Source organism: Pieris brassicae, chromosome 7 (assembly GCF_905147105.1).
Source record: "Pieris brassicae chromosome 7, ilPieBrab1.1, whole genome shotgun sequence".
NCBI classification, from domain to species: domain Eukaryota; kingdom Metazoa; phylum Arthropoda; class Insecta; order Lepidoptera; family Pieridae; genus Pieris; species Pieris brassicae.
Window position 1 is genome coordinate 16535669 of NC_059671.1, and position 243793 is coordinate 16779461.

Consider the following 243793-nt stretch of genomic DNA (forward strand, 5'->3'; position numbering starts at 1 on the left):
AAAGGGAACTAAATCAAAGTTGGAGATAAAACTCTTCTATAATCATTTTTTTTATAAATCAAACAGGTCAATATTAAAAAGGTTTTATTATTACTATGATGTACGGCATCTATGCGTTTTCTTTTAGCTAAACTACTAAGTTATTCTTATAAAGTTATTGCGCCATTTCACTTGGTCTTCACAAAGTAATAACTTCTGTATAATTTAGCCTCTAAATCTAAATCTCTTCTCTGTTTGAGATATCTATGGCAGACGTTATGTTTCAATTGTCAGTGCACGTCACAGAAAAATTCAAAAGTACTGTACTCGACTCGGCTTTACTCGATACCAGATCTACCTACGTACCTAATCGTATCAAGTATTGATATCTTAAAGTATGGCATACTTTTTAATTAATCTATAATAAACTTGAATAGATAATAATAATATACCTCACACATCTTTACACATTTCACAATCGACAGTCTGATCCCAAACTACGCAGAGCCAGAGGTCATCTGTACTACAGATAAACATACTTATTATATTCATGTTTGAATATAGTATATAGAAGGTGTTTTACTATGTAAACACATTAAAATGATAACGCAGAAGAGCTCAACTATATTAAACGATTATCATAATTTGAATTAAACCTTTTCATCCTAGCGAACTAGCACGCCAATGTGCGGCGTTGCCGTTCTTCACCGATGTCTAGTATGAATAAATTTATTGCCTCATTTTACCTCAAGTTTTTTGTATGGAAAAATGGATTTCTTAATTGTTAATGTTTTCCTTGTACTTTTACTTTAATCTGCATATTGACACTGAAATCCATCAGATAGAATAATAAAATATGTGATTAGGGTCACCAAAGCTGTCACATTGGCGGCGAAAGCAAAGGCTTTTGGTAAAACGTGGATTGTCAGAGGCCCAATAACGACTATTTTGTTTATTTACGTGCCCATTGTTGAAGCTCCGAAAACGCTCTTAATTGTTTCAACGAACTCACATCGTAAATTTGTGATAATTCGGCTTCAAATCTTGCACTAGTTGAAATTTATAATCATTCTTCAAAATTCGGCGGAAAGTCGTTCTTGATACAGAGAACTCAGCTCATCGCTTGCCCAGGATTGCGTAGCTCTAACTTCGTTTATAGTTTCGTCTGACCGTTTTGTCGTTTGGGTTTTTGATTTCTGATTGAGGGTCGAACCGGTAGCCTCGAACTTTCTGAACCACGCCCTAATCAAACTTTCACTCGGACACTGATTCATGTCATGCAACCCATAGTGTGAGCGAAATAAACGTCAAACAATAACGCATGAATCGGCATTTTTGTAATATTTTTTTACATTCTGTGTAATGCAAAAAATCGCATGCTTTTCACCCGTGAAGTGCTTCATCGCGACAACGTTTCCGAGAACCGAGCTACAGATCACCCGCGCTTCGCTCCCATTCGCCGTTTCGACGCTATAGCGTTTTTAAATTAGTACGCGTCCGTGTACAATAGTATCACGCATAAGTGTTAGGCGATGAGTAAGAATTCCCCGAATTATATTATCTTAGGTTTAGTAGTGTTGTATTAAATATTTTGTTGAAATTGTAGATAAACAATTTTCTTTTTTTAAATAGAAATATTAAGACGAAAAGTATCAATACTTTTAGAAAGTATCGGAACAAAAGTATCGATTCCAAAAGTACTTTAGTCACAAAACAAGAGTATCAATACTTTTTGCTTATCACTATATAATAATATATACCACCAGCTGATTCGAAAACTATAACACATATTTTTAATTTAATTCTTAAATAAGACTAATTAAATATTTATATTTAGAATAAAAGAAAGAAAGTAATCGCTTATAAAAATATACATATACTATTAGTAAGCATACGCATAACAGTGTGCCATATAAATGTTTAGTCATTTTCATAAAAGTATGTTTATCTTGAGAAACCTAAGAATCTTACGTATTTCCTCAATATAAGAAATACAAGCTGTAACTGATATATAAACCGACATTATTCATTTTTCAGATATGTACAAGCGACCTGCAATAAAAAACATATTAAGATGTTGAAATTGCAATTCATTCAAAATAAGCAATTAAAAAGACTTTTGGAACATGGTACATATCTTACCATAATATTTGTGTTAGTGCCAGCTTTTCTGTATTTTGAATTGGTTGTAGTTCTCCCTGCAACAGTAGAAGAATGGAGTTTCCCATTCTTTGTACATTTAGCATGTGCAACATTTCTTCTAATGAATATATTAGGAAATATGATTTATGGAATGTTTACTGATACAAGTGTAAAAGGGAGAGTTCTGGATTTTGAAAACAAAGAGAATTGGACACTGTGTGCTGTCTGTGAGTGTTTTAGGCCTCCTCGAGCCTGGCATTGCAATAATTGTGATTTATGTATACTGAAAAGAGACCACCATTGCACCTTCTTTGCCTGCTGTGTAGGTTACTATAATCATAGATATTTTATGTGTTTTACATTTTATATATTTGTTGCCATGGTGTATGCATTTTATTACAATGTTAAATTTTTAGCCATATTCTTAAAATGGAATAATGGCTTGGTTATTGGAAAATTCCTTTTTCCTTTGGCCTGTTTTGTAATAGATTTTGGTGACGAGACTGTTTATGTGTTTCTTGTTGAAATCAATTTTATAGTTGCTATGTTTACTGGATTTCTCTTCTTTTATCATTTTAATAATCTTTTAAAGGGAAAAGTTACACCTGAAATTAAACACAATTCTAAAGAAGTAACATACAATAGAGGCCTTAAACAGAATGTAATAGAAGTATTTGGGTCAAGGTGGTATTTGGTATGGTTATCACCATATTTCAAAAGCCCATTGCCTGGTAACGGTATTGAATGGAATGGTGAAGATAAGTGTAAATAGTTTGTTTTTATTGTTAATCAGGTGCAGCTAAAATAATATGATGTAAAATTTTACAGTTTTTTTGGTTTTACATGAAAGTGTTGTACTTAAATAATTATATTTTACCATTAAGTCTAAAAGTAATGTCACACATTACATTAAGCTATACATACAAAGATGATATGGTTTCGTTTTAAAACCAATATATTTTATTAAAATTATAAATAAGTCACTGCCAAACTAATAAAGTATAAATGTCATGATGTGAATTTTAATTAATTTAACCTTAGTTAAATATTTTCCTAACAGTAATGTGAAGACTAGACAAAAAATAAGTAACTTTGTGGTTGACTGTTTCAGTAACTACATGAAAATGACTAACAAATTAAAATTGGTTACAAAAAATGATTATTCTATTGTCTTGACAATGTTTTAGTTTACCAGAACTAGTTCTTAAGTTAACTAAGTTAAATGAATCCAAAAGCGATTATAGTTTTCAAAACAAGTCTTCGCGTTTCCATCTCGGCTATTAAAATGAAACGTGTCAGGGGGAGGAAGAAGTGCATTTCGCTAATGAAGTCAATATAGCGGTTAGAGCGCGTATTGTGAAGCGAGTTGGGATTGCGCAGTGCGCTGGGCGGGCGGGCGGCAGGGCGAGGGCGGCGGGCGTCGCTGGCAGTTCTCGCGCAGAAGCGGTGTGGTGTTCACTCGGCCGCGCGCCACGGCGCGACATGCCCAGCTGATGTTTATTTATACCGCGAGCTCGGCGGAGGGCGCGCGCGGGAGGCGTCCCCCTCCGCGGCAGCACGGGTCCGCGTGATGCAGCCGAGCGAGCCAGCCGACGCCGCGCTCGCCGCTAGCGGAAGCCCCCCCCAGCGTGGCCTCAACGGTGGCCGCTTCGACTTCGACGACGGCGGCACCTACTGCGGAGGCTGGGAGGACGGCAAAGCCCACGGTCATGGTGTGTGCACGGGGCCCAAAGGCCAAGGAGCGTACGCCGGTTCCTGGCACTATGGATTTGAAGTATCCGGCGTCTACACCTGGCCCAGGTGAGATAGTGTCTCAGCCCGGGCCTCGCACGTGCCCGAAATCCGCGTCCGAAGCGACTCCAAAAATAGTCCGCTATTAATAATTGAGTTCGGTGTTTCGCTAGAAAACGCGTGTACCAGCGGTGAAAGTGCCTAATGTTTCAGTCGTCGAGGAACTATATCTACATATCGATTTGTAGTGTATGATGATAAGATATTGATAACGTATGCCGTGTAGCTATAACTGAAACGTTCTTATTGCCCCGTCAATTGACCCATTGTTAGATGTAAACACGTCTATTAGACTCCATACTAATATATTTGCAGAAGAACTACGCTTTTATAAAATGTAATTGAGGCTAATGTGTTGCAGATGTTCAATCTTTCAGTCACGGGGACTGACATGTGACTGAATATTGTCTAATAACATTCTACATTACATTACAATAAGAACTCATTTTTCATAATCTCTTATGTTGCATACTTAAACTAAGTCTACAGACTTAAGTAAGTCTTGTTTAAGTATGCAACAAGTCTTGTCAAAAAGTAACGTCTAGTTAGACTCAGTTCAATCATTAGAAATGAAATATATTGTATTAACTATCCTACAATACCATAGAACTATATCGAATAAAACTTATCTTAAAACCTCACATTAAAAATTTATATTATTATATGAGATATAGACATCAAACAGTATGTGGCTCGGGCAGAATGCGTTGCTGTGCCAGGCTTTCCTATTAATCTCGGCGGACGCCTCCCGTGTAACCCACATTCGCCAGGTCGTTGCTCCATCAAAATAGTGTGAACCCGCGACATTGTAATTGAGTTATAAATTCTTTTATATTATACATTCTCTATGAAAAGCTAACTTTTACCCCGACCTTTTAGTGGGTTCTCATGTGTTGAGTCTAAAAAGTAGATAAAAAACCCCTTGATAAATTTTCTTAGCATAATAAAGTAGTGCTTATAATACGATAAGATAAGAGAAACCTAAAAATATATACTATTTTTATATAAATATAAAATATATATAAAAATGTAAAAATATATACTATATTCAGAGAGAATGTATAATATAAAACCTCAAAACCGCAATTCTTGAAACTTCACAAAATAAGCTGTTCTGTTAATTTTACGATTCGTGGTTACCTATAGTAAGGTTTTAGGACATAACAGGGAACTTAGGCGTGTAAATAATTATTTTTCGAACACGCACACGCAGTAATTCTATACGGAATACGTAGAAATAATAAAATCAAACCTACCAAAAACACCGACCTTTAGTTTGTTTTTAATTAAAGATAAATTGTAATACATTATGATATTTGGGCTAATATCCCACTGAAGTTAATTATGTTGATTACTACTTATATAAATATATTATATGTGCTAAATGCACACGTCCCATGGAAATTGGGAAATAATATTGCTTTATGATATAATTATTTGTTTTTCAAATCAAGCTTTGTTACCCAATGGGGTGGGTGGACATATACAAAATCCGCTCACCATCTACAATATAAATAATTCTTGTTAAATTAGAAGAAGACACTATTCTCCTAGTGTCTAGAGAAATAATACCACTTTCGAACGCCCTTGGCCTGTCAAATATCACTCACATGCCATAGTAATATATAAAACCTAGCACTAACCACAAGGTTGGCTCTAGTTGACATCTTGACCTAGAATGTAGATGGTTCCAAAAGTACTCAATGTAGGCTTTGACTTAACAACGTCTCAAGATTTTACTTCTTAATTGACTTTGGTGAAGAAGTGACATTTGTCATATTAACTTAAAAATTTAAATACAGTTAAATAAAAAATAATAGCTAATTATAAACTAATTTTGCAATGTATGAAATAGTATAAAGACATTTTAAGATCTAACAATACTTGCTCAACTTGTTCGTGTCGGAAAAACACTTCATTGTTTCTGCAAACACCAGCAACAAAGACCAACAGTAGAGAAAAGTGGAACGTTAAATTCATTTTGAATTGTAATTGTTACAATAAATCGTTTCGGTTTGATTACAACAAATGCTCTATTTGAAGTCTTGTGTTGGGCAGGAACATTTCGGTGTATTTTTCATTGATCATTGAAGACAACGAACAATAAATAACAAAAGATAAATCTTTCTATGCTTGAAGTGTCTACTAGAGCCTGAAAAAAATTATATTTCACCTGATCACCTCTGGATTTTACCAGTTAAAAATTACTTTTAGTTACTAACACAGAATTTCGGCGGAGTTATAAAGCCTTATTATTACATTCATGTTGATATAATATCGAAATTAGATCGACTTATAATATGTCGGTAATAAGTTCACGTGTATTTTTATACTTCGTAAATGAAATGAGTGACTGGTTCGATGGTTTAGACATATAAAAATTTATTATTTAAAAAAAATTATTAATATTAAACTATATTAAGACGAAGTTATAATAAAACCGATGCTTATTATAAATATAATATCGTCGTGGATTAATTGGAAACACAGTGCGTATCCGAGATTCTGGGTTCGATAGCTGGCGAAACATAAAATCTTTACAAGTTCAAATAATACATAAATTACTCACTGAATTTATTCACGCCATCCAAGAGTAACGAAACTTTACGTGCACTTATTAAACAATTAACATGTAGTTAAATTATACATATAAATGAGTACCTAATATATAATAAAAATATAGTTAAGTCATTAATTCAGCTCAAAGCGAAAGTGCTGAAAAGTAATTTAACAATTCGAAATATTTTATTCTGGACTAAAAGTACTAAGGCTTATTATGGTTTGAACAATTTTTACAACAGTAATATCAAAAAAGTTAAGCTCGGCAAATGGTTACAGTAAATTTGTTAATATTGCTTTAGTATTTTAGAGATTTTGGTAGAATTGAAAATTTGGAAATATCGGCATTTAAATGGGATAAGTGCACTGGTAAAAATAAGATGTCGATGTCACCTCGTCATAGTTGAGCGTAATTTCATGGGAATGATGCGTCATGATACGTGGGCGGACAATACCGCCCTGTAACGTACAACGATGGAAAACAATGTACCTGTTTTTCAAGACTTCGTTTGAGAATGTAATTAAACGATACTGAGAACGAATATTAATAAAATATTTCGCAACACTTGTATTGCAATAGTCTTATTTATTGTTTATATAACATCGCTTTACCTATTTAATATTAAATCCCTGTGCCCAGTGTATTTGTATTCCTATGTCTTTTGTATTGATAATTGAAATTTTTTGTTGATTCGTGTTTTTATAGTCATGACTGTAGATGATCAGCATTCTGTGCATGACACACATGATCGGTCAAAATTAAAGATTTATTAGAACAGTTACATTCAAACCAACGGCTTTAGGTCAATGTCATAAGGCTTAACCACGGGGCTAACACTGCTCTCTCACCTCACTGGACGCGGTTTAATATAGTTCAACTATAAACAAACTTTAGGTGTAATGAATCCTTATTGATATTGTTAAATTATTTTTTAAAGAAATCCGGTTACAATCAAGATTTTGTTTGCTTTTCCCTGGGTTCCATTATTTTAATCAAGTGTACATAAAATTGGCAACATCTTTGAAGTGAATCTGATCAAATAAACGTCCACTTCTTAATTTCTCCTATGCTCAGTTGTTAATTTAACTGCAAACATGTCTCTATGTTTCGTGGTTAGTCCATTGTCCAACAACTTTTCCTTGTTTACAATACATATAGTTAGTACTGTAATTTTTACTTATAATATTCATTGTTAACGAATTTGTCTAAAACGTGCTAGTTGTTGGGATGGAAGAGACAAAAAAATTACATTTCGACGTAAAAATAGTCAGCGAAGAATCCAGAAACGTGTTGAGGTTAATGTACGTAGTATTTGCAAACTAAATTCTATATAAGGCCAGCTAAAACACTGGTACTAAGTAGTAATGAGAAGGCATACATTTACATAAGAAACAGGGGTGAATACTGTAGGGAGTAGCGACACCGCCCTAGTTCTCGTTCAAGGTTATTTAGTTTCAGTGTTGTCGGTAATACTATACGTAGACGAATACTCTCTATAATATGCGCTAACAACAGATCACACAAAGAAATATAAATTTTGTTTCTTTTTAATTATCTAGATTTCTATAAAACTTATATTCGATGGTGGTAAGGTAAGGTAAGGTAGGGTGGACTCAATTTCCGCACTTAGACGCGTAGTCGGTCCGTTGTGCGTGCCTGTTTGTATTCGATGGTGATGGGGATTTAAAGTTTAGAGTAATATAATCTCAGTGTGACAATAAATAGATTTATCACCACTTTTCTCCTATAACCGATAGCGCAACTCATAAAAGATAGTGATTTACTTTTAATCGTAAAGCAAACTTTAAAGTATTTAAAGATAACATATGTTATGAAGTACGAAGTAAGTGGGTAATTTTTCCGTAGAGTATTGTTTTTTCACGGTGGTGTCCGAAGTAAATAAAAAGTTATAATATAAAATATTTTTGTTCATAGTCATAAAAAACTACATAATCTACATAAAGTATGGGCGTAGTTAAAGCTACAAGTCGCCTTCGAATATATAATGACGTCGTTATGTAGTTCACATTATATTTTATTAATAAATGTACCTCGTAGCGTACGTCAATTCCGTAGAACATCGTTCATTTTCTAGCCTCTGCTTTACATGTAAAACTATTTCAAGTAGGTTCAAATATTGCAAATAATACGTAATAATAAGTACGATTCCAAAATTTTACGACACTTTTTTTCAATTAAGATTCTAGCTTAGCTTTATTTCCGTTTTAGATACCAATAGCCGGAATCAAAGACACTATGTTATTATAGAATTTTCTTTATTTATTTATATCATCCTCAAGGGATAGGTAGATACTACGGATCTCCAGTTGCTACAAACCTGGCCTACCTCTCTAGATTCATACACATTCATGACATTCACCATGCATGCTCGACGGCTATGCGTACTTTTAACTTGTCCCTCTAGCACTTTCTAGATTTGGTCCAGCTATGTACGACAGGGCCTACCTAACCCGATTTCACGAGTCGTTTTTAACACCAATAATAATAAAAATCTCATATATTAATGGAACAGTTTTATAGCAATTGGAAGGTTCTTATAACTACAGGTATTTAACACAACAACCATATTAATTCTTTTTCGAACGAAAAAACACTTTTACGGATTGTAACGTGATTTATTTTATCATTATTTACATCGCTGTATGAAACGAAGACAATAAAATATATATTCAAAAATTTCACGTTTAATATATATATTTTAATTATATACCACGTGAAACTATAATATTTTTTTTATATTTGGGATAATTAGCATTCATTTGCAATACGACTGATTCATTTAATTAATTTAAACAAAAGGTATCTTATCAATTCGATTCTTACATAACTAAACTACAGAAGTTAAAAGATTAGTAGTATTTGTGAATAAGAGGGTGAGAATGTAAAAAAAAGTTTCGAAAACGTATTAAACAATTGTTTTTCTAAATTCCAGTGGGAGCTCGTTCGAGGGACAATGGCAAAACGGAAAGCGCCACGGCCTGGGCGTGGAGACTCGAGACCGATGGCTGTACCGTGGTGAATGGACACAAGGCTACAAAGGTCGCTATGGAGTTAGACAGAGCACTACCAGCAACGCCAAGTATGAAGGCACCTGGGCAAACGGAATGCAAGATGGATACGGCTCCGAAACATACGCCGACGGCGGTCAGTACATACTCATTGCCAAATGATTTGAATGCCGACTAAAATACTTCAGTTTACATGACCGTGACGTTCTAGTGTTGTGTAATCTTAGGATTTTAAAATCAAAACAATTAAAACCACATTGGCAACGGCTAAACGATATAAATTAAACATACATTCACTTGTCTTGGAATTCTAATATATCTGTATGACGTCATCGCAGGGCGTATATCGTAAGGATAATGAGAAACTCTAACATTTTGATAGTTGGAATTTAGCAACTGGAATTATATAATATAAAAAGCATTTATTCCCAAAATTGCAACATGACATTAAATATTAATGTGTATATTTCACTGGTCATGTTTTATATACAAGTCATTGTTTATTACTGAAGTATTTCCGAACCAATTCGACTTAGGGTCCTTCAAGAAAAGAGCGTACAAATTCTTAAAAGGCAGGCAACGCACTCGCGAGCCCTCTGGCATTGAGAGTGTCCATGGGCGGCGGTATCACTTAACATCAGGTGAGCCTCCTGCCCGTTTGCCCCCTATTTTATTTAAAAAAAAAAGTCAGTCTTCAACTACTTCCACACTTAACTTAACTCTGGGATGTTTACGAACAATGCGTTACCAGCTAAACGTAATTGGTGTTATATGAGGGATAGATAAAGCTTAGATTTCACAATAAGTACAGCTACAATATAAAAATAATGTTGACAATCAAGTTAACAACGCTGATGAATATCCAAGAAAGTGTAACTATGGGAATATCCCACAGAACAAATATAAAATTGACTCATGTTTTGCTTTTGTGAGCAGTTATTGATATTATAGCCTACATTTTATACCGAACATGTTTTCATAAATTAGTCATCGTTCGAAACGGTTCATAAAAGCTTGGTCTACCGGTCGTTATCTGTTTTATAACTACGAACTAATTTTCCTATACAAGACTCAATCCCTCCTGGTACAATTCTTTCCACAGCTTAATAATAGCGCAGATGGAAAGCACCCAATGACCTATATAATGAATGTGGACTGAAAAGAAAACCACAGTTGTGCAATGCCTACAAAAACATTAGTCGGTGCGTGATGCTATGCACAATAATTTAATCTCAGTTCAAATGAATCATGCTGCAAGCAGTAATACGATTCCAATGAATTCTAGCGTATATCAATAAATACATTGTATTATCGGATAGATTTATCTTAATGTTGAAAGTTATTAAAACAGATTTTAAATATTTTTTGTATTTAAAGCTTTTATTCCATTCCACAATCTATACTGAAGATAGATATGCTTTGATAAAGGGCAAGACACTGTAAAAAGTACTAACAATTTAAACTTCAACAAATTGCATTAAAACTCACGTCAAGTGCTAACCAAATGAGGATTACTTTCAAAGCTACAGCAATCTCTTAATTCTTTGTTTTTCTTAAAGTCGATAGAGAAACATATTCCACTGTTGCGTAGCTATAGTTTGTAAGTACAGAGTGCTATGGCAACGCGTCACGTAATAATATTCGGCTTCTTGAGTCACGGCCGCATTAAGATTTGTCATTCATAAAATCGTGGATGTGACATTCTTCCTAATTTAATATTGAAAATTCGAAAAGAAAAATTACTGTTGCTCTTAAATGTTCGCCTTCCTTCAATTCCATTTGCTATTTAGATACAGTAAATTTAGACTGATTTATGTGTTTCAATCGCTAACAGCTTTAGACCGGCTACTGATAGGAAATATCAGTAGGCATTTTCATTTGTTTTATATGAATGGCTCTTGTGAGTTGGCCCTGCACGCTCCGCCATCTGCGGCCCTCAACGGTTAAAATTAGCATGGACACGCCTGCTTTGCCCGCCGCATCGACATTTATCGACGGCTTATTTCATGCTAAAACAAAAGAATAAGTTTTGCCAGGCTATAATCGCCTCCTTAGTATACTTGGTCCGGTATTTCTTATTTCTTAGAGAGTTTAATTCTCCGAAAAACATGTTTACTAAGCAATAAAAAAGCTATATAAATAAAATTAAATGTCACGAACAACGCATTGATATAGGTAGCAGTTTTAAGATTACTAAACAATCTATATATCCGATTACACAATATGATAGTTTGAATCCCAGGGAATAAACTGCCACATGAATAATAACTTGACAATAGAACAAATAGTGTACCTGTTATACTTATTGCATTTGTGGACAGGGCTTTAAGCTCCAATAATTTTATTGAATCGTACAAATGATTTTTTTCTCCTAACACCAATTTTAACATTTTTCCCGTATTTTTAGAGCATGTGAGGTTTATGCGAATTAATTTTCAGCAATTCCGCTTGAATTTATAAATGCAATGAATGCGTGTTGCATTGCAGATGTTTTAAAAGTAAAAAATAGGACGTATTTAGTACTTTAATGAGCAATAAGCATTACAGTTTTTAAATATAATTTAAGTAATTTAGTAAAATTATTCATTGCTTCTAGAACGGAACTAAAATAATACCTATTCGTCATCGGTATTTGTCTATTGAAAGTAATGGGTTCGGAAGGCCAACGCAGACCGCCTCAGTCTACGCAAATCTCATAGACTGATCATAAATTTATTACTTCTCGATGAACACAAACTCGTTTAAAATTCCACGTTGATTTTTTCACAATATTTCAAAGAGGCTTCCTTTTGTTATATATTAAGACTGACCTCAAATGATGGAAGCCTGTTTCGGTCCCGCCTTTGTCTTTTAACCTTTCTGCCTATTTTACCGTATACCAATTTTTTATTACTATAAAATTACACCACAAATTATGGTATTTCATTACCATAGTTTAATCATATCCTTTTATGACCAATTTTTACTTGGTAAGTAAACTTATAAACTCGTATACATCACATGACTAAATTTACGATCGGGCCACGACGTGGCCGACTTGAACTCAAAGGTGGCACATTTATATTATAATTAGGCTAAATATAGCCTACGTAACGTAAAATAACACAGATATAACAGAAATTAATTTAATTGGTGCGGAACTACATATGTATGTTATTATTTTTATACACCAGGCTCGGTTAGCCTACCGTTTTGTTTTTTTCAAATAATCTACAGGGTAAAAATATAAATGCCATAACAAAAATGATCGATTTAAATAGATAACAAAGCAACAAAATAATTTTACTGAATACTTTACAGGAACGTATCAAGGACAATGGATGCGAGGCCTCCGTCATGGTTATGGAGTGCGGACGTCAGCTCCATTCGGTCTCGCATCCCACTATCGTGGTGGTACGCGAGAGCACCGGGGCTCCATGTCGTCCCTGGCAGACACGGGTATTCCAGACCCCTCCGATAGACGCAACCATCGCATGGATGAAGCGAGAGGCGGCTTCGTGCTTAGAACCAGCTCTGATGAGCCTCCGAGAAGACGGGGCTCGTTAGGAGAAAAGGCGAAAAAGGGATTGTTCAATGTAAGTTTATCCTGCTTTAGATTTCCTATATTGATAAGGTATTCTGCGAATGCCTAGTAGATTCATTCTATTGCAGGAGTGAGAAAATTTACATTTAATGATAGAAATAACGATCTCAGTTTTTATTGAATACTGCATAGTTTTTGAATTTATATATGCAATGAGAACACAGAAGATTACGGAGCTTTATATAAAAAATACCAATGTCGTGTCAAGTATACACGTTATCAGTCGTGTTGAGTACGATTGCTCGATATATTTTAAACCTTAACTGACTGCTAATAAATAAAACCATAGGTACTGAGTGTAATTATTTTGTTGTAACAAGTGAGAAAATACTCTTCTAATAAATATTTTTAAAACAGCACGCGCAAATATAATAAAAATACATATTTTTATTATATTTGCGCGTTTAGTAGTAGTGTGTAGGATGGATACTGAAACTTTCATTGTTTTTCGAAATTGCATATGATTATTATCTAAATTAAATATTTAATTTCAGAGGTTTCGTCGTGAGCGCAGTGCTGGCGACTTGGATCCGCGAGGAACTGCTTCAGTCAGGTCTGGAGGTTCCGGCGGGTCCGCAGCCTCATGGGTCTCGTCCGTCGAGAGCACTCATTCCGCTACGACGAGGGTCTCGTTGCATACCAACTCCAACACTAGCTTTATTGTTGAGGTATTATAGGAAATAAAATACCTTCTAATTCAGTGGTTTGCACTTGTTTATTTCATATGCTGGATCCAGCTATGCCCATAAATTTATTACAACTCGATTAAATCCAAATTGGATAGGATAACTAAAATTGGTGATAGCTAATAATAAAATATGTTTTGGATCAAAGCCCTAAATTGCAAGAACCCGCTTCCTCAGGAAATAATTATTGTAGTAGATAAAAGATGTTTTATTATTTATTTCTATTAATTAAATTATTTATTTAAGAATCGAATCAACGAATTTAAGAATGATTATTCTAATTTGCTTTATAATGCAACAACACTATGTCAGAAATCATTAAATTTATGACTAATAATATTACAGGACGAACACTTAGATGCTTCTGTTACTGAAACGTATATGGGAGAATGGAAAAATGACAAACGAACTGGCTTCGGTATTAGTGAGCGCAGTGACGGCCTTCGATATGAAGGAGAATGGTTTTCAAATAGAAAGTATGGCTACGGTGTAACAACGTTTAGAGATGGCACTAGAGAGGAGGGAAAATACAAAAACAATGTTTTAATAACAAGCCAGAAACGCAAACATATGTTTCTCATGCGTTCGGCTAAATTTCGCGAACGGATCGACTCAGCGGTTAATGCTGCGCAGCGGGCTTCTAAGATTGCATTACAAAAAGCTGATATTGCTATTTCCAGGTACTTGGTGGTACTATTTTATTTATTCCTGCTTTATATTTAAAAACATATTTCAAAAAATGTTAGACATTAACCAAGAAATACGTATCTTTAAACTTCTTCAGAATTGTAAATTATAAAATTCGATACGATTGCATTTCACGAAATAAATGAACATTCCATTACAGGACAGCAACGGCGCGGGGGAAAGCTGAGCAAGCCGATGAAGCGGCGGACCAAGCTAAAGAAGACTGTGATATAGCACAAGCTACTGCTAAGCAGTTCGCTCCTGATTTCAGGCATCCCGGATTTGATAGAATAGGTTTAAGAGAACGATATAGACAAAAGCCTTTTGAATCACAGGTAACAGCACCCCCAGTGCAAGAATCTGAAAAGATCTTGGACGGAAAGAGCATTCCAAATCACATCCCTCCGACCCATACGCAACTTCCTCAAATGAATAAAATTCCAAATGCAATATCTTCTAGAAGACCTTCAGCGCAATATGGAAAACCACCAGCACAGTCTGTTGACCCTAGATATGCTAATAATACTAATTATAACAGTGACGATAGAAATACAGGAACAACCTATGACTCTTACTATAATGCCTCGCACGAAACATGGCCTAATAGTGGAAATTTACAAAATCCTGCTTTCGATAGTCAAAAACAATATCAAGGAGATTCCGGAGCCAGTTTTGGCTTAAATCCACAAGCTACAGCATACCGCTTACAACAACAACAAAGTGTCGATCAGAGTAATCAACAATACACAAATCAAGATCGTCGAGTATCATCAGCAACGAGGCAGTCACTGAATCAAAGACTACCGCAAGAGTGGAATGCTGGACCAGGAATTTCGAGACGACAAAGTATACTTGCTCAACCACGTCAGGACCCTCAAAGCACCACATATGTGGATAGTGGCACAGCAGTATATGGACGGAATGGACTACGCACGGGTACGATTCATTCGGAAGGAGCACTGGATAAGCAGATGCCTAATGTAGACCAACAAGGCTATCGACAAGATACACAAACATATAGACAACAAGAACCGGCATATAGACCAGATCAGCAGTTTAGCCAACAGCCTGATCTCCAAAATTATAGACAAGCACCGGACCAGCAACTTTACAGACAACCGACTATGGACCAACAACAGTATCGGCAGCCTACGGATCAGGATGTCATTAATGGAGAGAGAGATTTAAGGCAGACCACAAGTAGGCCATCGATTGATTACTTCGATCACTATAAAAGACCCCCAAGCCGAGATTCGAGTGTCGATAGATACGGAAGGCGATCAAGACAACCGTCGGTTGAAGCTGCAGTACCAAGTAGCGGGTCAAGGTCAGGGTCTATAGCACCACAACCAGCTTCATCATCGCGTCCACCATCCCGAGCGGCCACCCCTGCTAGTAATGGACACCTAGCGTCTGGGCGAGGTTCTATTTCCCGCGCGTCGTCTCGGGAACAACAGCCCTTTGAAGATACGTTATTGCGGAAGCGTACTTTGGGCCAAGAAATATCACCATCACCTTACCAGCCAAAGCGTACGGAGAGTTTGTATGTTACGCAAAACCCGACTCCACCACCGGCTGCGCCTATGGGAGGCGGAGGTGGTGGCGGAGGCGGAGGCGGCGGTGGACGCAAGGTAAGATTATTTTCTTATTGAACAGATATATTGAAGAACGAACTTTTAATATTTTATGAACATTAATTAAGCTTCGAATACATGAAAAGGCATTGTGAATAACCTAGAGACATTCCGTAAATATTTTAAAATTGAACATGTTAATGTTGTAGGTACTAATAATATTTTATTTATTAAAATAAAATGCTAATGAGAATGAGCCTAAATCTGGCTTGCAAAGTATCGTGACACATTACTTTCGGTTAGTGTAATTACCGGACTAACTAAAATCATTTGGCACTCGTACAACACAATTAAAGAATACAAATAGCAGGAGCGTAATCGTGCCGTGACATACTCTTGAACTCTCCGGAAGTGATTCATTAAAACTTAATTTGAATTTCGATATGTTGAATGTAGCAAATCTGGCTATTATCTTGCTCAATTATAAAATCATATTATATCTAAAATCACGGATAAAACAGATAGTTATAGTTGTACACGTTTGGCTCGGGAGTTGGGATGTGGAGGTGGGCGGCGGGAGCTTGCCAGCCCGTTCTATTTCTAATTTGAGACAGTCATTCGTTGCCGCTTTCCGCGCATCACCTCTTTACTAGATATAAATAGGAAATTCCGAATATTTTATAAAATAAACAAAACTATTTATTTTCGGCATTCACACCATAAAAACTTGTGTAACATTCTACGACATGAAGTAACAAAGATATCGTTATCGTTTTTGATATCGTGTGAGGTGTAGATATTTTGAGTAACAATTTAAATAATGTGGTACCAAGTGGATGAAGAGGAAGATGAAGATCTTATGTGCTCGCCGGCGATTCTCGCCCGGCGGGCCTCTGAAAGTTGGATCAATGTTCCTCCCGTTGAGGTATATTAATTACGGCATTAGTAAATTTATATAACTTCGACGATTCTACTGTTAAACCAGTTTCGTTGAAAACCTTCTATTAGTATGACAAAAATTTATAAAACAAGCTACTTCTTCGGCTTAACTACAAATCAACAATATGCCAAATCTAAAACAATCGCTCTTGGTGGTTTTATCAGGACATTTTCAAAATATTATTATTTCAAGATAAAAAAAAAGTTTTATAAATTTTCCAGATGTTGAGTACGCCACAGGCACTCCAACGTAAAAAGTCGTTGCCAGACGTCGCTGGAATGCCAAGAATGCCAGATGGCGGCGGTATGTCCCGCGAAGAGGTGTCAGCGCTCGGCTCTGCGCGGAGAGAGGAAGTGCGACGAATGTACGAAGAGTCAGAGAAATTAAGAGCCAATCCTCTACTCTACTTAGTCAGTCCGCAAGTCAAGGTAATTTATACACTGATACAAAAAACAAATACATTTATAAAATCATAAATGGAGGGACAATACAACAACGGATAACCTTTTTATTGTCTTCTATCTAATATTAAACTCTCGTTGACAAGTCTTAGCGCCAACATAAACAAATAAATCTGTGTCGTAAATTCTTGAAGACATGAAATTCACGTAGAATGATTATCTATATTAAAATTGAAACAAATTAATGTTAATTATATTTTCAGGACTGGTTTTCACGGCAACAGCTAATAATCTTGGTGCTGTTCATCAACATCTCATTAGGAATTATGTTCTTCAAGCTACTCACGTAGCGGCGGCCGGAGGCGCGCACGCGCCGGCAACTATGAGAAAGCCGCAAATACATGTATAACTCGATTAACAATTTATTACGATTCAAAATCCTTTTGTGTAAAACGAACTGTTAATGTAAGGAGTCCAAGGATAGTATTCCTTTTGTAATTAAGGAACTTCGGTTTGCTAGTGTAATTAATGGTGTACGTGTGCGATGTAAGACAAAATTGAATATCGAAGTGCAAATGCCCCACCCTTAGCGCAGAGACCAACTTGTGTGTATGATCGCTGTGTCCCGGCGATAAAAGTGTGAGCGGCACTCATCGCTTAAAGCCTGCATATTGTAGGTGTTCGCAATTTACATGGGGAAACATTTTATATATAAACCTCGATATACGGAATTAACGCACAGTAAAATTACTGAAAGTAATACTTATATATTTGTAAATAATTATATCACATTAGCCTTCGTATTGTAATAGAACTCACGTTGTTTTTTGTTTCTATTATTTATTGAAGTGTTGTTGTTACTACTCTTCAAGTCAGAATAATTTAAAAATAATTTAAAACTTTTGTTATTTCAACTTTTAGTAATTTATTTAAACCGACGGGCCGTTTTATGCAAACTTTAGATTGTGATCTACGTCAATTTGTCGTTATAAAATGTTATATATCTATATTTATATAATTATTTAGTGTGCGTATGATTGTTAAAATGACATGGTTCATAACAATGCGCGCAGTTGTTAAATTGTTAATTTTAAATGCATTACAATTTTATCACAGTTTCATTATGTAAAAACGTAAGTTATCGTTAAGAACTTTAATTACTTGTATCGATTTTATCTACGTTTCAAAAATAAAATATTTTAACAAAAGTATATAGCTTATTATTTTGAATCATATTAGTCGTTATAACTTGTAGAATGAGTGCAGCGGGTATCCATGCGAGTTTACTACATTTGCATAACTCAATTTTTCGAAGGAATTGCAGCCAAAGTGAGAGAGACGAGAGACTGCCACATCAAGTTGACAAATAACTATGTATTTATATTTCATATTATGATTGATTAAGAACAATATTAAGAGCGAGAGAGGCATATCTCGAACTATACTAAGCTAATGTGAAGTTTACCGTCGAATTTAGAGACGAGAATTGTTAAGTTACTGGAGTCAGTCTCGTTCTTAATCTCATATTGCCATATAAACCATTAGTGTAATAAGTTTAGGCCGTTAAAACGTTTCATTTCAAAGTCTAGTACCATGACAAGACAAGATAGACAAGTTTAACATTAAAACTGCAGTTTATTTTATTTGTTTATTACAGTGGTTGATATACAGCCCTGGGGCTGTCTAAGTTTATTAGTCTAATAGACGAGTGCGTAAATAACTGTGCCATAACGTCGAACTACACGATACAAAAAATCATCTATAAAAAAATTAAATAACTATTTAATTGACACACTGACATATTTGAGAACACGGAAAACGTTTTACTAAGCTATATACTATGTGTCCATCTTTCTTTAATCAATTAGATTAATACTCTAAGGCTTCGGCCAATACCAAGGTAGCTTAGCTAGTCATGAATATACCTCAGTCGCTTTTATCCAAATCAGACTTTACGCGGGCAAAACGTACAGAAAAATGAACGAACGTATTTTAGACCAAGAAAGCTACGCTCAAAGTACACCGGTACAGAACTTTCACTCTCAATTGTTTTTTTTTTAAGTTAAATTTGTGTAAATTTTATTGCTTCATGTGACTATTTTAAGGCAAAGCCGGCACACGACGATGGAATAGATTTAGATGATTTGCTCCCGAAGATTGGTGAATTTGGATTGTACCAGAAGTGCCTGTTATGGCTAGTATGTTTGCCTGCCTGTCTACCTTGTGGGTTTTGTGCATTCAATCAACTGTTTATGACAGACACTCCAGATCACTGGTGTCTAGTGCCACAGTTAAGTAATTTTTCGTTGGCGGAACGTAAAATGATGTCGATCCCAAAAAAGGTAAAAAAATCCTTATATAAACACAAATTGCGGATTATGTTATTATATACATCTTAACAGAACAGCAAATTAACAAATTTCAGGCAGAAGACAATTCTACTTATGAAAGTTGTATGCGGTATTCTGTAAATTGGACTGAAATTTTCGAATTAAATAAGTCGATACATTTTAATGAGAGTTGGCCATTAGAGCCCTGCCTGGATGGCTATGAATATGATAGGTCCGAAGTAATATCCTCTGTTGTAATAGATGTAAGTATTTGATTTTATTAACGCTTTTTCACTTTTTAGTTTTGATATCCACTTACTATAGTCTGTATAAATTTAGCTTAATATTGTATATCTTGATTTCAGTTCGATTTAGTTTGTGACTATGATGTTTACCCAACTCTTGGATTAGTAGCATTAAATGTAGGAGGACCTGTAGGAGTATATTCGTTTGGCATTTTAAACGACCGTATCGGAAGAAAGAAATCATTCTTTGCATGCCTATCAACACTATTACTTGGCAGTATTATGACTGCATATGCACACGAATATTGGTTTTGGGTTGTAGCAAGGATTATTGTCGGATTAACAATTCCCGCTGTTTATCAAATACCTTTTATAATTTGTGAGTACATATTAATATACTCCTAAATAATAACGTTTGTATTTAATTCTCATATATCACTATCGTTTCAGCTCTAGAACTAGCAGGACCTAACTATAGATCATTTGTTACTGTAATGACCTGCATATTTTATACGCTTGGATTAATATTATTATCCGGCGTGACGTACGTACTTCGTGATTGGCGATCTCTGGCTTTAGCCACATCCGTTCCATTCTTTTTTTACTATCTATATTGGTTTGTTCTACCGGAATCTCCTAGATGGCTACTAATGAAAGATAGACTGGAGGAGGCTAACAACATTTTAAAAACAATAGCGAGAGTAAACGGCAAACATTTACCAGAAGAATTCACAACTAAGCTCCAAAAACAGGTTCTAGAACAAAAGGAACACGGCGTGAAAGAAACTAAAAATGCGAACGCATTTTCATTATGCAAGACTCCTAATATGCGACTTAAGACGATTTTGATAACGTTAAACTGGTGCGCTTCTGAAATGGTGTACGTCGGCCTTAGCTATTATGGACCAGCTATTGGTAGCAATCAATATATGAGTTTTTTCTTGTCGTCAGCAGTGGAAATTCCTAGTTACATAGTTTGCTGGATACTCATGGATAAGGTAGGCCGACGCTGGCCTCTGTGCTTATCAATGGTTATCAGCGGAATTTTTTGCATGGTCACTGTACTTTTACCAAATGGTAATAAAACAAACAAGCCCTTAAACTATACAAATGCTAGAAAAAACAAATACAATCTCTGTTCTGTTTTTAGATGCTGAAAATGAAACGCTGATACTCTATTTGATATCGAAATGTTTTATATCCGCATCATTCTTAATCATTTACCCGTATGCGGGAGAATTATACCCGACAGAGTTGAGAGGTGTTGGCATCGGTACTTCGGCGTACATCGGAGGTCTTGGTTTAATAATAATACCTTTCATAAATTACTTGGTAAGAACGCTGATATTTCATTATTCACAAGAAAGGTGTTTTTGATATATACTTATACATAAAGTCTTATTGGAAGTAGGTAGAGTTTTGTTGAGTAGGTCTGTACCTATTACAATACAATAAAGTGTAAATAGGTAGTGTAAAAATCCTGTCCATATTATTATTTTTCCTTTCACAATACAACTTTTGATAATCATCTATTCAATAAATATATATTTACTTTTCTAAACAGGGTACAAACAACTTAGTACTGCCATTAGTTTTGATGGGGGCATTATCAGTTGTTGGAGGTTTAACAGCACTCCGGTTACCAGAAACTCTACACACGTCACTACCACAAACCGCTGAGGAGGGCGAGGAAATTGGCAAAGATTGGACGTATAAAGATTGCTGGAGTTGCGGAGGACCCAGGTAATGTGAGGCAACGAATTACATCAAAATCTATTTTCAGTTTAATCGAAAAATGCAAAAATTTTATTTGATTTAATTTTGAGATATACGAGTAATAATATGTACAAACAAACATACGTAATGCTTACACAACGTAGATATATTACGAGTGGGTGGTTATTGACAGGTCTATATTTATAAGAGATTCCTTTATTATCGTACAATTTACCACATTGTAAGCAACTGGAATCTATAAACTTTAAGAATGTACGTCAGTGCCATAATGATTTTTTAAATACTTTTACTTATTAATTTTCTTTTAAGAAATGAGGCAAAAATACTATATTTCTCCCTAATAAAAAAACAGAAACAGGCAAACGATAAAAACTGGTGCATTTAGTACTATATATTTTGCAGACAAGTGGAATCAGAAGGCGATTCTTATGAGAACTTGGATCAATTGGAGCTGACCCAAGCTCCAATAATGGAAGATGAAGTATCAGATCTTCGACCGGTTAGACGGAGTTCCATGAGAAAGTTGGTACGCCAGGCGAGCATACTTGAAACCCAGCGAGACCACGACGGCAGCCTCAAGATGACTTATTGGTTTTAGTGTTCGGCGCCTCGTAATGATTCTAATTACTTTTTTATTTTTTGGATGGTACCTCATTGTTTAGATTGCTACAAAAGATATAAATTATTTAAGTTATTAAAGAAATTCTATATATATGTTCTTGATAACATAGAGATATTAAGTATTAAGTGGAGATAGATTTTCTAAGAGATATAAAAAGAGTTCGCATCTGGGGTGTCAAGTTTTTAAGGTTAAAATATTATGTGACATACCCGGGACGAACCTTCAACAATTATAGCTTCAAAACATTTTAGCCAAGAAAAGCTAAAATAGAATAATAAGCCAGGCTCATAAAATGTTATTGTTGTATTGTGTTGGTCTTTTGGTTTTTATAGATTGTAACAGATTTTATTTCTAACAATACTGATTTTTTTTTTGTAACTAGAAATACTGTTTTTGAAGAAATTTTCGACGTTACTTGAAATACTCTATATTTTTATAATAACCATACAAAGCAGATAATTTAGCGTCATTTACTTGGAGTAGCAAGGTTTTAAACGTTGTTATTTTGTTCCTATTTCACAATTTTAGTAAAGTTCTATAACGTATATAAACGCAAAATATTACAATATTTACATAAATCTATTAAATAATGTTTATTTAAATGTGTTGTGGTCAGATAGTATTTTGCTTTTAAATCATAGATATAGTTATATATAATGGTAGAAAACTAAGATAGACTCTAACTAGGTTTATATCTTTAAGCATTTTTAGTCAATATTGCCGTGTAAATTTGTGATTTTCCACTCACTATTACTACACTAGTTTTATGTGTTGTGGTAACTAAAGTTTAAACGAACAGTGTCTCGTTAATGTAGAATAATTTCTGACATATCGAGCGGCAATATCGCTAATGAACTTAACCTTAAAGCTTATTAATACGCCCTTGAACTAATTGTCTGTAACTAGGTTTTTTTCACTTGATAGATAAAAACAAGATACTCGCTTAGGCCTTTCATGTATACAAAAATTTGTAATCGAGATATAAAAATATATAAATCAATTACTGGAGAATTGCGATTTAAAAATATGTACGAAATCTGTTAACTTTTAATAAAATGCCTAACTGACAATCTGACTTTTGCTATGTTATTCACAGCTAAAAGTCTATTATGACAAGCTACCAATAGCAATTTTGTCTTCTAGTTATATGATTATTATTAATATGCACTTTTCCAAGTTCATGCGGCGTCACTGCTACGATAATGCATAACACTATAACGAAACTAACATATGCCATTAGATGGTATTAGTAAAGAGATTGGATTCGATATTGTATAATTATTAAGTAAAAAGGTAATTAAAAAAAAATTAATACGGTAAGACAGCAACAATTTAGTTAGTTATTTATTTAGGTAACCAACAGCTTATATAAAACATACAAGCCTCAATGTTAAATCAGAATATATTTATAACATAAATGTGTTTCATTATTAGCAGGATAAGAATTATTATTGAATATATTCGAAAACGATAAATAACAAACGTTAAAAAATAACTTATATTGAAATCGCTCATGTTATTAATTTCTTTGTTACTAAAAATATGAAGACGTTTACAAATAAAGTTTTATTTGTTTTTGTGTATGATTTAAATTATTTAATATTAGCGTGGTATTAAAAAAAAGCTCTTTAATACTTGTATACTACCTGTATTAACATATGGATTTCAAACTTACTACTACGCCTACTAAAGCGCAGCATACAAGATACAGGTGTGTCAAAGACCGATGGAACGATGTATGATAAGGAAGAAAAGAGACAAAATAAATAATACAGCCTTAAGAAAAATAACTAAGGTAACAGATGTTACAATAGCAATAAATAACCTAAAGTGGAAATAAAAGAACAGAAAAGTGGAGCAAATCTACCTACTAAACTGGTGCCCACGGTACAGCAAACGAAAAAGAGGCAACAAGAAACAACAGGCAGAGAGTGGCACAGTGCACAGAGGAATACTAAGATTTGGAGGAACCCTTTACCAAAAAGGGAACACAGATATACTAGAAGAGGATTGAAATGGAAAGTGTTTAATGGTTAATAAATCTAAATTAAAGGGTTTTATTATATTTATTATTTAAATTATTACCACATTCGTTAATTTTAATACTGGAGTCTGCCAAGTCAATTTTGACGACAAATAAAACCATATTTATTTCATACGCATTTATTAAAAATTATATATTTTGTTTAACATTAATTCTACATAGGATACTTCGTAACTAATATACACATTAATATATTTACAATATTATCTAATTCATAACATATATTTTAGATTTGTAATAATAGTCAGAAAAATAAAATTTTAGTTAGTATAAATTCGTTAATATATGTAGAATATCTAGTCTATAAAAAAATAAAAATACCTTTAACAAGTCAAAATTATTCCAGTCACTTGCCCTTATTAAATTAAAAAAAAACGTTTAATACAAAATAATCAGAAATGTACCAGAATGCTGGTTAAAAATTATCACAAAAATAGTATAGTAGAAACATTTTGGTGAATACTAGTAGTTTGACACAAAAAATCTTCCTTCCTATATTTTCGGCTTTATTATAAAACGAATAAACGTAAACAACCATATTCCCACGGATATGAGAACCAAGAATTCAAAAGACAAAGTTTAGTCTATGTTTTATAACCAAGCCGTTGATGTCTGTCAATCGGTCAATTCATAACATGTTTTGTTCTGTCAAAATATCTATTAACTGTCAAAGTCAATAAAACATTAGAATTCTTTTTTCAAAGACATAGAAACTTGTCTCTTAATTCCAGCTAAGTTTAATTACAATTTGTGTCTATATAAGTTTAAGTGCGCGTCAAAGTCCCGCGCCCTTTCTCAATTAGACAAGTCAGATTCTTTAAATATATTTTTGATTGAAGGCGCCGATGACCTTCGTGAGGTTTCGTACCCTTAATAATAAGAAATCTTAATAATATTAGGACTGCCTTACTTAAGATAACATATTGTTTAGGTCTTTGAAATAGCTTCCTAGGATTAAGGAGTCACATACAAATTTTACGCATATACAAGAATATTACGGGTATTTAATTCAATGGACTGATGCCATTATATCGGGATCTAAAACATTTCATTCACACAGGTCATTTAACGTCGTTGAAAGTCGCCTCCTTATGGTCTATCTGGAATATTAGTATTGGGTAATATATGCGAAATGTATCGACTTCGAATCCTGTCTGATTGTGTCAACACACTGTCCCTCTCATCTTCTGAAGGTCTGGCTTCTTCATCAGGGTCTGAACTCTCGTGATCTAAGAGATTCGCTCGCTCGTCTGTTTGTATTGTAGCCCTAAAATAAAATTTATTTATGTAGTTAACCAACAAATTACTTATAAATGTATTATATTTTTTCATAATTTTTACGGGGTTATATAGATATCATATGGATCAAACATACAACCTCTTTTGAAAGTCGTTTAAAAAGTACTCACGTTTTCAACACCTCCCGTTCCTGAGGCGATAAATTAAGTACACCAGAATTGGCCGAGTCCACGATATAAATAAGTACGGCAGCGATCAATGCGACTGTAAAAGTATATAACATATATGTACTGTTCTTGGTTAAAGACCTACGTTTGGCTCGTCGAATTGGTTCGGAAATACCTCAGGGGGCAGCAGGTTCCACGTAGACCAATACGTGGGGAGTGGGTTATGTTATAGATATACTAATGTCACACAATTTTACGTTAAAACTTCCTAAACCGTCAAAACGAAGAGTACTCGATTTTGGTTAATTTGACTTATCAATAATATAATATTCAAAATTTTAATGTTTCACGTCAGAAATAATTGGCGATATTGAATTTAGCCAATTATTCAAATATTAGTAGTTAAAATATCTTGTGCTGGCGTCTATTTTTAAGCAATGGGCGGAAGCGATTAGCGTGGAAAATCGAGAAGCGAAGAAGTTTATATTGATGCTGTTTGGCTTGCAAACTTACTGAAAAGACATCCCAGGAAAAACATCTCCAACATAAGGTATCCATATTTATCAACAACAACACCAGCCAAAATAATTACAGTGGCGAGTCCCAAGTTTTGTACTGCTTGACATCTGGAAAATACATTTTTAACTAATAAACAAAATAAAGTACATATATGTACTGTGTAAGTGACCTAATTCTTATAACTTAGCATCTATAGTTGTTCCATTATAAAAAAATAAGAAGTTAATCAATAATAGAGAGCGTTAAGTATGTGTGGTGTAACCCACACAAAGGAGATCTTACAAGGGAAATCTTACGTGGTTTGGCCATGTAGAATGTATGAATGAGAAGAGGTTAACAAGTAAGATATATAAGGCAAAGCAGGATTTCTATATAATTATAATTTTTGTTCTATTTTTTATGTGCTTAAACGTGTATTTCCTTTTAATCGACATGCAATGTGTTATTGTATAGCTAATGATAGAACTAGAAAATTAAATAAAAAATGACAACTAAAGAATACGTGTAAAGACTTTTCAGTTCCCACAGTATCTTTAGAAGGGTTACGTGGGAAACCTCTTACGTGAGGTCATATGTAAATCTTTTGAGGTACTACTAAAGAAAAGTTATCAGTAAACCTGCCCCATACCCCAAAAAAATAGCACACTCACATCCCATACGCAGTTCCCAACTGAGATTCAGGAACAATCATGGCAACCAATGGCCAAAGTCCACTCGCTAAAAGTGAGTACGACACCCCTAGTGACATCTGAAAATTATAATAATTGACGTTTATAGAGTATGTAATAGTCCTTACTCTATGCGTAGTAAAACTCGTGCGGTGACGAAAGCATCGTGTCAAAGTTAAAAAAAATGTAATAACGGAAGGTTTTCTTTGAATTTATTCAAAATTTAGTATTTCCGTACAAGTTATGTTAAAAATTCCCCTGGAAACGTCACATACTAGTTACTTATAATAGGAATTCATGCGGGTTTTTGGAAAAAAAATCTTGAATATCTCCAAAAATTTATTCATAAGGAAATATGACTAGTGAACAGACGCAAAAATCATATTACAGAATGTATTTTTATAATTTTATTTGTATAGATTGGGTGAATCTATACAAGTGATCAAAGTTCAATGAACCATACACATGTACACTATTCTACGAGAAAATATTATTTTTTTATTCATTAATAAATAGAATGCGCGGAATTGTTTAAACAAATGTCAAAATATTAAACAACCTATGTCAATATCGGATATAAATAATTTTGTTTAAGTTAACTCACTACATTAGTGACAAATATTTGAAATACTTATTAGTTTGTATTAAAATTATGTTTTTACTCGAGCATTTATAATCGGTAAAGGGTGAGTTTATTTCAATTTTAAAAAACGTCAAATGTAACATAGTATCCATGTTAACAAATGCGGTCAAATGTTGATGCCCAAAGTAACAACGGTCTCATAGAACAAAATTCGATTAAAGAGCAAAACTATAATTTATAATTGAAAACAACGAGTAACTTTATACAACGTTAAATACAATGTTTTATTGTCACTGGGTGGCGCTAGTTGTATGGTTAGAACTGTTAATTTTCAATAACATTTGTCTTATTTAGTATATAACACAACTTACATTACTTTTGTTTAATTCAGTCGAAATAATCTCTGTGATGAACTGAACTTACTTAATACAATACGAGACTATATGAAGCCAAACTATGTTTTATTTTTATAAAAGATCATTGAATATACTCACCACTCCAACATAGGGGTTCACAAATGTGAAAGCTAGCAGGAAATGAGAACCAATGGTGGTTATTATACTCAAAATAACCCACATAACGTTACGTCCAGTTTTGTCTATTAGAATACCAAAGAAGGGACTTAATGCGGCGGACAGAAAATATACCATAGAGTTCACTGTGTTCGCTTCTTGTGGGTTGAAATCGAATTTTCTTTCAAAGAACAACCTGTATTCAAAAAGAAATGGAATAATTTATTTGTAATGTTATATGTCAGGGAATGCTCCGATTATCAGGAAATGTTCTGTTCGAGTCAATTGGCCGTTGATTTCTATTGTTGCTTTGGTTAATAATTGATTTCGATTTGTTACTATTTAATGGTTTCATAAGTCATTACTTAACGAATAATAACGTACGAATATTGTTACAACCAATCAGAGCCGAGGAAATGCAAATGCCTCGAGTGCGGTCGAGGCGCTATCTTGACATTGGACAGTGCGTTCAGGGAACGCAGCTTAGTTCTGATTGAGTATTCAGTCGAGCATTGTGGTTATGACACGTTGGACCTAGTTGGGTCTAAAAATTAAATATCTATATCATTTTTGTGAGGAAATGTAATGACACTTAAAAAATAATAAAATTAGTTGGTATGGCTGCCACACCAGTCTTCTTGCATAATGAAGGTGACAGCAAGACTGTAGTTGTCGCACGACTAGATCGCCACATTATACATGACACTCATGACAGACACCAAGTACTGTTGCTAAACTCTAAAGCATTTCCACAGACAAGTAAGTATTGAAATGTATATTTGCATCAATAATAAATTAATGTGGAGATTAAGAAATGTGATACTGAAGTCATTGAAAGACCAGCAGTGAATATATATAAAATGTAGTACTTACTTTCCTAAAGCAATAAATGGAAATATTGCTACATAATATGCAACACAGATTATGGAAAGTAGCCAATACACAGTCTTAAAATTAAGAATATCACGCATTCGGAATGGTGGCTCATTGGAATGCTGCTCACTTCTCTCCAATATCTTTTCTGCTCTGTAATCCATAAATCCGAGTATCAGACCGCATAAAAGTGACCCCAAACATGTCATTGAAGCTAAAAAAAGATGGTTTTTTTTATAAATAATGATCTACAATAATATCTTCTTGTTATCTTCAACAGTTAACGGGTGTCCAATATCGATAACCAATGGTAATAATTTTTTTGTACAGTTTTCATATAAAAATTAAAACATACCAATGAATAATGTAACACCCAAGCGCTCATAACCTCCATAGTAATTTGCAACCCAATGGTAGATTGGTTCCATAACCCAAAAGTTAACTGTACTGCCAAATCTAGAGAATGACAGTTGTAGTCCAAACACCATATTCAATTCTTTTCCTTTGAACCAAAGTACCACATAGTTATTCACAGCTACTTGAAGGGATTCTCCTCCTATACTGAAATAAAATTAATACATATAATTGCAAACATTTGCATTTGGTTAATAACCGAGCTCCAAATTGAGGTCTAACAATATCTTTGCTACAGTATACAGAGTATTCCATGTTTATACCCAAGCAGTTAATACACATGGTGAACAACTCGTACATGCTACTGAATTATTGCTTTAGGTTGGTTGACCCACAGGGATACTACAATTTGCTTTACTTTAAATATTATCAAACATCAAATTATAAACACATGCAAATATAGGCTGCGTATGCTTATGATTCTGTATTTTTAATATCAGGTCTTACTTTAATTCAACACTGAAGCTTTTACAGATCTCACTTACCCAAAAACAAATCTGCCAAGAATCATAAGCCAAAACTTGTTAATATAGACACCTAGTGCAAACAAAATAGCTCCAGTAAACAATATTGACATATATATTACTGTTCCGAGTCTTACTCCAAAATACCTGTAAAGTAATGATGCATTTATAATATCATAAAACAACATAGCTATTTCCATAGATTATTTGGAAAAACAGATGCAATATATACTAGACCTAGCTTCTGGAGACAATGCCCAACAAAAGAATAATTGTTTCCATGATTTGAGAAATACTTTACTCTTGGTAAGCATCTACATGCATACAAAATTATCAATTAACCAAACACCCCATACCATGGGACAATCATAGACAAAATAAGTTTAGTATAAATAACATTGACCATTAAGTAACTATTGCATCTGTATGCAAATTATTGTAACCTTAAAACTAAAATTTATTTCTGTGGCATGAAATTATACAGAGTAGAAAATGGCACATTATTACAATTTTACTTGAATATAAATTAATGTTATCATAACTTTGTTTAAGGAATGAAACAAAGTGCTGTTAGCAACAACAAGTTTGATAAAGTTATGAATCATAAACAGATGGAATATTATAACATATGTACCTATCAATAAGATAGCCACCAATGAAACATAACACCACATTAGGCCATGAATAGATAGAATAGAGCAATGCAAATTGAGATGTATTTAAATGTGAATCTCCCTTGAAATTGTCAGCTAATGCTCCTGGAGTATCATAGCAAAAGTAAGATCCTGAAAAAATATTGATATATAATTGAAGATTAGTTTCATTAAGAACATTTTTTAAATTATTTTTTTTATAAAATTCATTAAATTAATCTTGGCCTCTAGACTGGAGTGGAAGTTTAATCAAGGTCCCGGAGGCCTGGATTTAAATTAGAGTTAAAAAGGCTATGAATGCTGATCATCTACTTGCTCATATAAAAAAAATCTTTTACCACAAAACACACATGAGAATGATTACTTGCAGTCCTAGTGTATATTATTTTACATAAATTACAATTATGGAAAATATTACTTTGCTATTACTTGTATATTTGGGATAGAGAATATGTAAAGCTTAACAAAATCATACACAGAAAATTTATAATTTTTGTTCATAATTGGATGTTAGATATTGTAACAGATCTAGAATAATAGCTATAGTAAATCTTACCAAAACAAAGGAAACACATAAGTAACAATGCAAAAAATCTATGAACTCGATGTGCAGGATGACACCATGAAGTTGGTGTCCCTGCAGAGCTGCTTTCAGTATTATCCATTTTTACTGTAACAAATTTTTAAATAAACTTCTCTCCTACAACTGCTGATATTTAAGAGGATATCATAGCACTAGTCCAAACACTAGTCTGTATCATTTGAGTCGGTCACTATCACTTCAATTTATTGTGTGCCATTTACAGTAATGACTAATGACAATGAGACACTTCAAGTTACAACCGCCTGCCTCTATAATAGAGGATTTGTAACCATAGTCTATGTAATTTGTGTTTGCAACCACAGATAACTCATAAATATTACATCTTACTATTAGTATTGATTATTAAAGAAGATAATTATCGACTCTATCGAAATTAGAATCAATAAAACGTATTAATTAAACCACACACATTACATTTTTGAAATGTAAACATATTACTCATCTGTGCATTTAACATAGAGTAGATTCTGATTTCTGTCCGATAGTGATAAAAATAAAAAAACGACGGCAAGTTCCTTCTACCGAAGCTTACATTAACATTGGTTTACATTTTACGACCTACGTGTCCGTTAACCTGATCCATTACCATTCGCTAGTCACCAGTGAAAATTATATGATTAAATTGATGAAAAAAAATAATAATGTTTAATATGCTAAAACAACTAAGACTTGGACTTGTTATATTCGTTTTAATAACTTATTCTATAGTTACAGTATTCGGACATTCTCATTCTAATGAACCCCCAGCATTGAAGTATAGTAAAGGTGCAAACCAAAAAACTGCAAACCAAAAGACTGATAATTATGATTTATATGTGAAGGCACTTGGTTCAACAGTTTTCATCAGTATAGTACCATTTTTAATATTGTTCTTCATTCCGATTGATGGAACAGCAGAGAAGCAGCCATTACTCAAGGTACTGTTATCCTTTGCATCTGGAGGACTCCTTGGTGATGCATTCCTCCATCTCATACCTCATGCTCTTATTTCAAGCACAAGTGATGGAGGACATAGCCACAGCCATTCACATGGTGGAAGTCATTCTCATGATGAAGAACACGGACCTCATGATATTACTGTTGGACTTGGTGTTCTAGGTGGTATAATTACTTTCCTTGTTGTGGAAAAAACTATGAGATTGTTTAGTGGAGGTCATGGCCATTCTCATGGAACAGATAAGAAGAAAGATGATAAAAGTAAGAAAGCTTCTAAACCTAAAAAAGAGGAGATTAAAATTGCCGGCTATCTCAACCTTGCTGCAGATTTCATACATAACTTTACAGATGGATTAGCTATTGGTGCTTCATTTATAGCTGGAGAGAGCATAGGCTTCATTACTACTGTGACTATTTTATTACATGAAATACCTCATGAAATTGGTGACTTTGCTATCCTTGTGCAATCTGGATGCTCTCGTAGAAAGGCAATGTTTTTGCAATTACTTACTGCATTTGGTGCATTATCAGGAACTTTTCTTTCAATATATCTTCAAGGATCTAGTGAAGGGCTTGTGTCATCTCTAATACTTCCCTTTACAGCTGGAGGATTTATCTACATAGCAACAGTTTCAGTTATACCCGAATTATTAGAAGGATCAAATAAACTATCACAATCAATAAAGGAAATCTTAGCATTACTGGCTGGTGTGTACATGATGGTCATTATTGCACAATATGAATAAATTTGATAATCCTAAAATGGTACTTACTATTTTTTCATATGGGTTTCTCTTTACATGAAAAATACTTATTAAATATTTTTTTAAGACATGATCAACTCAATAAATTAATGGAAATATTACGAGTCTATTATTCTACAACAACCTTTAGTTGCATTTATATATTAGTCAAGTTATAGCAAGATAATTTAACTAAATCTATTGTACTTTCAATTTGGTAATCAAACATTTAATTTGAGTGTGTAAATAGTATATGAGATAAGTGATGAATACATTTAAAATTTAGTTGAATTAGGTATCTAACAATAATAAACTACAGATAGTTTTTAGAAATGTTTATTTAGTTTACTTCTTCTTAGATACACCCACAGTTCTACCACGTCTGCCAGTGGTCTTTGTGTGTTGACCACGGACACGCAGGCCCCAATAGTGACGCATACCCCTGTGAGCACGGATCTTCTTTAATCTCTCCAAATCATCACGAAGCTTGGAGTCCAAATTCGAGGAAGTAAGTTGACTGTATTTACCATCAACAATATCCTTTTGCCTATTCAAGAACCAGTCTGGAATTTTATATTGCCTGGGGTTCGACATAATAGTAATAATTTTTTCAACCTGCAATAGAAAAATTACAATATATAAACAAGACATAACCTCTAAACAGCAAACACTTCACGATTATTGTTGTATTATTAATTTTTAGTTATATATGTATGTAAGGTGAAATTATCAACATTCATTAAACGTTATAAATATAAGCACTTATAAGCTGCTAAGTATTTGTTTACCTCTTCTTCGGTACATTCACCAGCACGCTTGTCGAGGTCGATATCTGCCTTTTTCAATACAATGTTGGAGTATCTGCGCCCAACTCCTTTGATCGCAGTCATTGCAAACATAACTTTCCGTTTTCCATCTATGTTCGTATTCATGATACGAAGAATATGTTGAAACTTATCGGGGATGACGAGTGACTAAAATATAATAAATTATATTTGGTTAAAAACAAAAATATCCACATAGATCCATTCCATATAGCACAATTTATAAAATCTGGGCACATTAAAAAATATTTCAACTTTGATTTTAAAGAAATATCTAGATTTAATACCATTTTGAAAAATTTTATCGGCTCGAGTACCGATTTCAAACACCTGTCAACATAAAAAGAGAGAAATAATCACAGATTAGAAACGACTCAAGTTAAAATGTGAGTTTGACAATTGGCAGTATAGTAGTAGCCTATGTAAATCCGATGATTTGTCAGCCATAGAGGATATTAAATAAATTGTTATCAATAATTTGACCTAACTCGAGAACTCAAGCTCCCGTATTCGTTGTAATTAAAAAATTGTAACTCGTTGGCTTTTGATGCCATTTCAATATTATTCCAGATTAGTTCAGTTCAGTACTTCAACTGATTTAAAAATGAGGCTATTCCGTTTCCCAATTCTGAAACTTTAAACCTTCAAAAGCGCAAGTCCAATTGAATCGGTTACCTATTTCTAAAACCAAATAATACTGTGTCATAGCCGTTCATTACATTAACGACATTAGTCAAAGACTTGCAAGGTTTATGACCACATATTGGGCCACATATTAAGTATTTATATCTTTTTCTGACGGCTGCTCCGGTTTAAATAAAAATTATATATTGTTAAGATTCATGTTGGCTTTGACTCTAAAAGATTTGACAAAAATTATCAGTACCGTCCCATACTTGGTTATTCGTTTCCGCCGTTTAATACACCAGCCACACGTTCAATATTTATTACGTCAGTATATTGTCCGGTATATGGAAAACCCATGACTTTGGTATATACAAGACTTGCTGCTGGCTCTTGAACGTTTTGAGGTTAGTATTTTTTTGAGTTCCTTCCTATAAATTTAACGTAAAATGTTAGTTTTTTTTAATTTGCGGCAGTTTTTTCAGTGCTTCTCCTTTTTTTAGTAAATTTTTGTACTCTTTCGACGAACTGTCCCAAACCACTGCCAGTATTTCTGAATAAACACCTTTAGAACGTCTTGATCCCTAGAGAAGGTGTGGGGGGAGAACGGTGCCTCAATCTCATCCGTCAATACGGAGTCAAGTAATCCATTATTAAATATTGACATTCATCAGTACGATAGTTACACATTTAATTAATACAATGATACATGAGAATTTGTTGGCGAAACACAGTTAATAGTTTACATGTAACAGGCGCTTAAATAATAGCATTCTTGATAAATATATATATATATACCATTTTATCACAACATGTTTAGCTGGCCAACATCAGATGTTGGAGTAAATCCAGATATAAATGATGGAGACTATGACTATGGTACATAGCTATATAAAAACTATTAGAAAATGACAATTAATACATGTAAAAAGTTAATAGGGTTATTTTTAAGTGCAGTGTTGGCCTAGTGGCTTCAGCATGCGACTCTTATCCCTGAGGTCGTAGGTTCGATGCCCGGCACCAATGTATTTTCTTTCTATGTACGCATAACATTAGCACTTGAAGGAAAACATCGTGAGGAAACCGGCTTGTCTTAGACCCAAAAAGTCGACAGTGTGTGTCAAGCACAGAGGGCTGATCACCTACTTGCCTATTCAATTAACAAATGATCATGAAACAGATAAAGAATCTGAGGCCCAGACCTAAAAAGGTTGTAGCGCCATTGACTTAAGTGGCTTATTTTTAAGTGTAATTTTTATAATAGGCAATAAAAATATATAAATTACTACGATAGTTTTGGTTTAATTATATATACCACTCGCACATCACAGTCCATTTATTGCGAAAATAACACAAGTCCAGAAGAGTTTTGATTGATTCCTAAACAATTCTAAGTGAGTGACTTGATAACCGATTCAATTTGAACGCACATATTACCATAAACTATTTAAAACCTATATCATACTAGCTGACTCGGCAAATGTCGTTTTGCCATGATTTCCAGTACTTTTTTTTAGTTTAATAAAAATAACCTATCTACTATTATAAAAAATAGGGGTTGATCATTTTTGTATGTTGTATAATAAAAAAATGGTCTAAAAAAATAAAGATTTGGGGTGGACAACCCTTATCGCTTAGGGGTTTGAAAAATAGATATTAGCTATTATTACTAACTGAATATGAATAAAAAAAATCATAAGAATCGGTCGAGCAGTTCGGAAGAGTATGGGAATAAACATTGTGACACGAGAATTTTATATATATAGAGAAGAGATATACGGCATACTCACAAACTTGAGTGGATATATTTTAACAAATTTATCTTGATTTAACGGTATTTTAAAAAGATCTTGCTCTGTATACATTATTAATATTTATTCTGTGAAAAATGTTGAAAGCTGGCAATTTTGTTAAAATTTCAATTTTGTGAAGTGTACTTTCGTGCCGGTTACAAATTACATTTTTTTATTTTCGAACGTTTGTTATATTCGCAATATAGTTATAGGCTGATTTAGAAACCATTAAAGCAAAATGCATACGGCAACGAATATATCACTTATACAAATATTAGAAAAGACAATTTCTCCAGGTAATTCAGTTAAAGCCCACGAGCATGGCGCTTCCTTATTGTCAAACCACCTAGTGTAATGTAGAACAATAGCATGTAAGGCGCTTAATCTTCTTAATATTTACTTTGTAAACGCTATTACTTCGAGTAAGTCCTTTCATGCCCAATTAAATTTAAGAGTATATTTAAAGTTACTGTTAGATTATAATATGGGACATGTATGACATGTCCTAACAATTAACTGTCATTTAGCGAAGTTTCTAGTCTGAAACAAAGTCAGCAGTTCAGAGAAGCTGAAATAAATGTTATGGATATATAGGATCAAAACAGACCAATTTAAAATGCTCGTTTTTATTAGATTTAAAGAAATTCATTGTAGTAAATAACCTCTCTGGTTAGTCATATTATACATCATACTACATGTTTGAAGCCTTATTCTGAAAATGTGGTTTAAATTTTACAGATCGAACTGAATTAGAATCTGCTGAAAAGTACCTCCATCATGCTGCCAATACCAATTTCACGACATTTATTAAAATGCTATCAGATGTTCTGGTACAAGGAGGAAATAGTCAAGTGGCGCGAATGGCTGCAGGGTTACAGCTGAAAAATCATCTTACATCAAAAGATTTTACCCTTAAGCAGGAGTACCAACAAAGATGGATAGCTTTACCTGAAGATGTTAGATTCTACATAAAGAAAAATGTAATTGTTTAACATTATCATTGTATATGTATCAAACTTCCATAACGGAATAATTTATTATTGTTTGTATTTTAGATCTTAGCTTCTATAGGTACAGAAAACAGCAGGCCAAGTTCTGCAGCCCAATGCGTGGCTTATGTAGCAGTTGCTGAACTTCCAATTGGACAATGGAATGACCTTATACCCATTCTTGTAGAAAATGTGACTAATGCTGCATCAACTGAACTGAAAAAAGAAGCTACTCTTGAAGCAATTGGTTTGTTTTCTATGTATTCCTTAATGTGAGAATTTAATGAAAAAAAGCTATATGTTATTCTAGCTCCAAGCAGTTTACTATGTATACACAGATACATCAGCTGGCAGTATCATCAGCCAAATTGATTGACTTCCACTTTGTTAAGTCACATATATCAAGTAGATCTTGTTAACTATGCAATTAATTGCTATAATTCTAAATCACAATATGGCACTGGATTTACTTTGAAGTTTGCTATACAAATATCTATTACAGGAAAACATGTTGATTAGCACTAGGTGCTTAATAATCTGATTAATTTATTGGAATATGAAAGTAGTGACAACCAAGATTCTTAGCTACTTTGTTTTTTATTTCAAATATATTGTAGGTTTTAAATAAGACAATGCTTTTCAATCTCAAATAATAAAAAACTTATACCTTTCTTATTGTTTTAAAAGAATAAGATTTGATATAGGTGTCTTTCATAATATGCCACTATTTATTTGTCCTTATATTATTTTAAACAATATTAATTAAAATAAATTTTGTGTTTAGGATATATTTGCCAGGAAATTGAGGCTGAAGTTTTAACAGAACAGAGCAACCATATATTAACTGCAATTATCCATGGTATGAGATCAGCTGAGCCTAGTAATCATGTCCGCCTTGCCGCTACACAGGCTCTTCTTAATTCTTTAGAATTTACAAAAGCCAATTTTGAAAAGGATGTTGAAAGAAATTTTATAATGGAAGTTGTATGTGAGGCAACACAATCCAATGATATGAGAATAAGTGTTGCAGCCCTACAGTGTTTAGTAAGTATTACTAAAGAATGTATTCTAGTTTTATTTATGATTAATAAAAACAACTTACTCTAAATAAAAGTAATTGCTCAGAACAATAGAATTATACTTAATTTAATAAATAACAATTTATATTTATCTATATTAGAATGAATTGAAACATGATGTATTCAATATGCATGTATTTGTGTTAATTGTTCACAGATTGTTTATCTGTTGAAGATTTAGCAAACTACATACTACCCAAATGTAACTAAGTGAAAAACATCCAGTTGTTCATTTATATACTTAAGGCTTCAAAAATAGAGAATTTTTTTGCTTGTGATAGGTTGGATCATTCTATGAATAACACCAAATTCTTGATCTGCAGATATTTAAAAAATCTTATTTTATTTTTAAGTCGTCATAATTTGTTTAGTTGGTTCTACATAAAGAAGTTCCAAATCCCCTTATATATAATCCTACAAACTTAAAGATTATTTTATTAATATTGTCTGTTATAGGTAAAAATATTATCTTTATATTACCAATATATGGAGCCCTACATGGGTCAAGCACTTTTCCCAATAACATTAGAAGCCATGAAATCTGACATTGATGAAATATCTCTGCAAGGTATTGAATTTTGGTCAAATGTAAGTGATGAAGAAATTGATCTTGCCATTGAAGAAGCGGAAGCAACAGAAATTGGTTAGTAGAAATATGCAGGTTTGGCTGTATTTTTGCTTTTTCACTACTTTAAATTGTTTTGGTGTACAGGTCGACCACCAGCAAGAACATCAAGATTTTACGCTAGAGGAGCTCTACAATATATTGCTCCTGTCCTCATGCAGAAACTTACAAAACAAGATGATGCTGATGATGAACATGAATGGAACCCATCAAAGGCTGCCTCAGTTTGCTTGATACTGCTCTCTAACTGCTGTGAAGATGAAATTGTACCTCATGTCTTACCATTCATTAACAATAACATCAAAAATGAAAATTGGCGATACAGAGAAGCAGCTCTTATGGCATTTGGTTCCATATTAGGAGGACTTGAAGCAAATACTTTAAAACCTCTAGTGGAAAAGGCAATGCCCACCTTAATCGAAGCTATGTATGACACAAGTGTAGCAGTCAGAGATACAGCTGCATGGACATTTGGTAGAATTTGTGAGATTGTACCAGAAGCAGCTATTAATGATCAATACTTAAAACTGCTGCTGGAGAGTTTCGTAAATGGCCTAAAGGCGGAGCCTAGAGTAGCTGCAAATGTCTGCTGGGCTTTTACCAATTTAGCTGAAGCTGCTTACGAGGCAGCTGACTGTGGTGAATCAAACCAGCCTAAGACATATTGCATGTCAACTTACTTTGATTTTATTATCCAATGTCTGTTGGAAACCACAGATCGTCAAGATGCAGCTCAACATAACTTGCGTTCTGCTGCTTATGAGGCTCTCATGGAGATGGTGAAGAATTCGCCATCGGACTGCTATATGACTGTTCAAAAAACAACAATGGTTATACTAGAGAGACTTCAACAAGTTCTGCAAATGGAGAATCATATATCTAGTCAAGCTGACCGCTCGCAGTTTAATGATTTGCAGAGTCTGCTCTGTGCTACTTTACAGTCTGTTTTACGTAAAGTGACACCTGAGGATGCACCACAGATATCAGATGCTATTATGACAGCCCTCTTGACTATGTTTGCTGCTAATGCAGGAAAAGCTGGCGGAGTACAAGAAGATGCACTAATGGCAGTCTCTACTCTTGTTGAAGTATTGGGTGAAGGTTTTCTCAAGTATATGGATGCATTTAAACAATATTTGTATGTAGGTCTTAAGAATCACCAAGAATATCAAGTGTGCGTTGCAGCAGTAGGTCTTACTGGTGATATCTGTCGAGCACTTAAGATAAAGGTGAATATTTACTTATTAATCGAGTGACTCAGAGACATTTGTTAATGGTACTTTTTATTTAAAAATTATTTGTTTAATTTCTCAGGTGCTGCCATATTGTGATGAAATTATTTACCTTCTTATGGCAAATCTTAGTGATCCAACCATCCACCGAGCTGTGAAGCCTCAAATTTTATCCGTCTTTGGAGATATTGCTCTTAGTATTGGTCCGGACTTTAAGAAATATTTTGATTTAGTTATGCAAATGTTGCTGCAGGTAATGTAGACAATAAATATAATAAAAGATATTTATTTTTATATTTTACAAGTAACATGTTCTGGCTTTTTTAATTATTTACAAAAGTACACATCTTTCCTCTTTATTAGTATTGATTTTTTTGGATTATTTCAGGCCAGCAACATCCAAGTGAATCCTAATGATTATGACATGGTGGAATACATTGGAGAACTAAGAGAGAGTATTCTTGAAGCATATACTGGTATTATTCAAGGGCTCAAGGGTGTTGGCGGAGAGGTATATAATATTATGTCGATTTTAATATCTGTTATAATGCTTAACTTTACTTATTGTATACATGATCGGAAATAACAGTTATTCCAGTTCAAAAATTTTCACAACAGTGTTGGAACGACCGAGTCGTTGAACACATTTAAATAATTTACAAAGACTAGGTGACAGGTGATGGCATACATAACATAATCCGTAAAACGTCACACACGCGCTCCATAGGTAGCCGATGCAAGAAACCTGTTTTCGATAACTACAAAGTTAAAGTTTAGGTTACATTTATGGAAGCTTATTTTGTTGAATGTCGTTATTTAACGATAACTAATATTATGGGAGTAGTCTTAAACCACATTTTTTTTAGGTTATAGAAATAAGCAAATCGTGAGATTGGGGATGATTGTTTATTACTGTAACATTATTGTAGTCTGACAGTTACCGTCTTGATCATCATTTAATATTTTTAAAAGAATATTATTTATATAAGAGTTATATTAGCGTATAGGCGCAGCGGGAGTTTTCTTTGTATGAAAATATTACAAGTGTTGATTCATTCGGGTTGCAATTAAAAACCATTCGTCCATAAAAAAAAAAACGTATCACTACTGATTTAATCTACATGTATATGATGTAGATTAAACTACATAAAAGTTGTATTTATAAGCAATTGTCTGCATAATTTTTCAAGTTAATACAGTTTCGGAACTCTATTAGCTGTAATAGTTTGCATATACATATATAAGTTAGGTTAATTTACAAAAATTTAAAAGTATTCGTAACCTCATTGGTTTTGATCGTATTAATGGTATAGATTAGAATTTATTGAATTTTTTTATTGCCATAGATTTTATTAAAGATATGATAAAAGAACTCTGTATAATTCATAGCGCCGATACTCTGTAACTCCCTATAGCGTGAGTGACTTTGCTTTTAAGTTTTTCGTCCCCGCGATTCCAAGGTTGCGATCTCAGGATATTGAGGGAACTACATCGATATGAACAATATTATTTGATTACAAATCACTATCCACCAATTCCCTTAAGTTACAAGAGTACTGACGCTGATTGAGAACATCCTTGGCCCAGAATAACTATAAAAAATACATCTTTATACGTCAAAGGAATCTCGCTGACCGCGATTGCTGAAATTCATTTGAAAGTTATTTAAAATATAGTTATTTTATATATTTTTTCATACAGGTGCAACCAGACGTAGCCCTAATGGAACCGCATGTCCAAGCGATAATTAACTTTATGGTACAAGTCGCCTCGGATCCCGAGCGTACAGACGGACACATGTCTGTTATCGCCGGTCTTACCGGGGACCTCTGCACAGTTTTTGGTCAAAGGGTGCTCCCGTTGCTTGAGACCAAACCCCTAGTGGAGCTACTTCAATCGGCGCGCAAGTCCCGCACCCCCCGCACCAAGACCCTGGCCAATTGGGCCACCAAGGAGATCCGCAAGTTGAAGCAGCCTCTTGCTAGCTGGTAAGACCCGGTTTTCTTTTCGAAATATATTATTCTAAATATAGTAGTTACAATATATTTTTTATGTCGGTTAAAAGAGTCCTACTGAATCATTACGCAATAAATTTTAAAGTTTTTTGATTGTAATGTATAGATACAGAGAGTGCCCCCTACAATCACTGTATAAGTTAAGCTATATAATTATTACCATTTGTACAAATTGATTTAAAAATAATGTCAACTAAGAAAAACACTTTTTGAACGGATTGAAGCTATGTATTATTATTAAAAACTTTGTTTATTTTTGCGAAGAACAAAAGTTTCTGTCGTTTTAATGGAACTGATTTGAACAGGAAATTATTATTTCTTTGTATTAAATTTGAAGATAATAATTTTATAAATTGTTATTATGATATCACGTGATATTTCACGTTCTATACAATAACTTTCAGACATTTTCCTTCCTTATATATAGCCAATGTTAATAATAATAAAAAAAACGTTACCTACATCTGTTCCTGTTCTGCTTTCATCTATAAATCTTAATGTATGTAAAGTGTTGTTTAATTTTTACTGTAAATAATATAAAATTACAAATACATGTGTAAACAGATAGTATCCTATATAATATATTTTATTAATTACTGTTCCTTTCCATAATGTAGTATTTTGTATTAGAGATAGTTTTATATCCTGCCGATCTTTTATCCGATGTAAAATTATTTTTCTTTACTATTCCGTTTCCTTACCTTTGTCTGTGGCCATGCGGTCTGCGTGAAGCTATTTAAAAAAAAACTGAGAGTCCATGAAAATAGAAATGTTTTGTTAATGCTCAAAAATTATACTAAATTTTGTGTTCGAACCTAGGGTTTGCCTCAGGTCACCCCAGTTTTGTTAGAAACCTGTCTAGACAGGACTTTAACCCCTATGAAGGGTTTCAATAGACGAGTTTCATAAAACTGGCTGTATTTATGTACTTAATATTTTCTAATGATTTATCTATAACAAAATTTTATATCCTTGAATTACTTTATAAGCTAATCTCCGACGTATTTATTTGAACGCAAAACTAAGATTGTTTTTCCTTATCACCATGTGATAAAATGACATTGCTGATAAACGGGACTGACAGGGCATCGCCTAACCTCGTTGTTTTGTTTCAGATTTGAAACATCGTGGAGCAATAGTGGTGTAACCAAGTTACAAACAAGCTACCCCAGGTTTAAAATATATTAATTGGGAGGTCATATCAAGTCATTTCATTAGCCGGTGGGTGCATTAGCCTGTTTACGTTAAATCGTGCTATTTTTTTTATAGTGACAATTTTTTTTTCAGTGACACGAATAATTTTATTAATGAAAAATTATTTTTAAATAATGTAAGGCTAATGAACTCAACGCAACTCTTAATGTAATTACGCCTCACCATCTTTCCATGTTAATCTACATAATAGAAGCATTTCCTATTCGGTATTATAGATACGGACAGTGGCTGTGGTATCTTTACTTACGACACGAAAGTGAGATTGAATGAAAGGAGACGAATGTTATTATAGGCATGCACATGTGCAAGGGATTTTGAATTTTGTAAATTATTATTTGTAAGGTTTACGGAAGGATATCTGAACGGCTGGGTGAATGATGATGTATGTAAATGAATAAAGATATTTTGTAAACATATACGCGTAATGGTCTTTGTTATTTCGTCGGCTGAGGTCCAAGGACGCCATATTGGTGCTAACTATTATTTATTCGTCACAAAAATTATGGGCAATTATAGAATTATTTACGACAAGCCTTATGAAGTCATTGAAGCGTAAATCAAAACTGCTGTTGTTTTAATAGATATTGTCGTTACTGTGGTTTTAAGGCTATTTCAAATGTTAGACTTTTCTAGTTTTGATTTTTTTACTTTTATAATAAATGGCGGTTATTTATTTATTTATATATAATAGGTGTTTTTTAACTTACTTATAATTTAAAAATGATGCAACTACGATGGTATATTACTACTTAGGTGGTAATAATAGATAACGTTATCAATTTGTGTCTGGTAAAGTCAATTGTAAATAGTATCACCTCCTTTTTTTGTGAACATAAATGTGTTTTATCGAAATGTTATATTTATAAAAATGACATAATAATAAAATGTTTGTTTATATACTTTATTCAATATACTATAGTTTTCATTACATTTTTGTGACGAATAAAAAGTGTTATTGCCTTTGGATCTCATACTTTTGTGTACATAATGTTGTGACTTTATGCTCATTTTGATTTCTCCAGATTATACTCTCAAAGAGGTGCGTTTTCGTCTGTTGACTACTTTTACCAAGTGATCTGAACTGTTGGCAACGGCTGGCAATGATAGGATTGTACAATAGAAAAATGAAACACTTTTAATATTATCATGGCGTTTTGTACCTACGTTTTTATTCACCACCCGCAAATATTTACTGCCAGCAAACGAATGTACTTTTATAGTTTCATCGCTGTGCCTTGAGTGTTTTTTCAAGATTTACCATAAAATTAATGGCGTCAATGTAAAACATTACGCGCATAATATTTCCTTTTAAATCAATTAAGGTATGAGTCTGTTTATAAGTGTGCCTGCTAGTCTGTGAGCATCACTGATAGGAATAATGACTGCGCGATTTATGCAAGAATATCAAAAAGTAGTGATGTGTGTCACTGATGTAATAAATACCGGTCCTCCACGGTTTCGATTTATCTTCAAAATCTGAAATTTTCGTCTTGTACCGGTGTTCTACGTGTGAGTTACAATTGTAAGAGATGTACATATTTTGATCGGAATTTGTTTAAAGGTTCAGTGTCATTGTGTACTTATTGTGGATGATAGGAGTATGTGTGAGGACTAGTGCCATGCCTTGAAAGGTTCTTAATTAGAATCATAGGCATCGAGTCTTTTAATACCACCCACTTTTCTTACGCGAATTAAATATTGAAATTATTTTGTTACTTACATCTTTTGTTCTATTTTTGTTTGCAACTATTGTCCTATATGTTCTACTCTAATTAAAACGATTTAAAAGTTCTTAGTTGTATTATTGTCGCATATTAGTACCCATTTATATCATGTAGTAGTTATTCTGTAAAATAAATTTTCGATAGTGAATTATTATTATATTACTATATTGTTATTTTATCTTGGTGCAAAAATGCGTAAATATAATGAACTCAAGCGAAAAAAATCGGTTTCAAGATTGATATCGATTGTTATTGTTAACGAGAAGTTAAAGTTCAAATGATTTACGGATAAAACTATTCGATTGTTGTCGGTGAATCTGAGTGAACGTGTGGAAAATAAATTGCTTGTAAGTATAAACTTTCGATATTATATTCAATTCAATTCTTGTTTGTGGCTTTTATTTGTGCCAACTGGGCACAAGGTATTTCGCCAGTGTCGATATTATATTACAAGCCATTGAATAATTTTGACATTCAAAAGTTTGACTGAATTTGAACAATGAGGTTTTTTATTTTAATAACATATATGATATTTTTGCTGACGAAATAGAAGGTATACCTATACATAGGAAGTAATTAAATAAACATATCTTCAATTTAAGGGTTATGTAGGTATCGGTTATTGTATACTGTAAATAGGTTTGTAGAAAAAAATCAATTTAATAATAGTATTTATTTCATTTCGTTGTAAATTGAAAATAAATTTAATTGTAATAATAATATAGCAATAGCAGCCTGACCAATTATTTAATCATTCAAATTTAAATTAGTGAACACTCAGTCTGCTAATAGTGAGAATAACCTTTTTGTGTTTATTTAAAAGGTCTTCTAAATATAAACTTATAGGGGGACGCAACGAAATAGGTTAGAAGTTATATGACAAAATAACAAAAATTTATATTCGCTTTCCGAAATATAAATACACATGTAGCAACTTAACTTCTAATCCTAATTAATATTTGTTCATATAGATTCGTAAAGAAAGCTAGATAATAGTAATGCCTTTATACCAAGAGTAAAAATAGTGTTTATGTGTTCATGAAGTATATGATTGCTCCTTCTTAATCAGAAATACCAGCTTAAAAGATTGTCAACAAGATATTAAAGTTGTATCGGATAGTCGTTTAACGTAAAAGCCGCACATATCATTTTATGTCCAAACCATCTTCGATATTTGGAGTACTACGAGGCCGTGTGTTTGCTTCCCAAAGTCACTCCGACTAACTACATGTAATATTATGGTAAAGCCAGATATAGACTACTTCATCGAACTATGGGGAACTGCAGCGCCTACCATTCGTCATAAAATACATATAATGCTAATAAAATTATTGGAGACGCTTTTCTAATACGATTATTTGACCCCAACTGAAAAACTAAACAGTGATACCAAAATTATGGCCATACACCAGACATATGTTTACGATACCTCAAATGTAATAAACGAAGTTATTAATAAATGTATTCAAATAAATATAGCATTACGGGAAAATCAATATAGACGTATCAAGACGTACAAATATTTAATAAATTGCCATCCAATATAAAACTATTTTTTAAAGAAAATATGATAAACAATATATAAGTCCTAAAAAATCTTAAAAGTTTAATATACATTAATAAAATAGATACATATTTTACAAAAATTAAAAAGTCACTTCTAGCATGAATGTCTTTATATTGGTGAACGAGCGTCTAAGGAATTATTACTGTTCATTAGTCAAACAATGCCTGTTGTAACATCTATGCGATCTACCTCCACATTATTTGTAAAAATATCGTACACTATTTTTTTACTGTAGCTAATCAATTTTACACGAATTTACGTAGTTAATATTTCCAGAGCAACAAATATTTTTATTTTATATAGCTTACATTCTAATAATTTGATAAGACGAAGTACACAACGAACCTATAGAATAATTAAATTATCTCACTAAGTAAACGTAATTCCTAATAATGAGAAATAAAGAATCTTTGATTTTTTTATGTTTGGTATGTTTACCCTTCGTGTAGTAAATATCGTAATTTGGCTTGCCTATACACATAATATATTGTACCTCTAGGTTACAGGTAAGCTAGGTTTAACATTCTTAAAACACAATTTAAATTTTTCTATAAATACTTAACCCTTTGGTATTTATCGATTCTTCTTTTCTTAAAAGTAATTAATAACGAAAATTATGTTTTAATTTGACACTTCTGATGAAGAAGTATTGCGCAATTTGGTGCCCATCTGTGGCATTGTGCTTTTATGAAGGAAAATCCATTATTTAATGAGTTTTGGCAAATATTTAAGTACTTCCAGTTCTTATGACGTAACAAAAACAATAATAAACATTGATGTCCGTGAATTACTTCAACACTCAACAGTATTTAATTAATTGTGCTTATTACTAGACCATAGCTTTAAAATACTATACTACAAATAAGTAATCTGTGTTTTCATTTTATAAAATTTCATCTAAACAATTTTTCATCTGCGTATATAATTATTAACTAGCTTTGTACTGTCTAGAGTCTAGACCATATGCTTAGCAGTTAATTAATTATTAAGTGTGTACATAATTGTAAAATACTTCAATAATAATTAGTTTACTTAAAAACGTAAGTGAAACGTCATGCATATACATTAATTATTAATAGCAGCAATAATTACATGTTTAAAATACTCCGCACGGTGTGCACGCCTAGCCGGTCAGTGCTTATTGTACACAAGAATTACTTAATTTAGGTAATTTTTTAAGCAGGCATTTACAAAATACGTTCATTTTTACTTTATATCCATCTTGAGTAGCAGTTTATTTTGTTAAGATTACTACATAACACTTTATTTTGCTTAAAAATTAAGGTTAATATAATATCCTTTTCTTTTCTAGGAAAAATGAAACCACAATTCAAAATCGGTAAGTAGTCTTATGGGAAATACAATAATTGTCATCCTAATTCAAGCCTTTACCATGATCATGGCATTAGTTAACCTAAAATTATTATCAATATAAAGAATTTTTATTTAGCTTATCTATTTAAATTTAACAAAATATATCTAACTAGCGCTCCCTTTTAAGTAATGAGACAAATGTGTATGATTTTATTATATTTTAGCTGATGAAAAGCTGGCAGAGTTGGGCCGCAATGAAATCATGATGGCTGAAAAAGAAATGCCAGGACTTATGGCCTGCCGTCGTAAATATGCACCTGGAAAAATTTTAAAAGGTGCCAGAATAGCTGGTAGTCTTCACATGACAGTACAAACGGCAGTGTTGATAGAAACTCTTGTAGAATTGGGTGCAGAAGTAAGTACTATATCACTATTGGTACAAAATATTTTAAATACATAACATGACATTATTCAATATTCATTATTTTTTTTACGGATTTTAATTACTATAAAGTATATATTGACAACTACTGTTTTATTAATCATTAGTAAATGCACATAATGAGCATGAGTATAAAATGATACATGAGTTAAACAAATTTTAAACCTGAAACATTATTACAAAAACTTACTTCAATCTTAAAAAATATATCCATTTATTACTGGTTCACTCCTAAGTAAAAAAATCATAATTAGTTTTTTCAATGTAACATGTTAGTCTATCAATTTCATGTTTCTTGGCCACTTGTTTTAATAAAATGGGATTTCTAATATATATACTTTTTTTAGATTACACTGCAACTTTATCTTATAAATACTAAATTTTATTTCAAAACTCTTAAAGTAATTAAGTGTTACATTGTTAATGTTCAAGGATTTTTTAGTTGGTAAAACAATTAGCTTAAACAATAAGTCATTAAATTCAAAATTAAAATCAGAAAATTGTGATTGTTTTATGACAAAATTCTACAGACACTTAATGGGCATACTCCAATGATTATATATATAATGTAATTTTTAAAAGTCTAATAATGTTAAATATTCATTAGTTTTTTTATACCTACTCACTGACAGCTTCTGTAGGTATTGAATATTTAATCTATAATGTAGTGACAATAAATACTATATGATTATTAGCATCCGTTGCTGAACAGATAGACTTATTTAATTTTTAAATTTATATATTTTACACAAGTTACATTAGAAAACTAATGTGGTTCCTATAAATATAACCATAGCAGTCTTGTTTATTCATCAATCTACATACAGACTAATCCCTTTTTCAGATACAATGGTCAAGCAGTAATGTCTTCAGTACACAAGATGAAGCTGCGGCGGCCCTGGTTGCACGAGGCTTATCAATTTACGCCTGGAAGGGAGAAACTGCAGAGGAATACATGTGGTGCATTGAACAGACTCTCATTTTCCCTGATGGAAAGGTAGAAATCTAGCTATATTAAGTTTTACTTATAAGCCTCAATGTTTTCTATTTATATATGTGGCAGTAAAGTAGTTAAACCAGAGAGTTGATTAAATCTCTACACAGTAAATGAAAGATCGATATTTAATCAAGTCGCTAAAGTTCCGTCAGACAAGTAAGTGAACGAAACTTTTACCGAGTTTTCTAAACAACAAAACTAATCTAACCATTTACAATAAAGCATAACACGGAATTTCCAAGCTCTCAGTTCTTCACGATCACGCCGAAATAACAAATGAAATAATCATGGCGGATTCTTGTTTTACATTGTAAATCAACACGCTGGCGGTCAGACAAATAGTTAAACGTTTTCGACATTTAAATCAATATCCTAGCGACTTGATTGAATATAGACATTTAACTGTCTAGATATTCAATTAACTCTCCGATTTAACAACTTTACTGCGACATATACAGCTTAAAATTCTTTTAGTTAGGGTTATAAGTATGATTTTGTTAAAAGTATAATACTAGATGTGATAAATGTAGTTACAATTGTATGCTAAATTTATTTAAATTCTTATGTCATTAAGTTCAAAAACTATTGTGACATATAGTAGAAGTAATAAAGGCTTTTATTTTTAGAAACAAGAGTAAATTTATATAATAACTTTTACATTTGCAGCCTCTCAACATGATTTTGGATGATGGTGGTGATCTGACAAAACTAGTTCACACAAAATACCCTCATCTCCTAGAAGGCATCAAGGGAGTTAGTGAAGAAACAACTACTGGTGTCCATAACCTGAATAAAATGTTCCGTGAGGGAATACTCAAACTTCCAGCTATTAATGTTAATGACTCTGTCACAAAGAGTAAGTTTGATAACTTGTATGGATGCAGGGAATCCTTGCTTGATGGTATAAAGAGGGCCACAGACATGATGATTGCGGGGAAAGTATGTGTAGTAGGTGGATATGGAGATGTTGGCAAGGGATGTGCCCAGGCTTTCCGTGGATTTGGAGGGAGGGTCATTGTTACTGAAATAGACCCTATTAATGCCCTTCAAGCTGCTATGGAAGGCTTTCAAGTAATAACTATGGATGAAGCAGCTGAAGTTGGACAAATATTTGTCACTACCACTGGAAACATTGATATCATTACTAAGGACCATTTCTTAAAAATGAAGGATGATGCAATTCTATGCAACATTGGTCACTTTGACTGTGAAATTGATGTTGCTTGGTTAGAAAAAAATGCTAAAAAAATCAATCTTAAACCACATGTTGATCGCTACGAGTTAGATAACGGAAACCACTTGATAATATTAGCATCAGGAAGGCTTGTGAACTTGGGTTGTGCAACTGGTCATTCCTCTTTTGTCATGTCTAATTCATTTACGAACCAAGTCATGGGTCAAATTGAATTATGGACCAAACATAACATATATCCAGTTGGAGTTCACACACTTCCTAAAAAGTTAGATGAGGAAGTAGCAGCTCTGCACTTGGACCATCTGGGTGTAAAGTTGACTAAATTGACACCAAAGCAGGCCAAATATATTGGAGTTCCAATAGAGGGGCCTTATAAACCTGCTAACTACAGATATTAACTATTGATATAGTTTATATCCGTCTAAATTTTGCATATTATATGAAGCTAACGGGATGAAACTAATGTTATTAATTTGTAACTAACTGGTACTGGAAAATAAAGTTTTGTTTTGAATCTTGTGTTACTTTTATCATTTCATAATTCTTACTTCGCTAAGTTAACTTTGTTCACCTGTTTAGAATTGGTATAGGTGGATACCCAGTGGTATTAGGAAGCCTGACCTATATTCTAATTTATCACTTATACACCATGATTTTTAAGTTGTTCTCAAAACTTTGCTTTTGAGGCTTTTATGACTTAAAATTGCATTGTACTTTCAACTAATTATGGTCTACTGATATTAATTAACTATGCCGTAACAACCCTATCCAGATTTCATAGTTTGATGGTTACAGTTGCTTCATAATCTTCACGATTAATTACTATGTAATGAAACACATGGAGCAAACAGAATACCAATGATGTGCAGATCAGCTTGATTGTATTTTTTGATAGAGCTTCCCTTTGCAACCATTATACTACTGACATAATTTTGCTCCAGGTTATAATATGAATTTAAGCATATTGCTTGTAGTATACAACAAGAACTAGTATGTTTAGATAGTTTCTGAATCAAAAATTAAAGGAAAATGTTTTTAAAATCATATTTTTAATGAATTTTATCCGAGTATAATGTGTCTCTCATTAAGTAAAACTATTTTCTTTAAATAATATTTAAACACAAGGACCAACTTCTTCTAAGATTAACTTATACAATATACCATGTGATAATTATGACGCAAAAAATCTGACCAATTCTTCATCTTTAGGTTTAAGGATGCATTGGTCTTTCAGGTTGATTACCCAGCCTGGATCTAAGCCATAGAATATTTGTCTTGGGTCTTTCCTTTCACACAACATTTCATAACTAGGATCATTTTCCAATTTTGGTAATTCATATCCATATTTTTGGGCTAACCTCAGCCTGTCTTGTGATATTTCTTCAGGGTCAGCCAAATATCCTCTGTTTTTTGCACTTGTATAATACTCTATTGCATCTGGTGGGGGAATCATTCTCCTAGGTATTGACTGTCCATTTTCAAAAAATTGCTTTGGATCCTTTAGTAGAAAGAGGCTATGTGGATCATAGTAAGCAGTTGTTATAACACCACCATTTCTTTCAATAGCAGCAATCACTTGCTCACTCGCCCATTGGACTTCAATATTAATTTTTGCAGCAAAATTGTCAACACCTTCATCAGTTAAATTTACACCAAAATGCTTTTGATCAGGAAAAAAGTTATATAAACCTGATTTAACTATTGATGCAATATCAACGGGTTTTGAAATATCCAATCGATTTTTATCTATTAAAAGTTGAACTTGCTGTAATGACAATGGTGGATACTGTCGGCGAAAACTGAAAGAAACAATAGATTGAAGGTGGTGATTACTGCTAATTATTTAATAATTGTAAGGTGTGGTAATAAACAAATAAAATTAAAACAAAACAATTATAAATATCTTACTGGTGTCCTCTATAATAGTGTTCCTGTGGCATTCGCAAATAAAATGGATTATTCCCGGTTTCATAACCCAATCTCATGTAATTCATTCTTTGGCCAGAACCTTTATTCCCAGCACCATGTTTATCTCCTCCATGTTGACCACGACCTCGTTTAGACTAAAATAATTAGAATTATTAATATACCAAACAGAGTAAAGTAACCTTAAAAACTATATACAATATAATTACATTCTTTTTGTGTCCTGGATTATCCCGAAGATTTCCTATAGATATCCTAGGAAGTGACCTTAGCATTGCTAAGGATTTTTCTGTTATTTGTCGAGAACCCATTCTGGTTATTAATGTGTTAAAATCATGAAAAATTAAATTTAACTGTTGAGTTTAACGCCAAACACTTAAGACTTTAATTATTTTTCCTAAAGTAAATGTCATAGATAATTTAATAAATCTCCAATCACAGAGTACAAATACTTAAAAAAACAACTTGCATCATTTCTGTTATCTGTAGTCCAAATGTCAAGCCTTCTAAAGTACAATGGACGTACTACGTAGTCGACGAATATTAAACAAAATTTGTATGAAAATTATTCCCAAGGATATATTATAAGTGAGCCGAAATGCGACCAATAAATTCAGTTTTATAAGAATAATAATATTTTACAAAAATAAATTATTAAGATATAATTAAGAATGACTTAAAATAGACAAAATTCTTAAAATGGCCAAAATGGTCATCTGCCCTAAACCACGGAAATCCGGGGGTTCGTCCATATCATAGCAGAAAATAGATTTTATAAACTGGACGAGTCCAGTGTAGATACAGATGTGGATCAACGGAGTGACCGAAAAAGAATGCAACTAGGAAAAATTTGCAAACACTGCAACAAAAAGTAAAGAAGATTCGATCCGAAGCGTCGGAACACAAAAGGACTCTGATTGTTCGTGCCAAATACCGAAAATTTAAATTCCCACAATAACAACGTTCATGCTCCCATCCCTACTAAATGCACCAAAACTTGTAATAGAGGGTCACTTTTCGGTAGAGTATTTGGTTTCACAGTGAGGTCCGAAAGAAACGAAAAGTTATGATTTGAGAAAATGTTATATCGTATAACTTCATATTATCTTCAATAAACCCAATAAACAACCATAAACGGTATGTCTAACGCAAGGACTCATTGGTACCAATCTAGTGGATATTATGAAAAAGTTACAGAATATTATAGAATTTTCATAAGAATTACTAAAAAAGTAAATTTTCTTATAAAAACTAAAAATTGCTGAAATCCAACTCCTATTTGCGTTTAAATACTACTTTTGGCCATCTGTATACCTATATAACGTAAACTAACTGAAATACGTGAAGCTAATTTATGCTGATCCCAGATACTACAATATAATATAGGGTAGACGACCTGAACATACGCAAGCTGAGTGTCAGTGATGCGAACACTTGCATAATGTTTTCCTTAAGACTTAATAACTTTAAATATCCCTAAATATTGATTCCTTAGAGATTTTGTTTTGGTTTGAGAGATAATTTCAAATATGTATCAAAAACATTTAAGTAACAGCGGTTTTTATGGCTTTTTAATATTTTGATTTAGTTTGTTGGTAGAGTTCGAGGCTAAATTTAAAATGTATGGTGCGTTTTTTAAAGATGTTTTTCTTGAATAAAATACCCCCTAAATGCTCGTCTTAATTTTAGATAATTTCACTCTCACGCAGCAGTTTGGAGTGGCGAGAGGTTGAGAAATAGCATGATTTGTAGCAATCCCGTTAGTCCGCAGTCTGTACATATGCAGACTATTTTTGTTATTCGTGGTGGAAATAAAAAAACCAACGACTATTAACATTTATTAATCCTTAAATTTGACAATTAAAATTTAAATAGTTAATAAATCAGAAATGAGTTGTATTTTTTTAATATTATGTTAATAAGTTTTTAACTTCACTTGGTGTACGGCGAATAATTGTCAGTGCATCTCCATATCCATTATTTTGATCATGTATAGCAGTATATAATTGTTCATAAATAGCCAACACCACTTCAAAGGCTCTTTTTTTAATCAAGGTTTTGTGTGTATGACTAATCAATAAGTTTAATTGGGGCAATATATATGAATCTGGTGCAACTAAAAACATATCAAACTTATTCAGAAATGCCCGGAGTGATGCAGAATCCATACCAGGAATAGCTGAAAGTGGCCCATTTATTTTTTCTTGTAGAATGGTGTAAATAGGTCCCATGTTTAAATTGGCAACTAAGAAACTAGCTTGTTCAGAAGTTAATGTATCTACTTGAGCCTCTGACTGAGCCTGCAGTCTCTCATTATATTCATCAAGAATTGTATACAGTGAAAGTGTGCATTGAATATGATAGATACAGTTTAACATATACACTGCCATATCTGTAGAGCTTAAATGACAGGCTGTTTCATTAATCGCATGAAGAAGTGGTTCTAAAATATGTGCAATAATCATCTTCTTGTCAGAATGATTAATATTACTAGTGACATTCATTAAACTTCTTAGGAAACCAACCAAATCTGTCACTACTATAGATGGATTCAAATCTTGTGGAGGTGCTTTAACGCCATGACTTAGTTCCTTTTGCATTTTATTGTCCAAGGTAACCAAGAAAGCATCTGAGCTCTTTTTCAAAAGTTCATCAAAAATGTCAACTAAATGCCCTTTCTGAATATTGGCCTCAATTGTATCCTTGTAATATGTTATTAAATTAGTTATAGACCAAAGTGTTAATGGATCTTTATCTGGCTTCAGTATTAGTTCAGCTCTTACTTTTAACAAAGGACATAAAGCCTCCATAATGTTGGTCAGTGCTTCAACTATTTTAATTTGCTTATCAGGGATAGAACAGTGTTTAAATAATGTATTTAAATATTCTTTCTCAACTGGAATAATTTGATATACCCAAGCCATAATGTCACCTATGTACCTTTTCGGTTCATTAGCATAAAACTCAATTGGTTTAGATCCATCAGCTCCTTTTGTTAAGGCATCAATGAAGAGCTGAACAACAACACCTTTTCTAGCATTGCAGTATTCATCCACAATATTGGTAAATAAAACTTGTCGATTTTCAAACTTCACTAATGCCTTAGGAATTAAAGGATTATTAGGAGAATCAACAACTAGGCATGCACCAATAGTCCAATGGTATAATTTTTCTATTGCAGCTTCTTGTTGGAGCCCTATTAGTTCCATGATATCAAAAGCCGGTGTTTGGTACCAACATTTGATAAGAGATTTGCAGTTGTCATGCAATTTCTCAATGTGGGATAAAGAGTTAAAAAAGTTTGTTGACATTGTTGAGGTGTTATAAAGGTATTGATGGAGTTCTGGAGATACTTGAAAATTGTCAACAAAAGCAGTAGCCCACATAAGCTTCTTTCTTGTTTTTTTTCGTTCATCATTTAATTTTGTAGTTTGGACAATAATATGATGGGTTTTTGTTTTAGATTCATTTAATCTATTGGACATATCTTTAACTGTAACATCTAAAGTTCTCAAAGAGTTGAGAAACAAATTTAATTTGTCTTTTACTTTGCCATATTCTGTCAGAATAGCTTTGTTCACTTGTAAATCCTTTTTTTCAATTTCATTTACTAATGTTCTTCTCATATAGGCAGAATCAGAGGAGCATAGTCCAGAAATTGTATACAATGCGTCAGTATTATCTGCTATTACGTGGCTGTCGAATATTTTGTTAATCTTCTGCCTGATAGGATTGCTATATATGTTTTCCATATTCGTAATTTATTAACTATAGCGATAAACAGTTCGTTTATAGCCTCAATTAATATATAGGTTTAATATTTTTCAATTTCTTTAAGTACAGTTTCTTAAATTCAATTATTTTTTTATGTTGGCACCTAAAAACTACTCGATAAGAATGTTTATTAGTGCTTGTTTTAATATTTAAATCGCAAATATATGAAAAATATTAATATTAATCGCAACTATGATAAATCACGGAACATAGAGCGGTGTTGCCAGATAGTCTCGGTGACGTACCCCTAGATTAATTTGATTTCCCCCCAGAAATCCCCTAAGATGCCTTCACCAACAGGACGGTGGCATGGGCCATGGCGCGATTCTTTAAAGCTGTGGTCATGTTGGGATTGTTGGGAAATGAAAGGCATTACGCAAAGTATCTATAATTGAAATTGGATTGACAGGTTCAAGTTTATTTCAATTTTTGGTTAAACGAATATACAATTAGTAAGGTTAACCACACAGATCCTTTTCTTACGATGTGTTAGTACTTACTTACTTATTTCGAAAATCAGGAAAAGTGTATTTGGCATGGTTTTGAAATGTCCCCAAAATTATTTCCCTGTATTCTGCCCCTAACTCAGTTGAGAAACCCCTAAATCTAGGGGAAATCCTCTGATCTGGCAACACTGACATAGAATTATCTCTAAATTAATCGATAAATAAGTTAATCGATGACAATCCAAGCGATTTTCCAAACATCGAACCATCGTGACGAAAATGTCATTATATATGTCTATAAGTCAGCCGGCCCCAGACTAGCAAGACTTCTCGTCGAGGCATCGCCACGAATATTAGTAGCTATAGTACGTGCAGTTTAATTACTTACTTGTTACATATACTATAGTCGACGCATTATGAAGTGACTACTGAGGTCTGAGGCTTTGGGACTTAAATCATAATTATCTATATGTCTTGCTCGCACTTAAAGGTTTTATGAATAGGTGTAATATAATTTTATGATGTGCGTAACAAATTTTAGAGGTGTATATCGATAACAGGAAAGGTACGATCGATATGATAAATTATGTTAAGAATTAATAGGAATATTTTTTTGCTATCCGAAAATAAAGGTTTTTAAATTGTAAGATAAAATGTTTATTTCGACGTAATCATAGAGAAATTGTTTAGATCGTAATGTGGCCCGGAAAAGGGCCGTTTTTTTCTTTTCTAGGGATATTTTTTTGTTCTTCACAAATTCGCATCCGTATCTTCCCCATCTATGTTATCTTCCTGTAGGTTAATTATCAGAGGTGGTTCTTGATATCTTAAATAGATTTCCGCATGACTTTATCCTGGAGCTCCTCGGCATGCCTCACACATTTGGCCCAGTCTTATTGAGTAACAATATCAATAGCGTTTTGGAGAAGAATTTCAACATCACCTATGTTAAATGTATGATTTTTTCAGCAACTTTTCCTTTGACTTGAGCCCAGATGAGTTCCATGGGGTTATATTCACAGTGAGAGGAGGCAATCTTATCACTTCGTGACCCCTTTCATATGCCAGCTGGTCTAAGGCATATATTTTTTGAAGTGAAACTTCTAATGCAACTTCCAACAAGTTTACGTTAAACGTTTAACGCTACCATGAAGGGGTATGAAAGAAACAGAGCGAGAGTGAAGGCGTGGTACTCGAACGCATGTGCGAAGTATACCTGTTAAAGGTCAGCGCGAGCGTTAGCAATGAGTAGCGTCCAATATTCCAAGTAGAGCCCAAGCACATTTGCTATGCAGTGAAGTAAACAGTGCGAGGGTCGAGAAATTAGCTGAAATACGTACTTGTTATTCTATTTTAATTTATAACATCGGACGGAAGTCAGAGTCAAGTTCGGAGTATCAATCCGGTGGTGAGGGGCCAAGGAGTAATCTCAACTTGGCCCTTGTGTCGTAATTCGTGGTAGTGGGCAGATAGCGCGTAGCGCCGGGTGGGAGTAGGGCCCAGGGGTCGAAGCCGCGATTGCTGCCCTGGTGTCTGGTCCAGTGTTGTAGGTACCTGCGGAGAATAACTCACGCGAATACCTGTAAAATATATAATAATCAGAAAACCATGCCGTAAATCAGCACGGATTTTTATTTTACGGGTTGCATTGCGTGCACATTCCTACTGGCAGTGAGATTATATAGAGAATGCGTCGATTATACGAGAAGGACCTGATTGGAGTGACTGTATGTTCCTATATTATAAATTATGCATAACAAAAATTATGCTATATACGTCATTAAAATATATTGTGAATGAGAATTCTCGACAAGAACAGGTTTCTTGCATCGGCTATCTATGGTGCGTCAGTGTTTAGATTTGTATATGACGTTTTACGTGCAATTTTAAATCGTTTGAATGGTTTGATTGTTATAAATTTACAGTTTATATGTCACTGGCCTTAGTATATATATATATGTGTGTTAATGATTTAATTATTTTCGACGTCCTGGTGGATAGAAAAACTGTGTACAGTTTGTGTTTCCACCATATGAACTTCCTTTATATTAAGAACACTTAAATAAATATAATAAAAATATACCAATATTTTAATATCTGGCGTTTATATATTTTTAAAATTTTATTTATTGAGAAAAATTTACAGCTTAACTTACTAACTAAATATAATGTTCTTTTTACGCCATTAAATAAATCCTTACATTTAGTTAAGTACTAATAATATTAACTGGATTGATAACAATAACATGATTAAATTAAACTATATAAATATATATCAAAGAAAGTAATAAACTAAGTAAAAATTAGTTATGTAACACTTAACAGTTTACGATAACATATACACTTATGAAAACTTATGATTCACCATTTATTCCATTGAGGAGCGGAAATGTCATAGCTCTCCTTGCCGACACTACACTTGAGGTGGATAGGTCAATATCATAAGTTAAACTGTTAAACTGACTCGCCGCCCTAACCATACAACTGTTCCCTCTGTAATTGGTGTTAACTTTACGTGCATATTTTTTAGTGTCCTATTATACACACGGAGACAGACATTATTTAGTAGCACAGGACAGTCAACTTTACCTGTAGCTAAATTTATTAAATATGTAACATCTGCTATCTCACGCCTAACTGAGAGAGAAAGAATGTGGAAATGGTTACATCTTGCTAAGTAGTCAGTCAGGAAAACCTTAACTTTATATTGCAGATGTCTAGTAAATTTCTTTTGTACGAGTTCTATACCATTGCTATAAACGGCATATTGTACGTTCCATACTTGCGAGGCGTATTCTACGTTAGGTCTAACATAGGCAAAGTACAGAGTTTTAAGTATCTTGACTTGAGTGAAGTTTGTTGACGTCCTTAAGATTAACCCTAACATTATATAAGCTTTGCGAACAATGCTATCAATATGTTGTCATTCTTTAATACAGATTTTTTAAGTTCATAGGCTTGTATACCTTTCTTATTTCTTTTTGAGTAAGTCATGGAAAACATTTGGATGCGTTAAGATCAAGTTTATTAATTTGACAATAAGTCAATTTAAGTCACCGTGTAGGTCAGATGAGTCTTCTTCAGTACAGATATATTTTAAGATTTTCATATCGTCCGCGTATAATGTTTTTAACGTTGGAAGCAAGTTTGAATATCGTTCTCAAATACAATAAATAGTAGCGGTCCGAGTATGGATCCTTGCGGTACTCCTGACGTTATATTAGGTCCTTACATATGAAATTGGCGTATTTCGTACTGGCCACTTTAATAACGATGTTCTCCTCTTTGGTAAGGAATTAAAATTCAAAATTGTACAGCTATTTGCTTGGATTTGTGCTTCGATGACCGTCATTCATTTGTTTTTTCTGTTTGCGTCACTCATTTTACAAAATGGAAAACATAAAGTATCGCATTATTTACGAGTACGAGTTCCGCCGTGGCACTAGTGCTGCGGAAACGACTCGGAGGGTGAATGATGTGTATGGCGGTCATGTTGCAAAAGAAAACATAGTTCGTTTTTGGTTCCAACGTTTTCGTTCTGGAAATTTCGACCTGCAGAACAAGCCCCGTGGACGGCCTGAGACCTAAGTTGATAATGAAGTATTGAAGGCTATTGTGGAAGCGGATCCATCGCAAACGTCCAAGTTAGCTGCAGGCTGCGTTAGTAATAAAACTGTTTTAATTCACTTGAAGAAAATTGGGAAGATTAAAAAGCTTGAAAGGTGGGTACCTCACGAATTGACTGAAGCAAACCGGCAAACGCGCGTCGACTGCTGCGTCATTACCAGTGATGAAAAATGGATTCTTTACGATAATCGGAAGCGCTCGGCGCAATGGTCTGATGGATCCTGGCCAGCAAGCCAAATCCTGCCCCAAGCGAAAATTAGCCCCAAAAAGTTACTTGTAAGCGTTTGGTGGACTAGTGCCGGTATTGTTCATTGCAGTTTTCTCAAATCTGGCCAGACTATTACGGCTGATGTCTATTGTCAGCAATTGCAAACCATGATGGAAAAGCTAGCGGCTAAACAACCTAGGCTGGTCAATCGCTCCACGCCACTGCTACTTCACGACAACGCTAGACCACACACTGCACAACAGACGGCTACCAAATTAGAAGAGCTTCAATTGGAATGTTTAAGACATCCTCCGTACTCCCCGGACCTTGCTCCAACAGATTACCATTTTTTCGAAATTTGGACAACTTCATGCAAGGGAAAAAATTTAACACTGATGGGGCAGTCCAAATCGCCTTCACAGATTTTATTGATTCCCGTCCGACTGGTTTTTTTAGTAAAGGGATCAGTGAACTACCTATGAGATGGCAAAAGTGCATAGAAAACAATGGTTCATACTTTGATTAATTAAAATATATATTATATTTAAAAATATTCGACTTTTTGTTCCTCCCATACAAAACGGCAATTTCATATGTAAGGACCTAATATTAATCGACCTCGATATTGCATAACCTTGTAAAACAATAGCCTGCGATCGATTTTCGGTTTAAATAGGTCGCCGTGTATACCCACCGCCCACAACTTCCCAAGGAGAATGCTGTGGTCTATGCAGTCAAAGCATTTACTGTAATCAGTATAGATGACATCAATCTGTTTTCCATGGTCCATACCTTCTGTAATATACTCATTGGCAGCAATTAAATTTGAAACATTATAGTTTAAACACAATGTTAAAACTTTACATTTAATGTTATAGAGTATTTGTTATACCAGATATTATACAACAGAATTAAAATTTCGTAATAAAAAAAAATTATACTAAATTTTAGACTAGTCACTAACTCGGGTCAGTTCGTATTGTTTGTATAGTATTGTAATTTGTGATTGAAATCTATGTTAATTTAATTTCAATGAGAGTACTTCTCTAATCTTTATATTTTAGATATCTGTGGTCAGATTTTTCTATATTTCGGCTTTGATTAACTTTATAGTTTATAATTTATTGCTCGTCGCCACGGCCCACGCCACCCAATTACCAGGCCATAAAATTAAAAAAAAAAAAAAACGGCCCACGCCACGCACGGACTAGTTGTTATTCACTTCTACAGTCTACTTAATTTGTGTTTTTACTGGAGCAAACTGCTACTATTTATATTTAACGTTTCTGTTAATTTGCTCTCGTTAAGATAACTTAACAATAATGTTACTTGGTGAAAACCTTAATTATTTTTGCAAAATCAATATTTAAAAGTTGTGTGCTTAATAAAGTTTGTTTAAAATAACAATTAATGTTTAGAAGAAGCTTAAAATCATTAACGTTTAAAAAGACAAATGTACATATTTCTAAAATGGCTAAGAGTTCTTTTGAGTATGTAAAAAGTTATGAACTTGACGATACGCTGTTACCAAACACTTGGATTGTTGTAAGAATAGATGGTAAATGTTTCCACAAATTTGCCGAACATCACAATTTTACCAAACCTAATGATTTAAGAGCATTGAACTTAATGAATTATGCTGCTTATCAGGTTATGAAAGATACTCATGATATTTGTGTTGCTTTTGGACAAAGTGATGAATATTCATTTATATTTAACAAGAATACTGCATTTTATAAAAGAAGGGGGGCAAAGCTGCTAACAACAATCAACAGTAAATTCTCTTCTTCTTATGTTTTTTACTGGAGAAAATTTTTTGGAGATGAAATCCTACAATATCCTCCTTGTTTTGATGGTAGAATTGTATTGTACCCATCAGCAGAAAATGTGATTGACTACCTTAAATGGAGACAGGCTGACGTCCATATAAATAATCTGTATAATACTGCATTTTGGGCACTTGTACTACAAGGTAATCTTAGTCCAGGCCAAGCTGAAAAGCGATTATGTGGAACTGTGTCAGCTGATAAAAATGAACTTCTATTCAAAGAGTTTAATATAAACTACAATAAAGAAAAGGAAATATTTAAAAGAGGTACAATATTATTAAAGCTTCATGTGCAGCTAGATGTAAAAAAAAAAACAGTAGCATCTATTATAGACATTCATGAAGATATGTTGAAAGAAAAATTTTGGCTTAAATATGAAAACTTACTGGAACCAACATCTAAAAAAGTTGTACATTATAATGGCCCTATTACAGATATTCTGAACGACCAAATATTAAATAGAGAAAAAACAAAATGTAGTCCAATAAATATTTCATAAAGTATAATATTTTTATTGATTCAAAACTAATTAAATTTACAACATTCTATATTTTGCAATAGATAGAAGTTACATGATTGACCTTAACATGGTAGAAACAGTTGTTAATAGTTTAAATATTAATAATCAATGCTCCAAGTAAAATTCAGCTTCATTATAATTTCTGTAATACTGATTTATTTGTGTTTTACTTCTATTTTAAACGCAAACAAATAAAATCTTTGTCTAGCAACAAAACTTAAAAAAATAAGGGAGACAAAATTATAATGGAATGGTTATAAATAAGTGAATTTAAGAATATTCTTTTAAGGACGCACAAAGCTAGAAGCATTGTAGTTATATTTATAAAAAATAACATTTCTAACAGTTACACTCAATTACAATAATTTGTTAAATATTTTATAGATTGAACATTTTCTTGGTATTTACATAACAATAAATATGGAACCATTATGATTTTTTAGAATATGGGAATGTAGTTGTCAATTTTGGCCCTGTGTTTTTGTGCAACACATTCACTGATCCAAACAATGTTTCGGCATTCCTGTTCCTTCAGTTTCAAGTATGAGTAAAATACTCCAAAATGGAATTGTTGCAGAAAGGCCATAACATTTAAGCTCACCTGTGAGAAAAAAACAACATTGTAATAAATCAGTACATACTATACAATATATGCAATTATAGACGAGACTGATAGGAGGGGGGGAAGGAGGTACAAGTACAAAGTTAAACCTTTAAATGTAGTGTTAAAGTTTGTTCATAATTAAGTAACGTTAATAATACATAGAATCAATTGGTACATAACAAAGGGTCATAAATAGTCATTGATCTATTCAGTCTTATCTTACTTCATGTTCAAAGAATTTGTCTTCCAAAGTCTTGTCCCCAACATTACTTCCTGCTCCTTCAAATAGGGCTGAATACTCGGCATAATATTCTGCAACAGCTTTCACTTGCTCATAGTCATCAGCACGTGCTAACGCTGCCAATCCGTCAGGGTTTAATTTACCACAGCGAGGATACAACTTAGCACGATCATCTTTAGAAAGTTCGGTTCCAAAAGAGTTGATAGTGATAATAATAGCGCGGCGATCAGCTTCAAACTAAAAAAAAGCAAAATATGAAAAATAAAAAAAAAATTATGTTGTAATATAAATTGTGATGATAAGTTCAATTACTAGTAAAGTTTATAAGGACTACAGCAAAACACTTACAGCTAATATTTCACACATGACATCAGCTGTAGTTCCTCCAATTTGTTCACAAAAATCATAAAAGGCTTCTAAATATGCCTTGTAAAGAGTATTACGAATGATCTCAATATTCATCTCATCCAAATCTTGCTCGCTGATACAGTCAACAAAAAATGGAGCAAGTGGTGTATCCACCAAAACAGCATTGTACAGCTCAGCAGGTGTAGCTGCCACATGAATAGCTTCCATTTGTTCGAATGAACCAAGTGGATGACACTTAGGGATCAGTTCAGAGATAGGTCTCTGGTGAAGGGTACCCGTGATCAATAAGATTATGTTATCAATCATGTAACTGTAGGTGATAAAATCCAAAAATGTTGACATTGGCTCCACAGAATGATTACGGATATGTTGGAACTCAATGACTAACTTTTCACGAAGCTTGTCATCTATAGTAGATACGGCGAGAGGGCTCGGTTCGTTAGCTAAGAAAGTTCCATAATCGGTACCTTGGAGATGCAGCTTTAAGTCTGGAAAAGGAATGAGTTATTTGTACCAGTATTATACATGAGAACAGCAAATATGTAGTAATTAATAGAACTTACCTTCCAGGGTCTCGCACTGAACCAAATTAAGATAATCAGCTTGTTTCAAAATACCACATTTAAAACCTCGGCATAAACCTTCTAAATAGCCTGCATCAATATTGAATATGCACCCCTTCATTTTCTTCTAAGAGGCCTCACCTGACAACTTTAATTCGACAAACACCAAAGCTAAGGGAGGATATTACTGAGAAAATGTACGCAAAACCATCGATTGATCATATGACAAACCCATAGACAATGATACTTGCCAATGCCTACAAATAATAATAAACAAATGATTGTCTATTATTCAGGAGCTTTTGAAACTTCTCTAAGGGTGTAAACTGCGATTCAGAGTTTATTCAGATAGCGCGACTTATGACTCCCAATATCAAAATCTTTTACATTTTTGACGCAAGAAAGAGTCAGGCTTAGTGCGACTTATGACTCCCATTTGTCAACTCCCCAAAAAATATAATTGTTTGGCATATGGAATTCAGAATAAACTCTCAAGTCTCGTTTCTAAATCTTACCGTCTTCTATCTTAACTTAATCTTATAATTACAGATGTTGTTGTGACGTTCTCGATTATAATTATTTTTTTAAACTTCTATGATCTCGCTCTCTACGACAAATATTTACCTACAAATGTATAAATAGTCTGTGCCTACCATTATATTGAAGTGTCAAATGTTTTTCTAGTTAGTCGCAAATAACAGAATAGTTCTGAAATTGAAAAGGCTTCAAATTTCAAAACTAAATAATTTTTAATTTTACTGTTTAGCAGCATGCAGTCTTTGAAAGGATTTTATTCTAAGACAACCTTCCAAAGTATAGTATCCAAATGTAATTTTTGTATATATATTTTATTTAAAAAAATAAAAATTGTGTTCTTGTAGGAGCTTGGTGTTTATGTTCACGTAATGAATACTCTCAGAAACCACCTCAGACAGAATTTGAGGAAAACGAGTCCAAAGGTGAATCTAAAAGGTTAGCAGAATTTCGAAAGAAATTAAGAGAAACTACACCAATAAAAGATTTGGGAGAACAAGCAGATTTTTCTCCTCCTAAAGAGGATCCCCTACCGCCATGGCCCAATGACGTTAACCCAAATACGGGAGAAGTTGGTGGACCTAGAGGCCCAGAACCTACCAGATATGGAGATTGGGAACGCAAAGGAAGAGTGTCTGATTTTTAAATGTTTTGTTGAAATTATTACAATTATACTGTGATATGATTTAAATGCTATTAGCTGAAGACTCCCAAAGTAGTAATAATAATGTTCTATAGAGTATTTTAACGCTTAGAAATAAAAACAATAGTTTGTGACAGTCATTTAAATATGGCTGTTACCGAATAGGATATAATTAAAAAAGAAATGAAAATGGCTTCTTTTATTAAGTTTTTGAAGCTTTACCAATTGTCTTTGGCATTTTCTTGTTTGTTGAATCCTCAAGTTCCTTAGGTTTATAGTAATGTGGAGCAACATCAAGTAACCATTTGCTCTCTATTTCTGTTACTTGTCTCATAAATTCTTTGGATGTAAATACAAGTTCATGATATATAACCCACCTTGGTAACTCTTCAAATAGTGCACTATTAGGATGTATCATAACTGTCTGTAATAAAGAAAATTAGCATTTCAATATGTACTGTAAGTAAAATTGCACATTAAAGGGATTACAATACACATTAGCCTAGAAAAACTGAAGAGAAGAGTGCTGACTATAAACAGAAGTAGGAAAGGATTTCTTTATAAATGACAAGATTTTTGGGACAATCGCACTTCTGCGCGTATGTCCCAAAATTGCCAGGAGCGCGATGGGAATGAAAATTATTGTGCGCCCCCATTGCGTAATAAAGTTTTAAGTGCTCACAATGTCGCACACCAACATTTTTTCTGATACGAAGGATCTAACGGACTGCGAAAATGACGATGTCACTCAATTCACAACCCTACAACGCGACGTGGAATACAACAAACGAACTAAGCACGTACTTTTCTAACTACCAGGACCAAACATACCCTACGCACTGACGCAAAACCTATTGACTTTTTCAATTTGTTTTTTACAGCTTCTCTTATCTTACAATGGTTGTTGCAACAAACCGTTACGCCACATAGTATTACCAAGATCATCCAATTCGGAAACCTCAATCGCGCGCAAAATTTTGGAAGCCAGTTACCATCCCAGAAATGATAGGATTCATTGCCGTTGTACTTGAAATGAGCATCACAAGGAGGCCAAGTATTTATCTTATTGGATAAAAAGGATCAAGATGCATTGCATGCACTGTTTAGAAGAATTTATTCACGAAAAGGATTTAAATTGCTGTTAAAATTATTTATTTGGTTGATAATAAAACATTAGCTTCACATGGAGATCCAGAATCCATGTGCCAGATTTTAAAGGTTGGTTGATCACCTCAATTTGGTTTTTCGGTAGCATTGTATATATATATTGTATACCTAAGCAACAGTTAAGTATAGACGAATCTCTTGTATATTCCTAAAAGAGTTTTGTCTTTATGCTTAGACTATGATCAAACAATATTTGCCCATCAAGAAGCATTATGAAGCATGGATGAATGAAAATTAATGCATATATATTGTATAACAAGACAAAAAAATGTCAAGACTGATTTCAGTAGTTTTTTATATATTTATACATGAAGCGTAATTCATGATTAAGAGGAACAATGGACGCTCTACAAAAATAAACCAGAACCTGGCACTCAAACTACAGCTTCACCTCAGATGATTGGGTTGGAAAAGTTACCAGGGCGTCATTTACGGCGCTGGGTGGTGTGAAGCTGCAAGGATAGATGTGATGTGAAGAGAAGCAACCTTACTTGTGCCCGATGTAAGAAGGGACTTGATTGAGTATGTACGGAAAAGGAAGGGATTTTTGAAGGGATACAAATATTTTTTCAGGATTTGATATCAAAATCTATGATTTTTAAGGCATACATGAGTAAAAATCCATGGCACTCAAACGGTTAATAAAATTATAAAAACATCAGCGTAAATACTTACTTGATTATGTTTTACTGTTTTATAATGCCCTCCTTTAGAAAACTTTGCAATATGATAAAAGTATCCTGCAGTTATTGCTTTACGAATATTCATATCTTCTGTAATACTAGATACCATTTCAATTTCTACCCTGTCCATCAATCCAGCAAGCTGTTCACGGACATCCCGAGCTCTCTTCATGGATCTGTACTGTATAAAGTTTTCATAGCACCACTGTACAGAAAAATCAGACTCAACCCATTGATTATATACATTCATTAGTGTTAAGTGGTCACCACTTGGATGAAAGAAGTTTTTTCTAGCTGTGTCAGCATGAATTATTTTGTCTTTGGGTCTGTAGAATACTGAACTATTAACAGACAGCATAGCTGCTATTGTAACGATTTCTTCGGAGCATTTGTACCTGCAAATAAAGTAATCAACATAAACAATCTCTCGTAAATTGAAAGTTACTTTCGTCAAGGTCGGTACCACTATTGCTATTAGATGTTTTAATTTATTTGTTTTTAAACAAAGTTAATTTGTTTAACATCCAGAAATTTATCTGTCTCGTTATACAAACAAAATTACTTACTTTTCACTGGCTAAAAGCATTTTCGCAAGCATAGGATCTGTTGGAAACTCTGCCATTCTTCTTCCTGCCTTGGTTAATTCACCATGGTGATTAAGAGCGCCAAGGGCATATAGTTGTTCTAGAGCTAATACTAATGTTTCGTGAGGTGGGGGATCCAGGAAATCAAAATGTATTAAGTCATTAATTCCTAATGCTTTCAATGTCAGAACAGCATTCCCTAAATTAATTCTCTGAATTTCAGGAACAGTGTTATCTTCTAGCTCATATTTATAAGCCCAAGCAGTGTACAATCTGAAACACTTTCCAGGTGCTACTCTACCAGCCCTACCTGCTCTCTGATTTGCAGATGCCTTAGAAATAGGTACAACCATAAGACTCTCCATTCCAGTTTTTGAATTAAAATTATTTTGCTTTGCAAAGCCTGGGTCAATAACATAAATAATATTATCTATAGTAAGAGATGTTTCGGCTATATTTGTAGCCAAAACTACTTTTCTTGCACCTTCAGGTGTGGGTTCAAATATTTTTGCTTGCATATCACTTGGAAGATTTGCATATACAGGTAATATTACAAGTTCTTTTAATTTCTTTCCAAGACGCTTAGTCCTTTCTTGTAACATTTCAACACAAGTCTCAATCTCCTCCTGACCAGTGAGAAATACAAGAATATCACCTAGTGGCTGCGTAGCATGTATCTGTAACACTGATACAACACTAGCATCTATGTAATCTGCTTCTGGCGCCTTAGTATAATAAATATCAACAGGAAACCTTCTACCAGGTATTCTAAATATGGGTGCCTCGTCAAAAAAGCTTGAAAATTTCTCTGCATCAAGTGTGGCACTGGATATAAGTAGTTTCAAATCAGGTCTAAATCTAGTTATATCTTTTACTAATCCAAATAAAATATCTGTATGTAAAGTACGTTCATGTGCTTCATCAATTATCATAACACTGTATGAAGCAAGGTCTGGTTCCGAAAGAAATTCTCTATGCAGTGTTCCATCTGTCATGTATTTTATTACTGTTCTATCTGAAGTGCAATCCTCAAATCTAATGCTGTAACCAACTTCATTTCCAAGTTTAACATTCATTTCTTGAGCTACCCTAGCAGCTACAGACATTGCCGCAACCCTTCTTGGTTGTGTACAGCCAATTTTTTTACCTTCGTTAGTGAAACCAGCCTCATGGAGATATTGAGGTATTTGTGTTGTTTTACCAGAACCAGTTTCACCCTCGACTATCAAAATCTGATAATTTTTTATTGCCTCTATGAGAGAATTACGAAAAGGGAAAACAGGTAAGGATTTTTTTGTTTCTTCTATAGTCATCCTCAATTTTTTGTATTCTGATACTTCCTCAGCTTCCTTTTTCTCTTTATTGCCTTCAAGTTGTAGAGCTTGTATAAAATCAATTTGTTCATCAAGAAGCAACTCATATTCATCTTGTGCTTTAGAATCTTTTGCACCAAATTTAAAGAATGCAGACTTAATTTGTTCTTGTTCCCATTTTCTTTGTTCTGCATGTGGTAGCTTTTCATTTTCATCAACTTCAATGTATTCACCTAAAAGTTATAATTATTATTTATAAATGTTACCTTAACAAAACATAAATAATAGACAAATATTGAATATTTACCTTTTTCTCCTTTACCCAGGTCTTGAGGCATATGATACCTTTGAATGTTCTCCAACTCTCTTGCTTTCTCATGTTCTTTTGCCAATTTTAAAATAGTTTTTTTATGTTCTCTCTCTTTTTTTTCTCTTTCAGTTAAACTGTAATCAAATTAGAGATGATTAATTAAATATTTTTAAAATTTTAATTAACCTTAAATTCAAAGCTGATAACAAAATCCACCCGATAAATTACATATAATTTGTTATTACTTTATGAAAAAAGATTAAATTTATGCTTACATGGTTTCTTCGAAAAGATATTCATCATCAGCAATATCATCTTCAAGTTCAACAACTTTATCATCTTTCCTTTTTTGCAAATATTTTCTACGGGACTGAATACGAAGCTTTGGCAATAGCTTATCTCTATCTTCAGCTTCTAATTTAAGACGTTTGGCTGCTTCTTCATATGACCTCTTACTTGAACTCTCAGTAACTTTTTTTACTTTATCTTCATCTCGTTTTCTTAATCTTGTAGCAAATTCATCTCTTTCTTTTAAATCTTTTAAGCGACTTTCTTCCACACTATCAGAATCTGATGAAGAATAATGCCTTTTGCTACGCTGGTCCATTTTAACGTAAATTATATTTTAAGCTAAGAGTTAAGAGCTGAGGTTGTTCTATTCGATAGAAAATAGACAAAAACTATTTCGTATCGGTCATACAAACTTTTGCTAAATGCTACAATGTTGATAATATTTTTTATATACAAATAAATTAACTTAAAAACACGTATTTATTTAAATAAGTTATTGCCAATCAATTTATTCAGCGAACTTTCCAAATTATATTGACACAACTACACGTTTATAAATTGTGTATTGATTAAGATAAAATATAAATTATTATTATAACTAGTTATAACAACAATTAATATCAATTCAATCCAAGGACTAAAACCTTAGTTATTAGTAATATAAAAAAGTAAATACTTAAAAATTCTGTCAGAAGCAACTCTAAACTTGACTCAAATGTCTCATATTACTCGAGTCTTGACAAATGCATATACGTCCACGGAGACGTCCGTTGACTTTTTTATCATTTATCTGTGGATATTGTATTTGAATGTCTCTATTAGCGGATTGTGATCCAAACATTGTGTTTTGTATAAGAGAATAGATATAATAAAATGAAGTCTCAGACAACGTCTGACTGTATGAACTTTATAAACTCAAAAACAACCAAATGGATTTTTGTATGCTTTATCTAATTTCTAAGAAATTAAACCTAAATCATAACTTGATTGATTGAAATAATATAACGATATTTCGTGAAGAGTTCGCAAGGTTGAGGTAAATGGCAAAAATACACGAAACCCTGCGTTTGTTCCACGTGGTTAATCCGCGGTTAGTAGTGTACAAATGTTATAATTAGAAAAAATATGATCACTCAAAGTATGATCGAATTACGAAGTTACAACACAATCAATGTTTAATGAATCTGCAAGAACTTGGGTTCAAGATAAAATAATTTTTCGACAGAAGGGACCTGCTAATGCCCATACAATTTGAAAATAAACATGAGTTATTTAACATACCTTATGTTCATATAATACAGATAATCATGAAAAAAATATCTCACTCGCTGTGAATATACATTATTTACATGGGCGTGTATACGGTCCACTTTACGTATATCCAAAGAATAGCCTCTTTTAAGTGGACCTTTTTTTAAGACACTAATAAAAAATGTGTGACAAGTTCTACTCATTATGAAAAACAAATTTGAGCTGATGTAAAGATCGTCTACATCTCGGAATTTATTATTTATAACTATTTTTATAAAAATAGAATACGTTTTACTTAAGTTTCCACGCAAAATATAAGATGATTTATAGGACCTTATTTGTGTAAGTCAAAAGAAATATAATTTTTAAGATAATAATTTCCTGTGATTTTTTAATTGAATGTTTTTGTCCTGAAATTTACACTACCAATATACGTCTAATGATCAAATGTTGTTTATACGTAATGTCCCGTTTCTGTATTTGAAATTTATATGTGCAATTCAACCTACCGCATCGTATTCGCATATTATTAAGAAATATGCTAAGAAAGTTAAGTATATGTTTATTTAATTTCCTACCGTTTGTTTTCAGACGACATAGTACATTTTATGGAACCGATAGAGTTCTCAATAAATTGAAATACAATAAGTTGCAAGAGTGGGTTGGAAACAGATTTAAGAACTTTGAGTTTGTAAGAATACTCGGACCTACCGCTGAAGAAGTATGTTTAAAATGTAATAGAAAATCAGTTTTAACTAATTCGGAATATAAATCGCTATCCCCACACGATTTTATATATCTTTCTTTAAAAATTTGTATGATTATTCTATGAATGCTTGTTTGAGGTTTATTTTCATTGGGCCTCCGAATGTGATAGTATTAACAAACATTACTGGATTTTCTCTACTTTGATATGAGGTTGATTGCGACGTTATGTATTTTTGTATTATAGGTGATAAAAGATGTGGATTTGTCAAATAAGACATGTTTAATTACTGGCGCCAATAGCGGCATTGGTTTAGAAATAACGAGGTGCCTGAATGCTCACGATTGTAAACTGTTGATGGCATGTCGAAACTCTTATGAAGCGAGCGTCGTAGCGAAAAATGTGTGCGAAAAGAAAGAAAATATCAAGCTGTACGAACTGAATCTTGCCTCTTTAGCATCGGTTAAAAAATGCTCCGATATGATTCTTAAAAATGAAAAGTAAGTAATATTTAGAAGGTAAGATTCGTGACATGGACCAAATGAAAATATGTGCCTGAAATAAATCATACGTATTTGAAATAGGTATCTTAAGGCCCATACCATCTATTACACTCAACGCTCCTATGGATTGGCGTTGGGTCAGCGTAGCAACCAAAAAACCTCTTGTATTAAAATAGTATTTGAAGGGTTGCTGGCTGGTTAAAAGTTTGAGTGTTAAAGATAGCGCATATAATCTTGTCTTTTATTAACATAGCTTTTACATATTTAAAGAAAATACTTTTTTACCGGATTGAAACTGTGACCACGGACGCTGTAAAGCACGCGAAACGTCACGAAAAACGAAAAACGTAAAATTATGTAAAATAATTGTAAGTTTACAATAATACATAGCTTCAATGCAGTAAAAAAGTGTTGTCTTTAAAAGCATATAATCTAATATTTAATCAATAAAGTTTTATATTATTTTTTATATATTTTTCACAGGGTTAAGACAAGGCATTTTGAATACGGCGTTTATTTTGTTATATTTCTTCCACATCTATTCTAATGTTGAATAAAGCTAATATTATAACATAATTTTATTAGAAGTTTTTTTTATTAGGAAACTGGATATAGTCATTTTAAACGCGGCCACATTTGGTTTACCATGGACACTGACCGAAGATGGTTTGGAAACGACATTTCAAGTGAACTATTTGGCACAGTTTTTCCTTATCATGACTTTGGAGGGCATCCTGGCACCGGACGCAAGAGTCGTTTTTACTGGTTCGGAATCTCATAGGTTGGATGCAAATGACAAACTTTATAGTTAACACATACGTAGAACAAAGGCCATTAGTTCGAATTAAATAAGTTTCGAGTTACGCTTATTAACGTAATCAAATAACTCAGAAATGTGTCTGCCATCCCCCATTAGAGGGTTTCAGTTGTTAATGTATCGTAGTCAATTCGATTCTTGCATTTTTGTTCCTCATAGGTTCAAAGGTATTATTTTACGATACAAAACTTTATTTATAAAGTTCAGTCCCTCATATTTTTACATAATTTTAAAATAGAAGATCAAAAACTTACAGTAGGACACTGGCTGGACAGCGGCGTTAGATGGTGTATCACGTTACCTAGCTAAATGCTATTTAAAGCTCCGAGCTAGTGCCAACGAAGCTTTTATTAAAAACTTTTTTTTAATTCAGAAATATAAAATGGCCAATAGAGAAAATAATATCACCAACTCTGGAAGATATTTCCCTGCCCAGGGAACAGTATACGTCGATAAAAGCTTACAATATATCCAAGTTGTGTTGTTTACTCGCAATGCACTATTTGGGATATCGTTGGTTAAATACTAATATCTCTGTGTTAACTGCACACCCTGGTACGTTTGTTAAAACAAGATTATCCCGAAACTGGTGGGTTTATGAGATGCTGTATACTGCTATGCTACCCTTTTCCAAGAATGTGGTAAGTTACATTTACTTTTGTTGATTGGAGTTAATAAGTGTCAACCTATATTACGTGGAGTTGGCCTGAGAAGTCCCCGACAAATGATTAAAACTTGCACTTTTAACGCAGTTTTTTCCGGACACCACCACTATGTGGAATCGGCTACTTAAGTACCTACTTCGAATTAGGGTGCTTGAAGATCGTTAAATCATAATTCGTGCAGGCTAAGAAAGGAAAAAAAAATAATAAGGATATAAACACGAAATTATTACATTACAACCTATGATAGGTTGGTGTAATGTGTAGTCAGTGAGACAACCAAGATTCTACTCGAGCTAGATATTTAACGAGGATTGATGATTGTAAAAATTTTAAAAGCGCCATCTAGTATCCTATGTAATTTTTCTCCTTTTAAACGCTTAAACTTTGTCGATCTAATAGAATTTGCGCAATGTCATGTCATTGTACTGTTGATTTTTTTCAGGAACAAGCTGCTAGTACCGTAATCTACAGCGCCATCTCACCAGAGTTAGCGGGCCTCTCCACCATATATTTGAAAGATTGCCAACGTTGCAACGAGAGCTCTATGGCTAGAGATACGCAACTGTCATTTAAACTTCAAGATCTAACACGTGACGTTATTCGTGATCGGATCTTGGATTACGATTATAGTATTGTGAAACCAGAGGAAATACAGAAAGATGTTGGAAAGGAACCTGTTGAGGAAACTTTTGCGTCTAATTACACGGGCTAATCGTGAATTGTTTTTTGTTGAAAAATAAAGACATTTAAGTTATGCAATGGTTATATTAAGTACAATATAAAAATGAAATATATTAGTATAACAGTAAATATTGTCATATAACCTAAAGATATTTGAACCTACACTAACAATTAACTAATAGAATCAAGTAAGAAATTTCATAACATTATTTTTCGGGCATTTTGTTATGTCACATTTCAATTCTATCACAGATAAACTATAGTCAAAACCAATTTACTTTATTTTTTGATTTTCATCTTAAATATAAGGATTATAGTATGTCAAATTACATTGTTATATTATTTAAAAACGATTTTGGTAAGTTCCGCAACGTATCATAATTCACATTTACGAACGCTTAACTGTCATTTGCCGTAGAGTTACACAATATAATTGCCGATGAATAATATTTATTTAACAGAACATATTCTGTTAATTTTGTTGCCATGTACAGTTATTTGTTTTGAATAATAAAAAAGGTAATAAATGCTGTAAATGCAATATGTCGGCAATATTTGCATATGTAAAAGCATTAAAAGCGAATTAAAATTATTATTATTAAAATTTATTATTAAAATTAACATACCAACATACAACATAACATAGGAAACATTTAACACTTAAAAAAATAAACAAACCTTATTCGTAAAACTAAATCAATCTAACTACACCTTTTTAATTAAAGTTATCTTTTCATCACAATTAGACTGATTTCATTTTATATGAAAGGGTAAAAGTGTAATTGCACTTATAGCAATTTATTTTTATTAAATATTTAAAGTGTTTATTTGGAATTGAATATCTTAACACGGTTTGAGGGCACGTACATGAATAATTGTGCAAACGACTATGAGCTTTATATGTTAAGAAATAACGTCTACTTTTAATGTGAGCGATCTTAATAGAGTAATATACGCTTTTCAACCTGTTTTCTGCAAATTGGACAAACGGTGATGCAATCTCCGCACATTTGGCACATTCCATGACCGCATAGGAATATCATGTTTTTGAGGCGGTCCAGACATATTGGGCACATGGTCTGAAAGAGTAATGTCAATTATTAAAATATACATACCACATATGACTATGTGTAAAAAATTTAGTCTTTGAAATTTTCTTTAGAATAATTCTATTATACTTTGTAATTTTATATATATATATATAAATGAATTTTTAGTCCCCTTGGTCATCCGCAAGAAAGGATGAAATAGTTTTTTAATGACATAATATAGAAGCCAAACCACATATATCGGGACAGCAAGTCTTTAATATTTTCTTTTCGTAACGTTTTTGTGTTGTGTTGTACGTAAATGAATACGTATATATGTACGTACAGTTTAGTTGCCTATGGATAAATCCGTAAAATGTAATATATCAACCACTCCTTACCACAACATAATATCTCTTACGGTAAAGATTAACCCCACAAAGTTTGTATCATCTTATACATTTATTATTATTATTGCTAGAAGACGCGTATTTTTATTGAACAGGGGGCAAACGGGCAGGAGGCTCACAATGCCAGAAAGCTCGCGAGTGCCTTGCCTTTTTAATGTCAACTACAAGTGGATTAGGTTCGGAAATACTTGGGCAGTTAACTCCACATTACGGGAGTTGCGCGGCAAAACTGCCCTAAAAACGCTCAGTTGTGGAACGGAACGGAATATCTATATTCCAAATCTCTATTTTATTTATGTGTAAACACGATATATGCTGAAATGTGTTAAAATTCAACCCAGGATAATCAAAGTGAGAGCCTTTTTATAAGGATTATTTTCATAGAAATGGACTATGTCTTATTATTTCATATATTTCAGTATAATGAGTTTATTATTATTTTCTTATGTACCCAAGTTCACAATTCAAGGATCGTAATGCTTGCTTAAATGTCATTGCTTGTGGGGGCGTCCAAAATATGGTAAGGGGGCCGAAGACTGGCCAACTAAGCCAATTACGATGTCACGTGGAATATGGTGTAATGGTTGCAGCTCCATACAAACATCGTGTAAAACAAAAAACTTGGCGACTAAGAAGAGTGGCGGAGAGTTTATTGCCAGTTCTTCTCTTCCGTTCTACGCCCTTGATTTGAGAGCTGGCAGTAAATGTAAAAATAGAAGCATTTTCATATACATTTCTTTCTTTGAGGTTCATAAGTGTACATTGTGTTAACTGAATAAATGATTTTTGCCGTTGACTTTGACTATCTAGGGTTAAGGGTAAGTTTGTTTTTTTTGTAAATAAATAAATAGCGTATTTACCTGTTCCTTAATATCCTCCAACTGCTGTTGTAATTTCTGTACTTCTGCGGTAGACGGTGCGCCGGTTTGACGTGTGTTATTCATCACGTGAGGTCCAGCTGGAGACAACGCTGGCTGACCCTTATTTGGCACCGCAATTACGAGATTGCTGGTACACTCTTTTGTTACTGAAAAAAATATGATAAAGAATCAGCATATACTTAAGTAGTATCGGCAATTTCTGTAGTTTCATTTTAAAATAAGTTTACATAATATGTACCTTCAATAGAAAGCTAAATATAAAGTAGGAAGTAGTAAGTAGAGATAACTAAAAAAAGCAATTTTTTATATTAATGATATAAGTTTATTAATTGATTTTTCTTTTCTTTATTTTACAAATTAATAGAATTTATTGACAATATGTTACATTAGAAAACCGCTGTGGTTGGTATTATTGTAACCACAGCAGTCTTGTTTAATAACGCGACAAATGTATATAAAAGTAGTTTAAAAAGTGAAAAATCTTTATCGGCGTTGGAAAAAAATTACCGTCACATTTTTCCGTTACGCGTCATCTTTTTCTCTTCCGTACCACGGTTGATTCGAAGAGATACGAATTTATCGAATTCGATTGATAGTAATAATTTGATTACAATTAATGAAATTCTGTATTAATCTTAGAAGGAATAACGTAAAATGAAATAATTGTAATTTCTATGAAATAATTGTTATGTCTATGATAATAAAAGCCTTTTGTTGAACTTTATTTAACCAATTTCTGTAAAGTTGCATATTTTAGATCATAGATCAATTTTTTTGAAAAATAAGGTCATAAAGAAGTTTCACTTTTTACGTGTGTTTCACACTAGTACACGTACACATTTTTTAATTTACTGTTTATGTTGGATATCGTTAAATATATAAGTCTTCCTTATTTTTAATCTGGCATTACCTTATTAAAGTAACTAACCACTGTGATGTACCTGTGGTGATCTATAGCTAGAGTAATCACTGTGCTTGTAGCGATCGAAAGAGATGGACGCAAATTAAAAAAAAATGTGTAAAATCGTTAAATCTATATACATATTATGCAATTGTTAGACTTAATATTAATAATAATTGATTGCAATAATATGGTACAAAAATGTGTAAGGTGGTACAATCGTAAGTTGGCATAAGTTTAAACCAACTATATAGGAAGTTGAAGCCAGCTTACAAAACGCTGTTTCTACTATAACCTGTACGGCGATCGAAAATGCAAGATAAAGGTGGTATGGAAGCAGAAGTCAGGGTGGTGATATTTCAATTTGGCCGGAGACGTGACCCGAGAGGCCGCACGGCTCGCTGAACCGTAAGACCGTTGCGGGCTACGCCAAAGAGCAAACAGCGCCTCTGCACTCTTGTGCCACGCAGACCATGCCGAACACTCGACCGATGCAATCTACTTCTACAATTACCCTCACACTATCAAGTTCCCAACTCTTAAATCCTATATACCGATTTGAATCGGAGCCAATCGTCGACGTGTGAAATGAAAAGTGGTTTCCATATTTTGTTATAATATTTTAGAATTTCCCGGCTTTTGCACGACCATCTAAATCTTGACAGTTTAAAAATTCTCCTTGACAGTTTAAAAAGTCTTAAATAAGTCAATAATTAAACAGTTGATTAAGTTCTTTAATAATAATAATTTATTGCAAGAGTATGCTACAAAAAGGTGGTACAATAGTAAATTCGCATATTCTGCCGCATACAATGGCGGCAAATTTGTCTTTAAAGGAGTTTTACATTTTACATTATAAGTCATATTAAAATTGGTCAATTCTTATATTATTTGTATCGTACATATCATATCAAATTATTTTATATAGTTATTAAGTTTATATCAACTATAGTGTTTAACGCAAATGATCATTTATTGAGTAAATAATAAATACATTTTTTCCATAAGTAATACACCAAGTTGACTTTTTAAGACTCTAGTCGGAAGATCTTTTAACTCTTTTGGTAAATTATTGTAAACCCTAATTACCATATAAAAGGTGTTTTTCCTTAACAGTTTCAGATTGATAATTACATACATACAATTGTTTAATACATACATTCATTTTTGTGCGCATTGTGAGGCTGTAGCGGTGTACGGCATTTGACGCATTTGCGCATCAGTGGTGCGCACGATGCACAAGCGCACACGTCACCGCAAGGCCGGAACACCACAGTAGCTGGTGCTTCAGAACACACCATACATTCGCCAACACGAGCGCGAGACGTAACGGGAGCCCGACATTCAATGCATTTCTTCACCTGAAAATTATTATACAGTGTAAACCATGTAACGTCCGATTTAACAACGAATTCCCTAAAGCGTTGAAATCAATTTAGTTGGTTCAGATTGTCTTCCATACAAAGATAGACACTACATAGCATTACACCCACTCTCAATAACGACTAAAGTAATAAAATACTTTTTAAGTTGCTAAAATTAGTAAAAACTGCGCAGTTGTGTACGTTCTTTTGCCTTATTATCCTAGGCCGCAATAAACTCGACTGTCGGCATCATGCATATGAACTTTTTAAGAAATTCATTCTTTTGTTAACAATTTGGGATTGCTTGCAAGTGTAGACTGTTGGTGACCATGATTAATAAGTTATAGCCATGGATTAATGACGTTTTTTTAACTACTTTCCCTTCAATGTCGTTATATAACGTTTACACTGTATATATAAATCAAGGTTGATGTGGATGATATATAAATCTATGATATTTTTTTGTAGGAACCAGGATAATTAGTCCTAAAACCTAAAACATTCCTTAGGCTTCAGAAAAAGTACACTACTATAACTCGAGAATAACTTGTTATGAATATATCATTGGAGAATATTAATCGTATTTTTTTCAACCAGTAATCTAACAAAGTCATGAATCCGATATATTCATAGCCATTACGCTATTTCTATTTATGTATACCGTGAGTAAATCAATGTCACTTATAAGTTATTCTTTTGTAACTTTTGTATGATAATTTACGTTTATGTCGTTTTTTGAGCACACTTTGTCGAAAATTATATTCGCAGGCGAGTTTGCGTGCCTTAAATGGGTCGCTTGGCTCTTTGCCACCCCTTTCTTGTGCAAAATCAATCAAACGATAGTAAAGTCACTGGCATTATCTTACCGAAAGTATCGTGGATTTACGTAAAAATTGCAATATATATTTTTTAACTCCAATGTAAGAAGTTGTTAGATTAAATAAACTATGGGCGATTTAGCGTTTTACTTCTGGGCTTGAAATTTCCGTATCTATTTCGTGATTGCTTGCTTGCAAAGATGATCAGTCTTCTGTGCCTAATACACGTCGTGTTTTTTAGGTCTATGAAATTGCTGGTTTGAGTACGATATTTTCGTTCATCGTATGAGTGACTGTTATGTGCACGTAGACAGAAAATAATCTACGATCTCAGAGATGATAGTCGTACAGTGAAGCCACAAGGCCGACACTAAGGCCCGTTAAATGTAGCATATATTAATTTTTATGGTGTCATTAAAAATATTAAATAAAAACTACATACGAGGGGAATAATATTTTCGTAAAGCCAGGACATTTTTTTAGATTTATAAACACATTTTCAACTTTGTCACGTAATCGTTTCAAAATGAGTAAGAAATAAATATTTAAAGGATACAAAGAAAACTATAAAAGATTTTTCAGATATAAATTTCAAAACTCACCCGCGCAGCGCAAACATTGCAACAGCATATATGGCCGCAAGGTCTGAAAAGCGTGTCCCGCTTTGTATCCGAACATACTAGACATTCTTCCTCCGTTTCACTTTTGACAGGGGCTTCCGGAGCTGGCGCTGGGGCCTCTGTAGATGTGCTGGGTACGGGAGGACTGAAGGAGCGAGTCTCGATCTCGGGTGTATCGTCGGTTGGGCCTCCCTTTCGGTACGAAGTCAGCGTTTTTCGTAGATGCGGGTCTGGGCAAAGGTCTAATGGCGTTTGACCTGGAAGCGCATTTTAAAAGATTAAGTTACTTAAAACAGTTCGTTTAAAGTATCGCATTGCGTCTATTTCATTGATAATTTTTATAGCAAGCCTTCTATGCCTACCATTTCAAAACAATTAGTTCACTATTCAAGAGTTCCGGTTTACGCCACGTACATTAAACCTCTACGCCACAAAGATACTTAGATTTATACAAAATAACACATATATTTTATTCCTAAGTATACGGTTCAGCGATTAAGGAATATAAAGGGCATGATATGCATTAATCATTAGGGACTGTAATAAGTGACAGAACTCACTGATCTGTGAAATGGTTATCAGATTCAAACGTAAAAATATATTAACTCTGGAGATATTATAACTTAATATTGTGTGTTATAGAAAGAGGTTTATAGTAATTAAAACTTTTTCGTTTGATATTGTAATTATTTCTGAAACTAAACAGAATTTTAGTTTTGGTAATTGTGTGATGATCCATAGGCCGGGCATTATTTTTAATTTTACTTTAAAACACGTTCGGAAAGAGTTTCCTCAGGATTTTTCCTTCACTGTAAGAGCAAGATTGTGCATATAGAATGAAACATACATTGTCGTACAGCCACACACAGGCACGGCAATGTAGTGACGACAGTTGTACGCTTAGTCTAACACTGCTTAAAGGAATTAATAATAAGATCTAATGACTACGTAGGCGGTTATCGGCAAGATAATAACATCGCTATAAAATTGTTCTCGATTGGAATATGAGTTGAGTGCCATACATGTCTAAGTATTTTGGCGCCGATGCAAGTTGAGCAATCTAAATAGCGTTTACTGAATGCGGCTGTAAACAAGCCAGATCTCCGCCCACGAATACGCAAATTATATTATATTTTTAAACTACAATAGAAAAAGTTATTAGATTTGAAAATTCACTGGGCCTATTTGATCTAGGACTGAGGTTTCTGTATCTATGTCGTTTAAAGCAATCAGCTTTAAAGAAAAGGATGATCAGCCCTCTGCGTCTTCACCGTACGAGCGTGTTAAATTCGCACATCGGTATAGAAAGTCCATGGGAGCAAAGCCGGAATTCTACCCATTGACCTCAGGGATGAGAGCCACACACTGAAGCCACTAAGCCAACAGTGCTCGTTAGATATAGCATATATTGATTTTTATATGATATTTAATTATGTCTTTCAAAAGATTAAATAAAAATTAGATACGTAAACAAAATTTGAACTTCGTAATCTTTTCACAATAAGTAACAGAATATATGAAAAAAAAAGCATATCTAACATATCCAGCAGGCTGACTTATGTTATTTATTTCAAAATGATAAACGAAGTAGCCAAAGAAATGTCTGGCCCATGACCTATTGGGGGTTACAAACCTTCTCCATACATGTATATCGTAAAAAACCGTCTATTCTAATCTGAACTGTAGATTATGTAAGTAAGGTTCAAAATAGAATAACATCTAATGAGATTCTGTATTAAAATATATACGGTGTTTATGTTTTATTAAAGTTGTTTTTCCCGACTGCATTTCATTTTCATAATAATTTTCAAGGCGTTTGACGTAGGCACCATATGCCGCATAAGTATGGCCGCTTTTATATGACTAAATTAAATAGGTTTCAATGTTGCTTTATGGGTAGAAAAATTTCTTTAATTATTCATTTTTAATAATTACTTAAAATACGAGTAATTGTTATTGTTACGATTCGTAGATATTTAAAGCAAAAGCAGTAAAAGAAAGTTGTTGGATGTTTTTTATTCTAAGCCATTTTTTGATGCATGATAGATAAATGTATATAAAAAATAATAAGACAGCTTCTAGAACTACTGTGTTTAAATCATGAGTTCTTTATAAAGATTCAATACCTCTAACTCCCTAGACAAAAAATATACTATATACTAGACTTCGCTTCATAATCAGCAAAACAAAATATTATTATTAATATTGTAATATAACTAAAAAAGTAAATATGTAAAAACAATTCTTCAGTTCACTTTATATATCTTGGCGATTAAAAATATTGACGCATAGTTATTTGCGAGTTATTCTCGTCTGTTATATTCCCGCGATTTGAGAACTGGCTGTAAATGTCAAATTGACGTTTCATGAATCAAAGAATTAACGTTTTTACTAAAGTTCATGAGTGTACATTTATGTTCGATCCGTTAAACAACAACATTCTTCTAAAACATTGAAAATCTTACCTTTTTTATTTTTTATACTCAAATCAGCTCCATTGGCAGCCAAGAAACAGGCGATGGATGCTGATGATTTCTTATCAAGCGCGTTCGCAATACCACCTAGTGTGGGGAACACTGTATCTTCTTGCAGACGTCGTAGTTGCTGCAAAGTGTGATGACGCAGAGCCTCGTGTAAGGGAGTGTCGCCGTCCTGGAAAGTTTAATTTTATGGTTACTAACCATTTAAATACAATTAATTAAATTTAAAATATAATTCTGGTAAATTTATTTTTAAAATTGTTTGATGTCTCAATAGGCATTATAATAAAATACATTTTGAATTATATTCATCGTTTTGACTATGTATTTGCGTGTTGTTCCCAAGAGAATGTAAGTGCTATTTCACCATGCCTCCTGCTGATGTCATGTGGAACATGGTGTAATGGTTGCAGCTCCTTACAAACGTTGTGTAATAGAAAACAAAATACAAAACATGGCGATTAGAAAGAGTGGCGGAGAGTTTATTGCCAGTTCTTGTCTTCCGTTCTACGCATTTGATTTTGGCAGTAAATGTAAAATTAGATGCATGTAATGTATATTTCTCTTTTTTTTGACGTTTACATTGTACAGTGTACATTTGTGTTAACAATATGAATAAATGATTTTTGACTTTTGACTTTTTGGTAATAAAATGAATAAATTCAGGTCTCCCTGGAGTATTCTCTATGTAGCACCTTATCAATGACATAAATATAACATATAGTTAAGTATAAGTATAAAATATAGTTTTACTAAAAGTAATTAGGCTACATTTGTTATAATATCATCAAAGTTATGTTATACAGGAAATCATAATTCATCAGTTTAAATCTATTTGAAGAGCAATAAATATACAAACGCACAAAACATAGTTTACTTCATAAATAGAAGTACTATTCAAATTCTGAAGCTAAAAGTCACCTTTATATGACTTGTTTAGCATATATTTGAGACCCCCGCGATGTTAGCATTTAAAGGTTAACATATGCGACCCTAGTAAGGATAACTAATATACAATCAAAAATCGTCAATATTCAGAAGGGCTTCTGGGGCTCACCACTAATGACTACAAATTGATTCATACCTATATATTGTACAGAGTATTTAGGGGAATCTTGGGAATTTATATCCATTTTCACGAATATCTACAGAAGCATGCTTGACATATGGAATTTTCTCTTACCTTATCACAAATATTGAGGTTCGCTCCATTTGCAATAAGGAGACGTATAATTTGTGTATGCTGTCTTTCGACGGCTAAATGAAGTGCTGTTTGCATGTTCGCATTCTGTAGGTCTGGCTGGGCTCCTCCTTGGACAAGTAGTTCGGCGATTTCTGCGTAATTATTCAACGCAGCTAAGTGAAGTGCAGTGTAGCCATCGTCTTTGGCAGCGTCAACTATCCAGGGACGAGGCAGCTTGGACAGCATTATCTTCATAGCGCTGCAAGAGAATTGCAATGATAGATAGAACATTGGAGATTTGAAAGTATGCTAAGAAGAATAAGAATAAGAACAATCGGAATGATTTAATAGTTGTTATTTATGCGTGCGTTTTAATCTATGTTTTGATTAAGAATAGTGTGAAGGCCCGTAAAGTAGAAAATATACAGCGGTCATATATCTGTATTTTTGCTCTTATTTCATTTTCAAGAAACAACTAATCGAATCGAATATATATTTGTAATTGAACAGAAAAACGTGAATAGGCGTGTCGTACTCCAAAAAAAAAAATTTTTTTTTTCATTAAAACTTGAACCTTCGGAATAATCAAACTTTATATGACTTCTTAAAACGTGAAATTAATCCCATAAATAATCAAAACGAGCGAGTCTCCGAATAAACAAGTATAATCTAATATAATAATTTGTGTTCATTTCATTTCAGAGATAATCTTTTGACGTAAGTAAAGATTGGTTTCCATGGCAAAAATTCCGTGAGCTCGTGCCGAGGTGGTTGAACTCACAACAGAAATAGAGCACAGGATCACGCCTGCCGGCTGTAGATCTAACACGTAAAAGTCAAAATCAACAGACACGCGAAACGAACAATACGATTCAATGTAACGAGCTGCAAAAAGTGAAAATAGGCGTTTTGGTAAGAGTTTTTAAACATTTATGGAGTTGTAAATTAATGTTAATATGGTAGATGGCAACAATAAAACGGTACACATTTTAATATGCTGTTACGTATCAAAGAGTAAAAACGAACGAACTAATTAAATAAGGTCAAACGTCGTGGCCGCGGCTCGCCCGCAGTCCTGCGTACACCAACAGTTTGAATCCGTGCGTTGCGCTCGAGTCGCGCCTTAACGCGAGCACTTACGTGAGACATGAAGATGACGTATTCAAAGTATACAATTTTACATACGAATACATACAGATTTGTGATGACAGTGCCCATTAAAATATCACTTGAGTTAACAAAGGAAAGTCGTCAGCGCTTATTATTATTAGAAAAACATTTATATTATACAGCACGTGAAGTTTTCGTACTTGTACTTTTAAATAATTAATTATTTCATACGCTGTTTAACACAACGTAGGATGACGCCATTGTAATGCGTTTTTTAATTAGACGGTCAAGGCACGCTTAATCATTGGCTATCACGTCATTGAGACACCGAATACTTATGAAAGTTTATAATGAACTACTAAACTACTATATTTTACCTTGAGTGTAATTTTTAATTAATTTATAACCAGCTAATTTAAGTTTGGCGTCCTAACACAAGATACTTGTCCGTCGATAATGTTGCAATGAGAAAAAGTATTTTAAATAACTATTACTGTTAAAATATGTACTTAAAGGTTTTTTATCTGGCTGAAGAGTAATTGATTCCAGTTATTCTACAAGTTTGTTCGAATTATATAATTTTATGCGAAATATTACACGAATAAAAAATTATGTTCTTCTTTTTGGTTAACACGTGTTTACGAACTCATTTATAGACATTTTAAAAGTAACATGGCGCGACATGTATCTAAGTGTAATTATTACGACAAAATAGTTTTGTAAAGCTTTTTATTTGATTTATTTTATAATCTGCACAGTAAGCGTTATGACAATTAATTTTCGAGTTCTAAATCTCGTTTACGGTAAGACTAGATTACATAGTGAATAAAACAATTGCAATACGATGATAATATATGATTGCAATAAACAAACGCAACGTCTTGGGACAGTTTTATAATTACAATAGCGATGCCCTCACACAATATTCAAAAGTAACTCATACTAACACCGCTACAATGGCGTAAGCTCCCCAATTCTATCAGGTTTAAACAAAAGTTTATTTAATGAAAGGTGCGAACTAGTTGAACTAAATTTTATTAGCAGTTAGAACCTAGATTACAGTAGCTATTAGCAGTACTCAGGGCGTACTGCGGATGAACTGAAACTTGTAAAGTTCCTAACTGAGTTGCAGCTTGTTTAAAACCACACCATTTTACAAGCGAGAGCGCTAATTTGTAGTGCGGCTTAACATAAAGTACTCGTTATAGACAAGGATTGCAATGGGAATTTACTTTGTTCAATTTTTAGCAATTGCTTCGGTTTATGTTCAAACTAGCTCCCGAGAGCACAGTTGCTATATTTTAAGTCAGTAACACATTGATACTATGATCTACAGAAACAAAAGTAAAATAATTGGACTTTTGTAATGATCTTTGACTATATTCAGATGCTATGCAAGGAATTTCTGATTATATAGATATACAATCTTACAATCTAAATCAGTCTAATTGTACTGTTTTTAAGTTAAAATCTGCAATCTCCTTTTTCGTTACAGCGTAAAAATAATTTGTCAGAAAGAGACGAAAGAGCACAAGAGTACAATAAAATTGATTTAGCTGGTATCAACACATCTTTTACACTAAAATGTATGGAAGTGGAAAAGTAATTTGAAAACAGTATAAAAATATCAAATCTCATATTAATATAGTTAGTAACTTTCTAAAAATAACGATATAAATTAACAAAATAATATAGGTAAGATATCCCATATTAAGAATTAAAGACATTTTTTTTTATATAATATAAATAAAATAAGTACCGTTACCTATTAAGATAATACAATAATACTATAATATCTTCAATTAGGTATTTCTGAAAAGAAAAATTTCAAATTTAATCTATGAACTTTATTCTATAGGGTGGAATAATTAATTTTATAACAATAAAAAAACATGAATCTCGCTACTTCGTGGTCTATGAGATCACCCCATAATAAAACATGTGGTCCATTATTTGTCTTAAACTATTTACGCTTTCTTGGGTCTAAACCGGATCATAAAAAATAGCGTTGAAATGAACCACACTCGCTTGAATTCTCGGTAGACTTTATGAGTACTAGGCGTTTTATACATTTCCATTGAAACGTAATTGAACGTAGCTACCATGCGGTGTATAGGCATTTATTTATTATTCGCATAATTGATGTAATAATATATTGTTGCTAGGATTGCCCTCTTACTACTGTCTACATACTGACAATAAATAATTAATCACATCACGTTTCGTATGCTACAATTTAGTTTTATGTTGTGTTTACGCCATGATATATTCACAATAAACGATCTAACACATTAAAAGGAGCATTCACGTGCGCGGTTATTTCAGCGATCATATTCGTACAAAAGCGAGCTGATTCCCGGCAGATCTCGAATAGTAAGTTATGGAAATGTGCGATTGGGGCAGCAGCGGGCAACTGTGGCCAATAACAATGTCACATTAATATTCAACAGGCGATCTTTGGTCGTTCATACTGCGGGCAGCATCGCGATTCTTTACCCACTAGCGCATCTTAGCTGATCACGTAAAACGTCGTTAAATTCAAAGGAAAGTATTCCCTGTTGTACTGGAATACGTGAAAGAAATAATATCAGTTTACGGTTCAAAAGTTTCACGGCAAATTTCTACATTTAGTATTACATTTTTGTCGATAGCTATGACGGAGAATCAGAAATTACAACAACATTTTTGACATAGGATTAATGTTTCCTGTTTACTTCTTTGAAACATAGCGATATAAAAATGCTAACAAAACTATGTTGCTTTCGAGCAGACAAAAGATGAGTTGGCTGTCGTCCCACTTGTTTGTCTACGAAAGTTTGCCAAATTCTTTTATTGACTGAGGGAACGTACATTTTATGGTAAGCAGTGTGAATTCCTAAGGCTTTTAGGCTATTCTATGTGATATTATTTCTGCGTGAATACATTTCGTGTATACTTTGGATTCTATTAAGATAATTATTTAGAAGTTTAAAAATTCTTTCAGGGGGTCTTTGAACTCGACGAATAGCCAGATCTTGAGATGTGAACTATGTATAGCCTGACTACCCCGCGGGAGGTGACAGTGGTGGATGGTGTTCAACTAATAATAGACTCCCCTCCAGCGAGCGATCCTCGGAACGCTGACGGGAGCGCGCACATGTGGCACCGTCGCCGGCGCCGATTCTGTGTGGACGTTTATTTTCGATACGGTCGTCACGCGGCGCGGTTTACAGTATCCTTACATAACGTCCTATGGTGGGCCGGTAGCCATAGCCTGCGGCGCACCGTGCACCTAAATCCCCGCAAGCTGCAGGTCGGTGCACGTTCGTAACCGATCCGATGGGCGTCCGCCGGCCAGGCTATTTCGGGAAAATACAAATTTGGAATGGATGGTACTCGTGAGTCGTAAGCGAACTCCGCCGGTTGACTCCATTTTTAGAGCTGGTCTGCGCTTGCGCATAGCGTGTGCCGCCAGTGCTCGGTGAGCTTCCCTCACGCTGTGTCGCTCATCGACACCGGTTAATATTTCGGTATCTGTCACGAGTGATCGGAACCACCTAGAAATGGCGTATTACTCGTACAATTCGCAAGTGATATATCGTTATTCTTACTATGTGCTTAAGTGAATCAAGAAAGAAGATACTTATAGCCTTGCGCTAGTTCCGTGCTTCCTTACTTCCCATAGTGCTTATATTCATATGGAATGTAAAGAAGTATGGAGCTGCGCCGGCGTTTCGACTGATTTTATCAACGTGTTTAGGACGAATATGAATAATTGTGATTTAATATAGGATTATATGGTGTGTTTTATCACGGTGGAGGTAGGAATTACATTTCATGGAAATCGATATTTCTATTATTTCATAGTCAAATTTTAGAATATTCTATTTTAATTGAAGCCAAGATAAATATAATTCTGATAATTTATCTTTCAAAATTATTCAAACCGGTCTGAAGTTTTACCTAAAGATTATGAATACATAAATAAACTTTAGTCGACGACGTCCACAGCTTCTAAATCGTCTCGCAAACAGGATTATATTTAGCTTCTCGTGAACAAAAGAAATATAATATTCAACTATAAACTTTTTTGATCCACATTTTTTATATAATAGTTATAGATACTTAATAGTTATTTTCTCTGCGCAGTATAAATATTATGAAATTTTAATAATATAAAAATAAAATAAGAAATAATGTGTGAGAGCTTAGATAGTATTTCTCAAAGTTAGGCATTGTATAAAATATTAAATTTAGTGTATATAATTTAGGTACTCAAGATCTTTTCGTCGAAATGAATCATCTATGAAAAAATATATAGTTGAGACATTGAAGCAAAAAATCTAAGACAAAAACGTTGGGTCGCGTCTGTGGAACATCTGGAGGAACACTGCATCTCATTATGCGCATCGGTCTCGGGTGAACGGCGCGGGCGCAGCCCTGGCACAATGTCTTGAACCCCACCTATTTGACGCTATTGTTTTTATACAAATGAACCATAACATTTTATTACTACATAATTATAAGCAACTTTCATTGTGTTATTTAATTTTTTAGAATAATAATAAAGTACGTACCTAATTCAAGTTTTGTGTTAAAGTATATAAAATTATAATATTAAGGAACATGTTTTTTTCAAAACTCATCACAAAACTTTATTCTTTATCGCTAGGTTAATATTACTATATAGTGAGAATTAAGATTAACAGTTAAATATATTTATGTTATAACTAAAATAATTAAATAAAAATTTAGATAAGTCGTATAATAATTGTAACCATTTTTCTATTATATATCTTGTTCCAAATTAAACTAATATTTCTACGGCATTGTAGATATTAAAAAGGGAATTGTCACTCTATAAGTTGAAGTAGGTACCCGTCAGTAGCAATTCCAGCCTTTCGCCGATTACACCCGAATAGAAAACAAAACGGAGCTTATGAATGATTTACCCCGGATCTCAACTCCACCCTTTCATAGAACACGCTTTTTACTATGTGTTTTCTATGAGAAAAGGATCCTGACCTACCAGTTAGTTGAGATCGTTCGAATCACTATGAAAAACAATTTATTCATGCATCCATGCAACGACAATCGTCGACAAAGAAATGTAAAACTAGACAGGGGCATAATGAATGCTAGTCAAAGACCACTTTAATAGAGTTACTTACGTGCCGTTCGGTTTGGTATTATTTCTTAACAATGAATGGGTGAACGGCCTAAGGGGTAAATCGAATAATCCTAGTAATATTTTTTATTGTTCAAAATCACGATGTAAATATGTGAAATAAATGTTCTTACGTTGCGTTTTGTTTTATTTCCACCAGTGACTATGTTTCCGACTGACAAATCTATCAAAAATGTATGTATTATTTACGCACTCTCTGTTTGCGATATACACGTCACACCTATGACTATTTCTATTAATACTAATCCTGATCCTTGTATTGGTAATTTCGTTAATTAAATCATTAACGTTTCATTTCATTACATTTATAAACCTTTATCAAGCGGGATAAGTGTAGGAATGAATAATAACGATTTCACGAATGCTTTCAGACATTTATTTTGTACGATTATGTATAACCAAACTCAAATATAACTGTTATAACACATAATATACCTTTTGAAGTTTCTAGTTTAGTGCATAAGTTAGACCGATGTCAAGGCATTCGTATGTATGACGCGAAAATAGCCAGCAAAAGATTTCTTGGCTTCATTCCAGAGGCCCCCGAAACTCTGACGAACTACTGCTTAGTCATGTGGATATTACTTATCTTCTTGAATGGAATTTATGAGATTTGAAACACATAAAACGAGTAATAAACTATTTTTACCTTAACATGTTATAACAGATGTAAGGCCACAGTCTCAAATCTCGGTAATGTTTTAATTAACGGTAACAAGGTGTTTATTGATCGCTCCACGCTAAAATAGGAGAGGTAAGCTACATTAAAATCGCATATGCTAAACTTTGATCAAAAAATAAATATTAGTGATATTAATTATAATAAAAACTTATTCAATGACTATTATTAGCAATATCATTATAAATGCGGAGTCATGTACATTTGAATGGAGCTTATGACTAGTTGCTATATATGTATGGTATAATCGTGTTAATATCTGTACAAAACAACCTTTGAGGGATCTTAGTATGACGTTCATAAGAGTGGAAATTCTCAGGCGATGCGTTCAATTCAAAATATAAAAGGAAGCAGTGTAAAAGTCCACAGAAACTATTAATGTGAGCCATTGGCTGCTCGCATTAGGGCTTTAGTTATATCCACAGAGTATGGTAGACCTTTCAAGCAGTAAGATTCATATAATGGTGTAACGATGATGAATGATATTTTAAGATTATTTACTGAACCCGAGTGAAAACGTTATTAAACCGATATCTACTTAGAAATTTAAATTTATCATGATTAGCGGCGGAATAAAGGCTCTAAATGTTGATTATTATAGAGTATACATTAGTTCCCGAGCCAATAAATAGAAAAATATTGTAATCGATTTATACTTTGCGGTATATATTTGTTTTATTACCATACCATTTATTCAATTCACTTGAATATAGTTTTATGTGAGTTCTCAATCAATTACTCAAAGATATCTGGTTCCGATAATAGGATTAAATAGTTCTGTCGTGAATTTGACAAAGTCTAAACGCTAATAATAATTATATGATAAATAACAGCGAGGAAGAGTGCTTCTTAAGTACAATACAAACCATTTTTATGCAAATTATTTACACGTATGTAAGCGTTAATAGTTCAAAGTTATGTAACAATCAAATCGAACTTTACAGACACTTGCATGATTTTTTTTTATATTGACTAGTAATTTTAGGAACTTATGGTGGAATCATTATAAGGTGGCTTAGGTAATTGCAATCAGTCCATTTTGGAGTTGGTTATAGGTTGTATTGTGTATTTTTTAGTATTTAAATTAATCAGAACCACAGCCGGATTATAAATAATAAGAAATGTTCAATTAGAATCTGTTTATCTGTTTAAATGTTTAGCATCATACCGTGAAAATCTGTCAGTTAACTTAAAAAGAAATCAATGTATTATGCGTTTTTATCACCGTTGATTCTAGCTTTAAATTCATTGTAGTTAGTAAAAAATAATTAGGAAACGCCTGCAATACATTTCTTAGCAATGTTCATAGAAATGTCTACTATTGTATATCCGAACTTTTTACCTCAACTTAGAGGCTTATATAGTACATAACTGAGGTAGGCTTATTTATATAAAGAATTAATGTATACAAAAATGATACAAAAAGTATGTTGGCCATAACGGAAAACCCATTGCATAAAAAATTAAAACTTAAATCGGATAATTATTATAATTTGCAATTATAACTTGAATTTACCGGATAATAAAACGTAATGTAATGTGGTTAAAACTGTATTTAATTTAAACGTACACTCGAATAAGAGACAATACAATAAAATTTTAATAAATTATAAATTAAATTTTCGGGAATATATTAATTAAGAGCAATACTGGCCTAGTGTCTTGTACCTCTCTTAACAATGCAGTGCGTGTGAATCACGTCTGTGCCCTAATATCTTTTAAGGTGAAGGAAAACATTGCGAGGAAACCGGCAGCCTTATGTACTCGCCCCTCAAGAAAAATCATCACATAGCAAATACAAAAATCTAGATCTCAAGACCTACTGCGACGTACATCTACTAACTAAATAATTATAACAATACGTACTGTTTTATACGTATTGTCATACAATTTGTTACCATTCCTTAGTGAACTAATATTATGTTTAATAAATTTAATTAAAACTTATAAAATATAGCTTCTTTACGATTTTTAAATAAACTATTTTTTGTGATATAAATACACAGGCGTTAATAAAACATTGCATTCTATATTTAACAGGATTATGGTCATTATCTCGCCGTTTTGTTGTAATCCATAACTACGAGAGCAAACAAAAAAATTCTCCGCTCCGAGGTCGGTTCGCAAGTAAATAATAAATATCCTGCTTATGACAAAAACCTCGTGCAGCTGACTCCTGAACATAAAAGATTGATATGAAGAAAGAAATAAGGCGACATGACTTTTTGATGAAGGATCTCGTTCAAAGGGACCGATGCCTCAAAGCATTTAGGTCAAGCAGAAGTGGTAACTTTATCAACTTTTCTTCGATGAGAATTTGATTTATCTTGTTATTTCTCTTCGAAAGGAAAACTTTTTAGTGTAACCGTAAACATTTATACTAAGTTAATATAGATAAAACTGTTTTCTTTTTTTGCTTGATTGTAAAATTCCCGCAATACTCTAATATGTATCTGCTTTTACCATTGCATTATATATCATTGATCTATCAATCTGATGACCAGCCTATAAACATAAGCTAACATTTTTATAATAATAAAGTTCTTAGAGGCTTCACTTAGGTGTAAAAAAATAATTAATGCATTTAAAAGAACCTATTTTTAAACGCTAATTAGTGAAAAATTTACAAATACTTCAATGCGTTTATCAAAAACTAAAAGAAACATCTCCAGTAAAGGAACGGTCACTATTTTGAAGTATTGAGATTTCTACATCCCAAGAGAGCCTATTAGAATATACAGGATGGCCAAAAAGTCGTGGATCAAACTCAATAAGGGGTTAGATGATCATCACATATCATCATGATTGGCGAAATTTTCATTTCGTGAAACTTAATATTATCTTCAATACATCCAATAAACAGTATGTCTAACGCAAGGTATCATCTGTACCAATCTAGTGGATAGTATAAAAAAGATACAGGGTGTAGATTTTTTCGAATCATAATAAGAATGAGTAAATAAAGTCAATTTTCTTATGAAATCGCAAAATAAATTAGGCAGGGGTCGCGTTTAAGGAGAACAATTTTTTGCAGATGTCCCCATATTACCCCTAGTTGCGTTTGATCCACGACTTTTTGTGCACCAGTATAATTTTGCCTAAAATTAGATACAAGTAAAGACAAAACAGAGCAATATTTAAAAAAATATTTCTATTACTTAATGAGACATTAAAGAAAAGTAAACAAATAAAATTTAAAATTATGTAAATAATCATAAGTTTTTAATAATAAAAACATAGCTTCAATCCGGTTACAAAGTGTTTCTTAAATAACATGAACATTTTCACAATTATTCCCCCGCTTTTACAGCGACAAATTCAACGTCAATTATTGAAACTACAAACTTACAAAGAATACAAAACATTTCCCGCCTCGCTCGTTAGATGGCGTTATCTTATTAAATTTAGGATCAGTATCCGGACAAGCCTGTGTTTGTATTCTCCGAGAAACGTAAGTTTCAGTTAAATTAGATATACGCGTGGGTTTAAAGAAAATTCTTGTTAAACAACAAATTAGATTGCAAAAGAACTCAGTCTCAAATTTGGCAAATGTAAAGGAACCAAGTTTTTTTATTTATTTTAGAATGGAATAAGAACTTCAAATATATTGTATTATTATTGCTTTGAGAGATCGCTTGAAAATGATATGCGCGCAGCACTCATTATTTGTTATCAATTGACTGGTTTTGTGATACAATGATAATAATACTATGAAATAAACAAGTTCTTCAACAGTTAATTCAATTCTTGCTCAATACACTGCAATGTTGACTGACATAGCCGATTTTACACACTTTTCTTGTCAAGTATTAAGCAAAAAGGGCTGTTCTAAGTCTTCTATAGCTATTAAATCTTCGAAAGAAATTATTCATTAATTAAAATCAACATACAATCAATACAGATACGTATATTTTTGCGATTGCTGCGTTCATTGTACCTAAACTACTGTGTTAGATAAATAGACACAAGCGAAACAAACAGAACGTAAATAATTTATTGTATGCCAGATTGATGAGTTCAAATTCACCGCCTATGCACATGCAGTCAATTGCGCGCGTGCTTCGAGTAGCTTAGCACGATATTAGCTTTGTTTTATCGAGATATACACTTGCGCCGAATGTTTTGTTGTGTCTGAATTATTATAGCAATTCGTATTCAACGTTTTTGAGCAAAAAAGTAAGCCTTTGTACATGCTGTAGTACGTAAAAAGTGTTCGTATCAAACTCAGGAGCTCCAACGTCTTGACATTGTTAAAGTAAATCAATGGCCTATGACTACCTGAGTATAAAATCTTTTGGAATTAGTATAATAAATTACTGTTAGTGTAAAATATAACCTTTTCTTAAATAATTATGCTAAATAAAAGATAACATCGGGCTTAGATTTGTGAGATAAATAATGAATTTAATAATATAAAGAGCTAAGTGTTCATGAATGCCCTATTTTTGGAATTTGAAAGATACCAAATAATATACTTTATAATGGGAATGAACTGAAAAACAATATTCAATTTTGTATTCAGAGCTAAGAACTGAAGAGTTATGAAACATTATATATTTTCTTATTATAGATAGATAGGAACAATGGTTTATTAATACGATTATAAATGAAATTTTGATTATACGCTCGATCTTAACCCGTTATTATATAAGTACAAGATAGCGTTAACGATATTGATAACCCGATAGCACATCTAAAATGTTCAAGGTTTCATATGTACAACGGAATCCACAATAATTTCCGTGATAATTAATCTCATGTCGCTTAAACAAGATACATAGGCACTCGTGTTCAGTACGTGTTACCTAACTAACCATAAATTATCGTGTCAAGTCACAGCAACTCTGCGATACGGTTAAACATATACATATCTATTCAAACTGTCGCGTCTCGGTCCCAGCGGAAAAGCAAAATATGATATGACACTCAAAAATGGATAACTCGATGAATCGAAGATGGAATAAATGAATGTATTTTATAGTAGACATAATCCCGAAAGCGACCGACAATTCTTCATTTCATTCACGTTCCCTTGCGATGAAACTTTTTCTCTGCAATTTTTCTGTGGAGGGCGGGGGGTTATCAGGTGGGGCGCTTTGCCAGTCGCCGCACGTAGCGCCTTGGAGCCCCGCCGCCCGGTACCCGCCCGCTGAATACAAACTTCATTAGCCGTTTGATAATTAGCCCGTTAAACGCCTCTCACTCAACCAAATACGATCTCCAAAGCCAAATCCTATCTACACCTACGTAAGCCTGGCAATAAAAGTGATAAATCCCAACGGTTACAGATTAAAGCTTACGGTAGCTTTAAGGACGAATGTTTAGTTACGATTATCAAAATTCAAGGAAAATACTTGTTTTGACATTCATATTCATATGCGCGGAAGCGCGTATTTACAAAAAAAAAAACAAATAATCCAAACGTATTGATTAGCAACTGTCGCAACTCAATCCGCGCTGTTTCAATTAATTAATATGATTTCTCAGTTAGATCAGTCACGACTATAACTGTCGATTGTGATTGGTAAAGTGAATCGATTAGTCGGTTCGTTGTTGCGTAACACAATAGCTGTTATCATTGCATACGTTGCAATTTGCAACACAATTTGAGAGGCTTTGAGTGTCGTAGTTAACGCCGACTGCCACCAAAAAGTAAAATATTTTCCTCGTTCATTACTGTTTGGAATGGCGTTTTTTAATCGATTGATTTTCGAACGGTTTCATTAATGAGTTTCAACTCGACTTCTATTTTGATATCTTTATGCTCGATTTTGAAACTGGATAATTATTTTATATTAGCTGGTTGGTAATTTATTTTTAACTTGATTCATTTAAAACGCCTCTATGGTACAGCCCCAAAAGCTCTTATTTCGATTATGAATAAGCAATTTCTTCTAAGTGTCTTTACTACGTATTGGAACCAGATTATAAGTACTGTGTATGCTGAAATTTATATGTTTCAAATATTTTTGATTCCCTGTACCTCAAGTTTATTAATGTTTTCAGTGGCTTAAGTATTGATCACACCAGTACATTTTATACATATCTACAGATAATTCTACTAATTATTAATAGACGCATGACTGTTTGTATAAAATGAGAATAAATCTCTACTTAAGTTAACATTATTAAATATAATGTTTTGTAGCATAAAGCGTATTCGAATAAAGACCTTATCGTATTTAATTTTAGAACATTTTTATATTTTGTAAAACCTTAAAAGACATTTATAAAACATTTTAACCGTAACATCATTCGGAAGGAAGCGAAAAGCAATACAAAAGAAACTCCTTGGCCAACGTATACGTTGTGGAGGAAAGTTGGAAAAATTAGGAAACAATAAAACAGGAAATGTGTTTTCTTTAGACTAGATTTGTTCTGAGTTCAAAACAGATGTAATTTTATTCTTTGCAGTAAAAAGCAGCTGCACTATACGAAACTAGCGAATTACACAGTCTCTAGTAGTTAGGTAAATGAATTAGTACTTTGGTTTTAAATTTATATATTAATTTGATGATATGCTCTCTGATTTCGTAACGATGCCTTAACTGTGGGCTACTTTTAAATGTATATTTTGTACTAATTTCAGAAATATTTGCAGAGTTGCCTGGAATGCTTAAGCGATAAGAAACTATACAACGAAGTGAAATTAAGTAAAATTTTCACCTTACGATTTTAGTTTCATTTTAAGATAATAATTGTGGACCTACATTTGTTTGGTAGATGTTTGATAGACAATTAAAAAGAGAGTTACTATATTCAATATGATTTATCAGTATGAGTACTGTAACACTCACATTATCAAATATAAAAAAAAGATTAGTCTTTTTAAAGGAGTGTAATTAGTACATTACAGTCCCTTTCTTTCAAAACACGTTTATTCTGTGGTAAATAAAGAACACAGTGTTCTAGTTAATTGGAATAAGGGTGATAAAATTTTTATAAATAAGGGTTAATACTTTATTATGTTGAATGGTTTTTAACCTTTTGAAATATTTGGCTAAAGAGAAGACCAATTCCTAATAGGCCGGCAACGCACTTACGAGCCTTCTGGCAATTCTAATTCACCTGATGTTAAGTGATACCTTCGCCAATGCCAGAGGGCTCGCAAGTTCGTTGCCGGATACCAAAACTATATATTACTACATAATTAGTTTTACATATTTGAGACTACAAATAAAAATAAAATTCTTTCCTAATCAGTTTGTTCGGCATTCATTCACACTTGACCGATTGATCAATTTTGGCATAAAGATAAATGACACCATTAGCTAGTAAGATGGGCTAGCGTTTATCCTATTTCTTCACAGGTGAATTTACGAGGATTCAATATATTATTAGTTGCTTACAGCGAAATTCAGATAGATGACTATCACTTAGATAACTAAGAAATTGATACCTCAATGTTCCTTAATAATGTTTCGTAAATGTAATCTAATTACACGCGTAAGCTATACAAAGGTTCATCATCTTAAGGAAATCGTTTGGTTTATATTTTATAAATCGTTTTTCAGTTTTATTATATATGAAACTCCAGTGGCGCTTAGCCCAAATGGGTCTTGGCGTTAGATTGCATTCGTTTATTTTCTACCTCAGTTATAGAGATAGATAGATGTAGGAGTAGATGACTAGCATCACGTGTCTTATAGATGTCGTAGTTTTTTGGGTTTAGACATGTCCCTCACAGTCACCTCACAATGAATGACCCTTATAGTAATAGTACTTTAACGCACGTACAATGGAAAATCTGAGAACAGCTGACAGTTGAACGCCCGACCTCAGGGTTGACTATGGCGTGTTTACAGCACTGTTTTATTATACATAATAATAATAAGTAAGTAAAAAGGTGACTGTATTTTCCAAATCACATTACTGAAATTAATTTAACATTATCGAGAAAAAATGCATTTAATTTATGCCAATTCATTTTTGAACGATTGTAAAAAAATAAATTGTAATGTCATTAAAATTGTACTTTGTATCGAAATTAAATGTAGAATTAAACATTATAGACATACTTCAACTTATAACGTGACAAAAATATACTTATACTATAAACTTTTAAATACTCGCCTAAAGACTGTACAGCGCTTTGCCTTAAAAATACACGTGTTACGTTTTTATTCAGCCGGTTAAAAATGATAAATGCAGGCGGCACGGATAAAGATTGAAAGAGCGAGACGAGTTGACTACTTGGTAATTCGCACTTGATGCCGCGGCAACATTAAAGTTATTAAATCGTGGCCTTTTGATTTCAAAGTAGAATTGGTTTGTTTTTTCTTTCAATCATAAATGGGTTTGCAATTTGCAATAAAAGTGGAGTGGGAAGGGCAGGGAGCGGTCGTGGGCAGCGGCAGCGCGTTATTTCGACGTAATTAAAACAAACAGGAGGAGGCTAGCCGCTCCTCTCTAATTGCGTTCGTGTTGAAATAATCACGAGTACTGTCACTAAATATCAATGCCTATAGTGGAACTAATAAATGTTCGTCAGAATTGTATCGAAGATTTAATTTAGTCACAAGGTTGTAGCGCGCTCGTAGCGTAGGCTGACACTCTACGACGCTACGGCTACACCGTTTCGTTTTGAATTGTGTGATGCCTAATCCAGTAGTTTTTATTATATTTAATTTTTGTCGCTATTCTAAAAGTAACCTTCCATAATAGATGTTACTCGTATACAAATTCTAGAATGTATGTAGGAATATACATTTTACGCGATTAGAAACAATGTTTAACGTAAAGAAAATACAGAATAAGAGAGAAAGCAAATTGATCATAATAAGCTCGCCGAGTGTGTTGCGGTAGATAGTCTCTCCCTAAAAGGTATAATCATTTATTCAGCTTATAATAACATAGGAGCCAGCTTCGAAGCCGATGCTTGAAATATTCGGGTTTTTAAACTTAATTTTATATAGTCCGAGCTTAAAACTTGGCATTTTATAACATTCAAAAATTGTAAGTACGACTATAAAAGTAATTAGTGACAATAATAACTAGTGAAAACCTTGTTGCCTCACTATGTTATAGGGTATGTAAGGAATAAAAAGGGATATTTTTAATGGCATCACGTTCTCTTTATGCTTTCTCGTCTAAAACATATTTTATATAAATTGATACAGAAAATTGGGGAAGGGTATCGGTATGAATTGTCGATTGACAATAATTGTGTATTTTATGAGGAGTGGTGGCGGGTGGTGCGGGCCGCAAGGCTGCAGCGCGGCAGACAGTGCGGCGGTGCGGCCGGTGCGGGGTGCGCGGGCCGCGGGGTGCCGCGCCGCCGCGATGCTGCGCGCCTCTCAGTCGAGACGCGAGGCCCGCCCGCCCTAGCCGCTCGTGCAAACGCCCGCCCGCCCCGCGCTCTCTAACACGCGCCCTTTTCTACATATTTCGCCCTAAACCGATAGTCATAACATAAATTCATTTCCATCTTGAATATTTTATAAATACGCGTTCCTATTGCATTATCGCCTTATCTATACTCTTTATCGGGCCTCTACGCGCGACACGTTAAGTATTTTCGTAGCTTTTGGGATGGACCGGAAGAGGGGTGAGGGGTCGCCGGATCCGCAGGGTAGCGGGGCGCAGGTCCCCGGCGGCGCGGGGTTAGTAGGTTCGCGATGTCGCGTCGCCGTCGGTCGGAATGCATTCGCGGACGTTAAGAGCGACCTGAGGTGTCGTCGTGGCCTCTACCTGAGGTCGGTCACCTCTTATCTTAAAATAATTCCAGTGCGGAGAAATTCCAAAGAAACAAATCGTTTTTTTTTTACAAAATCTTTATATGCGGTTAAAATTTATTTCTATTTGGGTCACACAACGATGCAAGGTCACATTAGCTAGATGTCAACGAACCCCTCGTCTGGGTTTGCAGAAGGTCGATGACGTCGGGGTCATCGAGTTAGGCTGCCCGCGTTACCACAAAGTGATGCGCAGAGAATTAAATCGGTAATATCCGGGAATCGTCAGTGATTGTGTAGCATAAATCGCGACGCGTGTAGAAAATAAATTCGCCTTAGACTTTGAGTGACTACGAGAATTATAAAGACGGAAGTGCGCCGTCGTCGAAATCGTTCAGGGAGGCCGCCGCGTTAACCCTGCCCGAATTAGTGCAGCGGCCCGGACCAAAATAGCGACGCGGCGTGTACGGTTTCATGCGGAGCGTCAACACAGATTACTTCAACGACGAAACCACGCACAACGCTAGGTAACCACAAGATTTACGGGTGTACTTTCGTCGCAAAAGTTCAGGTGCATGGCGATATTCACGCTTTCGTATGGATACGGGAGAAATCTATGTAAGTATAAAATTTTATTTGCAGTAAGCGGTCGGTAGGTCGAATGGTAAGCTTACACTGCGTATGGGCGAACTGCGCGCGGGCCGCCCTATATGAGGCGCCGCCGTCTCGGCGGCATCGCTCTCGCTCCACCCCGTGCCTCTCACGCATCTATTCTTGAACTCATTAAACACACTAAATTCTACATGTTCTAAATATATAGGACTCCGCCTTCGTCCGATTACGTATCCGGATTTCAGTTGTAACAACAAAACTAATTTGAATTGCGGCGATTCAAAGGAATATAATGTGTGATTGTGCTGCAGTGAGAAGAAAACAACATATGAAAGTGTAAGCCTTGTTCACTTTAGCTGGTTGACTTCGGGTCAAATTGTAATTTAAATATCATTTGGTCCCCTTCAACCAGCTGTAGTTGGCATCTGCTACACTTTCCTTCAACGTGAAACGGAATGGATGAATTGAAAAACGCATGATAAGATTGTGCTTAAGACTAACACGAGTGACTATTTTTCGTCACGAAAAATGTGTTAATGAAACGAACAGCAACAGACATCAACTAAGTGAACTAAACAAAATATCAAGATACAAATTAACATCCTCAATTTAACATTTTAAAATCTTTCTTCTAGATTTAAGCGTTAGATGGTATAAAACATTTAATATCAACGTAAAAATATTTGAAGCGATCTTGTAATTTCTTGTTTGATAAGTGAATGAAACCTATATGTCAGAAAATATTTAAGATAAGTTTAGAATTTATAAAACTAGAGTAATATTGAAATTTTTATATTGATGTTCAATTTTATAACTCTTGAATGTTAATAAATAATTGCTTGATATGTTACTTATGATTAGATTAAATAGTAAGAATATATTTATTTGTAAAAGTTAGGTTAGGTAAGTTACCATTATGTATAATCCTCAAAACCCTCACTACAGCATCTGAGACAAATGTCTGGGATCTAGAAATTTTTCAGTACTCTATGACATCATAGAACCACTAATTTGAACCCTCACACAGTAACTATATAGTCACAGTATACGAACATTACTCATTCCGTAAAGTAAAGACAAATATGTACACAGCTAATGGATAAATCTTGAGAAAGCTGGGGATCAAAGTAATTAATTTTAAGCATCCTTTGAAGTTACTAAGTTTAAATTGTTGCTAATAATCAGAAATTATACGGAGATTGGGTGAAAAAAATTATATTAAATCTTGTTTAATTCAGACCGACAGCTTGCTTACCAATGTATATAAATACAAATTATTATTCCCCTTTAGTGTTTAAATTAAAGCAATAAAGATTTTAACTACTATTAAACCATAATTGAAGCACGAATCAGAGATTACATAGTTTTACTATCTTGTATAGGCTAAAAGTTATTGCTTAACAAACCTTTTACAGCTAATACAGATTTCATATTTTATGACAGCGGTTGTGACTCGCTAGGGGGAGGGTCGCAAAAACGCCGAAGGCACTGGCGGCGACGCGACGGGCTGTGGTGAGACTTCGTACCATAAATCAAAGACCCCCGAGACTGAACCTAACTACGAAACAATGAAACATTTCGCTACAACAAACTGTCTCTTATCTACAATCACGTATTGCAACGGCGTAATCATAGAGTCGCGTGTACAAATATAAAGCGAATTAGCAATTTCATGTTGCGCGTATCGTGTATAACATTTGGGGTTGTTTCAGTGACATTGGCGTGTGGTGGCGCCTTACTCGAAATACGGCTTAAAAGGAAATCACCTGGCAGACCATTAACCTAATTCACGGTGCCGAAGACAGGGCGAGACGCGGGGGCAATACAGCTCCCGTTTTAATAACGCTTCGCTGCCTGTAATAAGATGGAAATAAGGCGCTAAAGAAATGGGCCAATCAGTGCCTCAACGTAACATTGACCCGGGGTAAGGTTCCAACACAGTACTAAAAAGTATTCTATTACGAAATATCGATATTTAGGTGCATATACAACAAAATGATACATGTTTTAGAAGTCATAAATTGTTCTATTAATAAATCAAGTAATACATTTTTCAGTAGATTTTCCATAAATATTCTGTACATCGTTAAATTTAAGAAAGTACTCTGTATTAAAAAGCTGAAATTAAAAACATCTTACGACGGGAAATATACATAAGTAAAATGTGCCGGGAATTTATTTCCGGTGCATTACGGTACAATGGCTGGTTGGAATTAAATATTTGAGGTGTGGCGAGTTAGTGCTCAGGTTGATATAACGACACACTACGTTCGTGAGTCGAGGGAAAATTTAATTATTGCTTCACCACACTCCACACTTCAACACACGTCTAAAAGCTCGAAAATTTCTGTAACATTAAATTAAACGTACTCTCGTGTTGGCTTATTATGTGCTGTTGCTGTCCGACATGACATTTTGGATTTCAAATTTTTAATGTAAAATATGATGTGCCTTTATATGATATAAAAATGATTTGATGAACACTGTACTTTAATACATTTTCTATTCTACTAGACCACGTAAACGATACAGAATGGAACAGATTTATACTAGTAAAATTGTTGTATTTAAAGCAATATTATTTGTTGAAATTATGAAAGTATTGTGTAACATTAAACCGTTATAATGTTTAGGATTCTTTAAAATTTATCGCAATAAACACAGCAGTAAATTAATAATTACAAAATGTAGTGATAGTGTCCGGTTTAATTATACAACATTATTTCGAACTACTAATTAACTTCAAGTTAGATTACTAATTCAAATTTTAATCTTGTTAATTTCGGTTCATTGTACGTAATTTCCAAATCAAATTCTGTTCGATAGAATATGTTACACCAAACATTAAATCTAGCCAAACTAATGCAACTTGATTGCACAGCCAACAGAAATCCAATACTAATAGTGCAACGTTACTTCGGCCGAATTGTTAATCCGGACATTATCAAGGTTTAGCTGTGCGCCTACACGTTCGCATATTGACTCGAATGAATTTACAGCGATCATAAATAACAGTGCAAAACCGAAGCTTTAATGTATGCATAAGTAAATGATCATGGAGGCTGTGAATCGATCAGCTAATGGGATATGAATGAAGCGCAGAGGCTGTACACAAGTTGGAATCTAATGGAATTTGCTTGTATGCAAACAAGCCACAGTCGGTCCCTCACCTGCGGGATGTGTACGCTACATTCGGTATAAAAAGGAACATTAATATTTAAATTCCTAACAATTTAGTGTAAATATCTCCCAAGATATTTTTATATATATTCTCAATAATAATAATAATTAAAGTATTATTATTTTGTCATACATTCTGTTGGCCTTTAATCAACGAATCGCTAAGGCATTTTAATTGTATAATTACACAAAAATAAAAACTTATAAACGTTGAACAAGATAAGTGTTTATAATGTACAACAGTTTTTGAAATTAATAAAATATTTTCACGTCAATACATTTGTAAACTCCCGGGATCAAGAAACTATAATTCAACCATGAGAAAGAAATTGGGTCAAATATTAAGAAACTGAAATCGCAGGTTATTTTTATTGCGGCACTTTTATAGGTCAAATACACATGCAAACAGAGGAACACGTTAATTACATATCTTTATATACAGTGATTTTGGGAACATAATGTTATTTCGTGAATTTAATCAGTATAAGAGTATGTCATGTATTAATTAATTAATATTGCTCACTTAGCTCTATTCGTCAAAATATAATATTATTAGTCATCAGTGTTTATAACAACATTATTAAACCTGTCATTAAAACGTATATTGAATTATTAAACATAATTTGAAGTTTGTTTATGAAAAAAATTGCAATTATACATTATTAAAATGTTTGAAATACATGGGACAATAATATAAAACAAGAATTATATAGTATTGTCTTTGGTTAACATAGCTTTTACACATTGAAAGAAAACAATTTTTTTACCGGATTAAAGCAATTTGAACGAAACTTCGAAATTTAAATTTAAAATTATGAAAATAATTATAAGTTTCAATAATAAAAATAGCTTCAATCCGGTTAAAAAATTGTTTTCTTCCAAGAATTATATACATATATTTTTATAGACAAGCCCAACGCCATGTGCTAAACTGGCATATTTTTTTTATTCCTCGAAATTCAAACCCAGTATACATCGTATTGAATAGACTAAGTCGACGCAGCGCAGGAATATGCTTTACAAAATGGTTGACGCTTACGAACATGGTTTAAGATCTGGATAAGTACAATATTGATTCTAGGAGCCACAGAATCAATAAATTACCTAACATATGAATAAATTAAAAATAATGCATCTAAAACAAATATAATAACAGATAAACCTTTTTCGAAAATTTGTAATTTTGACAATAATTGACGTTAGTTCGATCGTTTATTAGTTCAATTAATTATTCTGATATGACGGGTTGACAAATCCAGTTAAGGAATTCGGATAAGCATTTAGCCTCGACCAGATTGAACTGCGTAGAATTCCTTACATAAGCGCGCTGCTATAATATCGGAAAAGAGATCAGAAGTTAATCTATTGGCAACATTCCTCGAGTTTCGCCGGAAGGCACCGTGCCGAGGCTCAACGTCCGCTTTCTAAGGTTCTCTTGCACGCGAGCAGGCCTTAGCCACACAATATCCACCATAGTAGCCTTCTTTTAGCTTTTGACAAATTGTTTTACATTGTCTTCAATCAGGTAAAACTAATATATTATGTAAAACGTTAAGAAAATCACTTTTTGAACGGATTAAAGCTATGTATTATTATTCAAAACTTATAATTATTTACATAATTCTAAATTTTATTTTTTTTGCGACGTTTCGCATGCTTTTCAGCGTTTCAGGTGACCGTGTATTAATAATACATAGCTTTAATCCGTTCAAAAAGTGTTTTTCTTAATGTGTAAAAGCTATTTTAACAAAATACAATACTATTATGTAACACGATTTCACTTAGGTAGATGTGGAACGTTTCGTCTTGGTTTTTGCTTGTTACAGTTTTTAAACTAAACGATTTAAAAGATAAAGTATATAGAACGTGATGAGAGCAGTGTTGGCTTAGTGGCTATAGCGTACGACTCTTATCCCTGAGGTTGTAGATTTTCTTTCAATGTTTTATGAATTTAAAATTAGCCTGAACGGTGAAGGTAAACATTGTGGGGAAACCAGCTTGCCTTAGACCCAAAAAGTCTGATCACCTACTTGCCTATTAGTTTAACAAATGATGATGAAACAGATACAGAAATCTGAGGTCAAGACTTAAAACGGTGCCATTGATTTATTGACTTAATTTTTTATATAGATTAAGGTGTTATCTGATATTATAGTAACCTCACCACCACCATATATAAATTCTCGTGTCGTTATGTATATATGTTCGTTCGCATACTCCTTCAAAACGGCGCGACCGATTCTTCAAATTATTTACGCATATTCAGAAAGTCTGAGAATCGGCTACTATCTATATTTTAAACACCTAAGGAATGAGAAAAAGTATTTTTATATTTAAAATACATACAACCCAAAATTTTGACTCTCTATCACCATTTTTTTTTCTACACTAGAAATTATTTACGTGGCAAAACAACATTTGCCGGGTCAGCTAGTAATTCTATTAATTTATAGATCTGCGACCTAAATATAACTATGGAAACAAAAATCAATACAATAAGCTATAGAATTTATTGATAAAAGCCATTAAAATAAGGTTGTATATGTTAGTTCTGAAAGGAATAGATATCTTTAGCCACATTTATGGCTAATATATTCATGGAAGTTTCACAAAAATGTTTCTGAGCTTGGTTCCGCGTTGTTATGAACATCTAACAAAAACACGACTATATTTGTGAAATATCATTGTGGATATTATACGTTTGAGATGTCAAATTTAAAACGCCACAAATAAAAGCTTATTGCGATTTCTTTGTAAAAATATTGCCCTTTGTGTGAAACCTGTTTAGCTTAAAGTTACATTGCTTGTCATACTTTCATGTATATTCAAAACTATCTGCATCACGTATAAATTTGATATTAGTAAAAAGATTTTTCGGTTTTACGTTCTATTAGCCTCTAGATTAAACATTTCATATATTTTATGTGTGTAACAATTTTTAAATATGTATTGAATTTGATATTTAATTTGTTTGTTACTTATAATGTAAACATATACTTATTATAAAAATATAAGGACTGTGTCTTAAATTTGAAAACAAATGTAAAAAATAGATTACTATTTGAAGATTGTAATGAATAAAACCGTTTATGAACCCTTTAGAGATACTTTTGACTAATACAATTACGGAGACTTTTATACACATATACCTTATATGTGTAATTTACGTAATAATTTTCTATATTTTCATTTATGAGCAAAAATATTCTCTAAAAAGCTGCTGGAGTCGGAGTTGTTTCTAATGTAGTTTACGCGATTTAATAATTGATTAATAGAATATTCGAGAAGTTTGCGAACGGTAATTTACCAAGAATAGAGAGAATTGTATTACTGCTCCGTAACTTTTATTTATATTTATATAATTTATAATTGAAAAGAAAACCAGTATAAGTAAAACTTCCTAGGCTAGCACTGATGGCAGTGGATTGCGGCAATCGCTTCAATAAACCACAAGCCTGACCTACATATTCATTACAGTACTGCAAAATGTAAATGATTGAAAATTATATAAGCAGAGGCTAAAATCAATACATGCATATATTTTAGGCCCAAAAATTGTATAATAAATTACACGTAGAATAGATAATATGACACACTTTAAAACAACTGAATACTTGTTTTAAATCAGAACCAACATAGATATTTTTCTATAATCATGACTGTTCCAGAATTAGTAACACTATCTAAAACATTGACATCGTTCCTACTCTTCTAGAAGGTATGCTATATTAATCCATACATTGAGATCTTAATGAAGTATATAAGTATGCATAGGTGCTATACAATTGTCAATTATAGGATCATGGATGCAGTAGCCAGGGCAGGAATTTATTTAAAAACCGAAATTAATATAAGAAAATACCGAGCGACAAATGTATGTGCGGGTAAGTGAAAACAAAAATATATAGAGAAAGCACGTCAGGGACACGCGTCAGGCGGTGCGGCGCATACGACCCTCGCGCAATTTCCGTTTCCCTATCAGATGCGACGATGGCGCCACCACACGGCAACTCGACCGAAAATTAAACACAAACTCTAAGCAAAAAGAAAAAAGCTATCCCAGATAGAAATTTAGATAACTGAATATATTTGCTGAGTTCAAGATGCGTCTGTACATAGCCTGATTAGAATTCAGTGAAGGAAACGATATCATTAACTGATAAACGTGGAGCGTGTTAGTTCTATGTAGGGTAATGAAGTGTATTTGTATAGATTTTTCAAGCTTCGAAGAAAACGGGTCAATATTAAACAATTGCCGATAAAGTGAATTGTAGATAAGATTCTTTATAGATTTTACTGAGAGATGTGGAGTAACTCTGTTCTCTGATTCTGTAATCAATAAATGATTTTATCTTCAGATTAAAAAAATATAATAATAAGTAAGGTAGAAAAATTATACATAGTGAAAACTATCTATAGATCTAAGACTATTTAGTTAAATTTACTTTATTTATGTACTATAAATATTAGAATTTGTATAAGAAATTGTATTTTGTAACTATTATCGTAGGATATAAAATGATTTAACAATCTAAAATTGTTTCAAGCGTGTATAAAATCGTGAGTTACTAAAATACTAAGAAAAGAAGCCCGGAAAGGTAGCGTTGTTTCGGGGTGTAATAGGAAGTGGGTCAAGCGGTACCGCCCCAGCTATTTATTGCGTTTTTCATTAAATCGCAATAGGAAAGAAGGATCGTATAAACTAATACCATGATCTAAGCCTTCGGGCAAATTGTCTACACTTTTAAATAATACATATAGGAAAGTAACCTAGGCATTATTGCCGCGGCACAGGTATTAAAGTTCTTTTGTTATAGCTGCCACACAGAAGGCTGTCTTAGTCGCTCTGCAATTACTGACAAGTGCCTTTAAATGAAGCAAGCTCTCGAGCACGGTGCATCCCTTCACACCCGAATGCACCCTTCCCGTCGCATTGCCATTTCTGCTTTGCCTTAATTCGATTTTGCACGATTACTTCATTTTGTTTTTAAATGGAAAAAAAGATCTAAAGTTTGTCAATATTCTCGACTTCAACGTTCTCTCGTGTTGTATTTTACATAAAACATTTACCTCTGCCAATTCCACTCAAAGAAAGACATCCACGGAAAAAAAGATTTATTTTCATGTATTATTCATTCACATGTCCTCGAAGATTTTCATTTTCACGTGATATTTCGGTAGAGCGATAATGATATTTGTCGTAAAAGCTGTTACGGAGAGTTACTTTGAAAAAAGACTTACTTTGTCTAAATTACACCGAGTTCTATCGTGTTAGCTATACACTTACAGTAAGGAGTAACGAGATCCATACGGATCAAAAATGAAACAGAAAACCTCGTTTCCAAATACTCAAAGCTCGAGTTAAGTTTGCTCTCCAAATAAGCTCCTCGCCGGCCATTCCTTGAGAAAGATTTCACTTGAAAGATTGTTGAAACTATGTAGAATATAGGAGATAACCAAGAGCTGTAATAATATGATTTCTATACCAAGAATTCTATTAACTATTAATACATTGATAAGTATTTTAAAACAAAAATGAAATTGCATGATTAAACTTAAATTAATACCTACCGCACACTTTCATTTCATAAAAGTGTTAATTTCATTAAAACATTTATACACTAGCGCTGCAGATATATAATATTTGTAACAACACCAATTAAATTCTGTAAGTGGCGTGCGATAAAATAAAAACCAAGCCGGTTACGCAATACATGCTTCACCATATACTTGAATTTATTGTATTGATATAATTTATTTTATATTTAAATTATTTAAAAGTAATGACTAACGATATTTAAGTAAAAAAGTAATTTTTGAAATTACTTTTCTTTGCTTTAAATTGTGAGGTCCATAATAATAGATTGCACAAATTTAATACAATATATACACTACACAATATTTTCTTAAATTTCTCATTACACATAGAATAACTATAAATGGACAAAGTTAATATATCTGTAAAATAGTCCTTAAATTTTAGGATTCATGAAATTGTCTATAATAATTAAAGTACATGTCGCTAATATTGTTTTCCATATAAAAATACATAACTCTAAGTTCAGTAATTATAAGTTCATAACTAAATATATCTATTCCAATAACTTACAAACAAGCTTTAGCAAAATCCAATTGCATCAAGATAAAACAATTGTATTGTAGATAGGAACTTGTATCGTATAAGTAAGTTACCTAGATTCTTATCTGTGCTGAACGTTGCTGTTCCACTAAGATTAGTGCAAAATGTGCGACGGCTTGTATATTCGAAGATATTGATTTTGGAATGTGGCCAAAAAAACTCCTAGTAAAGGCACGCGTCAACTGCCGCTGCCCGTTGCCGACATCAACCCTTTTACGAATATTAAATTCTGTTTTGCCACTTCGCATCTTACCATCTTCCTGGAAAAAGAACTGTTAATAGTATTTGTGTTTGTAGGCACATCTGATTTACGGGCGTTAACATTATTACGCGACAACTGCTCACTGTTGGGGATTGAGGGACGACAAATCGAACACGTAATTAAACGAATCGTATAACGCTTTTATTATGTAAAATAAATGGTATTGAGAAGCAAAAAATATATAAAAGTAAGTAGTTTAAAGTGATACTAACTGTTTAGTTGTGAGAGCGTAACAAACATTTAGGCAATATGGAGGTCTATAAAACTGTCAGTTTGATAGCATAAGAATAAAAAATGTATAGTATTGTTATTCAACAGTAAAACTTCAAGTGAAAAGCTTTTAAACCATATATTATGTGGTCCGTTTTAACGGATACTTCAGTAACATTTTAGAGCAGATCTTAAATTTGTTAAGGATACACGTAGCTACAAGAAATAGTTGTAAAGTGTCTGTCCGCAAAGTTTTCCGTAGCACTAGCGTCTCTACTTTTCTCTATGAGCGAGTCTGTTTCCGTTTATCTTTGGTTGTTTTGTTTTGTTGTTGGTTCTTTTCTTATACTCCGTCGTCGCATTTGTCGCCTCAAAGGGAAAACGAAATAATAAAATAAACCAATATATCGGGGCCTTTGTTGGTATAAATTAATATTGTTTCTACATATAAAAGCGCTGTATAGTGACTAATCGAGAACGCCTGCATAATTTGCATTTTATTCTACGATCAAGTATCTTTCGCAGCATTAATTGACGCTCGGCTGAGCTCGGTCTTAAATTGGTGTAAATCCTCAAGGCACAGATCATGCCAACCGAGCGGCGGCCCTCGACGTGCCTCCTCCAATTACTTTAATTAAAACAATACCACGGCACCAGTGCTTCGTCGACTCTTTGCGTCTGTTTCCCATTTCCCTATTTAAATACGAAAACGAGCTAGCTCGCGCTTAGCATGCAAGATGTTACCATTCATTCTACTATGTAAACTGACACCTGTGTGGAACACGGAACGAAATATGTCAATCTAATCCGTTTGCCGGGGTTTAACTTCTAAAATATATGTAAGTTATGTGTCAATATTATTCAAATACTCATAACTATTATAAGTTTGATACGAGCACAATTTGTTCCTACTATTCTGAAATACACTGAGACAAAAAAGGGTAGGATGAAAAAAAAATCCGGAGACTATACGAGTTGATGTGTTCAAATGAATGGTCTGAGGATCGATGAGGAAGTCTGGTTGATTCAGCGACTTGTAAGCTAGTAATTTACTCTCGAGTTGGCTGAAGGCGACACCTGTCGAGCGAGGTGACGGCTGATAATGCGACGCGGGCGCTATTCGAGCGCAGCGGAGTGAGATCTCACAAATCCTCAACTTACAACAAAAATATATATTTTACTTGGTAACTTCACATGTGTAAGTAAACCTTAAAAGGAGAATTCACATTGCAACTACAAATTTAATAGCAGTGAGAATATAAATGTATAATACAATACAATCTTCGCTTATTTTGAATTCGAATTTCAACATCGAAACCAATCTTGCTATTAAAGTCTGGTCGAAATAAGCCCGGTATAAGTCTGTATAACGTAATTATTGTAAGTAGCACACGTCGGATGTAGTTAAGGCAACGTTTATCAAACAACTTCTGGCACGAGTTGAATAAAGCTAAAGCCCGGTATCATCAGCGGATTAGAGTTTACATGAGGTGGAGAACGTCGCAGAGCGTCAAGAAGAACTGACGGGGGACAACTTTGGCAACTTAAGTCGGGTCGGTGGTTAAACTTCGATGTACGCCTGTACGTATTTTATTTTCATATTTTATATTGACATCGAGACTACAAGCCTTACTAATGGACTATCGTTATAACTGCTTACTTAACATTAAATATGCAGTTTCAGTTGCTTTAATTGTCATACACACACATATATATGCGCGTCTCATATTTACTTTTAAACAGAATATATACAGATATAGATTATATTCGATCTGTGCAAAATCGTCGCAATAGTTTTCCCGAACAGATACGGCGAATTGACGACCTCGTATTCCATGAAATGGAAGTGTTTTCAATTTCCTCTAAATCGACCTTAAATTCAGGCGAGATCGAACCATCTATCAGTTTAAATTTCGAATATAAAATTTTGCCTATTAGGTATATCACAGTATCGCAATATGGCCGATGGAATGATATAAACGTGTAGCAGGTAATATTTGCAGTCATCTTAATCTTGGTTACGAGAGCACTCGACTGTGTTATTAAAAGGCAGCGCTGGTGCCGGCGACGTAGAAACCAGGGCAGGCGGATCAAAGGGGTAAGGTACGTCTAACTTCGTTCGTCTAACTTAACTTAGTTTCATTTAAGAATGTACAATTATAATTTTATAAAATGTAATTTAATATTTCATTATTTACAAGTGTTTATTTGCGACAAAAACCTATGAGGTATGAGGTAAGTAATTCTAAAACTCTTACAATAAATAATCATAGAACAATATATCAAATAAAATTAAACGTCAAAGGTTAAATCCGTGCAATTTTAAAATATCAATCCGTGAGTCCCTCAAGATGAAAAATGTTTCCTGGCTAACTGTCGAATATTCATACATCGAGCTGGTCATAAATTATTTACGTCTTCGATGCTACGTGGAAGACAAATCATTCATGCAGATGGTGACTTAGCTGGTTTTGATTTATTGCTTCTCATACGTTTATTCAACTTTAACATTCACAAAAATCGTATTTGGCTGCCCAGACCGTAAATAATCAATCAGGCTAATTAATAAGTAGGTTTTGTGAAAATACCTCACTTTGTCGTTTCCTTCTATCAAATTGTGTTTACAATGTAAAGAAATGAGACAGGACATAACTTTAGTCTCTTAATGCGTCGTTCAAAGGCGGTATATAATTAATTATACATTAATAAATGAGGACTATAATTTCTTAAATAATATGTATCAAAATTTGAGAACAAATTAAACCCAAGCCAGTAGGTAGAACGCACTGTAAGCGTAAATGCATGTATGGAACAAAGCCCGATATAAGATAATAATTTGTTTATCTAAGATATAATTGTGAGAATACGAAATCATTTTTATAAATAGTCTAAGATCTTTAAATCCTTTTGATAATTTGTCGTTTGCCTCGCAATTAGCTACTACTTATATATATATTAATTGTGAGTCAATTAACCTTTGGAAGAGCTTTTATATGTCTGTTTATACATATTATTATTTACAATTTTTCGTTGGTTTTTATTTTATTTAATTTTAGTTATAGTTGCATGTTGTTTTGAGTTTTTTTGGTAATTAATTATGCACTTCTTGTACTTTACTCTCTGTAGGTGTTTCTTTTTTTATTGCTCCCTATTAGGGTTGCCTGGAAGAAATCGCTTGTCAGCGATAAGGCCGCCTGTTGCCTAATAACTTATGTAACTTACTTACTTTTTGTATTTTTTTTGTATAATTATGGTAACGAAGTATAAATAAATACATAAACATTGGCCGTAAAAATCACTTGTATTTCTAATTATTTAATAAAGTTTCTTATTTTAAACAAAAATCTACTTATTCATCGCGATTTGACTAGCTGGCAACAGGTCAATGTTCATAAATAATCAAGCAAATAAGTATTAGTTTTAATATTTTTACTTTTTAAATATAAAAGTTTACCATCAACCAACGACGACCGATCACTCAAAATATTGATTACGTCATAAGACTCATTAGATTGATTAGTGACTAATCACTAGACTGTCACTAAGTTTTACCATAGTTTAAATTATCCGTAATATTTTTTATAACTAGCATAATAATATATACAATACATAAACATATCTTTTTATAAACAGAACGTAAAGACGCGTGAGTAAAAACGCCTCAAAGAATGATTAAGAAGACGTTTTTGCAAAATGTAATAAGCTAATTTATGAGGCTATGTGTAGTTGTCAACAAGGAGATACAAAGGGGTGCAGTGGTAGGGTGTGAGCGCATGCATGTTATATGAGGCACCGTTCTGTACCGTACAGGTGTCGCCTTATTTTTAATGCACTACGCATACACGAATCCCGGCATATGCTAAATTTATGCAATATATATCCTCATAACTGCCAGACAGTTTGCGAATAGTTTAAATGTGACAATTTGGCAAGGCGTAGCGACCGACTACGGCTATGTCTGCGATGCTCCATAAAATAATAAAGCAATTAGCTCCGTCTATGTAATACGATTTTTGTTCGAGACAGATCAAGCTCATTTGCGTAATAATGAGGTACTAAGCAATATTGTATGTACGTAGCAATAGTGTATTACGATTATAATCACAGGCTTAAATATTAAATAAAAAGCCACGAACAATATTTCACAGCCTCTAATTATTTATTTCCACTTTTAATCATTAATGAAAACTTGAAAAACCGCTCGATTTTTTCTAAAACGGATCATTTCTACCGGAAGATTCGTTTAGAACAAGGACAGAGCACAAATTAAAAGAACGTTGGAACGCTAATTCCATTACGATTCGATGGACGGCAAAAGTCGCTAGAGTCAAAGCCGGCAAAACGTAATTGCGACTTCACTAAGCTGGGCTCCGCGTGGTCTGATATGGGCTGAAGGGGACCTCTGTAACGGCCGATATAAAAGCACCTATAAATTTTACAGGATAAATGCACTACTTACACTTTAATCGGTAACAAGTTGAGAATTGTTACAAATAGGAATTCAGTATTTTCTTTTCAGTTGAAAGGTCTTTGAAGCGAATTGCGGCTTTATAATCTATGAATAATATTAACTGTTAATAGGCAAAACAAAACGCATAAACTGTGGAGGGATGAAATTGAACTTTTCAAATATATACACGCTATACACTCATATAATACATCTATATTTCTAAGACTTGTGTCATAGGCTAACCTATTTGCCTTGTCGTACAGACAATTCCGCCATTACTGACAATGTCCCCATTATCACAATTCCAAAAGTATAACATAGGAGAACAAATAATGTTTCCGTTAAATTTTTTTCATGCGTTTCATTTATCTCTTGCGAGAAGTATATAACAATAGTTGCTAGCTTGCTTTTAAAGGTTCGATAATGTATTTCGAGATTTTATTTGTATAAGGTTACAAGTAGCTAATTAAAATAACATTTTACGCAATTCTTTGAATCCAAATCATATAGTCGTGTCCATGACTTACATCTTTACCTGATCGAACCAACATGTATAATATATTACAATTACATACATACTCTAACACGACGTACATTTATATTAAAAATATTAATAAAATTTTAACTAAGGGTAATACATTTTTGTCAGTATGTCACGAAAACTTATCCGCCCACGCCATAAATGTTGCGTGTTATCAATACTATTTTTAGAAATGACGGTTTATTTCTAACATAGTGACAGGTCTTCTTTAATCTGACTTTATTTACATTTATCAAAGCTTATTCACAACATAATACAAAATAAGTTTCCACGGCATAAAACACATGTTCATCTAACAGTACATAACTGCAAATGTTATACAAGTTTAAAATTTAAGCGGTTTACAGAAATTCCAAGTTTCGGGCTACGCGCAGGAACTAAATAGAAATAGTTTGTAAATTCTCCACAAGGCATAAAAGAAAACAGTGAGTAACATGATATGAAAGAGGGAAATGTTATTTTGGATACACATGTTTATTGCTATGAAACATGGCAGGCTCATAACAATCCCTTTCACTCTCCACAAATTGGTAGGAGCGTGTAAAGAAAACATGGCTATAAATAAAAGTAACAGATCAACTAGAGACGGCCATTACTCGAGATAAGAGCGAGTTATATATATGGTCGCTTCGGCAGATTAACGGAATGGAACTGCGTTTGTTTGCAGATATCGATGCGGCATTTCGGCGAGTCACAGTTGGAAATTTATTGTAATGTTGGAGGAGATATCTTCTTACGGACTCATTAAAAAGGAGACACGTCGTACATAAATCAGGGTTGGGCGCGGCCGCCGTGGCGATGCAGAGCGGGTGAGCCAGACCCTTATCGGTACGGAGTTGCCGGCAATAGGCGCTATCCGGTTCCGCCTTCACCTCACTATTGTCCCGCAGCTTCTGCGGTGTCTTAACTTTATTATATTATCCGTTCGCCGATTCTTTTCTCTCTATCGAAAACCCTTTACTTTTATGTACGATTGTCAATAGTAGTAGTAGAAGTAGTTGGAGTCGTTTCAATCCACGATGCATTTCTAAATTGAACTTTTATTGCCCTCATGAAATGTAATGTTCTCGTAAGGAGCTTTAGTAAGATATAATTACCGTATTGCAAGCGTTTCATTTCATATCATTTATGAAATTTTTATTCTTTCCCAGATTAATTATTTTTCTTTTAACGGGGAATGCTGCTAACGCTCAGAGGGATAATTTCAAACATTACAAGCACCCGCTCCGGTAAAATATTGAACATTTATACTACGACGTGCGTGCAAACTTTGCTTTATGTCTTAGAACCCTGAAGCTAGAAAGATAAAACGTATTTTCCGTTTAAACTCAGTTATTTATTGAATAATTTGATACTGTTGTATACTAGTAGTACAAATTTATATTATCGACATATAAAAACATTATTATACGTCATAATGTTCAGAGGAAATTTACCTTTATAGATTAATCGCAATTATCCCTATGCAATATAAATACATAGTGCGGGGTTAGCTATCTATTAAACCTAACAACGTTACGTACGTTACTGGCATTATTTCCGAGATTCGAATGCCATAACATCGAGTAAACTAAAGCCAAAGGTTTAAAATAGCCAATACTTAAACAATATATTTTTATTTTTACCATTATAATTTTAATGTTAGTTTAACTAATAAAGTATTTTGTTAGTTAAATTGAACTAGGGTTGTATTGAAATATACACATGTAGTGAAATATGAAACAGTTATTGCAACAGATAAAACCCCTAATGAATTGGTATATGCAAGATCGCACCCTCAGTCGTCACAGAATTTAATTGACTGGTGATTTCAATTACTGAACATCAGTTCACGAGATGTCACAATTCGCTGTGCTGTTACCGGTATAATGGTACCAAACATTCACTTGAAATGTCGTTGGCAGTTTGCTCGCCAAGAATTTACGACACCGGCGACGACCAATAAATGCAAATTTTATTGTTTATGGCAGATTTAACGGTAGTGAACTCTTTTGCTGGCAGTAAAGTAGTTCTCGCATTCATTTCTCGAGTCTGGATACAAATGAAAAACTCCTTATGTTTATGAAATTGTAGCTGGCTCATGCGACTGCACGAATATTGTGCAAAATTTTCTATATGAGACTGTTGCGGCGCTTCTTGGAATGAAGCGATCAGATCAGCCAATCAGATCGTCGCACGTCTCTCTCAAAAGATAACTCTGATTGGCCTATGCGTTGTTCATATTAACCTTTTTTCCTTGGAATTTAGACCTATTTTTTTATAACAATATGCTCAACAATACCCTTAATTTTTCATAAACGTACTATAAATTTATATAGATATTTAATATTTTGAGGCTATATATTCATTTCTGCATTACTGAGCACATCTTCCATTAGTTTATATAATTAGTAAACTAAAAACGAAATATCTCAAATCAGTAAGAAATGCAGGGGGGCAAAAGGTGTGGTCAGTCTGAGTCCGATAAAGACTATTAAAAGTTACGCTCCCAACCGTCAGACACATCCAATACATTCTAAAAGAACTTTCTAGATTTAAAACTCACGTCTGCAATTTCCTGTAGGTAGGTTTTGTTGTAAGGTAAAGGCAGGTAATATAATGTTGACTTCAGTAATTATGGTATGATATACTTTACATTGTATGTAATGTAGTTGAAACAAGAAAGACGTGCTATATTTACAAGTGAGACGGTTAAACTACTCGCCATGATTGATGTTGTAATGATTTGACAGTGGAAATTGCAGTTACAAAACTAATATTCAGATGGGCCCGGGCGGTGTGTGACAAAAGATATCCGGTATGAAATTGTTCAAAGCAATTATTGTGAATAGTGTTCACTTCAGCGAAGGTAGAAATTCACGTATAAATCGCGTCACAGACCACAAACAAAAACGTGCATGTGGACCGGCGGCCATTATTCTCGACTGCATAATCGTTTCGTCCGACGCCCGCATCGCTTCCCGTACTATTTTATTTCCTCCCGGCATAGTTGTGTTTCAACCAGGCGGAGCTTTTTCCCCATTTCGGTAGGAAAATTAAAGCATGTTTAATTCTAAGGTTCTGTTCCGGGTAGTGAATCGTGATTCGATGAGACCCAGACCAGAGTAACTATGACACAATGAGTCTGCTTTAATACGTTTAAACGTTGTTTCATACGATCCGATGCTTTGTATGCCAAATATAATTAAGTCTAGTCTCATCAAAGAGACGTCTTTAAATTAAGGCAATCGCGTATTACCGCGTAAAATTACTAAAATAATAAAAATGCAAGTAAAGCAATTACTAGGATAGCATGATTCAATCGCAGTGCGTAAGCAGTTTCGTGAACTAAGTTGCTGATTCGAATATTAATCAAGTGTCTGCTGGCTTAGATTCCTTCTAACTTTGGATGGATTCAGAATAATTGGCCACTTAACGTCATTCGTAATGAAGTAAAGGCGGCGTCGTGACCGTTCATCCGGACGTTTCAGCTGTAGGTTGTTAGGCGAGTAACAGAAATTGAATTACATCGAGCAGGCCTTGTTGAGCATTGGCTTTCCGGAAGCATATCTATTGGGTTGCTACGTGCTTTTTTATCATTTAGACTAATGCGGCGTAACAATTTTTATAAATACCACCTAGGTTCTCGCATAGGCAAAGGCTTATTTTGAGTTGCTAAACAATAGAAACTTATATTTTTCCATATTTAATGTAGATATTGGGGAAAACTTCACGTCGTTTTGTCATTAAATTGTTCAGTCAGTTAAAAAGCTAATAAGTATCGCGTCGCTATGTTAATATTTACACAAAACATTACCTGTGGAAATATTTAGTATGACAAAGCTATTAAGTTCCAACATCTGCGTACCTTGTTACGGTGTGGAAACTTTCAGTTTTCTGGGTTAATAGCGAAAAGGGGCTCCAAATATGCCTCCAGAGAGCAAGAAACACACATTGTACAATAGTAAATGGCACTTATTTAGCACATTTGGGGCAAATGAAACAATGGTTATAAGACACAAATAAATGTATGGGAAAAGTTTTATTTACATGTAAATATGTTGGGACAAAATTTGGTACTTGTAAAACATTTCGAGCGTAGGGTATGCTAATTTATGATATACATATTATATTTTAGCGGTTTAACGTTTTTCGCATACAAGTAACGTTATAACGTACATTAACTGTTCTTCTGTAAGAAAACACTTTTTAAACGGATAGAAGCTATGTATTATTATTAAAAACTTATAATATCGATATCAACTTCGGGGTAATAAATACAGATAACACAACTTTCTCTGCAGCTGTGATACTTTTGACATTTAACACCTTTTGTCTTCAGTCACCGTGACCACGCACGCTGAAAAGCACGCAAAACGTCGGAAAAAAATATAATTATGTAAATAAGTATATAATAATAAAACATAGCTTCAATCCGTTTATAAAGTGTTTTCTTAATGTTTAAAAGCTATGTTAACAAAAGACAATACTATGTTCTATGTATTTGTTGTGCATTCTTACGATTTGATGCACAGATTTATTTTTAATTTAAAAAAAAGCAAGCGGCGCTACAACGTTTTAGGCTTACAGCTTCAGTATGTATGTATTTCGTGATCCTTTAGTTTTTCTAATACTCAAGTACTTGATCAGCTCTCGCTCACGTGGTTGTGTTTTTGGGTCTAAGTAATGCTGGTTTCCTCGGCGAGTATCAATGAGTATTAAATGCGCAGACAGAAAGTCCATGATCTCAGGGACGAGAGGTTACCTACCTACCTAGGTAAAAACCTATACTCACATAGTTTTTTTATTATTTATTTTTCAGAACTCACACACAAAAGTAATGTTTAAATTTAACAACCTCTGTGTTTTGTGTATCAATTAAAAACAGTGATCAATTATCAATAATTGATTTTGCTCGAATAAATTATCGCTTCAGTTCTATCAAGTTCACCTCAATATCTACAATAAGATAAAAAGTTTAATCTGCTTGTAACGTTACGCTCGGTGCATTTAATAATCTCGAATCCAATTTCTTTGTATCGATTATAAAAGGACCAAAACCAAACTCAGGAAAAATAGCACGGCAGCAGAACAGCGCAATCAGGATGAGAATACTTTGACACAGCAATTCGGGGTGCGCATACTCGATGTGTTATTTTGATTGTGTCGCTTTTGTGCAGCGGCATTTTCCTGTACTCCTTCCGAAATGTTATATCATTGTATTGTGGTTCTTTATAATACGGTTGCACTCGTAAGCTTTCTGGATTTTGCGAACAACACAAAGCTTCTGATTTTATATCTTCGAATTAACTGCGTGTTTTGATTTTTTACTTTCTATTTATTTAATAAAAGCATAATTCATAATCTAACTCATAGTATGTCAACGTGAGTTCATCCACCAACGGAAATGAGTAATAATTGTTTGACGTAGATGAATACTAAAACAGTACGAAATCGAATTTCAAATTTCATTATGCAAAAACAAAAAAAAAAAACTAAATTAGTACGGTGATTTAAACGAGCCGGTTTTATAGGACGCCTTTCATGAAGTGAACCTTAAACCGGAAATTAAAGCCTGCATGCCCAGGATAAATAGGGGCTGTCTTGCTATTCCTATTGAATCGAATAGATTACTTGCTTACGTACTTGCAACGTAAACCGGCAAGAAATGCAGTTTTACTTTTTGATATGTATTTATCACTATAAAGGATTGTATAGGATATACATAATATTGCATGTCTGTTGATGATAATAAAGTAATGAAACTTAAAAAATTTAAACGAAGTTCAACTAAGGTTATTTAAATTAGACACTTATCATAGGTTATAAATTAAAAACACGATTTAACTGGTAATATTGTGTGACGGAAACAAATCTAATTGTTTAATATGACAAAATAAACTTAATTTTCTACGTACTATGTAGTAGACTAATCGTATTATTAAGAGGTTTTACTCTAATAATAATCCAGTAGCAGACCTCTATATGGGTCTTGGCCTCAGATTACATCCGTTTCTACGAACATTCATATTGTTTAAGACAAGTAAATAGGCCTTTTGTCACATGTCATGAATTTTTTGGTTTGAGACAAGCCGATTTTCACACGATATTTTCCTTCACCATAGAAGCAAGTGCTAATTGAGCACGTGGACTGAAAATTTATTTGAATGCAGGACCGCAGGGATCCCACGCTTAAGCTACTAGACCAACACTGATGTCCCTGGGTCTTACTATATTTAAATAAAATATTCAGTTGTGAAAATACTCTGTCAACAAGCGTTTACATGGTACATAAATGTTAGATATTTATGAACTCTGTAAAAGTATTTGTAAAAACAACAATACATTGTTTAAACCAATTAGTTTCGTTATTAACGAGGTGAGTGTAATCCGTTTTGTAGATTTTATATATGACAATTCCATTATTTGCTGTATTGATTGCCTTGCATCAATCGCAGTATGCAAATATTAGCTTCGCTCGCTGACCGTCAGCTCAACAAATTACGAATCGCGACATTTCTTTACAAAATTACTTATTAAAAATGTTAAATTTATCTTCGAAAAATTAATTGTTTGCATGAGCAGTGTTGGCCTAATGGTGGCAGCGTGCGAATCTCAACCTAAAGGTCGTGCATTCGAATCAGAGCTATACAACAATGAACTTGTCCATGTGCGTTATTAAAACGTCGTATGGTTTTTTTATGAAATAGGAGGCAATCGGACAAGAGGCTCATCTGGTGTTAAGTCCGCTCATAGACACTCACATTTCCAGAAGGCTCCCAAGTGCGTTGCAGGCCTTTTAAGACTTGGTACGCTCTTTTCGTGAAGGACCCTTAGTCGAATAGGTTCGGAAATACTTCACTGGGCAGCTTGTACCAGATAGTGGTGGTGGGCGGCATATAAAGGAAAAGAAAACATCGTGGGGAAACCGACATGCCTTAGATACAAAAAGTTGGTGTCGAGCATCTAGTTGCCTATTAGAAGAAACAAATGATTAGGAAAAATAAAATAAAATGTTGTAACCCCTCTGGTTTGAATACAAAACTAGATCGACATTATAAAAAAAATTAAGCAAACTGTACTACTATATAATTAAAATTAGAACCCTTAAACATTTATCGGCTTTTTGTACTTATCTTAAAATATGTCCAGTGTAATAAATAATTCATTAATATTTTTTGATCCACAAGTTTACAGTATACATATATCGTCTTATTTACTCTAAAACAAGGCTATTATTCAGAAAAGTTAAAAGTATTTGAATTTTAAATCGTATAAAAGGGATTTAAGTCATAAGTAGCTTGAGAATGGTGCGAGGTGGCGGTGACAAGAGCGCAGCGGGAGACGCCCCGTGCGAACTGCTGTGTTACCGCCTCAGCTTTGTGCATTTACGTGTATTGGAACAATATTACGTACTTTAATAATTTAAATAATACAAAGTTTTGCCTACGTTTTCATCTCGATAACGATAACTTATGTAATTTATATATTATCATCATAAGGAAGTTGTCTTAAGTTGATCCAATAAAGCGTGGTAAAACTGTATTTAATACGTCAAAATTTTACTATATCAACTTATCTCTAGTTATGAACGTAATGAGTTAAGTAACAGAGACAAGAGATAAATTATTGACCACCAACCAATAATATTAAATGATTGCTTTTCTATAGATTAAAAAAAATGAAGATAATAATTATAACTATATATGTTACATTGCTTACCATGGTAACTTAAATCCTTGCTTCTGCCTGAGAAAATTAAAATTTCGATTTTTTCCGTAAAGTCAATTTGGCAACGTCATAATACAGCAGCTGCTGTTAAGTCCAGTCTGCAGCTGAAAAACATTGTAAAAAGCCACAAGCTGGGGCATAATGGCGAATATAATGTATGCTAATGAGGGCGGGCGGACCACCGGACGTGACGTCACGCGTCGGACCGCAACCATCGTCCGAACCTAACGAGCGCGTGTGCATTCCCAATACAGAATTGGTACAATATACTTACACAGTTAAATACTAATAAAATGTAAAATTTTAAGGAGAATTCATAGCCCAGTCCAAACATAGTAATCTAAAATGAATTTAAGGGCGAGGTATAATACTGCTTAGTCATTAAGTATGGCATAACAGAGTCGGCAAAAGCTTTAGATTTGGAAAATCAATATTTAACATTAAACGTATGAAAGTACATGGTTTTCGTAGGGCGTAATAAAGTTAAGGATTTTAATTATAAACCCGCAATCAATCTAACATATAAAACCTATTTTTTTTTAAATAGACACAGAAATATATCTCGATTTAGCTACGGGACTTCACACTTACTATGAAAGAAATAAAAATTACAATGAATAATGATATAATAACGCAAAGGTTTTCCATAAAGGGGCAAGCATCGTTCCGGCTCAAGCCCTCACTCATCACGAGCACTGTTTACCATTACTCCCGAGAGAACATTGTTTCTTCTTTTTGTATGCTTTTAGTTTTTGCGCCTTTATGTGGCACTTATAACTGTAATAAAAGTAATGGTTGCGGTTTGAGTGTTACGTTATTTCTAACAACGTATTTAAATCACTTGTCGTAACAGCACAGTCAGCAAACATTTTCATATTTTCGTCTGAGTTTTTCTAGTAACTCTATCTCTCGTATTTATTCAATTATACAAATACACTAGAGTGTTCACTTCACCGTTCGAGCGAATTTTAAATGCGCAAATCGAAAGAACGTCCATTGGTGCACAGCCGGGGATCAAACTTACGACCTCAGGGATGAGAGTCGCACGCTGATGCCACTAGGCCAACACTGCTCTCGAGCGAATGTTAAAAGCGCACATGACAAGAAAGAAAATCTATTGGTGAATTAACGTCAAATATTCGAAGATAATCTGATGAAGTAAGATGCGACCTGAAGTACACATATATATGCGTCTTACTCTAAACATCAAGACTTCTAGGCTCCCAAATCAATATTTCAGGAATATCGAATACACACAAGTACTTGAATAAACCAAGTACCAAAATATGGCGCTATAAAATAATATCCGGGGGTGTATATGATTTTGTTTTTGTCGCTGCATCATCAATCACGCGGTGTCGACTGATTTATGGCAATTCCGTAGCGAAACGACACGAGCCTAGCCTAGATGACGCGATTAGATCCTCCGGCAGACGGGAGGGGCGAAAAACTGCTGTCACATGCGAGCGACACTGACTTACAATAACGCCTCCGTGAGAGCTTAATGCTTTTCAGCTTTTGACGGTCTCGTTGTAACCATCAGCCTAAGTTGTAATTTATTTCCCCACATTCAAAATTATGCGCTCAATACACTGTAAATAGTATTAAACTTTGAATAAGTATAGATCTTTTTTTTAAAAATACATTTACATTCGTTGTCTATAGTTAAAAGAGCATTAACAGCTTCTTTGTAGAGATTAACACTTCATGTGCAAAAATCAGTCCAGATGATAACAAATAAATAATATTTTCGCTTCTTCCGGGTTTCGCTTCTGAGCGATCTGTTTCAGAACCTTTTAATGAAAAATAACATTAATTAATGTGAGCGCAAATAATGCAAAACTACATAAGATGAACAATAAAGTAAGCGTAAAGAAAAAACAAATAAAAAAGATGTACAGGACACATGAATCATGCTAATTTATGATATACTGTGTAGTAAGGAAAAATACACGTTCGAACCCAACACGGGTACCTAGTTAACATCTCCGTTACATAAAAAGTACGTTGAACAATAGCAATTCTAGTAATGTATTAGTATGAAACTTCCGTTTTTAAATTCAGTATATTTACAATTTCCGTATATGCACGGCAAATAAAACTCGATAAAGTCATAGCGCTATCAACTCGGTGCTCCCGCGAGAAAATTGCGAGTATTCATCATAAATGCGTGACGTTTAAAATTTCCAACCACACGGCCGGCAACGGCATATTATAAATCAAAGCAAACATGAGTGTGGCTCTACAGTATTTCTATTATAAATAACTTTGAATTAAGCAAGTAATTTTGTACAAACGTACACAATCCTTTATTCCGAGGGCGAATACCAAAAGTTAACAAATTTTAATTGCAAATAACATCCAAACTACAATGTAAATCCTCATGCGTCCAATAAATCTGGTACCTCCTGTTTGTACACCGATATTTATTAATCGGGTTAACATGATTCGGGTTTTATACTGGCTTAATTATTAACTATAAATATTATTAACTTATTTGCATTAAGCGTTCCGAAGTCAACAGCAGTAATTACAAAATGGCCACAATATACTTGTTCCTCGGTGAATAAATATTGAATACTTTTGCATTTTAATCCTCTACTCATAAATCGCAACATCTGGAACGCTACTGCAGAGCTTATGTGAAGTAAATTAACATAGAGCCCATATTTGAAACTCGGATGGGATTTGAGAGGTGCGCTGCGCGGGTCGTGCCGACTTCACAAAAGTCCTAACGAGCACGTACCGCGTCGTCCATAGCTCGAAACGCGCTTCTTGCTCCTCTTACTCAATCCACCCTATTGCATTTATTCATGTCGTTACCGCTAACGATAATTTTATCGTGTGCTCATTTGCCGGCGCCAGACTAGCGACCATCCGTCAGCGAGCGCGAACTAACAATTTGTACGCACCACTAAAATTTTTATTGCTACGTAATTGACCCGAACGCGTTGTCTGTATAATTTGTGATACGATTTTAAATTATTCGTATTGAACGCAGAATGTTATTGACTACGAATTTTGTACATTGCATACGTATGAGCGGTAAAATGGAATTACCTATTTTTCTGAGCATTATCAATAAAATTAAACATTCACATCTAAAGGTGTTTTGTTAAAATATGTTTAAAGACTTAAAATTTTGAACAGATGTTTCTATCAATATAAAGCCGTAGCCAACAGCAAAAATGATGCACACACATCATTTTCAAAGCTAATTTGCTACGCTTCAATCGATTATTACTACTATTATGTTAACGACTGAATTGCTAATTTTATATTTAAAGTCTAAAACTATTTGACAAACACTTAACGTCGTTATAAAGATAATATAAGAACAGAAGAGCATCTTGACATTTTCCGTAAAAAGCATAATGAGGTAATTGAATAGTGCAGACGGCCAGTGGTCTGTACTCTGTAGTTAGGACGGCCACCGCACGGCGCACGGTGGGGGCATAATTGCACAAACTTTCATGTGCTCCGCATACATTTTCATAATTAAAGGGGCATTTCGCACCAACTGTTGTATCTCGACTGCGGCTTATTTATATTGTCTTATTTTAATAATTTTTCTTGATAAGTTTTCGGTTAGTTTTTAAGATTTTATATTTTTTACAAAAGATGTTTATGAATGGAGTAAATAAATCTTTGTCGTCTATAGACTAACAACTTAGATACGTTTTGGTAACACAAAAACCTCATGAAATTTTTCATGGACATGGCTAATTAAAAGTCTTAGATTGACTGGTTAATATTTACTTAATATAATTGCGGTAATTGTGATTTAATATGTTACTTCATACCCGTATCAAATCGCGCTAAATGTCTTAGCGACATCGTCTAATTATAAATGAAATCATGATAATTGTGCAATGAAAAATTCATTCGCAAGATACACCCGTAATCACAAGCACTGTTCTATTCCGTATCTATTATTAATTACATGTCTAAATTTCTCCGATTAGTACAATACATTCTACGAAATAAGTAAATTCTTTCGTTATTCTAACATGACACCTTCACCTACAAGCGTGAATATCAAAATATCTTAATATATTCGAAAGTAAATATCTCACTTTTCCATTAAGGGTATAAAAGCAATTCCGCGAGAGCCGAATAATAACGAGGGGCAGTGCTGTCCGGTCGCGGGTTTCTTTGAATTTATTTGCATCGTAGCGTTCCCGTAGCGGGAACAGAATTGCCAGTAATCTACATGTAGGGGTGTATTTTGTCTCATGAAATGAACGATCGATTAATAAACTTGTTTGAATTATGTTAAATGTTACTTATTAAGAAAAACACTTTTTGAACGGATTAAAGCTATGTATTATTATTAAAACTTATAATTATTTACATAATTCTAAATTTAAATTTTTCTGACGTTTCGCGTGCTTTTCAGCGTGCGTGGAAACGGACGTAAACAATTATAAGTTTTAATAATAATACATAGCTTTAATCCGTTCAAAAAGTGTTTTTCTTAATGTGTAAAAGCTATTTTAACAAAAGACAATACTATGTTATTTATTTCTATATTATAAAACTTGTTCGTATCTGGATGGCTCGAAGGGCCAAAATGTACGGTTCCTCGGACAACGGGGTGCTTTAAATAATGAAAGGTTTATTGGTTTACTCTATATTAACCATTCGCGTGTTACAATAGAAAATAAGCAAAATAATGACATGCTAATTGATATGTACCGAATGAATGCAATTTTAAGAATAATTAAAAAAATATTTTTAGTAGAGAGATTTTGAAGAGAAATAAACTAAAGTAACTTTTTACAGAATTTACGTTTAGATTGCAAATAAGACGAAAACGTTTGTACGTACTTTAAATGCAATACTTTTTAAAGAAGCTTGTCTATAAAAAGAGAAAAATACGCATATTCGTGCCTAAACAAAGCGTTGGGCGCTCATAAAGGCTAATGTATGGATCTTTTAGTGTCTTTATCTGCTTACGGTACGTTAGCTTTAGAAGCTTTATTTAATTATTTTTTTCAACTAATTGAAACATTTTGGCAATTATTTTTGTCATAAATGATTATTAAATAGACTAATCTGTTTTCAAGTCGTATTCAGTGTGAAATTCCTTAAACTGTGAATACCTTAATTTTGGATTTTAAAAGATCAACTTCGTCGATACCTTAGGCTTTTCATTATTACTTTATCATATAAAAATGTACTGAAACAGACATTATGTTTATGAGGGGACGTAAACACACCCGTGTGAATCTTTCAGCGGTTCGTTCACACTTAATTTTCTTGGAACAGTAGCGGTAAGAAATAAAGTTAAAATTAAGACGCGAGTTTATGGGGCGTTACGGGGTGGGGACGACGGGGCGGGGGCGATAGAGGGGGGCAGGGGGCGCCGACCGGGCTCCGCGGTGTGAGAGGCCATTCGAATTCACCGCGCGAGCTGCGCCGTAGATAGCGGCAGGCGGAACACGTACTTCACTTCCACTAACTCCAACTATTGACAATATTAATGCACGCTTAGCAGGGCCAAGCGACATCGTGCACGGCCTACGGAATATTGCAAAAATATATGAAGACCTCACAAAAGTGCCACGTTCCATTCGTCTCGAGTGGAGCGACTGTTCGGAATTTTACCACACTTCACGGATTGACCGATCCGTCTGCTCAAATTTATTCCATATCTATTGCAAAGAGTCTCTTCAAGTAATGCAAATATTAGACTAGCCTCGAATGACGACAACCATTAATTCCAGAATTGAAATCTGGAATTGCGATGGCTGCGGAGAATTTACATTCATCGCGGTAAGAACTTAAATCAAGTTCTCAGTTACGATTCAGTTGCGATATTATTTTATTAAAATATGTAAATGACGCCGTTTCAGCTCGTAGCTACAACGGTAAAGGTCTTAACATTGCGACGGAGGGTAGCACTAACGACGTAATATTTTCATTAGCGACGGTCCTAGTTTGGGCTGATATAGGGGTAAAACATTTTAATAACACTCATAAATGACTGAAACATAAATATGAGAAACATATTAAAGGCGACTTAAACTTTAAGGCCAGTGCCTCAAATGATTCAAAGCACAAAGCAGTTTTCAATTTATCGGGAATAAATGCTTCGGTTGGCAGCTCAGACACCCAATTACCGCGCACAAAAGCTGATTACCGCGTGAGTGCGGGCGCCTCTGCCGAGTTGCAGCGCGGAATATTTCAACGACTTGTGAGGAAGTCTTCATTTACTCTTTACTAGACGCCGATGCGGAACCGCTGCCTGTGATTGAAATCGACGTAGCAATGCACGCTTGTGACAAATGAAAATCCTATTTCCATATTTACGGAAAATAAATTACTATTTTGTGAATTTCGTCTAGTTCACTTCACGTACATTAATATAATTATTAGTTTAAACATTATTAATATATTCATGTATTTTTAATGGTAATTTAAATACAAGAATTCAGATAATGTTTATAGACATTGTATTCGTTTGTAAAACAATAACTTATTGGAAATGCAAAGTACTCCACGACAACTCGGAACATTTACGGGTGTGTCATGTAGTGGCAGCTAACATCCTGGGAAATCATCGCACTCGACTTACGTTCACTGAAAAGCTATTCATTTTCTTTCATCTCTTATTTTGTGACACTTTCTGTACATTTTTGTAAAATAAACGTGAAAGTTCAAAAGTTGAGTATAATTTCATAATGTGTATAATAAGCAAGGACTGCGAACTTTTCATTGTTGGGTGAAATAATTTGAATGTGTATTAAATGTAAGTCACCTTGAGTGAAAAGTTTGTTTCAATTTACTTTTGAAAACATACTATAATCCTTAATAATACTTGTTGAAAATCATTCTAAGTATAAACACCAGCGAAGGAGATACAGATGAATTCTTGCAGTTGGATACAAGCGATTGGATTTATAAACAGAAAAACTAATCAACTTTTCAACTTTAACGTTCCAATTTTAAACGCGTAATAAAGTTTTACGAATAAGTTATGGCAAAGGGGAAATTTGGCGGTAGTTTGCATATAGTTAGGTGCATTGGTATGGCACCGCGTAGTGGAAAAGCGTTGTACATTGTAACAGGGCACAAACGAGGAGTTATGACGGCGGCGGAGGATTACGTGAGTGGATGTCGTAATAAAGCTTGCGATGAAGCCGTTAACCGAAGATAAACGTAAATATCTCTGGGCGTAGCTGTCGAGCCGAACTCGCCTTAAACCATGAACACCCAGCCCTAACAACCTATCTTCCCTACTGTTTATCTCTTTTTGTTGATTCTCATATAAATCATTTTTTTAAACAATGTTAAAAATCTGATCGGAGTTTTTCGCGGCGTGAACAATTAATTATTCATTAATTTATAAAGTTTACGCTTTCATCAAGACACGATGGCAAGGGATAATTTAATTAGTTTTCATATAATATCAAAATAGTATTTTTGGCGCAATTGAATGTCCAGCCTCATATTATAAGTGGGTAACACTGAAAATGTTTAGAACTGGCCAAGTAAAAACATTGCTAATGAAAACTTTTTTGAATTTCAATTTTAGAACTCTTTGGCAACCTTTAGACATGTGATAAATGAATGCAATATATGCATTCATTTGTCATTTGTTTTTGTGAATTGGCGGCAAATCTTAATCTCTTATTACACGTGAAAATGAACCTAACGCGAGAAAATTTATGGCTGTATGCCTGTTGTCTTGGAAACAATTCGAAAGCAGCACCCTCGAAGCAGGATCCTCCTTCACTACGACAATGCTTCAGCGCACTCCGCAAAACGGACTGTTGAATATTTGACTATGGCAGGTGTCAAGATAAAGAGTCATCCGCCATACAGTTCTGACCTGGCGCCCTGCGACGTTCGTTTATTTCCAAGAACTAAAGATAAAATCGAGGTATTCGCTTTACGAGCACTGAAGATGCGGTGAAAGCGTACGAAAATGCCATAGAAGAGACCCACTGCTGTTCTCAGTGGTTCCATCGAATGTGAACGGAGGAACGGAGATTACTTCGAAATACAATAAAAGTATTGGCAACTTTCGACATTAAGCCGTTTTTCACTTTATAAACATTTTCAAACAGGTATTATCTAAGAAGGACAGAAACTAAACCTTTAAGATATATTACCTCATCACAATGATACATTGTAGTGACTTATTTTAACAATCGTTTTTATATTAAACCAAAGAATTAAGAAAACGTATTCACAAAGCCTACGATTTATCCCCGACAATGCTTGACCGAGCACATGGCCTTATCTCCTAAATTAATTACATAAATCTTGTTTACACACGTCTTAAGCTTACGTTGTACAATAACTCAGCTCTGGTTTGCATAGCTAATGAAGGATAACTATAATGTATAGATATAAGTGTAACGTAAATAATTAACTAATTACAAAGAATGTATGACAGAACTAAATAAAAATACATTAGGACACTTAATGCATTCAAAAATAGGATTTGTATATGCTAAGAAACTTGCAATCAAAAATACTTTTGCAAATATTTAGAGTCCAGGTTTAGCGCAAACTTGCTATTGAAAAACGTCTTGAATTTTGACCTACGGAAGTTATAATTTTCCTATGAACTTGCGAATGTTCTTTCGCGTACCTGGCCCTTCCTATACAGCATTCAAACTATGTTATTGTTTATCTAATGTGAAATTCAGACTAGCAGACGCTAGAATATTAAATGTGTCTATTAAATGTTTTTAGGATAAGACCAGTAGTCTACCCATTAAGCCTTATGTTGTAGGGAACTGTTAAGCTAGTGCCTCTTACATTGCCGTTAAAAAAAGTATTAAAATTCGTTGAAGGTAAAGTGAACTATAACCTAGTCCAGGCATAAGTTCTGTTACGAATGATAATGCATTTATTACATGAAGTACCTAATGTATATTAAATTTATACCTACTTATTTATAAAAATATCAGCCAAAATATATTATATTATTATAATAATATATAATATTCACTTTTAACGCCTCATTCAACATTGTGATTTAATAATGAAAAAATATGTGAAATGGCACCAAAATCGAAGGAATTTTTAAAATAATATACGTGTTTCAAATACTATATAATTAAAAAATAGAAAAAAAAAAGTTTTTATTTATCAGTAATTATGGCCAGACTAGTTATTTGTGTGAAATTAATCCTTATAAACTTCAGCACTTTTGACACGATTCGAATTTTATGATCAATTATTATTTTAAATAATTCAGCAGATTGAATTCGATTTTAATTACGTCCCAGCAATTTGTTTGACTGTTTCATAGATAATATTACTTAGTATTCAAGTAGTAATCTATGTAATAATTATACATAGTATCGAAGCAGACCTACCATGAACATTACATTCACCACGTGAGAGACTTCTAGTCTTAGTCGTAGTCTAGCAATTATTTTAGTTATTCTTATTTTTTAGACATTTGTTAAGCCAAAAAAACCACCCTGTATAATACTAATCAAACCGTCCAAAGAAACTTTGAAACCCTTTACGATGCTGGGCTCATCGAAACAATACTAAAATTGGTTCGACCCTAGCTATAAATAAGATTGGCTAATAAAATGTAGCGGCCTGTAATTTACATAGAAATATTCGTTAAATTTAATAACATTTCATAACACATCTCTAGTCATATTTGTAATTTGGTAAGAAAGTATGAGAAGAAAAAGACAATATTTTAATAAGCATATACATAGTAGTCGTCTATGTATAAAGAAGTAATTGTGCATAAAAAAAATGTGTGCGTGTACTAGCGTACACACGTAAGAAGTGAAACTTCTTTATGACCTTATTTTTCGAAAAATGATCTTACAGTTATTGGTTAAATAAAGTTTAATAAAAGGCTTTTATTATTATAGATATGAATACAAATGTAACAATTATTTCATTTTACCTTATTACTACTAAGATTATTATAGAATTTCATTAATTGTAATAGAATTATTACTATCATTGTTATAGTTACTATATATTTTTGTTATTAATGACTTTGAATCTCTTCGAATAAACCGTGGTAAGGATAAGAAAAAAACGGCGAGTAACGGAAAAATGTGACGCATAATGGAATAATGTGACGCGTAATGGAATAATGTGACTCGTAACCGAAAAATGTGACGGTAATTTTTATTTACAACGCTGGTAAGGAAGTTTCACTTCTATATTGGAAATAATGTTTTGTCTTAAATCGGGGAATATATAAAATATGGGTACTATATATACTAGGTATACAATAACATTATCAGTATTTCGTTTATCTCTAATGCGAGTTCTAATCTAATGTCTCATTAAGAATACTTGAACTGCATACAATAAAAAACACTGTTCTACAAAGCAGCTGTAGTGTATGAAATATTAATAACTGTTTTACGAAGTTTAATTTGGCTGAACAGCGCTTCTAAGTTCTCAGTGACTGAGAGTTGGATTTTGTAATAGTAAGGCCGAAATTGAGCGAGTGGATTGGAACATGGCAGCTTAGTGCAGCCGCCGGAAGTAGGCCTCTAACGGCCACCGTATAATAGCTCCCAAATTGCCTCTTCTATAATACCTATATATCCCCTCTTTACCCTTGCATACATGAAAAGAAAATAATTTCACATTAATTGAAAACTCAGCGTTCATTTACGAGGCAGCAATTACTTGTGCTTGGACCGACAACGAAATTAATTTCATACAAAGGCATTAACACGAAATCAGTGCGGAAGTTTCGGAAGTGTTATTTCCCTTTATAGTAAGGCGGGCGACGGGTATGACGATAGTCAAGTACATAAAAGGGACAACCGGCGAGAAGCACTGGTGTATCGTTGAATCCTGAGCCGTGTTTAGATTAGATCAAACCTTCGAAATAACAGAGAATGAGGACGTGGATTAACTACGGTCCGGGATATTCGGCCCGTGAGCCTAATGGGCTACCGTTAGGGTAATGAGGGGTGCGGAGAGGATACGCCCACCCTATTCTACTTTAAAGTTATGGTCCGAAACGTACTATTGAACTTTAACGTTGCGATTAATTGTCCCCTGTGGATTAATCTTTAAATATTAAATTATTTAAAAGCTACAGCTACATATAATTTATCTTAATGCTGTATGAATATGGTAGACATATATTATAAAGGGCGATCGTTACAGGGCATTAAGTTGAGGGGCTCGCAGTTGATACATGTAAATCATCCGGTAAGGGCGGAATAGGCGCTGACCGCGGATCGATGCAGGTCTAGTGTGGCATTACGGATGTCCCATGTCCCAGCGATAGAAGTAAGGGTCGAAATTCATTTCTCAACGTCAGAAGAAAATTCATTAGAACTCTGAAATTACTAATGACTAAACGGACGGAGTAAAATTTGCTCTTAATTTGTACCGAAAACTTTTTTCGCGAATTTAAGAAAGTTTGCCAAACGACTTTTGAAGTGAGAAAGATGGGAGAAGTGCTAATGATTATTGTTTTGTTTTCGCTCCTCAGGTTTCGAGAGGGGATGATTCGTTATCGTATTTATTACGAGATGGATAATTTAAAATTACAATTCGTTACAATTTACGAGTAGACTTCGGTCTCCATATCTGTTAAAGGAAATACTCGCAACAATAGCAGGCACGGCTCGTAAGTCAGAGCATCTTTTGTTGATTTATGCCTGCACGGGCAACAATTTATGAAATGAATCGGGAAACAGTTTTCATAACGCTGGAATAAAGTAACGTTGACGTTTATAGGCGGCGGATGGAGTGCTCATATTAAAGTAATAAATCTGTAGCCGGTATGACGACACGGTGCTACCATCGACCACCGGCGACGCTCTCAACCACCCGATATTAGTTTACTTTTCCTCTCCAACTTACTTTATTACTTATCCGCGAGAGCTGCCGTTTATAGTTTTCAAGTTATTGAGGATCTAAGAACGCGAAAGGGAGCAAACACGCTTATTGTTATTGCTGCCGGGATAAATGTTACGTCATCACAACAACGCAAAAATACGTTTTCTGTATAGAGTTCAAATAAGTTTTGTAACCAAGTTTTGTAAATAAGTAAATTCTACACAAATGTATGAATTTAACGTTAAATGTTTATATTATTTTACAAAACATATTCTTTACTCTAGTCAAAAATAGAGAGAAATAATTAATGAGCTATTGTTAGCCTAGTGACATAAGTGACTGGAAAGTGTGACGTTTCTTACAAATACATATATACATATTCCTTTATGCTTGAATATCACTAGAAGAATATTTAAAACGCCCAAAATATAAGAATATATTTTGTACGAAATGAATGATGCTGCAAAATTAGCAGTTTTTGTGAACATTTGATAGTTTGACATTCGGATAGTGTTATCTGTGACAGCAAAAAATAGGTTGACAACAACAGCTTTGTTAGAGGTTTTATTGCCACAAATATTGTTCAAGTCAAACTGCGGGAAATCCTGGTGATTTACTGAACTGTTTACGAGAACCGACTCATATCCGTAACATTTTATCTCGATCTTCGTAAATTACTGACGCATCATAATGTTATACCTTATTTGTTCTTTGAACGAAATTTAAGTTTCATTAATTGGATAGAATATAAAATCTATTGGCTTCAATAAATTATCGTTTTGGCCGGCACGAATCGAAGTTTTTGGCAATTTCGGGCACCTATATTTTCGGCCATGAATATACAATGTTTCCATTTCGGTGCAAGGTTATTTATTTTAATAACTTAAATCCTTTTGGCATATAAGTAAATATACCTATTTCTAATTCTATCTTGCATTTTTAACAAAGCATTTCGAGTTTGCTTGCATCGCACATTCGATTTTGCTAAGAGCTTAATTTGCCCTCTTTTTAGTGCCGTCTCTCCGTTGCTTAATTAACGAAACACTCGTATCGCCAAAAGCAAAGCCTTATCTTGTCGGTCAGACGCTGATGAAATTACTAGGAAAATTGTGACGTCTTTATAAGGAAACACCTCAGTAAAATACTCGGTGAGTATCAACAGTAAATGTTTTATCACACCAATGAAATTACTAAAAAAAAAACAATTTTTGTGAAGAAAATCTCAGTTTTTTTAGGACGAAATAACAGAGTATATTTCGTCGTATATTCTATAAATAACTTTTCTAGAGGATCTTATAAAACTCGTTTCAGTTTACGTGAGTGTAACTTCCAAGTGAGTGGGAAGGCGATTGTTCGCATGGCTGACGTTATAGGAAGAGTGGAAAGTTTTAAATCTGAAATAAGCTTTCGTCTTAATCACGCAACGATAAGAAAGGTACATTAAAAAGGTCTGGCGTGACAACAAATCTAAAGGAAAAATCTCCGCTTCTGAGAGCCCAACGGTGATAAACGAGAAAAACTTTGGAACTAAATGGAGCATTCGAGACGGTGAAGCAGCGCTCCTCTTGTAGAATAATACTTCTCTCGAAGAAATAACACTTATAGTCCGCGAGGCTTAAAATCAAATGTCTCCGTTCTTTCCTAACTTTCAACCGAACATTTCGCGTAGTGCAGACTGCAATAGCGACAGAGGCGAGCAATTCTCATTTCAATTTGTTCGGATATAACAACGAGTTATTGTTGTATATTGCACGTATATTTTATTGACGTTAAGCCTTTTTGAATACAGACTATATTATACCTAAGTTGTACTTACGTTACTTCTATAATATGCAGACTTACCTGAAAGGAAAAATAAAAATCATTACCAAAATGAAAGATATGAAAACACAAAATTTATCTTACATAAAAACGTTATAAAAGTTGCTCCGTACTAAACGGACATTGTTTTTTATCCTCCGGGGAATTAATTACATAATAATGAAAAGGTAGGAAAAGGAATTCATTCATTTGCATTATTATAAGGATACCGGAAGCAAAAGTGACATTTGAACACGTTCGCTTCGACCCGACTCTGAACTCTCAAGGCCGGGAGCCCTGGATTTCCAAACAAATTTGAGAAGTTTAATTGTTTATGTTAGGAAAAAGGCTAGAGAATAATTTTTGAAGTAGGTCTATTATTTATTTTTAATAAAACCTATATTTTTAATGACAAAAGTTTGCGTTATTTTTATTATATAACGTTCGTATTTCTCTAGCCTCAGTTGCCTAGAGTTGTATGTTTATGGATTTATTTATCCAACTATTTTTAATTAGGTTAGTGAACTCCCGCTATTGAATCAAATAGGTTTCAACAGTTATACATATCATATTTTTTGTTAGATTTCATGGACAATTTTAATGTTATCTTGACTTATATAATTAAAATAACCAATAAAGTAATCATTGTAGCCTCGAATAAGTTGAGAAGAAATGGGCACGTTTCTCATTTTGAAAATAATAAACTAGAAGAACATTATACAACTATTTTTATATGCAATAGGAAGCAAACGGGCTGGAGGCTCAACTGATGTTAAGTGATACCGCCGCCCATAGACACTCACATTGCCAGAAGGCTCGCAAGTACGTTGCCACCCTTTCAAGAATTTGTACGTCCTTTCTTGAAGTACCCTTAGTTAGTTGTGGTACACGCCAAAACCTGCGTAGAAAACGCTCAGTTGTGGAACGATGGACGTCTAGGCGATACGAATGGTATTTTGTATTCAACCTTGACGTCCGATGACGTCAAACCAATACCGAAAAGCTCCCGCCCAGAGGTAAGAACAGAATTCCATAAGAGGCCAAATTTGCGCTTTAACAACTTGCAAGCGGTGGACCGAGTTCAAGAACCGTATCGCCTTGCTGAGTACACTTGGCTTCTTAAAGCTTCAAAATAAACTGATTCATACTATATTAGATGTTTATGAACACGACCGCAAACATTGTCTGCTGACTGTAGAGTTTTTTATGAGTTAACTTATGCTATGATGATTTATTTGACCTGATGTTGATGAAAGTTATAAAACTGACTTTTGTCATCCACCGGTTCAATAGGCATGGCTATACGTGCACTCGCATAGGGCACATCTCGCTTAAAATTAAGTGGGATTGAGGCTTGTCAATCCAGTTCTGTATAAAAGTGTAATGTACAGACTAAAGCAATGAATGAGATGTGAACAATTGCTGCGTCGATACTGAGCGGTATCATCGCCAAGAGGCGGCGATCGGCACGCGCCTTGTCAAGAGCAACGCAGAGCTTGTGTCAGCGCGCAGCGGTGTCAAAGAGCTACCTACATCAATTACGTGATTGACAACTTAACCGACCGTGCGCCGGACGCTGCATTGTAACGTTGACAACGCAATAAAATTTTGATACACAGCTCATTGTCAATGTTCGGTAGATCCGTCATATGATTAATCACAGTCTTCATTATTTCCCGAAAACAATGGAATACAGCATAGTATTGCACACCCTAACACCCTACATACACGCCTTAAAATCCTAATTATAAAAGTATTCAACTAAAAGTTAACGTTGATGGCAATATCATAATGGAAACCGCGTTATTTCGAATATGAGTTCTGTGAATTCGCAATATTCTCTCCAGCTAACCGCCACTTTTCTATTACACGAGTGTTGTGGTTCGGCGATTTAAATATCCTTTAATCCATTTACACCGAAAGGAAAAGGCTTTTTTACAACGAAGCAGATGGTACATTCAAGTTTATGCCCGCTCTTATTCAATAAAGGATGAGACTAAGTCATGAAAATTTAAACCCAAACGTAATGGGCATTAGGTAAGCGAAACTCAATTTGTTTTTTCTTTTCCTAGTTCACGTCCCAAAAGACACGAATCACGATTGGGTGACTCGGCGGAAAGTAAAACAGAGAAATGTTGTGGAGACCGTGGCAGTGATTTCATTTGAACAAAGTTTCTCTCTATCAACGAAATTCAGAGTGTAATTTGTAAGGGAAACTTCATCTTATCACAGAATTCCACGTGGAGTATTTTGTTGAAATTACTAATTTTATTCATCACGGAATGGTTGCTCCTCGTAATTTGTAAACAGGCATCTTATTTGACGCTTTTCTCCTTAAACATGTTATTAAATAGGTTAGTTTAACGTGTTTTATGAGTACACCACTTGCTTTAAATAGGCAATAAAAAAGTCTCAAATTAAAACGTAATATTTTAATATTTCACGTATCATAAAAAATATTTAATTAACAACCATAATGAAACTTATAACTTCTAATATTTTACCAAATAAAGAATATATAAATCGAAACAAGTTTATTTACTTTTAGTAAAAACCAGTGAAACTGTATTCTTAAAATTTTATTAGTAAGGGCAGGTCCCAGATGTTAGTGGCACGTCACGTAACGAATGGAGCACCGCGTGACTTCGCCTCTTGCTCTCTGCCGTAACTATTGCAATGGCGGGCTACGTAGCTACTTGCTACGAGGCTACGATTACTACGCCTTATAGTTAACGTCACTAAAAATATTTTGCTGCATTTCAATTTAAATAAGTCGCTTTTAAAACGGTTTGACGTACGCTTTGTTCTAGTTAGTTAGGACCTGAGAAATTTTTTGCATAATTAAGCGTTGGGTCGCGGCAGTTTATGTGACGATTAGTGACGGAGTGCGCAGAAGGCTCGGCCGTTCAATTTGCCGCTTCACTTGACACAATTCGACGCCTGACTCGGGGACAATCGCACTCCAAGCCCCGTCGACCTCCTTATCTCCCACCGAGGTAATCTTTCCTTCCCTCGGCGGCAATAACTCCAAGTGGGCAGGATTACCTGCAAAGGGGCTTCGTAAGGCAACCTCTACAAAGGTTATCGATTTAAACATTGTGTGCACGCGTTAGATCCATTCTTTTTATAGCCGCTTGTCTGCGGTACGCTTCAAACGAATTCTAAATTTACAATCCTAATTTTGTTTGATTTATAATTGAGAGTGTTCGTTTATATTTCTGACCTCGTGTTTTATATTCATATGTTGAAACGATTCTAATGGATTTTTATATACGTTTATTCGTACGTCATCAAATGTATCGTAAATAGGGCGAACATTCAATACTAAACAATTCAAATGATAATACATTTTGTATAGAGTTATTGTAATATAGCATAGATTAGTTTTAAAACCTCGGCCAATTATTTACTAAATAATCTTTTATATATATACAATTATATATTGTAAATATTAACATTACACAAATTCAAAAATAACCTTTTGTTTTAACATCTATTTAAACCCTTATTTAGTTAGCACTCTAATACTGAAATATGAGATGTAGAGAACATTTGCAAATTATTTCACTGGCACGTAAATTCGAACGCGTAAATTTCAACACTGTCTGCGCACGGAAATTGAATCGTTCGCGGACCATAACAATATATAATACTCGCGAAATATGGCACAAACGCTTCGATAACCCGTATGAGGCTACACAATAGTACTCGTGATAATTATATCACAATCTGGACGAAATATAAATTTATACAACTATAGAATGAGGAACAACAGTCTTGTTTTCGTCGCAATACAACAAATTTAAAGAGAATAATTCATTTTATAGTTGTTTACCAAAATAAACTGATTTCAATATTATTATTCTAATAATGATTCTTTAAACAGGCTTATGACATACTTTCTATCAAGACGTTAAACCAACTATATAGGAAGTTGAAGCCAGCTTACAACAGGCTGTTTCTACTATAATATGTACGGCGATCGAAAATGCAAGATAAAGGTGGTATGGAAGCAGAAGTCAGGGTGGGGATATTTCAATTTGGCCGGAGACGTGACCCGAGAGGCCGCACGGCTCGCTGAACCGTAAGACCGTTGCGGGCTACGCCAAAGAGCAAACAGCGCCTCTGCAATCTTGTGCTACGCGGACCATGCCGAACACTCGACCGATGCAATCTACTTCTACAATTACCCACACACTATCAAGTTCCCAACTCTTAAATCCTATATACCGATTTGAATCGGAGCCAATCGTCGACGTGTGAAATGAAAAGTGGTTTCCATATTTTGTTATAATATTTTAGAAGTTCCCGGATATTTTTTATGAAAATTGTATTCTTAAAAAGCTTTTGCACAACCATCTAATTCTTGAGTTTAAAAATTCTCCACAATAAGTCAATAATTAAACAGTTGATTTAAGTTCTTTAATAATAATAATTTATTGCAAGAATATGGTACAAAAAGGTGGTACAATAGTAAATTCGCATATTCTGCCACATACAATGGCGCGCAAATTTGTCTTTAAAGGAGTTTTACATTTTACATTATAAGTCATATTAAAATTGGTCAATTCTTATATTATTTGTATCGTACATATCATATCAAATTATTTTATATAGTTATTAAGATTATATCAACTATAGTGTTTCACGCAAATAATCATTTATTGAGTAATTCATTTTTTCCTTAAGTAATACACCAAGTCCACTATAGACTCTAGTCGGAAGATCTTTTAATTCTTTTGGTAAATTATTGTAAACTTTAATAGCCATAGAAAATGTGTTTTTCTTAAACCGATTGATTTTTGGTACAGCCAATTTCTCCCCATGTCTACTTCTTACTTCGTAAATAATATAATTAATCCAACAGTTTATGATTATACGGTACGTAATTAATATCTGTTGTGCATGAATACGAAATGAGTATTTTAACGGTGTTAAAAACGGAACCACTTAAGGGGAATAAGGAGTAATTAAGGTTTATTCCCTCTGCTACTAGCGCTCGTTACTATAAGGTCCGGACGGAGGGGATTGCGTTCTGGAGTCCACTCGTAATATAGGAATTATCTTCATAATTAAATCGACAATTACGAAAATCTAGAGGTATTAATATAATTGAATGCAAACAAAAATGAAGAAGGAAATCTTAGAAACTCAAGAGACCGGTTTTACGGATAGGTTATGAAAAGCCATAGTCATCAAGCTGTATAATATAATTTATAAATAAACTGTAATTTAACGGGGCTTTTGGGATAATAAAGACTCATATATCATCGCTCATGCTTATTGCCTGTGAATAACAATGAATTTACGGAGACTATAAATCGAACAGGTGCGTCTGTACCTGAATGGAGCCAAATGCGAGATATTAATCGCAATTCAATGTCTTAGTAAATTTTGGTATCTGCACTATATGAAAACAATGGAAAATTAATATCGTGTTACATACATTTAAAAAAAATGTTGCGTGTACTAGTGTACACACGTAAGAAGTGAAACTTCTTCATAACCGTATTTTTAGAAAAATGATCTACTATATGCAACTTTACAGAAATTGGTTAAATAAAGTTAAATTAGATAAAGTTTAACAAAAGGCTTGTATTATCATATACATGAATACAAATAATACAATTATTTCATTATACATTATTACTACTTATATTATTACAGAATTTCATTAATTGTAATAGAATTCATTGTTATTGTTATTATAAATTTTTGTTATTAATGGCTTCTTACCTGTTCGAATCAACCTTGGATAAGAAAAATATGGCGCGTAACCGAAAAACGTGACGTGTTTTTTTTCCAACACCGATGTAGACGTTTCACTTCAAGAAATAGTAAATTATATTCTAAAGTATAAAAAATAATGTAAAAGTATAAATCATGCATATTTAAATAATTGGATAGAAATAACAATATAGTAATTTTAGTGATTGAAAAAAATCAACAAAATCATCAAGTTGTTACAGATTTTTAGTGGCTTTTTACTACACACATTAATGCAGACGTCGAAAAGTGAAAGATTGCGATACATTCTTATTTGCCTTGAATATAGTGTGAGCCATGTACATTAAATTAAGCACTTCACTCACGTATCACAACGATAATTAATTACTAAAAATGTTTATAAACACGGAATTACATTTTTAGAAGAACATTGCTCTTGTATAAGACAGATCATACAATATTTTAGAACAAAGCTTAAAAGATCCTTCCAATTATCTTGTCGCATGACGCCTCTAGAACATTAGCATTTCAGATCTGTTGTATCTATGCTATTGCAAGCGCCCGGAGCTATCATACAACTTAATATACCTGTTCATATTCAAATTTTAGTATTATAAGCTCCGCTTAGCGACTATAGATGAGATCGACTCGTATATTATATTAAATGCGAGTGCAACACAATGCTTTAAGTATATTGATTATATATATGCACGTTTTGGGTCATATTGAACAACTGAAATTGGAAAGAGATCTATGAAATGTACCAAAAGTATCCGATCTATTTAGAATGTATATTAGGCACGTATTCAGTGAATTTTATGATCAGCAAATTCTCAAGTCACAAGAATTTCATTCAAAGTAAACTAATTTACGAAACTATTTCTATAAAAAGCAAGCGATAGGGACTATTTTCTCGAAAGTCAGAATTTCACAAATGAATAAATTAAGGCGTGACTTTGAACGTGCTTTCAACACTATTTATCTTTATTAACCACAACCCAACATACGCATAAATAACATCAAAAAATACTTAATTTATAATAGCAGATGTCTATACAACGATTTGACGATCTATGTGAAGCTTTTGATGAAGTTTCAGAAACAGTAAAAGTTCCATAACAACGGCAGAAAACAAAAGACAAATACACTCCACCACAAGTGTTTCAGTTCGTTCAACAATAATTGATCGATACGTTAGAATAGACGGGCAATTGCTTTTATAACCGATACAAGCGATTTTGTAAAAAACATTAAATCCTGTTGTAATATAAACGCGCTGTCAACATCGGGAGGGCGGGCGAGGGCGGATTGTGGCAATTTTTCTCTTCGCTGACAACATGATGTAACGGCAATATCGCCCTGAACGATTAAGCCGCGTGGCTGATAATTCAAATAGTCAAATAACCTTGTATACTACAGAAATGTTATGTACGCTGGCATACGCTATGTATAAGTGACTATGAGACTCACAGCCATTATTCGACTCGCCCTGAATCACTCCTAACAGTCATCAGAGAGCCCATTATCAAAATTGTCAAGCAACGAAGATAGAACTGTTCTCAGTCGTTTTGTCGATACAACGTAAATTTCGCGTGGAATTACCTCGCGTACTGGGTCTACCTTTCTTGTAATCATGCGACTGACTATAAAAAGAAAATAAAAGAAGCTAATCCCCGGACGGAACGTTCGTATCGCTTCAAAAGATAGTTGGCAAGTCGAATCACGCAGGCAGGCAATCACTCGATAATAAACGTGAAGCGAGGCTACGGCACTGTCGCACGTGCTGCTGACGACGGCTTTTGCTGCAAGTGCTTATCGTTACTGGCTTAGCCAGTATATAAACTTAATAGATCTTAATTGACGTACTTGGTTTTGCACTTAATGCGCAATGAATATTGGGCTTACTTCCTAAAGACAAGAATGAAGCGGATATTCGGAACTAAATATTAATAGATTAATTAATTAAGAACATCTCGAGATCGCACTATATATATAAAACTAAAACAGAACAGTTTTAAATGCATTTATTACCAACGACAATCATTCATTAAGTTTAAAAAATAAATAAATATTATTATTAACAATGTAGAATAACTAGACTGTACACAGTAATTTTTCATTATATCGTTAATGTTTTTCAACAAGTAAATAATATCGATACGATTTTCTAATACAATTCATTAGAAGTTCGGACGTATTCGATGATAAACGATGAGCTGGCGCCCAACCGGCGGACGCTTCGCGAAAAATACAACTGTCATCTTGACTGATAGTCAAATAATGGCAGTCATGCTCCATTCTGCATGCCAAGAGCTATTGTAATTCTCTGTGGCTTGACGCTTATTACGTGGGTTACACAAAAGCTCCGGGCTTGAGGTAAGGACTAAGGGCAGTGAATAATAAGTATTGAAAGATTCTAAGAACGATCCCGACGGAGCTTGTTTGAAAAGGTTAAAAAGATTGTATCATGTTTTTATTATGAAGCGATTGTTTAAGTTTCAATTATGCTTCGAGTAACTAACTATCGTCAATACTTTTTGTATACGTTTTACTACGACTATGGAAGCTTCCAATTAATAAAGAATAAATATTTTTCAGTGAAACAATAATCGTTGAAAGGTAATCACTGAAAATCAGAATACTCGATAAAATGATTAATTAGCTATTAAATCGTATTCCAAATTCAAATATTTTATCAAAACTGGCAATACTAAAAATGCTTCACAAACAGATATATTACCGTTACCTTTTGAAAACAGGTTGGATAATTTCTTTAAATCCGAAAATATGCGCCCATCAGCTCATTAAGTTGCTAATGTTTATATATTGATATAAGATAAAGGTTCTGGGTCTGTGGTACATGTACGTTGAACGAGTTACATTCAATCTAACGCTCTTCCATGAGCACACCTTTAAATAATTTTAAAGGTATTTTCGTACACAATACTTAAAAGTTCTATAAAATAAATGGAATGTTTCTTTAGAATACAGTGCTCGCTATCGCCTGAATGACTTTTTCATCATTAAAGTAAGTTTAAAAAGTACGATGAAGATCGCTACAGAAAGTTATACTTAACAACGTTACTTAAACAAAGGCTTCTTATTCTCCAGATTGCATTAAGATATTCTATTATGATACTTAAAAGTGCCTTTTAACTTCCCGCCTTGAAAGTGTCCATTCGTATATGTCAAGTATAATGTGAAACATTGCGCTCGCAAAGTTGTCAACTAAAACGCGGAATTTAACTGCAAACACAAACTTTTTAATTATGAAGCAGGGAATAAATTTTAACAATTCTATACGAAAAAGATTTTAAATAACAATTCAATTATATATAATATGGCTGTAATATTTAACGATATACCTAAATAGGCGTCCTAATATACCAGGCAGCCAAAACATATAGCTAGCTAATAATAGTTTGCATTATATCACTTACAAAGTGATTCTAAACACATTGCAAAAACCTTGTTTAAATAATACCGGTTGAGTTAAAAGGATAGAAAAGTTCAGAAACTGTTGACGAGAATTGTTAGTAAAGTAATCTTCGCGCCAATCAAGACAAATGGCGCAAAAGAAAGAGGCGCTCCTAAGTCTACGTCTTGCAGACGCGAGCCATGAGTGATTGCCAATATCGCGTGTAACATTGTTGAGCGACGTTCTTCGCGAAAAGTATCGAAACTCGTGCCTTGCATAGGGGATGTGCAAATACAACCCTACACTACTTCTAGGGTAAACTCAGACTGCGCTTCGTGTAAAGTTTCCGCATCTCAGAGCTTTGAGACGCTTCTTGAGACTATATATGTATTACATATAGCTATCGTGCAACAACATACTCGTAGACAAGGAACCATTATTTATTAACGTCGTGGATTTTAAGCAACAATAACACTTTGAGGCGAAGTTTTCATCATGCGTGACATCTTCTTGAAACAATATTAATCAACTATAAACCTCAAAATTCTCCCATTACTTTGATAATGCTCAAATAGTACGCTAGGCAGATCAAACTAAATCTACATATGGACATACAGCCTATACAATCAAAGTCCGATAACCGCTTGACGGACGAAGGTTCGTATCTAAAGTTGCCTTTGAATGTTAGCTTAGAAACTAGTGTTATAGCCTGTGGTATCTAAAAAAGGAATTATATGTGTACCGACTTTTTTCTATACTTTACGCCTATATTAAATCACGTAGCAAGTGTCCGGCGCAAGAGCATTCACCTGTGATGGATGACGGTGTCCGTTTCACTCGCGGCGCGAATATTTCATTAAGAGCCCCGCCAAGCTGGCCATGCATCATAGGCTACATTTGGGGAACCGCGCCGACATTCTGATCCACTTAGCTTAGCACAGAAATTAATACGCAAACTGTAACGTTGTGACATTGCGAGAACCTCTATTATTATAATTTTTCGAGTAAGTTACAATTTTACAATATAAACAAAATTTTATATTGACTTTTGTTATCGTTATCATTTGATATCCGACATATCGAATCGGTAAGTATGCTGAAATCGTAAAATAAAGCATGCATTTTTTCACGTTTAATTCTTTAGCGGTAATTAAATAAATTTAAAATATAATTTCCTCGTCAAAATGCTCATTGATATATCACGGATCATGAATCCGCTAATAAACGAGGTAAACCTTTCTGAAATTGTCAATATTACCTGATGAGTTTTGATTGATGTATTTTTCGAGAACTATATAATAGATACTTTTCAACTGATAAATGGTTTATTGCAGTATAGGATTCACGTTTTTGGTTCAAGTTTCATTTTTCGTAAAGGTGTGTGTTAACTGTTAAGCTTTTATTCTATATACATGAAACTGATATATTATAAATACATATGTTACTTGCTATAAATAACATTTTGACAGTCATGGCTCTTTAAAGGTTTTTCCAGGCCTGTCCAGATATTCAAACGATTCAGATTTTTTACCTAAAATGAAGGGTTGAAAAACATCTCAAACGATGTTTACGTCTCAAGAAGATCAAAATCAAATAATTAAACTATTAGACAGATTTTCATTATTAATCAAAGAATTTTGTAAAAATATTGCTTGATTACACCATTTTGCTACTTTAAATTTGTACATGTTTCGTGGTAATATTTGTGATGTTCAAGCGATTAATATAATTATAACTACAGCTGAAGATATGAAAAAAAACATGGCCCTACAAACTTTTTAAGTCTGGGCCTTAGATTTCTGTATCTTTTTCATGGTAGGCGATCAGCATTCTGTGCCTGACGCACGCCGTCCACTTTTTGAGTGTAAGGCAAGCCTATATCCTCACAATGTTTTCCTTCATCGTTCAAGCGAATGTTAAATAGAAAGAAAGTCTATTGGTGCACAGCCAGGATCGAACCTACGACTTCAGGAATGAGATTCCAACGCTGAAGCCACTAGGCCAACACTGCTCTTATGCTGATTACACATTAAAAGTAAAATAAGTTTAACGATAATGTAATTAATAACTCTTTTATCTGCAAAATCAATATTAATTAACATAAATACATCAGTATTACTTTACAATACAAATAAAATCGATTAAATATTATTTTATGATCTGGTTAACATAATTTATTGCTATTGTATTTGCACTAGTGTATAGCTTTGTTAATAATGGGAACCGCATTTCCAGCTTGTTTTAATATGTAAAAGCATTTTATTGACAAAGTATAATTAAATACATCTCTCTTAACGATATACGTAAAATAATGTTTTGTATTCATTTATTATCTGTCTTGCGAGAGTTATAAGAATATGGAATTTAAGCTATTACATAATATGATTATCCGTTTTTGGTTATAAAAGTCAGAATTGGGTGACACTTAAAGCAAAAGGTGATTATTGGTTGAATAAATATCCGAAAGCAGATGACTGATGACATTTAAAAAGCGGTGCTACAACCTTTTCTATCGTTTTTTTATAATATGCAATTAGGTGTCTTACACACGTCGGCTTTTTGGTTTTAAAGCATGCCGGTTTCCTCCCAATGTTCCCGTACAAGCGAATGTTAAATGCCCACATAGACAGAAAGTATTTCAGCCGGGATTCGAACCTTGAGATGAGAATTGCACGCTAAAGCTACTAGGCCAGCAATTGTTATTTCTTAGCTAACCAAATCTACGATTTAGTCACAATATAAGGAACTAAAAGGAAATGTATTTTCTTTTCTCAACGAAACAATAACCATGTGTGATCTCAGTCGAAGTAACTTTAAAAGACATGAACAAAATCTTTCACGAAGCTCATTGATAATAATTATTTGGTAATTTTATATACAAGGAAATATAATAAATATTTGAACATTTAATACTGAATTAGTTTACTTAACAATGAACAGGAAAAACAGCTTTCCGAGACATAATACCCAAAACAATATAGTTTCGTAAGACTGAGTTCGTGTACTCGTAATCCTTTTTGTCCAGACAAGGGTTTACTTTAGGTATAGACTAACAATATTCTTAAAATTAATTTACTAAATCCCTCGGCCCAATCTCAAAGGAAACTGCACTTGAAAATTCTTTAAAGCACCAAAGAAATAAGTATCGTCTCAGAGGGACTCGCGCTGTCTGAGATGAAAAGTTAGGTATGTTAGAGCATAGGGAGTGAGGGAAGTGGGGGAAGGGGGGGTGCACGTACGGAACTAACAGGCAAATCCAAGCACGGCACTCTTGGAGTTTATTAACCTACTCATATTTACACAATTCGAGTAGGTGTTAGCGGTCTACTACCGCCGGCAACATATTCCCTTTGGTCCATATTTTCCGAGTTGGAATCCATTTACAATTCTTCTTATTCTATTTGCCTACATTGGTTCTGTTATAGATCAAAGGGTCTACCCCTTTCAATATTATACCTTGGTTCGGAAAAGATATTTGCTGAACTTTAACAAAAGATCTTTGTATCACATTGTACACTAATTGTTCCAATTTAACAAATTTGAATATAATAAATTAACATACAATCAATTATTTTTTTAAGTATTTCAATGAATCTACAGTGGGTCTAACGAGTTACGGAGAACAATGTACAGGCTGGTATAATTGATTAAAGACGAACACTTTAGCGATAAACTTGAAGTTAATTAAAACGATACAAAGGCCATAGCTTATGCTCAACGTTGCTCAATAAATTTACGAATTTATTTAAATCTATATTTTATTCGCGTAATGAACGAAGACAACAACCGCTATAAAGAACACGAGGCCAACCCGAGTGATTAAGTGTCTCATTTAAATGCAGTCTCCCGATTCACGTCTCAAACGAAAAGGGAACGGTGCCCGCGGAAAACGGAAGACGAGCTCCTTGCAAAAGGAATAAGAGCTATTTAAATTAGCGTAGTCGCTGAAAAAGTGCACTAACAACATTAACAAATGGAACAATGGCAAAGTACACAAAGGAACGGAATACCCGGACGAACCCGTATACGTCTTCTAACTCGCTCTACAACGCGTAAGTTACTCTTATATACCAAGTACATGTAACCATTTTGCCCGCATTTCAACGTGTTCAACTCAATTCACACTAACGAACCGCTCAGAAATCTGAGGGAAAATAAATGTAAGAAAAATGTTTCTTGGAATATTACGAAATTAATATTGTTGTACATTTATTTTTCTTGCAATTTTACGTTCCTATGTTAAAGATATCAATAACGTTAATTACATAACATAATCTTTTTCTATCATAGAAAATAATAATTTTCTGAAAAAAATATTCCTCAAGTGCACAAGTCAAAATGTTCAATCTGAACGGGGAACTTCGTGCCGTACGTAAATTGTAGTCTCACTCAACTCTGTCTGTATTTTATGGGTGTTGATGATAACTTACGGCTCCATTTAATCCGGTTTAAGACCGTTGAGTTCTGGAGGCCACGGCACTACGTAAAATTACTCTCGTTTAAATTGCTTTTTAGGAACTCATCATTATAATCTAGACAACACACTGTCTAGATGCTGCGTCGTTATTTTACGTAGAGCAGCTGTGAAAACGCTTGTTTTATCGTACTTAATCGAAAGTATAATATTCCTTTGTCACAAGATGATATGACCTAACGAACAGATTTTTTCGTACCTGGGAATGCAAACACAATACAGTGTAAAGAGCACCTAGAACTGAACTTTTTAACGCAGAGAAGAATTGCGTTCAATAAATCACAACTAGCTAGTAGTTCAAAGTTAAAAGTATATTGCATATATCAATTTGACGCAATCATTAATACACATTTGTATGGTGGCATTTTTTCATCAGGTCTGAAAAAAATATGTATAGAAGTTAATATTTTTTCCACATAGAAACCATAATTAATTCGAATTCTACTTTGTGTTCTAAGTGCTAGAATCAATTTCAAAGTAGACGTTAGTTAGAACGCCTCACTGAATTAGATCCCGTTAATAGTGGATTTCCTTATCGTACTCTGTGAACCACTGCGCCAATTTATTACGAAGCTCGTTTTTTACTTTGCCGCTGTGAGGGAGGCGAAAAAGAAGATTTATTTTAAACTAGCTTTGTACGGAGCCAAAGTGGAATGTAAGATCATATTCAGGAGTTTATAGAGGTCTACGAGGGTTTTATATTTTCTAAAGTTTTCAGTCCTCTAATTGCCACTCAAATGGCTTTTATAAGAACTTTAGAATAGGCTCGCTTTTCTATAAAATATTTGGAATCATCGCGTAAGAATAATTTCGCATTTTGGTGTATTTATATTATTTCATAATAACTATAAATCTTAAGGAGGTCAAATATTTTAATACAGGGTCAGGGAAGCATTGTCCCCGTGAAGTTAGGGGCAGTTGGGTTAATCCGGCGCCGCCCAAACAAATTAGGAACAACATTAATATATCCTCTGTATCCTACAACTTCTCCGCAATAAGCAAAATGTATTAGTGTTATTTATCTTAGCTCGAGCGCCAACAAAGTTTTAATTGCAAGCGCCGATACAATTTGCGTACAAATGAATTTATTCGCTGAATTCGTAGTGCAGTCGTGTGCGAAGCTCTGCGCTGGTGGCAATAGCGTTAGGGCGGGCGGCATGCGGCACGGTGTTGGGCGGGCGCCGCGAAAGCGCGGATTATCCGCGTGTGTGCTGCCGCTAATTGCGGACACTGACAGACCGAACAATACGACAATATGCACATGAACGTACATCACAACTGGAACTATCATCAACTTCGTGTATGCGGTAAATCGTGTTCGAATACAATTCCTTTCAATTATATCGTGTAAATATTTGATCTAGTAAATTACGCAGTACAAACAGATTATATAAAGGCTCGATTACGCCCAGCAAAGCAATGCGGAGATTACAGTTCTCGTTCGGCCAGTCCGATACCATCGGACTTTGCTCCATTCGCTGCAATTAACGCCGCACAATGACCATATAAATCTCCCCTGAATGCTGTGCTCATTCTATACTGAGCTGAACGGGGATCGACAGTTTGTTTATGTGTGGTCGCTGTAGATAGGAAACGAAGAAAACAATCAACCTAATAGGTTATAGAAAAATATCGGGATTTATGGCAAACAATAAACAAAATGATTGTATGAATTATATGACCACTTAAGTCCCAGCATAGATAAGGGCGTCTGTTCTTGCCTATACGTCTCGAGCCGTAGAACAAACAAGCCACGAGCGGAGATTACGCTCAGAATAAATCAATGTTACGACGCGTTAAAATATTTAAGCTCACGATTAATGCTGAGCGCGAATATTCGTCTTATCGAAACCAACCGCGCTCGTCGCAGCTGTTCAGGCTTCCAATGATTGTCGGATTGTAAAACATATTAATCACTACAATCTGTGAAACACTATTTTATGCTTCGAAATAATAAAGGATTGAACGTTAAAGGTTTTTCTTTGTGATTGGTTTTGTTCAATGGATTTAATTATTTTTATGTAATAATTAATTGCGATCACATAAAGTTTAACCCATATTGGTATGCTTTTACACATTAAAAACTTCGTATATAATGTGACTGATGAATTAAAGAGTTCCAGAAGATACATCTTGACATACGAAGACAATGCAAATAATTAAAATATGTTAAGATTATTGAATCGTCGTTATGCTTATATACTTCATATATCAACACGTTATAATGTATCGGATATGCGATGATTATTTTAATAAATGCCGAATTGAGCCTAAATCTGCCAATATTTAAGATAATAATAATTTAAATTTTTAGTACTACGTAAATTACCGCAATCGCAATTTTATCAAACACTTTCCGTAGCAGGTATAATTTCGATATAGCGATATAGGAGGAAGTAATAAAATAAAACGATTTTACATCTCGGAGGGAAACGAACATTTTTGTAGAATGGGAAAACTCGCGAGCGACTTCTCATTTCGCGATAAAATCGGGGACGTTTTACGACAATCTCCTATTCGATTGCCATTAAGCAACAATCTTAAAAAACTTTCGGTGATCTAAACCGTTTACCTGAGTTTTATTACTAGAATCAAATGTTCTCTAGTCCGTATAAGTTATTCTATTTTTATGCGGATGGAGAATTACTAATATAAAAGTTTCTTTTATTCCAGTTGTGTCGTAAGGTTTAGTGCTACGTATACTAACTTAGTTTTAGACAAAATGATTCTCTGACAATCGCATATATATGTCAACCGGGTTCTGAAGCTAATTGTCCAAAGATATTGTTATGATTCGTAGATACTTTATAGAAATTCTAGAAGTAATGAGTTCCATACTCATTGAAGACAGTGCAGAAAATAAATTTAACCAATGTTATCAATTCAAATTTAATCAATAATCTTTTAATCTTTAAATAATATAAGTTAACGGCCATTATTATCTATACTAATTTTAGTTATAACAGCAAGGTTAAAATATGATTATGATATATATATAAAAAGTTAAAATTGTACAGCTGTAGTAAACAGTATTCGTGTTAGCGTGAAAGAGGATTTTAGACACGTACAGTAAACCAGATAGGTATCTAACTTTGCTTTTAGAATCAACTATTATTTTCCTGTACTCGTTTTTAAACTGCACTGTAAACTCATAAAAGCACTGTTAATGCGTTAAAACTTTAGCAACATATATATATATATTATATTCGTGAACATTATGTTAACATTAACACATTTTTCTGTCAAATTAATTAAACTATCATATTGTTCATCTATAATTAAAAACAGATGTACTACATATAAGTAGTACCTATGCCTATAAATCTTTGACAAAATACTTAATATATGCAAAGTTTTAAAGTGTTACTTGCGATATTTGATTGTATCAGATTTGTTCGAATACGATAAAGGAAAAATCGATCTGCATTCCAAGAATTTTCTCAAACCGTTATTACTTTTACCATCACGAGGCATTTCATTTCCATATTTTATGTCGTAAATCTTAAATTTAACTCAAAGAGCGGTCATATTTCACAAGGTAAAAAGAATTTAGCTAAAAGTTTGAAATACCTTAGAGACAGTTAAATCGTAGAAAAACTTACATTGTGACTAATTTCTGTCTGATTTTGTCTTTGTCGTAAAATTATATTCGAGTTTTATATTATTTTGCAACGTAATGTTTTTTTTTATGTAATAGCAGGCAAACGGGCAAGAGGCTCACCTGATGTGAAGCAATACCGCTGCCCATGGACACTCACATTGCCAGAAGGCTCGCAAGTGCGTTGCCGGCCTTTCAAGAATTGGTACGCTCTTTTCTTGAAGGACCCTAAGTCGAATCGGTTCGGAAATACTTCAGTGGGCAGCTGGTTCCACATAGTGGTGGTGCGCGGCAAAAACTGCCTTAGAAAACGCTCAGTTGTGGAACGACGGACGTCGAGGTGATACGGATGGTATTTTGCCTTGACGTCCGATAATGAATTGAATATTGGGCGTTGACATATCGAAACTGGACGTTATTCGATATGTCAACGCCCAATATTCCGATGTTAGCTGAGGCTTTAAGGAGAGTGCCTTCAAAGAGCTAGCGACAAAGGGAGTTTTTTAGCGGAAAACGCGCATACTTGTGTCTTCTTGGGGTTAAATTGGACTAGATTTAGTCTACCCCAGTCCGAGACTCCACGTAAAAGAGTTTCGACTTCAGACACAAGTTTGTTCCGGCACTCATCAACAACAGCCCGAGAAATACCTGCCCGGCCCGTGTAAAAAGTATCCCCAGTGCTGTCGTCCGCATAGCAATGAAGGTTGCTAAGTTGCAACATATCATTAATATGCAGAATAAACAGGGTCGGGGATAGGACACAGCCTTGTGGGACACCAGCATTGACGGGTTTAAGGTCGGAGCATGCTCCGTCGATGACGACCTTAATGCTCCGATCAGCGAGAAAGCTGAAAATCCAGTTGCATAATTTCTCGGGGAGCCCATAGGCTGGAAGCTTCGAGAGCAGTGCTCTATGCCACACCCTTTCGCTATGTCCAAACTTACCGCCAAGGGGGAGGCCCTTGGACTCAATTGCCTCTGCCCACCTATGTGTAAGGTATACAAGGAGGTCACCAGCTGAGCGACCACGACGAAAGCCGTACTGAGAATCGCTAATCAGCTGGCTGCCCTCTAGATACCTCAAGAGCTGGCCGTTAATAATGGTTTCCATTATTTTGGAGAACAAGGAGGTTATTGCGATTGGGCGATAGTTGGACGGATCAGAGCGATCGCCTTTTTTAGGGATCGGATGTATCAAAGCTGTCTTCCAACACTTCGGAACAGTGTTGAGGGAGTACAGGTACCGGAAAAGGCGCGTTAGGACCGGAGCCAACTCAGGAGCACAAGTACGCAGCACAATTTGGGGGGATGCCATCAGGCCCGCTCGACTTATGGATGTCCAGGGAAAATAAATGTTTACGGATAGCACGTTGCCGGAATGTAACTTCAGGCATCGTAGTATCACACCGCAATAATGTCGGTGGTTCCTTCCCCTGATCATCCAAAGTTGAGTTCGACGCAAAGAGACAGCCTAGAAGATCGGCCTTCTCTTTTGCAGTATGGGCCAGTGAGTCATCCTCCCTATGCAGTGGTGGAATAGAGGGCTGAAAGAAATTCCCTTGGACAGCTTTGGCAAGAGACCAGAAGGCTCGAGTTCCCGAAGGAAGGTGGGCCAATTTCTCACCAAACCTGGCAATATGCTCTGACTTTGCCTTAGCGATTTCCCGTTTGAAGGACCTAGAGGCTGAATTGTATGCTTTTTTACGTTCGCCGATAGCCGCATCACAGGATGTCGCCGCTTCTGCCCAGGCTTTAAAGCATTCACGCTTACGGCGCAAAGCCTCTTTGCACGAACGCCTAAACCAAGGCTGGGACTTGCCACCGACCGGCACCGCAGAGCATGGAATAAAAAGTTCCATGCCCTGCGCCCCTGTGCCCACATCAGCGACAGAGTCAGCGACGGCATCCGGAGTACTCAACGAAAAGCAAATGGGCCCCCAAGGGTAGGACGCAAAAAAAGACCGCATCCCGTCCCAATCTGCTGACTTATAGTGCCACACACGGCGACAGCCCGCAAAGCTAGGCCGTAAAGGGCGCGTGAGCGGCACAATGCTCCGTACCACACAATGATCTGATGAACCCAATGGCGGGTCAACAGAGACTTGGTAGGTCTCCGGATGTGAAGTCAGCAGAAGGTCCAACAAAGAAGGTTTATGACCATCCACATCTGATATTCGCGTAATCGCAGGGACCATTTGCGTCAAGTCGTAGGCTAGAGCAAAGTCGTGAAAGGATCTTCCCGCGTGATCGGTGGTTTCAGAGCCGAGTCAGTCGGCATGGTGGGCGTTAAAATCGCCAAGTATCACGATTTCAGCGGTAGGAATACTTTCGAGCAGGGAATCTGTAGCCATTTGGATGTGCTCAATGAGTCGGTCAGTTTCGGTATTTCCGCTATGGGACCTATACAGGCATGCGTAGAATCGCGGATGGTCATCGCAGTCTACGCGCAGCCAGAGGCGTCCTTCAAGCGTCCCGAGGCGACGAGAACAGATATCCTCTCGGACGTACGCGCAAACTCCAGCCCGCGGCACAAATGAATGTTCCAATTTGTACCCCGGGTAGGAGAGGTAAGAAGTATCATCCGGGGAGGAAATCTGAGTCTCGGTAAGAAAGAGCACGGCCGGCTTCGCAGTCTCTAAATGATAGTGGACAGCGTGGATGTTGGGGTTGAGCCCCCTAATATTTATGAAGTCCGTGTGTGGATGGGGGTGCCTTTGTTGGATTGCTCCGTTTGCCCCGAGATCGATATTTTTTTTTAAAGAGCGCAGAATTCCCCCCCCCCCCCCCAGAATACGAAGGGCAGCCTGTGCGTCCACCACCGGGTGCTGAGTGTCCCGGTGGTGGTCGCCCAGAGGGGGATTCTCCACCGCAAGCGCGTGTGGTACCCTGGGGTAGATTCTGATTCTTCTGCACCTTCATATTTCTTGTAGAGGGGGGGGGGGGGGGCTCCGGGAATGTATAATGTATATTTTGTATGGTCACGTTGTATAAGATTCTTAATCGCATAGATGAATAAAGCTATTATTCATGGTTTGTGTGGTGCGTAAAAAAAACATAAGTTCAGTGCCTTTAGGAAACTGCTCACTAAAGGTGCATGTGATCCAGGGCCGTTAGATAACAGATGATTGGTATGGAAAATATGAGAATAATAAATCCAATCATTGCGTCACGGACCAACACAATCGCAGCGTTGTAGTACTCGTTGTGTGCTCCATACCTCCTCTATATTTCATTTTACCCCGAAGCATCTATAATAATATGCTTTTGACTTGGACTTTCCAAATAACCACTCATTTATATTGATATCCGCATGTTAGGTTACGGCAGACAATATTTTTTTATTTGATTTTCAAGGGATTTAGGCAGAAGGTGACCGCTATGTTTCACTATAATGAACTGGTCACGTAGCTCATTTTGTATTATTTCCCTAGGACGTATCTCGTGACTTGAATATTATAGCGCAGGACCTCTCGGACCCTCAACAAATAAACCGTTTTACGCACGATTGTACCCAGTGATTCATTATTCTGCGTTACTTTTGCTTACTGATTCATAAAATACGCTTACCTAGCTTTGTATTGGATTCAGCTAAAGGCCTTATTGTATACATTTATATAATTTTGTTGAAAGGTTTTTTTTGTGGAAAGCTATTTAGTTAGGTTCCGTAATCTTAAGCTTAGAATTTGATTGTATGGCGTACATTTTTTGGAACTATTTGGTGGCTGGCTCTGTAACATTTGGGAGGACTTTTTAACTTAAACGATAAATTTAGTAGTGTAAATCCATTCAAGATGACATGAGACTGTCAACCTGATACTGAGCAAGCTAAGTACTCAGAAGGTAGAGGCAGTTTCACAAATAGATTCGTCAAAATTTGATACAGATATTTTCAGAAGTAAGCTAGCATCGACCCACACTCATTATACAGTAAACAAAAATATCTTAAAAGACACCTCAAGGCTTTTCGTAATGTGTTCACGATTATTAGCTTCACGTAATTACATTCGTAGAAATAACATCTTAAATATATTCAAACGATGTTTTATATATATTAGATAACATTATCAAACGTATTATTACACACAGCGTAAAAATAAATTAAGCATAGTTAGCTGATCATATAAATCCTTTAATGGCTTACTTTCAGCCGTAACATGGGGGGAAGAGTGAGGGGGGAATAAACATAAGAGGTCATATGATCAATAATAATTTGAAGGATCAAGTAAAACGCGTCGATGCGTCTTTCTTTCTACAGTTTCATTTACTGGGTAGTTTTTCGACTATAACGTCCCTCCCTAACGCTTCCTAATTCAAATTTTGAATCTTACCTTGGAATCCCACGAAGAGCTGCATGATGCAGGGCGTTGAAGCCGTTATTGTTCGTCAGCGTCATATCTGCTCCATGATCCAACAGCAAGGTTAATATCTCATCACGCTTCTTCGATATCGCATCCAGCAACGGCGTATCTCCATCCGAGTCCTGAAATTATGTTAAAATTTGTATTAGTAGATTGAATTGATGCAGGCTGTCAGGCTTTACCATCGACCATAAAGAAATCTAAAAAAAACCAATCAAAAAACCCACTAAAAAGTCATAAATATTTTTTTTTCTTATTTCTATTGATTTTTCTTGATTCTATGGGAATTAAATATATTTCTTGATTTTAAATTTATTTCTATACGGGGCATGAAGATTTGTTATGGAAATGCTGCTGTTAGTTAAGTATAGCGGGATTTAAAGAGGATACAGCATGAGCGGTGCGCTTGTTCAATTCTCGGTCGCAATAGGAAAAATAATTGTGAAAGGAGAATGACTGGATGGAGTTCGATGCAGGTAGTTCTTTTAATAGCAGGCCCCACCAGCTGATACTAATGCTTTGGAAGTAAAGCACACAAGGGCATCTCACTCATCCAGTGTAGGCCGTAGCAACGTGTGCTTTGTTGCGAAAAAGTGGGACACAAACTTGTAACCCCAACCATCACTTCACGGTGATGATCAGTGGGTAGAGTTGATATAGCGAGTTTCACACTCTGCGGAAATGCATTGCTCTCAGTAAAAAAGCGTCAACCTCTTCCATATAGCAGCTGGTTACGCACTTACTAAATGTGTTTCACTGCGTTAGAAGGCGGCTGAGATCACTTACTTGTTTGCGAAAATAATCAGTAAAAAATAAGTCTTTAAAAATATTGTTAGCTCCAGTGGACGCCACAACCTCTACATAGTCAAAGGAGTATTGTCTCCAGAAATCACTCTTCGAGTTACTTCGTCATGTGTATTGAGGAACAAAGAGAGCCAATCGAAACTCGTCTAGGTAGCGACAATTTTCTAAAACATCAAACCGCCCGAATGAATAATAGAGGCGAGGCAGAAGGCGTTTAGGGTGTGGATTATGGAGACTTGCATAATTTATAAGCGTCTCTGGTATTAAAACGGGCAGCGTAAGACGCCAGATCTAAGCTAGGTTGCGCTCTACGGGCAGAGTATACAGATAATTGTGTATTAGGTAAAAAGCGTGGACATTAACATAATCACTGCGGTACGTGGCGCTGTGTCGCACTGTGAGACTACATTAAGAGAATTGTTGTACTCTGTCATTTCTCTATTCATTTGAGAGCGACCCAAATAAGCGTTAATTATAAAAGCTTCTGAATGTTTATTATTTGAAATTTCAAGGAAATTCCTTACGTTCTAAAATAACGTCTACGTTAATTCAGCCTTGTTTAACTTTTGTACACAATACTGAGAAGAATCAAGAACATCAAACACTACTTGTGGTGTAATTATATGTACATAAATTCATAGATTTTTTTTAATAGTACGTTGTATAAACGATCAAGGCTCTCAAATAATTAAGAGGGCAACGAGCGGCTTCATCGCTAACAAGCGTTTTCATTCCAATTCCAATATACAGAAATTTTATAAAGTGAGCATATCTTCATTACGGTACAACATATAAATAAATATATATAAATTGAAATGTGTTTATTTATTTTAAGTACATATGTATTATAATGTGGAAGATTTGGCAACCCTTTTTAATAAAAAAATATACATTCCTTCAAATATATTTGTATATAATTTAATTACATCTTTTATTTTATTTATTTTCGTTTCTGATTTTTCAACTGTTATTAACACGCTTGAGTGCATGAGTAAGTGCGTGGGTGCAAAAGTGTGAGTGAGTGAGTGAATGAATATAGTGTGTAAATACATACTAGGTCTCAGAAGAAGCTCTACCACTGCGTAGGGTGTGTTCATAATATAAACGTATAGATCATAAGTTAGCTAGTAAATATATATGCATGTTAAAGTGCTGCCATTGAGCCTTTATTGGTTCGAACGAAATGGCAAATAAATTACTCTATTTGACATAGACGAACTGAAATTAAACTTTATGCAATTTAGCTTAACTAGACAGAATGTGGTATCGACAACTCGACACCGAGTCCAGCTATTAGGCAGTAATTCAGTGGAAGCTCAACCACAGCGTCAGAGTAATTCCGTACAGAATAGCAGCATTAAATATTAATCCCCTTGGCGTATAGATGACCATTACAGCCGGTAATTCATGTCATCCCTGCAATATAATTATATGCTTAACAAGCGTAGTAATTATTTAAATGCTCATATAATTCAAGGTACTAATGAGGTTATCAGTACAATAATCGATTTAGCGCTGATTACACCAATATTGGTGCGGTCTTTACTATAACCGGGCTGTAAACATTAACTGTTTGCTATAAGACGTGATTTGTTGCATTGAAAAATATGTATTAACGATGTTGAACGTTAATTGAAATCAAATCCAACAACGGTACTTTGTAATTGTTAATATAGATCCCTTGCACTGTTGCCTTAACCTTGGGGTCACGTGGTACAAAAAAATATTAAAATAACTCAATCAAAAATTGCAATCAAAAATGTCGGGTTCGCAGACAGAGCAAAAGCCCAGTTTCGATCATTGTTTTTGTATATGGGTTTGCTGGCAGTGCTAATTATTACCGTTTCAATAATTTTAGTTGTAATTCTTAACATGAATAACATGGATTTTACATTGACTTTTGGTTCGAGTCGGATGTAGCGCCATGTTAAAGATGATCGAATATCTTTGAGGGGCCTCCAAAATGCCAACGTCATCTCGACATTACATAGAAAACATGCAAATAAGATGCTGCAAATGTTTTTGATTGGTTTCGTTTTGTTATTTTAAGTTCATTTCAAGAAGAAATGCATTTTATGATTTGAAATGCGTAAAACCGTCAGACAATTTCTATATTTATTGCGAAGGTGCACATGAAGTGTTTTATACTAAGAGACGACTTTTCAGTCTGGTTTGGTTAACGGTTCGTTCGTAAACGTATTGGCCTCACGTGAGCATTTAATATCTTGTCCTCGTCACTCGTGTGTCAATTTACTAATAAATAAGCACGACAAAATATTGAAAATCTAATGCTATCTGGTATTATATAAGTCGAATTCTCTGGAGTACACTCATCTTGATTGAAAAATATTTTTCAATTGTTAAAAGTATTTATAAAATTGACACAAACGCTTAGTCGCTTATCCGTACGCCTTCTTTAGGAGCCAGTACATAAAACTTGCTATGTTAAACTGTAAGATTAAAATTTTGTGACATGATAAACTACATAATTCGAAATACAACCGGCAAACAAAAACGCTAGTAGAATAAATAAAGATAAGAACAATGAGTTGGAAACTTGGCAACGGGAACATTGTGAAAAGAAATTTGGGAGGTTACTGATACCGCGCAGATAACGTACAGTCTGAACCCACCTTTTTAACTCTAATTAAAACATTACATTAATAAAAGGCCGGGGTAACATTTATCTCATCAAAGCCCTGCCCTTACCTCTATAAATAAGACTTATAAAAGAGACTATCAACGTTCATAGATCACTTGTAAATAGCTAATTTAATCCGAAAATTATGCTTTTATCTGGATCAATCTTTGAGTAGGTACATTATGTAATCTGTAACTACCACATAAATATTTTATCTGGATCAATCTTTGGGTAGTATATTATGAATTCTGTAACTACAACATATATTTGAATATATATGGCGTAAAAACCTGGAGGTTTAGGGTTCAATTCACGGCGAATATTGGTCTGAATTACTTTAATGAAGCAAAAATACTTTGGTTGGGAGGGTACGAGACTTCGAATTTTTTTTTATATAATGTTTGTATTTGTTTGTCTGTGACTCGATAGTGTAAGACTTCCAGTGTTGATTGCTGGATAGTTTACCTTGACATTTACAGACGGTATGTAGCGAGTGTTTCGGACAAAACAAAGTTTAGTTACCTGTTAGTTTAAATTTTATTTTACCCCGGGCTTTATACTCAAAATATTAAAATTCTTCTTTAAAAATCATACACACTTTCTATAAAAGCATATGACTCATAGCAATAAGTAACTCGTAAATTCATGCCAAGTCTTTGTTATATAATCAAGAACTTCATTAATTAAAATATAAATTCAATAAAATTTATATATATTTACATTTTAACAATTGATTTCACAGACTGGAACACATTGTATGTGTCCTATTGCAAATCATTCTCGCTTCATAAAAACGTCGAATTGGATCGCCCGGAATGCATAGATTTGTTAAATTAACTCTTTATTCGAGTAATAGAAATTTAAACTACGATTTAATAAATTATTCTGATAAATACTAGTTTTGGATTAGTTTAAGTGTTTATTCAAATAAGTTAAAACCTCTGTGTTTTATAAATAAACTAGCGGACTCGACAGACGTTGTCGTGTCTAACTACCAATATAATAACTCCGATCAAAGCATTTGTTTTAAACTAAGTTCATTTTTCTTCCTCTTTCCGTCCTCTTTGACGACATTTGTTGCAAGCATTCTGGCAATGTTATAATAAGCGCCATAAGGTTATATCAAAAAAGTTTGAATAGTAAAAGCACTATGCACAGAAAAAAAAACTTGCTATGGTAACAAAAGTCATGTTTACTTAATATGGTTGTTAAGTATTCCTAAATTTTTCTTTCACAAAAACCTTCTCGTTTCATAAGAACGCGTGATGCCGTGACCAAGGGAAATATGGATTCATTTTTATATATACAAACGATATAGATTAAAATAAATTACATTTGTACTGAATGGTATATTTCGCACTTCTATTGTATGGTAAAAAAATACGTCATCTTAATCGCATAATTAAAAGGCATTCTAGTATATTATTGCAAACAACAATGTAGCTTCCATGAAACACTGTTACACGACATACAATATAAACTGATGACAATTGCAAGAGCAATGTAGGGCAAATCTCTATCTGACGAGGCAGAAAGAAAACAACTAATTGTTTAATTCCAAGCCATTTAGTCTAGTATTACGTGAGGATTATTTCCGCGCCATATACCTCGGCATCAGAGCGGCACCATCACGACTCGCGCTGACTTACTATGGAGCCTATAAGACCATTCAGTGATGTTTATGAGATTTATATTTATGAAAACCGCTTTAGCTTAATTCATTGTAGATATTTTGTACATTCTTTATATTTATAGCTTTATTTGTGTCTATGGAAGAGCTTTAAGTTGTACAAGTATTTTTATATGGGATTTTGATTATAATAAATGGTTACATTGGTTATGTATTACTTTCAAATATCCTGCTGTGCCCTACTCAGCGTATTAGGATTTTTGTGGGGAGAATATTACTATACAAGAATCCTATCACTATCACAAAAAAATATTTTCTTTTAATAGTGTATTAAATTCTACATCAAACATGACTTATACTTCAATAAGTAGATAGCCGACTGATTTGCAGGGTCAAGACTGACTGGCGTTCTGAATCTCACGTTTAAATCAATTAAATTAGGCAAAACTCTTGCGCAATCGGGTGATGTTGTATAGACAACGGATATGTACAGGCCTTCAATATATTTCTATATTAGTAATTTACCAAAATGTTTACGAACATTTACTATAATTATAAAGAAATAACTATTGAAATCATTCATATCGTACACAATAACATACCTAAAACGTCCCGGTAAATAATTACGTAATTCGATATGCAAATGGCTTGTTATGACTAAAATATGACGATTATGAAAACAATAGCTCGATAGGGTAAAAATAAATTTCAACTCGCAATGGAAGTTTGCCAAATAGGGTTGGGTCAAAGTAATTTTAAATTTATGGAAATTCAACAAGAGATAAAATATTTATTTACCGTTTCAGTTCGGCGTGCGAGTAATTAACTAACCGAATTAATTTGCCAATCCATATCAATAGCGTGTATCGATTGGCACAACGAGTTAAGTAGTGTGGCCTCTGCATCGTGCACCCTCATCAGCCGCCTTGATTGATTGTGCGGAATTAAGCCCCCACGTTCCCTACATTGAAACACTCCACTGTTTTCTAACTCATAAAACTGAATCGAGTTTCCTGGCGAGTGTTTACGTGGGACTGTAAGGCCCGCGTGACGCGAAAGCTACAATTTTGTTGTTTATCGGTGATCAGCCGTTTGTGGCATTTAAACCCAATATGTACGGGTATATCTAATAATAAAAATTATACTCGTAGATCTCCTAACAATATTGTTTATTGAAGTTATCAATATGTCTTAATATAAAAGGACAGCAAAGAATAATTACAAAAATTTAAGATGGAGGAATTTTGCAATCTATGTGATCAAATAAAGCACTAATTCATGTAGTTAGGCACGCGCGTTGCTACTCCTTGATAGAAAAAAACAACAAGATCTCGATATTTATAGCTTAACAGTTCTCAATCAAACACTCTCATTCAAATACTATTATCCATTAGCGCTGCAATATTTTAACTGCGCGATTCTTTGTTATTCTAGTGGAGCGCAGTGCCGACAAGCACTTTGCTTTAGATATTGGAAAACTGTAATGTACTCTGTGAGATTTAGCACCGAATATCGTCCCAACTCGGCGGTCTGCATTTGTCGCCTTGCGTTGTGTAAATCTTTTATATTTGTTTAGGTTTGGATAGGACAATTTTCTTTGAAAAATTATGGTTTCTCTTCTTTAAATTGCAAATGTTGACTCTTTGAAACTGTACTTTCAATACCTTACAATTGATAAACCGCTAAATAAAACTATCACAAAATAGATGTTATAAGTGAGACTGTTACAAGGTAATAGATTATTGTAAGCAAATAAAAACAAAAGACGGTGAAATAGCCAATTAAATAGAACTAATCGAAAACTAAAAAAATGCAGTAAAACATTTCCAAGTTTGAATTAAAGAAGACTCAAACTTCAACTGCAGACATGCTAATTCATAATAGGGAACGGAACTTCAGAACTATAATTTCAAGCTAAATACCAACGAGACGACATTGCAATGAATATTTGTAATCTATACTTATAAAAGCGATTTTAGATTTCTGTAAAGGATTGTAAGAGTTTTCATATAATGCTTAGTAGTTTTTTTTTGCGAAGAACAGCACTGATTCGAAGCAAATCAACCGAAAATAGTGCTTAGAAACGAATAAAGGTCGGTATAGCAGTTAAATACTAATCCCTGTAGACAACTTTCATAATATTAGGTACATAGGAAATACCTTACATATGAAATTGGTGTTTTATTGTACTGGCCACTTTTAAACCCAAATATTTCCTCTTTGGTGAGGAATTCCAAATTCAATTTTGTCGTGCATTTGTTTTTTCGTAAACCATGATTCATTTCATTATCCCGTTATAATTTTTTTTCTTTGTGTCACTCTATTTTTAAAATGGAAAAACATGAAATATCGGGTTATTTTTGAGTACAAGTTTTACCATGGCACTAATGCTGCAGAAACGGCTCGAAGGGTAATTATGAGTGTGGTGGCGGTGTCGCAAAAGAAAACACAGTGCGTAATTGGTTCCAACTTTTTAAATCTGGATATTTCGCCCTACAGAACGCTACCCGTGGACGGCCGGAGACCAAAGATGATAACAAAGAATTTAAAGCTATTAAGGGATCAATGAATTTACGTATAAGATAGCAAAAGTTCATAGATAGAATCGGTACACATATACTTTGATTAATTAAATATATTCTACATAAAAAATCTACTTTACGAAATGCCAATTTCATATATGAAGATGCAATCTAAACAGACATAATAAAAATATAAACAAAACGAAGTTGGAGCAATTTGTAGCCGTATATGTCAAAGAAAATTTTTCATTAACTTCAAAAACTTCATACCACTGCTCACGAACTGCACTGAAAGCTTTGCGACGCATAATTAATAACGTATACGAAGATTGGCCGTGCCTTCAGAATTTAATTTTGTTTAACATAAATGGTACATGTGAATATAGGCGTTAAATAAATATTAATTAATTAATATCAGAGTGAGCCACTACCAAGCTTAGCTAGTTATATATAGCCTGCTAATCCATGGTCTAAAACATGTTATTTAGCGGCTTTACGAGCTGGGGTATTAGTTATCGTTAGAACTAATCCAATCACTTGTTACTATTAGCGCTATACATCGCAGAGCTTAATGTCATGAAAGAGAGCATAGAAAAATTGCTACACGACAGCTTTTATACTCTATACAAATAGTGTTTATTTACTTAACAAAAATGTAGTTCTAAGAAACTCGGAGTGACTATGTAAAAAGTTATATTCTTTGAGTCAACTTATATAAAAAATCCACCATTTACAATTATTTAAAAAGATACTAATAAAACAATAAATATTTAATTATAGTAGCAAAATTCGGAAGTGAATGTTTTTAATGAGAAATAAATCTTACAGTATATTTATTAAAGTCAAACGTTTCTCTCAATGTGGGTTTATTACGATTTATTGCGTGGCCGTTCGCCAACCAGATGGACCGACCAAGTAAAATACTCATCATTCTCAAAAATTTACCTTGTTATAAGGGAGGCCCTGGATTAAAAACAAATAGTACGCTCCAGGGGCCTTAGTCAAGATGCCTAAATAGTAGTGTATGTAGAAAGTCGAAAACTAAATTTGTATGAAACTTTGCACACACGACACTGTGATTCTCATATAAATTTCGTTTTCGACTTTCTACATAAACTACTCTTAAGGCATCTTAACTAAGCCCCCTAAAGTTTCTTTATTAATCATGACGAAATCAGACACGAGATACCGACTAAACACTATATAGTTTATACTGTCTATACTAACAATAATTTCAACATTTAGTTTAAGACCTAAATAAATATATGACCAAAAATGTTTATATATTTCACTTACCTTGTTATAAGTACATTTAAAGTCGTCATATTATGTATTTCAATCTTATTGGAATAACAAGTTTGTATTAAAACGAATAACATCAATTATTTCCGTCTATTGTTGCCATTCAATCGAAAAGAGAGTGAAAACACATGCCAAATGCAATAACCGGGCACCTAATATATGTGGGTCCTCTATTCCAATAACAATCCGCGAAGTTCGGAAACATTCGGAAATAGAAGTATTTATTAGGTGAATATAGCCTGAGATCGCCGAGATTACGTACAAAGGGACTTTTTCCAACTATGGCCGTAGTACGCACAGGTGTGTACAATGTTAGTAGTTCAAACAAATACCAGTGGGCGAAAATTTTCACTTAACTTCTATAAGTTATTACGTAAACCAAGTGCGAGGTAGTTTTATAGGCTAAATTATAAATAATATTAAACTTTTGTATTTATAGAAAGTGTATTTCTCGATTATTATTAAACGATTTTGAGTTTTTATGACAAAAAGCTTAGCCAAAAACATTAACATAATTTTGATTAATTCTCAATTCTACACACAGATTGAGTACATAGTAAACTCATATATGTTTCACGAAACAGGGCTTATTGGACATAGAAACAAAGATTTCAGAAATTGCTTATATGACAGCTATCGACTCTCCTAAGGAAAAGGCCTGGGTAATAAAATATAAAGGCGAGTGACGATGAAAGGAAACATAAAATTTCAGGTGACGTCGGCCTTTCCATAAATTTATCGACAGGTCGTGGTAACAGGCTATAAGAAAATATTTATGAAGTGAAACGGAGCGGCGCAACTTTCATTAGCTAATTATTTAACTTGGCTACGATGTTCTGGTGGCTTTTGGCTTTCACCTTAACGAATTTAGGCATCTTTTAATACATTATGTAACGAAAACATAGCTGTTAGGGTCAGCACATACACATACTCTTTTAAAATAACTAAGCTTTATCGGGTCTTATAAACGAACTATCATCAAATTATCTTGTCTCTTTAATATCTAACAGGAGGGATTTTTTTATAAGACAGTATTTAAAGAATATTACATAGTATTGTCTTTTGTTGTCATAGATTTTACAAATAATTATAAGTTTATAATATAAATATAAAGTTTATATTATAAGTTTATGTTTATAATAATAATCAGCTTAAATATGTTTAAAAAGTATTTTCATAGGAAATTGTATTTAATAAAACTAAAAAATTATATCCTGTATTTTTACACTATGATTTACATAGTCTAAATTATAAGCGCTATAAAATCTGTAGTAACGTAGATACGACTGTGTTATTTTTCAATTTCATCAACAGAAATAGAATACCAATGAAATACGAAAGATTTGTTTTTCAATTTTAAATCGAAATCCACTTCAGCTAGCTATGCTAAAAAATCAAAAGACCATTTATTGTTGCCATAATGGTTTTTTCGTATGTCGTGAAAAGCTCGTTGTTCGGTGTGACGGTCTCCTCAATGGCACTGCGCCGTTCCATTGATCAAAGCAAGCGAGCCTTGACGGATATTGGCGGAAATGGAAAAACAAAAGATTCTCACTGACGACGATGGAAAACGTCATCTATACAATCGGTGTAAAGCTTTACATCTAAGAAATATTTGACTGTGACTATCCTAGTTCGTATCACTATCCTTTATCTTTAACACTTATCTAAAACATTTCCGTGACCGAAGCCTCGCTTATGAAATCCGTCAAATATATGTCTGTTTTAAAGAGCTATAATCGTTCTGATACTCTATCACTGGAACATTTCGACTCGTAAATAATATATACAATCACACACTATCCCCCCATTAGACTCTACGTTAATGAGGAATTACGCAACTGGGCATGCTGACTTTTAACTTAGTTTATTTTCTGACCTATTATAATTGTTGACAAAGGCGAGTTCAATTTGCAGGAGACAATGAGAATGAAATGAGGCTGAGCGTCTGCCTAGTACGCGTAGTGTTTAACAGACCTATCTCCAACCGAATTGGCACGTTTAATTGAACGCCTGTTTCAGCCATTAGTGTACGGGACAACAGTTATTAGGTGGAAGCTACGTTTGCGCAAATCGCTCCTAGCTTATGTTGAGAAGTAACGATTATTGCCTATAAAGTGCATTCATTCATTCATTCACTCTGCTGGGAACGGATTAATCTGAACACTATATAGCATATTTTAAAGGAAAAATATTTACTCCTACTTAAAATAACAAATTTGCATAATTAAAGTAATTCCATACTAAAAAAAACATATATAATAGTTTAGTACAGAGTATTTATTAGATTTCTTTGCAGTGTTGGCTAGTGGCTTGTGTTTAAGACTTTCACCCCGTGGTCGTGCGGTTCACCAATGGATGTTTCAGAAAAAAAAACAACGAGAGGGAACTGCCATGACTTAGACACAAAAAGAAGGAGAGCCGCCAATCCTGTTCGACACTTAAAAAATGAATTGAAAAATATGTTGCTAAGCGCAAAATTCGAAGATGGCTGGACCAGTTCCGAGTAGTTTTGTTATTTGATTTATTCCGTTTTTATGGAGAGGAAAATTGAAAATTAGTTTATTTACATATGGAGCATTTTGGAGGAGGAAAGGTTATGCATATGTTGGTATGTACTTAAAAGGTAGGCTAGTAAAAATTATATTTAGGCGAAACGACGTCCACGGCGGCAGTGATTATATTTTTATACTCTTTCTTTAATATGGAATAAATAACTTTTATCTTCAATAAACCCATTTATTTTAAATATATTAAATAGCATAAATACGTAAACTAACTCATCAATTACTGCAATTCACTTTGAAACTAATTAATATTCAGAAAATTAAACTCTTTTCAACAAACCTGCCATAAATACGTAAAAGGTAAAAGAAAAATCTGGAAATTACTTTGGAATGTGATAATTTTGAATGTGGCACGGCTAATAAATCGCGTAATGGTGTCGTAAAATTTCGTCGGTATTATCTTGGGAAAAGCTGGCTATTCTGCATTCACCTGCGAGGTTTCCACATCCAATTTATGTTAGTACAAAACGAACGCTGACAAATGTGGAAATAAAATGAAACGTTTTAGCTACACCTTTGGAGACAAGGGAAATGCGTGTGAGGAAAACGAGTGACGCTTACTATAACGAAGTGTTAAAGAGTACTTCTTAGCGTGTTGATGACCTTATATAGAATTATTTTTATATGGTCAAATACAAAATATAATCACCTACATATACGTATAAAAATATCACGATATCACGTAATAAAAATAATAATTTATTTAATTACTTTTAATTTACGTAGATCGAACACGAAAACCTTACAAAACTTTCCACCTTATTATTTGATTTTCTCTATATACATAAAATTCTCGTGTCATAATGTTCGTTGCCATACTCCTCCGTATATTCAGTAAGTCTAAAAATCGGCTACTATCTATATTTCAAACCCCTAAGTCATAAGGGGTGTGTACAACATACAAAAATACATACAACCCTTAATTGTCAACCCTCTACGATCAACCCCTATTTTTTATTATAGTAGATTATTGAACTAAAAAATGTGTGAATGTCCGATAAATAATATACATGACAAAACGACGTTTGCCGTGTCAGCTAGTTTTATTATAAAATCTTGCCAACGCTCAGCAGACTGATGCCACTTATAGGCAACAATCACGAAACATAGCTTAAAAAACTTAAGGAAAATGTATTGCAAAGTGTGAGGGGAGTGCAATGGATATCTAAACATAACTCGTTAATCAGAATGCTCAATCGGTGATACGGCGTTGGTAAGAATTATGAACGGTTGTTTATTTATGGATTCGTAACAAGTTGTTATATAAAATAAGATTATCTTATTCTTTTTGATTATTATCATTACACTGAACCGCTATTTATAATTTTAAATTCAAATATAGTTGCAGTATATATTTTATACTGTGCAAATAAAATCAAATATACATCATCCAATTAAATGTGAAATTGGGTGAATGAATATTAACTGCATTTGGATTTCACGAAAACATAGCTATTGAGTTTAAACATTTTAAATTGCTCAAAGGGTTATTTGAAAAAGGTATACGACAAACTGAGTGGAACTTTCTTAAGTGTACAAAAAGAAAACTTAAAAGGGTTCTCGGAAAACGGGTTTGTAGTTCTATAGTTGATCCATAAGCACAAGGACTCTATAATGTCGTTCGTAAGTAACTCGTAACCTAGTCCGCGTGTCCCTTAGTAATGTACGAAATTATACAAGGAACTGGTTTTGGTACAATTATTTTACTAAAACAAATATAATTTTATAAACTAGTAATTAAACTAGATTAATCTAACAACTTCTACTAGCAGTCCCAATAATTATAAATGATCCCCTGCACAATGATTGGGGATTAGAGGCAGCACTTCAGTAAGTACAACAAAATCATTTTAATCTATAAACTAAAACCGGCCAGGGTAACAAAATGTTTAACAATAGTAATCAATCGTTTCGTTATTAATTTTACATCCAAACTAAGATAAATTCAAAAACAAATCGTTATCTATACACGACCTCGCCTTGCTAAATCATTTGCAACATGCAACATACGAAGGACACAGGATTGAGAAAAAATTAAATTAAAGATTATTAAGGTTAAGAATATATTCCTTAGTTAAGGGTTGTGACGTTGGCAACGACCTGCATTGGTGTTTATGGGCTGCGATGACTGCCCCTTTTGGTTGTCCCGCAGGCTCGTGTATCCCTATACATATATTTAAAAAAAAGAACTGCATTTAATCCAGCTCTGATTCATATACAACGTAGAACTTGAGTCCCGACTACGCAGGATAGATACTTTATTTATACACGGTTCCAACAAATTTTTAAAATAAAATTATAGTATTTAGAGTTACCAATTACAAAAACGAGTCATGGCCTGAATGCTGATACTCAACCCTGAGCTCGTGCTCGTATCACGGCTTTGCCTCAATGGACTTTTTCTATATGCACATTCAACAATCGCTTGTAAAGAAAACATCGTGAGAAAACATGGCTTTGTTCCTAAATTCAACGGCGTTTGCACAGAGCATAGAACATTAATTTGCCTATTAGGAAGGAAATGGTTGTAGTGCTACTGTTTTTTTTATTATAAAAATAATTGTAACTATCAATTAAAATAGCTAAAGAAAGCCAAGACTAGATAGTTCGTACTCTCTGATGTAGATTATAAATTAGTCATAAAAATATTTAATTATAAGATTTTTCACATAAAATTTACTTTGGTGAATCCATTAAATTTTTGTAAAAACCACATTGTAAACGCACACACTTTTATTGCAATAAAAATCACAAAAAAGGCCCTCGTAATATTTGTGCATGTATATTACAGTTCCTGATAACGAAAACCACACATCGTAAAATTGCCTGTGTTCTCCGATTTATCTTAACAAAGTTTCCAACGATTGTCTCTGAAGTTCCCTTAGTTATTGTAGACTACGCGAATATCTTCATATTATGTCGAGACGGTATCTACGTATATTACATTTTATGGTTAAAATACATGTATACTTATAACGGTGAGCCAACCTTTTGCGACTCTTTTACGATGCAAAACACACTGGCATTTCGTTTATTCCTTTGAATATTAAGATGAAGCGAACTATATTTAGGAGCAACGTTTCAGCACCTGTTTCGTGGATCTTTTATCTTGTCTTGCGGCCATACTCAGGGACGTCTATGCAAAGAATAGCCAAAATAATATATTCAGTATGATCTATTTGTTTCAAAACCATTAAATCCACACAAATAAACAAGGATTTTTAAGAATCCTTACAGTATTCCAATTGATTTTTTATCCTGAATTTCCGCTTAGTGAATGCATTGAACGATGTTCCTTTAAGAGCGGAGCTCACAAGGAATACCAGTTCTAATGCAAATAAAAATCTAGAACAATCCACCGTTAACAAGACTCCGATCTAAATTTGCATTTTCTGAGAATATAGTCTTTTTTATCTGCATTAATTTACTGTAATAATACAAAAGTGCTTTAGCGCCCGGTGAGCTATTTCCCATGGTCCCAGAGTAATTACACGCGGCGGCTCACAAAGGCCGAAGAGCGTCGGGAGCGAGCGTACAGCCGCGTGACCGCCGCTAATGCATTACAGACTCACTATCTAGATTGTATTATAAAATATTTTGCAACTTCATCAAGGATTGCATATTAACATCGAATCAATACATTGCAAAAATCTCTGAATCTCTCAAAGACTTAGATGGGAAAGTAGCAACTGGATCATGTCGACTATAGTGTCTAAGTTAGCTAGAAAAATTGATCCCGAAACTTATTTGTTCGATCTATGTTTTATAATAGGAACCTATACTATACAATAATCTTAAAGAAGCGATGTAAAATTAAGTTAATACTGTAGTGTAGATTATTGCTTATGGGGGAAACATAAGAACCATATGTACATGCCGGGTAGTCTAATGAAGCCGTAACGAAACTGTAGGCAAACTGACACTCGTGCAGCTGCTTCCATTATTATCATGATCAGCATACGGCGACATTATAGCACGCTCCTTCAAATTACAAACAGAGATTAAGAAATTTTAGACCATTAGCTTTTATTACGTTGTGATATAAAACATTTCGAGATAAAAATCTTGTACATTTTCTAGAGAGGAGAGGTTTTCATTCTTACATACATATTTAAATATTGTATATATAATACAATAGAACCGTGTTGGCCTAGTGGCTTCGGCGTGCGACTCTCATGCCTGAGGTCGTAGGTTCGATCCCCGACTGTGCACCAATGGATTTTCTTTCTGTGTACGCATTTACCATTAGCTCGAACGGTGAAGAAAAACATCGTGAGGAAATCGGCTTGTCTTAGACCCAAAAAGTCGACGGCGAGTCGAAGTAGAAGGATCACCCACTTGCTTATAAGATTAACAAATTATCATGAAACAGATAGAGAAATCTCAATCCCAGACCTAAAAAGGTTGTAGCGCCATTGACTTATTTTATTTTTATTGTGTAATAATATTGGAACTAGAATTATCTATTGAAAGAAAACACCTTTTAAAGGTGACCAAGCACGCGAAACGTCGTAAAAATTTAAATTTTAAATTATGTAAATGATTATAAGTTTATAATAATAATACATAGCTTCAATTCGGTTAAAAGGTGTTTTTTTTTTCAATGTGTAAAAGCTATGTTAACAAAAGACAATAGAATTATCTATCTATAACAAATAAAAATAAACTAACACGTGAATAATTTATTCACTCCAACGTTTCGATGAAAATTGAACGTGGACTAGCGTACGAATAAAAGTAAATACTGACTGCATAGTATTAGTTGGATTATGACGCAGTTGGGAGTAACTGTAAAGTAAATTCAGATTCATGGCATTGCCAGCGGTATTAAGTGCTGAACGAGTTTGGTATCAGGTTGATAGCCCCCGCACTCTGTACTTATAATCTAATATTCGCAATTTACGAGGATCGCACGAGGTTTCCACGGGGAACCATTGCGCTGTCATCGAGTGAATGTACCTGCATAGACTTACAATGTATTTTGAATTTCTTAGGGTAACCGTATTGGACCTTGGAGAGTTTGCTAAGCGATTTAAGTCAAAAGGTTTGAAGTATAGTAATTTTTTTGACATTAATAATTTAATATATTTAAAAGCAATATTATAAAATATCGCATTAAAGATGTCTTAATTGCTTAAGTCTATCATTTCTGTTACACAAAATATTGAAGGATACAACGAAGTAGTAAAACGGAGCTCTATATCAAATTTCATCAAAACACTTCTACCTCTACAAACGTCAATCTTAAACATTTGCTCTTTTTAGTTTAAACGAACCTGTTCCGATATTATGAGGGTACCGAGAAAGGAAAAAACATACATAAAATACTAAAACGGCGAAATATGGAGGAAACATTAAAATATCAGTTCGAAGGCTTTCGTACAAGTTTTCAGCGGATCTCGTAGTTAGGTAAATCTCCAATATCCGCAACGATCGGCTTCCGAAACGCCCCATAAATACAGCTCAACAAAAGACATGAATTATAGCTGTGTATGGCTGGCTCATGAACAAGCGACTTATTTATTCTTTTGATGCCTTTATATATTATCAAAAGTAGTGGCGCATTTATTATTACAAACATTTTATACACGTTTAGGGCACAACGTTTTTAAATAACGGAAGTAAGTTACATATAAGAATTTAGACGGAGCCTTGGAAAAGGTCACTTTTATTGCAATAGTCAACCCGCAGGCATCAGCTAGTAGCAACATAAAAGGCGAAAACATTTTTCATAAACTTTCATTTCAAGCCTTTCCTTATTACAAACTGTTCAGGTTGTAATACTGATAACTGTATTTCTCCACCGCGTAAATAATAAATCTTAGTCATATCTGGGTACAAAGTAAATTAATCTTCAAATAATATATCTATAGGTTTGGTAAGATAGCGGTTGATAGGGGTTGAAATGGAAACCAACTATTAAAGTTGGCAATCATTTCACATTACCAACATTTAATGGCATTCAGGCAAAGACTGGACTCCATTTTGGCAGACAAGCTCTACGTCTCGTATCGTTACTTTGAGCCCGGGGCGGAGAAACAACTATAAATTACTGAAACGACAACTCGCTCCACGCCAGATAAAGCTACGCCGCAAAACAATACTCCGGGAGACTTTCGGACGAACGTCTCAGTCGTTACGAGGAAGAATCGTAGATCTTTATGGACTGTTTACTTGAAGACGCAAATCTTCATTTATAATATCTATTCAAAGAATTTTAGAACTAAGCGAGTCTTTGAACAGCCTACGCTGTTTATCTATGGTTATCAAAGAACATTTGTTTACCTGTGGCGGGTTTTATTAAAATTACCTCATCTTATTTATTCCTTAGAACTCCTTCAATTTAATAGCATTAGATATTTCTATAAAATACCATTGACTAATGAAATATGAAATTATGCGAAATTAAATAAATAAGACTCAATTGTAACTTATGGCTATCTATAATTCAATTCGTTTTCAAAGGCGAATGTTTCTGAACTCTCAATAATTTAATAAAGAAAGTTTATCGGAGTTGGAGAAGCGTGCGTGGCTGGCACGCTTGCCGCAAAAAGCCGAAAACTTCGATTCAATTAAACTGAAAGTTATACGAAGAAGTTTCAATGTGGTTAGAAGAGTTGATTGAGGTTATAAGCCGTTAGCTAGCGCGCATCAACACTGCGTAGCACTCGTTGCTACGCCGTAGGCCAACACGGTACGTTACTTATTTTCCTTAGATTGATAATTTTTTAAATTTTTCTAATCTGACAGACTTAAACTGAAAAAAAAATTTAGTCCAATGGGACAGCGCTGCCTGCGAAAGCCGCTGGAGGGGTGTAAGGGGTGACAAGCATTGTTATGTAAATTGAGGTCGTTATTTCGCTACGAGTGAGGAAAGAGCGCGACAGCATCCGCCCTACTGAACCCCGTGAGCCACCCGCGCACCACAACGCAAAAGGCGCTTTGCATAATTGGTAATAGAAGTACCTATACCAGTACAATAAAGAGATCCGTGCATAACGCATTCATTATCGCCGCGATTCGTTTTTTTCGGTGGAATTAAAAGTTCTGAGTAATAAGAGAAAATAATACTTATTAAAGGCTGAATTTTAAGAAGCACTTAACTACCATTAAAACTTGGTAAGGTCTATGTCAAATTTATAAAAGTCGTACATTTACACCCTTTGGCGCACATATTTCAGGCGGCATTATTCTTTGGCGTGGTTAAACGCTGAAGTTTAACCATCATGTCCATATTTCTGGGCAAATTATCCAATATAATAAGTTTCAAAAGAGAAGAGACTTTTAAAAGGAAAAGTTCTACGAAAGCACGTAATGGCTCATCCCGCTCACGATTCCTGCCCCTGAGGCGGAACAGGCGGACCGGCAGCGTCAAATAAGTTTCTAATTGCTTATATTACTAAGTTATATTCGCTGTTAAAAGTAATTAAGTCTGAAAGTTATAACTACAGCCACGTACTTCATGAATTTATTCGCGATTTTCCACTTTTCACTAAATTAGGAAATTGTTTTATCTCGCAATGAAATAACTACATACTTTAAACGTTTAAAGCTGTTGTGTGTTCATATTCACACTGCGCTCGTTTTATAAGCAAAACTTGGAACTCAATCGTAATATAAGAGTTACGTAGCAGAATAAAATAGACAAGCAGACGCTTAAATTCAAGAGATATGAAGGAACTGTGTATGGCATTCTTGTTTTCAAGACGGCAATAATGCGGTGGATATGGAGCGTGTTTTTGGCGCTACAGTGGCAGTAAATTAAGTAGCATGGAACAACAGCTACTTCAGAATAAAATATCTCGCGGTTCCCAGCCACCAATAATATTTATATTTGATATAAAAAGATACTATAAAAAGAGGATATGACTACAACATCTTTACCGTAAAAACTTAAAATACTCGTAAAAAGTGAGGTGATAAAAATTCTTACCATAGATAATTCTCAAAAAGCATTTCTCTGGGGAAAATAAAGAAAATCCTTAACTTTAGTATATCGGTCTGCGAGTGTTTACGAGGCGGGCTCTGAAATAAACAAACCGACGACTTTGGTAAGGCACAAAGGCTAAGTACCGCAAAATGGCGCATATTCTACATTTCACGACATCGGACTTGAAGACCAATAATATGAACAACTAAGTGCACAATACTTTAAAGTAACAAATTAAATACATATTATCGTGAACCAAATTACTATTTTATTGCCAGTTAGTATAAGGTATGTATTCGAAATTTACATTAAAAAAATGAATACGTTTTGTGTTGTTGATATATTCACACGAGATATGATAACAAAAGTAGGATGGGTTTTTTTATCAAAAAATTTTAGTATAAAGCCAATATATCCAAAGGATTATAGTCTTATAACGGACGCGTATATCACAGTACAGTGTATTCGAATCAAAGAGGAAGCCTTTATATGGTGGTATTACAGATAAATGAACGCATACGGATGAAACAAGCGAAGGGGCGGACATGAATTAAAACATTAACAATAGGTAATTTTCGCTCGGTTAACGAGCGGCGAGCGCCATTGTCGCACTCCTACCAAAGGCGATTTTAATACTAAACATACAAACAAATATAATTAACGCGCCGTTAAATATTCCATTGTTTGTATCTCCATTTAAATCTGATTTAATTTTATGCCGTTAAACCATTAATCTGTAAATAATGTGCCACGTTTACAATATTACATAATTGTATTAATTTATAATAAGAATTTCACGAAACACTATTGAGTCATCGTAAAAAGATTGCTTTGAATCTAATAAAAAAGTGATGAGAACCGTCAAAAGCCACCACAGACAAAAAAATTAAGACGCTTTAATTTGCATTCTTCATCAATATTACCAGAAGCTCGTAGACAAAGAATATACCTATTCATGGAAGACGTACAGTCGGACGCTAATGAGAGAGCATAAAGCGTGACGTCGTAAAAGCATCACATTAAGCGCTCCGCCAGAAGCTGCCCGTAATCTATTCGGAGCTATTTTAATTAGCATCGTAGTATAATAAAGCGAGGGTGAAGTTTTTGTGGCGTCTCGGACGATGTTCCTCGTGGCAGCCCGGCTGACGCCGAGCAGGCCCGCCAGGGAACAAGCTGGGAATACTTATAAGAACTTCTCGCTCTGTAAACTCAAGTTTCCCGCTCAAACTCGTGCTAATAATAAATGTTGCCCGATAAGTCGGATATTTGCAGTGCGAGCTAAAGTTAATACCGCGGTGAGCACGAGTGTTGTTTAAAATTAAAACTGTTTACGATTCAAACTTCATAACACATGATAAGTTAATTAGAAACATGTTTACAGGTCGTAAACATGTTCCATTTAACTGATAATTTAATTAAATAATGTATATAGACGAATGTCTTTAAATAGACAGGTTAATTTTGAATAAATACATCTATATTATTAAAAAATATAATTGATTTATAACCAGCCTAAATTTCAAATATACAATTGAACTATAATAAAAATGAGCTTATTTCATATTAATTCTGGTGAACGAAACACTACAATTTACAAAGGCATTATGGCTTATAGCAAAAACGTTTGCAGCACAGCCGTGTTGCGGGTCGGTACTAAAATAGAGCCTATCTCGGTACAGTAAATCTGGCTGGGCGTGATAGCCACACAATCGTTTTCGCGGCGGCACTTGTTTTACGCACCGCCTACGACTGCAGTAGTAGAACAATAATTTCACATTCGAAATTCAAAATATTAAAAATATTATTTTGTTGAAATTACAATCGTGGTTTGCAATTACGATTTCGTATGTACAATCGAGTCTTGTTTTAAGAGTACTGATTCTTTAAACGTTAATAATTTTAAAAGAAATGGTGTTTGTTTGAACGTCAATATGTTTACAATAATATGAATGTTTAAAAGTTTGCATATTCTTTTGTATTATTTCCTGTTTCTCATCCGTTTTTAAGGATTATACATTGCAGAATAATATTTGCCAAGCCAAATGATAACAAAATATCATTGATTGAAAATCAGTCGGTAACGAGTTTCACTAATATCGGTAAAATTAACAACGAATGATGAAAAATTGTTTTCGTATATGTCTTAGTATTGTGATATTACAAAATTAGAATATCCTACACAATTTATTTATTTACAGTAAAAATACCATAGTGTATGCAAGTTCTAAATATATATGTACAACAAAGAGTTTTACCTTAAATCACCCTTTACAGTTACGGACAGTCGACATTAATTAGTTAAATTAAATTCAATTTATGTTAACATTAAACAATAATAATAATAATAGTAAAGCCCCTTTAATTTCCAATCGTGACAAAAATATACTATAAACCTTAGATTTTTAGCATAATGTATATAACATTAACGTTCCGATCGATGGTGGTGGATTTAGCTAAGATATAAGATATATAGGTTAACTAGATAAATAAAATATTTCCCTCTAAAACTTTGCATCATTAACAATAGCCAGAAAAAGTATAAAACTTAAGCATTTACGGCTAGCTTTAAGAATTAGAAGTCTTTTCAAATATTAAAGTAACCATATAATATTAATGAAAATAAAATTCCTCCAATGAGAGATTGCAATATCAAAGTATTTTATACTGTTCTCATTGATCGAAGGGATAGTCGTCACGGCATCCGATATTAAAAAAGTTCTTAAGTACACGCAACGTGCTGGCATTTCACTGCAATAAAATAAAATACTTTTCTTTTACCTAATTTTGCAAACTTTTTTATGTTTGAGTTTTGTACCTACCAAGTAAACTTACGAGTTTAATCCACGATATATTTGATAATACAAAATTGTACACATATATGGTAAAAGGGAAACACTACTTGCAAGACATCTACTAGTTATTGTTCACTTGAAGCAAATACTCAAGGTATATAAATCGTTACATAGGGACATTTGTCCAGTAAAAGGCCCCACAGGTCAGGTGGCACACGTTAAAAGCTCTGAAAGCATACATAAATTCAGACACGCTGCAAACTCTATATGAGGCGCAGGTGTCTTTAAGTACGAGCACAGGTTAAGCCTATAGCTAGAGTACATGTAAAAGTTAATAGGACCCATGTCTACGATAAATTCATTTAAACCCTGCGGTGATTTTATACCCAAATATAAAGATCGAAAATTTTGTTTCAGATAACAGCGGAGTCATTATATTTTGTTCAATACGAGATATTTAACCCCTACGGAAGCAATAACGATAATCGTAACCGTTACTAAGGGTACTAGAGATAATTTTCTTAATACACAGCGACTGTTATTCCCGCTTTGTTCTTGGTACTTTTTTTATTTTAAAAGGAATTTTCCACAATTTGTGATTGTTTTTAACAGTATGCAATGATAATTTGACTGCTGTATGCTAACTGGTTTAAAATTTACGTACCCATTACTTTCGAATCAACGAAACAGTAGTCAAATGTATGTATTTTTGAAGTGAAACTTCTTTATCGGCGTTGGAAAAAAATTACCGTCACATTTTTCCGCTACGCGCCATCTTTTTCTTATCCCTACCACGGTTGATTCGAAGAGATTCAAAGCCATTAATAACTAAAATATATATAATAACGATAACAATGATAGTAATAATTATATTACAATTAATGAAATTCTGTAATAATATAAGTAGTAATACGGTAGAATGAAATAATTGTATTATTTGTATTCATGTCTATGATAATAAAAGCCTTTTGTTAAACTTTATCTGAACTTGATTTAACTAATTTCTGTAAAGTTGCATATAGTAGATGATTTTTCGAAAAATAAGATCATAAAGCAGTTTAATTTCTTACGTGTGTACACTAGTAGGTATACGTACACATTCTTTTTATTTAACAGATTTTTGTGTAGATGTTGGGATGATATAGTGTGACTGTACAAACTCAAGATTAGTTATGACACAATTGAAACTTATAATATATGGTACCTACTAGCTTCCACCCGCAGCTTCCCTCGAATGGATCTCGTGTGTTTTGGCGTGTTTTTTGGCATCTTTAACTTTTAATAGATAACTAAGCAAAGACAATTAAATCAACAAAAATACTAACATAACGTTATTAGACCTTATGTTGAATTCTATGACAGAAGGATTAAAAACATAAAATATATTTTGTTATAATAGGCGAATGGCTAATAAATAAAGAATATTGAAATAATGTTAATATATTTTTTTTCTAATGTGCTCTTTTCTTATATGGATAATAATATAATTATTTATATCTTTACTTAAGCAAGCAAATAAAAAATATCGATGGCTGGCTGTACATGTAAACATATATTCTAATAAATAAATAAAAATATATGACTTTCTCAAATATTGCAAGCATGTAGCGCCCTAACGAAGCAAACAATAAAGATTCGTGTCCAACACTGACTGAAACAGTACAAGGACAAACGACCGATGAATCAGATTGTTCCGTTTCAATGTCTCCTTAATCCCAGATCTAAACAAACTTCGCAAAACTTCCGCTAGTTATCTTTGGAAGGCTTTGATTTGTTATTTTTTTTCTTTCATATATCATTTATACTCAACTTAAACGGAACTGATATTAATTTGTCTCACTTACTTAACCTTACCATGATGGTAATTTACATTAACATCTTATTATAGAAAATAAATCTTTTCAGGCAATTGGCTACTTGGATACAATGACGGCAGTTATATTAATAAGTGAAGATAATTTTCCTGTTTTTTCATCAAACGCGTGAAAACAATAAACTACGATCGTACGTGTTAGGTATTTCATTTACAGTGGTAAACGGTACGGAACATAAATTATTTGTACGATGTGAGTGTAACCGTAGAGCTTAGACTATTTCGAATTCCGTACGTACGCTCGCTGCTTGTGGCGATGGTTACCGCCTAGTTCTACGTACTTGATTACGTAAACAAGCGTCGCAAAAGCGGACGCGATCGAGAGGAATACATGTGTTGTAATAAATATAATTAATATACGCAACAGAATTAGTAATTTATCATTTAAATGTGTGATCAAATACTTTAAGATCCTGCCAAATTGGTGGTCATAATTTTTTTTTTTTTAATATATCAGGTACTGTTTGCATGTTGGTAGTAACAATGTGAAGTTATCGTAAATGTAGTATTTACGATTAGTAAAAACCGACCAACGTGAACGGACCAGTATCCCAAAGATCGCCATCGCTCCCGCTTAGTATATGCGTAAACAAACACGACGCTATACCCGCCAACGACACACGACACTGAATAGCACACCACCGCCATTCCATTCCTTCACGCTGTATTTTATGCTGTCACATCCAATTTTAATATTCTTTATTGTATTTCACAACTAACAGAAAAATATTGCAACGTGTATAAAGGTAATTTTTCAAACAAAACTTATAACTGTACAGGGATTAGCAACTTTAAAGCTAAATTGACTGAAACTTAAATTACGACGTGCCGATAATTTCTTCAAATTTATATAATAAATCATATATATAAGATGTACCTTTACATATTACCTTTGCAATTGTACAGTAAAATTATGCAATAAGTATCGATCTCTCTACACCTAAAACAGTCTTACGCATTTCGTGTAATCTAAAATTTCTTGGTGCATATAGAATTCCGAAACAAAACTTTTGGTACGTTGAGAAACTTTTGATATACATTAATGTTACCTACAGTTGTGAAGGCTTGCTCCGAAGGAGAGAGGAAGCAGGCGTGCACTGCGCGTTATTTACGACTGGCGATTCCGGCACCATTGCTTTTAAGAAACTTTGTTCAGTACACTGACAGTGCTTTCCGAAAGCAAATCCTTTAATGTTCATAATACTTTGTGGCGGTAACGTTTTTGCATGTTTCAGAGGCGTATATTTAGATAAAGGTACCTTTTCATAGATACATATTTATCGGGGGAGCAAACTTGCAGGCGTTTCGGGGACATAAAACCTTACTTAGCGAGCCACAAATCCTCGTAACGTTAAGCCGAGATAAAACACTAAGCTCGCACCACAGCGCGATGGAGCTCAAATTTTTCACCTGCGAGCCGACCGGGAAATGGGCCACACGCGATATTAGTTACACAAGAAATATGACGCCCCGTAATGAAACTCCGGCTACCGTTAATCACGTATTATTATTCAAATTTATATCATCACGTCTAAAATTACCGCGTTTCGTGGTCGTTTACGTGTATTAGGACACAACATTTTAACACGCTTTTTAGTACTTACGTAAAATAACAAACTTAATTACGGCCGCGTTGTGTTATCCTTAATTCGTACGAGACTGTTATGAATTCTTATTGTTGAATTAAAATTAAGGAGAAATAATTGGAGACTTTAATCGTTACTACTTGATAGAAACTCTTTATATACATTAATTTACAATTTAATTAAATAAACATTATGCTTTATTCATAAATTTTGTACGGTTGACAGCAATAGACAGTGTGACTACTGACCAAGGCCGAAGCTGCAGGTTAGTAGGTACTATATAAGTTTCAATTGTCATTACACTTTTGAACCATCAAGTATCAAAGATAATTACATCAAGAGAAATACGAACAGGATTTTATTAGACCGCATGTTGAATTCTAAGACGGGAGGATTAATAAAGCCATTAATTCTGCTAAATGCGCAAACATTATAAATCAGGCTGTAGCGTATGTCTCAAGACAGCGTTGTAACCGCAACAAATTTAGGCAAATGTACGCACAATTTACTGAACTTTTACGGTAGCAGAAATTAATTACACAGCATCTTCAATCGTGTTTTTAAGACCTCATAGAATCTTTGATGTGTTTTTCTCTTGTATTTTGGGAAGTAATTTAATTGCATGCTTTGTAAATATTATACATAGTATTGTCTTTTGTTAACATAGCTTTTACACATTGAAAGAAAACACTTTTTTACCGGATTGAAGCTATGTATTATTATAAACTAATAATTATTTTACATAATTTTAAATTTTTCCGACTTTTCGCGTGCTTTACAGCGTGCGTGGTCACGGTGACTGAAGACAAAAAGTGTTGAATGTCAAAAGTATCACAGCTGTAGCGAAAGTTGTGTTATCTGTAATTATTTCCCCGGAGTTGGTATTGACTAAAAGATGACGGGTTTTTGCAGAAATTACTCACGGTGTCCTCTATTTTCGCACAAACAATCCGCCTCAATCCGGCAAAAAAGTGTTTTCTTTCAAACATTATAAATCAATTACTATGATAACTGCCCTACTTTTGCATCCCTGGTTAGTATGAAAAGGTATGCGCCTCTTGGCCAATCATGAAGAAATCTAGTACGAGGAATTGTACGATGGATGCACATAGTTTAAAGTTGATACAGCGTGTGTAGTGCGAACTGATATTGGTAAATCTTTGTCAAAGACCTCGAATATCGACAAAGACAGTCTCTAGCAAATTAAATTATTCCACATAAAGCAACATAGATACATAATAATATTAAAATTGTTGGAGCGTACGTAACCGTTTTTAGGCCCTACTTATAGATAAATTATCCGGGCGCGTCCCAATAGCCTTAGAGAAAAGGTCGATATTTCTTAAAAGGGTAAGGGATAAAAAACAAGAAAAATCCGGTTTCATAAAAACGTTGCGTCCCGTAATGGCAACGTATTTAAAGTATAGAGCGTTTCCTTCCTCAATGTATTATTAAACTTAGTATGAAATAACAAAATATACATATTGTAAACAGAAATATTTGTATATTGTAAAAAGAAAAGGTTAAATGCTTGTGAACCTATTTCAAATACTCTTTCACTATTAAAGTGCAAATTCCTGAGAAACATAGAAATTTACTGATTTTTTAAATTAATGTCTAAACCGGGACCGTGTAGAAATTTGCAAGACTAAATTAATATTTTGTTTAGTGAAATAAAACGTTAATATATAGAATAATCAAATTAATATATAAGGATAAGTAAACTAGCAGTATAAAGAGAATCGCCAACTTATTTCGCAATATCACAGTGTTATTGACGAAATATTTTTATTATTTTAATCTATATATATATAATTCTCGTGTCACATCTTCGTTCCCATACTCCTCCGAAACGGCTCGACCGATGCTTATGAATTTTTAATGCATATTCAGTAAGTCTGAGTCAAACAAATATCAATTGTTTTTTGTTTATATTTTTTTATGAGACAGCATACAAAAATATAACTCGTAATTGTCACCCCTCTACGATCAACCCCTATTTTTATAATAGTAGATATGTTATTTTTATTGAACTAAAAAATGTTTTCTGGAAATGGTATACATGGTAAAACGACGTTTGCCAGGTTAGCCAGTTAAAAATTATTTCAGCATATTCCAATTGTCATATAATAAGAATATTTAATATTACAAGATGTTATAATAAAAAAAATCTCACCTAAACTCATGCACAAAAAATCCTTAACAAATCTCTACGTAACAGTAATTTTAGAGATTAAGACCTAAGTTATATGGTTTAGTGAAAATTAGATTTCAATAAGACGCTTGAGACGAGACGGGGAACAAATCTGAAGCAGAGCCCAGTAATGCTGAGACGGTCACGATCCTCCTTTAAATGCAACGTCAGCATCGCGGCAACCTTCTATACAGTTAAGAGAACCTCATACACAATAATCTGTAAATCCACTTCATTTATGGGATCATATCTGTGGAAAAAGTAATATCTGCCATATAAAATTCTCGTGTCACGATGTTTGTAATTAAACTCTTCCGAAATGGCTCGACCGATTTTCGTGAAATTTTGTGTGCATATATTAGGTTTGCGAATCGGACGTCTATTTTTCTTCCCCCTATATGTTACGGATGGTCCCCTAAATTTATTATTTTATTTTTTATAATACAGCATACAAAAATACACACAACACTTAATTTTCACCCCTCTACGATGAACCCCTGTTTTTTATTTGTGAATTAACAACTTATGACTTGAAATCTGAGGTTTATTTAGAGAAAAATTCACCGAAAAACCTAAGTTTTCATTCCGGAAACCCGAACAGTCTCTGGGGTAGCATAGCAAAGTGTTCCATGTTGGTATGTACTAAAAAGGTAGGCTAAGTAAAATCACAGCAAGGAGAACGAAGTTCGCTGGGACAGCTTGTTAGTCTATGTAAGTCTCCAACGCTTTAGAAGCTTAGATGATATAATCACTTTCATTGGTTTCATAGACGAAATATATTTTTATGAATACCTGCTGAAATTTATTAAACGTTTACATTATTATCTGTATATCTTAAATAAGTATTCATTGACATTAGATTACACATAGATGGCAAACAATTGTATTATCTAATTCAAAGTTTTGTCTATTGTAACACTATAGTAGAATGACAAAAGACATTCAAGATTATAAATACAGGGTTTATAAATGTGATAAGCCTTTCATTATTACGTCACGCACCTAGATGTGTGTAAAGATACGTGATATTAATATGAATAGGAGACTCGAGAGGAATATGAAAGTAGCAAATAAATTGCAATATAAGGCTCTTAATTTAATCTTCATAATATCGCGTCCTATCATTCAGCCTCGAAGACGTCATCTCTCAAAGAGCGAAGGTGTCTGCGTTTTATGACCAATCTGCTATACTCTTAAACGGGTATGGCAAATAAAAACAACGGAAATAAACGACCCAAAAACGTTCAGAATACAGAGCCGCTCCACAAAAGGTCGCGTCCAAAATAAATTATTCCCCAATTCGGTCGTTACGATTCAAATTGAATATATCGTATAGAGATTTCTCTAGCCACAAGGAGAATAAAAATAGGCATATAAACGCAAATGAAATGGCTTCATGAATCGTATGAACGACTCACAAAGCAATAATTTATCGACGGCGTATAATTCACCAGAAATCAATTTACGCTGACAATGAAATTGTTTCTCGATATTCCTTATAAAGCATCGCGATAAGTCTATCATGTTCATGCAAGCGAGACTTGAATTATTTATTCATTACATACCCGTACGCGGCGCACGTTCTCAAAAGATAACTCGTATAATTCGTGCGAGGACGCTACGCACCAACGAAACAATAGCAGATTATCAAGCAAAACGACGTAAACAGCCCTCTAGTAGAAACGGGTTAAGGGCTCAGAGGACGGCCGAATCGCATCTTGAATACTAGATAGATGACTTAGGTTGTGTTATGAAACTATCAAAACTAACACTACAAACAAATAGCTAGGTAATGCGGTTACGGGGAGGTGGCAACGATCATACTTATTGTTAGTACCGCAACCCAACTATGAAGGCATTTGTATTCTGTATATTGTTATGATTTAAAACTAATAAAAGGTTAATGTTTTAATCCTCTTAAATAACAATAAATGTTGTTTAGAGCTGTAATAATCAAAACATTTCTGAGTAATCTCGTAGACGCGGCGTAGTGGGTCCGGGCTACGGCTTTCGTGTATTACTAAATATTTACCCATCCCATGACTGTATATATACCAGATAAGTTTGTTATCATTTAACGAACAAATCTAATAGTCCTAAAAAAATATTTAAAATTTTCTAATGTTAAACAAACCAAAAAAAAAGCGCTTCGATCAAGCAAAGTCCTGCTAATAGCAGGCGGCGGATAAACATTGTGACACAGTTCGTAATGAAAAAAATAAAGGCGCGACGACGCCCGAATATATGAGAACGGCGATAAACAGGATTCCTGCGTAACGGAGGGGTCGATACCGAAATACATTATTCCCCGATCCGAGTGTTCCGATTCAAATTGAAAGAGCACCTCCAACATGAGATTTCTCAGGCAGCGAGTGGGCGTAGAATATAAATCGCCACATAACCAGCCATGGAAGCGAATATACTTTTTGTGGTGGACCTGCGTACGTTACTTTATTGCTAAAGACGAAAACTGATTGAATTGCGGAACACCTATTCTCTCATGGCGTTATTAGGAGCCAAGCTATTATTCTTATTATATAGGATTTAAACTATATACCCTTTGTAACAAGTATAATCATATTCCAGCTAGCACTAGCTACTCAAACCAAATTTGCCAATTTATGCATCAGAAATGGGACATACGCCTCCCCTCATCGGGTATTCTGTTCAATTCACAACACACGTCGATATTTACGTAACAAACGTCTTTCACTGCTGACAGTGTTTTTCGTTCTAACTCAATGTATTAACTGTCAACGCTTTTACGCTTTTCTTTGCGAATAATAATCCTTTATTTGCTGCAAATTATTTACTAACCAGTGAGCCTGAGGCCCTATTAGCCGAGCTAATAGTCCAAAGACTCCCGGCTCTCTAACTTTATTAAGGACGCCGTCGCTGAATCAAGGTGACGCGCCTCCACAATGCCCTATTCAGATTTAAATAGCTTTACGCCCAATTGCTCTTCAATATGGCGCTAGCTCGGATAGTTATTTCATTAAACAAAGATTTGGGAGATAATTTCTGCGCACGGCTGAGGTATTCAATTTAAAAGGACTTTGTCAGGGACTTTCGTTTATCGAAATGTTTTCGACTAATTGTTATGAAGCAAGTATTTTTATTATTTATATTGCCTTAAGTAGCTAGTAAGTATAATAAGTAATATCACCATGTAAATGATAATGCTATGTGACAAGTCAGGAACTTTGAGAGGCCAGGGACAACACAAAGTTTGGCAATTACGGCGACCGCATGTCTGAGCGCTCTACATTTATTACTAACGTATATTCTTCTATAACCATACTATTCATATAGACGTTACTTAATAAATTAGACGTTAATAAAACATGTTTATATCAAACTAAGAGCAAATGTATGATTATTTATTACATCAATAACTTAAAAGGAGTGAAAAATTCAAAGCAATTTATAGAATTTGTATAAATAATAATAGTAAATTCTAGTAAAATAAATTGTTCTTTGTAAATTATACTAATCAAATATCTATTGAATGTTATATCATTAAATTATCACGAAATAATTAATAACAGTTTATTTTCAAACAAGTATATTAAAATCTTAAACAGAAAACAATAATGTAAAACGCAAACTCAGCACTTAAGCAACTTTGTTTACGAACGGTGCTCATTGAATCGGCACAACATAAATACGAGTTATACAAAGTTATTCCCGGATATAGAAATATCTTTTAAGTTTTCCTATTACCCAAATGTGATTGCTAGCAATTGAAAACTACACACACAGCAGATATGACGGTGGCTTGCTTTGAAATGGCTGCATCGTAAGTTTATTACTGGAGTGGGTTGCTTCTAGCGCTTTCAAAGTTTGTCGTGATAAATTGCTGTGTCATGTGACTACATCCAGTCTCCCTGTATTATCTTAAGCCGTTGGCGTAAGTGTACTCGCATTGCTTCCGGATTTAATTAATAAATAACACTTGAAATGATCGTTGGTTATAACGAACGGTCTTTGTAACTAGGGTAATGCGGAGTTGTTTAATGAATAGCAGCAAATATATTTAGAAAATATATGGAGGATGTTTTTATCTAATTTTTGAAATAAAGCTAACATTGAACCATTTTGAGCAGGAATCACACTAACTCCGCTGGCTCTGTGATCCAAAATGTGTCTTGGCCTTCGAAATAAAAACAATAATAAAAAATCGTATACTATATGTATTTGTTAATCGTATGGTTATTTATTTCGATTGACAGATGTATGCTACCTACTCCACGCAAACACTTAAGGAACAAAAGAGAAATGCTTATACGAGAGAGATTTAAAGAATGATAGTGAAAGAGTCTAAGAGACCTAAGCGGGTAGAGACAGGAGAACCCTTACTGCGGAGTCGCTATAGGATTCACCAAGAAGAAGGGAGTTATAAGATGATACTTCAAAATATGTCCCGTGAAAGAGCATAGGATCTAGCTATGAATACTCATGAATTTAAAATCGTTCTTGTTATGAACGATTTTAAATCTATCATAATGTTGGGGTACCGATATTCAAACTACTAGAGTCTGTGCTGAAAGGGAACCGTCGTGGTATATGTGGTCGTAATATAAGCTTTTTTTAATGTAGACAACACTGTTACAGCACTTAGTTCGACGGTAATAATTTTTGAGACGTCATATGAAATAAGTTTTTTTTTGTCAATGATTAAAATGACGCAATAGAAATGTTAGGTTGTGTCTTCTTCCACATATAATAGATATAATTTCAACGTGTGGTAGACTTGTGTACAGAAAACATGCCATAGAAAATAAAAAAAAAATAGATATAGATTGGGCCGTACATCTAACTTAACTTTTCAAATATAATAAACCCGAGAAGAAATAATTCCTTGTAAGATATGCTTTAAAACAAAAACGCTTCGAAGAATAATCGTTAAAAACACAGTTCCAAGAATATTTTACTTGAAATCTCAGATATAATAAAGGCTGGTATGGTTTAATTATATTTTCCTAAAAAGCCGATTAATTTATTAGGCAAAATTGGGATCGCTCGGGTGTTCGACAAAAACACTTCCACGTATTTTACGAGAATTATTAAAATAGCCGGATATTAACGTTATCGTTATCCTAATGTTGTTAAGGGTGCGTGTGCGTCTATGAGTATACACGCATACTTAATTCATAGCGTATCATTCTTCATATGTTCTTCTTCGTAAATTTTATCTTTTCCTAAGTGGTAATGGATTTAGCGAGCGACTCTCAACCCTGGTGGTGCGTTACAACTACGCCCTGTGGCTGGAACTTTATGTCAATGTGCTTAATGAAATACTACTACGATGAAGATAAATATGGCGAGGAAAAAGGCATGCCTCAAACTCATGTGACGACATGTACCCGTTTAAACAAGAAGCAAGCAGCCTTTTATCTAAGAATGGGATACAATCTGAGGCCAACGCTCATATGCCGTTGTAACGCCACTGGATAATTATTATTATACTTTATTGACACTTTAATATCACACGAGACGTCAGAACGATTTTAGAATTTGGAACTTAACAGAAATAATCGAGTAATGATAATGGTTGACATATCGAAAATGCGTTTTAGGAAGGAACTTCAACTCAAGAGTTTTCCTATAAAGAAAGCCACATATTTTCTACGAATGATGTTTCGTAGAAAATAAAATTCAATTCAAATTTCTATTTATAAACTCCGTTTAGTTTTCTAACATCTAATAACGCATTCATACGATAATGAACTATGGATTCTAGTTCAGTTGTATTTTATGAGAATTTTAGGGGAAAATTGGCGATTGATTGCTCAATGCCGTACAGCAGTTTTATGTCCATTGATTGTTTTTCGATGTCACCTGTACCTAATCACTATGTCTTTCCTTAGATAAAAATATAAAAAGTTATTATTTAAAAAAAAGGTAATAAAGGAGTTTCACTTCTTACGTGTGTACACTAGTGCACACACATTTTATCATAGTAATATTATCAGAGTGATCTATTTTAACGATATTCCTGTATCATTCATATATTATTATAATTTAGCTGCTAATCAAAGGAAGTCGAAGTCTAATGTTTGAAGCAAAACAAATACCTTGTTTAAAATTACTCTTTCAAGAATTCAAGGCTGAGATTCACATCCCAGACAGTCCCATAGTCCTAGAAATAGTATTTAAGATCAAAAACAACATTTTACTGACAACCACACAGCCTAATATCGCATCTATTTTTAATCTCAAACAATTATTACGTAAAATGAAATTCATGAATCAAATGACAATAGACAATCGAATTCAATATTGAAAAAAAATTATAAGTATTTTAAATATTCGCAAATTATTTACATTTTATTTATATGTAAGCCACCTACTCCAGGGGGAGTCAACTCATATTGCCGAGCAAGCTCTCGACTGAAATCTGAAAGGCAAAAGGAAACGTGGCCCAAAACAAAACGTTTACGAAGCATTCATGCAGTGGCGAAATAAGCTGGAATGACCTGTACTGAAGTCAAGACCGATCAAGCTGGTATTATACGCTGAGGAAAGCCGCGAACAAAGCCCCACATGGACACCATTTCGGCTTTTATAAGACAAGTAAGAAATATCGTACATATATATAATTATAATTTTTAAACAGTATTTAAATTAATCTTTTGCCGATAAACCGAACAGCGTTGAGCAAATTTCAAACTTAAACAACATAAGAACCTATGGATGGATGGATGAATGGAACCTATTGATAGACAATATGGCAGATAATATATATAAGGCTGTGTTAGAAAAAAGCTCACTTACGATTCTATCAGTGAAAGCTTTAAATATTGTGAGGTTCAGTTGATATCTTATAGGTTGGGGAAACAGTTTCTTCGCATTTTTTAATATAGTTTATTTACATTTAACGAAAGTATCTTGTAGGTAGGGACATGATCCCATTTCTATAGAAAATTTGGGGCTTCTGATCAAAATACCGCGACAATTGATTTTGGCAGTCCTCTCGTGATGTTAACCTGACATTGCCTAAAGAATTCGCAAGGACTATACGGCGGATGCATTAACACCTCCCAGCCGAGATCTCTTAATTTTTGCTGAGTGGCTAAAGATGTGTGAGGTCTAGCGTTATCATGATGAAAAGCCACACCCCTTCGTTGATTAATTCCGGCCGCTTTCTCTTCTTGCTTTAATCTCATCAGTTGTTCGCAGTAGAATTCAGAAATTATTACTAACCTAACCTAATATATATATTGTTGAGAAACGTAATTTACGGTAAAAAAAATTACCAGTATTTTTGTGTCAATACTTTATTATACTTGCATGGTATTGACTGGTCTATATTTTTAAAGTACAAAATATAAAAACGATCTATAAGAAACTAAAAGTTCAAACCTAGAGTATATAGAAACCCGTTTCACGACTAATAAATTAAACTAGAGACGGAATACAAACATACCTGCAAGCTCGGATGTACGCCTAGCTGTAATAAAGTCCTGACCACTCCAAGATGACCCCTATTTACTGCCATATGTAATGGGGTCTGCCCACTTCGGTTCCGCGCGTTCAGATCAGCCCCAGCAGCGGCTAAGGCTCGCAAGGCGGCCGGTTCATCCCCAAAAGCGGCATGGTGAGCTGCCCTATCACCATCCCGATCTTCAGCATCCGCATCAGCTCCAGCTTCGATTAGTTTTTTGATCACTTCCACGTGACCGTTCTGAGCTGCTGCCTGCATACAAAATGGTTTGAATTCAAATAAAATGCTGTCTTGGGTCTACACTTATATTATACAGAGGAATTTTTTGTGATTGATAAATATTATTCTGGAAAAAGCGTGTCATATTTCTGTATCTGTTTCGTAATTACTTGTTTTTTCTTACAGTCTAGTTGTAGCTTTCTGTGCCTGACACACGCCGTCGACTTTTACGGCCTATGGCATGTCGGTTTCCCCACGATGTTTTCCATCACTATACGAGCGAGTGTTAAATTTTCACATAGACTTAATTTGCATTGGCACACAGCCAGTACTCGAACTGAATTATATTAGAAAATTCCACTCTTGGTATAATTTGTCAAGACTAAAATAACTTTTTAAACATAATACAAAATTATTAAAAATACTTTGCAATAATAATAATCTGTCAATTTAATGGTAAAACTATAGGTGAAAATCACTATAAATAAATAAACAATATACCTGTAAGGCAGTATGTCCCGCTGAAACCCCATTAACATCAGCATCATCAGCACCACCAAGAATATCAGCACAGCGAGCAGCATCTCCATTTGCGGCCGCCTTCACCAGTTCTTCATTAGCACTGCCATGACACTCAAAAAGACGTTTAAGCATCATCGACAGACGCACACCTGCAATGGAGATTAAGTATATTGTATAGTTTATGTAGATAAGTATTTATTATATGGTATAAATTATATTGTAATATAAATATATTTGTGTTAAATAATATAGAGTATTTACAATATTCTTAACCATCGTAATAATATTAATAAGTGTTACAATACTGTAAAACCCTTAGGCCCTGTTGAAAGATCTTATCTCATAGGATTGCTACTTCTTTTTATAAAATATATGTTCGTGTTAAATACCCACCAAGAAGGGAATACCATCATACTTAAGAAAAAACAGTACCCACCATACTTAAGAAAAAAAAAGTACCCACCATACTTAAGAAAAAAAAAGTACCCGCCCTACTTAAGAAATAGGTGGCAATAACAAACCAAATAAAAAAATCTTACCAGGAGAGACGTCAGACAGACCGCCATTTGCAGATGCAATTTTGGTAACAGCACTGGGATTGTATGTCCACGTCATATTGCAAACTTCCACTTTAAGGTCATTGTCATGATAGATCTGCTGGACTCTTCCCACTTTACCTAGGGTCTATAAATGTATTATGTTAGTCCGGGTATCACAAATTAAAGTAAAACTAGAATTGTACCCATTAAAGTAATAAATGTATTTCTACCCTAAGGCACTTCTATTATTTAAAATTGTTGTAAAATTAAAAAATTAATCGCATTTTATGCAATAAGATATTTTTAACATGTTATACCTCTACTGATAATTATGTATTTGAATTCGGATATATTATGACTAACATTAGGATATAGTATTGTCTTTTGTTAACATAGCTTTTACACATTTAAAGCAAACACTTTGTTACCGGATTGAAGCTATGTATTATAAACTTTTATTAAATAAAAAAATAATTTTATTAAATTTAAATTTTTCCGACGTTTCGCGTGCTTTACAGCGTGCGTGGTCACGGTGACTGAAGACAAAAGGTGTTGAATGTGAAAAAGTATCACAGATGTAGATAAAGTTATATTATCTGTATTTATTTTATTTATGTAAAATAATTATAAGTTTATAATAATAAAAGCTTCAATCCGTTAAAAAAGTGTTTTCTTTAAATTAGGAATATGATAATGTAGATCAGATATTTATATGAAATTTTATAATACATTTTCGATAGAAAGAAAAGCAATGGCGCTACAACCTTTTTAGATCTGGTCCTCAGAATTCTGTATCCGTTTCATGATCACTTGTAAATTTAATAGACAAGTATGTGACCAGACCAAGTGTGTGTCAAATACATGCCGTCGTATTTTTGTGTCTAAGGCGATTTCCTCACGATGTTTTCCTTCACCGTTCGAGCGAATGTTTAACGCACACATAGACACAAAGTCCATCGGTGCATCAGGCATGAAAGTCGCACCCTGAAGCCACTAACCCAACATTTTCGATAGAAACCGAAGTCACTATAAACCGCTTTTACTAAAAAGAATTTCTATTCCTAGCATATTTCATTGTTTTTCAAGAACTTTTACTTATAGAGAGATACTCACAAAGTCCATAGTCTCAGCCCATTCGCCATGACCTCGCTGCAAAGCCTTAACTCTCTCCTTATCAGAGCATATCTGCACAATATCACCCACCGCAAATGTATTCCCACTAGAGGGACTTGCGGTGCCACTTCCACTTCCACTGCTCACCTACATAAACAAAATATCATTGTTTCATATATCAAACGTAGTGTAGGTCAAAATATGATTTGCTTCTTAGAACAGACCAAAAGTGGGGAGTCTCCGCTACACTTTTTATTAGCCAAGTTATATATTTTACATACATTGTAACAAGCTGTAACCATTTTATTTAAGAGATGAAATTAAATACACAATGAACCAAGTTACACCATTGACAGTGTTGGCTAAGTTGCTATGGACTTTTATTAAAGTATGTTAGAACCCTATCTCTGCACTCATATATTTTATTATCTGTACGTGCATTTAACACTTGTTTGGCATCGATTTAGATGGAAGCTCGCATGTTTCAAACATGATACTTTTTTCTATTAATTGCTTACTAGATTTTCTTAATTTTTTGGGATATGTTTCTTTCAATTTCTAATTTTGTAAACATAAATTTTTGGAAATGACAAATCTATTGGATTTTAACCATACCTTGGTCAAGACAGCAATATTGAAGGTCCATCGGTTCCCACTTGGATAAGCAACAACTATGTCACGGTCTTCATCAATGCATACAACAGTTCCTGTAGTATTAAGACTCTCCAACATGGCATCTATCCAGCCACCATGACCAACTTGGAGGGATCTTACAATCTCCAAATCCAAATTTATTGTGACCTTAAAATATATATTTTATTTTAGATTAAAATACTATTAGACAAAAGATAGATAGATATGGTATAGAGTGTAATACAGAACTGTTCATACACATACATGAATTATTAAAAACAAAATGTTAAATGCTCTCAACCTATGTAATACAAGTATATAAAGTTTCAATTCAATTCAGAAAATTTTCACATCCATAAAAGCTTAAATTTTTATATACATCTGTCTTGACCAAATTAAATACTATTATAATTAATAAAAATGTATTAAATAGTAAATACATTAATAGCTTGGGAACAAAAATCAGAAGTAACTAAACTCACAGACTTTTTATTAAATAATAAACCCTAAGATACAACTTTTACATAATAATTATGCTGCAAATTACAATAACAAATCTTACCTGATCACCCATTTGAAGTGCATGAGGACCAGTGGTACCAGGTCTAACCTCTCCCAATAGTGGGAGATGTTCCTTATACACATGTTGACCTTTTGCATCATTCACAACCTGAAATTTAACAAAATCTGTTGTAATCTCATTTTGTAGACTAACAGCAATTCCTTAAAATAACATTTTCAATTAGAAATATATTCAATGATAATAATAGCAAATGTTCACTACACATGTAAATATTTAGACACAAAAGAACTAAACTATAAAATAAGTAAATACATATCTCACAAAATTAATTATTTTTTATTAAAATATACAATACACATATATTCACACACTCACTTTCAAATCTGCAACACCCTGAAATCCAACTCTATAAAGATTTTTAGTTCCATTATCCCAAACTACATAGGCTGCTGAACGAGGACTGGCTGCAGACCAATCCTGTATTTCATTGACTTTACCCCTCCGCCCATTCCCACCATCTTGGTCTTCCCACTGCCAGTCAACCTATGAATATATTTTTGTTTTAATAAGAAGCTAGAGCAAGTAGTTTCTAAAATAAATAGTATTTAAATTGGCACTATTGACTGAGTTGCTAATTTTCCAAAAAGACCTTCAATGAACAATACAATATTTAAAGGAAGTACTATATCTTATTAATTATAATTCTCTATACTTGTTCCAACTACCTAATATAAAGTTAACTTTATAAAAAAAAATATAAGTTCAGAAACTTTATAAATTTTCTACAAAAGAGGAAACTATGGATGCTATCAACCAAATACCAAATTTTCTAGGTGATTTTGGCCAAATATTAGCAATTATTTTTATTAAAATTCATTTGAATATTATAATAGCAGCAAAATATTCAGTATTCAGCTATTGACTCATTTGGAAATTATGTATACCAAAATTGATATAATACAAACCCCTCTCACAACCCTTGCTCCAGGGACAATCCCACGGACTACTTGTTTTTTGCTCTTCCTTCTAGGTTCAACTAGACATCTCTCTGCTCCTGGTGCACTTATCCGATAGAATCGATGTCTGAGATTGTGTTTATCTCCATGATAACAAATTGAACATAAATCATAATTAACACACTCAGCACACTTCCAGCGAATACCTATAATAATAATTTATATTTTATAAAATGGTGTAACCTAAGGTAAGGCTTATTTATGAAAATGCAAAATCGACAGAAAGTTAAAATTTTACAATACAAACTATTTACCAAAGATTGGTTGTTGGCGGCAAGTATCACACATAGTACCATCATGTTTGACACCAGTAGGAGCACTATCAAGGATTCGTAGGTCATATGCACCTGAGCACCGATAATTAGCTACAGTTCCATTATCCCACACCACAACAACTTCTTCTGGAGACTCAAAATTTCGTACAGAACCTACGTGGCCTTCCCCACCATCCTAAAATTAGATACCATATTAATTCAAACATAGTACAGGTATTTGAATAAAAAAAGGTCAGTGGTTCTGATTCATACCTGCTTGCCCCATTTCCAATCAGGGCCTCTTATTACACGCGTCCCTACAGCTTCCATCATAAATCTTGTCGCTCTATTAGAAGTTGAAGTCTCAGAAGCATTCGATTCCATTTGTTATTGTATTTTCCCTCAAAGATAAATACTTTCTTAAAACTACTTTTATTTACTTATGCTTTTGTAAATGTTTTACTTAAAATTGTTATTCGTTTCTAAAACGTGTGAACGTGGGTATTTAAAATAGTCAATTACTGTACCAGAAATATTTATATTACTATTATTTAAAAATTAGTTATGAGAAACGAAAGGCACAGTGGGAATTAAGAATGTTATTTTGGTAATTTGTTGTAAAAAGTAAATAAAGATGACGATTTACCTAAAGTCATTATAACAATTGGCATCGCATCTCCACAGAGTACTTAATAAGTGTACGTCTATAAGAAAAAAGCATTCTTATGCTTGATTACTTAAGTTGTATTATCTGTTGTATGTCAAAAAAACGATTGCCAAATGCCAGATAATGATACCCGACAATTTGGAACTTTGTATTACTGTCAATTTTAAAAATAAATATAATTTCGCCCCGACTGTCTCCGACCTTGTTATAGAGAAAAGTGTAAACCGAGTTTTTAAATTTAAACTTGCAAGTAAATAAGTTGGAAACGTTGCTTTTATCTTAATCGTAATACGTAAATTAAAATATATTTTTTATGCGACTATGTCTTACAACAATCGTAATAAATATGAGAAAGCGCGAAGACGATTAGCTGCGGTTACTTTTCTATCTAATATTTCCCTTGATGGCTCATTCAAGGATACTGAGCTTTGCCAAATTTTAGACATAAAATATAACGGTGATAAGTGTGACGGTTCAAAATTAAAAAATATTCCAAATAATAATGAAAAAGATACATCGCGCAGCAAAAACCGCAATGCGAAAATGCCGCAGTGTAGTCCAGCACACAAACACAATAACGATAATCATTCTATTACTTCTGATTCTGAATACGCTCATGTAACACCTATAAAAGGAGGTAGTAATAATCTAATAAGAGAAAGGTAGCAAATATTTATTGTATTGGGTCAAATATTATGTTCACAGAAATCTTACAGAATTTAAATGTTTAGGTGTTCTTCTGGAAACACAGACCTATTTAAAGACAGGCACCTCTCGCTTCGAGGACGAAAAACATGCACACAAGATGAGAAAAGTAGCTTAGAAAGTTTAACCTTTGGTAATTACTTTTGTTATTTTCTAAACACCATACATAATTTACAATAATAAGTTTATTATTGTTCATTATTGTAGGTCGTCTTAGAACCAGTAGTACTTGTATTCCAGAAAATCAAACATATATTAAGGAACTGAAGTTGATTAAGGGGACCAAAGGAGTGACTTTCAAAGATGAAAGACTTGTATTTGCACCAGCTCAAGGAGTGCCATGTGCTTTATTCAGTACTATACCATATTCAAAAACTGCTAGATGTGCAAGGTAAATGCTATATCATTTCAAAGCTTTATTATGATAAACATAAGATATCTTCAGCTATTTATAAAATAATGTAACAATAATTATAGGGCTGACTTGAGGAAAGATGGAGTGAGAAGGAGGAATACATCAGGCCCTAGACCTCTCTCTGCGATTACAGATAATGGTGTTGATCCATTTGACTTACTCGGATTAGAAAGAGAGGAACACGGTCAAGATATCTCATACTCAAAGTTGTTAGTGCCCTCTCGAGTTTGTACACGAGAACAGTATAGGAGGATGTGTGAAGCAGATTTTACAGATAAGGCCTCTTGGAAAGTAATAAATAGACATCCACATGTCATTGCCAGGTATAAAGATATTTAAATAAAACTTTAATCGTCATTGTAGCTTCATGCATGATACTTTATGTAATTATTGTTTATGCATTTTTTATTCATTATGTTCACTATTCATTTTATCTAAATGTAATTTGACTAAATGTTTGGCGAAAATGTGGAATAGGTGATGTGGTATTTTGAGTTTATCATCTTCATGGTTAAATTGACTGAAAAACAAATTAATAAGTCAAATTCCATGTCATCTATTGTATAGCCTGGTTGAATGTTCAATGTTTCAACACTTCTCTCTAATATCATCTCATTTTGCATAAATTTCAGGACTAAGTTATTGACGAGACACAAGGATAAAAAATGGTAATGATATATTTAATAAAGGTTGATAGTATATTATTTCTAAACAGTAACATGCTGTAGAATTTGAATAACCAATATCTAACTAATCTTCAGTGAAGCAATGATTTTGAAATACAGTGTAAACTCTATATAATGACATTGTAGGGACTGTGCATTTTATGCCATTATAGAGAGTTGTCGTTAAATGGAGAGAAATGTATAGTTAATCCATGACTATAACTTATTAGTCATGGTCAACAACACTCTACATGTGCAAGAAATCTTAATTTGTATACAAAAGAACAAATTCCTCATAACATATGTATGCATGATGCCTGAAGTCAAGTTTATCGCGGGCAAAAATAATAAAGCAACAAAAAAATCTACACAGCTGTGCAGTTTTACTAAATTTAGCAATTTCAAAAGTAGGTGTAATGCTATCAGTGTATCACTATATGAAAGACTCACTAAACCAAACAGAGCAAATTGATTTCGCTTTATCCGAGATTTCGTCATCGAGGTAGATGGAGTTTACACTGTATATTTATATATATTAATTGTATTCACAAATTCATGAGATTGATTAAATCAAATAAGAAATTTGTAAATAAATTGATTTTAGCATTTGTTTTTAAGCCTAGCTTACCAAGTTTTAGATTAATTTAAACTCTATCTATTTATTCATTGTTACATATAAAACCCGCTTAGATGTTAACATAGTGTAATCCTTACATTTTTGTCCTAAGACACTGTAGTTTATTCAAACCAAAAAAAAAATTATGTATTTTTTATTTTAAACCAAAATATATCTATTTAGAGCTATCTTTGCTGAAAGTAAACTAGGTTACATTTTGTGAGATTTCTGTTTGCCTGTATCATACACCCACTAACCACTAACAGCTTTTGATATTCCTTATATTGGTACATTTTGTTTGTTGAAGTCTACATAGATTTATTTGTTGAAGCTTCAAAAGTTATGCATGCCGAGTTTTGGTTTGCAAAGCCTCTTAAAAAAAGCATGGGTTAAATCCTTGTTTATCACTAAAATGTTAATAACATTTTTTATAAATTTTCAGGTGCTTCTCATACGAATCTGCTCAACGCAGTACAATTGCATCGTCACCGCCTCATTCCTCCGTTGAAACGAAAACTTTTGACTGGGATGAAGAAATAATATTGGCACAAAAATACGTAAGCAAAAAGGTAACTGCAGCTTTAGCTACTATTTTTAAAAAATCACATATTTAGGTTTAGATTTAAATTCTGTTTTTCCTTTGACTATGATATTGTCTATGACATGCCGGTTAACTCACAATGGCTATTATTACTTTTGTAACATCAAACGAAATTATAATTTTGTCACGTTTCTGTGATTGGATTAGCGATAATGTTGAGAAATAACGATAAAGCAAAATGCGCTGTTATTTAGTAATTCATTTAACTATTTTATTAAAAGTACGTACCGTATTGAATTTCAATAAAAAGATAATTTGTAACATTACTCGGCGTTTTGAGTACTTTTTAGCATATAGACTGCTACTTACAAGTCGACAGTTAACTATTTGTTTAAATGTAGCCATAATTATCCTACATTTATTGCCTTTTAAGTTTGTTACAATATTCTGGATATTTATAAAATTGTGCACACAGAATAGTAGTATTACGTATGTTACAGATCCACTACTGCCCAAACGTTCTTGATGACCCAGAATTGATAGCTGGTAAACACAGGACTCTCCTAACTTTTACGTCATACATGACATCCATTATTGACTACGTTCGACCTCAGGACTTGAAAAAGGAACTTAATGACAAGTTTCGAGAGAAGTTCCCTCATATCAAATTGACACTAAGCAAACTAAGAAGGTAATAATTTTTACGTTTACAGATTATATTGAGGATTTAATTTTTTTAAAGCAGGCAACACTGTTAATTACAAGTGACATACGCTATTTATAAATGTAAAAGTTTTGCTTCAACTATAGTTGTAAATGACGCCAATGAAGGAGAAAATTTTGCTAAATATTTTTGTCCCACAAGATTGTGTATATTTTAGACAAATATTCTTAACTTACCAAACTATCCAAAATAATTATCATAATTTTGCATAAAATATATATGATTTAGGAAGATAACTCAAAACAACTAAACAAAAACTAACATTCAGCGTCATATTTACGTATATTTATGACTCGAGCGATATTGATAATGAACCTAGATTTATGAATCTTGACTTTGAGAGATTGGTTTTAATTTTTATATATTATATACTAATTTAATTTTTCAGTATAAAGAAAGAAATGCGAAAAATCGCTAAACACGACTGCGGAGGGATCGATCTGTTATCTGTGGCACAGGCATACGTTTACTTCGAAAAATTAATTCTTGCCAATCTTATTAACAAAGACAACAGGAAGTTATGCGCTGGCGCCTGCTTATTACTCTCGGCTAAATTGAATGATGTTAAAGGCGAAATGCTCAAAATGCTTATAGAGGTAAGATTTTTTGGTAATAAATTTGAAGATAAAGGAATTGCTCCGTTAACAACTTATTACCATTTGTTGATTGATTGTTGTACATATATAAAGATAACATTTTTCATAATGTTATCGGTTAAAAAAAAGTTTGGTCCGGTTACGTATTCTACTGTTTCTGATCGGACATTGTTCTACTGTTTCTGATCGGCCTACCAATCGGCTATTTTATCATAACATAACAATTTATATGCTAAAATTTTAGTACTGCAAAATGCTGTTTGTGTACTGTAATGTATACAAACCCCATTACCATAGATGGATCGTGGACACGAAATCTATTCTTTATTATAATTGTGTAATATCCGAACATCTTTTGTAGCGAATCGAAACAACGTTCAGACTGAATAGAAAGGATCTAATAAAATTTGAGTTCGCTGTATTGGTCGCTCTGGAATTCGGCCTTCATGTACCGCCCCATGAGGTCTTTCCGCACTACCAGAGACTCCTTCACGATTCGTGACGACGTCTTTCCTTTGAGATCGGCCGCCCTTACCGCGATTATCGGCCGCATCGACGACGCGCCTCTATCGTTGAAAACTTTCGTGCCAATTCCTGGATATAAACCAACAGATAAAATTGTCTTTGTTCTAGGCGAGTGCTACACATTTTGCAACTTCTTTAATAGATAAGTAGAGTAGAGTTTGTGCGGATAAAGAACTGTCGTTGGATTCGAGGTCGTTAAATATTTCGTTATGTTGACAATGCTGCTACGTTTTTAGTTCGATAGTTATCATTATGATACTTAATATGAAATAATTAAAAGTATATATTTGTAAATGAAACGCATAGCAAATCGGTTCTCTTTCCGCTCAACCTAACTTTGAGAGTTTATCGCTGAGCCGGATTGTTTGTAATTGTTAAAATAAATTGTTGTAAAATTGATTGTACAGTAATTAACCATGTTTGTAGATATTAAAGGGACTAACAGTGTTAGTCTAGAAATATCTTCTTCTTTAAATTCTTTGTGTGCTATGCAACAAGCTCAGGAAATATGGCGGCTGAGGCGGTAAATCGCTAAATAATAGCACATACCTGAAAGGAAAAACAAAATATTATCGGTTTTTCTTATTGTGTATGTTAGATATAAATGTTACTTAAGAAGATGTTATATTTATATCATATCCGTCTAATAATACGGTTTAAGAATAAAGGATCGTTTCTATTGATAGATATTATGCACAATCTACATAGGTGTATTAGTTGTCATATGTGCAGTTGTCAAGGCTTTATTGATCATAAAAGAGTTTGATGCTTAAACAAAAGTAGACAGCGTAATCAATATGGATTAGATCTTGTGGAACATTGGAATGTCGATGTGCCAAAAATGTATTTATTTTCAAACAGCTTGAAGGCCGTGTAGTTCCCAAACCGCTCACGTAGCGCTACCCAAGTGTTCTATGCTAAATTAATCTGCTATAATCTATGGCATTCTATGTATTGTTTATACTAAGGATCTAAGATACTTATAAAGACTTTGCGATTCATATGAAGGTGCTATGTTTAAGAAATTGTTGGAAGACGGATTTTACTATTAGGGTAAAGGTAGGAATATTAGAATTAATTAACAGGCTCTCTGTAATACCAAAAATTGAAAAATATTAGGAATATGACAAGTGTTCCTTCAATTTAAGAGATAAAAGGCTTATCCCCGTAATTAATTATCCTTACAACATAACTTTGTCCTTTACATACATACAACGTTGGTACGTACAGAAATAAGAAAATGTTACAGCAATACATTGCAAAAACACTGAAACCTGTAGTTTTTAACAAAAACTATATATTCCAAATACATTAAAAGAAAAATATTTTTTAACAACGCCTTGTGAACTAGGAATGATATTTGAAGTACACATCTGATATGATTTTCAGTTTTTCTGTTAAAATTGTGGAACTCAATTATTTAATTTTTGCCCTACACCTTATTCGATATTTCTTTGGAGTGAAACGTTGTATGTTGCAAAGGGACTCGTAGCAATTACGATTATTTTAAGGTATAGGAATGTAGGCGTAGCCGTTGTTGCCATGATGCTAGTGAATTGTAACATCACTTTATGTTTAACTTGCCTGTTTTTATTGTAAGATTTTTGCTCATCGTATACGAAACGAGGCCAAAGATTATTTAAATGTAGTTATAATGATATAGTTAAAGTATTACAACCTTGTATATATTTTAGTTCATAATTCAAATGTTTTTTATATATTTTTTTCAATACACTCCACCAATATATACCTACATAGGAGATTTTAATATATCAGCCTACATTGATCTCAGCGTCACAGTGAGAAGAATGAACAAATATGGAATGAAATTTTAGTAAACAAATTTAATTACGTTTTTTCTGGCTCATTTCCGCTATTTCTTATAATATATTGAACTCGGACACATAAAAATGGAGTTTTATGGAGCCAGTAATTCTGACGAAATATATATTTATTTTTTAAACACACATTTTCTTGATAATTAAGGGTTCTTAACACGTACAAAACGAGTGTGATTTGTAGTATATATAGAGTGAATGGTACATAATATATATTTTTTTATTTAAGCCGAGTACGCACAGTACAAAATTATTTGCATTATTTAAATACACCTAGAATTGTAAACTCGCTCGCGGTCTCTTTCGCCTAATCCCGCTCAAAAGATTCGTAAAATAAGTATTTTTTTATCTTTTACAACAGCAACAAATATGATCTGATTAGACGATAAAGTCGCCGAATAAATCATTAATTTGTATATCAATAGATTCATATGTATATGAATGGTTAGTATGTGTTTTGAATTTTTGCTGTATATAAATATGAAAAATTCTATTACAGTTTCTATTAGTTCAAAGAATTTATTATATTATGTATTAAATGCATGAAAAATACATCATAGCTTTTAAAGTTAAATGTGATCTAGTTATATCAAGTAACATATATTGTATTACAATGAATGTAGATGAAAGTATGTCCAATAAATTATTTGTCACAATTTGAAGTTTTTCTGTAATTTATCAGATTAAGAAACCTATAGGTAACAAGATATCAAAGCCTAGGGCGAATCACCGACAAACTTTTTTTAAATATATATAAGTATGTCTATATTAAGACTATTTAGTTTAATATACACAGGTCAATTTATTGATATGTACCTACATAATTTGAACATTCTACGGAGGTTTTGTTAGGTCATTATCGCTTGAAAATTTTGTTCAAATACACTCATTATTATTTTAAAATTAAAACCGTCAGTGCGCTACTAAGACGTTTGCAAACCGCTCTCATTGCGTATGATTCGTCCATAATAAAACTAGTTTGTATTAAATTACACGCGTGAATAAAAGTTATGAATATACACGTTGCACATTACAAACCTACTTTTACTGGTGCATTATGCATTACAAACGATTTTCAGCAATCGTGTGTAAGCCACGACTGTACATTGCACAGTAGTGGCAGTTTTATTTTCAAATAAAACTTATTGTGTTCTGTTTTATTATTAATTTGTAATGGAATCAAAGGTAAGATATTGTCATGACAAAATTCATAATTTATTGCATCACAATGGACTTTTTGGACTTGGACTGTTATTATTATTAAACATATATATTTATTTAAATAAGTTATAGATTTTTATTACTATGGTACCTATTACTGGATAAACTGAAATATCAATATCTCACAAACATTTTTTAAAATGTGTTTTGTGTTAATTTGTTTTAGGCCGTACTGTTATTTACTGTGATGGGATGTCTGAGTTGGTGCTCTAGAGGGCAATCTAGCGAAGAAGGGCAATCACTGCAGAGAATTCCGGTGGATGGCATAACACCTACATCCGATACGGAAACAAGTACCAACCAGTCATGGAGAAGCTGGAGACCTTGGAAATTCTGGCAATGGGGTTAACAATATTGATTAGTTTCTTAAGCTTTCATAAATATCATATTTTTATACGGATTTTTCTTATTAGGTGGGTCCGCGTTAAGAGACGGCCTAACACACTCTTATGATCTAATACAGAGTGCGTCTAGAAGACCCTTCTTTTATAATCATCACCTTAGTCACAGACCTAAGCTGAAGAGAAAAATTAAATTTCTTTTAAAAATACAAAACTTCGAAAGATACATGTTGTTTCATTTTTATGGACTGATATTGGGCATAACGAGCTGTGTGGTCGGCTTCCAGTGGAGGTCTTTCCTGGAAGATATGGCCTTCAATTATTTAAAAAAGACCATATTCCTACCTAACATTAGCATGAATGTCCATTGGCTGCAGTACCTACATTTTACGCCTGTTCCGTAGTCTCGGTTGCCCCATACAAAAAAAGGTCACGTATGGTAATCGAGTTTTTAAATACGTTAAATACTCGTAATGCCATTATCTAGATTAGACATCACACTCACATATACAACAGGTGCTTGACAGCCATTTGACGTGACAACAGGGAAATATATTTTTCAATATAACGAATTAGATACTGCAGCTGGATACAATCTCAAGCTGATTAACAAACAATAATATTACATCATGTATTATGTGGACTCACAGAAAACTTTAACGCGCCGCGAAAGTTCTCTTGTCGTTGAAAAAGACGAAACTAAAAGCGAGTATGAGGCGTTGTCTACCGCGCGTGGTCAATCCACGGCGCGTCTTGTTAGCGAATCAGGGGCTTCCTTAATAGCCCGACAGAGGGGTTATGTTCAGAGGGAACTGGTTACTGTATTGTTTGAGTCTATGCTGGATCATATTGTAGAATCGTGGTCGGTTATAGAGCCTCCAAAACCGGAGGAAGGCCCTACGGAATTTCCACGCACAGCTAGTGAATTAACATTGCCTGGCAAAAAGAAGAAAGCTATGAGTGGTACGTAAATGAATCATTCGTGTATAGATGTAATATACCCAAGATGTTCTATGTTTCAGGAAAACCGAGTAAAAACAAACGAAGTCAATCGAAAATTGATATGGACAATACACAGGTATGTATTAAGTTCCTCGAAAGTTTAAACATTTATTGTCTTACATAGAAATGACGTTCTTTGATTGATACATTTAAGGAGAAATTAATTACGGCACGTCTTCGCTAATTTCCTTATTTCAGCAAGAAACAGCTTTGCCTCAAAGTCATTGGTCATGTCCAGACGAAAGAGCCATTATAAAATTTCGTAATGGAAATTTGTATGAAGGTAGTATATCAATGAAATGCATGCACGGAGAGGGACGTTTTCAATGGGCCGATGGAACAGTTTATTTAGTAAGAAAAATCCTAAAGAATACCGTCGATAATTATATAAAACTTAAATGCATATTGGCTATATTTTGATACACATCACAATTGGCATAAGAAACATGCGTACAAGCTGACACTACTACGCCTATATAGTTACCATTAAATGTTATCTTAACGTTCTTAGTTAAAATTTCATGACCACGCAGATACAGTTATTCTGATAATTACGAAAACCAATTTAAATAACATTAGATATTTATAAAACAGGGACAGTTTAAAGATAATGAAATACGAGGCAAAGGTTTTATTCAGTGGAAGGATGACACTTGGTATGAAGGCCATTTTGTGGGAAACCTACGTCACGGCGCAGGATTATACGTGGACTCACGGAAACAGCGCTCTTACGCAGGCGGATGGTTCTCCGGCACTAAGCATGGCTTCGGAGCTATATACTATTCAGGATCATTTAAAAATTCTTATAATGGAGAGTGGGTCTCGGTTAGTAACTCTTCAATTTATAGGTTATTTGTATGGCATCGTCTGGACCCATTTACAATGCCATACTATTTTTATCCTAATCTATTTTATAAATACAAGTTTGTTGTTACTTGTATAAACTACAGAATTGATTTTGTTTATTATCAAGATTAAAAGAGATCTACTTCATAACTACGTAAAATCCGCGAATTTTCGGTATATTTTCCTTTATTAATTTATTGAAAATTTAAGAACGTTCGTCATGGCTTTGGATCTCGTGAATATTGTGCCTTAAGTGGTTATAAAGGCTATTGGGACTACTATGTCAGAGAAGGAAAAGGTTTAATGATTTGGCCTAATCACGATGTAAGTTCTCATGAATTTCTAACCAATTTTCAAGTTAGAATATGTCAACCATTTGTTTTGTTTAATGCGAGGTTATTTTCGATTCAGTCTGAAAATGTGTAAATTTTTTTATTATACTTACAGTTTTATAGAGGCGAGTGGAAAAATGGCGTCATGTCTGGTTATGGGATTTATATTTGGGATTCCTATTATAACAACGCCATGTCTTTACCCTCAATTACTGCATATAGGGGGAATTGGGAAAAAGGGCAGCGACATGGATATGGTATACTTAACCTTGGATTCGGTTTAGGCTCATATTACAAAGGCGAATTTAAAAATAATAACAAGCATGGTCCAGGGACTTTCATTACAAACAATGGCCTTATATTGCAGGACAAAATGTTGTTTATAGACGACAATTTTGGTCCATTGAACTCTAATCAAGATTACAATAATTATACATTAGAATGCAAACGAAGCCAAACGCAAGAGCCATTCGAATTTGACATTTGTGATCAATATATTGGTCTTTTCTATCATATAGAACAAGCACTTAAAGAGCTCGATAAAGACCAAGAAGCAAGAGATGTGTTAATAAGGGAATTTTATGAAAATAATAAAATTCTGGGTTCTATATCTCTACAAAAGAACGAGAACAACATAGATAATGAAATAGATTTCAAATTCGAAGAATTTTTGAAATTTGAAGAAACATCATTGCGTAAAGCGCTGCAATGTTATGAAATACAACTCAAACAAATTTACTATAAATACGCAACAATTTGTAACGAAGAAGAAATTTACTATACGCCAATCCTGATACGTCTATACTTATGGCAGCTCTATTACGATTGTAACATTCACGAGAAAAATTTAACACTAGTAGAAATCGATAACATTTTTCATGCTAATCCAGAATGGCTTGCCAGGTCGCCTCACAATCCTTTTGAAAAAATTTACTTCTGGCAATTTCTGCACGGTCTTATATCGATTGCCAGGAAGTTGTATGCGAAACGGCATCTGCCTGAAAAAAGACCTGACACGATTCTGGCCAGTGCATTTAGAAAGTTTATGGATAACGATGTTCTACCCGGAGTAGGTCGTAAAAAAGGTAACGGCGTAAATAAAAGGATCCAGTGATTTAAAATCCGAAAAAAATATGACAATATCTAGTACTTGACTGCTGTATAGTATTTTTATCGATGTATAAAATTATCATCGTTTTATCTTTATCAAATAGACTGTTTAGGGATTGTGGTCTTCCATATCTACGAATAATAACGTATATTTACAGGTTTTCTCACCAGTGGATATGGCTTATTTGTGCCCTTAACAGGAACCTATAATTTATACCGCTGTTTAGGAGAGCCATGTACTGTACGAGACTTTTTATGTGCAATGAAAAGACCACAGCATTGCACCGATTTACTACATCCAATATTGAGGGATGACGAAGTATTGCTGGGTCGAAATGCCTATGTATTTGGCGATGAACTAACCTTTATTGCAGGTGATTTGGTTGTTCTTAATGATTTTATACAAAATAAATCTGTACCTATCTGTCTGTAACTGATGATTAGGCAACTTATTTAAACATTGGTATTTGTTAACAAGGCCGTCAAAAAGACATTTTTGTGTTGACAAATTATTATTAACGTTGAAGACGTTACACAACCTGTTGGATGTCATGTTTGCTTGATACTGCTTTTTTTGAACTAATCTTACGTAATTAGTGAGTTTGGCAGCTCTCATCACTTCACTACACATTCATATGAAACTTCTTGAACTGATAAAAACGAATTTATACCACAATTTCTACACTACACTACCTACATAGGCGATGAACGTAGCGAGGAACCACAGCTGCGAAGCACTCGAATCGTTAAAGATGTTTTTTTTCAGAGTTCGCACAGTTAGAAGACAATACTCAGGAAGATCTAAAGTTGTTCAACATCGGCAACCTCTCGAGTAAAGCTGTCATTCTCTTTTTCTCATCAATATTTCCGCAAATCTTAAAAAATGACAAAATCATGAGCCTTGACGTACAATTAACTTTCTTTGAATTTTATCAAGGCCTAATCGCCTGCGTTGAAGAAAGCATTCGTTTAAAAAATGAAGAGTTAAAGTGTCAAGAAAAATCCACAACAAGTATTCCTATAGATAACTTTCCTAAGTTAAAATAATTCTGAATTAATTCTTAATAAATTATTTTGTAATAATGGAACTAAGCATTTTTTGTTATACTGTCCCAGGCTCAGTAGTACCCATTGGTTTGCAATATGATGACGCTCGTAGCGCGAAAACGCGGCGACTTGTTTTATAATTATGAACCACCACCTTTTAAAAACCGAAGGAGGTTTATTATACGGCTCGTATGTTTTTTTAATATCTTGTTAACTAGTATCTATTTTTTATTAAAATAAAAGTTTTTATTCCAATTTCTTAATAAGTACCATAAACAATCAACGTCATTCATAGACATTACATTGTGCTTAATTTTTATAAATATTACGTATACTTTAATTAATTAACAACACCAAAATGCGGACAAAAAATCCCATGGCCAAAAAGCCACAGCAAATATTATTTTCAAAAAACACATATGGTCCATGGGTGAAAGTTGAAAATTGGGACTTTGCGAATCACGCTGAAAAGAAAGACAATTATGTGTATCGAGATTATTTAAGTAATCATGTCAGTACTTACAACCGTTGGGGAAACCAGGATCAAGGTGTAGGGAAAACTGAAACTGGACATATGCTAGAACAGGTTTTTACAAAAACAGAACCGATTTATGCTTTCAAGCCCTTGGTTAATTTTACTTCGTATCCCTGTACTGAGTGAGTTGCAGTTTTTAGATAAGATAATCTTAGAATACTTAGGTGTTAACTAGGCGTATAATTAGATGGTAACATGGGCATCCAGTCCTAACGCTTTTTTAAGATCCAGCCCCGTATTCTTGAACGGCAGTCAAACTTAAATCCAGTTTAAAGAGCTGTCCAACCATTTATCCATTTACCAGACAAGATTGTAACTTGAAATACAAATTAGAATATGGACTTATAAGTTATACTTTATAACAATTAAAAACATTAATTAATGTCCAAGGGTAATTCCTAAATTACCCTAGACCCTAGTCTAGATTTAGATCCTAATAAATCACCCTTCAAGACTCTAGAAGGAGTTATCTTGATCACTACTTCCTGTTTTGGTAGCTTACTTCACCCAAGTGTAGAATACACTCCTACAGTCTGCCTAGACTTACTTACTACGTAAAATGCCATAGCATGTAAATAATTAGGGGCCATACTGACTTCAAACGGGTTCGCCTAGTGTGAATGTGATATTATTGGAATTGGATAATACTAGTATTTGTGTATTATGATACATATATAAGGCATCCAAGCTTCTGCTAAATTTCTCTAAAGGTGTATGTATGTTTGTACACAAATTTCTCGGTGTATTCCAACTTACAGATGGTTCATGTAAATATGATTTGTAGGTTTCTGTAGATACCTATAAATAATGTTGAGGAGAAGTTGAAGTCGGTTTCATATTGTTAAATTATGTGTATAGTGTTAATCTTATAGCTTCCAAAAGTAAATAAGAATATTATGCCTTATCTATGAAATTGCAAGGAGAACTTTTGATTGCTGCTAATACGAAAGAAATATTTTTTCTATTGTCGACATCATTATCGAGGAGCTATAGTTCATCGGACCGTGGTTTGGTTGAGTATCAATTCTAGTCTTATTTTTATTGTTAAAAATTCTGTTTGTTTCACGCAGTACCCCAGGAAGAAATAAATTAATGAAAAAAGCCAACTTAGCAGAATTACCGCATGATTTTGGTGTAATGGACTATATAAGTACACAACAAAATGACTATAGAAGTCCTTATCCCGGAGTTACAAGACCGGTAAGAGTTTGTTTATAAAAAAAAAAACAATTCACTAGTTTGAATCTAACTTATAAAAACTAAGAACAATTTGTTACCACCATAGAAAAGTAGACACACTTGCGCGTTGCAGTTGTTTCGCATCCATAGCGCTTATATATAACACGCAAGTACATATTAATATGCTTAATCTAACAAATTAATTTGTTTTATAAGAGTTCGAAACCAGTATCTCTAAACTGAAAACGATTTCAGTGCCACTTGAGTAACCAAATTTCTCGATTACCACCGATTCCTTACTCACTATCCACATAAAAATAACAGCAAAATCGACCATTTTAATTACGTTTTACTATTACGTATACTCTTTTTAACTTTTCAGCTAAGCTCTTCTTATTTTTCATCTATGTATTTGGCAAAATTTGGTTTCAATTTTTTTTTAATATTTCTTAAAACATGAATTCATATTTTAGCTGACAATGTCTTCCCCTCCATGGTTACTAAATCGAGTTATTCGTTCCGACCTAACTCATAACCACGGCACTGCTCCACCGAGAGGAGATTACCAATGTTTGGATACACATACACCTATTGGGCACATACGAGAAATGAGGCTCTTCCGATATCAATCGTTTGATCCAGCCACCTGCGTTCAAGATTTTCCGAAATTAAAATAAATGTGGTCTTTAAGACGCGAAATAAAAAAAGGTAATAAAAAAAAGTATTTATTCAATCATACCAGTCACAAATATACTTAACTAAATAATAAATCAACTTGAAAAAATTAGGAGAAAACAAAACCTATAAACTCCCATAAAGCAAACTTCTTGAGATCTAATAAACTTAATTTTGTTATATTGGTATATTTATTATATATCTTTAAAAAAACTTGTATTAGATTGAATTAAGGGCACCTATGCGAAAAGATTATGATACTCCATATTGCCACCTTTCATTTAGTTTACTGATAATCATAACAATTTCTGTGCCAATAGTTTACTTTAATTAACATCATTTTTATACATAAGCATAAACTAATTACACTTAGTATATCAGTTAACATAATCATAGAACTAAATTTAAATTATACAACTAATAAGACAATAACATAATTTCATAATCATAAAAACTTAAAAAAATATTGTTTATACTAAAAAAAATGTTGATGAAAAATTTTATGGAAACAGCATACACAAGCACTTGTTTAACAGCAAAAATCAATACTAATCAATATAACTGGTGTTTCTTAAATAACACATGACTTGTGATAAGGTTTCCAAAAGCAACAAAAGACACTTAAACAAATTATAATATCAGTAACAAAATCTAAAAAACATTAACATGTGATCAGTTTGCAATTCTTAAAGTAAATCAGTTTTTATTGTTATCAATATTTTCTATTTACACATTTCTTGATATATTCTAATTTGGCTATATTTTAAGGATTGGGCAAGGCATAAAATCACGACTATGTGTAACTTTTTAAAACTATTTAACATTATATAGTTTTCAAATAAAAATGTTGTGCAATGAATCTAGCAACTGAAATATATATTCTGTACCCTGTATACTAAACTTTAATGTAAAATTACATGTCTATATCATCTAGTTATAGTTTCTTGTGATTTTTATAGTTGTTATATGTACATAAAGCAGGGCTTAAATCAAGTTATACAACAATTTTAAACAAATTAAAATGTTACATGTTACTTTAAACCCTGTTTAGATTTATTATTTTGCTAAAACTCCTATTAATTTGTTTCTTTTACAGTTACAAATCTTATTGTTAATAATATCCAAACTTGCAATCCCAAAGCAAAAATTTAGAATAATCATGTTAACACATACTTTATAATTAGTTTGCACATAAAAAGTTATAAAAATATAAATTTTAAAGTTCTTAGTATTATGATGATAATACAGAACTGCAATTATGCAAAGCCAATATTCATTTTGAGTAATAAGTTAGAAATAGTAATTTATTATAAATGCTTAGAACTTTTTACTTGTAAATAAAAACTAGATTTATTATAACACAAATCTAACAGTGTTCTGAAGCTTAATAAAATTGTAAAACTATTAGTGAGTTTTCCTCCTTTTAAATCCTTTACCTTTCTTAGATTTTATTTTGTGTTTACGGGATACACTGCGACTTCCAGTTATTTCATCAGCTAACATTCCAACGGTTGTCAATTTTCTACGACGATTCTTTTCAGCTTTAGTGACTGGCAATCGAGTAAGGTAGTTCTCTTCATATTCTGTCTTCTCTTGCTCTTGTTTAGATATTGAATGTTTGACGTAGTTTCCTGTATTTACTTCTGTTGGTGCTTCTGAATATTCTTCCCGAAGTTCTCTCATTACACTTGAGTTAAGGAATTGTTTCTTTGCTCGCTCTTTATTCTTTTCAGTATTTAATCTTGTAACATTTTCTTCATAGTGTACAGCGGCCAATTTAGGTGGGACATAAATATTAGATTTGTTATCTTTTGGTTTTTCACCACTGTCTGACATTTCACTTGAGTCGTCATCACTGTTATCTATTTTACTCATTAAGTTTGATGGATTAGCATGGTAGGATTGTGGATCATCTTCTGAACTGGCACCAACCACTGCAGTCTTAACAAGTTTATCAATTTGATACTTCAACTTAGAATCTATGGGACGTATCTTTTCAAGTACAGTTCTTATTTCTATTAGTCTATCTATAGATGGGTCAGATTCGATTTTTTCACCAGAACATTTTCGTAATACAATGTATGTTAAGTTAATTAAATAGCCTAGCAGCATTTGATATTTCATTTCTAAAAAGCTTAAACCTTTATCAGTAGACATTTCGCCATCTTTAACGCGAACTAACATATTATCAACAAGGTTAGATACTTGTTGGACGTTTGTATTCATTTCTTTTAACAATTTTACTGCCTGAGGTAAATCAGGAACTTCCATCTCGTCTGTTGCCTGTAACCAAGGATATGGTAAACGTTATACAAAAAAACTTATTTACAGTATATAGCAATATAAAAAAAAATTAAACCATTTATAAATTGAAATTGATATTTACCTGAACCATGATGCTTGTTTGTTAAAAGTAAATACCTAACCTTAAATTATAAAATAAAACCTGTATTGGCAGGCACGAGCGTAGGCGGAACACTATTACTTATTTAGTTGCTATAAACATTACACAGTAAGGAACTAGGTTTAGAAAAGAAAGGAACGTTGATCATTATCAATATTGTTTCATAAAATAAAAATTAATGGCTTAGCAAGCCGCTAGCGTCTTGCGATTTGCGTGTGAAATGTGAACTGTGAACCCAGTATATATTATTTCTCTATGGTCTGAACTGTGACAAATGACAATTGGCTAATAGGAGGCAGGCCGCAGAAGCACATACCTGAGCTAGAGTACCTTATCATGCCCGACATATTAATTATTATATCAAAAAACACAAGACTCAGAGCACAGACAAAATTGCAAATGCTAAAAAAGATCTTGATGCTCCTATCAGCGAGAAAGCTAGAAATCCAGTTGCATAATTTCTCGGGGAGCGCATAGACCGGAAGCTTCAAGAGCAGTGCACTGTGCCACACCCGATCGAAAGCTTTCGCTATGTCCAAACTTACCATCAGCGCCTCCCCCTTGGACTCAATTGCCTCTGCTGAGCGACCACGGCGAAATCCGTACTGATAATCCATGATCAGTTGGTGGCCCTTTAGATACCTCAGGAGCTGTCCGTTAATAATGGTTTCCATGATTTTAGAGAACAAGGAGATTAAACCTATTGGGCGATAGTTTGACGGCTCAGAGCGATTGCTTTTTTTAGGGAACCTGCACTCGCTCGGGATATATACCGAGCGAGTGCAGGTACCGTAAACGGTGCATTAAGACCGGAGCCAACTCAGGAGCACAAGTACGCAGTACAATCGGGGGGATGCCAGTAGGCCCGCTCGACTTATGAATGTCCAAGGAAGATAGTGATTTGCGAACAGCACGTTGCCATCATAGGATTTCCGCCATCGATGATTTACACCGCGAAATGGTCGGTGATGTCATCCAGAGTCGAGTTGGACACGAAGAGATAGCCCAAAAAGTGTACCTTCTCCTTTTCGGTGTGGGCCAGGAAGAGGACTCCCTGTGCAATGGTCGATTGGAGGGCTGACAAAAATTCCCTTCGACACCTTTGGCAAGAGACCAGAATGCTCGAGTCCCGGGAGGGATGTGGGCCAATTTCTCGCAATGTGCTCTGATTTAGCCTTAGCGAGTTCCCGCTTGAAGGACCTGGACGTAAAAAAGCTTTTTTTACGTCAGCCGATGGTCGTATCACAGGATGTGGCTGCCTCTGCCTTGGCTTTAAAGCATTCTCGCTTAAGGCGCAAAGGCAGAGAATGGAACAAAATGTTCCATACCCTGCAGGAGCATCTCTCTCGCACTGGACTTGTAGTGCCACAGCAACAGCCCGCGAAGCGAGGCCGAAGCGGTAGCGTGTGCGGCACGTTGTTTTAGACCATGCAATGATCCGATGTACCCCGGGTACAAAAACAAAGTAAACAGTAGACAGAGACTTAGTAGTTCTCTGGATGAGAAGTCAGCAAAAGCTCCAACACAAAGGGTTTATGATCGTCCACATTTGGTATTGCGTTATCGCAGGGACCATTTCTTATACTCAAACTAAGTCCTGAATGGATCTTCCCGCGTGATACAAGAGTATATAGAGACTTGATAAGCATGAGATTTTTTATTAAGAGTTCAATAAGTCTAAATCCACAATAAAAATCTTTAAACAAAGACGTGTTCAGTGGTGGTTTCAGAGCCGAGCCAAGCGGCATGGTAGGCATTAAAATCACCAAGTATTACGGTTTCAGCGGGAACCTTTTCAAGCATCTTCCGTCATGTCATGTCCCGAGGTGACGAGAAAAGATAGCCTCTCTGATGTTGGGAGTTGAGCACCTTAACATTAGTGAAGTCCTCAGCAAGTGCAGAATTGCCCCCCAAGAATATAAAGAGCAGCCTGTGCGTCACACGCCGGTTGCTAAGTGATCCGGTGGAGGCGGGGAGGCAGTGGTAGTGCTTGCCCATTTTGTTGTAGCCTGAAGCCAACATGCACACCAGCATGGCACTCCCACTAGGAAGGGGTTGACTGATTGCGTTGATGAAATTGCGCTGATGCTCTGACATATATTTCACCAATGGGCGATGGAGTCGACATGTCCAGACGCCGAATAAACTTTGGCAAACAATTTTGTAGTACACATTTTACAGTGCGCCGTATGTTATTGGATGATAATGAGCCTTAATTTGACATCAATCGACTATTTTATAATACCTCCTCGTAGCAGCTGACATTTCACGTCAATATTGTTGTGAAAATATGTGGGTAATACTGAAAATGTTTAGAACGGACTAAGCACAGTTAGAAACATTGGTAATGAACACTTTTTTGAATTTCAATTTTAGACCTCTTTGGTAACGTAATGCATATTATATACATATATATAATATATTGCATTCATTTGTCATTTGTATTTGTGAATTGGCGGCCAATCTGAAACTGAAAATGAACCTAACGCGAGAAAATTTTCGGTCAATGATTTATTATGACTAGCTGTGGGCTTACTTAACAATAAAGCAATGATAGGCTGTGATTAGCATTTCTTAATGAAGCCCCATCTCGTGCCCCTATTTACAATTGGTTTAAGGGGTTAAAGCGTGGACGTAGCAATCTCAATGATGATCTGCGTGAGGGACGTCCTTTAACAGCGACTACTGAAGATAACATCAGTGCTGTGCGACGTATGATAGAGGAAGATAAGAGGGTGACCTATCAGCAAATACGGGCAAGCCTAGGCATTGGTATGAGCCAAGTTCAAAAAATATTTCATGAACATTTAGGCATCAGCTTTGTACCAGATGGATTGCCCATACTTTAACCTACTACCAGAAACACCTTCGCATGGACTGGTGAATATTTGACTATGGCAGGTGTCGAGATTATCAGTCATCCGCCATACAGTCCTGACCTGGCACCCTGTGACTTTCATTTATACCCAAGAACTAAAGATAAAATGGCGTAACGCGGTGAAAGCGTACGAAAATGCCTACCCACTGCTTTTCGTAGTGGTTCCATCGAATGCGACGATGTGTAGAGAGGAACGAAGATTACTTCGAAAAACAAAAGTATTGGTAACTTTCTATATTAAGCTTTTTTTCATTTTCTAAAATTTTCAGTGTTACCTAGGTATACATCTTGAACGAATGAAACTAGAGGGTAGACGTACACTTTGTTTTAATGATATCCGCGTGGATCTTACACTTTTTAAATCTAGTTTGATCGGGCGTTTACTTCGAGCGCGATCATCCGAACTATTATAACTTCACAGACCATAGAGATGTCTCAGATTTCTTATCGGACTTATTATTACTTAATCTGAGGATTACTCAATTCATAGACTAAAGATAGTTCAGTCGCGTCTAATGAAATTCATTTGAATTTCGAGGTTGCTTGGAAAATGCATGTTTCTCTAGATCCACAGCTTTAATGATTGCATTATGAAATATGTAAAAAAAAACATGTTCTGTAATCATAACATTTATTACAATTATGTTCCTTATTAATATTTACAACTACTGGTTACTAACTATCGACTACCATTTAAGCAATGATCGCTAATAATACTTTCACACATCAAACGTAACATATATTTCAAAATTTTACATTGGTGTCGACGCGCAATAATATTTATTCGTCTGCGATAAAAACTAATTATACGTTAATTATAAAACACGTTTAATGGATCTACTGTTGAAAATTTATAACATAGAAACTTTTTTTAAACAACTCCTATTTGCTTAAAGAATCATTTCAAAAAGAAAAAAACACTTCTTAACCATATAACGGCTATTTCTAAATGCGTTTAAGATATGCATAGAATAGATAAAATCTTAGGGAAAATGGTCAACCTTTCGATTATTCAATCATTACGATTTATAAAGATCTTATCGAATAATGCATGTTTAATGTACTCGCGGACATATACAAGAAGTTTCCTTCTTGTTTGCATTCAAAAAAAGAATATTCTAATTGACAAATATTGGTTTATAGGTTGTGAGAATTGTCAAAACTCAATGTATAGTTGTGATTTAAAAAGTTGTATAGTTTTGATTTTTTTAAATTTCGTAGTTTGAGTTAATAGATTTAACTTTTGTTTTTTTTTGTTCTAAAAATAAAACAAACATACACTGGATTTTTTTAAGTCTTGAGCTACAATTTTCGTCAATAAAGAATAGTCTCGTAACTATTGTAATGGGCATATATTTCGTGTCGTTTAACTCGACTCAGCATTCCAAACAAGAATGTGAATCACATCCTTGTTGGAAATCTTAATTTAAACGAAACCGGAAATACTATTTGTCCATTTTTTTTTCATTTTATCGTCACTAAAAGATTACTTCATTCTCATTTCTCTCGCGTAGTTAGATCAACAAGCACAAAACTTATCTTGAAATAAAATCGACCACATTTTAATTTTAATAAAATTTAGGTTAAAAACAGACACTACCTACCATGCTTTAAACATTTTAAACGATTTTCTTATGAAATTGCGCGGGAATAGTTAATTGACGTTGACGTTGAATGTGGGTGTTCTCAAGGAATTATCTTATTAGATAACCAAACTGTACACTTCAAAACTAGACATGAATTTTTGTACTGTACCTAAAAAAAGGTTGATTGTTTTAAAACAAAATTCTCCTTCAGTTGTTAAGTAAAATCTTCGCCTATATCCCCGGTATAAAATTATTTGATATGCATTGTCATAATTATAATTTATTCTAATAATTTATTCGGAGAGCAGACTTCTAATGAAAATAGCAAGTATGAGTAAAATTACAAAAAAATAGTATTTCTAAAATAATAACTGTTTATTAAAGATTCCTAAAATTCGTGTAGTTATCTAAAAGAACCCATTAGGCATAGACTGCAAATGCGATGAAATTAAACCGAATCATTGGTTTAGTTTCCAACTTTTTCGTTACGAATCGTTAAATACTACACAAATAAATAATTTAATACCATCCAAAGACCTAAAAAGGCCGAGGTAAACATGTTTTAATAATTAAGATTACTTAGTCATCTTTTCCTACATTCTAAGTTATTCAAGAACGAACTACTAAACAATAATCCATTATTTTTGTTGAATATGTGTTATCTCGCTCGTGTGTACCTGTATTATGTTACGAGCAGATACCCATAATTTTTAATGGTAAATATTTGTAGCGAATGTTTGGGCCTAAAAACGGAGTTCTATTTGTATACCAAATTGTACCTTAAATTACCCAGTATTCGTGTGGCCAGTAAATGAATTGATTATCGAAAATATTCAAAGCTTTGTGCTAGGTAGTGATTTAATTTGATTGAATATACATATTTTTAATAACAAAAATCACACAAGGAATGTACACACTACGTAATTGTAATTAAAATAAATATCAAATTATTACGTTAAAATAAAAATAACTTGTTTTATCACCATTTCAGAGATAAAACTCATTCATTTTTTTATAGAAATCAAATTTTGAGGGCACTCAGTTCTTTTGTCTATGGTACTTTTGTTTTCTTTCATATTATATCTAACTTCGTTATTTTTCAGCTAAATACTAGTACAGTAAGTAATTGTCAATAAAATAATACTTAAAACATCTCAGGAATCTTCAAACATTAGGTTTCAGAGCCGAGACTTATATGCTCCGCTATGACTACCGTATGTCAAAACGTAATGGTTTTGTAGTCTGTGCTATGCATTAAAAATATATTATAAGTACTAATGTCGTAAGTGCGATATCGAATTTTTTTAACAGCCAATATATTTTTGGAATACGGACTTATTTAACTAAATCATTCTCATGCACTACTGACTAACATCGCGTTATTTTCCTTACTGGGCGTATTCGTAGAAGTGATGATTACATTAAATGATTTACCATATCGTTAAATCGTTAACGTTCTACAGTTAAATAAGTCAAATATTTTACTTTTTAAATTATTCGCCGTTAGCGGCACTGTTTTGCTGTATATCTCCCGACGTCAAAAACGTATTGTATTTTGACATACGGGAATGGGCTCTAAATACCATCCCATAGACAACGTAACCAAGCTCTCGACTAAAATGTCACAACCGAATTAGTGAACTAACAAATAATATTAACACAATTTTTAAATTTTTTTTTATAAAGACTTTCCATCGAACTTATATCGTATCATACCTTTTTACGATCACTTATGTTTGGCCTCATGATTGGATATGGAGCCAAACGTTGTCTGTCATATCGTTCAACAATTCAACCATTTCATGAAATAATCAATTCTACGATCCGACCACGACATTTAGCAAAATTATTTACTCTATTTCATAATCTGTGCTTGAATATCATCTGTGAGGGATTCTGTCAAGGCCTTAGGGTAATTCCACAGAGCAAATATGACATTATGTGAAGGCGCGATAATTTTTCTAATTTAATGCGTTTTTGCCCAATTTTAATCGATTTTAACAGCTCCATATATCTTCCTAATAAACGTGTATGCGGCGAAAAATCCGATCGTTCCAGTTAGCAGCCAGAAAGTCAACACCATCAGTGCTGAAAAAACGACAAAAATGTTTAACAACACAGTTCAGTACATTGTAATAGCAATTCCGTATTTAAATATCGAATACCAATAGCATCATTCTAATCCAAAACTGGTATAAACCAAATCAACATTGTTTTCTTTAAATAAATTTTGAATAAAAATTTGCAGTTTTTATAAGAAAACTGGTAGCATTTTGAGGCCTCATCCACTTTTAATTATATATAATAAGAAATTTTAAAGCGATTCACTTGCTTATAATATTCTCATATAAATATAAATCCTTATTGCTAAAATTAATCAAAAAAATTGGAACATCAATACCTGTATAGCCAACATAAAGCAAGGTGGGTATAAACTCCGTAATTTCTAATTTGGTGAAAAAGTAGAAAATGGAGTATATAAGTATATAGACAGCAGAACCACCTGATACTGTAAAACTTTTCCACCACCAGTGATAATCCTGGAAAAGAAATATATAGTAGAATCATAATTTCATACTGGAGCATTGTGGACCTGTGCTATTATATTTTTCATATACATTTGATCGGCCTATTAGCCTTTACGTAAAAATCAAATTAAAAGCCAGGTTATACGTACAGAGGCGACAAAATAGATAACATTTGTTTGGCTAACAATGTTAGTGTTATAATATTGTTTTACATGTAATGTAATATTTTGCAAAGTTGAAAAATAGACCGTTTTTTACAAAACCGGCTTAACCCATTTTGATGAGTGTTGTTAAATTTTTATCTAGGTTTTTCACTAAGGTTTGTTTTAGATTTTGGATTCAAAAATTAAGGCGCTCGATCTATATTCAACTAGTAAATGAGGACCTTACCTCTCCACAGAGCTGGAAATACACCATCACAATGGATATCTGCGACACAGATACAACCAATATACAGAATACCAGAAACAGGAACCCAAACAGATAATAGAATTGATTCTCCCATAGAGCACTAAAGATGAAGAATAGCTCTATGAATACTGCCCCAAATGGAAGGATTCCAGCCATGAGAGTACTAAAAAGAATATTACATTTCAGATTACGCGTTCATGTAGTTTAAAAACGCCAAATCCAAAGGCTTTCGCAAACATGTAATATTTTTGATATTTTGTTTATTTTGTAACTTGAAACTATAGCCTTCAATGTATAGGCACAATGTGTTAAGACAGGCAAAGCTTCAGAACAACTACACTAATTTACTAACAAAGGTATAAACAATCTATTTAAAATATTATAATTGCCTTACCATATCAGTACATTCATATACCAAACTTGCTCTGGTACCTTCCTCGGTATGAAATTAGTTCTCACAGGATGCTGAAAAGGTTGCTTCCGTATCCCAAAATAATAACCCAAATACACCAATGGTAAAGATATGCAAAACCAAAGGCATAGTAAGGCCATCATAGTCGAGAATGGGACTGCTCCGCTCGAGTGTTTCCCCATAATAAAGAAATTCAGGAAGAAACATTTTCCGAACACAATCGCTGGGTACAAGGTTGCTGTTAAGAAAGCTGCCTGCTTCCATTGCTTCCCTCTCATAGTGTTGTACAAACGAGCTGAATAGTAGCCAGCTATTAATCCCATAAATACATAGAGAAAAATTGCTGCGGTCATCAATGCGCCACGACTGGCTGGTGAGAGCATACCAAGCATCGCAATGACTGGAAAGAAGATTTAGACATCAAGTTATATCAATCAATAAAGTTATGCTTCCCAAAGCGATTTCATATTGAGCTCTCGTATCAAGTTGGCAATTGTCCATTGATGTCATTAGAATTTATCTTTTATTTATTTCAAATCTCGTTATTATTTAAAATCGTTATTTGTATTGTGACAAAAGAAATGGCGCTAACTTTAAATCTTGCCATCTTATCTGCTCTCGTGATATTTATTTTTAAGTCAGTGCCTGACATATGCCGTCAATTTTTATATCGAAAGCATGCCGGTTTCCTAGTAATGCTTTCCTTTGCCGTACTACGAATATTATTATCCATTGGGTGCACCACTGGATAGTAATATTCGCTCGTGATTCGAGATTCGAGAGGCACACGCCAGGCCAACAATGCTCCGCTTTCATATGTACCAATCATTTATATTTCATAATGGCAATTTTATAATTGCCACGTGCATAAAATCAGTTTAAGTCAATACTTTAATTTGAATTAAGGAACTGAGATATCGAACTACTAATTATCTGATATTTACGTCATTAAAGTAATAATATACTAACGTCAGAATATTGTTTTTAGTTTTTAGCGTTTATATAATATGTAATAGAAGTTTTAAATTTACTTCAACACTCACGAACATATTTTATATATGTAACTAGAAATCTCATTTCGAAACCGACAAATTAGAATATTTTTAGTCTCATTAATAGTATTAATTGGCTTTAACTCGATATCGATAGATTTTGAAACTATAAAATTGAAATAAGTTTAAACTATTTCACACCATAAATTTACTCATCAGCATTAATTATACTTGAGTCCTTACGGATAGCAAACCAGCGTGCCGCTTATACGAACTATATAATTCTTATTTTTTACGACTCAATTTATTCGAGATAAAAAAAAAACACAGTATAATTTTTTCATATATCGAAAGGTGTTGCCAACACAACAAAAAATTAGCAACCTAAAATCCCATGACAGTTCCTTTGTCTGCACACTCTAATACTGTATAAAAATAATAATTATAATAAAATCATGTCACCTTATACTTACATATTGTAATCAAAGCCATAAGGAAAACTTGTATACCATTCCCAATTACAGCAGCAAATAACATTCTTTTTGGTGGAGGTCTAAACACATCACCATAAATCAATTTCCATCCCGTCTCTTCTATAAGATCCTCTATATTTTCATCTGAATTGTACTTTGCTATATCTCTCCTCAGTGTACGAACCATTATCATTGTTAGGATTCCTAAATTGTTAACAAAAATATTACTAAACTGAGGGTTTGTTTCCTAAATAGATTGAGATAGCTTTCGTAGCTATGCTATAAATTTTACTGCATGTAAAACCGCAAGGTACAAGCTTGTGGTAAATATACATATCATCTGTTTGTTTAGTCATTATTAAAGATACTTACCTGATAGGAAGAACAATACTACAATGGAATTGATAATAGAGAACCAATGTATTTGCACATCTTTCATTCCTAAATAAATATCCCAGCGTGAGGCCCACTGTATATCTGATTCTCCCCATTCCACAGAGTATGTAAAATACAATTTTGTTCCAGTATCCTCATTAACTAATTGTGGCCTTGGTTCCAATGGAAATTGGCAGGAGTCCTCTAAGAAAATTAAATCATCTTTTGAAACAGAATGTGTCTCAACTTCAAAACCTACTACCCTGTATGAATCTCTGAAAAGATAGATAAAATATTTACTTGTGTCACAAATCAACAGTATATACAAAAACGGTATTAAAAATACTGATTCCCCTAGAATATTAGAAATCCAGCATTTATTTGCAAAGAAAAATAAATGAGATAAAAAGGTTAGTGAGATAAAAGATAAACTTTGATAGAATTATATTACGAAATATTGCAACATTCAATTCAATTTATGTGGTAATTAGCTTACAAACCATAATAAAGAGTAAATAATGTAATCAATCATTAAAGATACTTACTGACTATGCTTGTGATACTTAAGTAGTAATTTTAAATGATTGTTAATAAAAGCTTTCCCTTTCGCCATAAATCCAAGCCTATAACCCTGTTCAATAGACTTTTCTGATGTTTCTCGATTTATAATTTTTGTAGCAACTGGTAAATTATCAACTAGCCTAAAAAAAATAGGATTAGCAAGGAACTTAATTGTAACTTGAATTTACAATTAATAGGAAGTGAGTTAGTTATCAATTTGTAAAATTTATAATCATTGTTATTTCACCTGTTATTCAGACTACCAACAAATCAAGTCATAGTTTATTCTATTCTATAACAACAAAAATATTAGTAACTTACAAATGCACAAAATATTCATGCTCAATACGACTAGCAACTGTTTCAGATTCTTCAACATTCCAGTTCATTGGTTCATTTTTTTTGTGACATAAGAGTCTACATTTAATATTCTCTGCCATATGTATTTCATAATTTGTGCTAACAATGCGATCACCTCTCAGTACTTCCCCTAAGTTTTCAGATTTGTATATAATTGTTCCATTTTTTGGTAGGCACAGAGGTAGGGAATAATATTCGTAGGGAAGCTGTGTGTGGATACTAGTCATTTTAACAGCTTTAACATCAATTTTTTGACCTTTTTTATATTCCACTGGTGCAACACCCGGTACATAAAATCCATGATTAAATGCAAAATTAAACACCAATAAAAAAATCACCTAAAAAATTTATAATTTATTAAAGGTATCTTTAATTTAAAAAGTTAATACTAAATAAATATCTTACGTGATTAGTATGCATTTTAAGAATTGAGCCTGGAAGTTATCTTCAAATTATTGTAGTGTTTCTTTCTATTTTCATTATTATTTAATATTAAAAATAACTATTAATATCGAATAGAACTTAACAAGAATAGTATTTAAAGCAACTATCTAAATAAAATGTAAATAATTTGAGAATTTTGAAAATACTTATAATTTTTTTTCAAAATTGAAATCGATTGTCTATTGTCATTTGCCGATTCACGAATGTCATTTTACTAAAAATGTGACATTTTACATAGATGCGATATTAGGCTGTGAGGTTGTCAGTAAAATATTTTTTGAACTTAATACTATTTCTAGATCTACTCTGGGACTCTCTGGGATGTGAATCTCAGCTTTGAATTCTTGAAAGAGTAATTTTAAAACAAGGTATTTTTTGATTAGCAGCTAAATTATAATATAAGTATATGAAGGCTACCGGAATTTTGCTAAAATAGATCACTGATAATGTTACTATAATAAAACACAAAGATGCTTCTTGACAAGGGTTAAGAGCCTGTGGGAGGCTGACAGTTAAATCTTAGACGTTTGAATTTGGTGAATCATTTCTTCTGTCAAAATAAGAGGTGTTTATCTACAAAAATGACCGGGAATTGATTGTCATTTAGAATAAAAAATATTAAATATTTATTTTTACAAATTATATTATACTTCTTATTAGTTTTTCAAATTCAATATTTATAAAATGACAACCAAAGTAGCTATAGTCACAGGAGGGAATAGAGGTTTAGGGTTTCAAATCGTAAAGGGTTTATGCCAAAAATTTGATGGTGCTGTGTATCTCACATCTAGAAGCGAAGAAAGGGGCCAAAAAGCCGTCCAAGACCTAGAAGACTTAGGACTACACCCACGGTTTCATGTTCTTGACGTCACAAGCGAAGAAAGTGTAGAAGACTTTGCATCCTTTATTAAAGCTAACCACATTGGCATCGATGTTTTGGTGAACAACGCGGGAGTTCTAGATTTCGATAAATCGGTTTCCTCATATGAAGAAGCGAAAAAACTACTTGATACGAATTTTTATAGTCTTCTGAAAATTTCTCAACATTTACACCCCATGTTAACAAATACTGCTAGAGTTGTCAATATCAGTAGCGATTGGGGTTTGCTATCAAACATAAGGAAACAGATTTGGCTGGATACATTAATAAAAGATAATTTAACTGTTGATGAGATTTTACAATTTGTAAGTGATTTTCTGCAAGCAGCTAAAAATGGACGGAATGCATTCTTTTCTTTTGCTGGTCATTATGGTGATTATAAAGTTTCCAAGGTAGCTCTATCTGCTCTAACATTTGTTCAACAGAGAGAATACAACAAACAGGGTAAAGACATATCTGTAAACTGTGTCCATCCTGGATTTGTAAAGACAGATATGACAAAAGGAATGGGTGATTTTACCCCTGAACGTGGTGCTAGAGCTCCTTTGTACTTGGCATTGGAAGCTCCCCAAACTCTTAAAGGTACCTTTTTGTGGCATGATTGCCATAAAGTAAACTGGGATGATTGAAGAAATGTTAATTGTTGTTATGTTCATTCCTGTGATAATAATTAGTGTCACAACACTTTAAACTTAATAATATATGTTTTTTGGTTATAACTTTCTCGTTTTTATTAAAGAACCTTGATTTTATTGTAGACAAATAGATTCTTTTGATGTATACTAATTTCAGTACATAATTTTTTTTTTTCAGTTAAGAGAATTTTAGTATTACTAAAACACTGACTATAATACCAAAATGCTTTTGTTTTGGGATTTTAAGCACTAGTTTGATAACTTACCCACTATGTAGTCGCTAATACTAAGTAGGTTCATACAGGCCCATCATACCATTTTTAAAATGTAAATAACACTGACATCTAAGTTCCTTCATATAACAGAATGGTGCAAATATCTATGAATTTTTCATTAATACAATATTAATTTAAATCTTATAAAATAAAAATGAGAATCTTTAAGTCAGTTTTGCATGCTGTTCTACAGGTCGCGCTAAGATTATTCTCACAAACAACCATTAGTTATAATGGCGCCAATAAGAACAAATGGTTTAATATAAATAATTTTCGAAGTTTGCGGCTAGCGATTTTATGTTTAGCACTGTTAATAGAAGCCCATAATTGAACTGTTATATTGTGTATCATGACTGATTAAAGGTAGGCTGGCGGCCGATGACTCCAGCTGATGCTGAGCTAGGTGACAAGATCGACCACCAAGCTCACGTGGGTTTAATACACAGAAAGCGAGATATTTTCAAATGAGAAAGAATAAAAAAAAACTGATAAAATACTAAGTAATATCGTATGACCTTCGTCTAGACCAGTGTTTCCCAACAAGGGCACCACAACCCACAGGGGGACAATTTGTTTGTTAAGGGGGGCGGTCGAAATCGCCTGGACACAACGTAGAGACTTGAGACTGAAGTTAACCAAATTGAAACCTACTATAAAAAATGTGTGCATCAAGCGCAAAGATCATAATTAATTAAAATAATAAATCTTTATTAAAATTATTTGGAATTTAAATTTCAGTCTTTCATTATATATTTTGAAAATTTAGTTACGTGTTACTTTTACAATTTCCTAGTGATTGCTTCCCAAAATCTATCGTTTAAATCTTAATCGGCAATTCAATTTTTAATTTTAAAAAAATGTGTATGCTTCATAACATAGCGGTAGCATTAAAATGTCAAAAATGGCTAAGGTGGGTTGGGCATGGCTCATAAAAGGTCGGGAAACACTGTCTTGACTCAATAAACTATGCAACTAGTGAGAAAGTGGCCAAAGGCTGTTCAGCAGACGTTTTATTTTTCTTTTTATCAGCTGAACATGGATCTTATAGTGCGGGGTTTCTTCCACCACACGTACCTACCTGTTTATTCGGCCAACAAGTGTAGAAAGCGCCCTCTATATTGAGTAATGTCATAATGAGAATTGTATGCATTTCAAAATGAAAAAAAAACAATTTACTTTTTGGAGTTGTGCGACCGTATAGGCCCTCAAGCTGTGACAAAGATGTATGAACCCGTACTGAGTTCACGCTCGTTTTGGGATCCGTTTGGAATTATTAATATTACGAAGCTCCGCGCCGCGCTGGTAGCAGCACGATCAGTATATAGTATGAATAAGCCGTGTTTTTTCAGTACTGCAGCCTAAGTCACGAAAATAACCCAGCTCAGAGCATTTGTTTTGCACAGACGTCAGTTGAGTTGTGAACTCATTCGTGACCCCGAAAGTTATTTTTGTTTGTAGATGCTATCTTCGAGGTATACATAGCGATAAATAGGGCGTCTTGAATACATAATTAAATCAATCTTATTAAGAATTTGTATTGCATGTGCATCCGTTATAAGGATTCTATTGTTTCTTACATACATAATTCTATTAAGAAATCGTAATGGTGGCTCGCGTAAGGGGTGGTGCAAACAGCTTATCGCCTAACACATGCAACAATAGAAGCCCTTATATGGCTGTATAGGCGTTTCATTTATACGAAGCCAATTTACTTGTATGTTAACGGGTTAAGCAGGGCTTACTTACATTAATTATTTAGCCAGTTTAGGAACTCCTTAAAACAATCACACTGACTACGCTTGCTCTACGGCTCATAAAGTGTCTAAAACATAATTAGGTCGCAAAAATTTCATTGGTCCTAACAAACTTGCTTCAAAGCCGTACCCTTCATAGGTTTTTCTAAAAAAAATCGTAATGAAGAATTATTCATAGTGCAGGAGCCGAATAAAGAGGCCTCCAAAACAACAAAAAGCGATTGTGGCTGTCTTTCCAGTGATTATGATATTTTACATTAATTTAACTTTAAGATAGGAAAGAGTGGTGAGAAATTAATTTAAATAAATATAGAATTATATAATATTGATGACACTTGACTTTGTACTCATCTTAATGAACTCCAAAATCTGATTTTAAAAAAGATTGTTCAAGTTTTGGTACTTGTCCTTTGTTTTTTAAGTCACTTATTTTTGTCATTTAATTTTTTTTTAATATTTCTTGTAAAACATTATCTAGATTTTCATTAAACAATTCAGAGATTTCTTATCTCTAAAGTTATGCTTTAGGTAGGCAGTAAAACATAAAGTCAGATTATTTTATGAAATATTTTATTAAAACTGTTCTTAAGGGTAGTTTTTACACTTAGTCGCTTAACTCTATTTGACTTTTAATGTAGCTATCACCGCGTTTGAAAAGGCAAGAATTAACTAAATACACAATAAAGACAATAGCTAATATGCTTATTTACAGATTTGTTTAATAATTTCGTTTAACACTACACAATTAATTTTACAGGCTGGAACCATTAACGAGTCAAAAGTAAAGTAAATCATCTCATCTTGCCACTCATTAAGCGATACTAAGAGGACAGGCCCAATAAGTGTAGATCACCATAAAACAATTTGGTATATAAGAAAAGCCCTACTACTATTGTTACTTTAATCGGGCATTTTGTAGATTCTATTTGTAACCTATTCTTTAGATATATCATTATTATTAATCAACCATTAACGGTATAAGATATCTCTAACTACCTACAGTTTAAACAACTCCATTAATTTCCTTAACTGGAATATAAACAAAAATGTAAAAAGCAATATTAGATTACAAAACATTATGGGGCGTTTTGCAGCTAAGCCGAATCATTTGACACCGCAATGACGAAAGGGTTATCCGTGGACCAACAGAAAATCTTTAATGTTTAATTTAAAACGCATTGAAGACTAACTGCTTAGTACGAGGATAATTTGTTGATAAAGGGAATCTTAAAGGTTTGTGTTGTCTTTATGTTTAGGTATTAGAATGTTTTTATTCTTTTTATCGGTTTCACCGAGTATTTCTAATTTGTCCTTGACATCATTCACAAAGTAAAATTACGACTCAACGTTAAATACTTATTTTAAATTAATTATCCAAACATCCATGATAGGTAGGTACATTTAAAATTTGATTTTGGTGGTGTTAAGTAGGTTATTATCATTACGTTGGCTTAAACTAGGTGGTTTATTATTAATAACTAGAAAAAGTAGCTACACTCTTTGGCGTTCTAGCCGTAATGTTCACAATTCTTTTCGAATCTTGACACATTGTTGTACCTACCTATTGACAGGCCTCATTATAGGCCTTGGACGGTGTTGTACTACTTAAAAATTGAGTTACACAAAAAAAATATACATGAAAAAAAATCTGTTAATGCCTGAACATTCATCTTTAAAGCTGGTAACAATTTACTTGCAACGGTAACAGACGGTAGCTTTTTCGATTTCAAAGGTAATAAATTCGTGGTAATTTTCGTTACTACACAATATTATCAAAGCTTAACTTATTTAGGATCTAAAATTGATCCCTGAATTTCTTAACCTACAGAAGAAAGAATAAATAAATGGTACATTTGAAACTTAAAAGGATAAAGTTGATTTTTATAAATAAAGCGTTTTACACTTGACTACAAGACACTTTACTTTGGTTTTAAGACTCTATTTTTACATTTTAAATACATTCTTATAACTAAGGATTGCCTTAATATATCATTTCGTGATTTTATACTAAACAAATGAACTTACACTATTGTGCCAAATATAAACTGAATGATGAAACTTTTATTAACATGATAGAGATTCGTACGGTTAAAATATTGGCCAGAGTACGTTATACGTTTTAAATACATAACAAATTTATATAAATATTGAGCCTATAGTGTAGGTCCTTACAATAAAATGGCCGGTTATTTTATCATTGGACGGACAATAATGTTATTTGAAATAAAAAATGATAATCCATAAGCTCATTTTAAATTTTCAGGCACTCATTTCTATACACAAAACAAAAATCACACGTGTATTTGTAACAAATTGTTACTAACTCTACGAATGGTATTTATGGTACATAAATGCGTTAATGGCATAAAGATATTAAATCTTTGGCTTCATCTTCTTATCTTGCTCTAATTATTGGTACACCTCATTTGGATACAAGGGGCGATACAGCGGTTTCATCGTAATATCGGTACCGATTCGATGATAAATTTGTGATAGGCTCTATGGCATCCGAATGCTGGGAGTCCCTGTGTCTACGAAGATCCACCTTTCGCTGGAACGCCTTATCACAGAGACCACATGAGAAAGGCTTGTACCCGGTGTGTTTTCGCATGTGTGTGATAAGGTTCGAACTCTGGCTGAATGCTTTTGAGCAAACCACACATTTGTGGGGCTTTTCGCCTGCAACAAGAAATAAAGATAAAGCTTAAACCACAAATAACTTAATTTTAAAATTAATTTGACAGTTTGCCTAAATTATCTATCTACCCATCTGTACAGTGAATATTTATAAAAAAGTGGATTTATATAAATATAGCTTATGATAAACTTTTCTTCAGATTTATAATATTATTTTAGAGGTGTAAAATCCATTTGACTATTCATCGCTGAATTCTTGAATGCTGATTTTGGTATATTATATTGAAACCTGATGTCAATGCAAAAACAGAAGTTGTTTTATAGATAGAACAGGATTTAAATTGTCTTTTTGTTTGTGGTGTGATCGCACGTGAAGGTCTGCGAAGGCTGAGCAGCTAATTGCAGGCCAGGCTGCATTTTGGAATATTGATGACAAGGTATTTATCGGACGGACCAGTACCTTGTATGGCAACTGTAAATCATTCGGAACTATGCGCAGACGTGACGAGATGTCTCAGCCAAGACAAATATGTCGAAACTGTTTTTTTGGATAGTTAATTCATATCGTTGAGGTTTCTTGAAGTTAAGTCGACAATAACGTGTTTATTGGATGTATGTGTGTTGCATCTTGATATAGGCACTTACAGCGAAATTTTGGTTTTTACCTAGGTGTTATTGGTTTTATTATTTCCGTTTCTGATGGTTGTTTTATTGCGGTCACACAAATATTAACAAAAGGTTAAAATACTAATTCATCACCAAAACATTAACGCATATATTGTATAAAAAGGTTATGTATAAATAATACTATACGAGTGGTTACTTTTTCATGAATCAACACCGGAAGAATGAAGTTTTATTGTGACCTCATCGTGAAATGACTTGGTTGTACAAACTACTTTTTACTCGTATGAAATTTACGCCGCGCCTGACAGCGATTTGCGTTTCAAGCTTTAATTAAAATCAATAATGAAATATCGATTTGTTTAAAGTTTTATAAATGACAGAATATAGAAACGAGTAGCTTGAGCTTTGTGAAGTAGGAAGCTTGGATCTGGTATCAATAAGCAATATGTATTAGTTTTTATCGACTTTTTATATAGGGAAGATTATTGGTGTTTATCAAAAGCTTTGTTGTTTATTAACTGACGTATTTTATGGCTTATATGATTAGTATGTCGGGCTTAATAATTTTACAAGTGACCCAAAAGTAGTAAGGACTTACATTTTTACTTTATATGGATTAAAACGTTATTTTCGAAAAACCACGTTTAATAACGATTTCATGCTGAGAAATACAAAGTTTTACGATAATTATCCATTTGCATATTGAATCATAAGTAATAGACTTTTAAATATAGTTGTATAAGTGAATCTTTTAGTCGTAAAAGTAGTTCCGAACAAATTAAGTGTGAAACTCAAATTACAGTTATAATTTTACGAAACTTTCTCACATACAAGACGTGGTATCAAATAAGGGGTTTTTATTTAATAGGGCATTTTCCAATTATGTTAAAGACTACTACATTATTTTACCGTAGACTAGAGTAATAATAAAATTGGTAGGTATACTTAACATTTTTTAGACGAACTTATGTCCCGTCGTTGCCGTAACTATATCTTAGGTATTAAGGACCTATTAAGATCTAAATTGGCCTAGTAGTTTCGGTGCAAAGATTTATTTCTCAAAGAATTTACTCTTAGTAAGAAAAAAGAGCGACTCTCATTCCTGGGGACGTAGGTTCGCGCCCCGGCTGTGCAATAATGGATTTTCTATCTGAGTTCCCATTTAACACTCTCTCTTACGACCTTAGACCCGAACAGTTGACGGTGTGTGTCAAAAAGGGTTGATCACCGACTTGCCTTTTAGAAATGATCAATGTCGAGATACAGATATCTGGGGCCCAGACCTAAACTAGTAGTTTTGTATAAATCAATATCTAAACACACATGTCTTACCTGTATGAATGTATGTATGTTTCTTCATGTCCGATTTCTGATGGAAGCGTTTCCCGCAGTACTGACAAGGGTATGGCCTTGTGTCAGAGTGGATGAGGAGATGCGTTGATAGTGTGCTGCTCCGTTTAAAGCATTTGCCGCATTGTTTGCACTAAAATTGGAAATTAATAATGTTAATCATGACACGGACAAAATATAGTCTAGTTGTCCATGTATAAGGAACGCTACATTTTTTTATAATATACACATAGACATAGACTATATATGTTTTTATACCTTAAATAAATTCCGAATGGAACAGAGTAGAATCGATTCGTATTCAATATTTTTTTTTACCAGGTATCCGCGCATCCAAAGCAATGAATCAATAATCAAATCTTTGAATTTACAATTGTATTATTAATTATATAATACTAGAAGTACTTATCGTTAACGAGAGATTTGATGATTTTATTTAAACATCAGGAAGATAATTAATTCTTTACAATTCCAAATGTAGTTTAAAGTTCCGTTGTATGAGACTTATATAGACTCAAGTTTCAATTTCAGCATTCGAACATTGACAGCTATTAATAAAAATAATTACAGGGCAGAGTACCCCTTTCCTTCGTTTCTTTGATTTCTTTCTACACATTTTCAAGACGATAATTAAAGTGTATTAAGTTGTTATTAAGGATTTTTTTCCATTTCTATTGATTAAATAGTGGCTAGCAGTACATTTTTTATGTCAACTTCATTAAAATTCTTGAGAAATACTTGTGTCATTTGTTTCACCCAGGGCTGGAATACAAAAGATTCACATACTTGTTGTAGATTTATTTGTTCAGTTGTTAATAGAATAGAATGCGTTATGCCACCTAACGTTTCTACAGATCTATCTAAATGTATATGTATTACCTTATACCTTACAAGGCGTTTTACTTGTTGAATTTTTCGTAAGAACTAGATTGGAACCGACTGTTATTATTTTCATAGAAATGTCATGTTGTACTTATATGGTAAAGAAAGACTAATTATAATAATAATATATAGGAACTTAAACCAACTCTGGAAAAAGTTCTGATTGACATTCACGTTATACGTAGACTATTAAAAAAATGCTATTATTTTCAAATTTCGAAAGAGAATATAAATGAAATGTTAAAAAATTACCAAACTGAATCTAAATTGCTTCCGGTTCTGGCCCACACATATTACATGAAAGATTTCGTTACGATATTAAATGCGATATTCCACAACGAATTGGGCTTACTCAAAGTTAATTTTTAACTGTCAAAACTTTTATTTGTCAAAAACGTAGGACTTCACACACGGGACTCGGGAGTGGTACTTAGTCTCGACTCTGAATGTAACCTTTGATGCCCACAGCTATTCCACGCACATGACCAACAGTTGGTATGCGGAAATTTATAATGAATCCTTTAAAATACTGTAAAAAACTGCTATGAGTCGGATGGTTAGCCCGTTATCACTTATAACAGACTAAAAATCCGCGCGGTCTTGTGACAGTTGTGTAGGCAGCTGCCGTGCCTCGCGCTTACAAAAACTTATAGTTTTTTGATTGTCTTTTTATATCACTCTTATAAGAAACACAGGTGCTGGGGTGAGCCAACCCACATATGGTTATAGGTTTTTTAAGGCGTATAGGAAAAACACAATGCCGCGGTCAGTTTTCTAATTTTGAGAACCATCAAAACACCTTCTTTTTAAAGTATAATATTTAGATACATATTATTATTCCTTCCTCTATAGGGCGAAACTTTATATATTGTTAGTTTAATAATAGGTATTTGAATCATTTAAAGTACACCAAAAAACCGCGTTTGCTTTAATACAGTTTTACTGTTACACACTAAAAAAAATTTCGTCGTGTATAACATAAACAGACTTCCAAATAAAATTTTACATTGTGGTTTAATTTGTTTATCTTGGTTTCCCAGGCTTATGAAAATCTTTACAATAGTTCGTTATATATATTAAAATCACTTAAAAGCAGAATTCAATATTTAAGAAAAATTATTATAATCGATTCCGATTGATCATAAACGCTTCAAGTCAGAAACAATAAAAAGCGAATAATCGGTATTTAAATTGCAAAAAGACTAGCCTCGACCAAGATTGGTCTTGCGACTTGTTTCGATATAAGAGTACTTATTAAGACAGGGGCAACTTTTGCTATTTGATTTGTAAAAAAAGAAAATTGCCGATACTGGTTTGCTATTAAAAGCATTTTGAACGGAAATTGTACAGTTATCCCGATCTTGTTAAAGGATGTCGCGATTCATTGACCGTCTTATTTTTAACGGACTTCAAAAACGCTTTGCATTCTTTGTGTAAGTTCATTAGAAATCTATTATTTATTAACCAACTGTCGAACTTATTTTCTAGTAAGAACTGGTTTTTTTACTTTCGTTTACGTCTCTGACTCATACTTTGAAACTCCGCCATGCATAAATTTCTTAATTTCATGTTTTAATTATTAATTTACCTGAAATGATTTTTCATTTCGGTTTTCATTTTTCATTAGCAGAGAGAACCCGATGTCAGCTGATGGTGGTTGGGGGTAAGTCTGGTAGCCCGGAGTGGATGGGCAGCGCCGTGTCTCTGTGCAGTCAGCTTCAGGGCTGCTGCGACACCTTTTCACCAGCTCAAGGGGCGCGTCATTATCGTCCTGGTTTTCCCATTTTCCAATAGAGGAGTCTGTGTCTCTATCACGTTCGCAGGCGCTTCCCGGTGACCATATTTGTCGATTTTTTGTGGACAAATTCAAAGGTAGCTCTTCGTCATCTGCAACAAATGTTCTTATTACCCTTCACACTTCAAAAATTGAAAGTCGGTCGGGTCAAATCGTATGTCTGTAAAATCTGTACAGCTGCTTTTATATTTGTCGATTGCGTCATGTCTACGAAAACAATTGCTTTCACGCTATTTTTAAGAATTATTTTGCTGATTATTTTTTAGCTACTTATCATATTTAGAGCTTATGTTTATAACTGTAATGAATATACTTATTGAGTATTCATAATTCAATCCTTTTTCTAATCCAACAATTTGTACTCTAATACCACGTATTTTGTTAAATGCAATTTGGTTGGAAACTTTTTCGATTACGTGTGAAAATGCATTAATGTCTTTCGATAAGTGTTTGTATTTTCCAGAAAATTTATTTTCAATGTACACCTTATGTGAAAAGCAATTAAGTTTATACTCGTTTAACTGAAATCAAATTGTTTTTGAATCTAGGTTCTTACGCTTATCATTGACTTACGAAAACATGTAAGCAGTATACGTAAAGATAACGCGTTATTTGAATACTGTAAGAATTGTCTCGGTTATATGCTTTTTGACAGAGAAGTACATTAACTGGTACTTATAGTAAACTGAATAATAGAATTACTTTCTCCTATACTTTCTTACTTATTTTAAACATAAAACTCGTAGCATTTTACTCTTGTCTAGGAAACCCACTATAATATGAAATTATTTAAATTGCGAAATGGTTGCTTATTAGTATCTTAACAATATATTTTAATCGGAGTCGTTAGTAATATTTCTTTATTATTATTAATTGTTACGGCGTTATAAATTTAAGTCGAGTTACTAAATCCTAGACGATCCCGGAAACCTCCCAGTTATACTGTGTCTTTAAACGGAGACAACTTTTTATTCCTAGTGTATGTGTTGTATGGACGGTAATTTTTTTCAGTGCCTAATTCTTATTCTCCGAAAATGAAGACGATAAAACTCACACTTGACATACTTCATGTATACCGACACGATTTCCTTGGAAAATCGGATATTTACATATAAGTTGACGTCTCCACTGGAGGTAAACGACATGTTAACGACGCCCTATCGCAGTACGAGTTATTAATCGCAGTAAGTGAACTGATAACTATTCTAATGAGGGAAACACGAAAAGTCGAGTGCTAAGGAGGCCGAGGTAAGCATAAGTTTTGATAACAACGTTACCTATGGTGATTTGCCGGAAATGAGATTTCACACACAATAATATCTTTAATTACAGTGTTGGTTGCTTGACGTCAGTCGTTGTATAATTTAAATCGACTTGATATAAACCTTGTAAATAATGTGTTTATTATAATTACCATCTCGGGGTGGTGTGTGTCGCATGTGATCGAGTGGTGGTGTGAAGTGGGGCGAAGTTCTAGGCAGTAGCAAAGGCCAGACTCCGGCGCCGCCGTATAGGGCACCTAGCCCGCTACAGTACATCAGGGCTCCAAGTTCTAAATAGAAAAAAATGCTATATTCTCACTTATATTTTTCTAGCATCAAAACTAAGCAAAATAGTAGATATATATACTTGTACATAAGCAATAGTTCATTGGGACATTATTAAATATTACCTAACTTGCAATATGCGTATAAAATGTATACCTGTTGCTCTGGCATATTGCTTGAGTGCTCTTCCTGCAATCTCGATGTCTCCAATCTGAAGCATATCAAGACGGTTGTGGGAAAGAGAATCAGGGGAGAGGGGTGGTGACTTTGAGGTAGGTGAGTGTGGCGAAACACTGCGGTCTGGTGACGGAAAGCGCTGTCCTGGTGGTGATGACGCTTGGAACTGCTCTGCCAACCGAGATAGAAGAACGTTGCGAGACATCTGAAATAATTCAGATTTTTAATCGGTGCCTTTTTAATAGCCACAATTGTTCGTTGGTAGAATTCAAACACTGCTGAAAGTCAAACCAGTTTGAATAGTCTATGAATCTATATTATGTAAGATTATCCCGAAGAGCTTAAAGGAACTACTAGAATTAAATATATTTTTGTAAAAAACTAAAACAGCGTAGTTATTTGCAACATCTCACATGAATTTGGCGATTGTATTTTTATATTAAAATCGCGCCGTAGTCACTGCAGTAGCCTCTACTTACGTAAAATAAATTCCCTACATTACGACAAATAAGTATCGAATAGCTGCAACTCGGAAATCGCTTACTCAGAAAATTAATTAAATTATATTATTACAATTTCTATACCAAAAAATATTCGTCAAAGTTATAACGTGACCATCACCATTAGCGGCTATCTAACTATTTGTCGACAGCTCTCGCCTTGATTAATCCGGTCGACTATTTGTTGACGAATCGTATTAAAAGCTCAATCAAGCAAATGAAGAATCAGAATAATGAAAGTGGACGGCGCCCATTGCGTACGCGCATTAATAATTCACGATATATCGGACTAAAACAATCTTCATTATCGAAGCATTACCGAATGAGTTTGAGCCATGACAAAACAAACCCCGAGTTCATTACTTAGGCAATCCAAACTTACGACATGAATTGCTAAATTTTAATAGAGTAATTAGGGGTGATTCGTATCAAATGATACAGGTGGTATTAACTGTTCGTTTGTCCTAAAGATGTTATCGTCACTTAGACTGGGAAGCGGTATTATTCACCTACACGTGTTAAACGTTATCACAACTAGCCCAACGTAATACAATTGTGATAAATGCATGATTGAAGCTATTAAAAGTAATTGGGTGAGTGTCATGTGAGGGTGGAGTGTCGCAATTTCTTGTTTCAATAAAGCAAGCCGTCATTAGGCGGTGACAATTACTGACATCGCGTCTTATAGCTTTTTTGATTGAACAGTGGGAACGACGGCAAATGTGTACAAATCAAGGTATCGCATAACATTAATTGAATAATTATGAAAATCATTTTCCATTTTGAAATGAAACATACTATATACCCACTGTGTTCGTTTGCCGAGACGTCATGATATTATATAGACATTATTATAGACCTCTTAAAACACCTAATTATATTTATAATATTAATTTTATTTCGTTATTAGGTTGCTTTCATGTAATTCATGCACATCGATTAATTATCCTATAGATAAGACTAAGCAAATTGTTTATAACGTTTTATGTATGTTTCTTCTTAGCTAAATGTAACGAGATATCTAATTCTAGTATAAATTTTTAATATCGCTTTCACGAACACTTAACTTCGAAATACATCGAATTAATAAAATATATATTCTGTAAATAGTGCTATTTATAGTATTGATATATAACTTAAACATACATAATATTTTGTTAAATTTAACTATAGACAATATAATCAGACTCTATGAATTAATTAAATTATTACGTGAATTTCTAAATGTTAATGAAAACTATTATTTTTTATCCGTGGAGTTTATTTTAGTTACTGGAAAACAAATAAAATGCTTTTATAAATAAGGCTCACCTTGGGTGAAAAAATAAATCACTTCACTGAATCACAATGGGCACGGGATAGCTGTCGCGTTGATATTGTCAAATTATCATGATCATCAATATTGTAAAGGCTCGCGCGAACTCGTAAGGCTTTATAGGTCGCTACAATACGGTGTATCGCGATCGGCGCCTGGCACCTGACTGAAGGCTAACGCGCCCCGACCTACCCAACTGCTCATCCAAAGGTTTTTTTTTCAAACAAAAAACAACAGGTCTGGAGGCTGCGCAATAAATGATTTGATAAAACGGCTCCTTGACAGGTGGCTCGCGTCTCTGCGTATAATTATTACATACAACGGATTAAGCGACTGAAAAATGTCCTTTGAGTATAAATGTGTGTAAATTGCTGGTTTGTACCGTGCTGTAATCAACTTGATCTATAATGGTACATGTGGCCCAATGATAGTGCCAATAATATGAATTCCATTATCTATAAACTTAATAATACTGAAACGGGAAACCTTTGAAACCTTGCTATGTTTGGAATTATGCACAGATTTGTTTAGTTATGCTCCGCCCACGCGTTGCTGATTGGCCGGTTTCTAGCAGGCGGGGCGAGTTTAGATGAACTTAGAAATGAAATTGTGAAAATAATGTGCTTGTAAAACTTCTTGTAGTGTAAACTAAAATGTTACTGAATTGTTGCCAGCTATTTAAATAGTCAATTGGGAGACATAATGAGTCTTTTGATAAGAATAACTAGTATTTATTGTTATGTAGGTTTTAGCGTTTAAAATTAGATTATTTGAGATTGTATTATAATAAAATAATTAAAATGTAAGTATATATAATTTTAATCCTTAATATTAGTAATATAACATTTTACTATCCAGCTACAGAGGCTTAAACGGATAAAATTAATTTATTTACTTCATTCCAACATTGAGTTATTTTCTTTATTTTTATTCCACTGTGACAAAAAAGGTTTTGTACCGAATTTAGCGTAATTTACCAAAATATTCTTACCTGGAAATATGTTATCAATTGTATCGAGTTTTCGAATGTATCAGCATGCACTTGTAATTTCAAAAGATATAACAAATGAGATATAAGTTACAAGCAAAGC

General features: G+C 33.8%; 23 protein-coding genes and 1 long non-coding RNA gene across 34 annotated transcripts; 14 read left to right on the plus strand and 10 right to left on the minus strand.

Moving 5' to 3' along the window:
* Window positions 1–1785: 1785 nt before the first annotated feature.
* LOC123712611 (probable palmitoyltransferase ZDHHC24) lies at window positions 1786–3104 on the plus strand. Its single transcript, XM_045665808.1, has 2 exons — window positions 1786–1917; window positions 2017–3104. Exon 2 carries the CDS (start codon window positions 2054–2056, stop codon window positions 2891–2893), a length of 840 nt encoding a protein of 279 aa, XP_045521764.1. The 5' UTR covers window positions 1786–1917; window positions 2017–2053; the 3' UTR covers window positions 2894–3104.
* A 91-nt stretch (window positions 3105–3195) lies between these two features.
* On the plus strand, window positions 3196–18583 carry LOC123712610 (junctophilin-1). 2 transcript variants are annotated; one of them, XM_045665806.1, is made up of 8 exons: window positions 3196–3921; window positions 9426–9637; window positions 12802–13076; window positions 13579–13752; window positions 14116–14450; window positions 14618–16088; window positions 17193–17399; window positions 17636–18583. In XM_045665806.1, exons 1-8 carry the CDS (start codon window positions 3692–3694, stop codon window positions 17720–17722), a joined length of 2991 nt encoding a protein of 996 aa, XP_045521762.1. In that variant the 5' UTR covers window positions 3196–3691; the 3' UTR covers window positions 17723–18583. The 2 variants fall into 2 exon arrangements, with proteins under 2 accessions (XP_045521762.1, XP_045521763.1); XM_045665807.1 differs by lacking the exons at window positions 3196–3921; window positions 9426–9637; window positions 12802–13076; ... (1 more) ...; window positions 14116–14450; window positions 14618–16088 and adding an exon at window positions 16142–16956.
* A 739-nt stretch (window positions 18584–19322) lies between these two features.
* LOC123711907 (carcinine transporter) lies at window positions 19323–23755 on the plus strand. The gene is made up of 8 exons (XM_045664760.1): window positions 19323–19397; window positions 19478–19714; window positions 19798–19965; window positions 20068–20326; window positions 20398–21024; window positions 21098–21279; window positions 21512–21690; window positions 22087–23755. Exons 1-8 carry the CDS (start codon window positions 19350–19352, stop codon window positions 22280–22282), a joined length of 1896 nt encoding a protein of 631 aa, XP_045520716.1. The 5' UTR covers window positions 19323–19349; the 3' UTR covers window positions 22283–23755.
* Window positions 23756–25409: 1654 nt separating this feature from the next.
* LOC123712007 (major facilitator superfamily domain-containing protein 1-like) lies at window positions 25410–31255 on the minus strand. The gene is made up of 10 exons (XM_045664909.1): window positions 30999–31255; window positions 30424–30574; window positions 29811–29936; window positions 29267–29472; window positions 28912–29125; window positions 28021–28234; window positions 26926–27023; window positions 26270–26382; window positions 25760–25853; window positions 25410–25617 (listed from the first exon to the last, which is right to left on the minus strand). The coding sequence occupies exons 1-10, from the start codon at window positions 31105–31107 to the stop codon at window positions 25440–25442; spliced, it is 1503 nt and encodes a 500-aa protein (XP_045520865.1). The 5' UTR covers window positions 31108–31255; the 3' UTR covers window positions 25410–25439.
* Window positions 31256–31402: 147 nt separating this feature from the next.
* LOC123712425 (protein catecholamines up) lies at window positions 31403–32845 on the plus strand. Its single transcript, XM_045665504.1, has one exon. It carries the CDS (start codon window positions 31688–31690, stop codon window positions 32726–32728), a length of 1041 nt encoding a protein of 346 aa, XP_045521460.1. The 5' UTR covers window positions 31403–31687; the 3' UTR covers window positions 32729–32845.
* Window positions 32846–33045: 200 nt separating this feature from the next.
* Window positions 33046–33940, minus strand: LOC123711793 (40S ribosomal protein S18). The gene is made up of 3 exons (XM_045664586.1): window positions 33837–33940; window positions 33514–33699; window positions 33046–33340 (listed from the first exon to the last, which is right to left on the minus strand). Exons 1-3 carry the CDS (start codon window positions 33837–33839, stop codon window positions 33071–33073), a joined length of 459 nt encoding a protein of 152 aa, XP_045520542.1. The 5' UTR covers window positions 33840–33940; the 3' UTR covers window positions 33046–33070.
* Window positions 33941–36087: 2147 nt separating this feature from the next.
* LOC123712008 (importin subunit beta-1) lies at window positions 36088–45193 on the plus strand. Of its 3 annotated transcripts, XR_006754030.1 has the most exons (11): window positions 36088–36262; window positions 36705–36946; window positions 37022–37202; window positions 37740–37999; window positions 38491–38677; window positions 38747–39888; window positions 39974–40144; window positions 40280–40402; window positions 41593–41879; window positions 43022–43078; window positions 45061–45193. XR_006754030.1 is itself a non-coding variant. In XM_045664911.1 (10 exons), coding segments are annotated over exons 1-10 (2652 nt in total). In that variant the 5' UTR covers window positions 36088–36204; the 3' UTR covers window positions 43023–44904. The 3 variants fall into 3 exon arrangements, 2 of the variants coding, with proteins under 2 accessions (XP_045520867.1, XP_045520866.1); XM_045664911.1 differs by lacking the exon at window positions 45061–45193 and having other exon boundaries at window positions 43022–44904; XM_045664910.1 differs by lacking the exons at window positions 43022–43078; window positions 45061–45193 and having other exon boundaries at window positions 41593–41883.
* Window positions 45080–50879, plus strand: LOC123712009 (adenosylhomocysteinase). Of its 3 annotated transcripts, none has more exons than XM_045664912.1 (5): window positions 45080–45192; window positions 47725–47751; window positions 47951–48141; window positions 49013–49165; window positions 49832–50879. In XM_045664912.1, exons 2-5 carry the CDS (start codon window positions 47730–47732, stop codon window positions 50756–50758), a joined length of 1293 nt encoding a protein of 430 aa, XP_045520868.1. In that variant the 5' UTR covers window positions 45080–45192; window positions 47725–47729; the 3' UTR covers window positions 50759–50879. The 3 variants fall into 3 exon arrangements, with proteins under 3 accessions (XP_045520868.1, XP_045520869.1, XP_045520870.1); XM_045664913.1 differs by lacking the exon at window positions 45080–45192 and adding an exon at window positions 47347–47452; XM_045664914.1 differs by lacking the exon at window positions 45080–45192 and adding an exon at window positions 47561–47579.
* Window positions 50880–51396: 517 nt separating this feature from the next.
* On the minus strand, window positions 51397–52683 carry LOC123712011 (39S ribosomal protein L15, mitochondrial). The gene is made up of 3 exons (XM_045664915.1): window positions 52496–52683; window positions 52269–52423; window positions 51397–52159 (listed from the first exon to the last, which is right to left on the minus strand). The coding sequence occupies exons 1-3, from the start codon at window positions 52595–52597 to the stop codon at window positions 51532–51534; spliced, it is 885 nt and encodes a 294-aa protein (XP_045520871.1). The 5' UTR covers window positions 52598–52683; the 3' UTR covers window positions 51397–51531.
* A 1428-nt stretch (window positions 52684–54111) lies between these two features.
* Window positions 54112–56263, minus strand: LOC123711995 (conserved oligomeric Golgi complex subunit 6). The gene has a single exon (XM_045664893.1). It carries the CDS (start codon window positions 56036–56038, stop codon window positions 54197–54199), a length of 1842 nt encoding a protein of 613 aa, XP_045520849.1. The 5' UTR covers window positions 56039–56263; the 3' UTR covers window positions 54112–54196.
* Window positions 56264–61522: 5259 nt separating this feature from the next.
* Window positions 61523–62737, plus strand: LOC123712604 (probable tRNA(His) guanylyltransferase). The gene has a single exon (XM_045665791.1). It carries the CDS (start codon window positions 61752–61754, stop codon window positions 62667–62669), a length of 918 nt encoding a protein of 305 aa, XP_045521747.1. The 5' UTR covers window positions 61523–61751; the 3' UTR covers window positions 62670–62737.
* LOC123712603 (V-type proton ATPase subunit d) lies at window positions 62658–64697 on the minus strand. Its single transcript, XM_045665789.1, has 4 exons — window positions 64468–64697; window positions 63884–64392; window positions 63518–63772; window positions 62658–63291 (listed from the first exon to the last, which is right to left on the minus strand). Exons 1-4 carry the CDS (start codon window positions 64586–64588, stop codon window positions 63130–63132), a joined length of 1047 nt encoding a protein of 348 aa, XP_045521745.1. The 5' UTR covers window positions 64589–64697; the 3' UTR covers window positions 62658–63129.
* Window positions 64698–65119: 422 nt separating this feature from the next.
* LOC123712605 (succinate dehydrogenase assembly factor 4, mitochondrial-like) lies at window positions 65120–65687 on the plus strand. The gene is made up of 2 exons (XM_045665792.1): window positions 65120–65280; window positions 65349–65687. Exons 1-2 carry the CDS (start codon window positions 65238–65240, stop codon window positions 65645–65647), a joined length of 342 nt encoding a protein of 113 aa, XP_045521748.1. The 5' UTR covers window positions 65120–65237; the 3' UTR covers window positions 65648–65687.
* A 141-nt stretch (window positions 65688–65828) lies between these two features.
* Window positions 65829–70639, minus strand: LOC123712602 (pre-mRNA-splicing factor ATP-dependent RNA helicase DHX16). Its single transcript, XM_045665788.1, has 5 exons — window positions 69977–70639; window positions 69699–69835; window positions 68061–69624; window positions 67487–67889; window positions 65829–66068 (listed from the first exon to the last, which is right to left on the minus strand). Exons 1-5 carry the CDS (start codon window positions 70306–70308, stop codon window positions 65847–65849), a joined length of 2658 nt encoding a protein of 885 aa, XP_045521744.1. The 5' UTR covers window positions 70309–70639; the 3' UTR covers window positions 65829–65846.
* Window positions 70640–71453: 814 nt separating this feature from the next.
* LOC123711559 (WW domain-containing oxidoreductase-like) lies at window positions 71454–74688 on the plus strand. The gene is made up of 6 exons (XM_045664147.1): window positions 71454–71585; window positions 71835–71964; window positions 72196–72449; window positions 73054–73233; window positions 73643–73910; window positions 74377–74688. The coding sequence occupies exons 1-6, from the start codon at window positions 71563–71565 to the stop codon at window positions 74644–74646; spliced, it is 1125 nt and encodes a 374-aa protein (XP_045520103.1). The 5' UTR covers window positions 71454–71562; the 3' UTR covers window positions 74647–74688.
* An 80-nt stretch (window positions 74689–74768) lies between these two features.
* Window positions 74769–199933, minus strand: LOC123711557 (E3 ubiquitin-protein ligase MIB1). 2 transcript variants are annotated; one of them, XM_045664143.1, is made up of 18 exons: window positions 199852–199892; window positions 199598–199725; window positions 199325–199520; window positions 199020–199216; window positions 198430–198597; window positions 198094–198201; window positions 197514–197699; window positions 196899–197045; window positions 195786–195930; window positions 195226–195395; window positions 194488–194757; window positions 159188–159339; window positions 84301–84559; window positions 83103–83289; window positions 80620–80894; window positions 78995–79196; window positions 76914–77080; window positions 74769–75694 (listed from the first exon to the last, which is right to left on the minus strand). In XM_045664143.1, the coding sequence occupies exons 2-18, from the start codon at window positions 199706–199708 to the stop codon at window positions 75554–75556; spliced, it is 3081 nt and encodes a 1026-aa protein (XP_045520099.1). In that variant the 5' UTR covers window positions 199709–199725; window positions 199852–199892; the 3' UTR covers window positions 74769–75553. The 2 variants fall into 2 exon arrangements, with proteins under 2 accessions (XP_045520099.1, XP_045520098.1); XM_045664142.1 differs by having other exon boundaries at window positions 199598–199933.
* A 255-nt stretch (window positions 199934–200188) lies between these two features.
* Window positions 200189–207121, plus strand: LOC123711558 (CDK5 and ABL1 enzyme substrate 2). 3 transcript variants are annotated; one of them, XM_045664144.1, is made up of 9 exons: window positions 200189–200653; window positions 200723–200829; window positions 200904–201087; window positions 201174–201434; window positions 201744–201779; window positions 202835–202961; window positions 203434–203624; window positions 204046–204253; window positions 204615–207121. In XM_045664144.1, exons 1-9 carry the CDS (start codon window positions 200313–200315, stop codon window positions 204753–204755), a joined length of 1596 nt encoding a protein of 531 aa, XP_045520100.1. In that variant the 5' UTR covers window positions 200189–200312; the 3' UTR covers window positions 204756–207121. The 3 variants fall into 3 exon arrangements, with proteins under 3 accessions (XP_045520100.1, XP_045520101.1, XP_045520102.1); XM_045664145.1 differs by having other exon boundaries at window positions 200937–201087; XM_045664146.1 differs by lacking the exon at window positions 201744–201779.
* Window positions 207122–207665: 544 nt separating this feature from the next.
* On the plus strand, window positions 207666–208404 carry LOC123712125. Its single transcript, XR_006754050.1, has 3 exons — window positions 207666–207801; window positions 208004–208181; window positions 208251–208404. It is a non-coding gene; the product is annotated as an uncharacterized LOC123712125 (long non-coding RNA).
* A 332-nt stretch (window positions 208405–208736) lies between these two features.
* Window positions 208737–212515, plus strand: LOC123712267 (radial spoke head 10 homolog B-like). Its single transcript, XM_045665277.1, has 8 exons — window positions 208737–209141; window positions 209201–209256; window positions 209379–209531; window positions 209775–210005; window positions 210237–210350; window positions 210474–211443; window positions 211627–211842; window positions 212235–212515. The coding sequence occupies exons 1-8, from the start codon at window positions 208808–208810 to the stop codon at window positions 212513–212515; spliced, it is 2355 nt and encodes a 784-aa protein (XP_045521233.1). The 5' UTR covers window positions 208737–208807.
* A 289-nt stretch (window positions 212516–212804) lies between these two features.
* On the plus strand, window positions 212805–224729 carry LOC123711603. Of its 3 annotated transcripts, none has more exons than XM_045664220.1 (4): window positions 212805–213172; window positions 214121–214250; window positions 214703–214937; window positions 224631–224729. In XM_045664220.1, the coding sequence occupies exons 1-3, from the start codon at window positions 212874–212876 to the stop codon at window positions 214904–214906; spliced, it is 633 nt and encodes a 210-aa protein (XP_045520176.1). In that variant the 5' UTR covers window positions 212805–212873; the 3' UTR covers window positions 214907–214937; window positions 224631–224729. The 3 variants fall into 3 exon arrangements, with proteins under 3 accessions (XP_045520176.1, XP_045520175.1, XP_045520174.1); XM_045664219.1 differs by lacking the exon at window positions 224631–224729 and adding an exon at window positions 216001–216104; XM_045664218.1 differs by lacking the exon at window positions 224631–224729 and having other exon boundaries at window positions 214703–215335.
* LOC123711601 (neuroguidin) lies at window positions 216166–217523 on the minus strand. The gene is made up of 2 exons (XM_045664217.1): window positions 217291–217523; window positions 216166–217187 (listed from the first exon to the last, which is right to left on the minus strand). The coding sequence occupies exons 1-2, from the start codon at window positions 217297–217299 to the stop codon at window positions 216309–216311; spliced, it is 888 nt and encodes a 295-aa protein (XP_045520173.1). The 5' UTR covers window positions 217300–217523; the 3' UTR covers window positions 216166–216308.
* On the minus strand, window positions 220801–228450 carry LOC123711600 (transmembrane 9 superfamily member 4). Its single transcript, XM_045664216.1, has 9 exons — window positions 228290–228450; window positions 227846–228222; window positions 227509–227664; window positions 226961–227238; window positions 226589–226792; window positions 225106–225523; window positions 224691–224874; window positions 224174–224312; window positions 220801–223860 (listed from the first exon to the last, which is right to left on the minus strand). Exons 1-9 carry the CDS (start codon window positions 228302–228304, stop codon window positions 223760–223762), a joined length of 1872 nt encoding a protein of 623 aa, XP_045520172.1. The 5' UTR covers window positions 228305–228450; the 3' UTR covers window positions 220801–223759.
* Window positions 228451–228853: 403 nt separating this feature from the next.
* LOC123711807 (carbonyl reductase [NADPH] 1-like) lies at window positions 228854–229927 on the plus strand. Its single transcript, XM_045664612.1, has one exon. The coding sequence runs from the start codon at window positions 229013–229015 to the stop codon at window positions 229835–229837; it is 825 nt and encodes a 274-aa protein (XP_045520568.1). The 5' UTR covers window positions 228854–229012; the 3' UTR covers window positions 229838–229927.
* Window positions 229928–234262: 4335 nt separating this feature from the next.
* On the minus strand, window positions 234263–242755 carry LOC123712157 (zinc finger protein 572-like). Its single transcript, XM_045665135.1, has 6 exons — window positions 242699–242755; window positions 240867–241092; window positions 240578–240715; window positions 238957–239255; window positions 236469–236619; window positions 234263–234551 (listed from the first exon to the last, which is right to left on the minus strand). Exons 2-6 carry the CDS (start codon window positions 241090–241092, stop codon window positions 234295–234297), a joined length of 1071 nt encoding a protein of 356 aa, XP_045521091.1. The 5' UTR covers window positions 242699–242755; the 3' UTR covers window positions 234263–234294.
* Between the last annotated feature and the right edge of the window lie 1038 nt (window positions 242756–243793).

Bases quoted from the DNA above. Each gene is read 5' to 3' on its own strand.
- LOC123712611 (XM_045665808.1), top strand. From the start codon at position 2,054: ATGTTGAAATTGCAATTCATTCAAAATAAGCAATTAAAAAGACTTTTG.
- LOC123712610 (XM_045665806.1), top strand. From the start codon at position 3,692: ATGCAGCCGAGCGAGCCAGCCGACGCCGCGCTCGCCGCTAGCGGAAGC. The intron at 13,077-13,578 runs GTAAGTTTATCC...ATTTAATTTCAG, and splicing joins CGAAAAAGGGATTGTTCAAT to AGGTTTCGTCGTGAGCGCAG. The intron at 17,400-17,635 runs GTAATTTATACA...TTATATTTTCAG, and splicing joins TAGTCAGTCCGCAAGTCAAG to GACTGGTTTTCACGGCAACA.
- LOC123711907 (XM_045664760.1), top strand. From the start codon at position 19,350: ATGAACGAACGTATTTTAGACCAAGAAAGCTACGCTCAAAGTACACCG. The intron at 19,398-19,477 runs GTACAGAACTTT...GACTATTTTAAG, and splicing joins GCTACGCTCAAAGTACACCG to GCAAAGCCGGCACACGACGA. The intron at 19,966-20,067 runs GTAAGTATTTGA...TCTTGATTTCAG, and splicing joins TATCCTCTGTTGTAATAGAT to TTCGATTTAGTTTGTGACTA.
- LOC123712007 (XM_045664909.1), bottom strand. From the start codon at position 31,107: ATGGATAATACTGAAAGCAGCTCTGCAGGGACACCAACTTCATGGTGT. The intron at 25,854-26,269 runs GTAAGTTTGCAA...ATACTTTTACAG, and splicing joins TTTCCTGGGATGTCTTTTCA to TCGCATTGATCGCTGCCGTA. The intron at 25,618-25,759 runs GTGAGTACTTTT...ATTTTATTTTAG, and splicing joins GAACGGGAGGTGTTGAAAAC to GGCTACAATACAAACAGACG.
- LOC123712425 (XM_045665504.1), top strand. From the start codon at position 31,688: ATGTTTAATATGCTAAAACAACTAAGACTTGGACTTGTTATATTCGTT.
- LOC123711793 (XM_045664586.1), bottom strand. The intron at 33,341-33,513 runs GTAAACAAATAC...TTTCTATTGCAG, and splicing joins GTGAATGTACCGAAGAAGAG to GTTGAAAAAATTATTACTAT.
- LOC123712008 (XM_045664910.1), top strand. From the start codon at position 36,205: ATGCATACGGCAACGAATATATCACTTATACAAATATTAGAAAAGACA. The intron at 39,889-39,973 runs GTGAATATTTAC...TTAATTTCTCAG, and splicing joins GTCGAGCACTTAAGATAAAG to GTGCTGCCATATTGTGATGA. The intron at 40,145-40,279 runs GTAATGTAGACA...GGATTATTTCAG, and splicing joins TTATGCAAATGTTGCTGCAG to GCCAGCAACATCCAAGTGAA.
- LOC123712009 (XM_045664912.1), top strand. From the start codon at position 47,730: ATGAAACCACAATTCAAAATCG. The intron at 47,752-47,950 runs GTAAGTAGTCTT...ATTATATTTTAG, and splicing joins GAAACCACAATTCAAAATCG to CTGATGAAAAGCTGGCAGAG. The intron at 49,166-49,831 runs GTAGAAATCTAG...TTACATTTGCAG, and splicing joins TCATTTTCCCTGATGGAAAG to CCTCTCAACATGATTTTGGA.
- LOC123712011 (XM_045664915.1), bottom strand. From the start codon at position 52,597: ATGGGTTCTCGACAAATAACAGAAAAATCCTTAGCAATGCTAAGGTCA. The intron at 52,424-52,495 runs GTAATTATATTG...TAATTATTTTAG, and splicing joins ATCCAGGACACAAAAAGAAT to TCTAAACGAGGTCGTGGTCA. The intron at 52,160-52,268 runs GTAAGATATTTA...TGTTTCTTTCAG, and splicing joins CACTATTATAGAGGACACCA to TTTTCGCCGACAGTATCCAC.
- LOC123711995 (XM_045664893.1), bottom strand. From the start codon at position 56,038: ATGGAAAACATATATAGCAATCCTATCAGGCAGAAGATTAACAAAATA.
- LOC123712604 (XM_045665791.1), top strand. From the start codon at position 61,752: ATGTTTAGAAGAAGCTTAAAATCATTAACGTTTAAAAAGACAAATGTA.
- LOC123712603 (XM_045665789.1), bottom strand. From the start codon at position 64,588: ATGAAGGGGTGCATATTCAATATTGATGCAGGCTATTTAGAAGGTTTA. The intron at 63,773-63,883 runs GTAAGTGTTTTG...GCTTTTTTTTAG, and splicing joins TCATGTGTGAAATATTAGCT to TTTGAAGCTGATCGCCGCGC. The intron at 63,292-63,517 runs GTAAGATAAGAC...TTTTTCTCACAG, and splicing joins ACAAATTCTTTGAACATGAA to GTGAGCTTAAATGTTATGGC.
- LOC123712605 (XM_045665792.1), top strand. From the start codon at position 65,238: ATGCAGTCTTTGAAAGGATTTTATTCTAAGACAACCTTCCAAA. The intron at 65,281-65,348 runs GTATAGTATCCA...GTGTTCTTGTAG, and splicing joins TTCTAAGACAACCTTCCAAA to GAGCTTGGTGTTTATGTTCA.
- LOC123712602 (XM_045665788.1), bottom strand. From the start codon at position 70,308: ATGGACCAGCGTAGCAAAAGGCATTATTCTTCATCAGATTCTGATAGT. The intron at 69,625-69,698 runs GTAAATATTCAA...TATAACTTTTAG, and splicing joins CCTGGGTAAAGGAGAAAAAG to GTGAATACATTGAAGTTGAT. The intron at 67,890-68,060 runs GTAAGTAATTTT...CTTTATTTGCAG, and splicing joins ATGCTTTTAGCCAGTGAAAA to GTACAAATGCTCCGAAGAAA.
- LOC123711559 (XM_045664147.1), top strand. From the start codon at position 71,563: ATGATTTATAGGACCTTATTTGT. The intron at 71,586-71,834 runs GTAAGTCAAAAG...GTTTGTTTTCAG, and splicing joins ATTTATAGGACCTTATTTGT to ACGACATAGTACATTTTATG. The intron at 73,911-74,376 runs GTAAGTTACATT...GATTTTTTTCAG, and splicing joins TACCCTTTTCCAAGAATGTG to GAACAAGCTGCTAGTACCGT.
- LOC123711557 (XM_045664142.1), bottom strand. From the start codon at position 199,708: ATGGAATCGAATGCTTCTGAGACTTCAACTTCTAATAGAGCGACAAGA. The intron at 80,895-83,102 runs GTAAGATTTTCA...ATGCGCTTCCAG, and splicing joins GAGTATAAAAAATAAAAAAG to GTCAAACGCCATTAGACCTT. The intron at 75,695-76,913 runs GTAAATACGCTA...TTACTCTTTCAG, and splicing joins TGGAGGATATTAAGGAACAG to ACCATGTGCCCAATATGTCT.
- LOC123711558 (XM_045664144.1), top strand. From the start codon at position 200,313: ATGTCTTACAACAATCGTAATAAATATGAGAAAGCGCGAAGACGATTA. The intron at 200,654-200,722 runs GTAGCAAATATT...TTAAATGTTTAG, and splicing joins AATAATCTAATAAGAGAAAG to GTGTTCTTCTGGAAACACAG. The intron at 202,962-203,433 runs GTAACTGCAGCT...CGTATGTTACAG, and splicing joins AAAAATACGTAAGCAAAAAG to ATCCACTACTGCCCAAACGT.
- LOC123712267 (XM_045665277.1), top strand. From the start codon at position 208,808: ATGTATTATGTGGACTCACAGAAAACTTTAACGCGCCGCGAAAGTTCT. The intron at 209,257-209,378 runs GTATGTATTAAG...TCCTTATTTCAG, and splicing joins TTGATATGGACAATACACAG to CAAGAAACAGCTTTGCCTCA. The intron at 210,006-210,236 runs GTTAGTAACTCT...TGAAAATTTAAG, and splicing joins ATAATGGAGAGTGGGTCTCG to AACGTTCGTCATGGCTTTGG.
- LOC123711603 (XM_045664220.1), top strand. From the start codon at position 212,874: ATGCGGACAAAAAATCCCATGGCCAAAAAGCCACAGCAAATATTATTT. The intron at 213,173-214,120 runs GTGAGTTGCAGT...TGTTTCACGCAG, and splicing joins ACTTCGTATCCCTGTACTGA to TACCCCAGGAAGAAATAAAT. The intron at 214,251-214,702 runs GTAAGAGTTTGT...TTCATATTTTAG, and splicing joins ATCCCGGAGTTACAAGACCG to CTGACAATGTCTTCCCCTCC.
- LOC123711600 (XM_045664216.1), bottom strand. The intron at 227,239-227,508 runs GTAAGTATCTTT...CTATCTTTTCAG, and splicing joins AAGTATCACAAGCATAGTCA to AGATTCATACAGGGTAGTAG. The intron at 224,313-224,690 runs GTAAGGTCCTCA...TTTCTTTTCCAG, and splicing joins ATTTCCAGCTCTGTGGAGAG to GATTATCACTGGTGGTGGAA.
- LOC123711807 (XM_045664612.1), top strand. From the start codon at position 229,013: ATGACAACCAAAGTAGCTATAGTCACAGGAGGGAATAGAGGTTTAGGG.
- LOC123712157 (XM_045665135.1), bottom strand. From the start codon at position 241,092: ATGTCTCGCAACGTTCTTCTATCTCGGTTGGCAGAGCAGTTCCAAGCG. The intron at 236,620-238,956 runs GTAAATTAATAA...TTCCAATTTTAG, and splicing joins GAAATGAAAAATCATTTCAG to TGCAAACAATGCGGCAAATG. The intron at 234,552-236,468 runs GTAAGACATGTG...TTCTTGTTGCAG, and splicing joins ACATACATACATTCATACAG to GCGAAAAGCCCCACAAATGT.